This window comes from Perna viridis, chromosome 1 (genome assembly GCF_037379345.1).
Source record: "Perna viridis isolate PV_CMFRI_1.1 ecotype Kerala chromosome 1, ASM3737934v1, whole genome shotgun sequence".
In the NCBI taxonomy this organism is placed as follows: domain Eukaryota; kingdom Metazoa; phylum Mollusca; class Bivalvia; order Mytilida; family Mytilidae; genus Perna; species Perna viridis.
Window position 1 is genome coordinate 71764248 of NC_142445.1, and position 288358 is coordinate 72052605.

Below are 288358 nucleotides of genomic sequence, written 5' to 3' on the forward strand. Positions count from 1 at the left end.
TGAACAAAGTCCCATAACTCAAAAATGAAAAATTTAAAATATAAAAAAATCGATGAGGTGCTAACCTCGAACAAAAGTAACAATTAACCAAAGTTTCACAAAAGTTGGAGGGAGCATTTTTCAGTTATTGTTCGAAGTGTGAACGACGAACGGATGGACAGACAGATTTTGGTATGCCACAACACATCCCTTCTTAAAGATGGGTCTGGGATTAAACATTACTACCGTTTTATCGGTCCCAGAGAGGAGTCTGGGATTAAATATGGGATTAAATATTACTACCGTTTTACAGTCCCATAGAGGGGTCTGGAGTTAAATATTACTACCGTTTTATCAGTCCATGAGAGGGGTCTGGGATAAAAATATTACTACCGTTTTATCAGTCCCAGAGAGGGGTCTGGGATTAAACATGGGATTAAATATTACTACCGTTTTATCAGTCCCAGAGCGGAGTCTGGAACAAAAATATTACTACCGTTTTATCAGTCCCAGAGAAGGATCTGGGTACTCCTATAACTTAAAGAGGTTGGAATTCATTTCCTCCACAGACCCAGAGAGGGGTCTGGGATTAAATATTACTACCGTTTTATCAGTCACAGAGAGGTGGATACTCCTACAACGTAAGAGGTTGGAATTCCGTTCCTCCATAGTCCCCGAGAGGGGTCTGGGATTACGCATAACTACTGTTTTATAAGTCCAAGAGAGGGGCGTATAAAATGTATCTTAACTTGTTTTATGGGACTTATTTAACACAGTATTAAATGTATCAAACATGTATACCATTTAAATTTGTTGTCTTACTGTACATTGTTGCCTGAATCTTTGTTTCAGTTATCTATGAAGACTGAGATTGACAAGTGAGAGGAATAAACATGTCCATTGTAGTGACTGTTGAAGGTCATTATTCATTGTTCGTGCACGTGATTGGGTTTCAGTCCATACAGAAGGTAGAAAGACTGTGTTGTCAAATCAAGTCATCAAACCGTTGTAACTTCAGTCTAAAGGTTAACTTGTATTAAAATAAGGAGGAATTATGAGGTGCAATTAAATTCCAATATATATAGCACAGTTTTTTTTCCATGAAGGACATAGCCCTAACTGTAAATATAAGTCTAGGTGATAGGAAAAAGGATTTTTATATGTGTTAATGTGTTGAGTACTGTTGTGCAGTCCTATGTTCAATTTTCAGCAACAAAATTAAGTTTGAACGATCAACAAGCTGAAAATATAAAATAAAATGGAAAACCAAGATACAGATTATTCTTAAGGGGACTAATGGCACCAAGGAAAAGTTAACACATTATGAAGAAATTTAGACAAACTGTTCAAGATGTTTATTTATATTAAGTTCAAACTTTTCACAAAACATCAATCTGTTAAAAAGAAGAATTATGCTATTTTTATGGTTTTGATAAGTTGAAGATGAAGTAGTACAGAAAACTATTTACATATACTGCATCTAGGTTCAGTGTGTTTTTGGTACTAAATAGGGGGTGGTCATTTGATCCAGAAGTGGTTAGTGAGACCTTTGTAAATTTCCATTAAATTTTCATTCATTGCTTCTATTCCTCTACTAACAGCCGGGACAACAACCTTTAAGTTCAAACTAAACCTTTAGTAAGAAGTCTTGTATGAATTCAATCACTTATACCATCAGTGGAAACCAAATTTAAGACATTATTTGTAGTTGTAATATCATGAATTAAAGGTATCACATGGGTGCTTGTAAAAGTCTGATGGGTCTTAAATAACTTTGATCCTTAATCCGTTCATGTACCAGTAATCTATACACCTGAATTACTATAGTACTTCCATAACAACAACCAAAACAGCCATTTATATTGTATTGTTTAGTTCATTATTGGAGTCTATATATATCATACAGTTTATATAAATTCAGACATATTTAAAAAAAAAAACCACTTTCTTCAGGAAACTTACAACAATAAACAAACAATGGAAATTCCAGACAATAACATTTCCATAAATAGAACTAACAAGAGAAAATCCGGTCAGTGATTAATGAGGAGCTGACAGATGGTAAATTATTCTGTCCATAACAATGTTATTCCTATAATTGTTATGATATGTAACATAGGATTTAGTTAGAATCCAGTGAGTAATAAAGGAGACTAATGAATAGTAATTCCAAGTCAAACAGAGTTGTCTCTCATTCAGTAGGAGACAGCTAATATAGTGATCCATCTTGGAGTATAACCAGTACTCGATAATAACACCTTTTATGACCTAATAAATAACTTTAAGAAATACAAAGTTACATTGCTTTCATCATAAACACAGAAATTTAAAACGTGTAGTTTTAATTTCACAAACACACATTAGAAGGAAGTAATTTCTATTGTAACAACATTTCACACAACCGTGTCGTCACTTATAAAGAACAACTAGTAACTAAAGAAAATTCCTTTGGCAAAAAGTTAAAAAAGTCAACAAAAAATAACATGTCTGTCTTCTCACTTTAATATAACCACAAAATCTTCCATATATTCCAGAAAGTTTACATTATAGATGGACACAGAAATTTCAATTTATGCAATTTTAATATATGTATCAGGTAAAAAAAAATAATCTGCTGTACAAGTAAAGGTAAACTTTTACCCTTATTACATGTACAGGTAAACTCTTACCCTAAATACATGTACAGATAACTCTTGCCTTTAATACATGTATAGGTAAACTCTTACCCTTAACACATGAACAGGCAAACTTTTACCCTTAATACATGTACAGGTAAACTTTTATCCTTAACACATGTACAGGCAAACTTTTACCCTTAATACATGTACAGGTAAACTTTTACCCTTAATACATATACAACTCAAATATGATAATTATAGGAAAGTAATAACCTACATACTGTTAATACAATGGAAAAAATCCCGAAATATTTCCTAGACAAGAAAATCTCAAACTGAAAGAACAACCATGTACAACAATGTAGATATATTACACTGATCACGCTGATTAATCATTTATTCTGTAAAAATGTTCGATTAATAACCAAATAAAATATCATTTAATTTTTCAATAATCAGATCAGTCACTAATCATACACCAAAATACATCTAAATATAACATAACAATCTAATAAATAGGAACACAAATAAAAGACTATCTAAAGAACACAGTAAACTTATGAAATCATCAATACATGACATTCAAAGGTACCCAGGAGTAATATAGATATATTATCAATATCTATGTTCTCCAATTTTTTGACTATACAAATATTATGTTAAAAAAGGCTGGCAAAATGTGAACATATTGATAATTGAAATGACTTCATTATAAAATAAGTAAAATATAAATATAGTAAGTCAGAGAATGATATACTGTGACAGTACTTTTATTTGTGGGTACCAATTTTCATCGCATATGGAAAAAATGTCAGTTCCTAGATTCTTAAATTCACGGATTTGATTACTCCATTGTAAAAATAAATGGGTAATTTCTTTTTACCATGAAAATTGGTACCCCACGAACAATAATACTTACAGAGTAATCAAGAAACCCTAGTAAGAGAACCTATTGCACACTTCAATTATAATAAGTATGTGTATTTATTTGCGTATCTATTGCACACTTCAATTATAAACCATATTGTTCTGTAGTATGTTTATTCATTTGAGAGTATATTCTGTATAATAAGTATGTTTATTTATTTGTATATAAATTCATTGTTCATGATGCTGTTTACACTTTAATTTCTGCCTCTTTTTTTTATAAAAAATTGGCATTTACTGTCAGTAGCCCCAAGCATTATGACTTTTACTAAACTTCCAAAAATCTGACAAATGTACCCCTGAAAGCATTAGTTACCTCCCTTACTTAGACTTTTTTCAAAGGCTCTATAGTAAACCTTCAATTTCAGAATTTCTTTACCACACAAGCAAATATTTGAAATTGTAAGACTTTCAAAAGAAGTTTACATGAAATTCACTAAAATTTAGCATGGAATTTAAATGAGGTGAACAATCATGTAATATATATATATGGCACTTAATAGATTAGTAGCTTCATACAAATACTTCACAATCTTAGTATAATCTCCTATATGTAATTTCACCATACATATTATAGCTCCCAAATGGATGGGAGAATATTTGTCTAAAAAGGTATAATAACCACATCTCACTACAAACCAAACACTAAGACAATTAACACCATGACAAACTTTCTTGAAAACTAAATAAAGTGCAGAGACTAATAAAATAATTATACCTTGGACTATACTCACATTTTGCTAGGTTTGTAAGAGAATCATTTAAATTTGATGTAAAGTCTTTCCTGACAGAATAATCAAGGGAAGCAAGATTTTAGCAGAAATTAAAAGAATGTAGTCCAGGGACAAAGTCATGTAACACAGTTTGTTGGTATACTTGATAAGAATTTAATGATTAAATTATAAGGAATGAATATATTTTTTTCTGTCTACTATATGGTGCATGCTAAAATAACCTGCATGTTATATGGTGTGCGCCACATGATTGAGGTTATTCCTTCATAGACTGAAAAAAATATTGTAATCATTCCGTAACTAATCTAAATACAAGCAAGCAACATAACTAACGTTTATAATTAAAATACAATAATCAAAACAGAGTACTGAGGTAAAACTGGTAAATTGGATACAATCTGGGAGTTTACATTTTAGTTATTGTAAAATCAAATATACATGTAGTACATTAAAGTTCTAAGCTACAAGATTATATAATGTAAATGGAATTAATGCATTACAGAGTTTAAAAATCAACTGTACAAGTCCTACAGATGTTTGGGAAGATATTTTGTCTGTGATATGTTTTCTCCACCTTTATTCAGAGGTATCTATCATGATTTAAAATCAAAATGATTTAACACATAAATAATGTCTACTAAAATCATAAGGCAAAGTGAGTTTAAAATAACTGAAAACAGCTCTATTACAGTAAGTTACCCAAACATAACATTACAGACATAAATGGAGATGAATATCAAAATTTGTAATTTTACAACTGCGGTTGTAATAAAAATAACAAAAAAACATGTCAAAACCATATAATGTAACTTAAAAAGTCAACTCAATGTAACACCAGTTTATACAGAAGTCAGAATCATTTTGATCTGACTAAATACCATTCATTTTGACATAATAAATAATTTAACATTATGCTTAAAGTACACAAAACAATTGTAGAGAGATGGGTTTATGATATGGACGTCCATTTTGACTGATGTATTTCTATGATGTACTACAACAATGGTTAAGGCGGTTGTTCCTGAGGTAGATACAATCTTAGCTGTCTTCTTTCTCTTCCTTCTCTTTGACAAATAATAATGGACACATCCCTAAAATACAGCCTATAGTCACACCCACTGCTTTACCCTGGAATTAAAAAAAAACTGATTTGGAAAGACAACAAGAGAACATATAAACATGTTGTTTACATAGCTTTATAGGAATTATAAAAATCTAATATTTCTCTCTTGAAAAAATTGACAGAAGTCCTCCCACAAAGACAGACATTGTGCTTTAACATTCTTGACATTCCTTTTTTTCAAGTTCTTGCTCAAAGTGTGGACAGGTTGACAGATAGATGGACCAACAGAATGCTGCATAATTCTCCATAAATAGACAGATAAATCTACACATGTTTGAAAACTAAAAGTAAGCTAGAAAAACTGCGATCAATGTTCACTAACTTGATACCCCCACTCCACCATTTGATGATATGCACTTTTTAACATTCCTATTGATTTGGATCAAAATCTACAATAGGAGGTGCACAATAGGAATATTTAATATGGAACTGAATAAAACTTTCACTGTATCTTTAAAAGATTCATTGAATGTTTAATTCAATTCCATTCAGTGGTGTAGGAGGAGTAACAAGTAAGAGATGGGTTCCCCTGTCCTCATGTTCACAAATGACAAAGTCCATGTTTTGATATAAGAAACCCCATATTGATTTGGATCAAAATCTTAACCAGGAGGTGCACAATGGGAGCATGTAATAATGATTATGTGAAAGTTTTGTTCAATTCCATTCAGTGGTGTAGAAGGAGTAACGAATAAGAGATGGGTCCCCACCATGGCCCCAAATTTATAAATGACAAAAGTCCATGTTTTGATATGTGGAACCCCCAAACTGATTTGAATTAAAATCTAAAATATGATGTGCACAAAGGGAACATGTAATAAAGATCCTAAAACAAAGTTTCATTCAATTCCTTTTGGTGGTGTAGGAGAAGTAATGGATAAAAGATGGATCCCCATGTATAAAGGAAAAAAGGATGGATGTATTATTCTTAGGAAGGACACCAACATCACTATATACCCCACTTGCAAAATGGGTATAACTATCTTAAAGAATGCCAATATTACTACAATCTTACTTTAAACTATACATTTTATCATTGATGAGCAATACTGTATATATTTGAGACAGTATCGCTTACTTTCACAATGTCAGCAATAGTAATGGTCATATGCAGTTCTACTGGTCCTTTCATTTAAAAAGTTCAATGGAGGTTATCCAGGCTACAATATTACAGGTCTTTTTTAAGTAAGAATTATGTCCCTTCAATAAATAGATAAAAGATTTTTTTAGTTTTGTGCCTATTTTTACAAAACAATAAAATTTTCTTCTCCAGTAAAATATGCTACTTCCCATTTAAATAAACAATGATATTTACATAATTAGAAGACCATCGAGTCTGTTTCATGTCCACTTGATCAGGTGTTAATGCTGGTGCACGGACTCCAAACTTACTGCACATTGCCTCAATATAATGGGCTGACCTACAAAACCAGAAACTCCATGATTGTGGATTTTTTTGCGACAATTTAGCTTGCATATTTTGAGTGGGAAACAGCTCCAATTTTTGGGTAATTTTTTTTCCCAATTCTGATTATATATATATACAAATATATATATGGTAGAAACAGGAACAGACTTTCGATAATTTCTTCCATAAAATTCGATAATCCTGAACAATTAGTACAATTAGTTGTCACAAAATCTGCCTATTTTTGGCTGTTTCATTTCACTTTTCCTCATAATTCTACTCCTCTAAAACAATTGGGAAGATTGTAATTAAATTTGGTCACATGCATCCTGCTTCTTTATATTTTGCGTCAATGCTGCTGATCAGGAGAAGTCACTTGTAATGATCTATGACGAACTGTGTCATTGCTATTTCACTGCTTATTAGAATTTTTTTTTTCAAATTCTGATGAATTTTATTGCATAATAAATAAGAAACAATTATTGATTTCTAAAGATTAGTTTTTGTGTAGAACACACACCCTACCTCAGTATTTTAATCATGACTTTCCCATTACTAATTAGTTCACATCCTAACTTAAACAATGAAACTCATGAATAACTTCTCTTTCCTTTGGTATTGATAAACCAGTCTCTGTTTAAACTTATCATATTCAAAGCTGTAAGAAACTAAAGGCTATAGAATGTCTGAATCACACACCTGGCTTGATAAGCAATATTTTATTTTTGCAAAGCAGCCATGTTTTTCCTATGATAAAACTTCCTAATACTAATACCTAAGTAACAATCATATCAATTTTTATTGAATTCTGTTCAGTAGTTTCTGAGGAGAACTTTTGTTAAAGTAATAACATTAAAAATAGCAAAAAGATGTCAATAAAGGGCAATAATTCCAACATGGCATTACTGATTAACACAAAAATTTGACTACAGATAGATCTTATCATGCTGTACATTTTTACCTCCCATGTCAGAATTTGGCTAAACCTGACAGTCTGGGAGGTATATGTGAAAAAACCTTTGTCTGACCCCCATGTTCTATTTGTACTAACAGCAGCCATGTTTGTTGACAGAACAAACATCCCTGTATCAGTTCTATGCAGAACCCTACATAATATTCATATTGCAATGATGCAATGATTCGACAATTTTTTTATATTCTTCAGGGCTTTGGGAATTGCTTGTGTAAAATTTGGCTTCCAGTTCCTAATTTGTGCAACCAATAAAACACCCATTCAATCATAGATAACTTACCCTACACCACAGACATCAGACAATAGGTTTCCTAAAGCAGCAGCTGGAAAAAAGAAAATTAGGTCAATGACATGTATAACTGCACAAAGGCAATAAAATATGACTTCATTTACGATAAAAAAACTGTTAGTATACATGTTGATAGGATTTAATCAATCTGAATATATCATAAGCCATTGATTTTGTTAATCTCCTTGACTCAACAAAGACAAATCCAGAGTATGATATATTACCATTGTTTATCTGTATTTCTCCTATCTTTCAATATTAATCAATAGAAACAAATCATACTTTAAGAATGCTTATAAGGTTTAATTATAATACCAATAATTTCAATCAAATAAATAAGTTTGGTTTCACAAAGCGAGAACTTTCACTACTGACTTCATGTAATAACAATCATGAAAACATAGGCAGCTAATATCACATTAAATGATACCTCAGTCACGTGGCAAGTAGTGGTACATTAAATGATACTGCAGTCATGTGGCAGCTAGTGGCACATCAAATGGTACCTCAACCACATGGCAAGTAGTGGCACATTAAATGGTACCTCAGTCATGTGGCCAAAAATGGCACATCAAATGATACCCAAGTCATGTGGCAGCTAGTGGCACATCAAATGGTACCCAAGTCATGTGGCAGCTAGTGGCACATCAAATGGTACCTCAGTCATGTGGCAGCTATTGTCACATCAAATGGTACCACAGTCATGTGGCAGCTAGTGTCACATCAAATGGTACCTCAGTCATATGGCTGCTAGTGGCACCTCAAATAATTAGTCATGTGGCAGCTAGTGTGACATCAAATGGTACCCCAGTCATGTGGCAGCTAGTGGCACATCAAATGGTACCCAAGTCATGTGGCAGCTAGTGGCACATCAAATGGTACCTCAGTCATGTGGCAGCTAGTGGCACCTCGAATGATACCTTAGTCATGTGGTAGCTAATGGCACATTAAATGATACCTCAGTCATGTGGCCGCTAATGGCATATCAAATGGTACCTCAGTCATGTGGCAGCTAGTGGCACCTCAATTGATACCTCAGTCATGTGGCAGCTAATGGCACATCAAATGATACCTCAGTCATGTGGCAGCTAATGGCACATTAAATGATACCTCAGTCATGAGGGAGCTAGTGTCACATCAAATGGTACCGCAGTCATGTGGCAGCTAGTGTCACATAAAATGGTACCTCAGTCTTGTGGCTGCTAGTGGCACATCAAATAATTAGTCATGTAGTCATCTTGGGTTGGGGGACAGACTGATGGACGGACGTATGGACTGATGGACACACAAGTTTTTTGAGGGAATTTCATATGACCTCCCCACTTTGTTTGGTTGAGTATAAAAATATAGATTCTAAAAAATACATTATTTCATAGTACTTTTTCTGAGCAGGCTCAATCCAATCAGTATACCATTAGGTAAATACAACACTTCCCTGTAAAAGTTCTAACACTTTTCAACCAAATTATTACAGGAAAGTGTTGCATTTATCTCATAAAAATACTGACTGCGCCTGCTGAGAATATAACCTGAAAGTGTTGATTGTGTTTTATCATAGTCTTAAGGTTGATTGTTTTTTTGTATTATATTTATAGCTATAATATTTTCAGCTTGTTGTGGTATGAAAACATCAGGCAGTAAGAATGTTGTCAAATGAATACATACCAGCCATAGTAGAGATACCTAACACAGCTCCAAATGTGTAGTCAATATATTCACCCTAAAAAATAAAACAAAAATCACTTACTGTGTCACAGTCCAGCATGTGTAACATTTAGGTCACTAAGTTGTTAAAAAAATTTAAATTGCACAGTATAAACATAAGAATAATAATGAAATGTTTTATATAACATGTCTGGTTTCACATAAACACTTCTGGTTTTACACAAACACTTCTGGTTTTACATAAGCACTTCTGGTTTTACACAAATACTTCTGGTTTTACATAAACACATCTGGTTTCCCATAAACACTTCTGGTTTTACATAAACACGTCTGGTTTTTACAAAAGTACTTCTGGTTTTACATAAACATGTCTGGTTTTACATAAACACATCTGGTTTCAAATAAACACGTCTGGTTTTACATAAACACTTCTGGTTTTACACGAACACTTCTGGTTTTACACAAACACTTCTGGTTTTACATAAACATGTCTGGTTTCACATAAACACTTCTGATTTTACACAAACACTTCTGGTTTTACATAAACATGTCTGGTTTCACATAAACACTTCTGGTTTTACATTAACACGTCTGGTTTTACAAAAGCACTTCTGGTTTTACAAAAACATTTCTGGTTTTACATAAACATGTCCAATTTTACATAAACACTTCTGGTTTCATATAAACACTTCTGGTTTTACATAAACACATCTGGTTTTACAAAAGCACTTCTGGTTTTACAAAAGCACTTCTGGTTGTACATAAACATGTCTGATTTTACATAAACACGTCTGGTTTTACAAAAGCACTTCTGGTTTTCATTGGATTTAGTTTTAAAACTTTATGAGAATAGTTAAAATTACCATTCAATTGAGCTAAATATTGACAACTACTTTGAATTTTAAGTAATTTATTTTTTTTTTAAAAAACAGACAATATCAGGCACTATGATGTAACTTTTTTTTGGGGGGGGGATATGGGATGAGGAACATCTTTTAATAAATAGCTGACTTCAGTGGTGGCTGAACTAGTTAACTATAGAGGTGTCTAAACATGTTGACTCATGAATTAACAGGTTGTCTATGACTTTTTTTGGAATTTTCCATGGACAAGATATTATAAAGACATCATTATACAATTGTTTTATTATTCTGGACGGAAAGGTTTAAACATTCATCTCTGTAAAGGTAAACAAGTAAACCTGGAATAAATTGCTAAATAGTTTCTATTGACAGTCCCAGACATTCACTATTCCACATTCCATTATCTCTAATAGTATTATAGCAACAATTACTTGATTTTAATCCAATATTACTGAACCAGAGATGTCTTGTTCATCCTCAATTATTAATTACAATGAACATTATTCTTGTTCTGTTAATACCAAGGAGTTTAACTTACGGCTGTTATCATCAGAAGGTTGTCAAGGAAACCAAATCCAATAAATGGCAAGGCATTGTGGACAAAAACTGAAAAATTGAAATTTCGATTTCATTTTTAAATGTAACAATATTATATGACATAGTGACTGAAAAAGGAGAAAGCCTATATTTTACAGCATGATACAAACACAGCATGTCAAACACTGATTATTTGGGGCAAGTGTGGACACAAAATTAGTTTTTGACAAACATTAGCATAGGGACTTACAGTTCATTATGGACACAAGTGATTTGGACACAATATAGCACAAAATTTGAAATTCAATTAAAATTTTTCAAAATTCAAAAAAAATTTAAGAGTCAATTTTTTGAAGCGTGACCCCCCATACCTTGAAAACCATAAGAGATATCTGAAATCTGATAAGAAATCAAAAAAAAAAATTTTAAAATCCAAAATCACCAACTATACAAAAAAATGTTAATATTTTTGGGCATGGCCCAATTTTGTATCTCTTTTACTCTAAAACGGTTATAGATAAACCTACCCTGAAAAAAAATTCAAAACAGTTTCAAAAGAAACAGATTGACATCTGAATCATCAAAATTGGATTAACAATAAGCTTTTCCGATGAATTCTAATGATAACACCCGATGAATTCTAATGATAACACCCGATGAATTCTAATGATAACACCCATTTTTCCCCTTTTAGCCCCTTATTTTTGAAAGTGGTGAGGCAAAAATCTCCAAAAACTACAAGGCCCTGTGCTATGTCCCTAAAAACAATATTTTTAAATTTCAAAAAGATCAGATATGCATTACTCAAGTTATTGTAAAAAAACAAAAGTTAAAGGGCGCCAACAAGGATGCAACAGGGAGATATCATGGTACAAATAAAATGTTTGTATACAAACACAGTCTTAATAAACGTGAAAACATACAACACCATATCAAAAGTGAGTCCCATTTTTAGTTTCCCACATACGAAAGGGAAATAAACCAATATTAGGGTTTTAAGTTTATACGGCCTGGTTCCAAAATACTAGTGTTTAGATAAAGAGAAAAATTATGAAGTCAAAATTTACTTATAAAAGCAAGTATATTTTCAAAGTCATATTCTTCTATTGAGTTCAACTTATAGGTATTTCAAAGTCATCATATGGAATCCTCAACCCAAATAAAGCTTTTGTTTTTTATCTTTTTGTTGATGAAATTTTCATCAAAATTGATGCAAGGATAGCTTTTTTTTTAAAAAATGTAATTTTATGTAAATTCTGCTGGGAATTTTTTAAAATGGGACTTACTTTTGGCCTGATGCTTTAGTTTATGTTTCTCTTTCCACAGAATGTTAATTAGAATTGGCTTCTTGAATCCTGAATCACTTGAGAGTAATATTAGCGGAATAACAAAACACTGTCACTAAAGCAGTCCTCAAAGGGGGTCATTCTTTAAGATAATTGCTTTATAAATCTTGCAATAAACATAAACTAACAGGAAATAGTGCTTCGAAATGAGAGGTACTACACACCTATAAAGGTCCGGCAGGAAATAGTGCTATCTAATGAGAGGTACTACACACCTATAAAGGTCTGATAGGAAAAAGTGCTTCCTTATGAGAGGTACTACACACCTATAAAGGTCTGGCAGGAAATAGTGCTTCCTAATGAGAGGTACAGCACACCTGTAAAGGTCTGGCAGGAAATAGTGCTCCCTAGTGAGGGATACAGCACACCTATAAAGGCCTTATTGGCAGGATATAGTGTTCCCTGGTAAAGGATACAGCACACCTATTTAGGCCTGTACTTGCAGGAAACTGCCCTATAGTGAGAGGTACAGCACACTTATAGAAACCTGTACTTGCAGGAAAGTGTTCTCACTAGTGAGGGATACAGCACACCTTAAAAGGCCTGTATTTGCAGGAAAGTGTACTAACTAGTGAGGGATACAGCACATCTATAGCAGCATGTACTGGCAGGAAATTGTGCTCCAAAGTGAGGAATACAGCACACCTATTTAGGCCTGTACTGGCAGGAAACAGCGCTCTGTGGTGAGGGATACAGTACACCTATAGAGGCATGCACTAGTGACAGAAAATAGTAGACCCTTGTGCGCAAAAGCGCACACTTAAAGAGGCCAGTACTGGTAGAAATGAGGTAAACAGCACATCTATAAATAGTGATAATTGGACTTTGTCACTATTTGTGTTATTGGAGAATGACAATGTTCTATTTAGTATCACAGAACTGCTGTATTAAGTTATCACAAAGGAAATTCATCCATTAAAATTCCACCAGACATCACAAAGCTAATGAGTTATGTGGTCTCAGTGGAAGCTCATCCATAAGGCTTCTAAACTTTATTACTTTAATTCTATTAAAAGCTGTATGATGGGGGTTATTCATAGATATGGATTATTAAACTTTATATTGGCTATTACTTCATACATTTGTTTAAAATATATAGTTTGAATATTGACAACTACTTAAAAATTCCATTGACTATAAATAAACTTCCTGGTATACATCTACTATAATACTTATTCAATGCTGTAATAGATAATTTAATTTTTTGAATGAATTTTGGTGCTTTTAGGACAGTGTGGACTGTCAGAGATAGCCTTCTAGGACAGTGTGGACAGTTAGCCATAGCCTTTTGGGAAAGTGTGGACAGTCAGAAATAGCCTTTTGGGACAGTGTGGACAGTCAGAGATAACCTTTTGGGACAGTGTGGACAGAGATAGCCATTTGGTACAGTGTGGACAGTCAGAGATAGCTTTTTGGGACAGTGTGGACAGTCAGAGATAGCCTTTATATTGCTGATTTCCTGCATTGTTTTGGCAACTCAATAAAGATCATGTATTGTTGTTTACCTCTCCTCAGCTGATCAGGTGTGGGTGGTTGATGTACCTTCCCATCTGAAATCATAAAATACATACAATGATGGACAAAGGTTTTCTGGTGAAAATCTACAAACAATAAAATAAAATAATATTGACAGAGTAAAAATGTTTCATGTATTTGAAAATTTCTATTTTCCTATGAAAAAAAGAACAGGGAATTGACTATACATTACTGTGAAAGTACTTTAATTCGTAGATACCAATTTTCATGGATAAGGGAAGTGGATTCTTTTCGTCATGGTTTTGAGGTTTTCAGTACACACATGAATGAAAATCTCCTTTTTGTTGGGAACCAAATTTTGTGGTTTGGCCTTCCCACAAAAACCACGAAAATTGGTACCCCATGAACAATAGTGCTTTCACAGTACATACCAGTACTTAGTTGTCTTTTTTCTTCTTTTTCTAGTATCATTTTTCTACAACATTGGTTGCCTTAAGAATCATTTCAAGCCTCTTTAGTGCAATTTGTAAGATACATAAAATACATGTACATAATAAACCCAGTATCCATCTGAATACGTCTGCAGTAACGAATCTGTAGCTGGTACTTAGAACAGCATGTCTAATTCTCACTGATAGCATTAGCTATTCATAAGCTGCTTAAAATGTGTAAATTTAAAAACAAATCTAATCTTCTCAAAGGAAGAAAGCAAATATCAAGAGAATAAGCAATGGCTTTCTGGCAGGAAGGGAAAGTGCAGTCATACATGTGTTTTCCTGATTAACAATGAATATAAAAAGGTTTTATGTCAGACTGGTATATTGGGAGTAGGAACAGTTTATTGTGTTATTACTACTGGTATTAGATTCTTCTCAATCCCATCTCATAAAATCAACAATAGCAAAAACCTTTGTTAATAAAGTAAATCAGTCAGTTGTGATACAAACTATTCCCTAGACAATTTATTGTCTACAACAAGGAAAGGACTTATCTAGAGATTCATAATTTGCTTTAAATCCAAAGGTTTATTTTTTAATCCTTAACATTATTTTTTGTTGCATTGAACAAATATTTTTTTTACAACTTCATGATCTCACCATGATTACACACTATGGTGCATTCTAGAATATTCTAAATAACATTAAATTAGGCAAAGAATCATAATAAACAGGATAAGAATCCAACATATGTGAAAAAATACTTCTTCTGGTTTGTAACAAGATATTGACTCGTGGGTATACAAGAAACTTTTTACATTTATTACAATTCATTTTGTTTCCAGAAATTTCCGTCATAGATGGAGTAAGGTATTATCTTGCATATTATTAAGAAGACAACAATCAATACTGTTACATTGTATTCTAATTACTGTAATCAGGCAACTATTAATGAATCCTTCATGGGAATAGAATGATCTACTCAGAATCAACTGGAGGCCCATAAGAGACTATTCCTCATGGGAGATAGAATGATTTACTCAGAATCAACTGGAGGACTATAGGAGACTATCCCTCATGGGAGGTAGAATGATTTACTCAGAATCATGTATACTTGACAAAATCATAGCAGAATTTATCATGAGTATAAATAGTCACAAAAGAAGGAAAGTTAATAGTTTATAAAAGATTTTAAGCTATTCTTTCCTTTTTTCTATGAAAAACTTAAGAAATGATGTGCATGCAGTGTTTTTTTTTTTTTTTACTTTTAAAAGAATTATACATATAAATAGGAAAATCTCATAGAATGTGTGTAACTTGTCTTTTGGATGTGATATTCATTTATATGTAATTTCTTCCACTTAAACACTAGCACATACTGAACTTAAATAAATCTGGTGTTTAGCCTATGGACTAAGTTAGACACAAATATCTGAATATTTGTTAGTTTCTACCATATAAAATTGTATTGGACTTGACCATTTAGCTGATCTTTAATAAAAGAAGGCCAATAATGAAACTGATAAAGCTGTGCTGTGTTCTTTAGAATCCATAAAATGTCTATGATTGCTCTTTTCACAGATCCTTTACAGTTGCTTCCTACCATTAAAACAAATGAATTTTTAATAAAATTCAAGCCAGTTATACTGAATTTATCCTTGTATAAATAATAGCTTTTTCGAAAATTACTTTAAAGTTTTACAAGAAATCACTTGTACAATTCAAACTGTACAGTTCATAATCTGTATGATGCCATCATATAAGTTATTGTTTGTATCCTGTAAACCGTGAAATTTTCAAGGCAGTTTTAATTTCACAATTTTCACTGTATTAAAGACCTGTAGCCTGAAAATAAAACTTTCTTTGAATGTTCTTTTCAAAGAACATTTTATTATAATTCAGGGAAAGATCGCAAATTTAAAACTGTGAGACAGATAACATGAAATGTAATCAAGGGAACCAAGGTTATAGCGGTAATCAAAAGAATGTAATCCAGGGACAAAGACCAGACATGGAAAACAGACATACACAACAAAGATCATAAAGTAACTAAAATCATACATACAAAGTAACAAAAGTAAATGAGCAACTCGGACTCCACTAAAAACTGGGAGCATGGACCAGGTGCACCAGTAGGGTAAGCGTCCTCTGCTTTTCTAGAAACATCTGCCGAGTTGCTCATAAAAAGTCAAGTCCAGGGTAGACAAACGAGGAAAGGTAAACTATGACCCATTGAATAAATCAGTTTTCAAGGTGCTGATGGATACACCATAACGATCCATGAGTTCATGATGAAAAAAAGACAGCAGGAAAATTTCCTGGTTAACAGCAATACTTTCATACAAGAGACAGCTTTTACAAAATAATAACATGTACAAAATATACACATCACATATATTTTCATATTATTTTGATTGATTAAGAAAAAAAAAAACGTAAAATATTATAGACATTCACTACATTTTATCTTACTCAATTCAGCCTATCACAAAAACTAAAATAAAAATGATGAAAGTTATCTTTAACACAATGTACAGCAAGAATGTTGAAAATTATCTTCAACACAATGTACTGCCAGAATGTTGAAAGTTATCTTCAACACAATGTACTGTCAGAATGTTGAAAGTCATCCTCTGACCAGTCATATCAAAATTTTAATACAAGAAAAATTACATTTTATCCAGAAGTGACAATATCTCTTTATCTGGATACATGTATCGTATACATGTACATAATTGTGTTGAATGTCAAATCATTTATAGGAAAGTGGTTTTTAAGGAAATTGACAAAATGATTTGGTGTAAGTGTTTGTAAGAATCTGGCAAAATAGGAAAATCAGAAACATGCATGTTAAAACCCCATGGATCTGACAATGTAATATCACTCAAAGATACTTTCTCTATTTGAAAAGACCATTATTTGATCTCTGCATCAATGGCTTTGCACAGAAATTTTTCAATAGAATCTTAGAAAAATGAGGTTTTTGTCAGAGTTATCTGCCCTTGAAACATTCTTTTTCAGTGCATTTCAATGAAATTGTAACTAAATTGTCCAGCATGATATGGGAAATCATGTCTGTTTTTCTTGATTCTGATGGTACAAATAATCGAATTACACTATCAAAATGATGGTTTTTTTTCCATACCATGTTTCACCTTCTGCCTGGTTCTTACAGGGACCGACACTTAAAACAAAACAATAATGATCTTTTGTATTTATGGTTGAAATTAATATCTCACACTAGTCCTACGATGTAATATTGAATTTCAGTAAGATTTTTAAATTTAAAAGTAAAATGTTGAAAAATTAAAGTTGGTACTAGTAGTTTCACCACTTTCCTAATTAATATACTGATACTAGATAGGTTATGTTCTCAAACTATATTATTACAAATTCTGTTTAATGGGAATACATGTACATGAATTTTTACTTTACTAAACCATTTCTCAGTCCACTGAAGAAGCATATCTAATTAACTCCTCATTCAACACTCCTCAATCTGCAAAATCAACATTTACCATGCATGCAAGCCATACACCTCAATGTCAATAAATTGTCCCAATTATGTAGAAATAGGGAATGCAGTTCCTAAAGTGTCTCTATCATCTGTTTAACTAAATAAAATTCCAGCAGACCCATGCATCAGCACTTACCATAAATATAAACAGTTTCATCTACTGTAAAATGTTAAGAATTAAGATGATGGCACCTTATTACATGTACTGTAAAATATTTTCATTTCCTTAGGTAACTATAAATAAAAAATATGAATGTAATTCTAATAAAGAAGGAGGAAAACATTTTTTTACCACTAAAAAGGCTCACAAAAATTACTTGTGATTCTGCTAACCCTACCAACCCTAGCTTTTGGTGCCTTTTGCCATTTTTTGACAAGCCAATTAGTCTAAATGTGACAAAAATACAAACCAGTCAAAAACAAGATCTGCTTCCTACCAACCCTAGCTTTTTAGAGCATGTTAACAAAAACACATGTATCTTTTTTCTTCACCTATGGAAATCCCCACTTTTCTGAAAGCTGTGTGTGGATTTGTTTAAACATTTTTGAAACATATCTGAATCAACAAATACTATCTGGATGATTTGATTCTGCATTTAATGGGTGGCCTTGGGCTGACATTTTCATCCCAGAAGAGTTGTTGTCTCTTTGACATATACACCATACCTTTTCACCTTATATTAATTTTCATCTTTCTTACACAAAAATCCTTAGCCAATCTGATGTCCTTTTTCATAACTAGAGGCTCAAGAGAGCCTGAATCGCTCAGCTGGTTAACCGTTTGCTTATTTGAAAAACTTAAGGAATGAAACAGGCTAAGTTAAAATCAACTAAATTGTCAAATACAGGAAATGCTTTTAATAGCATTTTCATAACCTGAACTAGAATTTTGCTAAAGGCAACAATTTTTGAATTATTTGCGATACCCTGTCTTCCGACCCCTAAGTTCCATTTTCAGTATAGGCAGCCATATCTATTCACAAAATAAAAATCACAACAGTCATTTTGAGTTCAATACACTAAAGAACTATTATGCTTTTTTTCATTCAATGATCTTCAATGGTTTTATAGAAGAAGATTTTCAAAGTTGTAAATGTGACAAAAAAAAAAACAACAACAAAAAACTGTTTCAGGGGCCGTAACTCCTACATCAGTCAATGAATGGTTTTGAAAATAAATTTTGGCATAGGTCTGTCCCATGATGCTGAACAATATTACCCAGCAGAAATTTTCTTAAGGCAACGGTTTTTCAGTTATTTGCAAAAAAACTGCCTTCTGACCCTTATGTTCTATTTTTAGTAAAGACGGCCATGTTTTTTCATAAATCAAAAATCCATACATTACTTTGTGTGGGATTCCCTAAAGAACATATATGCCAAATTTCATTGAATTCTGTTCAATGGATTTTGAGAAGAAGATTTTCAAAGTTGCACATGTGAAAAATGCCCAAAAAAATGTTTCAGGGGCCGCAACTCCTACATCAATTGACAAATCGTTTTGAAAATTTTGGCATAGGTCTGTCTTTTGATGCTGAACAATATTAACCATCAGAAATTTGCTAAAGACAACGGTTTTTGAGTTATTTGCAAAAAAACTGCCTTCTGACCCCTATGTTCTATTTTAGTAAAGACAGCCATGTTTTTTCATAAATCATAAATCCCAACATCATTTTGTATGGAATACCCTAAGGAAAATATATGCCAAATTTCAATGAATTCTGTGCAATGGATTTTGAGAAGATTTTCAAAGTTGCACATGCGAAAAATGCAAAAAAAAAAAAAAAAAAACTGTCCCAGGAGCCGTAACTCCTACATCAGTTGACAAATTGTTTTGAAAATTTCGGCATAGGTCCATCTCATGATGCTGAACAATAATATCCGGCCAAATATTTGCTAAAGGCAATGGTTTTTGAGTTATTTGCAAAAACTACCTTCTGACTTCTATGTTCCATTTTAAGTAACAGCAGCCATGTTTTTTCACATATCAAAAATCCCAACATTCATTTTGTGTGGGATACCCTAAAAAACATATATGATAACTTTCATTGAATTCTGTGCAATGGATTTTGAGAAGAAGATTTTCAAAGTTGCACACATGAAAAATGCCCCAAAAAATGTTTCAGGGGCTGTAACTCCTACATCAGTTGACAAATCTTTTTGAAAATTTTGGTATAAATATGTCTCATGATGTTGAACAATATTACCAAGACAGAAATTTGCTAAAGGCAATGCTTTTTGAGTTATTTGCAAAAAACTGCCATCTGACCCCTATGTTCTATTTTTAGTAATGGCAGCCATGTTTTTCATGGATCAATAATCCCAACATAAATTTTGTGCAGAACACCCTAAGGAACAAACATGCCAAGTTTAAAACCTGTCAGTCTAGTAGTTTCAGAGGAGCAGATTTTTGAAAATTTGTCCACGACGACGACAGACGCCAAGTGATGGCATAAGCTCACTTGGCCTCTGGTCAGGTGAACTAATAATAACAAAACAATGAAGTTCCCTGAAAACTATTACCAATAACAAAATAAAATGAGAATCTATTATATTATCGGTATTCTGTACTTTTTTCCTGTGATTTTCAGATATTTTTCTATCTCTCCTACATGAGATATTCAAAAATATCCTTCAAAACATTGAGAGTGATTGTGATGTCATCACTTCTTAAGAGTTTTGAATAAAAATGATGTCGCACAAACAGTAGGTAGTCAGTCGCTTTTCTACATTTTTTTGCTAAAAGCTTAAATGAACATTAAAATGATAAAAAAAAATGCAATAATTATATTACATGGAATAATACTGTAAATTCTTTTGAATTTGATACTGACAATATCATGTGGAGCTCACTGAGATATTCCATATATATGATATTGTCAATATCATGCTGGGCTCACTGAGATATTCCATCTATATATGATACTGTCAGTATCATGTGGAGCTCACTGAGATATTCCATATATATGATATTGTCAGTATCATGTGGAGCTCACTGAGATATTCCATATATATGATATTGTCAGTATCATGTGGAGCTCACTGAGATATTCCATATATATGATATTGTCAGTATCATGTGGAGCTCACTGAGATATTCCATATATATGATATTGTAAGAAACAAAATCGAAAGTAACTATTAATCTATACCTATTAAATCATTTGATCTATACATTGAATCATATTATCCCTAAGTACAAGTAATACACATAAATATAAATTACACAATCAATCATCATATACATGTACATGTATGAAAAAAAAACAATAAACCCTATCCTTGGAAATGTACAACAATAATTGATATTCTGAAATAATAAACCTTGGGTAATGTTATGTAATGGTTAAAGTCAAAGTATGCCTTTAGGTAATATAATATTGTATGAACTTCATCCTTAAAATGGCCATGTTTATGTCAGAATGTAGTTTCAGTTTTTTGTTCATGCAAAGTTTCTTTAAAAATTTACCCACTTTATAATAATAATTACACATCTTGATCAAATTCACTGAGATTAATCTGACTGAGAATCATTAAACAGAATTTGTTTTTAAAACATAAATAATTCAAGAAAACTTTTCAGGTATTTAAAAGTAATAATGAATGACTATTTAATTATTTGCTTTTCTCACAAAAATTGTATGAAAGTTTATTCTATACAAATTGCCTTAGCAATTAAACATGTAAAATTATATAGTACATTGAAAGTGGGTGGTATCAAAGATACTTTCAAAGTATATTTGTGAATTAGTTCTCTAGAAGTTTGAGACCATTTCAAACTTTTTTGTTACCAAGAGAGATGATTCATTAAATAAAACAATTTGTCAAACAATGTTATTTGGAGAAATAAAAAAGTTTCTACTAAAGTCTAAATTAAGACAATGATATTTTTTTCTATCAAAAGTCCTTGCCTTGTTTAAATACATCAGTATGATTTCTCAATCAAGGTCACAAAGATGTTTTGTGCCAAAATGATGAAAACAAAATAGTTCACTAAAATAATGCCAATTAAGATGTCCAGAATTCTAACTCGTTAGAACTACCTTATTTTGTTTAAATCATATTTACATACCAGAATGATGAAATTACTTATCATGGTTATGCTATTTCACCGTGTTACCGTTTTACTCACTTTCTGATTTTTTGAGTTGTTCAAATCGTTGTAGTTCTGTTAATAGTAAATCTCTCTCATTCTGATTTAAAGCATATACAAAGTCTTTGGCTATAGTTTGGTCATCAACAGTACCATGTAAATCTCTGTACACTGAACTATATTTATTATAAGGCTTTGTAATAGTCACATGCGTGTATTTGTGTGTCCCTCTCACAGAAATAGTTTTGATCACTTGAGTTTGTAAAGTTTTGCACATAAAACAAATTCCACGTTGTAGTTTCATTGTCACAGTCATGTTGGTCTTTACCTCTCAGCGTAATACAAGCATTACAGCGAACGACAAGAAAGATATTGATTATAAACTAATGCTCGTTGTCACCATATCCTACTTTCAGTTCAATGTGAAAGTAGAGTTAACTCCCCCGAAGTCAAAGTTCTGGATCATGTGATTGGACAAAATGGCAGACAACATGAAAACCAGTATTGTTTCTTTTTTAATCGTTTTGGCTATTTCTGGAATTCACAGTACAACACCAGTTGTTCTTTGGCATGGAATGGGTAAGATATTTCATTCTTTAATGACACTTGACACTCATTTCATATGCTGAATTTGTTGATACATGTACATCTTACACTAAGTAATTAATAAGTTGTTCCAATTAATTTTGCTAACCCTGGTTATTAATTATTTGTTTTTTGCTATATTCATGTTCTAAACTGATGTCTTTTCTAAACTTTATTAAATCTTAAGAATATAAATTGACAGTGCTTGCCTTTAGGTACTAGCAGGTTAGTGAAATGATGTGTACTTTTCTTGTTTCATGCTATTGTTTCCTATACAGTCCTCTATTATTTGGGCCATCAGTTGAAAGAATTGAAGGCATCATTGTGAAAAATCATCCAGTGGTAGCTGAAATGATGTGGATTGGTCCTTCAACCTCTTTTCTATAGTCAGTGCTTAAACCAACTGAGCAAAGAGTTAACTCCCTGGCTCATCTGATTAAGACTGGCTCAATACCTTACCAATTTCAATACACCATGGACAAAACTCTGCTATGTACCTGTGTATGGAAAAACTTATGGCTGGCAGAAATCATAATGTATTGGCACTGTTCAAAACTCTGTTAAGAATTTCAAGCAAACTTTCACAAAAGTAAACTTATATGGTCAAAATGCTGAGAGCTTAATTTAACTCAGAAGATATAGACCTGAAATGCATATCTAAAACATGGTTAATTATGAATAGAACAATGAAACATTTATTCACTTCTTTTGCAGCATTTAATGAAATTCTGAGGTTGATGCTGTTAAGTTATAATAAATCATATTTTATGCCACCAACCCCAATGCATGGCCATCAAAGTATTTCCATTAACAATAATTTGTCATTTTCCATTGGATTGCCAGTACTCTGAGAATTGTTTGCAAGAAAATGACACTTTCTATTTCTATTTGATCTCCTGATTTATGTATTCAGAATTATGTTACAATATACATTATTTCTTCCTTGAGTTACATTTAGCCTTTGGTCAAAACAGGTGTTATTGAAGTAAATTGGATGATGGCTTTGGTACCCAAAAAAGAACAAGAATTAAGTTTACTCTATTTTATGCCTGAAAGTCATCAGCAACAAATCTTGAATTCCAAAGTAAAGAAATAATTTGAATTGTTTACGTCAGTTACCAGTAATTCTAAATTAAGAAATTAGTACACCAATATGACAAAATGGAACTGTGTACAGGGGACTCAAAACATAGCATCTTTTATTTTTAGGTGACAGTTGTTGTAACCCACTTAGCATGGGCTCCATTAAAAAACTTATTGAAAAGAAGGTTGAGAGAGTGTATGTTAATTCACTAGAAATCGGCAGCAACATAGAGGAGGTAATCTAGAAAAAATCTTATGACAACAAAGAATGATAAAACATTAATTAATGCAATAATTTGGAGGTGAAGGAACATCAGATAGATATTTTACCATATTAACCTTCATCATTGGTCAGCTACTTTCTACTGTCTTGTTCATGAGAACCAGAATTAGAGAATATAATCCATAGGTAATAAATAGACCAGGAAAACTGACACACAAAACAAAGAATGTGAAATATGTTACCAAAACAAACAAAAATAACTGAGCATATTGGTCTCCACTGAAAACTTGGAGCATGAATTTGGTGCAATGGTAGGATATGAATTATCTGCTTTTCTAGAAACATCAGCCAAGTGGCTCATAAAATGTCATGTCCAGAGTAGACAAAAAAAGGAAAGGAAAAATATGAGCAGGTGAACATAAGTTGGTTCTCATGCTGCATATGGATACAAAATAATGATCCATGATTTTATTTTCATTATGACCGTAAAACATTTGTATTGATGACCAAAATTTTGAAGCAACAAACCCTACTTATCATATTTTTGAATCAATATCTTCATTTTAAGTATTTTTAATTGATATTCACTCTCAGTAGTACCTTTATATTTTACATGTACCACATTTATTAAATCTCACATAATCTTTGTGTGACTCATGCAAATGGATGCCAAATTTGGGAAATTTTCCTTTAATCTTTACAAATTTGGTTTATCAATATTGGATAACTTTTACTTGCATGTTATATATTAAACTTGATGTTTTTATACAAGTTGTCAAATAATATAATGGTATTGTTGTTTTTGTTGTCAGTGTTCTTAGACATTTGGTTTCTACTCAACAACTTAATAGTAATAGTTAATGGATCAGTTTTAGCTTTTAAAGTAAGGGTTTTTACCACAGAGAGGTTTGGATTTATTTTAGAGGTTGCAGCTCTAACACTTTTTGAATTAGGGACAAAAATGATCTTTAAAAAACTAATAAAGTATATAATATGAATAAATTTTAATTTCGGATTTTATCTTTTTAAAACCATTTTTTATTTGACTTTTAATAAGGATCTCAAATTTATATATATATAGCTCTAGTGTTTGGAAATGATGTTTTTATGATTTTCAGGATACACTCAATGGATTTTTCCTGAATGTTAACACCCAAATCAGTATGGTTTGTGATATGTTGGCTAAGGATTCCAAACTAAAGGGTGGCTATAATGCCATAGGATTCTCACAAGGAGGACAATTTTTGTAAGTTATCATAAAAAGTAGAGGGGTGTAAACAAAAATTCAAGACCAAAGTAAAGAAAATAGAGAAAGGATTCGAAACATGTATACAAGTCTGGACAGGTTTGCTGATCAAACACATTTTAGATTAACATAGAATACATTAATATTCATGGTGTTATTAATATTTTCATCAGTATGCTGACAAATACTGGTTACTTCTCATCATCAACAAAAACCATTGTGAATATTTTGTAAAATTTTGCATGAATGTAAAATATAAACACTTTCTACTAAAGATTTGACAAGAAGACTACCAGATGAAATCTTGTATTTTGAATGAACAACTTTCATGGATAAGTTATAAACTTAAAATAAATGTTTATATTAGTGTTGTTAAGTATATGACATAAAAAAAACTTACTATAATGACCCCCGCAACTGCTTATAATGATCACAGTTGGTATTGAAATTATTTTAATTTGGACAACTTTTCTGAAATTCTGTTTGTTTTTGTTAAATTACAAATATTCCATTGAGAACTTTGTGAGTAATACCAGCTTTTAGGATGCTAAACTCTTGAATCGTTCTAATTTCTAATCTCAATGTATTTTACTGTTACAGCTCTTGTCTGGTTTATTTCATTTGTATAGAATTAATATGAGGGAGGGAAAACCTGAAAAGCCCCTGAAGGAACATTAAAAGCCTTGAAATTTGTTGGGTCTGATTGAATCTTGGTCCAGCTTTTACATGATCATTTTGTGAGGTCATGATATTGCAAGAGAAAATTCCTTTATTGGAAGCCCCTTTTCCACCATCTTGCAGAATGTGTATAGGAGCTTAAACTGTCCATAGTATATCAGACCCTTCATGTTCTCTTTACTTTTTAACTTTTCCAACATTTAGCATGGGAGATAACATTTAATATGAGACAGTTGTAACCTGTAAGAGAATGAAGGCATAAGTCAGAGAAGTCTGATTTAAAGCTAATGCACTTCTGAAATTAAAAGAAAAAGAATGTTTTGTTCATTTGATCATTTTTTTTACCACAAAAATTGCAGTTGAATTATGTTATGATGTTGTGGTCCTTCTTGTCATCGTTGTTATTTTTTTTTTGTTTCTGTGCAATAACTTTAAATGTAGTGAACCCAATGTCATGAGTTTTTTATATATATATATATATATATATATATATATATATTGTTACTTGCTGCAAGGGGAAGATTGCATTTTAATATGGGGTTACTGGCTCCTACCATTCACCAAATAAAGGGCCAAAGGGGGTAAAATAGGTATTTATTTAAAACGATGTTGAAGGTTTATTTCTCATTCAATTTTGACAATTATTTCTTTTAATATGTGTCTTATAAAATTATCTTTTTAAGAATATTTAACATTTAAAATAGGATTTAGCATTTTTAGTCTTTTGGGGTGGAGGGGGGGGGGCAAAATGGCCCACACCCTACCATGTTTTTATTTCTGGTCCGATTTCAATTTTTTTTATTGGATTCCTTGCGAAATCCCTAATTGCATTTGTCGTCAGCATTGGAATATTTCTCACCATTTTTGAATAACAAAGGTCAATGGGGCAAAAAAACACTTTTTGAAAGTCTATTTTAAAAAAAATTCATCTGATTTGTTTTGTAAATTGTTCCTCTTTACTAGGGCTTAGATTTAGTCTATTATGAATCATTTTTGAGATATTGGGGTACCAAGTGATCTGTGAAAGCACTTAAATTGAATTTCGAAATTTTGTACAATATTATATCCAAACCAGTTGTTATGTCTATAATGAACTGTAAGTGTTTCAAGACCTAATATATCGTGTCCACACTTGCCCCAGTGAATAGAGTTCAACAGGCTGTGGTGGTATCATGCTTTGGAAACAATTCATACTTTACTATTGCTCACTAGTTAATTCACATGCTATATATTCTCACGAAAAGACAAAAAGTAAACCAAACAAAAAATAAGGCCTGATGAAGAGAAAAACTATTCTTTATTCTTTTTGTTCTGATAAATCTAAAGGATTGACCAATTTTTCAGTTAATTATTTTTATTATCATTTTATATTGTTTAGAAGCCAATAAAGACACCAGCTTGTTATCCCTATTGATTTCTTGGGAAATGCCTGAATTTAGACAATAATACAATAATATTGAACCTTCATCAGCTGAGCAAATAACCCTTGTCACATTAGAATATTTGTATAGGACTCTTAACAAAATTATACAATTCAGCAGTGGAAGTATTGTTTTACTTCAACAAATGATTGTTTCTATGAAATTGGTTTCAGAAGGATTTTTGTACCGTAACTGTCTTTTAGAATGAAAGAAATGACCTAATCCATTATTTTTCTTAAAATAGAAATCTACTTTCTTAACAATTGTATGGAACAAGTTGAGATAATGATTGTGGGCCAAAGTATATGGCATATCAGACTTGGAGTCACTTTGATATAAAAAGTGATCAAAGGAGAAGTATTGATTCTACTTACAGGCTGTTACCTTTCCTGATTAAAATGTCTATAAAAACTTTGATAAGCTCAACAAACATATAAAGAGGCTGAAGACATTCTCTGAAGTTCTCTGTAATTACTTTATAGCATAGAATGTTCTCTGTGGATATGGTGCATTCAGTAATTCGAAGTTCCTGGTATTTACTTACTGCTGTATTTGTCATTGATATGTATGGCAGCAAGAATCTCTGTTTATGTCTGCCTGTAGCATACTTGTCACCCTAAGTTGTCCAGTATAACTGATGAGTCACTAACTCATCCAGTTTCCAAGAGTCAATAATTCCTTACATTATTAAAAGAACCAGGTAAAAAATGAAACAAAGTCAGAAAATTGTCCAATGATGTAAAGATGAAAAGTGATAATACATGTATGTATTAATGAAGAAAACTGAAAAGATTGATATTTTTTTTAATGTTTTTTATTTCAATTGCGTTTTCTGATACAATTTCTATGGTTTTGTTACAATAAACTTAATATATAGTCATCACTGAACAGTAATAAATCAGTTGATTGATTGATTTTAGTTTGATGTCTTATGGCAGATATTTCATGAGAAGTTTTTTGTCAACAGAACAGACCCTGCTTTGTTCTATTCTGCCAAGCAGAGATGATTTTTATGGTCTAGCACACAACACCTCACAGGATGACTTGTCACCACAATCTATTCTGACATGCAGGGATGATTGTTATGATCTAGCACACAACACCCCACAGGATGACTTGTCACCTCAACAATCTATTCTGACATGCAGAGGTGATTTTTATGGTCTAGCACACAACACCCCAACAGGATGACTTGTCACCACAATCTATTCTGACATGCAGAGATGATTTTTATGGTCACACAAAAGCAACACCCCACAGGATGACTTGTCACCACAGCAATCTATTCTGACATGCAGAGGTGATTTGTATGGTCTAGCACACAAAAGCCCACAGGATGACTTGTCCCCACAATCTATTCTGACATGCAGAGATGATTTTTAAGGGCACACAAAACACCCCACTGGATGACTTATCATCACAATCTATTCTGACATGCAAAGATGATTTTTATGGTCACACAAAAGCAACACCCCACAGGATGACTTGTCACCACAACAATCTATTCTGACATGCAGAGGTGATTTTTATGGTCTAGCACACAACAGCCCACAGGATGACTTGTCACCACAATCTATTCTGACATGCAGAGATGATTTTTAAGGGCACACAAAACACCCCACTGGATGACTTATCATCACAATCTATTCTGACATGCAAAGATGATTTTTATAGTCACACAAAAGCAACACCCCACAGGATGACTTGTCACCCCAACAATCTATTCTGACATGCAGAGGTGATTTTTATGGTCTAGCACACAACAGCCCACAGGATGACTTGTCCCCACAATCTATTCTGACATGCAAAGATGGTTTTTATGGTCACACAAAAGCAACACTCCACGGGATGACTTGTCACCACAATCTATTGTGACTCCCTTGTTAACCAATCTTCACCCTATCTTTGTAAGCCATGTTTGGTGAAGAAGCTGTGACTATACCAATTTAAAGTATTGAACCTTCCTGATTGAGCTACTATAACACCAATGAGGTGGTTTGAATAAATATATGGTTAAATATTTCATTTTACAGATGAGAGTTTCATGAATGAATTCAATTAGATAAGACACCCTTATGACATAACAATTTATTTGGAATTATTTTATTCTTTCAGGAGAGCTGTTGCACAGAGATGTCCTAATCCTCCAATGTTAAACCTGATATCTGTTGGGGGACAACATCAAGGTAACATAACCAGTATTTAACGGAGAAGTCTGGTCGGGATGTAGCAATTTATTGTGTATTGTGACATTTCCAAAACATTTCTTAACCTTTAATCTTTGGCTATCAATTTATGTCAATATCATAGACACACAACAACATTTATCTGACTGAATGTGGTCTTAGTATTAATAACAACATTTATCTGACTGAATGTGGTCTTAGTATTAATATTCAACATTGAGATAAAATTAAATTGATGTTAATTAGATTACTACCAAAGAACTGATAAGATGAAGTAGACAATTTTTTATAGCTGTAGTTGGTTTTTGCACTAACACACCAGCTACAATGCTGTACACGAGGTCAAAGAATAGTTAACTATGTGGACAAAGGTAGTCAAAATCTCTTGAATTGGTGAATTCTATGAGATAATTGTTAGATAAAGACTATGTTAAGAAACATGATTTTCATTTTGTGATTGGCCAAGTCTGTTTTCAATCCTTGGACTGATAGGTGAACACTTCAACACCTTGCAGGGTGACAGGAAACACTAAACTTCATGATTTTTATGTTTGCACTCAATGCACAACATTGTTGTTCTGTGTGTTAGTTTCTTAAAACTTAATAAGGACAAATAAGTTCCACCATTGTCTTTAAATGTTATACCCCAACTCTAATTATTAGAATAGGGGATTTATTGCAATCACCTTGTCCATCTTTCAGCCCATCTGTCTGTTACACTTTTCATAACAGATTTCTCAGTTTCTACTGGAGGGATTGCTGGTATTTGGTATGTTGCTGTTGCATGATGACTTGCACTGTGTGTCCCCTTGTTTACTGATTGACTTGTAATTTTTAAGATGGTACATGATGGAAATTTTGTAACAGATTTCTTAGGTTGTACTAGAGGGAATGCTTAGATATTTAGTATATTGCTTTTGCATTATTATAACTTGTACTGTGTCTCCCTTTGCCAGCTTTGATTGTAATTGTTTAGTGGTGGTATTCTTAGCACGACGTAGCATGCAAAATCTTGTTTTATTTTTGCTATGATTTGATTTCTATTGATATGTTAAACACAGATACAAATAATCTGTTGATATGTACTGCATTTGTCAGACGTTGACTTTGTAGACAAATTTTGCCCCCCTGAAAAAAACAACAACAAACCATTTTCAGTATGTCACTATACTTGGAAATTATCCATGTTCATTTCCCTACCAAAATCATGGATCTACCCCTGGTAGGGGCACTTGTTTTATATCTGATAAGGAATTTCATTAAATGTCAACTCTCTTTTTCTTGATTTGTCTGTCTCGGTTCTATTTTGTTGATTTGTTTGTCTCTGACCTATTTTGTTGATTTATCTGTCTGTTCTATTTTGTTAATTTGTCCGTGTCTGTTCTATTTTCTTGATTTGTCCATCTTTGTTCTATTTTGTTGATTTGTCCATCTCTGTTCTATTTTGTTGATTTATCTGTCTCTGTTCTATTTTCTTGATTTGTCCATCTTTGTTCTATTTTGTTGATTTGTCTGTTTCAGTTCTATTTTGTTGATTTGTCCGTCTCTGTCCTATTTTGTTGATTTGTCTGTCTCTGTTCTATTTGTTGATTTGTCTGTCGCTTCTATTTTGTTGATTTGTCTGTCTCTGTTCTATTTTGTTGATTTGTCAGTGTCTGTTCTATTTTGTTGGTTTGTTTGTTTCAGTTCTATTTTGTTGATTTGTCTGTCTCTGTTCTATTTTGTTGATTTGTCAGTGTCTGTTCTATTTTGTTGGTTTGTTTGTTTCATTTCTATTTTGTTGATTTGTCTGTCTCTGTTCTATTTTGTTGATTTGTCTGTCTCTGTTCTATTTGTTGATTTGTCCGTCGCTTCTATTTTGTTGATTTGTCTGTCTCTGTTCTATTTTGTTGATTTGTCAGTGTCTGTTCTATTTTGTTGATTTGTCTGTTTCAGTTCAATTATGTTGATTTATCTATTTCAGTTCTATTTTGTTGATTTGTCCATCTCTGTTCTATTTTGTTGATTTGTCTGTTTCAGTTCTATTTTGTTGATTTATCTGTCTCTGTTCTATTTTGTTGATTTGTCTGTCTGTATTCTATTTAGTTGATTTGTCGTCTCTGTTCTATTTTGTTGATTTGTCTGTTTCAGTTCTATTTTGTTGATTTATCTGTGTCTGTTATATTTTGTTGATTTGTCTGTCTCTGTTCTATTTTGTTGGTTTGTCCATCTCTGTTCTATTTTGTTGATTTATCTGTCTCTCTTCTATTTTGTTGGTTTGTCTATTTCAGTTCTATTTTGTTGATTTGTCCGTCTCTGTTCTATTTTCTTGATTTGTCTATTTCAGTTCTATTTTGTTGATTTGTCCATCTCTGTTCTATTTTATTGATTTGTCTGTCTCTGTTCTATTTTGTTGATTTGTCCATCTCTGTTCTATTTTGTTGATTTGTCCGTCTCTGTTCTATTTTCTTGATTTGTCTATTTCAGTTCTATTTTGTTGATTTGTCCATCTCTGTTCTATTTTGTTGATTTGTCAGTCTCTGTTCTATTTTGTTGATTTATCCGTCTCTGTACTATTTTGATGATTTATCTGTCTCTGTTCTATTTTGTTGATTTGTCTGTCTCTGTTCTATTTTGTTGGATACCCATATCAGTTTGGTCATTAAAACATTCTGTATTCAGTCAGAAGTTGTCTCCATTGTAATAGCTCACCTGAAACTGTGGTGTATGTGAGCTATTACTTAGTAAGTGGTTATCAGGTAAATTGTACTTGATCAAATGATTTATTATAATTAATTTTTTTTAAATATTCCCATAGGAGATTTATCGTTTCATTAAAGTCATAATTTGGTTGTTCAGGCTCCATTTATCCTCTTATTGTAATCATATTTCTTTAGATAGAATAATGTGTCATTCTAAAACAAGTCAATTGTCCTGAATATCCAAGGTTTCATGACTTTCCCACAAATTTAGATCAATACATATAGAATAATGGTTACTTTCAATTTTGATACTGACAATATTATATGGAATATCCTGATGAGCACTCCAAATTTTTTATGGATAGAGATTTATGAGAGATTGAAAGATATCTGTCAACAAGATCAAAGGAAAAAAGTACAGATTACTGATAATTGAAGAATACTTTTACTACAGTATTGCATCTTTTTTTTGCCTTTGAAGTTTTTTTAAACACCTCCACAAATGAAGTAAGAGGGTATATTAGAATCACCCTCTCTCTTTGTCTCTCTGTCTGTGTAAATCTGTACATCCTTCTGTCTACATACTCCATCTACTCCATTCAAGGGATTTTAATGACATTTTATAGGAACATTGGGCAACACCAGTTGTTGTGCATGAAGGAATCAATATGATTAATGTATAATGCCTGCTAGAGGGGAGATAATCCTACATAAGTTCTAAACATTTAAGTCCATATATGGCAGTTGGGGAATTATCTATATGAGCTTGCTCACATTATTTGTAATCAAGACCAGGTAAGCTTTTCCAATGCAGGTCTTCTTGAAAACCCAAGTTATTAAGTATTAACAAACAGTTTGTGATTTAACTATTATAGCTGGTTTATTGTATGAACAGACTGTAGAGTGAATTGTATAGACCTTAAATAAATAGCAATTTGGTCCTGATGGTGAACCAATAGCTACTTTATAACTTAGCAATAAACCCTACAGACAGTCATAAATTGCATAGACCTTCTACAAATAGCAATTCAGCTCTATAACTTGATCCTGACAATCCTCTGTTAGTGATACTCTCTGAAGTATTATACTCCAGACTAATAATTCAGATTAGATAGTTCTTCACTGCATCAAAACATATAATTGCTTTAGGCATTGATATGCACAGTGCTTTAAAAAAGGAAAAGTTTTCTTTTTGTTTTTATAAACATTTATTGCCTTTTATAATTAAGCTTACTATTTTATTCCATTTCACTCTATAAAACAACTTTGTGGTTACAAATCTGTATTAATAAACTTTATTTTGTGTTTCACGATTGAATGTTGTATTTCTGTGAACAATTTCACATCATATCTAAATGGAAAAGTTGTGTCATTTTAAATATTTACCATCTCTTTATTGATTAGCATGCCATTGTGTTATCTCATACATGTCAACTAAAGTGCATGTCCATTTAATATATGATTAAATTATCTCATTATCAGTCAATTTTAAATGGAATTCATATTAGTATGTGATTATTCTCAACCCCAAAAGTGGATTTTGTTATTCTTCTGTCCGTCTGTTAAACATTTTTTATGGTTTATTGTTAATGTAAGATTACCTTCAATATCAGGCCCTGTTATGTGAAGGAAGCATCACTATGTCTTTTATCAGGATATAAACTTACTGTACCTTAAGAAATATTGACTCTGTTGAATCATATAACAATTAATGCTGGATAGTCTATAAATAACAAGGATAGTCTATAAATAACAAGGATAGTCTATAAATAACTTCTACAAGTAAAGTGATTGTTATCTAAGATAATGGGTTTAAACCAAATATAGAAGGTTTTATCAGTGTTAATTACTGGTAGAAACATAGTGATAGATGGAGTGTGCTTCTTCTTGTCAGTTTTGTTAGATTGGCTTAATCATTCATAATGAATATTTATTCAGTTTATCTTTTTGCTTGTCAGTTCTTATTTAATGACTTTCTCCCTAGAAATAAATCACAAGTTCAGTAAATAAATCTTCTTTGTGTTTTAACTCAGCAAGTGGATGGTATAATGGAATAGTCAATCCTTCAATCCTTAATTCTGTCCATTACAATATCATTGCATTTATCTGCAATTTCAATCGATGGATTGATTTCAAATTTAGTATGTAGCTTTATATAGAAGGGGCATTTAAGTACATCTCCATAAGACAGTTTAAGACTCCTGAGATTTAAGACTGACACTGGAAGTATATTTTATAAAGCACAGTAAAGACAACCCTCATTCTCAAATTTTCAAAATAAAAATAATATAAAAATACAAAACCAACAATGATGGTACTTCTCTTTTTTGCAGGAGTGTATGGATTTCCTCGTTGCCCAGGTAACAATGAGACGATATGTAACATGGTCAGAGAGCTGCTGAACTATGGAGCATATGTTGAGTAAGTTCTGTATGGATAAATAAAGTTATAATTATAAATTGATATTGCTAGAGTCTTTTTATTATTTAAAACTAGTTTTAAACAAATTAGTGATAATACAACAGGAAATCAAGTAAAGAAGACTTTGTATTCACCTTAAGATATGCTATGCAGCATACAAATAACAAATTAAATTAGTTATTTTTTTTCAATTTTAATGGGTTAAGTTTTTTCATCTTCAGCCATGTTATTGACATGACGTGTAAGATATGCAAGAATGTAGTCATAGATCAGTCAAAATGTCCTTAAAAAAGTCATGGAAAAAGTTTATGAACATCATGATTTTAATTTTACTTTCTGCTCTTTGTCGTCTTTCAAAACTCTTCTCCACTGATAATACTTGACCAATTGGAACCAAACTTGTTATGAATGTTCTTGGGGTATCCTGCATAGAACTGATGTGGGGATTTTCGATTCATTGAAAAATATGGCCGCTGTTACCAAAAATAGAACATAGGGGTCAGACAGAAGTTTTTCGCACATATCTCCAAAACTGTTAGGTTTAGCCAAATTCTGACTTGGGTAAAAGTATTCAGAATGATGAGATCTACAGTTGAACCTCGTGTAGTAGAAGTCAAAGGGACCATGCAAAAATGTTCAAGTTATCCGAGGTTCATGCCATCTAAGGCCTAGTATAACCTGGAAATAGTTTAATCGATGATTGTCTCCGCATTTACATCATTTGTTATGCTTGTACATGTACATGTAATTCACCTTACACAGTACTTCGTGATGTACTGTTTTATATCAGAAGATATTTTTTTGTATGTTGTGTATCTTGTTTGAAATACTGAATGGCACCGAGTGTTATAGTGGAATTTCCTTTTAATGTTTTCAACATTGAAAACGTCTTAAGTTCATAACATGCTGCTCCATATGACTCACAATCAGGAGTATCGTCAAACCATGTGCTCCACATTACTTCGATTAAATCAGATTCACTAGCAAAACGAATGTAGTTGTGGAAATACACTTAGTATTGTCTGTTTGATGTTTAATTAAATAGTCAGATACCATAGAAATTCATCTGTATTTCTTTTTATTTTTGGGTTTTGATCCTTCGGGATCAAAATACCTTATGTCACCGGTCCATCACTGGAACTTCCCTACTATTTTTTAACACTACACAAAAATACAGTCCAAATTAATTCCTATTATATCATTCAATACTTCTTTGATAACAAGTAAATAAGTTTCTTGCAATTTATCAGCTCAAATTAATATTCTATTATTTATGCAAAAAAAATTAAGATCTAGTCTTCATATCAACTCAAAATTTGAGGCACTGCTTTTTGGCTTTGAAAGATATTTAGTAATAAATTTACATTTAGGGAATTCATTTCTTGGATTAATGTGTCTGGAAGGATAAAAGGTGTTAAATATTTTCATTTTAACACACTTATAAGTCAAATTATTCATCTTATCATTAATATTTTACCATTTATAAACAGGAAGTGAAGAGCTGTGATTTCAACCAAGTAAAATTGGTGGGAAAATTCAAATTGATCGAAGTGTCTAGTTGTGTTAAGGAAATTATTTTCTTAAGCTGTTATTGGTTTTGTATTAGTATAGTTGGATAAATACTCTGTTAATATAGCTTTTGAATGTAAATGCACATTAACTTTTTGATAGATTTAATTGGGAAAAAAGGTGAAATGGAACAAAATTTGTAAATGTGTGTGAAGTTGGATTAGTAGTATAGATTTCAGTTTATAGAAAAAGGACAGTTCTTAGTAGTATTGAAAATGCAGTGTATGATCACAATTTTATTTAACATCATATATAATGTTTGAAATTTTGTTCATGCAACAATTTTCACAAGAATCAAAAACCGCCGGTGCTACCAGCTTTTTAATTATCAAAATATCCGATATTACTGTCAGTGTGAATTCTGATGTGCAATTAATAAAATTTGTTTCTTTACACTACACGCGGAATTTTGGTTTAATTAAATACAAAAATTAAGTGTCAACAAATAATTTCATAGGCCACGATAATCGTTGTAAAGACACGATTCAATCACGGTTTGTAATAAAGTAATTCGTTTTCTGACTAATTAGTTAACTTCGAAACATTAGGGTTAATTAACCTCGAAGTTCTATCAGGAGGACTAATTGATAACCTCAAGTTATCCGAGTTTCTTTTCATACGAGTTCGATTCATCCAAGGTAAAATTTTATTAGAGTAAGTGGAGTTTTACTGGGACTTTGTAATTAGTTCGAGTTATCTGAGGTTTTGACTCTCTCGAGTTCGACACATCGTGGTTCAACTGTATCTGTGTTTTAATTTTTGTGTTAATCTGTTTAGTATGTTGGAGTTATTGACATTTTATTGGTATATTTAATATTATTTCTTTCAAAAATCTTCTCCTTTGGCTCTACATGACCAACTGGAACCAAACTTGTTATGAATGTTTCTTTGGGTATCCTGCATAGAACTGGTATGGGGATTTTGGATTCATAGAAAAACATGGCAATTGTTACTAAAAATAGAAAATAGGGGTCAGATAGTAGTTTTTCACATATTTCTTAAAAACAGTTAGGTTTAGCCCAATTTTTGAGCGAGTAAAAGTGTTCAGCATGATGAGATCTATCTGTAATCAAATTTTTGTGTTAAACTGTTTAGCCATGTTGGAGTTATTGTCCTTTTTCAACATTGCTATTTTTAATGTTATTTCTTTCAAAAATCTTCTCCTCTGACACTACTTGACCAACTGGAATCAAACTTGGTATGAATATTTCTTAGGATATTCTGCATAGAACTGATGTGGGGATTTATGATTCACCAAAAAGCATGGCCACTGTTACTAAAAATAGAACATAGGGGTCAGACAGTAGTTTTTCCCATATATCTCCAAAACTGTTAGGTTTAGTCAAATTCTTTTCATGCTGAAATGATCCTTGTTATAAGGCCTATAAAAGTCTTTAGGGATCAAAGTTGTCAGACAACTCCTTGGAAAAGTTATTGCCCTTGTGAGGTGAAAAAATGTAATTTTTTTACAGTTTTCAGCAATATCTTGAAAACTATGATAGATAGAATGATACTTTCAATTGCTGAATTGATCCTGATGAAAGACCTATGGAAGTTTGCGGGGATCAAACTTGTTGACTCCTTGTTAGAGTTATTGTTTTTGAAAGGCAAAAAGTTATGTTTTAGCAGTTTTCAGCCAATGTCTTGAAAACTATAAGATAGAATGAATGGTCCTATCAAAGTGTTCCTTTGACAAAAAAATGAGGTGAGCAATTCAGGCTCCTGGGAGCCTCTTGTTTAAAAATCTTAATACTTTAGTAATAGTCTGTTCTGTTTTCTTTTTTTTACAGTCAAATACAAGACAGGTATGTATATAATCTCTGTATAACTATAACCAACTTGGATTTGGTGTAAAATCCTAAATTTGAGTCATTTTAAGCAGTAGGGTCATTGATAGAAGGACCAGACCCTATAAACAATCCCTTGATGCATCAATCTGATGTCTTTAGCAAGAGCCCAAACTCTTTAAAGCAATCTCTTGATGGGCCCTTTAAAGCACTCCCATGAGCCTTAATATGATATCTTTAGCAAGAGCCTAAACCCTATGTAGCACTCCTTTGGTGCATCAATATGATGTCTTTAGCTAGATCCCAAACCCTATAAAGCACTCTGTGCATTAATATGATGTCTTAAAGAGGAGCCCAAACACTATAAAGCAATTCTTTGATGCATCAATTTGATGTCTTTAGTAAGAGCTAAAACCCTATAAAGCAATTTCTTGGTGCTTCAATATGATGTCTTTAGCTAGACTCCAAACTCTATAAAGCAATCCCTTGATGCATCAATATGATGTTTTTAACAAAAGCCCAAACCCTATAAAGCACTCCCTTGGTGCATTAATATGATGTCTCTAACAAGAGCCCCAACCGATGTCTCTAACAATATCCCAAACCCCATAAAGCAATCCCTTGAATCATCAATATGATGTCTCTAACAGAAGCCTAAACCCCATAAAGCGATGCCTTGGTGCATCAATATGATGTCTTTAGCTAGAGCCTAAACCCCATAAAGTAATCTCTTGATGCATCAATATGTCTTAAGGAAGATCATTAATAATAATTTGATTAATTTATAGATAATACATTTCTGGCCACATGCCTATCATTATTTTTTTTATGCCCCCGCGACAAACTGTCAGGGGCATATTAATTTACCCCTGTCCATTTGTCCATCATGCCGTCCATCCGTCCGTCCGGATTACACATGATCATGGCTTGTCTGCTTATCTCCTTGTACAGATTTGAACCACATCAAAAATATTTTACAGGATATTTCTACACATGATGAAGGTGTGCAGGGCCAAAGGATTTTGATTTTCGTAAAATATTACGGAAATTGTTGATAGTTACACTTAGTCATTTTATTCAGAAATAAGGCTATATGGCTTGTCCGGTTATCTCCTTGTACAGTTTTTGAACCACATCAAAAATATTTTACAGGGTATTTCTACACATGATGAAGGTGTGCAGGGTCAAAGGATCTTGATTTTCACTGGGTGATAGTTAGACTTTATTTTTGTCAGAAATATATCCCAAGCAACAAAGTTAGGGATTTGTTATGGGGGGTATTAACATTTTTTATGTGTCCATTAGTATGTCCATCAGTCCCCGTTTTCTCATCGCAACTAGTCTGACACTACCAAACAGAATTTCATGACATTATGTGGCCAGGATACAATATGTCAATATGCATATATTTAGGAATTTCTGATCCCCAGATTGATCCCCAGACACAAGCCTTGGAAGGATTTCTGAATCTGCAAACCATGTCTTCATACAAAAATAAACATGTTCCTAATTTGGCAAATCTAGCAAGTGGGGGCATCATTAGTGACACATTTGATTTCTTAATAAAATAAAAAATCACTACTAACAAATGAGGCGGGGGCTCCTGTGATAAACAGAGCTTCTAGTTATGTGTCTATGCTTTATCACTGGTAATTTTAGTTGTAACTTCGACCATACTGTTCATCTGGATAAATGGGACCATTCAAATTTAGTTAAGTTAATAAAGGGTGTTATAGTAGCTGCTTGACTCCATCCATCCATCCATCCATCATGATAAGGGGTATCCCAACTTTGTGTAAGATATATACCTTTGATTTTTTAACATGTTGAACTTAGTCATTTTTTTGCCACTTAATTTTGGTAATTGTACCTATTTTGTGTAATACAACAGGAAAGACAATAATAGAAAATGAAGGCATTGGCAATTCTCTTTAAACCTAGTAAAGATTGAAAATGACCCTCCTCGTATTCATAAGATCAAACTGACCATGTGCTAGTGTTTCTTTCGATTCCTTGTATTTCTAAGATCATATTGATCATGGGCTAGTGTTGCTTTTGATTTCCCTGCAATGTTAAATCTGCTAACTACACTGATGCTTACAGATAAAAAAAAAACTGCATAGTTTCTCTAGATCTATCCCAGGTTATTAGGAGTTCAAACTGCATAAATTTACTCATCTGTACATCATTTAGTTTTTTCTTGCCAGACAGGACAACTTTTTTTTCAATTATTCATGTCACTCAGATTGATTGAACAAAATGAAATCTTCAATCCAAGGTGTCTCTGTTTCTCATAGCTGCCAGGTGCATTCTCCTGGTCCTGCTGGGATCCTTGAGTGATCCTTAGACTCCTCACCTTACTTTTCTGAGTGCACATTCCTTTTTATTGAGTTATGTCACATACTGCTGAAAGAATTTCCTACTTATATTTATTCAATAGATTTTTCTGGTATTTCTCAAAGTCCTGTCATTGATAAAAACAAGTACCTTACCTGTGAAAGTCTTGTCAGTAATAAAAACAAATACCTTACCTGTGCAAGATTTTTTACATTTCATATAGACTCTCTAAGGAGTTTTGACTATTTTGCAAACAATTAAAAAGCTGGTTTATAGAATCCTTTTTAAAGTTTCAGAACACTTATCTGACACTCTTTCACATTTCAACAACAAAAACAATTGGGAGTTTCCAAAATTTTGTTAAGGGTAATATTCCCATTACATTTTCATACCAGTTATCTCCCCCTTGGAAGAGACATTTTAAAATAAATGTTTGTAATTATCCCATATTCATGTCAAAAATTCTTTTTAGATAATTTACGACATTGTTTTTAAATTATTTCAAAAACTATCTACTGATTGATAATATGTACTTCTGTATTATTTGCAAGATGGCAGAAAAGAATACAATGTGTAATAAGTATTATTCATTTTAAACTGTAATATATAATATAATATCAAGCAAAATAAAACATCCGTTTAAGACCAAAAAGGATAGTCAAGGACGTTAATCATCCCCTTAGTCAGTCAAGTATCAGCATTCTCTTCTTTATTCAAGCATTCTTAGATTGTCAAGTCTAAAGAGACTCAGATACATTTCACTCTAAGTTATTCATTACACTGTTATTCTTGGACTATCTTGAAGCCCCAGAATCTATTGTCTGTTCTGTAATACATTTTTTAACTTAATTATGTCAAACTTCATAACATTCACCTGTCTTATTTAACAGAAAATTTAAATACTAGTTTATCATTTGAAATTATGTTTATTATTTTAGACTTGTACAAGCAGAATATTGGCATGATCCTCTGAATGAAGATGAATACAAGAAGAAGAGTGTCTTCCTGGCTGAAATCAACAATGAAAATGTAGGTAATTCTGCTTCAGTATTTGGTCATTGTAACATTATTATATACAATGTAACATACACCTTACCATATCCTTGTTGACCCTTTAGCTATTTGAGTTTGTCTCTGACATTTTCCTAATTGATTTTTGTCTACTTCTATTAGGACTCAGTATGAAATAGAAATTAAAGTTATTAAGACATATAGTTCTATGGTGTTATATGCTGCTATTTACTGTAGTGAACATTTATCACACTGTTCTTGTGATTTCAAAATAAACTGAGAGCTGACTGAAAGAAGATTGTACTATAAAATACAAATTCAATTCCTTTTCTTGTAGCTTTTGAGTAAGGCTGTTTTGAAGATTTATCACCTCCATTTTATGGTTTAGAATGTCTACAATGTGGTGACTGTCATTGATTTTATAGTTTAGGTTGCCGGGGACTGACATTGATTTTATAGTTTAGGTTGCCGGGGACTGACATTGATTTTATAGTTTAGGTTGCCGGGGACTGACATTGATTTTATGGTTTAGATTGCCGGGGGCTGACATTTGATTTCCATTATATGCCCTTATTTAATTGTTTCTTTTGTTTTGGTTTGATTTCCCATTTCCACTAAATTAATGAAACTACTAAAGTTAAGTATTATAACCTGATGACATTGTTTGAAATTTAGGTGAAGAATGCAACATACAAGACAAATCTGCTGAAGCTGAAGAATTTTGTTATGGTAAAATTCCTCGATGATGGTATGGTACAACCCAGAGATAGTGAGGTATGTATTACTCATTCTGAATATTCATTCTGAGTCTTAGTTATGGGATGGTACAACCCAGAGATAGTGAGGTATATATTACTCATTCTGAATATTCATTCTAAATCTTAGTTATGGGATGGTACAACCCAGAGATAGTGAGGTATATATTACTCATTCTGAATATTCATTCTAAATCTTAGTTATGGGATGATACAACCCAGAGATAGTGAGGTATATATTACTCATTCTGAATCTTAGTTATGGTATGGTACAGCCCAGAGATAGTGAGGTATATATTACTTATTCTGAATATATTCACTCTAAATCTTAATTATTGGATGGTACAGCCCAGACATAGTGAGATATATATTACGGATTCTGAATATTCATTCTAAATATTAGTTATGGTATGGTACAACCCAGAGATAGTGAGGATACTGTGAAAGTACTATTATTTGTTGGGGTACCAATTTTCGTGGATTTTGTGGGTAAGGTAAACCATGAATTTTGATTCCAAACAAAAATGATTATTTACTTTAAATTGTAAGACATGATCATCAAAACCAAGAATCCAAGAATCCACAAACTTGTGCTTTTCCCCTAAACCATGAAAATTGATACCCACGAATGTAAGTACTTTCACAGTGTATATACTGAATCCAAATATTAGATATGATATGGTACAGTACAGATATTGAGGTATTAATTGTGTATACTTTATCATGACTATGCCTCATCTGTTAGGTTGAGCCTAATGTATATAGATACCTTTATTGTGAAATTGTAAATGCAATTTTTTTCTTTTTATTAAATTTTCAGATTTTAAAACTGAGATCTATCTTCATATTAAACACACAGGTTTCTATAGTATATTACTGGTAGTGCTGGTAAATGAGCAACTCGGACTCCAGTAAAAGCTGGGAGCTTGGAGTTTATGAATAGAACTCATGCACTGGGCATGTAACATGCACATTTTTAAAACATCAGTCATTAAGTCGTAAATAATAATGTTATAATATAGAAGAAATATTACTGTAATAAACACCTTATTGCATGAAAATTTTGCAGTGGTCTGTTGTAAATTTTTAAAATATTATAGTAATGTGTTCCTCGGTTGGCTATAAATCTATCCTTTTGTCACTTATAACTTAAAGGACCAGGTTATTGTTAGAGCAAACTAATCGTTCTGGTTTTTATGCTGTGTACATGTTGAAATTAACTTTTCTGAAATAATAAAGTGCACACAACCTAAACATTGCCTGTTTATTTTCAGTGGTTTGGATTCTACAATGCAGGTCAGGCTAAAACTGTCTACAACCTGACACAGTCTAAACTGTACACTGAGGTAGGTTAATCTGTAAGGAGACTGGAAAATAATAATGAGTATTTGAGGCTTACATCTATAGAAATATGACAGAACAACTTAGTCTAAAAAATATTATTAATTTCATCCTATACTTAAGATAATAGTTTTAGATCTATCAAGATTGATTCAATTTGTCCCATACTTAAGACAGTAGTTTCTTTAGATCTTTAAGTTTGAAAGGAATTAGTCCCATATTTATGACAGTAATACATTTAAATATTTCCCAGTAGTGGATCCATTAGAGATATGTGATTTTGTTCTTTACTTCACATTTCCATTTCATGTCCATTTCTTGTCACGTTTCTTATTCTTATTTCCTTTCTTGCATCAATTGTCCAAATATTACCATAAACCTACTAAAGTTTGAAATTGAGAAAAATAAAGTTTCATACAATAAGGACAGTGTTAAATGTTATCATGTCAACTAATACATTTTTTGATTGTGTGTTATTTGTGATTTCTTTACTAGGATTGGCTTGGCCTTCAACAACTGGATAAATCAGGCCGCCTTCACTTCCTGTCCAGCCCTGGTGACCATCTCCAGTTTACTGAGCAGTGGTTTATTGACAATATTATCAATAAATTCCTCAAATAAATGTAACAAGACTTGACCTGAGCATAGCTGTGATGTTTTTGTATGGTCATGAGTGATTTCAATAGATTTAATCATGTCATTGATGTACATATGATGCTATAAATACATTGATCGGTATTATGATTAGTAATGCTGTGTACATATGCAATACACATTCAATTTGCATCATCCAATATGCTCCTGTGTTTACACTTTGTAATGAATGCACATTCTAATGCAAGTTAGAGTTCATTATATTCTCAAAATTCCCAGGATGACACTCCCTTGAAAATACGAGTTTTATTCAATATATTATATCCATATTTTTTTGTACAATGAATTAAAGTTGAATTAATGCTGCCTTTAAACACATAAATGCATGAAAATGTATGTAGCATTCAGATATCAACAAATAGGTGATTCATTTAGAAAATGTTTCATTTGAATTTGATTATATAAATGCATTAGGTGTTTTCTAAAACATTTTTGTTTCTGATATATATCAGGTTGTTGTGCAGACATAAGATCTTGAACAATTTGTTTCAAAATAGGTGCTTGTAATTATAACAAACGAAACAAATTTATGTAACTTATGAGAAAATAAAACAAGTTGAAAACATTTCAAAAACATTTCCAAACTTAATGTGAGTGGAAGCATTTTCTAAAATGCTTCAAGCTATTAAGTTGTATGCAAAAAATATTAGAAAATGCATTACATGTGAATGCAGCATAAACTGTTTTAAAGGTTTGATAAGGTATGAAGATGTTCATTACAAATATGTATTAACCTAGGCTCAAATGGGTATATATTTCATTTGGATTAAGGCCCAATCTAACTTATCTTAAAGTTCCTCCATTTGAGTCTATATATCATTGCTATTTCTCAATTATCTTGAAGTACCCAACTGATTTATCAGTCCCTTCCAGATGTTTTAGACATTTCATCATCTTCTGTAAACAGGATCACATTGGTACTGTGTATTGAGACATCATAACTTTTCTGGTGAATTAATCTTATTAGAACTAATCTGCATTTTGTGCTTGTTTATGCATTCCATGTGATTATAAAGAAAATAAACTATAAAGTTTGAGATTGTTTTATTTTTTACTTCGAATTGCATGCTGTTAGTATCATAAGTTTGGCTTGAGTTTGAGGTTCCAATCTAGTTGATTAACTCATTAATGAAGTGTGATTCTACAGGTAACTGATCTTAATATGTGATCTAAATACTTAACACTGCGGCTTATTCATTCCGGGGACTCAAACTTCCATTATATATCAAAATACCTTATTTATCACATACATTTTGTCAACATTTTCCTTATCTGTATTACCATGTAATAATCTGATAAAAAGTAGCTGTTATGATATGCTACACTGCCTTATGCTACCTACCATTAGACAGTGTTGTGTATCATAACAGCTGATTTTAATCAGATTATTACATGGTAATACAGATAAGGAAAATGTTGATGTAATTAACAATAAATTATAGTATGCCTCTTATAAAGACTTAGTAAAAACCCTGAACTTAAAATTACTTAACTGATGTTTTTTTTTCATTTTCTCACTGTTATTTCTGCATAAACCACCAAGGGTTAAGTTTTTCCATCTTGATTATAGAAATATGCTTACCAGCTACAGGACAGTAGGTGTGTCTATTTTTAGGAGTAATGCCATAAGTTAGTACACGATAACATTAATGTTTTATTAATATTTTCCATTATCCCCTTTGCCAGACTGAAGCTTCCTGTTTTGGGGAACATTATGTATGTAACTTGTTATGATCTAACTGGAACATAAGTAAGTATTTAAGTGTATATAAAGAGGGTGACTCAATTAGAACAGTCTAATTTCATCTGAGATGGAAAACTATGTATTTCAGTGGTTATCCATTGATTTTATTTTTTGGTGTAATTTCCAAAGAATACAATATAATGTATTATTACATAAGGCTCTATTTTACTGTTTTTCTATTGGCCAGAAGCAGTGCATGTGATTATTCCATTTTCTAACATACTGATTAGCAAAAAGATGCTTCTGTGCAATAAAATATCATATTGCACTCTTGCGCTAAATTTATGAATGAAAGTACATGGCACACGTCATCATTGTCAATGAAGTTGTAATAGCCAATCAAATTGCTTCTAATTAATGAATCAAGCCAATCACAAAATTGTATCGGAAGCTAATCATAACTCAATTGTTGTTTGCAAAATGACGGTGCCCAGACAGTAACTCTGACAGTACTGGAGCTAATACAAGAAGATTTGCAATATAACAAATTCAGAAATCACTGAAATTATTAAGAAAAAGGATGCTGAAAACACATAAAAACTGACTTTAACCAAATATTTACATGAAAAGGATATGTCAGTCAGTTTAGAATCTGTAATACCTCAGGAATAGAGAATTTAGGAATCAGTACAATTATACCCTACCTTAATATTATCAAAGATGTATATGTACATTTACATTAACATAAATTTTATTTTGATATCACTGAAATAAGACTTTTTACACAAAACAGTAAAATTGAGCCTTGTATAATATCTTAAGTTTGGCAGTCCCTTATTGATTTGACATTGACATATAACACTTGTAAATTCATTTAGTTTTTCATGGTTTATTTGAAAAAAAAACAGCCATAACTGGTGTAAAAACATTTCAAACATATAAAAAATAAAATACGATGTATATAAACAAAAGAAAATAAAACATTTTCCTACAACAAAAACAGACTAGTTATAATATCAATTAAAATATCATAAAAAGACGTGACAATCATTGTGATGTGACAACAAAACACTGTAAAGGTTTCAGTATAGTAACACAAGCACTAGAAAAATACATCAAAATTGTAACAACATCAACAAATATCATAAAACATTTGTCCATAATATCTCAAAAAATATTGTGAGTATTTTCTGGAAAAGTCATATTAGTACAAACTTTGCATGTGACTAGAAGGGACTTATTGGATTCAATCTGCAATATTACATGCAAACAATGAGTTCTTCAAAAGAATGATTTTTAGAAACTACCAAAGAGCAGAAATTTGTTATAAAATCTTTGGTTAAGCTTTGTGTGTCCCTTTTAGACATGTTGGATGATTAAGAAATGAATATTTATTAAATATGAGATCACACAACCGTTTGATTGGCATAACATGTATCAGTCATTGTGGACCATGTTGTTAACAAAATATCTAGTTTCTATACAATCTTATTTCAGCCATCTACATTTAAATAGAAAAAAGGGAAGGTAAAAACACATTTTATAAGATAATAACAAAATATAACAAACTATCCATCACAACTTCCTAAGATCACAAACATATCAACAGAATTTAGCACACTCACAGCTAATACTGTTAAAATATGTGCATTCAGTTCCAATATTCAAAGATCACAGTTCTTAAGTAGTTTCAATCTTTACACATCACAGGCTTTTGTTGAAAATTTATACTCATATGAAAATGTATTATGTACATTACTTTACTATCAATTAAGAAATTACTTGCTACGTGTCATTAATCCAAACATTTTTTTACTTTTGTAATTTCAGGAAAAGTACTGCATGACAAATTCAAAAATACAATTTTGATATTGGGATTATTACCCTGCAGATATGTTTTTGCAAATAATAAATAAATGCATCTCCTGAATTTGGAATTTAGAGTATGCAGTATTTCCTGACAATACACAGTACTATAAAGATAAATCGTTGATTGAAACATGTTGGTGCATTGGCATTAAAATAATATTATTTCAAAGTTACAGCTAACCCCAGGACAAGAAATAACAAATACATAGACACTTTACAGACATGACCATGAGTAAAAGCACATCTGAGATCCAGGTCACGTAAAGCTGGACATTTATCTTCGGCAGCCAATGTTCCACTGTACTGGTCTGTATGAGCACACGTCCCATTGATAATCCTGTGGGCTCCAGAATTTACTATACTGAAGATAAAACAAAACAAATGTCAGAAATACACAGCTAGTTACTACACTACTGAGGTTACAATTTCACTCATGAAAGTGTTAGTGCATAATACTTTTAAACAAACCATGATGAATAAATTTACTCCAGCAGTGCTAGAAGTTGTCTGGCAAGCTATTTTCTGACTTGGTGCCATCCTAACACAGTAGTGCTAGAAGTTGTCTGGCAAACTATTTTCTGACTTGTTGCCATACTCCAGCAGTGGTAGAAGTTGTCTGGCAAGCTATTTTCTGACTTGGTGCCATACTCCAGCAGTGCTAAAAGTTGTCTGGCAAGCTATTTTCTGAGTTGGTGCCATCCTAACACCGCAATGCCAGAAGTTGTCTGGCAAGCTATTTTCTGACTTGGTGCCATACTCCAGCAGTGGTAGAAGTTGTCTGGCAAGCTATTTTCTGACTTGGTGCCATACTCCAGCAGTGGTAGAAGTTGTCTGGCAAGCTATTTTCTGACTTGATGCCATACTAACCTCTAGCATCTAATATGTTGAAAGTCACCGCAAATGTGAATAAGATAAACATGCTTAAAAATATTTTAAGTTTTTTTTTACATAAAAGAAGTTTAAGCCAACGGAAATCAAGCAGTAAATACCCTAAGTTTTTGTTAAATAACTAGAACACATTTGTAATGAAGACAGTTATCAAAGTGACCAGCCATTTTGAATTAGGTCACTTATTTTACAGAATACAATACATTTTTGACAAAACATACTTGAAGTTGGTAATGGCAATTCTTTGGTTGATTTAGTGTTTTTGTTTTGCAAATTAAAATCTGTAATTTTATTGCACCCATTCAAAATGCTGAAAACTAAATGAGGAAGTTCATTTAAACTGCTTTTACAAAAGATTTGCCGGATTGCTGGTTTTTCTCAACAGGTAGGTAATTTGTTTTTCTTCAGTTTTGTTACCTTCTCCCATGTTAGGGTAAAGAAATTGCATAAAATGTTTTTAATGGTAAGTATTTTACTATAATTTGCCATAATTTCAAAGAACGTCTGAACAAGCGGTTTGCAATATGGGGCTCAGAAGTAAGAAATTGGGGTATGGAGGAACAGAATTCCAACTGCTTATATTGTAGGAGTAACTGTACATGTACTGAACATTGAAATTAACTGATACCAACAGTAAGCCTAGTGCATGTCTAGAGCTAAAAAAAAAATCATAAGAATATGAAAGAGTCATATTTATATATTTCTTAAAGTAGGATTATTCTTTGCAATTTAACAAATTAAAATAAAGTTGGGAGTTTTAAGGGCACTTGTTTAGTACCAGCCAATGTTTAAACCAGGTAGATTCAATTAAAAAAAGGAACCATCAAATAATTTTTAAACAGATCTACTTCAAATCCATAAAACCAGGAGGATGAATTGATTCAATATTATTTTAATACATTTTGTCCCAAGTACCTACAATGTAGTGTAGGATATTCAGATCTAAAAATAGAAAATCAGGTAATAGAAGATTGTAATGTATAGTTGTTAAAGAGAAGAGCAATGGTACAAATACTTTTTTCCACGTTCCATCACATCATACTGAGTTCTGATCAACAAAAGTTGGTAATTATAGTTGTAGTTCTGATTGATAGAGGTTGGTAATTTTGGTTGTAGTTCTGACTGATAGAGGTTGGTAATTTTAGTTGTAGTTCTGACTGATAGAGGTTGGTAATTTTGGTTGTAGTTCTTTAGGATGTGAATAATTTAGTGGTAGATTTCTTTTAAATAACATTAAATAAGAGTGTGTTCAAACATTTAAACATTAAGAACTTAATGGTATACCTTCTAGTGATGACACAATTAAAATTATAGAAGAATGACTCTTTATAGTTGTTCCAGTTTTCTATAACCAGGAGATATAAGTTGGTTCGTGGTAGGGCTGTTACATAGTAGAATCCAGACATACAGGGTCCAGATACATTTCCGGTCAACATTCCACGACCTGTAGAAAAAGATTTAAATATTTCATAATTCAAAAGTTGGTCCATGGTAGGACTATTCCATTATAGAACATAAGATGGTCCATGGTAGGATTCTTCCATTATAGAACATAGAGCAAACTTGTGTAAAATTTGTCCTTGTTTTCAGTAATGACATCAAAATTCTATTTTCTATCATGGGGACATAACCAGGGCCTGCTCTGGCTTCCAAAATTCTGTCGCCAGGAAAATCGCAAGCTGCCAATTTTCAGAAATTAGAAGGGTGTAAAAAAAAATTATTCTTTTTTTTTTTTTAAATATGACAGTATTAAGTCCACTGATGAATTATCTTTGTCAATTCATCAAAATAACCTCTCCATTCATGACATACATGTACTCAAGATTCACTTTTTAGCTCTCGACTGTCACTTTCATATACATAAAATAATGAAGTACTACTCCAGAAACAGGTATTTTATTTCTATCAAGGACTTTATATTACTATTCTGAAGCCTCATATAGTCCCTGATTTTAGAACATATTCACCAGTATGATTCAATTTTTTAAAATATTTTAAACAAACTTGAATTCTTTTTTTCAAGTGATAAAATTTCTAGCAAACTACATTTTGTACCATGGACCATTAATTGTGTCCCTGTTTAATTATCTTGATATCTGAATAGTATTCCCTTGATTAGATTTTGGGAATCCCCATTTTATTTGTTTACCGATTTTCCCACCAAAAATAGTCACATGGCAAAAGTGTAAACAAATGTCATCCATTTTCTTTTATTAATTCTTTCATTTCATATAGTTTGGACACTTCCTGATGGGATAATCATTGTTAATTGGATTTAATTTAGTTGCCGTTATTAGGTAAGTCTGTTCTGAATGTATGACACAGTTAAACAGGGCTGTGAAGCTTGTATGTAGCCATATGCACATGGCCATAATTGTGTTTACCTTTGCCCAGATGATGACAGTTTTAATTGGCTCAATAAAATATTTACATTTGATTGACACCTCCCATGCAGATATTGTCAGTCATGGTCATTTGGTCTAATCACCTTAAATTGCCTTCAGTTGCAAATTGGTCATGGTCAATTAACTCTGACCAGGTGTCAACACGATTGTTTAACTGGAGAGAATATCCGCTGCTGTCAATTTTAATATACAAAACCTAGGCGCCAAGAAAATCTCCAACTGGTTATTTTTGTCGCCAGATAAAATAAAAAATCACAAATTGTGACATTGGTGAAGGCCAGCGCAAACACTGATAACTTATGGCTAATTTTACACTGTAACCCTTTAGTTAAATCTGAATCAGGGTCTGTCAATACTACCACTTCATAAATTGTCAGTTGGTCTGTGGAAGGATTGTGTCATAACAGAACCCTGATATTCATAATTCATTTACATTCCTAGAACTGATAGAAAAGAAGATCGGTCTGAACAGGTTTACATGTTTATTCACTTTTTATAGAACTCAGGTGCGTAGCTAGGCCTGTTTTATTTGTACGCAATATTACGGCAAGGGGTCTTGGGGGGGGATCGCTCAAGGCCCCCAGTGAGTCCGGCAAGGCAAAGCCCTGAGGGTAACTCCTGAATTTTAACGATTTTGTAGCCAGTTTTTCAGAACCTATACTACGTTCATGGTATGCATATGTGATAAAACGTAAACATTTGTATACGGAAAAGTACAGAATTTCCGGAATTGATGGTTTTGATATTGGTTATTTCATCTTTAAAATGTGTGTTTTTATTTTTGTTACTTTTTCCAAAAGTACGCAACTGCGTATTTGCGTATAGGCAGCTACGCCCCTGGAACTCAAGACATTATTAACTTGAACCAATATTGATATTAAGTACGGTTCCATATAAAACCAAACAGATATGTAAGGGTGGGTAACTCATGATGGCTGCCTAACAATAAATAAATTTATAAATAAAATCTTACATCAATCAGATATCATATTAGTTAATCTTTTATAACATTTAATTTGTAAAAATCTATGAATTATCTCCCTTTGAAACAGTGTTCTCTAGCACTTTCTTTGAAAAAAAAATATCTTAAAAGGGCATAAACATATAATCTGAAGAGTATAGCATCTAATACAGTAAATTAAATCAAACTAAGAAAAAATTCACAAAAATTAATTTGTGTTTTTCAAGTCTTCCTTTACAATGATAACTTTTTGCAAAGAATGATCTGACATAAGTTATCTCCCTTCCTCATACTGCATACCAAGTAAAAAATATCTCAGAAGGAAAAGTGCAAAAGTCAGAAAACTTCAAATTTCTGAAAAGAATTTAAATGTTAAAAATAAATGCAAAAACATACAATAATAGGGAATCAACATCTGTCATGTGACACCAAAATTTGAGTTTTATAAGGGATGGTACTTAAGTCGTTAACAATGCTTTTTAAAAGTTTGAACTGAAAATGTGCATAAACCACAATTTTACTCCTTTCTGCACACCATTTCTGGTCCGAAATTAGTGGACACAGCCTTATGTTGCACTTACCTAAAGCATTATCATTGGCACTGAAGCTGACAACATCCTGAATACATCCAAACTCATTGTTAAACTTTGGTATGGGGCCTTTGGTCTTATAGTAGTCATCTAACTCTCCTGGATTCTTGGGTATTCCTTCCAAAGTAACCTGCAAGTTATACACATATCAAATTTCTAATACAGTTCACTACAATTACTAAGTAGTGTACTTTTAAAAAAGTTAAATTTATACATAAATGTGGAAATTTTGGTAATTTGCTCAATTGAGTATTTCATGTGGTTGTAAATTTCACAGTCACATATCTTGTACATCTCAAAGAAATTAAATAAAGAATTTTTTGGTCAGTAGTTTTTTTTTTGCAAATAAATTGTGATTGCCAATGAAGTGAAAATAACTGATGCATTTTAAGAGAAATGTCCATGCTAACAATATACATCCACTTGACATAAATGATGAATACACAGCATGGACATCTTTCTATGTAATAATGATGATGAATACACAGCAAGGACATCTTTCTATGTAATAATGATGATGAATACACAGCATGAACATCCTCCCATGTAATAATGATGATGTGATGAATACATAGCATGGACATTCTCATATGTAATAATGATGATGAATACACAGCAAGGACATCTTTCTATGTAATAATGATGATGAATAAATAGCAAGGACATCTTTCTACATAATAATGATGATGAATACACAGCAAGGACATCTTTCTATGTAATAATGATGATGAATACACAGCAAGGACATCTTTCTATGTAATAATGATGATGAATACACAGCATGGACATCTTTCTACATAATAATGATGATGAATACACAGCAAGGACATCTTTCTATGTAATAATGATGATGAATAAATAGCAAGGACATCTTTCTATGTAATAATGATGATGAATACACAGCAAGGACATCTTTCTATGTAATAATGATGATGTGATGAGTACATAGCATGGACATCCTCCTATGTTATATGTTATATATTGTTTTGTTTTTGTATTGAGTGTATATAAATACTTGTTTTGATACAATTATATACCTTTGGTTCTTCTGGTGTAATTCTACAAGTCCCTTGGAACTCTATGGTCTCCTTCCTTTTGAAGAATCTATGTTTATATATTAGATCCTTCATTACCTCCCCTTCCTTGATCCCCAGCTGTACTCCAGCATATTTACTTTTGTCAAGGTTACTGGCGGTTATAAAGTCTGGATCCATTACTAGGTTAGCTTTACTGTCAAACAAGTAACATCTGAAAACATTGAAGTGATAAAATATAATAAAGAAGGGGTGGAGATATAATTTCCAATCTTAGGTCAAATGTGTTATACTCCTGTTGTTTCAAATGTATTTATTCTCTGTAACACAGTGAATTCTGAACGGGAAGGAAAGTGAAATATAGTTGGTACAGTAGAAATTGTCTCCAGTAAATATCTAATAAAATCTACAGAATCAAACTATAGTAGACATTATACTTTGAAATACATGTACATGTTTATCAAATGGCTTCCAGTGTGATACAATAAATACTACCTCCTATCTTTGTCCTATTAAAATGCCTGCCTCCATCAACTGTACGTGCACAAGTACTGTTACATCAAAAATCTCATTTTAACAAATAATTCAAAATTACCTAACAACACATGTACATATACAATATTAGGGTATTATCTAAAAATACAGCCTGTATAAGATGGAACTTAGGTACAGGAAAAAGTTTGCCAAGCATTTTCCACATCCTGAGCCAAGTACACATACAGGCTGTATTTTTCAATAATACCCTAATGTTGTTTTTATCCTGCAATGAAAAAGAGACAAATTATTTCTAGATACATATATATGTAGCATTTGTTTGATTATACTTAAACTTTGATGTGACCTACTAAATTGATTATGTATTTTTAAACCAAATGCATGGAGAATCCCCAGCTTCATGCAAATATTAGATAATCATGAGCATTGCCTAAAATATACAGACAAAAATGTACATGTATATAAATACAGCAAACATGTATCCATCACATTGTATTTGTACAAGAGCAGAAGTAATCTTATCTACAGGATTTCTTTTGACCTACCTAGTGGTACAGCCAGATTCACCATCTGGGCACGAGTAATATTGTCCACAGGATTTCTTCAGATCACTGGCCTGCATGCTCTCCATAGTTTTATTATGGAAATCATCATACAGAATATCTAGTCCTGTCACACCCTCAACTCTAATGGTAGCACACCTTCTATGGTCTGGAATGGCTTTACTCAAGTAACATACTCCTACAATAGAGTATACAGTGTAAAAAGTAAAATACACTCTATGGTCTGGAATGGCTTTACTCAACAGAGTAAACAGTGTACAAAGTAAAGTACACTCTATGGACTGGAATGGCTGTACTCAAGTAACATACTCTTACAACAGAGTAAACAGTGTACAAGGTAAAGTACACTCTATGGACTGGAATGGATGTACTCAAGTAACATACTCCTACAACAGAGTAAACAGTGTACAAAGTAAAGTACACTCTATGGTCTGGAATGGCTTTACTCAACAGAGTAAACAGTGTAAAAAGTAAAGTACACTCTATGGACTGGAATGGCTGTACTCAAGTAACATACTCTTACAACAGAGTAAACAGTGTACAAGGTAAAGTACACTCTATGGACTGGAATGGATGTACTCAAGTAACATACTCCTACAACAGAGTAAACAGTGTGCAAAGTAAAGTACACTCTATGGTCTGGCATGGCTTTACTCATGTAACATACTCCTACAATAAAGTAAACAGTGTAAAAAGTAAAGTACACAAAGTTGTTACATCTGAACTTAGATGCACAATATTTACTTGACAGTATACAACTAAATACAGGGAAACAATTCAACCTGGTCGTTGGTTGAGAAAAACTGTGCTGGAGCTCTCTGGTCACTTATAAAGGGTTATTCAGCTATCTAGCCCTGGTAATGGGTCACAGTCTTTCAGAAGCAGACAATGCTGGTGGTTTTGTACTCCCTTGGGGACCCTTGGAACTATTGATTGGTTGAGTGCTCCCTCTCATGGTAACAGACATCGCAAATGCGTAAAAACGACAAATAGGGAAAATACCGGGAGAAGATGGCGGCGCCCAGTGATTTAACCAGTACATGATACAATAAAAGGAAATGGGCTGAATGGAACTTATTCTGGGGTAACAATAAATCCATTACACATGAAATTACGAGTGAGGAACAGGACTACAATGGGAGGGACGAACTAAAGAGGGGACCTGACTACGGGTGAGAAACAGTGAGGACGAACTTGTACTTATGAACTTTCCCAAAATATATAACAAACAATGGCATGCACAAATATACATATTGAGGTAATTGTGAGTGTCTACGGCATTCACATTAATGTTCCACTCAAGCTATAAAGAAAACAAGAAATGAAAGTGCTTGAGTAGAACCATAGGTTACCGAACCTTTAATTCAAGTCTAAAAGCCTTACCCTTAACATGTTACACTATATCTAGATCACATTTACACCCATAGACCCCAGAAGCTGCTGTCCTATCATGAAAACATTAAACGAAATCTCTAAAGAGGAGAAGAAATAACTTACTACTAGCACAGTCCAGATCTAAATCACATCTACATCCCTCTGGGAGGCCTTCTCCAGTGAAGAAGACATTATTGAAGTCACTACAGAGGAGGAGAAATAACTTACTACAGTGGATTCCGCTTAATTGCATAGCCTATTTGCCAGTAAAAATTATGCAAATAACTGGGCTATTCTTATAACCGAAATTACGATTTTACCGGAAGTGTGAGTTCAGGTAAGACGACGATACTGTGGATCAACCAGGGATATCACTGTTCAACATTTCTGATCTGGTATTTAATTGTTATAGACCTTCTCATTGTATTGTTCTTTTATCAATAAATAATAATATATATATTGTGTTTGTCTTGTTTATTGACCTTCTTTACGTTGTGTGTATTTATAAGTAAAACCACATGTTTCTCATCTATAAATAGTCAAGTAATTTCCTGACCTTTCTACGAAAGCAAATCCCATATTTCATATTTCAGCCAGGATTCAGTGTAATATTCATCAATGTTTGCAGTTTGTGGGCTTTTGAAATGGTCTGTGTGTTTTTATTCCTCTGTTCATTGTATACTGATAGTTGTGTATTATACGCGTCATTGACCTCGATATATTCCTATGAAGTGTGGATAGTATGGGGCACCTTAGGGTAGTTGAATTTCATTAGACATTGTACTGAATGAATGACTTTTAATTTTCGTTTAATATTTATGCCTAGTAACCCAAGCTCATTCAAAACTGTTCAGCTCATTAAAGAAAATTAAATTTACATTGATAATCATTTGTAGTCGGAAGAATTTAAATAGGGACAAAAAATACCCCAAGCCGAACCTCAAGCCGCATCATAAGGTGATGTTCGGCATGTCGTCAGAAGTCATTGTTCACCTAGGTGCTTGTTTATTTTAATGTAATTAGAAATCATTTATATTGTCTTTTATGTCCATGATTTTTTTAATCCATTATTAACACCTCCTGATTGATGATAATCTAGTTTTTACAACAATAAATATGATTGACATATTTATGACCCGAAAGCTTAAAATAGAATTTGGGAAAACCTGTCTTTACCTGGACGAGGCAAAATTCTCTATCCAATAAACCGAAATGCACCTCCAAGGCCTATGCAAATAAGCGATTTTTTCCCTAATAGAATAATAGGAAATGGTTTTGTGCAGGAGAAAATTATGCTAATAACCGAAATATGCAATAAAGCGATATGCGATTAAGTGGAGTCGACTGTACTAGCACAGTCCAGATCTAGATCACATCTACATCCTCCTGGGAGGCCTTCTCCAGTGAAGAAGACATTATTGAAGTCTCTACAGAGGAGGAGAAATAACTTACTACTAGCACAGTCCAGATCTAAATCACATCTACATCCCCCTGGGAGGCCTTCTCTAGTGAAGAAGACATTATTGAAATCTCTACAGAGGAGGAAAAATAACTTACTATTAGCATAGTCCAGGTCTAAATCACATCTACATCCCCCTGGGAGGCCTTCTCTAGTGAAGAAGACATTATTGAAATCTCTACAGAGGAGGAAAAATAACTTACTTTTAGCATAGTCCAGGTCTAAATCACATCTACATCCCCCTGGGAGGCCTTCTCTAGTGAAGAAGACATTATTGAAATCTCTACAGAGGAGGAAAAATAACTTACTTTTAGCATAGTCCAGGTCTAAATCACATCTACATCCCCCTGGGAGGCCTTCTCTAGTGAAGAAGACATTATTGAAATCTCTACAGAGGAGGAAAAATAACTTACTATTAGCATAGTCCAGATCTAAATCACATCTACATCCCCCTGGGAGGCCTTCTCCAGTGAAGAAGACATTATTAAAGTCTCTACAGAGGAGAAGAAATAACTTACTACTAGCACAGTCCAGATATAAATCACATCTACATCCCCCTGGGAGGCCTTCTCCAGTGAAGAAGACATTATTAAAGTCTCTACAGAGGAGAAGAAATAACTTACTACTAGCACAGTCCAGATATAAATCACATCTACATCCTCCTGGGAGGCCTTCTCCAGTGAAGAAGACATTATTGAAGTCTCTACAGAGGAGGAGAAATAACTTACTATTAGCACAGTCCAGGTCTAAATCACATCTACATCCCCCTGGGAGGCCTTTTCCAGTGAAAGAGACATTATTGAAATCTTTACAGAGGAGAAGAAATAACTTACTACTAGCACAGTCCAGATCTAAATCACATCTACATCCCCCTGGGAGGCCTTCTCCAGTGAAGAAGACATTATTAAAGTCTCTACAGAGGAGAAGAAATAACTTACTACTAGCACAGTCCAGATATAAATCACATCTACATCCCCCTGGGAGGCCTTCTCCAGTGAAGAAGACATTATTGAAGTCTCTACAGAGGAGGAGAAATAACTTACTATTAGCACAGTCCAGGTCTAAATCACATCTACATCCCCCTGGGAGGCCTTCTCTAGTGAAGAAGACATTATTGAAATCTCTACAGAGGAGGAAAAATAACTTACTATTAGCATAGTCCAGGTCTAAATCACATCTACATCCCCCTGGGAGGCCTTCTCCAGTGAAGAAGACATTATTAAAGTCTCTACAGAGGAGGAGAAATAACTTACTATTAGCGCAGTCCAGGTCTAAATCACATCTACATCCCCCTGGGAGGCCTTCTCCAGTGAAGAAGACATTATTAAAGTCTCTACAGAGGAGAAGAAATAACTTACTACTAGCACAGTCCAGATATAAATCACATCTACATCCTCCTGGGAGGCCTTCTCCAGTGAAGAAGACATTATTGAAATCTCTACAGAGGAGGAAAAATAACTTACTACTAGCACAGTCCAGATATAAATCACATCTACATCCTCCTGGGAGGCCTTCTCCAGTGAAGAAGACATTATTGAAGTCTCTACAGAGGAGGAGAAATAACTTACTATTAGCACAGTCCAGGTCTAAATCACATCTACATCCCCCTGGGAGGCCTTTTCCAGTGAAAGAGACATTATTGAAATCTTTACAGAGGAGAGGAAATAACTTACTACTAGCACAGTCCAGATCTAAATCACATCTACATCCCCCTGGGAGGCCTTCTCCAGTGAAGAAGACATTATTGAAATCTCTACAGAGGAGAAGAAATAACTTACTACTAGCACAGTCCAGATATAAATCACATCTACATCCTCCTGGGAGGCCTTCTCCAGTGAAGAAGACATTATTGAAGTCTCTACAGAGGAGGAGAAATAACTTACTATTAGCACAGTCCAGGTCTAAATCACATCTACATTCCCCTGGGAGGCCTTCTCTAGTGAAGAAGACATTATTGAAATCTCTACAGAGGAGGAAAAATAACTTACTATTAGCACAGTCCAGGTCTAAATCATATCTACATCTCCCTGGGAGGCCTTTTCCAGTGAAAGAGACATTATTGAAATCTTCACAGAGGAGAAGAAATAACTTACTACTAGCGCAGTCCAGGTCTAAATCACATCTACATCCCCCTGGGAGGCCTTCTCCAGTGAAGAAGACATTATTAAAGTCTCTACAGAGGAGAAGAAATAACTTACTACTAGCACAGTCCAGGTCTAAATCACATCTACATCCCCCTGGGAGGGCTTCTCCAGTGAGAGAAACATTATCACACTCTGCATCAGTGATATGTGGCATTCCTTCAAAAACCGCCTGAGATATAGTATTGATCTTGCCAACCCCTGCTGCATCCATGTATGGTGTAGATATAGAGGTTTTCCATGGGGCACTACTAGTTCTCTTATACCATGGTCGTCTGCAAAATACTCAAATGTTTATCAAAAAATAACTTTACAATATCTTTATCTTAATATTACCAATTATTATCAATGCTTAAAAAATTTAATATGACTTGTAGATAAGTTTTACAACAAAAATAGAAAGAGTAACAAATAGAGGAAAACAAGTTTTGTACATAGATTGTTTCTTACAGAATTTCTCTTTCATGCATATAATATTTATTAAATGATTTAAAAAAAAAATAAGCAAAATCATAAAAGTTCATATTACAAAAGTTGAAACAAATGAGAAATAGAATGGAATAAAGCATTTGATACTTAGTTCCTTACTTGGTAGGGTCATATGACCTTGTTGACCTATGACCTGGATACGTCCTAAAGACTCCACTTCTCAGACCAATGTTTGTCCATTTAACTTGATCCAGTGATTCAAATGCTCTTTTCTTCCAAATGTTTTCTATTGGTTGGGTGATCAGTACATCAGCTCTGAATATTCAATTATAAAATAATTTACAATTTGGCAGTACTGTTGGATATCTACTGCTCAGAATTTCAACAATTTATAAATTGTTTGAACATTAAAAATAAAAAGCTCTGTGAAGCATAGTATGATATGCCTGCAAAAGTCAGATCCTGAACTGTTTTATCAAGCATGGACAAAAACATCTCTGAATTCTGATTATAACTGATGCAGCATTGATTTCTGATACCGAATGAGTGTAGTGAAGAACTTGAATACATATATGAACCTATCATGGTCCACAAAAAATTCAAAACAACCAGATATTCAAGGCCAAATTAACCCCATTGAAATTCGTAAGTATATAAAAAATTCACAGGAGTTTTGTAAAATGCTTGACTTCCATTTATACCCAAGTTAAAGACATATACCACAAACGAAACCCGATCTTCCTTTTGTGATATGGAACCTTTTGGCAAAGTTTTATAGCTGATCTGATACGAAAGAAAGAATATCGTTTAGCTAGATCCTTTAATCTCAGTTTCCGCAATATAGATGACGTATTATCTTTAAACAATCCTAATTTCGGGATTTTGATACATTGCATTTACCCCAAAGAACTTGAGATAAAGGATACTACAGACACTGTGATGTCAGCCTCATATCTTGACCTACACTTAGAAATCGATTGTAAAGGCAAACTATTGACCACACTTTACGATAAACGTGATTTTCTTTTTAAGAACAACTTCACAGGTGTTTCTAGAAAAGCAGAGGATGCTTACATACAATTACAGAATGTTAGAAGAAATATAAAAAAGTTAGCAATCAATCACCTTTAAATTAGTCATAAAATTCAATACACATTTCATGAGATTTCAATAGGTATATTTATCTGACTACCTGACCCCCTTGTAATATTTCATGAGATTTCAATAGATATATGAATTTGACTACCTGACTCCCTTGTAACAATTCATGAGATTTCAATAGTACACTTATCTGATCATCAGACCCCCTTGTAACAATTCATGAGATTTCAATAGTATATTTATCTGACTACCTGACTCCCTTATGGAATTTCTGTCCTGATTCACATCCCCTGTCTGGTTCAAAGCTATTGATCCAACGATGAGCTACCAGTGTTTTATTGGTCAGATTATCATCGTATATATACTGAGTAGGATCACAATGACTCTTAGGAGGTAGGAATATGGTGGAGTAATTGTAGGTAATCCTCAGTCCAGGGTATCTCTGTTCATTCTCTCGGATGTCAAGTTTCTCTAACACACCAGGAAGTTCCTTGGTCAGACTTTTATACTCCTGCAGTAAGTTGTAATAACTGGTGGTATATTTAGACCTGTCCTTAGGCTCCTGGGACCTCCTCAATGACTGAAAAACAATGAACTCCATCATGTTAGTTTATGATTAAAACTTCCACTTGTTCCATAAATCAAGTACTATATAAACTTAACATTTCTGACTTTTTAGAAATTGCAACCTAAAAATAAAGAAGACGAATGACATAAATATTAATAAATTGAAAGTTTTAATGGAAAAAGAGATAGGAAGTTACTTTAAACATAAAATAATGGATCTCACCATATCAGTATCAGCCAAACTATAAGCAAAGGAGTATTCTGATCCATTTAGTGCTGCATAGTAATATGTCTGAAATCAAACAGAAACTGATTAAATATCTTCAAAATATACATATCTAAAAATACTTAAATACTATTACAACCTAATGTGAAACAGTAAAGAATGAGGCATTCCATATAAAATTCAAACACTGCCACTAGTAGAGGTTAATCAAGGTGTAGAAAACCGATCCAATATAAAACAATAATGATTGTTTGGTTTACATATGCTATATTTTTTTACCTAACCAGTACTCATATCTGTATTGATGAGAAAACCATTTCTCCCATTCATGGGCTTCATTCACACTGCACAAGCGAGTGCCACATGCTGGGAAATTAAAATGTTGTATGAAGACTCCCACGCTCACAACTCTCACCATGTTTATCATGTTTACAGTTGTTATTTATATTGTTGATCAATTAAATACTTGTTGATTTACGAATATTATTCATATTTTAAAAGATTAGTTGGTAGTGTATCAACTAATCATAATGGTAGTGATATCGATGAGGCAATGACTTGATGACTGGAAGGGAAGTTATTGATGACGCAGTTGATGTTGGGAGAATTTATTTTTTACAGTTTTATTCATGGGAGAAACACATTCTCCCTCATTTCTCTTGGGAATTTAAGGATTTCTCCACTCTTGATACTTAAATTTTAGATTTTTACCCAGTCGCTAAAGCCCATGGGTTAAAATCTAAAATTTACTATTGAAACTTGTTGGTGAGACCACAATCTGTATATCTTATCTTGAAAGTGCAAAAACTAATTGACAAATTAAAACTGTTTATGTGGTTTGTTTAACTGTCTCTGAGTTAAGAATAAAAGTGAATCGGTGGGTTTGACATGTAGAATCAACTCTCATCTGGTTTTAATAAAGACTGCTACTACAATATATTATGAAAGAAAATATAGTAATTTTAACAAAAATCGGCCATGTGGGAGATTCTAGCTGAAGAAGTAAAGTCTCATTTATTTTACAGTATCTATACAAGTTTTGAGATAAAATGATTAAGGGCTATGAGGGACAGAGTTATATGTACTATTGACAAATAACATTTATTTTGCTGATAATGCACAGCTATGTTGTCACTGATATCTCGACATGAATGTTGGAGATAATATAGAACAACACTGTGTCTGAATTAGAAATCACTTCCTAACTGCATACATAATTTCTAGAATATGTCAAAGAACGATTTTTAGCCATTTCTGTTTCAGAGCATCTACATATGTAGGAAGTTGCTAAACTCCAAATAAGTAGAAATAGGTTTTTGACTCCTGTGGTCTAACAACAGCAACAGCGGCCATGATTTACCCTTAATCTGCATAATTGACACAAGTTTTAAAAGAATTTTGAAAGAATGCTGGTGCCTAAATTGAGTGTAATATTCCAGTGATGATATATAACAGTATTACCCTTTTCCTATTATCATGTGCTTTCTCTGTCTCTACTTGACCTTCTTTACCATTTTTCATGTTGTTAATTACTTCATGGAATATACCACTGTCATCCATTTCTAGTTTCTGTATTGGTATAAATATTGGATCCTCCAACAACTGAAAAAAAAAGTAAAAACCCTGAACCTTGTAAGGAAGCAGGCTGTAATTACCCTCTTTATGTACATCTATCATTATATGATGCCAAACATACAGATACAGTTTAATTAAAATCCAAAGAATGGTTCAGTAGGAATTGGGCATACAAGAATTCTTCACAATACTGGCATCAATTTCACAAAAAGTCGTAATTGAAAAGTTGACTGTAAGTAATGATGTCACAACAGAAAATAGCATTTTTCCGTCATAACTTACAATCAATATTACACTTACGACTTTTTGTGAAATTGACACCAGACTTTTATGTGGTGATTCCTATATGCCCAAAATTTATTTTTGCAGATAGAAAATGATGTAATTTCCTCTTTTTGCATTACTTTTCAAACTTCAATGAAGTTTTGCTTCTACATAATGTATACATTACAGTTCCATCATCATTCATTTTAAAGTACCTACATTTGTACTTGGTTTTAATTTGGGATGATAGATTGTCTCCCCTTGATCATTGATAAGAAATGAGATAACATTTCCCCACTGGTGTTTCTTCAGGAAATTCTCAATCTCATCTAAAGTAGCATCTACCCCTACCACACCAATGGTCCTGAAATAAGTCATTGTATTATAAATACATGTATCATAAACTTTTAGGTCATATTTCACAAACTATCACACATAATAAGTATTAAAGATTGGAAATCACAATCTTTCAAGAATGACATATTGTTATATTCAAGATAAGTCAATCCATGTAACCACTTCTAATTTTTTTCAACATCTGACCTTGTTCCTCAATAGAAATAAACAATAGTTATAAGAGAGAAAAAAAAAGTTTGTTCACTTAACTAAGATGTTTCATTACAGCAGCACAACAAATTTGACATGTTTTATTTTATAAAAAAAAGTCTTCTATCCACCAATAACAGATTTCTTACTTGCTATTGACATTACTAAGTATGGGAACAGCATATGTCACCATCAATCCCAGTCCCCAGGCATCCAGATAGGGTGATGTCCACAATGGCTCAGTACTTTTAGCATTTGAGGATAGAAAATCAAAATAGTTGCCCATCTGCGAGATCAGGTTTTCACCAATGGTAAGCTTTGTCATACTGCCTCTGTGGGTACAAGCTAACTTCCCTGGAAATTCTTCAGCATCGTCTTTGATTAAATAACTAAAAATTCTGGCCTACAAAAAAAAACAGATATTGACTCGCAAATCAATCACAACAAAATAAATTTAAGAAAACGACCTTCCTAGTTTCCAATTGTTACTTATGTGGAAACTATACACTGTGATCTTTCTTTTTCCTTAAAGAAAACAATTAAATGACAAAAATGATTTTAAATATATTTGAAGAATTTAGAAACTAATCCTATGTCTGCTCTATGAATTGTTTCAAGTGATGTATAAAATGTACAACTAATACTCATGTTGAAACAGATGTGAGCTATAGACAAAATCTACTCTTACAAGAGTATACAATGTGTAGTACCTGTGGGTTAAGATATTTCTGTTTGTCATCAGCAAGATTCCAAACCAAAGTCCAGTTATATTTACACAATGGACCAGGTACAAAACCACTTCTGGTGTAGTAGCCTACGAAAGTAATCAATTAAAATTTATTTTTGGACTATAGTGCACTAAAAGATTAAGATTAGCAGGTTATTCATTCAGCACCAGGATTTTCACAGTAAGTTTATATTTTCATTACACTTTTGACTTATAACAAAACTATATACTATCATTAAGTAAGTCTGAAAGTTCATATGTAGCTGTTCATGAAAGTAATCATAAAGAATATAGATAAATAGAAGGATTTCCTTCGTGTATTGAATTAATTAATTTTTAAATGCCTATTAGCCTGTTACTGCCTACCTGGTCCACATCTGACATTCTCAGAATCTGTATCCTTCCCATCAGTAACAAATATAATGATAGATTGACATCCAGTCCGAGGGCTCTGTGTCAACAGATCGTATCCAATGTCAAATCCTTTCCTGCAAAAGTAATAAAATACACATATAATGATGGATTGACATCCATTCCGAAGATGCTGTATCAACAGACTATACCCGATATTGAATCCTTTCCTGCAAAAGTAATAAAATACACATATAATGAGAGATTGACAACCAGTCTGAGGGCTCTGTGTTGACAGATTGTATCCAATGTCAAATCCTTTTCTGCAAAAGTAATAAAATACACATATACTGAGAGATTGGCTTCCAGTCTGAGGGCTTTGTGTCAAAAGATCATATCCAATGTCCAATCATTTCCTGTCAAAGTAATGAAGTACACATATTATGTGAGACAAACGTCTGGTTTGAGAGTTTCTTTATACTGAATATACTATATATCCATCTTTTAATATTCGGATTCCATGAAATTTATTAGGAAATTATGATTGATAAAATACTGACTAAGTTAGATATGGAGAGCTGCACCATGATTTTGTCAGCATTATTGGCCTTTAAACTACAAAAATTGCACTTTATCACACCAACAATGTTCATAACTGTAACAAACAAGTGACTCTATCAGTAACCATATTAACATAACCTACTCCAGTTCACTGGTGCCCCCAGCCTTTAGTTTTTCTATCTTAGCACCCAGATCTTTACGATGAGCATTGGTAGCTGGAACCAATTTCTCTTCCTGACAACTCAATACCTTGGTTGAATAAGCATGCCATCTAACAAAATATATAATCAATAAAATAATGAATGAATACAACAACAAAGGCATTTAAATTGCAGAAACAAACTGTGTGAATAGAAAAAAAAGAACGGATATGGTGAAATGTAACAAATGCACCAGAGTATAACCTAAATACAAAGTAGTAAATACTTTCAGAGATCACCAAAAAGCAACATGAATTTATTATCAAGGTTCACTTCATTTAAATATGACAGAATGAAAGTTATTCTTTGGGGGGTGGGGGGGGGGGGTGGGGGGTTTGATTTACATGATCTTTTAACTTAAACATGTATATTAAAGACTGTTACTGTTTTTAACTGAGTAGTTTTTTATAGTGTAAACTGATAAAAGTAGATGATGACTGACTTGCCAACTTCATCCCAGTAAGAGTCCCTAGCACAGATCACATTGACGTAGTCTTGTTTTGTCAGGGTATTTATCACTGTTTTAGCAACACCTTTAGCAATACTGAACTTTTCTCCATCCATTGACAAACTACAAAACAAAGCTTGGTTATAATTATCAGAAGTAATCCATACTTGTATATCAAATACATATACTAGTTGTGATATCAGAGCCCTATGGAAAAAGTCCAAAATTGAATATTAACATTTCAATCAATAGTAAAATTTACAGTATGCACAAGTTGATCTAAAAACTTAGTTTCAATTTTGTCCATGTATGGTAATTTTGTCCATGTTTTATGCCATTTTTTGTTACAGTGACTTTCCTGCAACCATGACGCTCTTTTGTTACCATTCTGCTGAACAATACAAAGGATTGACAAAGCTATTGGGATATTTAAACTGAAGTAGTTTGGGATCTTGTGCAATGGTTATTTTTAAATTAAAGATTTGGATTAATTGTTTTTTTTTCATTTGAAGTACAGATCTAGTTTGGGATCTAGTGCAATGATATACATGTAACTGGAATTATATGGAGAATATTTCTTAGTTTCAATTTCATTGTAATTGTTGTTCTGGATTAAGTGCTTTAATTTACAGCTCTGATTTGAGTGTTTTATGTGAAAAATGATTTTAATGGAATTATACTTATGGCTGAAGTGTGTTAAATTTCATCAGAACTACATATACATTTTGTACATGTATATTTCAAATAATTTGAAAAAATGTGCAAGAAACTTATAAGAATCCGAACTCTTGTTAAAGTAGATATTTGAAGGAATATATTTCAATGCATATATTTAAAAACCAGTATTCAATGGATTCAGCTTTGGGATGGGATGATTCAAATAAACAGCAGCATAACATTGTAACTTCAAGTTATTGTTCATTCCATGAAAGTGTTACTATTTTACTTTAATTTGCCATTTCATATTTGCTATCCACTTGGGCACCTGTGGTTTTAAAGCTTTTTTTCTTCGAAAAATAAAAACATTATTGACAACCAATAGTTTTCCACATTAGTACTTTTCCTGTGTTAGCAAGTACAAAAATATACCAATTATGTAAAAAAAAAAAAACACATTAAATTCCCTCAAAACACATTGTGAGTAATATTCATAAGCTGAAAAAATTCCATATGATGTGAAACATAGCCAGTATTTGCTGCCTTACACCTGACCAGGTAAATTTTCATGGGTGAGTGGCTACCTATTCATCAACTCTTACAATTGCAACTGGTCAGTTTAAATGTCCCAATAGCTTTGGCAATTCTTTGTATTGTTCATCAGATTGGTAACAAAAGAGTGTCAGGGTTGTAGGAAAGTCACTGCAATTTTAAATTTCACAGAAGTTTGTATAAATACCTGCAGTCCAGTATAATGACAACATCTTTAGGACCACTAGTAGCAGCTATGTACCAGGGTCTTACTCTTGGATCATAATCATTGTAAAAACCAGCAAAATTTGTTGACCATTCTCTGCCGGGGTAAATCCTAACAATTCCTGAAGTGGACCCAAAATACTGCCATCTGCAGAAAAAAAAATCATTTAAAATAGATGTAAGAGTGGATAAATTATTGTAAGGATATATCAGTCTCTACTATAATCTATAATAGTAAAGATTTCTTTTTACTGTTTGTAACCATTTTTTAGTCAAAAGATTACTGTAACTAATACATGTTCAAACAAAACTGTATTTATCATATATTTACATAGTTAGTACTGAATACCAGGATTACACAGCCTGAATAGTTTTACCTTAGTGATGTATCTTGTGCCTGGTTGACTTTAAATGATTCCTCCAGACCAGCAGTGAAATAGACGGCTTCAACAGTATTAGTATCATCTCTAGGTACTTCATCAGCTATCTTAATTGTAGAGTGATTCCAACTTACTTCTTGTTTAAAATACCTAAAAAACAGATAATGTTCCTCAGTGTATTTTTGTATCTTCATGATTCAAGGTACATATGAAATTGACACAATATACATAGAAAAGACAAATCATTGACATTAATGATACATCATAGAAATTAGTGATAAATCATTGACATTAAAGACAAATCATTGACATTCATGATAAATCATTGAGATTAGTAATAAATCATTGACAGTAAAGATAAATCAATGACATTAATGATAAAACACAGAGTGATGACCTTAATTACCACTGGCTGTCTTAATCCAGTGAAAACTGAACCTTTATTTGACAATGATGACCTTAATTACCACTGGCTGTCTTAATCCAGTAAAAACTGAACCTTTATTTGACAATGATGACCTTAATTACCACTGGCTGTCTTAATCCAGTGAAAACTTAACCTTGATTTGACAATGATGACCTTAATTACAACTGGCTGTCTTAATCCAGTGAAAACTGACACTTTATTTGACAGTGATAGCCTTAATTACCACTGGCTGTCTTAATCCAGTGAAAACTGAACCTTTATTTGACAATGATGACCTTAATTACCACTGGCTGTCTTAATCCAGTGAAAACTTAACCTTTATTTGACAATGATGACCTTAATTACCACTGGCTGTCTTAATCCAGTGAAAACTGACACTTTATTTGACAGTGATAGCCTTAATTACCACTGGCTGTCTTAATCCAGTGAAAACTGACCCTTTATTTGACAGTGATGGCCTTATTTGTCTTCTTATAATCTTAATTCACAGCTATAATTTTTTCAAATCTTACTTGGGATAGAATACCTAAAAAAAGTTTTGTATAGTCATAGTAATACTGTTTTATACAATACTCAAAGAATAATTGTATATACACACGGAGTAAACTTGCGATCAGCAGGAAGTTTTTCTGGAATATCAGAATCATAGTAGTAAGTCTCATTCAAATCTGACAAGGACATAGAGCTTAGACTTTTATTCTGCATCTCAAAACTATCATACAAATCTCTCACAGTAGCTGCCAACCTCTGAAAAAACAACATTTAAACATGTTTTGTACATATTGCTTTTCATAAGATTTTTTTTTCAAATTGTAACACAATTTCAATTAAGTTTATATAGATACCATGTAAATGTATTTCAGTAATAGAACCCTAATACATATATTTTCCTAAACTTCCAAACCTTAATAAATTGAAATACCATTAGTCATAATTTCGACTACACTTCCATCACCTAATGCTTTACCCAGAACTAGCTACATGTAAGTTATTGTAGCACTTCACAGGGTATTTTGAGAAAAGGGCAAAGACTGAGGGATGACAGTTGGGTCAGGCAACAACTTTTGGTGAAACCATCAGGATGCCAGTTAACAGTTGAAGTTCAATATTAATGCATATTGTCACCTTAAAGAACTAACCTTTTGTTTTATGTTAATTTTTACCTGAGCTGCTCTTTTCTTCTTGTTAAAATAATCACTCAGTTTTTCTTTCACCTCCTTAACTATTTCTTGTCCATCCTTTTGTTCAAATGTGTATGTGGCTTGGTCTAAATAACTCTGCGAAAAATCCCTACAAATCCCATCACTGGCCAACTGAAAAATAAAAAGGTGTGTTTCAAACCAGTTTATAATGATCACTCTTAGGGGAAAAACTGAACTAATAAGCAATTACTCTTTAATCCAAGATAAATTTACATTGATAATCAATAACTTTTAGCTGCAAATTGGTTACAATACCGGTTTATGAAAAGTTTTTCACTTTGATTGCAATATTCAAGTCTATTTGCATTCTTTGTTTTACTTTTTAAAAAATAAGACTCAATTATATATGCATAACAATATAAACAATTTTACCTGAAGTATGTAATTTTCAATGAGTGCAGCCCAGTTCTGAACATCTCCTTCCAATGACCCCATGTCAATCTTTTCCTCGCCAGGGTAGCTGTTGACAATTGGTGGTTGGTAGATACATATCACAGCAACTATTACATGTACCAGAACCATACTCCAATAATGCATTATGCATGTACATTTGAATACAGAAAAATCTAAAAATAAGAAAATATGAATACATACATATCTCATGTACCTTCACATTGAAACTCAGTTCTAGAAAGTGGTCACCTAAATGGATGTCTGTGATAATCTATTTCATTTTAGCTTGTATGTGTCATTCACAGAAAAAGGACAAGTGTGAATTTTAATAATGTTATAGATCAATCTACTGTTACATTTGGCTCCCAAAGTGGGACAAATAAATGTATTTATGATATGGTCATCACCCTAATGACATGATTTTTTTTCATTTTTCAACAGTTAAAATAGCTCCAACAAAATGTATTTAGTTGAGTGATAAATTTAATCAGAAATAAATGAAACACCAAAAAAAAAAATATGCTCCCAAAGGGAGCGTTTATGGTTGTATTATCAACTACGTTCTGTATACTTATGGCAAGAAAAAGCATCAATATCCGGTTTGTACCTGCATTTTCAGGAGCTGAAAAACAGCATAATAGCAGCTTCATTTGTGTATACTTGTATATGTGCGATTGAGCGCCAAACCAGTCTCGGAAAATATTTGCTAGTTTCGATAATTAAATACATATCGAATCAAAGTTTTTCCAAGATAGGGTTGGCCTTATAGTCTGCAGTATGGCTACCGGATGTTTACAAAAATTATGTCATCAATATTACCCATAATTCTCCGGTCATAAAAATTGCGGAACGAAAACGAACCAAAAATAATCGATAAAAGAAAGAATTGAAACGAAACAATTCGATAAAATGAATCAAATCATAATAAAAACATAATTAAAGTATACTACATGAAACAGAATGCAGCGAAAAAAAATACAATAAAAGAAAGACGTTTCACAAATTTTAAGAACCATATTGTTAACCAGTGCCAGACAATTCAACCCAAAGACATTTCGGCCAATAGACATATCAGACCATGACAATTAGTATAATGCTTTAGGGCAAATATATGTCATTACAAAATTTACCATACTTGAAGGTATAACATATCAAATAAGATCTGACAAAAAAATTGTTTTTATTAACGTTTCTTCAGGAGCGTTAAAAGATTTCACCTTCATCATATTAATAAATAAATAAAAAATATGGTGGGCTAAAGGAACATATATAACACCATTTTTCTTAAAGGTCTAAGGATTTGATAGGGGTGTTGGAGCATATGTTTAAGACCTAATTGAGTACAGTTTAGAATCATTACATATAATTATTACATTACAAATGAAAAGTTATTAGTCAATTTAAGTTATTTTTTATTATTAAAGGGTTATTGTTTTCCATTTACTAGCTTGTAATCAAAATTTTTGTGAACATACACCATGTAACGTATAAATCCAATAGTAAGATGTGTGAAATACTTTCCACCAGAGAAGAATTAATCAATTTAGTCCAGAGATAATTTATAATAGTTTAATGTTTTCCATGGCTATTAAATTGTTTCCATACTCAACCTTAAGATGATTAAACACACAAGTATCTGAAAAGGTTTTCTTTGGAGACACTATAAAAAAAAGTGGGGCTTGGTTTTTGTGTGGGGTAAAAAGAGTTCACAGTGTTAGGTGTAAATGATTCAGATAGTTTTTGATGAGACATGTTATCCAGGATGCTTTTAGATATTAATTTGATTCCAGGATGTTTTACACAGTTTTTTCATCCAGGATATTATTTAATTGATAAATATTATCCATTTTATCTGAAGTATGAATACTATTCACTCTATGAGAACTATATTCAGGATATTATTTAATAATGTCATATGAAATAATATCCTGTGTACAATTAAGAATTGTTCATTCTATGTGAACTATTTTCAGGATGCTATTTATCATTAATAACGTAGTATGAAATAATACCCTGTGTACAATTAGAAATATCTCTAGCTTTTGTGGTGAAAATAGGCTTACCTGTTAGTATGTTTACCATTTTATGTTTATGTCATTTATTGTAATGGGGAAGGAAACGGTATTTCGAAGTACCTTCCTAATATTTCAAGAGTTATTTGCCTCCAATTACAGGGCACGTTAAAGGTAATAGTCACCGTTTAACCGGATGTTGGTCATCTAGCCAGGTAGTATAAAAGGTTAAATCAGTAGTGATTCAGTGTCAGTGTGTTGATCAAGCCTCGCATGTTCAATTGTGTCGGATTGTTTTATATTGTGCTGTGTAAGTAATTCCTTTGGGTTTAATAGTGAATTCTATGAGATAAAAGAGAATTATATTTAATTCTATGTAAAACTATCCATTGAATTAATATTGTGTTGTGTATATAGTAGTGTCAAAGTGAATGTGTTCATTTGTTTATATTTGTGCTGTTAGCATTTTGTTCAGTCATTCATGTTGTATTTTGTATGTAGTTTTCCCAGAACAGGGCATTATTTCTAATTATTCTATAATTACGTGCATAGGAATTTGTGTGATATAAGGGTTTGTTATTCCATTTAATTGATAGTGCCAGTGGATACTATAACTGATATTTGAAAGTGCCATTGGATAGAGCCATTGGAAACTTCCAGTATACATAGGAATATGATTGATGCATTTGCTAGAACTAGTTTATAGTTAATCACCTTTTCATGTGTAAAGTAAAACAAGGCCCAAGTTGTATAGTTAAAGAAGATATATTTTATTCCTCATCGTGACTTGCAGATAGCATTTGTCATATCTTTTTATGAACAATAAATTCTACTAGGAATCCTACTTTAACTTGGTACGGATCCATTGACCACTCAGGATTATACGTTACACTTTTTCATTATAAATATCATTATTCAAGTAGTGGAAACAATTTAGTAATTATGGCAAACTTTTCATTGTGAAATAATTTCCACAGGATAAGATTTCATCCATATAGTATTATGCCTTACATATACAATGTACATGCGTAAATGATACAGCCTGCAAACCATGTGTTTGTCTCTGAATAAATTTACAAAACCTTACAGTTTCTTGATTACTTAGTTAAGAATTTAGATGCCTACCTAGAAAGTGTGATGACCGTAGTCATAAATAAAATTGTCTGTAAAGAATAAGTTTTGGTATATGACACTAAATTTTATGCACACCAATTTATAGCGAGCGCCACAAAGCAGTGTGAGCTCTACCGTTATTACACATACTAAATTTCCCTTAAGGTTCCCCAATATACTAACGAAAAACAAGTCATGTCACGGAAGTAACAAAAAGTGACTGTCCTTAAGGAGAAAATTCATCATTTCCTTCAATCAAACACATAAAAAAATATAGGTTAATATTACATTTCTGTAAAAATAAATTAATCTTTTCTGATTGTTTTCAAGTCTTTTTTTAATGAATGTGTTTTACTTATTTAAAGAAGTGAATGTTTTTGTTATTAAAAACTTCGGGAAACACGTGGTTGTACGTACATGTACCTCCACTGTTCCACTGTTGCTGTTGCCAAGAACCCAACCTGCCTCGGAAAAAAATATAGCTTTTCTAAGATAGGAAAGGCTATCATTTTCTTGTTGGGAATATGCAGCTGTCATCTGAATTTTGTTTACGTCACATGATGTGTGTAAAATATTCCCACCATCCGTGCAGAACTGTAATATTTCCAGTATCTGTACAGATTGACCTGACAGACCAAAACCTGAAATGGATGTTGCTAGAGACGCCCTTAAGGAATAAAAAATGTAAAGTATTGTGAAGTGCTGTAAAGTTATTGACAATTTTGAGAGTGAGGGAAAATGAGGTATGCTCATGGGGTTGGAAATTTGGGAAAAAATATTGTTCAAGTCATTCATTTATTAAAAAGACTCCCCCATTAATTAACAAAACAGATTTTCAAATAGATATAATGATTTTGCTTGCTGCTTAAATATAAATTAAAGTATTGCACTTGCGAAGCAAAAGTTTTCATCCGGGTCAAGACCCCCCCTTCTTTGTAATGTCCTTTATCATTTTTACAAGTCTTGCACAGATGATACACTACTGTCAACCAAAATTTTAAATTCTCCACTCTTCACAGTGGAGTCACTCATGTCCTCCACTGTGACTCCACCAAAGTAAAAACCGGGATAAAATTGCTCCATTTCAATTTCAATAGTTTTCAATATTTATTTCTGTCAATGACTTAGATGTTATTAAACTGCTAGAACCATTAAATATACTTTGGTATAAAGGCAGGAGAAGTTAATTACAGACAATTTCTGAAATGGTGACTCCACTGTGGAGAGTGAAGACACTGTGACTCCACTCAAAATATTTCCACTGTAGAGAGTGGAGAAATTATAATTTTGGTTGACAGTAGTGTACATATATAGTAAAGCTCATGGTGCTCGCTGGTTTAGGCAATGCTTATCCCTTATTTGACGGGACGGATGGACTGGGGATGGTATGACTTGTGAATGTAAGGTAGTACAATACAGTTAGGTCATTTCTGAATATTTGGTCTCATTTTGTTGAAATAAAGCTGTTTTGAGGCAGTCTGTACAGAAATTTCTAGTGTTTTGTCATAAAAAAGTGCATAATTTTGAAATCCTTGGTGTGTGGAGGTTCAAGTCATTTACAAGTAATTTAGTGATTATTGTTATAAAATCCATTAGCCATGGTAACATACTGAAAAAAATATTACTGAGTTTTAGTACAAATCAGGGGTGCCTTTCCAAAACTAACAGCCAATTACTATGTTTTATAAAGTATCAGGCACTTAGACACTACCACTGGATGAAAGCATGCACGGAGTAGTTGGAAAAAGGGTAAAAATAATAAGACCCTTTTCAATTCATTCTCTCACAATTTTAGTTCCAAAAGTTCATACGAAATAAGGTATTTTGAAAATCAGCCATTTGATGCTGAGGAGAGAACCTAATACAGCATGGGACTGAAATGTTCCGGATACCATTCTTCCTTTAAATTACACCTATTTACCATTACATATAATATATTACATTTGTCTATGTATAAATGCTTAACTACATTTAAACAATATATCCACCAAATTTCAACTTTTAATTTTAAGTTTTACAAAATTTGACCGGGCTAACTTGGTGTGCGAAACAGTACGCCTTAATGTAACTGTATAGTGCACCCTAAAAGTATGCGGACGGATCGAGTCTCGACCTGCTACCATAGGCAAAGCCTAAAAAAACAAAACGTCAGATAAAAAATGCCTCAGTAAAACGTCATGATAACCTGGAATCTGAACAATATTATACCAAATGGGTCTACATCTTAATTTAGAGCGTCTCTTTTACCATTTATGCACTTTTTTCATTAGTTTCTTGACAACCTGCAGCAGCTGAAGCTGAGCAGGCATCGATCTGTTCACCGGAAGTCGCTCAATGTTGTGCTTCCGGTCAGCTGTCGTCGAGCACATGGTAATGTTGACAGATAAATAATTCCCTCAGTCGTCTTGCAGACCAGAAATCTTTGACGTATAACTGGTGTATCACAAAATTTATAGATTTGTGACAATATATTTTTGACTCAAGTGCAAAAAATGCAGATGCTGTCTTTGAAACGGTTTTTCTTATGCCTATAGACTATGGTGAACCTTTGTCGTACTGAACTTCAATTGTGTTTATAATAGGATCACAAAGATTCCTTGGTCTTAGTAAATCTTGTTCTCGATTTGAATTTCTGCAGACATTCATAACCAAGGGCTGATTTGTATTTAGGTCATTTCTTCTATAGGTACATCAATAACTCTAGATAGTTTGTGGCGGCACCCACACAAATTAGTGGACGAGGAGGAGCCTTTGGAGGCTAATTGTCCACACATCCGGTTTGGGTCAGTAGTATACAGATTCATGACCGAAATACCTCATTTATGGAAGTAATATGGAAATTGTGAGAAATTTCTTTCTTTATTGTGAAAGTGTGCAAATGTATCCAAAATGATACAAATACAATAAAATTTGATAGTAAATTTAGTTGTAATGAAAGTGTGAAAACTAACCAGGAACATTCCTCATTTCAGTAAGAAGGCTGGACAGAGTTTCAGTGTCAGATTTTAGCCATGGCAATGTTGTGCTAGTCTTTCATTGTTACAACTTTGCCAATAGAACTGGCTAGTTCACATTGTACCATTTTCATGATAGCCTTTGATTTAAGCATATTTCTCACATTCTTGTAATTGTCGCTGTCTATGTACTTCAAACTTTTTTATTTTGTATTAATGTGTATTACATGTACCAAACATAATATTGAGTAGGCGTTGCTTATAATAGGGAGCATTGGAGTTTCACCATACTTGAAATTTCATTTTACCCTCGCGAGCATCTTCAACAATATCTGTTTTGTAAAGTTTTTTCATAACAAAATCTGCAGTTCTCTTTGGAATGCAGGAATATTTTACACATAATCTATGATGTAAACCAATGCACATCAAAGATCTCATATTTGATACAAATGACCATATGTTACAAGAAGAATTTTCAGATGTGTTAGGTTCTTGAACAGGCAGCAGAACTGAACAGTGAAAGGCAAAAGGTGGCAAAATAGAGGTTTAAGTTGCCTAGAATTTTTAAAAAATGGTTAAAAGTTGTGTAATTTCAAGAGAAGTGAAGTTACTGTGCATTTTGACCAAAGAGTTATAACTCTATCACTTAAGGAAAAAACCCCAAAATGGCGACAATTTTTGTAGAAAAAGAAGACTTAAAATGGAAAAAGCTCATTTATTTCCATCAGTTCCAAGGAATAAGGAAAACTAGTACATCAGTTGTTTGTTAAACAATTCAAAGGTCTTTCCCTTGAAAACTATCTCTTTGTAATATACACGTAAGGACATTTGATTTGATACATAACATGCTACCTTCTACAAAATGTTTTTTTTTTTGCACTTGGTAACCTAGTCAAATGCAATTTTCGATGTTTCCATCATTAATTTTGTAACAGAAACTTGACACCCTTTTTAGATGTACAAGAACCCTGCTTTCTGTGAACTTCAGCATTTTGCACTTATTAACCACAACTGGGTTCTTTTTCCCTATAACAAAATTGATATTTGTGATGTACACGTTATGACCTTTTATTTGATATGTGACAATCTAACTATATAAAATACTTTAGTTTTACACTCATTAACCTCATCCAACTCATTTTTAGGGACAAAACATCGATATTTCGTATGTACACTTTAAGACCTTTCATTTGATATGAAACAACCTTTCCCTCAAGAACTTTAAATTTTTGCACTTAATGACCCTACTCTTTGAACATGTATGACTTATCATGGCTGAAACTCTGATTTTTGAAATGTGCTGTTTAGACCTTCAAAACGATATATCACACGACCCCCTTCGATGAAGTTGAAAAAATGATGCAATATCAAATCTGTAAAAAGGTATTAATGAAATATATAAATCCATTGGAAAATATGAAAAATTATGTTGTTGTAGTATCATTGGTCCTTGGTATTTTGTCAAAAACAGTTGTACTTGAGCAGATCTTTCATTCTGTGTACTGATCATTTGTGTGTTTATTGTAGATTTTAAAATATATATCCCCCACACTGAAAAACTAAAATTTCAGTAGATCTAAAACAAGACAGCTCAAATCTGAAAACTATGATAATATACAGAACATATGCAACAAAATAACAAAACAATTTGGGCAATTGCAGAGCTCATTTTGAGCACAATGAGTATTGAAATATGATGCAATAACCAACTCAAGAACCAGAAGTCATAGAGACATGAAACTACCACCATACATCTTTGGATTACTTGACCGTGAAAAAACATACAAGGTCAAAGTCACAATCTGGATTCTGCAATACATTTAAATTGTCATAACTTTTGAACAGACAGTCTGACAGATGTAAATTTGGTCTCAAAATGTAGAGCTTATCGAGAGGGTCATTTCATAAGCTTTATGTATGCACTTATCTCTTATGGTTTTCTTAATTATCAAGGCCTGAAGTTAGCAGTGAGAAGGCTTTCTAACACTCTATGACCTTTGACCTTGGATTCAAATGAAAGGTCACATGGACCAAAGATCATTGATGAAGGTCCCATTTCTCTACAACTTATATAAATATAAATTTGAAAAACTTGAGTATGGTATTTCAAGGGATAACTCCTGTATGGATTGATAATAAAATACATGTTTGTGTTTATTCATTAGGTGTCTTCTTATAGAACATGATGACATCTACATGTTCATCAAGTATGATTATGATATCCTGAAAAATGAGTTCAGGGGACCATGTTGATAAATAAGACACTAATAAGCGGGAGATAGCTTCTACAGTGGAAGATGAAATTCTTCACTGGGTCATCCTGTAAAAGTCCTAAATGAGCTCTATCGATGGTCCAAATTTAGAAATGATATCTTGAAAGATGATGAAACAGGGCCATGTCAAAGTAAATTTTGGAAGAAAAAAAAACTAGCATTTTATCCTTTGACATTGGATGCAAATAAAAGGTCATTGATGAAGGTCCCATTTCTCTTGAACTTACAGTTCTACAAATATTAAAACTTTTTAAAACTTGAGTATGATATTTCAAGGAATATTACTCCCGTATGTTTTGATAACAAAATACAAATTTATGTTTATTAATTAGGGCATCTGCTTATGTACATGAAACTGTTTACAGATTGATTCTATCTGTTATGGTTTTCAAGGTATGAGGGATTGAAAGAAATTGTTTTACATGACATAACTCTTAAAGATGGTAATGAAATCCTTAGCAGGGTCATTTCTAATTTAGCATGATGACATCTACATGTTCACCAAATGTGATCATGATATCCTGATAAATGAGTTTGGGGGACCATATTGAAAAAAAAAACGCGAATGAAAGGGAGAAAAACAATAAGGTCTTTCACATATAGGGAAAGACTTTAATTAATATATATGTAACAACTGTATATGTCACACTACTTTGTGGTGCTTGCTATAATCATATTAAAGTGTAGAATTGATAAGTATCTTACTTTTTATCATCAGAATTATGCATAAAAGGCTTTCATATATTTGACTGTAGTCCTTTCTTTATGGGCAAATACATCTTTTACATTAGATTGGGATTTAGGGCCAGAGAGTTAGGTAGCCCTTCTTCTAAATTCACAGCATCTTGTGACAAGACTTACATACATGTACAAGTAGATGTACAATAAATTGTTGATAAATTACATGTGTAAAAAAATAAGGTTAAGGGTCAGTCTCATGTCATTTCGATAAATTGAGTTAAACTTTCATTGAAATGCACAGAGAATAAACATTTTAAGGGCAGATAGCTCTGTCAAAAACCTTTTTTTTCTAACGTTCTATTGAAAAACTTCAGAGCAAATCTAGTGATGCTGAGATCAAATAATGGTCTTAGTAAAGCATCCTTTAGTGAAATTAATTTGTCTGATCGGTGGGTTTTTTGACATGCATGTTTCTATTTTTTTTCCATTTTGCCAAAATTTTACAAAAACTTACATATAAGTCATAAAATGAAATGACTGACTGGACGTTACATTTTGAAGGAACATTTATATAAATGAAAATATCTCGGGAGATAATGTTTACTGTTAACCTACATGGAACGCTGTTCCCATACCATATTGCTCTTGTATTGAAAGTTTTTGTATCACATTTCAGATTTATAGAGATGTCGACATCTGAAGTTGTTGAAGGACAGTTTGAAGATGCAGATGATGGGTTGGTATTCTCTAATTTTGTTTTTTTAATTATTTTGATAAACTGACAATGAAGGATGTTTAGTGTTAATGAAATAACTATTTATACTTCAAATGTGTGAGAATTACTGATGCTTGTATATGACTCATAATGTAAAATTGAAGATTAATGTAAATTTTTGCATGTGTTATGAAAACAGTGTTTTTGTAAGAGTTCCAAATGGCTAGAGTTTTGAAAAGGACCCTTAGTGAATAGATATTACAACTTGAAATAGGCAAGAAGGTTTAAGCTATTTATTAATGTACATAATAATTTTCTAAAACACAGCTATAGAACAGCTGTCTGAGAAGAAAGAACTTAAGTTTGTCATTACTTTGCTATGTCTATTAATACTTCAGTTAAATGTTTGCTCATTGATATTTAAGCGGGGGGTATACTGCACCTAAGGGAAATAACTCTGTAAAAATTAGCAAAACGTTTTATTTGTGATATTCTGATATCAAAATCAAAACATCTTAGTGATCAAAGGTTTTGTTGATGACGCTACCATATATTAATTGAAATTTTTCCTATGAAACATGGTGTAATTTCTTAAAATTTATATATTTTGCTTCTGAGTAATACACTAAATAAAATTTCAAGAAATTTAAACAAGCCAAATATTTAGAGAAGGTGTTAGGTACCCCCTTAAAAGATAATGATACATCTAAATGTTTGTGTCCCCTAGATTGTACATTAGTTCACATAACTTAATCATTAGTGAAATATTTTAGAACTTTAGCTACTGATAGAGTACAGCCTACAGATTCCCATGAAGGTATGACATTCAGTGTGGACGGATAATTAATTAAAATGAAACATTATTTAAGGAAGGAAAGTAAGGCTAATCTTGATGTGCATAAAAAATATTTTTATATAACTTTACAATTGTTTAGTCCTTCAGTACAGAGATTGTATCATGTATCTATAATGTGTGTTTTAATTCACCTGTCAAAACAAGAGACAGAAGGGTAGACAACAACTGGCATGTATTAAATAAATTCACCAAAAACGAACGAGAAATATGTATGTGTGTAACATTTTACCCAGATTTATGTCAAAACTTCTATGAATCAGCTTTGGTAAGTTGAAGTGAATGATTTTATTGTTGATAATAGATGATATAGAGGAAGATGACTGGGATGAGGAAGACAATGATGATGATTTTTATGATTGGCATGGCGAAACTGGGGACTTTACCAAGAAATATAATGCCATTACATCTAATACACAACAGGTATATTATGATAAAGGTAAAAAGTTTGGCCTGTAATGAGTATGAATTTAATGATGAAGAATAACAACAAAAATACCTAACTGATAAGCTGTAGGCAATAGTCAACAGGAATAATCAAAACTGAAAGTCTGTATTACAAATGGCAATAATATATCAAGGGAGAAAAACAGAAAGTTGGAAACCATTGTGATGTCACTTAGTTAAAGAAGTCATGCCAACACCCTTGTACTTGTAGTACTTACATAAAAAAAAAGTTCAAAAGTATTTTAATTTACTAATCATGGACCCACAGGGACAATGACAAAACAATATTTATGATTAAATGTACAGATACATGTATAAAGACAATTTGTGATACACAATAAGAGGTTTTTTTTTACAGCCATGTACAATTATTATCATTTGATTTGGAATAAACCATTGTGATTGAGTCAAATTTATACATGTGATTAAAACTGGCCTTAATGGTCTGTAATGTTATGTTTTATCAGGATGAGTCATCCAGAATTTGTATGTACAATAGAAAGTCACACCCTTCGATCAGTTCATAACAAAATACTCTGTCTCATGTGGTAAATTGACCAATGGGTTATATAACTTTTTGTAAAAATAAAAGACAGTGTTGAATGTTTCTTTTCATAAAGACCAATTGAAAATGCTGTTTAAGTCCACTCCAAAAAGTGCTAACAACTTCAAATAAACATAGACACATTGAAAGAGTAATCAAGGGAACCAAGATTGTAGTGGAAATCAAAAGAATGTAATCCAGGGACAAGGACCAGTCATGGAAAAGAGATACACACAACAATGAACATAAAATGAACAAAATAATATGTACAAAGTAACAAAAGTTAATGAGTGCTTGGACTCCACTAAAAACTGGGAGCATGAACCAGGTGTGCCATTAGAGTAAGCAACCTCTGCTTTTCTAGGAACACCCATCAAGTTGCTGGTAAAAAGTCAAGTTCAGGGTAGACTAAAGAGGAAAGGAAAATTATGACATATTTAACAGATCAGTTTTCATTGATCAGATGGATACACCGTAACAATCCATGAGTTCATGATGATGACCATAAAACTTCTGAAGTGATGATTTCAATCTTGTAGCAACATAACCCTGTTCCAGAAACCTAATTGTAAGAAGTCTAGCGCAATACAAAAAGTCTGCATAGTTACAGCAAGCTCTGGTATAACATATGAGTAGTGATATGAAAACTTCATACTCATGTGCTGTTGCTAAAGGGCAGGGTAGAAATTAATCTAAAATTTCAACTAGCCAGCAGGACCAGTAGACCTAAAAGTTTACTGGTCCTGCAGAAATGTGATGTGAGAAATGGTCATTTATTACCACTACTACATATCTTTTTAAAAAATAATTACTCATTCAGGGTTGAATAAACTGAAAATATCAAGTTTATCTGTGTCCGCATCACTATCATCTTCTCTTTTAACATAAGGAGCCGGACTAGGTTTGTTTGCTCATTGCCCTGAAACATTCCAGAGTTCAACAGTACCCTAGCTGCATGTAGTGGGGTTGAAATGCTTAATGTCTTGGGTGTGACACATAATAAATAATAGATAATATTACACACGTGGATGTGGTTTTGATCTTCAGTCACTTTTTACTGTGACAAGTTTCATTTCTGAAAAATTTCTTTCTGTGTTTTCAGGGCAATATTCCAGCCATTCGCGACTTTTTTGCCATGAAGTATGGAATTTATGTTTCTGTTTGTCCATATCATAGATGCCTCTCCTCATTGTTTAATTTTTGTTTCTTATCCGGTTGTTTACCCTTTCCTGATATCCACATTTTTTTCCCATTAGTTGTCAGACAATATCTTGGGATATTTAACAGTTATACATGTACAATGTACTATGAAGTAATGACAGGTAAGGCTACCAAAAAAGTAAGATTGCAATGCAGTCAGCGAAGAAATTTCAACAAGCCAGTGGACTAGTTGGTAGAAAAAAATCTAATAATCCAGCTGGAATTTTACTAGCCGGACCAGCATTAATTTTGGCCCCTGCTATAGATGAAAGGTAAGTTGACAATACAAAGTCATTGTGTTTGTCCCATAGTTTGCTCAGTAGTTTTCCTTTACCATCCATCTCTAAGTGTAGGTCAAAATATGAGACTGACTTCACAGTGTCTGTAGTATCATTTATCTCAAGTTCTTTGGGGTAGATGCGATGTATTATATCCCTGAAACTAGGATTGTTTAACGATAAAATGTCATCTATATAGCATAAACTGAGGATCTAGCGAAACAATGTTGAAGTTTCCCATTGCATTGATTGGTTGGTCATTTTTGGACAACACTAGTATGTGTGCAGGTAAATAATTCCACAAATAGTAGGAATTTTTACATTTTTAAGACAAACTTTTGTATCTTAAATAGTAACTCTTTAATGGCTACAAAAATAATGTAAGAAAGGTAATATATTCACTGTTAGTCAAAAAACATTTGAATATTATTTTATATTTTTAGCCAAATGCAGGAGGGAACAAACAAACCCATGTTCCAAAAAATTTCCAGCCAGTAGAGAAAACGATGAAGAAATTTGTAGACAAGATAAATGTGGGTAGGTATGTCTAAGTTATACTTCTATTTTAAGTACATCTCCATCCAAGAATCGGCAAAATGCATATAAGGTGTTGCACAAGAGCGGAAAAAATGCACAGATTTTATTGCATTTCCCAAGTATTTATACCTGATAACCTCCAGAAATAACCATCAAAGTGTTTGTAAAATTTTACTTTTTAAGATACTGACAGGTCAAATTTAATTGAAATGCACAATGGAAAAAATGGCGGGAATATTTATTTTCCTGCACTTCTTGATTTTGGAGGACAAAGTCCTCATAATGGAAATCAATACAAATTTTATCTTTGACTGTAGGAGCATTAAGAGCCTGATTTCAGTCTGACAGGAAATTAACCTGTAATACTAACGGCTGTTTCACAATATTTTACACAGGACTGTAACAAATTTGATGAAAAATAAACCTGATTGAATCTTAATGACAAGGCATTTTTCAGAAAGAAGCATGGCTCTAGAATAAAACCTGAAAAGATTTTTGTGTAACCTTTTCTTGGTTTCCTGTATTCGATAAAAGTTTCCAGGCATCCACAGGCTCTTTTTCATTGTATACAAGAACTGTTATGTTAAAAAATTTGAAATATTACACCATTAACCATGGCTTTATGGTCTCCATAAGTTTGAACTATGATAATGTGTAGTTGTACAAGTAAAAGTTTCATGATAATCTTTGATTTTTTGGGAAAAATGAAATTTTTACCCTATTTTTCTCCCCTCAGAAATTCAGCATACTATTATAAATGGATACTTAGATCTTGTTATGGATAACAAAATGATAATTCCAACTAATTTTGATACTATAGGTATAATATTAAAAGAAACAACAATTAATTTTAACACTTTATTCAAAATTTTGAAAATTATAGGGGTGTACAAAGCAGCCTGAAAGCGTTGCGGACACTACAGTTTTGAATTTAATCTAAAATTTATCATATGGCTTTATATTGAAAACTAAGCAATACAAAGTAGTACTAATGTCTTAGTGTACCTTACAATGTTACCACTGATACCAGGAGAAAGTGCCTCTTGTAATAAAGAATCATAAAAAATTTTGAGCTATGAATAACATAATGTTTCATTTTCAACTAGATAATCTTATTCCACTGGATATTTAGAAAACAAAGCTTGGTAAATGTTTGCATTTGATGAAAAAGCAATCAGTATAAAGGTTATAGCCATTTTGATACAGAGATAGTCAATATTGTGAAATAGAAATCAAAGTTAATACATTCCTGAAACGTTGCGGACACTACATATATTTTTAGACTTTTGAAGATATATCTTATCATGAAATAAAAGTTATAAGCATACAATAATTTCTTATTTAGGAACATTGTAAAAGCTATTAAAGAACAGTAAATAAAGAAAATGTATTAAAGAAACTGTTTCAACAATAAACATATGTACAGAACTCCATGGCTAATAAGTCTGAAGTGTCTTTATGTTCATCTATTAGGTTATTGAAATATTCCTTAATTTCAGAAGGTCCACAATTTTCACAATTTCTGTTCAGGCAGTTAGCTTTTGGAAACTGCTGGTTTTCATAGCTGCAAACTGTTATATCTGAAGCAGATCGTTTAGTAAGACTCTATATTTCTGTATCTTTTCCAATGATGAACTTATTAGCTGCCTCAACTTTCAGAGCTACATGGCAGCAAATTTGACAGAGACAGCATCGTCTATTTGTTTCTGACACCTTCTTTATATTCCATGGTTTTAACTTGTAGAATGTAGTTAACCCAACTTTGCTGTCTGGATACTTCTTCTTGTACATCAGATGTGCATCTTTTATAGTCATCGTCATAACCATTTTACCCATGTTGGTCTTCTTTGATACATTTTTCTTGTCTGGCAGCTCCCTAGATACTTCTCCAGAGGTATAGAAGTCAGTGATTTCTTTCTTAACTTTCCAGCTTATCTTGTCCTTTCTTGTTTTTCTCTCTTTATTGATTCACCGAGCCAAACCTGACACCTTTCTAGGCTTGAAAAAACCAACCTTCTTTTCAGTTTTTCTTTTAGATTTACTTCCTTTTAGTGACTCATTCAAAATGTTCTTTAGAGTTCTCCTGGCTTTGATGTGTCCTTTGTTCCTAGTAACCTTTGTAGATGAATACAGTGGCGACATTGATTTCACAAAATTCTTTCCAATTTCTGCATTTTCTATATTTTCAGGTGTCATCATCTTATCTTTCCAAAATTTAGAACAACTGGGTGAATCAGCTAGTTTTTGTATGATGATGGCCCTCTTTTTTGGTGTTTTTGGCAATTTCTCTTTTACTTTCCTGATGGCTCTGTTCTCTGCCATCTTGTTCTTAAATTTAGCGTTTGGGCTTTCTGTTTCACTGTTTTCTCTACCATCAGCTGACCCAGTTTCAGAATTGTTACCAGTTTTTAACTGTATTCGCATTCGCCATTTTTGTGTTCTTATTACAGCTTTCTCTTTCTTAAGTTTTTCAGCTTTCTTTTTTTCATTGTATCTCTTGTTTAATTTTAGCATTCTTTTGCTTTCCAGAATTCTCTCTGTTATTTGCTAATGTATTTGCCTTCTTCTTTTCTCTGTACTTTTTCATTTCGAGTCTTTTCTTTTCCCTTATCTTCAATAGTGTGTTATTGTCTGCTGTCTTCCTAAGTTCTGACCTGGCCTTTTGTTTTCGAACCCTATCCCTCTTCTTTGCTTCCTCATGTCTTTTGGCATTCTTTTTCAGATTTTCTCTGTGTTTTCTTGATCTCTCAGTGTTGGTCTTGGCCATAGTTACTCCTGAAACAAGATACTACGTTTATATTCTTGTAAGAGACAGAACATGTAGTGTCCGCAACACTCTGAAATATTGTTGAAGTTACTTTATATTGTTGTTTGGTTCCTTGATAGTTATGGTCTGGGGCTACGATTTTCTGTTTTCTTTTGACCTGAAACCGGAATAGCAGTCCAGCAACAATGACCTTCTAATAACACTGACGTACATCGTATGCTATGCCCGTTATGCTACAATTTTTACCTTATTAAAATCAAGTTAAATACTGAACATTGAAAGATATTCAAACATTCTTTTGTTGAAATGAAGAGAAAAAGAGCTTCAAAGCTTAAGCAAATAAGAGTGTTGCGGACACTACAGGGTTGCGGACTCTACAGTTAGCAATTATGTGATGCTGTAAAGTCTAATCAATTGAGAAAGTCATCATTGATTGGTTAATGTCTTTAGTGTGGAGGAACCTGTTTACACACAAAATACTTTTTCAATAGCTCCAGGAGTTCAGCAGATATAACTGTGTTGCGGACACTACAAAAATAGTGTCCCTAAACCAAACCTGAAATAAAATGAAGAAATTGTTATCATGCTATTTCATATATATAGTAAAGTTATTTTTCACAGCTTTTATATACATTTCTCCACAAATTAAAGAGTTAATTGATGAAAATCTGTATAAAGCTTTATTTCTAAGTACTGATTAGCTAGCATATGTTCCTTTTTTATGAAAAACATAACGAAGGTATCCCTTCTTTCATTTACTCATAACTTTCTAAATTTTTATCCGATCTTCATAAAATAAAATGCAAAATAAAGCTGGTGCATTCTGCTTTTTTGGAAGTAATTCATCATTTTACACTTAAGAATTATCTACTGTCTGAAATAATCAAAACTTACCTTATTTTCTAGAATGTTACAGCATAACAACAAAATATGCACTATTTTAGGACACAAAATCTTGATTTTTTAATATAATGTTCAACTGGGAGTATCATGTATCACTGTAAAGGTTAAAATATCAATTTGCATGATTTTAAATCTATTTTCAATGATAAACAAACATATTTTCCTGTCATTTAATGAGCATAACCAAGGTTATGTAGGGCTGTGTAAAATATTGTGAAACAGCCGTAAGGGTATACTGTATTAGGATCCTTATCAGTCAAGCATTTTTAACAAAAAATAAATGTTAATAGCTCACATCCTAAAGTTTTGTTAAATTATGGAAAAAATAAACCTTAGTTCGTGTTAAACTGTAAAAGGCATAATAATTTTTTTTTAAAATATCAGTATTTTCAATTTCTTCCTCTTACAGTTTAAACCTGTCTCATACTAAAAGCAGTCAAAAGTGCTTCAGGATAAATTTAAATAGCTTTTGTTTGCATTCTAGATGTATTGAATATATCTGAGGCAGAGAAAAAAAAAAATTGAGAATAATGATGTGCCACACATTGCCTGATTCTTACACAGAATGGTACTTTAATGTACATTGATTATATTTGAGGCTTGAATCCAGGATTTCTGGTTGTTTGCATAAACAAAGTTTATCATTGAGAGGAGCTTTTTAGTTATAGTGTAAACAATAATACTTAAGTGGGGGGTTTATTACTCTGTCAGTGAAAATGATTTTTTTTAACGTTATGCTGTTTGTTGTTGTAAAATTGTCAGTGATAATGGAAATGAATTAGTTTAACTTCATTCAAAATAAAAGCATTTTGATATTGAAACCCAAAAAAATACAACTACTTTCATATCTAGCCAGACAAGTCAAAACTTGATGCCAGCACATGATTGTAATTAAAACTTTAAAAATGACAATAAAAAGAAAAAAAAACAGAATATCAATGAGTCCATTCTCTAATATTCTTTGTCAAAATTTCTTATATTATAAGGACATTAATTATTAACTGGAATGTGAAACATTTGGAATGTTATACATATTTTTGTTGTGTTATGGATTTTTAGGCGGCTGATATGGATATCAGCTTTTTAAGCTATTATGGATGCATGAGGTTCAGCCTATGTATACAATGTACCCACTGAGGATGTAATGTTTTTGACATTTTCATCCTCTTTTGTCATTGTGACTACTTTCAAACCAATGAACAAAATTTCTTGAAACAGACCTGGTAGTAAGGACACCATATGTAGTTGTGAATGTTGTCAGCAGGAAATTTTTATCCCTCAAACTTTGAACATTGTTTCCTGAAGCACACATCTGAAGCATCTTTGCAGTGACATTTTTCCAATCATACAGTCAAAGGTTGCAAAGTTGTTTTTTCTTCACATCATCAGTATATAGAAAGAGTAATCAAGGAAACCAAAATTCTAGCGGAAATCAAAAGAATTTAATCCAGTTACAAAGACCAGACATGGAAAACTGACAAACACAACAAAGAACATGAAGTAACTAAAATCATACATACAAAGTAACAAAAGTAAATGACCAACTCGGACTCCACTAAAAACTGGGAGCATGGACCAGATGCACCAGTAGGGTAAGCGTCCTCTACTATTCTAGAAACACCCACAGAGTTGCTAAAAAAAGTCAATTTCAGGGTAGAAGAAAGAGGAAAGGAAAACTATGACACATTGAAAAAATGAGTTTGCATGGTGCAAATAGACACGCTGTAAAGATCCACGAGTTCAAGATGATGACCATAAAACTGGAGTGATGACTTCAATCTTGTAGCAACATAACCCTGTCTCAGAAGCCTAATTGTAAGAAGTCTTGCATGATACAAAAAGTCTGTGTAATTATGGCAAGCTCTGGCATAACGTATGAGTTGTGATATCAAAACTCCATTTGCAAGTGCTGAGTGGATGTTGCTACATATGAAAGGAAAGTTGACAATTCTGAATGAAAAGTCGTCATGTTTGTTGTAATGTTTGGTCAATAGTTTTCCTTTAACAATTCCTTTAGAAATCTCCAACCTGAAACTTAAAACACTTCAATATGGGGGTAATGTTAGTGGGCTCACTTTCATGTTCTTTCATTTGTAATTACATTGTATAATAGTAAATGTGATACATTGTACCATATAATAATAATCCTGCACTACATGTACTTGAATTTTTTTTTGATAGAGAAATATTCTGGTCCCCAGCTGTCCAATACAGCCATGTCAGCATTTGTCGAGAAGGGAAGAAAAATTGATAGTGACAGGTATGTCTTATTTCATAGTTAATGATTAAATGTTCATTTTAAATTTATTTTTCAAGTGAATGAAAATGTTTGGCAGACTTGAATATTAGTTGTTAGATCTTGATTTAAATTTATAACAACATTCAAAACCTTAAAAGGAAGATTGGTATTGATTTTGAGTTTTATGGTTACAATCTATTTAATTGAGGGACCAAAATGGGACATAAATAGACATTTTCTAGAATTTGTTTGTATACATAATTGAAGTATAAGTATATGAACTTTTATGAAATGCTCCATAATTTGCTGTACCGCAAAGGTCAGACTTTGAACTATTTAACGATTATTAGCTGAACCATTACCGGTATCAAAAAAGGTCCATAAACAAAGATTTGTATAGTTTTCAAAGAAATAGTTTTTATTTATTTTAATAAATTGATTATTTCTTATGTCCTACTGCAAATTTTAAAGTTCTTTGACTACTTTCATTCCAGTCAAAACTTGTCATATGAGAAAAAAGAGTTTAATCAAGTTTGAATGTTTGTCCACACTTGTCCAAACTGTTCATGGTTCCACCTTTGCAATCATATCAAACTGACCCAATGAAGCATTTTATTTCTTGCCTTAAAATTGATTCGATTATAGCCAAGTATTCCTTTTTTATTGTATCCTTGTTATCCATGTAATTATGCATGTATGCATAATCTGTCCATTCTCTTTCCAAGAACACAAAAATTTGTATGTAATGAGCATCCAAAAAAATTAAAAAGAATTAATTACTTTGATTTGATCATGTATAACAGGTATAGAGGTAAAGACAAGGCTGACAGAGCAACAGCTGAACAAGTCATGGACAAACGGACTCGTCTGATACTGTTTAAGATCCTCAGTAAAGGAATCATCACTGAAATAAATGGATGTATAAGTACTGGAAAAGAGGCTAATGTTTACCATGCTACTGGAAAGAGTGAGGAAGATATGGCTGTAAAGGTAGGTCAGCAAATTATGTCATAGGTCAAAAGATTGAAGAGGCTAACGTTTACCATGCTACTGGAAAGGATAAGGAAGATATGGCTGTAAAGGTAGGTCAGCAAAATATGTCATAGGTCAAAAGATTGAAGAGACTAATATTTATCATGCTACTGGAAAGGATGAGGAAGATATGGCAGCAAAATATGTCATAGGTCAAAAGATTGAAGAGGCTAATGTTTACCATGCTACTGGAAAGGGTGAGGAAGATATGGCTGTAAAGATAGGTCAGCAAAATATGTCATAGGTCAAAAGATTGAAGAGGCTAAAGTTTGCCATGCTACTGGAAAGGATGAGGAAGATATGGCAGCAAAATATGTCATAGGTCAAAAGATTAAAGAGGCTAATGTTTACCATGCTACTGGAAAGGATGAGGAAGATATGGCAGCAAAATATGTCATAGGTCAAAAGATTGAAGAGACTGATGTTTACCATGCTACTGAAAAGGATGAGGAAGATATGGCAGCAAAATATGTCATAGGTCAAAAGATTGAAGAGGCTAATGTTTACCATGCTACTGGAAAGGATGAGGAAGATATGGCTGTAAAGGTAGGTCAGCAAAATATGTCATAGGTCAAAAGATAGAAGAGGCTAAAGTTTACCATGCTACTGGAAAGGATGAACAAGATGTGTTTATAAAAGTAGATAAAGAAAGTATATCAAAGGTCAAAAGATTGAAGAGGCTAGTGTTGATCATGCTACAGGTATGAAGGCACAAGATATTGCTTAAAAAGTAGGTCAGAAATAAGTGTCAAAAATCCAAAGATAAATAGGCTTATATTTACCATGATATTGTAATGGTAAATTATGATGTGGCTGTAAAAGGTCCAATAGATAATTCAGAGTACACTGGGAAAATGTGAATGAACTATTACATGCTTATAGAAAGAAATGAAAGTCAGTGATTGATAGTAAGGCTGTAATAGTACGTGGGCTGAGATACCCCCCCCCCCCCCCACCCCAATCATCAACCAAAATTTGATTTTCAGGTACCCTTATACCTCTCATTTACAAATCTTTTTGTCGCCAAAAAATAAACTGAAGCATTTTTGTATTTTTTGACTACTTTTTATACCTCATTGAGGCAAAAAATCATTTTTTAAGTTTTTTGATTCCACACTCTTCTTTCTACAAAACAAAGAAAACTGACATATGTATGTATCATCATGTAGCCCTATGTCTCAGGTTTACAATGGTACCAAAAAAGTTGTGGTAACACTTGGGGTTTTGTGATAAAATGAAAAAAATGTACCCCTACCCTGCTGAAAAATCATTTAAATTGGCATATTTTTCAATGTCAAAACCCCTAGAGTATTTATGCTTCAGTAGAAAATGGCTTATTTGGTATTTTCTGTTAAATACTATCACAATTTACACTTCTGGGGTCCTATTGATGATTTTTGGCGATTTTCGTAGTCAGAATTTATCAAAAAGTTTTATACTAATTGTCACCCAAAAAGGAAAATCTAAGCGCCTTAATTGATCAGATATGTTAGGAACATCATTATCTTAATTTTAAATGCATAAAATATGAGTTCTACAATGTCAAAATGCTGTGAATGAGAATTCTATTTGATACTGAGACCAGTTTTCTAGGGGTAGGGGTATATTTTTAATATTTTTAGAAAATTCCTTCCTGAAAAGTAGTTTTTCGTGGTTCATTTATGTAGGAAATTAAATTATCTATCGGATGATACCAAATTTTAGACGTTTGAGTTGAGTAATAACCTGTGGAGTCAAATTTATGTGACTTTTGACCGAAAAATCGAAAATCCCATTTTTTGCATTTTTTGATAAATTCTCACTACAAAAATTGCCAAAAATCATCAAAAGGACCCCAGAAGTATGACTTGTGATAGTACTAAATAGAAAATACCATATTAGCTATTTTCTACTGAAGCATTAATACTCTAGGGGTTTTGACATTGAAAAAAATGTCCATTTAAGCAATTTTTCAGCGGGTAGGGGTACATTTTACCGCATAACCCTAAGTGTTACCATAACTTTCTTGGTACCATTGTAAAGCTGAGACATTGGGCTAGACGATAATACCTAAATTTGTTTAGTTTGTTCTTGCATGCTATCCCAGAAAGCTTAGAGGCTCCAACAATTGAGTCAAAAAAATCTTGGCTTTTTGACCCAGTTGAGTACAAATATAGGCTTACACTGAAAAAGAATTTGAGAATATTCTTTGGTGACAAATAGATTCGTCGGTGATGGGAGGTATAAAGGTACCTGAAAATCACCATGAAGTTGTTGAGTGGGGTGGTGCACGGTGGACTCTCCCAGCCCATGGACTTTAATATAGGGAGGAATGATGAAAAAAAAATTTTTTTGCTAACTGGATGTTTAGTTTGTTTTTAAATTATATTTTTGTTTCATTGGTTTTCAGGTCTATAAAACCTCTATACTGGTGTTTAAAGACAGAGATAAATATGTATCAGGAGAATTTAGGTCAGTATTAGTATCTTCATAACTTAACAAATTTTGAAGACATCACAGTAGTAATCATAACATCATGCAGAAGAAAATGCTTCACCTAATTTCTCCTAGGTCAGTATTTAAATTTTCAGCAACTCAAAAATATATAATTTCTGCATGATGTTATGATTACTACTGTGATGTCATTGACAGAGTAACGTTGTATGATAGACTAACATCTTATTGACAGAGTAACGTTGTATGACAGACTGACGTCTCATTGACAGAGTAACGTTGTATGACAGACTAGCATCTCACCCTCTGTTACTTGTCATACTTGTCGTTATACTGTATATGATGGTCAATTTGTTTTGATATTATGTTTTCCATCAATTTGAGATAGAAATAGAATTAAAGTACACAGATTAAGAAATAGATTTAAAGTATTAAATACAGTTGCTTCTAATATATGTATTTTAATGGTATTGTGATAATATAGAAAAGTTTACTATCATGGCAATAGATCTACAAGATATCAGAATTACTATGTAATAAAGAAATGTGTATTAATGATTGGATCTCCATTGTAGGTTTCGTCATGGTTACTGTAAACACAACCCCAGGAAGATGGTACAGACCTGGGCTGAAAAAGAAATGAGGAATCTTATTAGGTAGGTATTGAATTGATGATGACTAACTAATGTTATGGTAAGATGGTTGAAGTACCAAGCTCAACAAATGAAAGTACATGTATTAAGGGGAAATTATGAAATACCAAAACCATTCTACTTTTTTCTTTTTCAAAGAAAACTTACATAGAGGGGTGCACTGAACTTACTTCCCTGTAGGGTAGCTTTTGTCCTTCAGACCAATATAAAAAAAATTCCAATGACAATGGCCTTTACCCAAAATATGGAAAGAGTGTTTGTTTTTAGAGATTCTAAATTTTCCATTTTTGGCTCTGCACAATTTTATGTTTTTTACAACAGGGTTCTAAGGGTTCCAAAATTATGCTGTGTGAATTGACAAGGACATCACAATAAGAACGAGGCACATTATTTCAGGGACAAAGACCAGACAAACAGACAAAACACTGTGTTTTAATGTTGAGTCCGTGGATGCATAACCTTATTAGGGGACTGTTATATTATGAATTATTTTGTATTGTTATGTTTTTTGTTTTTTTTTTTCAGAATCCATCAAGCTGGAATATTATGTCCAGAACCTATTTTATTAAGAAGTCATGTCCTGGTAATGAGGTTTATAGGTACTGATGGATGGTTAGTATTATCAGATGAACTTGATTATATTTTCTTGTATTGTTCAAAATGCTCAGTTTTAGAATATAATCATTTTATTTCTTATCAAAGTAGAATGTGCTATTCTTAATGTTTCAAACATGGTCATTTAAGAAATAATTTGTTGAGGAGGTAGAATTGTACTCATTTTAACATGGGTACAGTATTTATATTCTCATTTATATTTGAACTCATTTTAACATGGGTATGGCATTTATATTCTCATTTAACACCTCGCTGTTGCTTGGTGTTGAATGAGAATATAAGTGCCAAACCCATATTATTGCCATTGACCTGTGTGACATTATCAATGTTTCAATGTTACTGTTCCTTGGCCATTTAATTTATCACAATAATGCTCTAAAAGCAACTATGGTATGATAAAGTAAGACTTAATTTTTTTCGTGTTTAGTTTAAATCATAGAAAGAGAAAGAAATATACTTGAGGTTCTGGTTTGTTGTTATTTACTGTTGTTGATTTCTGTTTAAGGCCAGCTCCATTGTTGAAGGATTGTGATATATCTGAGTCCAAAGCCAGAGAGTTATATCTTGAATGTTTACATATGCTAAGAACTCTTTACCATCAATGTAAACTTATACATGCTGATCTTAGTGAATTTAATATGCTGTAAGTTTATAATATTGCAACATAAATTAATGTTAGATTTTTGTTGAATTGAAGGAAAATGGATTTTTGATATGTGCTTGGTATCATACATCTGGGATGCTTTTTTCCCCCGCTTTTTTGTGGAATAGTGCCATTTCAAGTCTGATTTTTACTGTTACGATTCTTATTTTATTGTATATTTACTTCCGATTTTTCCAATTTCTGCTTTATTTGTTGACCTTGTAAAATCATCCCTGATACGTAATACATGATACATTTTTTTTACAGTTTGTTAAGCCATCAATCAAATTGCATTGTAAATCACCAAATGATAAGGGAAAATAGGTAACATGATATGTAAATGTGGACCTTTATTACCATGTTAAAAGGTTACTCTTTATGTAATCTTATGTGCAGAAGAAAAAAAATGGCAAAGTTGAAGCTTCAATCTAGGTGCTTGTTATAATTACAGTTACCACAATGGTAATATATATGTGATAGATGTATCACAGTCGGTTGAGCATGACCATCCCCATGCACTAGAGTTCCTCAGGAAAGATTGTACCAATATTACAGGTAAATTTTATTTGATTTTTTCTAAGTATAGATTAAATAGACTGTTATACACTCTAAGAGATAATTTTGACATGGCTAATTTAATACTTCGATTATAATATTTTATTGTTATCCAACAGAACCATGGGATGGGATTTGTAACTTTTGTTGCAGTAGAAAAAAAAGTTATGTAAAATCTTCATTAAAGCTGATTTGACACAAGACATAAAAGATAAGAGTGTAGAATTTTGCTGAAGAAAACAATTTTACCTGTTTTATACCCCTGCTAACAAACTTCCTGGGGAATATGGCCATTGCCCTGTCTGTCCACATGTATTGTGAGTGCAACTCCTCCAAACTGGCTTTATAGGTTTGATAAAATCTTATTTGTAAGTTAGACACCATATGAAGAAGGTCATGAAGGAGGATTATAATCTCCAATGCCTGCAAAGGAGACATGTAACTCCTAAACCACTGCAAGGAAACATTATTTAACTTAAGTTGACCATGAATTTAATCCATATCAAGTGGCCAAGTTAATGTATTTATTTGTAAGCTTGCTCACCGTATTTCTCGTTCATCTTGATTTTGATGTGTGTAAAACATCCTTAAATTCTTCTTACAATCCCACTTTCTCCTCCAAACTGGTGAGCTATGATCAATAAAACATGAATTTTATGGTTTTATGTTATGTTTTTATATCTGTTAGTTTTACAGCATAACAAAAATTCAATCTTAACACTAATTGAGTCAAGTTGACATTTTAATGGTTAAAATTCTACAATGGCCTGTTTTTAATTCAAAATTTTATTTAAGATTTCTTTAGAAAGAAGGGCGTATCAACATTGACAGTGAAGGAATTGTTTGACTTTGTGACTGATGTTACTATAAATGATGACAATATAGAGGACTACCTTGAAAGAGCAATGACCTTGACATCACAGAGGTCACCTGAGGACATCTCAGAACAGGAAAAAATTGATGAACAAGTATTTATTGTTTAAATGAAATAATAGTAATCTTCAATGAAAATTAATTGATAAATGTCATTGAAATGCTACGTAAAAGACTTCTTAGCTCATAAGTAATGATTGTCCATATTAACAGACACATTGTCTTCTGTCGTAGATTTATATTATGTCAGTTGGGTCTTGTTTAAACACAAGTAATAAGCAGCCAGCTAAATTTTATATTATTGGCAAGTATTATTATACTGCAATCACCTTGTCTGTCCTTCTGTTACACTTTTTGCGTAACAGATTTCACAGCTTTTACTGGAGGGAATGCTTAGATATTTGATATAATGCTTTCTCATGATGACTTGTACTGTGTCTCCCCTTTCCGGGTTTATTCTTCATCTCTTCCTGTCTACCGATTGATACTGTAGTTTTTTAGGTGCTGCATAGTGGAAATTTCCGTAACAGATTTCTCAGTTTCTACTGAAGAAAATACTTAGATATTTGGTATATTGCTTCTGCATGATGAATTGTACTTTGTCTCCCTTTCTCAGCTTTGACTAAAATGGTTGAGTGGGGGCCTTCTTGGCATGATGTAGAGTGCAACATTTTATTCTTTTTAATATAAACATAAAACTTTATATTTCGTTTTGTTTTAGGTGTTTAAAAATTCCTACATTCCCCGTACTTTGGATGAAGTGATTGATTTTGAAAGAGATATTATTAAGGCACAAGAAGGCAACACCAATCAGGTAAAAGCATGCCTTCAATTATACATGTACATTCATGACGAATACTGGATTTTTTTCAACCATTTTTTTAATTCTTGTCTTTCCAGAGTGGAGGAAGGTAATAATAGGACAAAAACATTAAACTTTTGAACCCAGATGAAATTTCTTTATTTTTTACAAGTGTCTGTACATATTTATTTTCTAAAACAAGGTTATTAGCCTCTTATATTTAGGTTTGTTTGTCATAAACAGCCAAAAATGTTAAGCAATTTTATGTTACATGAGCAAAGAGTCCAAAAAAAGCAAGTACTTTTTTTTAAAAAACACAAATTGTTAAGACAAGACACATGAACTTGTCATACACAGTAAAGACTAGCATGTATGAACTTGTCATACACAGTAAAGACTAGCACGCATGAACTTGAGATGACTTACTTTATGTTCCAGTTGTTGTACCAGACTGTAACAGGATTAAAAACTGATCTGTCAGGTGCTAATCAGGTATGTTCTTAGTTGTCAGATGCTAATCAGGTGTGTTCTTAGTTATCAGGTGCTAATTAGGTATGTTCTTAGTTATCAGGTGCTAATTAGGCATATTTTGAACAGATACATCAGTGTAACATTGGTATTTTTGAACACTATTAATGAAGATACATGTATTGAAATTCTGAATAATTGTAACACAATTAAGTTACATATAAATCTACTATTTGGTTTTAACTGGGGGAATTCCAATCATATACACTTTTGAATTTTGTATCTGTTTTATTGCTTTCAAAAAATATATATTACAAGCTAGCAGTTAAAGTATTGACTAATCTTCATCAATGTATCTTGATTTTTCAAGTTAACTTTCAAGATTTGTTATATCACTTCAGACTCCAAATCTTCTTGAAAATGTGGAAACTAATGATGACAATAAAGAGAATGTTGAAGACGAGAGTCAATCCGAGTATGATAGTGGTGAGTCTGAGTCAGAAGAGTACGATAGAGAGTCTGACACAGTTAACAAGTCATCTAGACCAAGAGATGAGTCACCTAATAGTAAAAAGGTAACAATGTCACCAGTTGTTTACATTTACAGATAGTTCATTTCAAGTCAAAGTTAATTATGAAACGACAAAGTGCTTAAAAAGAAAACTACTATGAAAGTATTTCAATTCCTGAATACCAATTTTTGTGGATTTTGACGAAACACAAGTTCGTGGATTCTTGAACTTGTGGTTTTGAGGTTTTCAGTATACATATCTATGGATATCTCCTGTGTGTTGGAAACTAAATTGTGTGATTTGGCCTACCCACAAAAACCATTAAAACTGGTACATCAGGAACAATAGTACTTTTAAAGAATTACTTTTAATTTAGTACATAGTTGAAATGATAATAGTTATATTTTAGGAAACAAGTTTTCATAATAAGAAATAAAAGACAGTTATTCTATTAACTATCTGAAGGTTTTATGAGTAAAACTATTCATTAATTAAGCTGCCCAATTAAATCACAAACACAGGTAGTATAGGTAAATGCGACAATTTATTAAAGTATTCAGAATATGTGAATATTTCATATATAATTTATACATTTTGTTTTAATTTTCTCACAGGAAAGAAAGAAACTTATCAAAGAGGAGCAGAGAGAGAAGAGAAAAAATAAAATACCTAAGCATGTGAAGAAACGAAAAGAAAAAGGTGGCAAGCAGAATGCCAAAAAAGGAAAGACTTGAGAATTATTATTAAAGTGTTGTGGATCAATGAATTATTATCTGACACTGCATGTGTTACTCCAAGCTTGTGCTTTCCTGAGAGATCAACTTGTTTCACAGAAGGATATTTGCTGTTGTCTCAAATCTGACTTAGATTAAAATAATGATCTTTTTTTTTCATCTTTGTTTGAAATAAATATATTGTATGAACAGAAGCTTACTCTGTGATCTATTGATTATCCTATTTCTTCAGTTAAACTTTTGAATTTTGTGGCCTAGATACAAAATGTATTTCAATGATTTGAAATTGTAGTCAACTGTTTGCAGAGTGAGTTTCTGTTTCTCTGAGATATAGTGTCTATACAGCAATGTTTTTATACCCTGCCACACAAAGTTGCGAGGTATTATGTGATACCCTCTGAGAAGTCGAAGGTCTGTCTGTCTGTCCATCCCTCAACAGTTTCAAATTGATAACTTGAGAATGATTTTTTTAAACTGTGCAGTGGTTTAGTACCATAATATACATGTTTAGTTCTATTTTCGGCAAAATCCACAAGGTAGTTTTCAAGTGCAGCTATTTTGAACATTTTGCCATCCCCCTTTATTCACCATAAAGTTTTTTACTCATTGCAGTCTTCCTTGATGATTTTCTATCTTTATTTGTGTCTTTAGTACATTAATTGAATTTGCATAAGTGGGAATATTTTTTTCTAGAACAGAAATAAAAGAAATATATGTAGGAAATATATATTAATGTAAGAAGCATTATATATCTGGTTAGATACTACCCAACAGAACATGACTTTTTTATATGTGTATATGTATGACAAATTGAATGTTACTGTTATTAAGAAGAAATGATACTATATTTAAGTTAATTCAGTGTGGTGTATAAATTTAATATAATTAAACTTCAAATTCAGGTTTAAAAACAGCTCCAATGACACTGAAGCCTTTTGATGTTTTTTTAGTATAACTTACACTTTGTTTATGTATCAGATGTTATTAATTTACCATTGTTTTACTTCATGAAATAAATTATACAGATAAAGTGTTTAATTTGTTACTATGTCATAAAGCTAAAGTGTCCAACTTCTTACTTTGATAGGCATTTTTTGGGAGCAGTGTATAATGACAGGAGTATAAAATTATGTGAAATTTAAAGTCTCACAATTATAACATTTTATTTGTTTTAACATTAAATAAGGTAGCAGTATTGTATGATAAAAAGATTATTTGTTATAAAATTCATTACACCTTCCACAAACAAGGTCAAGGGATTTTGATGAAATTTTATAGGAATGACTTGGGCAAAGGGAGCCATTACAACTTGAAGGTTCTTGTATGTACAACTCTTCTAAAACCACTATAGGGATCTTTCTTAAGAGGATGTACTATGGTATTTTGTTATCTGAGTGTCTGTTATTCACACTTTGCACAATAATTTTAAAAAAGGTGATTTTTTTTATTGATGTCAGCATTGTACAGGGAGTGGTACAGGAGCATTTTAATGTATTGATTTCAGTATAAATAAAGTAAGTACATTTGTAATGTTTTTCCTTTTTGAAATTGGGTAACAAGAGCAAACTTATGGTCTTGTGTATGTGGAAAATATGACACAAGTTTAACCATGTGAAGAAAACTGACTTGAACTTTGAAAATTCAAAAATATACAATTAGTTACAGAAAGCTTAGCCTTTCAACGGGGAGCACATATTGTAATGTATAGGCCAAAATTTCAAAATTATCAATTTCTTTTTTTTTTTTTTCAGAGTAACAATTTTATTTGAATTGTAATATCTAGAAAAATAAATAGTCAGTTATGGTACCAGTATCATATTGCATATCCCTGAGCAGGTGTACGTCAAAACATGGATGCAATAAAAATATAGTGCATTTTCTTTTTGCCTCTCTACAAACTAATATTTTGTCAAAAGATATGAACAATGCTTATAAAATAGAGCAAACATCACACTGTAAGATGAAGAACTTTTTTCAAAGAAAATCTAACATAATATCATAAAAATGTTCCACTGAAAAGGTTGGTTTGGTGAGTGGAAAGTGAAAGTAGGGAAAATGGCTAATTATAGTTCGAGACTACTTTTCTGTCCGATCTTCGTGGACTCACCCTGTTTTCTTTGCGGGAAATTATTTTTTCATATGTCCTTAGAAATGCTACATAAGTGAAAGTTTTATTGAATCAATTTACATATTTTTTTTAAAATCCTAAAAATATACACTTCACTATAGAAGTCTATGGGAAAATTAATACGATACTGAGACCTTACATCGACTTCATTTTCCCTCAAGTTCCTCTGACACACCCCCCATTTATATTAATCTCCCTTTGGTCGTTTCCTGTTTACAGGGTGAAGGTCATATGTTGTAACGTGGTTGATATCCTATTTTCTGACATAGCATTTTGGGAAAGAAGCGATATGGAAAACTTCAAACCATTTCCTCATTTTGGCACCGATGCAACTCACGCTGGACAAGATCCAGATCAATGGAAATCAAGAGCTGTCGTTCCTCTTATTTCTATGTCAACAACTTTCAAGCAGTCTGCACCTGGAGAGCATTCCGTAAGCCACAAGTAACAATCTTTATGATAGGTGACAGTATTATGCACCGATATTGTTCACGTGAAATCATATATTTTAAACAGATAGAGAAATTTGACACATTAGTATGATGTGTGTCATGCATAAATGTAAACTGTCCATTATAAAGTAAGATACTTACAGTATATGAAGCACCTGTGACACCTGGCTTAATCCTAATTTCTTCTTACCATGCATCCATCCTCCTTATATTGGGTTTTGATATCTTGTGTTTGAGTTGAGAAGATGATTTATGTGGTACCACAATATCATTCTTAATTAAACACTTCTCACAACTTTTTAGCTGAAATGGTATAAGTCACACCTACCTATTTTATTCTAGATTCATTTACATGTATGCTGATATTTTATTTCTTATTGACGTTTCCATCATGATAACCACTGTTTTGCTTATAATTGTAACACTTTGCATGTGAAGTTGGGTGGAGCATATTGTACCTTACTGCAAAGCATAGAAAGCAATTAGAACTCCTCGGCCATTTCAGCTACACTAAAAAATAACCTCGGATGCAGTAAGGAGAATTTCTTCTGAAAAATTTGCCGGAATTGTAGTCATACGCAAATCAAAGTAGTTCTATCCACCAGGTGGCGTTAAAAATTTTGGTTGGATAGCACTAGAAATAAAGAACAACAACTCTTCGAAGAATTTTGGCGCTGAACGAGGAGCTTAGAAAAAATGTAATGATAACAAAATTCAACCAGTTTAACTATAATTTTAGAATTGGATGGGTCGAATTCCGGACAAATCCATCCGCCTAGTGTCTCTTAGGTTTTTCTTTCGTGTAACTAGAAAGGCTGAGGTGTTTCGATTGGCATATAAAGGACACAGGAATGCAGTGCCTGAAATGGCCGTTTGCCTGGATGTTGCTGGCCCTAAAAAAAATTTTCTGGCAACCGCTCCGTAGTCCTAGAAAAATGTTTAGAAATCAGTTATTTCTTGTTTTTATTTTTTGCGACTTCCGTTGACAAGGGCAGTTAGTGGTTAATTTGCCCCAGCATGATTCGGACCACAAAATGCATGTACTAAGAATACAATTCGTCCTACATTGTAAGGGCTGTCCAAGTTGTCCAACAAAGCTTGGATATGTAATGGCCTTCATGATTGGTTAACAGAAATACATTTGACCAAAAACAAATCCAATATTTATTAAACATGGCTACCAAGAGCCTGAAAGCAGAGCCAGAATTAAATGAAATAAACTATGAATAAAATATGCAATTTAATTGCATCATTTTAGGCTCATCATGTGCTGATTTGAATGATTATTTTTTAGTTTGTTTTCTCAAATTTCAACCTCTACAAATTACTTTTTATTGGGCCAGTGTCCCTGAATTTTCACTGGTCCAAACGAAATTCTGGGCCAAACTTTTTTTCAGGCATTTCATAAGGCTTATACTAACAAGGTTGCTACCGTAAATAGCTCAGACAAAGCCTGCAAGGGACAAATTATATTCCTCAAATCAGACTATGTTGTATTATCTACTTCATTGTAGCAAATAGTTAGTTTGTATGTGTTGAAGTTAAGTCCTCACTGGGGGATCAGAAATGGAATGTAATGATCAATAGATTGTTAATTATCCAGACCTTGAATATGACAGCCAGAAATAATACAAATTAAGTATAGTAATTATAGTACTTATACCAATTAAAACAATCACTTACATTTAACAGTATTAATGTTGACAAAGATTATGGAGAAGACAATAACAACCATTAAAACATGGCAACCTTCATTGTAGTATAGTATTGTGCAATACAAAGAAAAAAATATGAATGTAATAATCAATGTATACATCCATACAGAGGGACACACCTACCTACAGTTGCCCTTTTGACAAACATAGCACATGAGTTGATCAGACAACTTCAAGTTCATAGACAAGTCATGTTAGAATTAAACTCAAAATTCATGACTTAAACATTCAGGAAAAATACCTTAAGTTTTAAGTAGTATAAACTTTTCTCTGATCAAGATTTACTGTTACACTTAGGAATTTTTCTTTTCATTTCATTTCAAATATTTTATTGTTTTAAATCAAACGGATTGGACAACAGGCTTTGCATATACATATCCTGTACAATTACAAGATGGAAAATACAAGCAAAAAACATGATAATTAATAAAGAAACCCAGAATGCTGAGAAGTTCATTAGCAAGTCATTCACATTGATACTTTTATCTATTGTATTTAATATAATACTTTACAAATGCAGATTTGAGGAATTCATGAATATATCCATGTACTAAGTTATCTATTTATGTGAATAGTTTGTGAATGGACTTTCAGTTTCATAATATGCAGATAATATTTAAAGTTAATTCATAAATGAATTATTCATTAAGATTCCACCAAACAAAGAGGATTTCATTTGTAGACTAGAGGACAGTAGCATTCACTAGAACTACTAATGTAATGCAGAAGACCTTCAAAAATAAATTTACATTCATAATACATAGTAAAGTGTGAAGTAAAAGGTTCATGACCCTCTTTATAAAGATCCTGTCTTATTCATCACTCCATATATACATGTACTACAAACATTATTCAAAATAGTAAGATTGTCATAAACCTTTTTTAGTAGTTTTCCGAAGTTTCGGTAGATCTTTTGTATACATTGTTTATCTTACAGGGATATGAGTACTCAAGAAGTGGTAATCCAACAAGAAAATGCCTGGAAGAGTGTATTGCTAAACTTGAGAATGCTAAACATGGTAATTTGTAAAGAGATATGCATGTAAAGTCTAATAGTGGTTAGAAATCTATATATAGTTTTGAAGTAATGCATTAGACTTTTCACTTAGTAGGTGAAAATGTCAATGCTTTTAAAAAGATATTAGATTTCAGGGAAAAGAATACAGTCATGGTAAATCAGGTCAAGAAACAACTTAGGCAGACACATGTACCTTATAAAAGGTAGTACATGTACTGGTAATGAGTAACAACTTGGCCAGACACTTACATATACCTTATAAAAGTAGCACATGTACTGGCAATGAGTAACAACTTGGCCAGACACTTACATGTACCTTATAAAAAGTAGTACATGTACTGGCAATGAGTAACAAGTTGGCTTCCTTCATTATAGTAACAAAACATGTATGTGGTAAATATGTAATATCTTCCACTACAAATGATATTATAGTACATGTATTCCAGAGATTCTCTTGTTTGAAGCAGAATGAGAAGAAGTTGTTGTATCATATTTTTGATTAATGTCATAACTGACTGTTAGTAACAAACTGTCCATGTCTTAGAGTATTATTAAATGCTTGCCTTATTTTAGCCATGGTTTTTTCTTCTGGATTATCCTGCACCTCAGCGATCACCCACATGTTACAACAAGGGGACCATATTGTCAGCATGAATGATGTATATGGAGGTTAGTATTACATATGTGCATGTGTGACACAAATATGATTTACTATGAAAAGTCAAATCTAAATTGTCCAAAAGATCATAAGTTAGACATGCTTTCATTTCGAGCAAGTATGTGTTTTATATTATGGTAATTTCTATATGGTTTCATTTGATGCCTACCATTTACCTGCAGAACATTTTATATTCTTTAATACATTGATTTAGAATTTGACTACATATGTCATTCATATCAAGCATAACATAGAAGTTAGATCCAATCAGAACTACAGTCGACTCCACTTAAACGCATATCGCTTTATTGCATATTTCGGTTATTAGCATAATTTTCAATATGTCAATCATATTTATTGTTGTAAAAACTAGATTATCATCAATCAGGAGGTGTTAATAATGGATTAAAAAAATCATGGACATAAAAGACAATGTAAATGATTTCTAATTATATTAAAATAAACAAGCACCTAGGTGAACAATGACTTCTGACGACATGCCGAACATCACCTTATGGTGCGGCTTGAGGTTCGGCTTGGGGTATATTTTGTCCCTATTTAAATTCTTCCGACTACAAATGATTATCAATGTAAATTTAATTTTCTTTAATGAGCTGAACAGTTTTGAGTGAGCTTGGGTTACTAGGCATAAATATTATACGAAAATTAAAAGTCATTCATTCAGTACAATGTCTAATGAAATTTCAACTACCCTAAGGTGCGCCATACTATCCACACTTCATAGGAATATATCGAGGTCAATGACGCGTATAATACACAACTATCAGTGTACAATGAACAGAGGAATAAAAACACACAGACCATTTCAAAAGCCCACAAACTGCAAACATTGATGAATATTACACTGAATCCTGGCTGAAATATGAAATATGAGATTTGCTTTCGTAGAAAGGTCAGGAAATTACTTGACTATTTATAGATGAGAAACACGTGGTTTTACTTATAAAGTAAAGGTAAAAAAATTCAACCAGTTTAACTATAATTTATAAATTACGGGAAGATTCTTGCGCCTAGTGTCTCTTCAGTTTTTCTTTTGTGTAATGAGAAAGGCTGAGGAGTTCCAATTGAAGTTGTTATTTAATTTGATTCTTCTACTATTGACTATGTAGGAACAAATCGTTACTTCAAGCAGTGTGCATCTAGAATGGGAATAGACACTTCATTTGTAGATTGTACTGATGCTAACAAGGTCAGCAAAGCCATCAAACCAAACACAAAGGTAAATATCTCTGCTGAAATTACAAAATAATCATCTAGTTAAGATATACAAAATTACTAACAGTAATCAATATAAATTTAGCCTTTGACCTTAGAATCACTAAGAGTCTCTGAAATGAACCTGTAATACTGAATAGTAAGATTCTTAACTAGTTTTGTATCTTTAACAAAAACAAAATGTTTATCTGTTTAAAGCTTATACTTTAAAGTTTTGTAAAATTATGAAAAGAAAATAAATCCTAGTTGTTCTAAAATTGTAAAAGGCATAATTATTTTTTTTTAAATTATATGTATACAACTTAGCCTCTTCAGGTTGCACCTGCATCATGTTACAGTACAATAGAAAGTAGAATAAATTATATCACAAGCCTTGGTAGATCTGTCCTCATTTACCTTGTACATAAAATTAGTCTGCTTACTTTTTCCTTTGGTGCACATGTTGACATTTTAGCCTTTAACTCTTTGCAGGTAATGTTAATTTTTTACTTTTAAAGTTATATTCTAATATAGAATTAGATGATGTTTGTCTGATTTCAGATGGTTTGGGTTGAAACTCCTACCAATCCAACAATGCAGCTTGTTGATATAGATGCTGTTGTCAAAGTTGTACGAAGTAAAAAACAAGATATTTTTGTTGTAGTAGACAATACATTTATGTCATCTTGTATGCAGGTTGGTATCTTTGTTATGATCTGTTTATCATCTAGTGGAAATATTTGTCCATTACTTACTTCATTGTAAAAAAAACATTTGAAAAGTCCATTCCTTACTTGATGATAAAACATTTTGAAATGTCCATTACTTACTTGATAATAAAATAAACAGAGGACTGATTAAATTGACGTAGTGGTTGTTGTTATTTTTATGTTCATTGTTAGTTACATTTTGTCTGTAGATTAGATAGATTTTTCTCTTTATGAATAGTTTCACTTCATTTATTATGGGGCCTTCCACAGCTTGCTTAATGGTGTGGGTTTGACCCATCATTGAAGAACACAGGGTAATATGTTTAGTAAAAACTCATGTTTTTTTTTACATGTAAATGTATATAATGCAGGTTCATATAAAAAAAAATCAATGGCAGACCCCTAATGATTGGCAATGAAATATATATGTGTCCCTTTATAGAATGCAGTGGTATCTTTGACTATTAGTTTCACTAGAATGTAATTTTCTTGTTTGTATTTTAGAGACCTTTGAACCATGGAGCAGACATAGTAATGCATTCCTTAACTAAGTATATGAATGGTAAGATATGAAAAAAGGTGTGTCCAATTACTTTAAATTACAATTACTATACCAATTGTTCAATTAAATCAAATTAATGATTACAGCATTTCCAAGTAATTGACCAAACTAATTATTACATTATTATGGTAATCATGATTACAACTGATTACAATTAATGTTGTTTTAGTATAAATTTCAAATACATCAGTTTTGATAAAGAGTATTTTTTGTTTGTATTAAATTCATATTGTGGTGTATCAGAAATAACCATTTTGACATATGGTTTAATAAGTTCAAAGACACAATTTGAGATTTATTTCTTTTGTAATCAAAAAGTAGTCATGATTACAGGGTATTTTAAACAGTAATTGATTTAATTAAATTACATGTACATGTACATGTTATCAAACTTTGGATGATTGGGATTACAATATTTTTTTTAAAGTAAAATATGATCAATTACAGATGATTAATGTTTACAATTGCAATTACCCTATCTCTGCTTTGAATATTCTGACTTCAAATGATAATGTAACATCTGCAGGCAGTCTTAACTCATTAATTAAAACTGGTTTTTTTTTGTAAATATCAATACATGTATTTGTCATGTTTCATTTCAATGAAATTTTGTATTAATTTGAACTGTTTAACCACATGTTACACATTCTTATCAATTTATTCTATGTATTACTGAATACTCAGCTTATAAACAAAGCAAGAGACTTATTCACCTCTATACAACACAAATCATTATCTCATAAACATTAGTTGTATAGGAATACTCATTGTTGAACACTATAATTTGTTTTATTGGTAGTTTCACAAACTTATGCTTACACATCAAACATAATGAATTTAATTTGATGGGGAAAATAAGAGAGTCAATGATTTTAGTATATTGGTTTTGTACAGACTTTTATGTATTATTGCAGGTCACTCTGACTCTGTGATGGGAGCTTGTGCTTTAAATGATGATCAAAAAGCTGACAGACTTCGATTTCTACAAAATGGTAATTTATTGATAAAGTATTCTTCTGATGATTTCATTATACATACATGTATAACATTCAGTCTATTTTACACTTTGTCTTAAAACCATTAAATTTAATTTACTATTTTTTTAATACCCATAGTCAAAGGTGGGTTTGTATACTGGAATAACTTTGTCTGTCCGTCTTTTTGTACTTTTATGTCTTTTCCTCTAGTCAATTTTTTGCTGCAGTTATCTTGACTTGATGCATTGATTTTGGTATTTGGTTTTACGTAGATATGAAATACATCATAAGTTATCTTGGCTGCTCTCTAATACCAGATTTTTGTACATGGGGGGTATACCTAGCAAAATGTGTGCCACTATTTTAAAAAAAATTGTTTTCAATTTAAAAATTTTAACTTGAGGTTTCTATCAATTAAAAAGATGTAATTGAAGTATGATATAATATTTGTTTTTTCTGTCAGTTATTCTTTTGATTGCTGTAATTGTTTAAGACCATTGTTTAAACTGTCATAATTGTCATGGTATCATACTGTTAAAAGTAAACTATAGAGGTTAAACAATCTGATCAAAACTACATTTATTAGCTCACCTTGCCATTGGCTATGTTAGCTATTGCCATCACTTGCTTTCCGTCGTCGTCATCATTAATAACTTCTTCAAACATCTTCTCCTCTGAAACTACTGAATGGATTTTGATGAAACTTAATATGATTGTTCCTTAGAGAATCCTGCACAAAATGAATGTTTGGATTTTTGGTTGGTTAAGAAACATAGCCGCCATTACTAAAAATAGAACTGAGGGGTCAGACAGCAGATTTTTGCTTATATATAAGCCGTTATTTTTAACTAAAATCTGTCATAGGTTAAAAGTATTCAGCATAATGAGATCTACCTTTGGTCAAATTTTGCTGAAAATCTGTTGACCCATGTTGGCGTTACTGCCCTTTTTGGATGTTTTTTGCTGTTTTTTTTATGTTATTAATTTAAAAGATCTTCTCATAAACTACTGTATAGATTTCAATGAAAGTTGGTTTTTTTTTTTTTTTTTAGGGTATCCTGCACAAATTACTGTTTGGATTTTTGATTGGTTAAAGAACATAGCCGTTGTTACTAAAAATAGAACATAGGGGTCAGACAGCAGATTTTTGCATATATCTCCAAAATTGTTAGGTTTAACCAAATTCTAATGGTATAAAAATATTCAGCATGATGAGATCTATCTGTGGTAAAATTTTGGTGAAAATTTGTTGACCCATGTTGGAGTTATTGCCCTTTATTAGTTTTTTTTTTTTTTGGGGGGGGGGGGGGGGTGGTTGTTTTTTGGTGTTTTTGATGTAAAAATGTAATAGATCGAATGAAACTTTCATTTGATGAAATAATCTTTATGATAAGTCCTACCAATGTCTTCATGGAGTCCAAATTTTCGGACAACTCCTTGTTAGAATTATTGCCCTTGAAAGGCAAAATTTTAACAGGGTGAGAGATTCAGGCTCCTGGGAGCCTCTTGTTTTAACTTCACACCTGAAAGTCCTTGTACAGCATAAAGATATCAGATGTATGTGAACAGTCCTGTAACTAAACATTTCTGTTGTTTATCTTGATTTGCAGCTTTCGGGCCTATTCCATCTCCATTTGACTGTTTTCTGGTAAACAGAGGACTAAAGACCCTTCACATCAGAATGAGGGAACACATGAAGAATGGTCTAGCTGTAGCAAACTTTCTAGAAAAACATCCATTTGTAGATAAAGTTATTCATCCAGGTAAATTTATTATGCATAGAATCACTGTCAAAGTTAGACTAGGGAGATTTTATGATCCAATCTGAACTTTAACAATCAGTAATTATTTGCAAAAATTAGCACCTGCAAATATGCAAATTAAGCATTAAGCATATGGTAACTTTAAACATGACACAGAATTAGATACTCACAAAAAATGAAAAGTAGAATGCCTCGATAAAGACTTAATTTTATTTATGTATATTTCAAAGTATAATGACTGAATGAAGACCAATTTATTGATATTTTATCAGGGCTTAAATCACATCCCCAACATGAGCTAGCTAAAAGACAGATGAGAGGTTTTAGTGGTATGGTGACATTCTACATTAAAGGTGGACTAGAAAACTCCAGGGCTTTTCTACAGAATCTCAAGGTATAGTACTGTCTAGGATATATTGGTGAATGTGGATGCTCTGAAATTATTGTCTTCTCCCTAACCATAGTAGTTAAACAAGGATAAGACTTCAGAAATGTTTTGCTTAGTTAATATTTTATGTTATGTAGAGATAATCTGACAGACCAGTTGAGTACTTGACTATGACAACTTTAATTCTACATAACATCATAGGGATAATTACAACCAGTTGGGTACAGGCCAATGGGATAATTATAACCAATTGGTTACCAGAGGGTGGGATAATTATAACCAATTGGGTACCAGAGGGTGGGATAATTATAACCAATTGGGTACCAGACAGTGGGATGATTATAACCAGTTGGGTACAGGCCAGTTGAATAATTGTAACCAATTGGTTACCAGACATTGGGATAATTATAACCAGTTGGGTACCGGATAGTAGGATAACTATAACCAGTTTGGTATGGACCAGTGGGATAATTATAACCAGTTGGGTACAGGCCAGTGAGATAATTATAACCAGTTGGGTTAGAGACTGTGGGAAAATTAAAGCCAGTTGGGTACCAGACAGTGGATTATTTAAAACATTTGCACACAGGCAAGTGGGATAACTATAACCAGTTGAGTACGGGAAAGTAGGCTAATTATAACCAGTTGGATACCAGACAGTGAGATAATTATAATCAGTCGGGCACTGGACATTGGGATAATTAAAAACAGCTGGGTACTGGACAATGGGATAATTATAACCAGTTGGGTACAGGCTAGTGGGATGATTATAACCTGTTGGGTGCTGGACAGTAGGATAATTGTAAGCAGCTGGGTACCAGACAGTGGGATAATTATAACCAGTTGGGTACAGGACAGTAGGATAATTAAAACCAGCTGGGTACCAGAGAGTGGGATAATTATAACCAGTTGGGCACCAGACTGTGGGATAATTATAACTAGTTTGGTACTGGACAGTGGGATTAATTATAACCAGTTGGGCATTAGACAGTGGGATAATTATAACCAGTTGAGTACCAGACAGTTGGATAATTATAACCAGTTTGGTACGGGAGAGTGGGATTAATTATAACCAGTTGGGTAAAAGACAGTAGGATTAATTATGACCAGTTAGGTACTGGATAATGGGATTAATTATAACCAGTTGGGTACGGGATAGTGGGGTAATCATTACCAGTTGGGTACCAGACAGTGGGATAATTATAACCAGTTGGGTACTACTGGACAGTGGGATTAATTATAACGAGTTGGGCACCAGACAGTGGGATTAATTATAATCAGTTGGGTGTTGGACAGTGGGATTAATTATAACCGGTTGGGTACCAGACAGTGGGATAATTATAACCAGTTGGGTACCAGACAGTTGGATAACATTAACCAGTTGGGTACCAGAAAGTGGGATAATTATGACCAGTAGAGTACTGGACAGTGGGATAATTATAACCAGTTGGGTTAGGGACAGTGGAGTAATTATAATAATACTACTTAATTATTTCTGTAATGTTTGAATTTTGTAATTTGTTGTTTGTAAATCATGATGCATATTTAATAAAATCGAAAAAAGTTTGATCAAGTCTAATGTGAGTCCTGTAGGTAGTTATCTCTACACATGTTAGTCCTGTAGTTAGTTATCTAATGTTAGTCCTGTAGGTAGTTATCTAATGTTAGTCCTGAAGGTAGTTATCTCTACACATGTTAGTCCTGTAGGTAGTTATCTAATGTTAGTCCTGAAGGTAGTTATCTAATGTTAGTCCTGTAGGTAGTTATCTAATGTGAGTCCTGTAGATAGTTATCTCTACACATGTTAGTCCTGTAGGTAGTTATCTAATGTTAGTCCTGTAGGTAGTTATCTCTACACATGTTAGTCCTGTAGGTAGTTATCTAATGTGAGTCCTGTAGATAGTTATCTCTACACATGTTAGTCCTGTAGGTAGTTATCTAATGTTAGTCCTGTAGGTAGTTATCTCTACACATGTTAGTCCTGTAGGTAGTTATCTAATGTGAGTCCTGTAGGTAGTTATCTCTACACATGTTAGTCCTGTAGGTATATCTAATGTTAGTCCTGTAGGTAGTTATCTAATGTGAGTCCTGTAGGTAGTTATCTCTACACATGTTAGTCCTGTAGGTAGTTATCTCTACACATGTTAGTCCAGAAGGTAGTTATCTAATGTTAGTCCTGAAGGTAGTAATCTAATTTTAGTCCTGTAGGTAGTCATCTCTATGCTACACATGACAACAAGCAACAGATTGTTGTTATATTAAACTTCTATGTACAGTCGACCTTCACTCGCTCAAACTTGGATGGCTCAAACTCTTGAATTTCTTGAAAACAATTCAAAGTACCAAACTTTTCTCTTATATAATCAGTAGAAATCCAAGGTGAAGTCAGTCTATTTGGTATTAAATCTTAGGGAATACCCCTCACTAACTCGAACTCATCAGCCATTTTGCCATAAAAGTTGCGAAAAAATGAAACCCTATCATTAATCAGTGTCATTTTAGTTATTAGGTATTTTTAATCTAACATAGTACTCTAACACATTTCAATAGTCCCATGGTGTTCAAGGTTTTCCAACACATTTCAATAGTTCCATGGAATTCAAGGTTTAGTACTCTAACACATTTCAATAGTCCCATGGAGTTCAAGGTTTAGTACTCTAACACATTTCGATAGTTCCATGATGTTCAAGGTTTAGTACTCTAATACATTTCAATAGTCCCATGGAGTTTGACTGAAGTATTTATTGTTAATAATTGTTTCTTAGTGTTTGATGAATGGTTTCAGGTGTTCACATTAGCTGAGAGTTTAGGAGGATTTGAAAGTTTGGCTGAACTTCCGTAAGTCTTACTTTAAAATATATCTTATAGACTGTAAATTGCATCCTGAAGATTTTGAAAAATTGGACTGCGGATTAGGAAGATTTGTCAATAATTTTTAAGATACCCAATTTTTAAAAGAGATTTCTTTGTTATCAAATTAGAAGTATGTTTCCTTTCAATTTGTTGAAATTTGTTCCTGTATAATTAATACAAACTATATTATGCAATAAACATTTTGCCAGATCTTTATTGATTGAAATATGGTCATAATTTCAAAGAAGGACTTGTTAAATATCAACCCAATACAGTTTTTATTGTGATTCTAGGTCCATTATGACTCATGCATCAGTCCCTGAGTCTGAGAGAGCTGAGCTAGGAATTTCTGATCAGCTTATACGACTGTCTGTAGGAATAGAAGACGAAGAAGATCTCATTGCTGATTTAGATCAGGCTCTCAAGGCAGCTGCTAAGGTTAGTAATTGTTAGTTTCTGATGCAAGGTGGTACTTCTTAACTACATGTAAGTTTTGTCTATTAACTGGGAGGACACCTTCCACATGTTATGTCTTCAAAACCTCTATTATCAACATCCTGTGGTGATTTTTTAACATACTGGTTCCTTTGTTTTTTGTGGAGGATTATGTGTGGGGGATTATGGAGCCCAATTGATTTTCCATGACACTGGTCAATTTCAATGAGTCAAAACTTGACACAGTGAGGAGAAGAAACAAAGCTTTATAAACCATTGTAAGGTTTTACTGGACCTCTAAATTAGAAAGTCAACCAAGGATACCAGTATTTATTTCACAGGAATAGAAATCTTAGCTATTGTACATTAAGAAATTGCAAGAATTGGTTATTTAAACTACACTGTATTTTACTGAGAAGTTAGGATTGATAGACTTTTAAACAGATTTAAAAACAGCCATTCTGGTATCCTGAATAGCATGTGTTCTACATTGAAATAAACTAGTACTTCTTTTTTTCAGGTTTAATATAGAATTCCTGAAGAACAGATCTGATGTTTTACACTAGGATTTTTATTATTTAGCTCAAACAACAATGGGGATATCAGTAAATGGTTTACTGCTTTATATATCTACGAATTTAACAAACTTTTTTTTTCATTTTTGGATTTTGTTTAATGACAAAAATAGGAATTAATGTGTTTGTTATTTATTTATTGTTTACTATGTAGACATTATATATTTTTAGTATATCAAAGTTTATGCTGTATGAAATTTTAAACAATTACGTTTTCTTGAAAGATGATTCATTTGAATGTATTTTAGAATTATATTACATGGTATTTAGAGAATGGTTAAGTTTTTCATTTTGAATGTGTAGGCTCTGAGTGGACTAATTAGAAATGTTGTTTGCACATTTTCTACTTCCTGGTAGTCTTATGTTTGTTTTATACTAAAAAAAGAACTTAACTAACAAAACAGTAAGAGAATTTGGTACACAAAAGAGATACGAATTGAATTGTTATTAAAAGTCATAAGTCAAGTTCTACTTTAAGATTGTATCATTCTTTTTTTTTTCATTGTAAGGATAACTCTACATTTTTGTATAACTGAAATCCGTATTTTTATAACTTGTATTTCATAGTTGTGCAATTTCTCGTCCATAAGAAACTTCATGTCATTCTGCCATTAGATACAACATCAAGTCCTTTCTGAGCAAACTTCGCATTTTCTTATGAGATTCATGTTTTTTCTCCTTTTGGGAAATCTCATATTTTTATTATTTCTAATTTTGGAGTATTTTCAGTACATTTCATAATGGTTTCTTATTTGAAAAATTCTTTGATTTTTTTAAGCACCTGTTAGAGGCTTTCTGTTATTGAATCTGTCCCTATTTTGAGATTTCAGATTATAATGAATGTCCCTGTTTTGATGATATTGTAACGATATATCTGTAATTTTTTTCTCAATAAACTTTTCTGATTTTTATGTCAACTGGTTTTTGTTTTATATTTGTCATGTACATAATTCATAAGATAGTATAAAAAGGATAATAGTTACTTTCAATTTTGATACTGGCACTATCATGTGGAATATCGAGCATAAATTGATATGTTCCACATGATAGTGTCAGTATCAACATCAGAAGTTATCTGGAATCTTACAATCACAATTTTGATCATTTTAATGTACTTTTAGTGAAAACATCTAGTAGTGTGACTACAAACCGTTAGTATGTGATGTCGTTTTCAATCAAAACTCTAGAGGAGGTTGCAATTACTCCCAATGATTCAACTGATATCTTTGAATATCTAGTTATGTGTGAGAGATAGAAAAATATCTATCAACAAGGTCAAAGTGAAGTAGTACAGATTATCAATAAAACCTTATACTAGTACACTGATTTATGATGTGATTGTCGGTTAATATTAACAATAAATGTTGAACTCAGAACTATAGATGTTGTATCAACATGCACATTACAGGGGTTTGTGCCTTTTTTGTAAAAATTTGATGATGTATGCTCTTCTTGGGTATCTTGCAAGAGACCAATAAATCATCGAACAACAACTTATGGAATCTAAATCATACAGTTTGGGGTAGGTTACAACTTATGAAATAAGCTCTAAATCATATAGTTTAGGGTTCATTACAGCAGCTTCTGGGAATAGCTCTAAATCATACATTTTTGGGTCCGTTACAACAACTTCTGGAAGAATCTCTAAATTATACAGTTTTTAGTCTATTACAACAGCCTATGAAAATAACTCTTAATCATACAGTTTTGGGTATTTTACAATAACTTCAAACTCTAGCTGTAAATGATTTGTTAATATGATAAAACATACACACGTTGAGACGTTTAGGTTTCCCATTTTAGCGTTCGTGCATCGTTTATCGTGCGTTTACACATCGTTTTGTGTTCGTTTAAACGCACGATGAAAGCACGATAGAAGCAGTCGTTTAAATCCACGCTAGGAGAATTCGTTTAAACGCACGACACGAGCATTCGTTTAAATGCACGATAGAAGCGTTCGTTTATTTTTGTACTTTGATTATTTCCTTGATTCAACTTATTTTTATATTGTTTGCTACTATTAATTTATAAATTTTCATTAATTCAATTTTTGTATTTTCTTTTTCATAATGATTTGTTAATATTATTATTTTTCATCTTTCGTCTATCGTGCTTTTTAACGCACGCTGTGAGCGTTCCTCTATCGTGCGTTTAAGGTATCGTGCGTGCGGGAAACCTAAACGTCTCAAGGAGTGTACATATCCTTTTATATATCTGAAAAGCTAATTTCATCGACAAGACGTTATGCAGTTGATACATCATTTGGAGTTTCTGGAACCAGTCTTAAATCTATCATAGATCATGATCTTGCTGAACTAGACGACTGGTCTAAAAAGTGGTTGATGACGTTTGGAATTAAGTCTTGATGTCGACCCCATTGTCCTTGTGTCCCATCCCTTTTTTATTTCATCATCATTTCATGTTCATTGTATCATCAATTTCATGTTCATCGTCTGAATATAGCTGAAATATTGCTGCTCGGACGTTAAACCCCAACAAACAAAAACCATATAAAAAAGTTCTAGATTATTTGCCAGATTTCCCGGTAACCACGCAAGATCATTAATTTCTGCCTTAAAAGACTGTATAAACGAAAAAAATTAGTGGTATTGAATTTCTACTTTGAATCCACATCTGCAAGCTGGATTACCATCAATATTTACTCTATGAAGGTCATAATTAAGAAATGATGCTCCGGCTCTCATTTGTGTTGGAACAATATTAAGTCGTCTGGGTCCAAAACCATAGTGTTTGGGGAAATTGGTTTTTACTTTACGTTTTAGTTCGCTTTTAAATTTTGATAACGGATCCAAATCTCTTGTTAATTGATCTAGTTTATTCCAATGTCTTATCGTAGAGGGAATAAATAAATGATTCTGCTGTTATAGAAAGTCTAGAGAAGGATAATATTATATCTGAACCATTTCTTATGGGATAGTTAGTAGTACTTTGAATTGTTTGAGGAAGTAAATTACACAGAAATTGAAGTGCAATATGGTTGCTACATGTGAGTGTATGCATCACTTGGAGTTTTCTTCTCTCGCGTCTAGATTTTAATGTTTTCCATCCAGTGTCGCTGTAGATTAGATCTATCTTGGTAAAAATAGGTAATCCAGTTACAATTCTAGCAACTTCAAGTTTTCTAACTTATTCGAATAAACTACACCACAGTTGTCCCACAAGTCACATGCATATTCTAAAATTGGCGGTACGTAAACTAGATAAAAGTTTTTTTCTGAAGTATTCCTACAAATTTTATGGTAGAGTCTGAAATGTGTAATCCGTACCCATACCAACTTTCCCCGATACCCAAATAATGTTTTGCTAAAATATCCATTCTTACGGTATGTTAAGGAGTAATCAAGGGAAACAAGGTTATAGCGGTAATCAAAAGAATGTAATCCAGGGACAAAGACCAGACATGGAAAACAGACATACACAACAAAGAACATAAAGTAACTAAAATCATACATACAAAGTAACAAAAGTAAATGAGCAACTCGGACTCCACTATAAACTGGGAGCATGGACCAGGTGCATCGGTAGGGTAAGCGTCCTCTGCTTTTCTAGACACACCCGCCGAGTTGCTCATAAAAAGTCAAGTCCGGGGTAGACAAACGAGGAAAGGAAAACTATGACCCGTTGACTAAATCAGTTTTCATGGTGCAGATGTATATACCATAACGATCCACGAGTTCATGATGACGACCATAAAACTTCTGTAGTGATGACTTCAATCTTGTAGCTTCATAACCCTGTTCCAGAAGCCTATTTTTTAGAGTTCTAGCGCGATACAAAAAGTCTGCGTAGTTTCGGCGAGCTCTGGCATAACGTATGAGGTGTAATATGAACACTCCATACGCAGGTGCTGAAGGGATGTTGCCACAGATGAAAGGAAAGTTGACAATTCTGAATGAAAAATCATCACGTTTGTCGTTAAGTTTGGTCAATAGTTTTCCTTTACCATTGATTTCTATGTGTAGGTCAAGATATGAGACTGACTTCACAGTGTCTGTAGTATCCTTTATCTCAAGTTCTTTGGGGGGTAGATGCGATGTATCAAATCCCCGAAATTAGGATTGTTTAAAGATAATACGTCATCTATATAGCGGAAACTGAGATCAAAGGATCTAGCCAAACGATATCATTTCTTTCTGATCAGATCAGCTATAAAGTCAGCATCATAAGAGTGGAGGAAAAGGTCAGCAAGTAAAGGAGCACAATTTTGTTCCCATTGAAATGCCGACCGTTTGTTGAAAAACACGTCCACCACACTGGACAAATATGTTGTTGATTAAAAATTCCAGCATTTTGGAAACATCTTCCTCTGTATATTTGGAAGATGATTTGGAATTATTTCTTACTAAGTATGAGAGAGTAGTCAAGGGAACCAAGGTTATAGCGGTAATCAAAAGAATGTAATCCAGGGACAAAGACCAGACATTGAAAACAGACATACACAACAAAGAACATAAAGTAACTAAAATCATACATACAAAGTAACAAAAGTAAATGAGCAACTCGGACTCCACTATAAACTGGGAGCATGGACCAGGTGCATCGGTAGGGTAAGCGTCTTCTGCTTTTCTAGAAACACCCGCCGAATTCCTCATAAAAAGTCAAGTCCGGGGTTGACAAACGAGGAAAGGAAAACTATGACCCGTTGAATAAATCAGTTTTCATGGTGCTGATGGATACACCATAACGATCCACGAGTTCATGATAACGACCATAAAACTTCTGTAATGATGACTTCAATCTTGTAGCAACATAACCATGTTCCAAAAGCCTATTTGTTAGAGTTCTAGCGCGATACAAAAAGTCTGCGTAGTTTCGGCAAGCTCTGGCATAACGTATGAGTTGTGATATGAACACTCCATACGCAGGAGCCGAAGGGATGTTGCCACAGATGAAAGGAAAGTTGACAATTCTCAATGAAAAGTCATCACGTTTGTCGTAAAGTTTTGTCAATAGTTTTCCTTTACCATGAGGAATCGGCAAGCTCTGGCATAACGTGTGAGTTGTGATATGAACACTCCATACGCAGGTGCTGAAGGAATGTTGCCACAGATGAAAGGAAAGTTGACAATGCTGAATGAAAAATCATCATGTTTGTCGTAAAGTTTCAACGCAACCAAAAATGTGTACTTTTTCGTCTTGTAGATGTTTATTCAACTCGTGAATTTTACTCGAGATACCACAAACGTTTAGGAAATCGAAGGTTAACGTGTTCGGTTGTTTTTTCTTTGTTTTCCCACCTCTTTTATGCTTTCGACGTAAAACAGGATTAAAAACCTTTGCTACTTCACCCGAGCCACCGCTATACTCGGCACTCACTTCCTTGCCACATTTCTAATGAGACTCACAGAATCTCGCCTTATATGGCCGAACCTATGACATGTATTTTATTCTATGGCCTTACCATGCCAACATACACTGGTTACTTTCATAAAAAAAGCCAGCCTGATACAGCCTGCTCGTTACTACTTAAGTTATCTGAGCGACACGTCCTCCCTTGGATATCACCAAGACTATGACTGTCCTCTGCACCTTTAAGGGAAGACCTGTCACCTCTCTGATGTTGATGCATGGTAGTTCCTCTGTCTGCTTACCTTGTTATAGGAGGACATTTTCTTCCCGTTAGCACGTGACCCTTCTACATTTTTTGACCAGGATCTCGATTTAATATCCAGATTTGCAGCCAATATAGAGACACCATTTGCAGACACCACCGGGTAAAATATACAAATCAGTGTTTACAGTACCATTTTACAATCTAAAAGATGGATCATTGTCAATAAACAAACAGTTCTCATCATTTGTAATCTTGGCCAAACATTCATTACCTTTAGCAATGTTACCAAACTTGTCATCAAGATGGGGTAGTATACCTGATATTACAACACTGCCAGTAATAGATGACGCAACTTTGACGAGTGCCGAGTAGTCCTCCTTAAAGACGTTGATGTCGAATGTGTCACTACAACAGTCATTACTACCCGCTTGCAACATAACAGCCTTTCGCTTCGTGGATTTAGGATGTTCTAAGAGTTTCTCGGGAAGGTTAATTATTTTTGTCCTAAGAAATGACTTTTCTGTCTAAAATCTCTAAATAACTGAGCTACCAGCAAGTAGAACGCCGCCGAAAGCTTCTTGTTCCTTGTAAGGTTTCTATTATCCTGTACATGAATATCATGTTCTGGTAATGATTGAGTGCTGGATTCGGATAAACGGATTTCTCTTATTTCGGTGTTAGGTATATAAGGCACTATGTTTGTTTTTTTATTTGAATCCTTTTCTTTGATCAGTTGTCGTAAGCGGATATTTTCTGCCTTTAAGTCCTGAATTTCTGTATGGCGCTAGAACTCTAAGAAATAGGCTTCTGGAACAGGGTTATGTTGCTACAAGATTGATGTCATCACTACAGAAGTTTTATGGTTCCCTTGATTACTCTATTGTACACTGTATATATGTTTCTGTTATGAAAAAAAATACAATTAATGCATCATATAAGAGCTGCTGTCTTTTGAGAATAAAGTGTTAAGTGAAAAAAAAATAAAGTTGGGAAGAAATAACAATGAAAAAGGAGACAACAGACAGATCATATGAAAAGATCGAAATAGGATGAAAAGCGATCAATGCACAACGTATAAAATAAAAACAAAACAGTCAGTTATGGTCAGAATATGGTGATTGCTCTCTTAAAAATAAGGGGGGTTACACAAATCGTGGCTATTCTATGTAAGCGGTAAATAATGGCGTATTTTGTCAAATAAGCTGTATAATTACACGGACATACTACAATAGCTATACATTTCTTAGTAACGAGGGAAAGTGAATAGACAAAGCCATAAGATGTTGAAAAAACGTTTGTAGATTTGGACAAATAATAAGCAAATGGTAATTTTGCATTTACCCATTGTAATTTATTGGAAACCCCTATTATACATTTACCCATTATAATTTGTTGGAAACCCCTATTATACATTTACCCATTATAATTTGTAGGAAACCCCTATTATACATTTACCCATTATAATTTGTTGGAAACCCCTATTATACATTTACCCATTATAATTTGTAGGAAACCCCTATTATACATTTACCCATTATAATTTGTTGGAAACCCCTATTATACATTTACCCATTATAATTTGTAGGAAACCCCTATTATACATTTACCCATTATAATTTATTGGAAACCCCTATTATACATTTACCCATTGTAATTTATTGGAAACCCCTATTATACATTTACCCATTGTAATTTATTGGAAACCCCTATTATACATTTACCCATTGTAATTTATTGGAAACCCCTATTATACATTTACCCATTGTAATTTATTGGAAACCCCTATTATACATTTACCCATTGTAATTTATTGGAAACCCCTATTATACATTTACCCATTGTAATTTGTTGGAAACCCCCCCCCCTATTATACATTTACCCATTGTAATTTATTGGAAACCCCTATTATACATTTACCCATTGTAATTTATTGGAAACCCCTATTATACATTTACCCATTGTAATTTATTGGAAACCCCTATTATACATTTACCCATTGTAATTTATTGGAAACCCCTATTATACATTTACCCATTGTAATTTGTTGGAAACCCCTATTATACATTTACCCATTGTAATTTGTTGGAAACCCCCCCCCCTATTATACATTTACCCATTGTAATTTATTGGAAACCCCTATTATACATTTACCCATTGTAATTTATTGGAAACCCCTATTATACATTTACCCATTGTAATTTATTGGAAACCCCTATTATACATTTACCCATTATAATTTATTGGAAACCCCTATTATACATTTACCCATTGTAATTTATTGGAAACCCCTATTATACATTTACCCATTGTAATTTATTGGAAACCCCTATTATACATTTACCCATTGTAATTTATTGGAAACCCCTATTATACATTTACCCATTGTAATTTATTGGAAACCCCTATTATACATTTACCCATTGTAATTTATTGGAAACCCCTATTATACATTTACCCATTGTAATTTATTGGAAACCCCTATTATACATTTACCCATTGTAATTTATTGGAAACCCCTATTATACATTTACCCATTGTAATTTATTGGAAACCCCTATTATACATTTACCCATTGTAATTTATTGGAAACCCCTATTATACATTTACCCATTGTAATTTATTGGAAACCCCTATTATACATTTACCCATTGTAATTTATTGGAAACCCCTATTATACATTTACCCATTGTAATTTATTGGAAACCCCTATTATACATTTACCCATTGTAATTTATTGGAAACCCCTATTATACATTTACCCATTGTAATTTATTGGAAACCCCTATTATACATTTACCCATTGTAATTTATTGGAAACCCCTATTATACATTTACCCATTGTAATTTATTGGAAACCCCTATTATACATTTACCCATTGTAATTTATTGGAAACCCCTATTATACATTTACCCATTGTAATTTATTGGAAACCCCTATTATACATTTACCCATTGTAATTTATTGGAAACCCCTATTATACATTTACCCATTGTAATTTATTGGAAACCCCTATTATACATTTACCCATTGTAATTTATTGGAAACCCCTATTATACATTTACCCATTGTAATTTATTGGAAACCCCTATTATACATTTACCCATTGTAATTTATTGGAAACCCCTATTATACATTTACCCATTGTAATTTGTAGGAAACCCCTATTATACATTTACCCATTATAATTTATTGGAAACCCCTATTATACATTTACCCATTGTAATTTATTGGAAACCCCTATTATACATTTACCCATTGTAATTTATTGGAAACCCCTATTATACATTTACCCATTGTAATTTGTAGGAAACCCCTATTATACATTTACCCATTATAATTTATTGGAAACCCCTATTATACATTTACCCATTGTAATTTATTGGAAACCCCTATTATACATTTACCCATTGTAATTTGTAGGAAACCCCTATTATACATTTACCCATTATAATTTATTGGAAACCCCTATTATACATTTACCCATTGTAATTTGTAGGAAACCCCTATTATACATTTACCCATTGTAATTTGTAGGAAACCCCTATTATACATTTACCCATTATAATTTATTGGAAACCCCTATTATACATTTACCCATTGTAATTTATTGGAAACCCCTATTATACATTTACCCATTGTAATTTGTAGGAAACCCCTATTATACATTTACCCATTGTAATTTATTGGAAACCCCTATTATACATTTACCCATTGTAATTTGTTGGAAACCCCTATTATACATTTACCCATTGTAATTTATTGGAAACCCCTATTATACATTTACCCATTGTAATTTATTGGAAACCCCTATTATACATTTACCCATTGTAATTTGTAGGAAACCCCTATTATACATTTACCCATTGTAATTTATTGGAAACCCCTATTATACATTTACCCATTGTAATTTGTTGGAAACCCCTATTATACATTTACCCATTGTAATTTATTGGAAACCCCTATTATACATTTACCCATTGTAATTTGTTGGAAACCCCTATTATACATTTACCCATTGTAATTTATTGGAAACCCCTATTATACATTTACCCATTGTAATTTATTGGAAACCCCTATTATACATTTACCCATTGTAATTTGTAGGAAACCCCTATTATACATTTACCCATTGTAATTTATTGGAAACCCCTATTATACATTTACCCATTATAATTTATTGGAAACCCCTATTATACATTTACCCATTGTAATTTATTGGAAACCCCTATTATACATTTACCCATTGTAATTTATTGGAAACCCCTATTATACATTTACCCATTGTAATTTGTTGGAAACCCCTATTATACATTTACCCATTGTAATTTATTGGAAACCCCTATTATACATTTACCCATTGTAATTTGTTGGAAACCCCTATTATACATTTACCCATTGTAATTTATTGGAAACCCCTATTATACATTTACCCATTGTAATTTATTGGAAACCCCTATTATACATTTACCCATTGTAATTTGTAGGAAACCCCTATTATACATTTACCCATTGTAATTTATTGGAAACCCCTATTATACATTTACCCATTGTAATTTGTTGGAAACCCCTATTATACATTTACCCATTGTAATTTGTAGGAAACCCCTATTATACATTTACCCATTATAATTTATTGGAAACCCCCCCCCTGTTATATATTTCTGGATTTACTAGTAGACGACATAATTACCTTACAACAACAAAACACACGGAATAAAGAATCCCTGGAGAGGTCGTCGTTAGGATAGTCAAGACCGTAAAAATCCTAATCATCATACTATTTCTTTAATGTATGTAATATTAATTGAATCTACGGCTTACGTTATATTGATATTGCACTTAGCTTTTATTGAGATTGTATTAATTAGCCAGAAACCATTGAAGTTAGCATTAGTCCACGAGCTAGGTAGGTCTACCGTGCAACCCACTCATCAGCATGGTGATTTTCAGGTACCTTTATACCTACGTCAATTTATCGCCAAAGAATATTTTCGTATTCTTTTTCAGTATAAGCCTATACTTGTACCCAACTGGATCAAAAAGCCAAGATTTTTGTGACATAATTGTTCGAGTGTCTTAGTCTTCCTGGGACAGCATGGGTAAAGAAACTTAACGGATATAGGTATTATCATGTAGCCCAATGTCTCAGCTTTACAATGGTACCACGAAAGTTGCGGTAACACTTAGGGTTTTGGAGTAAAATGAAAAAGAAAATGTATATAAATTCTGACTACAAAAATCGCCACGAGCCATCAAAAGGACCGTGGAATATTAAATGTGATATACTAAACAGAAAACATTTTTTTTACTGAAGCATAAATACTGTAGAGGTTTGGACATTGAAAAACATGTCCATTTAAGCAATTTTTTACTTTACTCCAAAACCCTAATTGTTACCGGAACTTTCTTGATGCCATATTGTAAAGCTGAGACAATGAAATGGACCATATGTTGATACAAATAAATGCCAATTTACTTGGTTTTGTAGAAAGAAGAAGTTCGAATAATAAAAAAAAAAAACGTAAAAAAATGGATTTTTGCCTGAACGAGATATAAAAAGTACCAAAAAAATACCAAAATGTTTCAGTTGATTTTTTGGCGACAAAATGATTCGTAAAGGGGAGATGAGGGTAACTGAAATCACGCTTTGGTTGATGAGTGGGGGGATACACGGGTGCTTATCTCAGCCCACGTATTATATCTTTCATAAATCCCACTCGACCAGACTTTGACTAATCATATTTATAATCTGGCTGCATATTTCTAGGGGCAGTTAGTTTCTGTGCGCAGGTGTATATGTTGATGCATACTGTTCAGTTACATTCTTCATTCTGGAAAAATAATAGCTCTTTTAGCGTATAGTTTTACCACATAGCCGACTAATAAAGTCAACTGCATTCATTATCCCTTTAAGATACACATATTTTAAATTCTGGACGGTTTCGATTGCTTAGGAGCTTCTTAAAGACCTACGTAAGACGTCTGGGACGGTTGTTTCGATTGCTTTGGAGCTTTTATAGACCATAAGTAAGACGTTCGGGCGGTTGTTTCGATTGCTTAGGAGCTATTCATAGACCGTAAGTAAGACGTCCGGGACGGTTGTTTTGATTGCTTAGGAGCTATTCATAGACGTCTGGGACGGTTGTTTCGATTGCTTTGGAGCTTTTATAGACCATACGTAAGACGTTCGGGCGGTTGTTTCAATTGATTAGGAGCTATTCATAGACCGTAAGTAAGACGTTCGGGCGGTTGTGTCGATTGCTTAGGAGCTTTTTATATATAGATTTTTGTTGTATAAATAGTTGTGAAGTCACGACCAGACGATGGTGATTTTACTGCCCACTGATTTTACTTTACAATGGTGTTAATATTCACACGCATATGCATCTAGAAAAATAAAGTGAAATGCCTTGCATCTTTACGTCACTAGTATACATTTAAATGAACTACATATTGATTTGTCAATAACGAAATTCATAATTCAAGTCGAGTTGAAACGTTGCCAACTGATACGACTCTCTACTTGTTAAACGATGGGACTTTAACTTTGAAACATTGGAATTTATAACCTTACTTAGTTCTTACTTTTATAAGATGGAGAAGAAAAAATAGGCAGAAAATTATTAGGAAGAAGAAGAAAAAGCACCATGGGGTGCTGTATAGGTAAGAGTATTACTCTCACATCGACCCTCTGCATGTACTTTAAATGAAACGTCGTGTAGTTTAAATAAATATATATCTGTTTAAGCATTCACATATTCGTGACATGTTATCAGTGATCTGAATGAGAATTCGAGAGGATATACTGAAACAATTCATAGTTGACTAAGTAATCAATTTTGACTTTTTTTGACGGTGTAGATATGATCAGGTACATGTATATAGTCTAGTGTAACATTACCATTATTCTATTGTATCTTTCACAGCAATTTACCATGGTAATATATTTCGAATACAGTCCAATGTAAATATTTAATGCGAGTGTAGTTTTTTCTATATCCGTCTGTGTACTTACTTTTTTGTCTGTTTGTGTGTCTCTTGAATGCTGTAATAATGGTTAGCTAGATCAGTATCTTAAGTCTAAGAATCATGAGACTAAAAACGTTTTAATATTCTGTCTTTACCTCCATCAAGATATATATTATATACGATTTGTCAGGTATGTTTATCTATTTCAGCATATATTATGAGATATGAGGTATGAAAGAAAAAGTTATGATTAGTAATACAGACTTATCTAGAACTCAAAGAGAAAAAAAAAACGATACGTTCTCGTTTTACAAATCTATCTGGATATCATGCTAATTTGAATCCACAGTGGCCTGGATCATATGGCCTCAGTTAGAAGACAATTTTTGATCCGTTCATTCGAGATGATCACAATAGATGCAATGTATCCCCCCCCCCCGAATTAATTTTAACGGACCTTTTTCTTACATAATCATTAAGATATAATCCATCACAGAGACACTCGTGTTTGTATATCAATTTGAAATGCATACAATTCGCAACAGGCTCCTAAGTTTAAACAAAAGATGGTTTAGCGGGGTTATTACGCAATAAAACACATCTTAGGGGCTTACTCACACTAACAAATACGCAGCCCATTTGAACACGAAAAATGCACCGTATTCACATGATAATACATACAATGTTTCATGAGGTAATTTTTGACCTTACATTAAAGGTGGTGGGTTAAGGCTTTTTACAACTCAGTGTATAACTAATTAAACTCCACCGCAGATTTCCACAATAGTTAAATAGAACGAATATGGTAAAACGCAACAAATGCACCAGTGTTTAACCTAAATATAAACTAGTAAATACTTTCAGAAATCACCAAAAGGTCTTCAACAAGAGTATAAGCTCTGAAAGAGTAACAAATTCGCGGTAACTGAATAATATGACACACAAATAACGACCCATATTTTTAATACACATTTCCTTATAGTGGACAGGCGTATCCCTGCAGTCAACTGTAGATGTTGGTCTTTTTCCGACGCATTCGGTATAGTTTCGCTTTTTACCCTTTGACCTTAAACGCGCTCTTCCATGGAAACGCAAGTCACCTGATCGCAATTCTGTTTCCCGATTGGCCAAATCTGATAACCTAGTGGCGTTCGAAGAAACTGCATCGAAATTGCGTGCCATGTTTTGTTTCCTGAATGAAATGTAGAAAATTTTAAGTAAAAAAAGAACAAAATTTTACCGCGTCGGCTATCTTTATTTGTATTGGTAGTACTTGTTTTACTTTGTGTTGTTCATATTACCTTTTAATATGATGTTGTTCTGTTACCGTGGATTTTATTACTGTTGTCGGGCCTTTCAGAGCTTACCTAAAGATATAAGTAGTATCTGTACTAAATTACAAAATGATGTAGTGTTGTTGAATCATGGTGTGCAAAAAAAAAAAAAAACAGTCTGAGGATAAACAATAAAAAGCTAATTGTTTAAGGTTATGTCCTGGACAGAAACGTACCAACTTGTCTTCAAATATAGAAATTAAAATCAATAATGTTATTGAAAATGTCCATTCCCTAAATTGCTTGGTGTAGATATTGATGAAAACATAGACTGGAATGAGCAAGTAAACAAAGTTTGTAAGAAAAAAATCACTTTTAAAGTGTATATTTACCAACTCATGTGAGACTGTTATATTTACAACTGTTATGTTTTACCTTATATAGATTTATTGTAGTACAGTTTGATGATGTATTTCAAAACAAGACTCTGACAGAATTATGAAGTTGCAAAAACTTGGAGTTACTGGAATTATATCATATTGTGGTCATTCTTATATGTTTTCGTCACTTAAATGTTAAAATGCCAAAAGCTACTTTAATATATAAAATTGTTAATGGATTAGTGTCCGACTAATTACTGTTGCAAGATCAATGTCGACCTTTCAGTCTAAGATTTCCATCAACCAAGGGCATATTTATACCTAGACCTAATACATTTTTTATAAAGATCTTTCTCAGCTGTTAAAATTTGGAATGAACTACTGTTATAATTATTTAGATGTATTTAAGAAGTATTGTTATAACACTTTTTTTTTACAATGGCCCAAAATGTAAATTAGTAATGGATTTAGAAAACTGTCTAGTATCGTAAATGTATAAACCTATATTGTTTGTAGATCTATATTTTATTGTATAAATTATGTTGTATAGTTTTTTATTTGTGTTTAACATGCCCCAGTGAAAATTGTAGTCTTTCTAATTGGGTCACCCTCTTTCAATAAAAAAAAAATATTACTTACTTACTAACTAGAGGGCTGTTTACGACCGTTGAAGAAAAAAATTTGATCTCTAAAAGTATTTATGGGGATTTTATAGGTTATATTCGCGGGTACATTTTTTTCGTTTAACCGCATCCGTTCTTTTTTCAGTGATAGCAATGTAGAAAATTTGAATCACTGTACTGAAAGCAACTTTTCAAAAGTTAAAATATTTCCATATAATAAAAGATAAATAATAATTTTTAGCTTAATTAAGAGTCGCCTGGGTTAAGAAACAACATATGTGAACACAGGTTCCGTTGAACCTTTGACCGACATACAGACATAATAAATTACAAAACACATAGCACATACAAACTAAAAACAAGTCTGAGTGAGCACTACCAACAGCAAGAAACCTATTAAAAGATGGTTTGTTTGTTTGTTTGTTTGTTGGGGTTTAACGTCCGAGCAGCAATATTTCAGCTATATTCAGACGATGAACATGAAATGGATGATAAAATGAACATGAAATGAAAACAAAAGGATGGGACACAAGGATAATAGGGTCGACAAATTTTGATTGCCACTGGAAAAAGGGGGGATAGGTAAGGTCGGGCAATTTAGCCTTCTGTGGCGGAGCGCAAAGGTTCCTACTCCTATCGAATACCACAGCAGGGTTCTTTAACGTGCGAGGAACGTGGCATCTTTCCCAACACGGTGCACCACTATGGTTTGCGATCAGGTTTTCCGTATTATAGCCTGACAATCCCAGCATGTAACACGCCAGGGGTACCCCATTCCACCACCTGGGGCACATATCCCAGTTGCTCTGTGGGCAGAGCGCCTAGCCCCCGGCTAGGTTTCTGAGCACTTTTTAGTCGTCTTTTACGACAAGCTTAGCGCTGCTGCAGGCCTATTCTTTTAACACCCGGACCTGTACGGGGCTATTGAAAGACGGAGTTACAAGCTATTAAAAGATGGAGTTACAAGCTAAGCAGAAAATACAGAAATTTGTGTACAGTTTGTACTCAAGATTGCCAGAGTGAGAAAGGGTGTGTCTGGCGATCTTGAAAAATCAATGTACACAAGCCCCCTTTGGGGCATCTAATAAGAGCATACAATATTCCAGCTAAGCAAAAATAAAAACAGTTTATGTACTAAGCAAAGAACATAAAAAAAATGAGCCGAAAAATCTGCACAAACTTTTCAATTACACAAGAATTGAAAAAAGGTTAATCTTGTTTTAATATTTCTTTTCTGGTATATTTCGGCTATTTATTGAGACTTGCTCAATTTCAGAAGAAAATTCCGGAATTGCTGCTGAAATTCCGTAATAGTTTTTCAGCTTAGTCACCTATGAAGAAAATGGCGTCGTTGGATTCCGAAATATTTTGAACGTAGAATAATTACCTGCTTTATCTCCTTTTTTGTAATAAAGGTAAACTAAGATGATATATGATTGAAAAGGCTAAAATCTCTTTTTTACTTTGTTCCTATTTAAAGGTTGTATGTATCAAATTAGGGGATGTTAACGGAACAAAAATCTTTGAAGTATTTTGAAAACATTTCATGCTCGTGTTGACATTTTCTCAGATCATTTACCTGTACATAACGGCAAGTACAGAGAATTTTTGAACAAATCAAACTGTTTAGATCTAATGTTTACTTTTAACAGGTAAAGCGCAATAATATGAGGAAGGCATTTGTCTCAAGTGTGAATGAAGAATTTAGTAGGTTCCCTTTTAAATACGTGTATGTAACGGGAGTGCATGATTTGACCCACAAAATTATACTCAGCCATGGAGGATCAAACTCTAGACCGCTCGATGACAAGCCAGTGGCAAACCAATTTAGCTTAAGAATTAATCCTTTAGCCAAATCCATTAACTGGCTGTTTAAATATCACTACCAACTAAAATGCAGGTACATTTATGTAGGCCATCCTGCCACAAATAAAATGGATTTCATGTCATTTGCTAAATTTGATTTAGGATGATTTCGTCTCAGGGAGCTGGCAAAGATATTCTAGATATTTGTAATTTCATCCTTCACACAGTTTCTGGTTTGGCAAAGAATGTCTTGTTTTAAACCCTGGCTGGAAGAAGTACATGTATCGTAAGTTCAGATCAAATAAAATGTGGGTCTTTGAAATGTTACGTCTAGCAGGTGTTTTGACTAAATTTCAAAGCTTCAGTAGATAAAAAAAAAGCAGTTTGCTTTGAAGCAAGTTTCTCAAGTTGTAGTTCAGTATATCCGTCCCTAACACTTTTTTGGTCTCATTTCTTCAGCAAATAAAAATCACAGCTGCAGTGTGATGCATGTCCAGACATTTAAAGTTCCCTTACAAAAATATTGCCTCATCCCTTGGTGGGCTCAAACCACCAACCTTTTGGTTAACAGCTGAATGCACTAATCGATTGTGCCACAGAGACCAGCATACTAAATGCTTGAATTTTAAGGATGTCATACTTTTCCCCTGTCAAAGATAACAACTCTTATTCTTAACTTTCCTGGTCTAGCATGTTATATTTCACATTTGCCATTTACATCGAATCTGATGGAAACTGGTTTACGGTTTTATACTAGACAAAGGAAGGAAAGCAGATTTTGGGGCTGCCAGAACAGTACCGGTAATAACTATGTGGAAATATTTCCTGAACATATTAATATCTGAAATGCTTTTATGATATGCCATATGTATCATGTAAAAATTCTTTCAGTTTGTAGTAATCAAATCAAGTTTTGCCCACTTGGCTCCCATTGCAATGTCACCTGATCTTATGCCTGTTGACCCTAGTTGACATCATAACAATTGAAGAAATTTTCCAGAATGGATGTGAATGTAAAGGTCGTCTCTGTTTGGTAGTACCAAGTAGCAAAGGTTACATACCGAATTTTGGTGTGCATAATGTGCATATTTTTACATAGAAATAATTTCCAGATCATAGGGGTGCGTATTATGCTTCAGTATAAAATATTTGGCCAAAAAATAAAAGATTTTTATAAGAGAAAAGAGATTGCATATTGTAAACAAACAAACTGGAAGTGAAATGTTACTTAAAGAAAGTTTATATAATCATTAAATACATCTTTAAGTATTGAATCTTTAATGATATTCATATTGTCTTCAAATCATGTTTAAAAGTCTTAATAACATGTTTCAGACATAGGTTGTACAATATTTCTTTCTTTTAAAACATGGTTAGAGATTAAAATGAAACAACTAAAAACCAAAAGTCCTTTTTTTTTGTCATGCCCTCCACAGTGTTCTAGGATTCCTATTTCCCGCTACCCGGGACAAGTGAAATTTGGGTCTGGGAAAGTTAGGTACTTAGTTACACTTTCCCATGGCAAGTTGAAAATTTCATATGCTGTAAGGATGTTTTGTTAGGAAAGCAGTCATCGACTGTGGGAAAGTTGATTTTACATGGATTTTTCCCAAGGAAACCTCAATTTCTGAAAAAATCCTAGAACTTTGGCCTCTTTATTGAATGCTTTTGCAGCTGATAATGATTATTTTGAAACTTATGTTGATTGTTTCAAACAATTATATTTCATTAAAATATGTTTTAAAATGAAAAATTACTAAATTTTAGTAACAAGTTGTAACAGTAATAAATATTGATACTCTTCATGAACTTATATCAAGATACTGGATATTTTGAACAAGAAATCATTATGGATGAAGTGGGATCAGAAAAAAAAACAACAAAATGAAAATTGTAACAGAATGTCACAACCTGAAAATTTTCTATTCCATTGCTGCTAAAAAAACAATAAGACAGTGCATTGCAAGAAAGTTTGCTTTGCTCAATCATGTATCAATTCTGCCGTAATAAATTTGGTAAGAGGCAGAGGTATAGATTAGAAATTCAGTTTCATGAATATATGATACAGTCAATAATCATTCAGTCAGCAGGCTGATTTCATTTTGTCCAAAATATTTAGTTACCTACATGTACATATGTACATGTAACTTAAAGAAAAAGTAACATTTATCTCAATAAAAAAAAAATATATATGAAAATGCTTGCTTATATTGTGTGCATGTAAGTGACATATAACACATGTAATTTTAAAAAGCATTATTAAATAATGCGTGTACGCATTCACTTCTCCCTAGTGTCTGTCAGAAGGAGAAGTCACTTCTTCCAGTTTTTCTCAAGTAGCTTGAGCCCTGAACAACCAAAACTGGAAATGTCTGATTTTCCGACTTTCGATTTTGTTCTATAAGCCATTTCATACATCCTGTGTCAATTTTATCATGCTTGGAATTTATGGAATCCAATTTATGTAGCTACCGACCTGTAGATGATCTTTAAGTGTGAATAGAAGTTTCTTTCCTTCACATTTTCATTGTATGTAGGAACTGCTGGATCAAGGTAAATGAATTGACTGATCAAATATTGATCTATTTTGATCTTTTGTCTCACAAAATTCTACTGCAGTCTAAGTCTAAAAAACATTTTTTCACATGTTTGACCTTCAAAATTGCACTGGGCACAATACATAAATGTGTATTATACACACCAAAATATGGTACAACTAAGCAGGGTTTGTTTGATTGGCTCAGCATGTCCAACCAGTACAAAACAGGGTCTGTTTGATTGGTCAATTATTCTCATTCTGAAATGCATGCAATATCTCCCATAGGAAGTTGAACCATGATCAATCAATCAATCCATATGCTATGTTGTGATTCAGAAGTCCTTCTCTATAGAATTTGCAAATTTCATACTTAAAATCTGATTCACGCATTAAAAGCAGTGTTTGAAATAAGTGGTAGGTAGACCCATAGACATTGTCTATAACAAGATGTGAAGGTCTATACTGAATTCCAGTAATTTTATATACATTTATTTTAACATAAAATTTCATGAAAATTTGCTGTTGGTCTATATTGAAATAAATTTAATTTTGAATACTGTTAAAAGTTATTATATAAAACATTTTGGTAAATGTAAGTAGTATAGATGAGTTTTGTTGGACATGTACTCATACATACATGTGCACCAAAAATTTACCATAATCTAATAGCCTTACCAAACAGTAATCTCTACAAACAACACAAAGGTACATGTGCATTGTACAGTATTGCATGCATGTTCATTGACATTAAAAAAGGTATTTTCTAAGTTACAACTAAATTTACTATATAATCATTGACAAGTATAGAGACATAATTATCATGATATCTTGTGTTCATAAAAACTAAAAAGAGACAATAGATATTTTGATCACACAAGTCAAACTTTGATATTGGGTATAAGAGTTTTGGCTACACATTTTAAACTATTTGAAAACAGAAACAGAACTAGAAAAATTACGATATTTTTAAAAGTTATTAACTTCAATTGAATTTAAACCTAAAGTTAAGGTATGGTTATCATAATAAAATTATTCAATAAAATGTTAATTTGTATACATTTTATATTTTGGTAAGGGGAAAGTTTGTACATTTTATATTTTGGTATGGGGACCGTGTGTACATTTTATATTTTGGTATGGAGAAAGTGTGTACATTTTATATTTTGGTATAGGGAAAGTGTGTTCATTTTATATTTTGGTATGGGGACAATGTGTACATTTTATATTTTGTAGTATCATTACATTTAAAGTCAAACCATGACCTGATTTGGCTAATAGATGCTCGAATATATTACCTACAATTATAAACAGTACCTCCACAGCATGAAAACTAAAATATGTAAATATAAATATGCATTTGGACATTTCTTATCATTTTAACTGATAAAATAATCCATCATCAATAGAAATGGTGAGTAAAACTGAATGTCAGAACTTTTTCATTAGATAACATTTTCAGATAAGATGGGTCGGTTTTCACAGTCTCATAAGGAGCTGGGTATTATGGAGGAGGATGAAGTTGGCCCATGCTCAGGTTGTAAAGAATGTGTACGCCTCATTGTTATGTTTTTACAGATTGTAGTTTTGGTAGGTTTAAATATATTTAATTATGTTTTCTCTAAGACTGTGGTTGGTGGGAAATTGAATATCATTGTCCTTCTTTTAGCATATACAATGTATGCAGGAATAAAGTATATAATTCACTTGGCACACTTGTGCTCTTGTTGTGCCTTTTCTTAGTGAAAATCACCAATTGTTTGCAGTCTTTCGAACTCAGATGCATCACTAATAAAGTACATTGAAATCGGTTCAAATTAAATCCTGATTTAACCAAAAACTTGTCAAAAGACACTTTTTAAAGTACCTTTATACATGTACTGTATGAATTTGAATGTATTCAGATTTTATCATGGAAATTTTAGGGAGCAACATATAAGTTCTAGTTTCAATTAAACAATCTTTCTTATAGATGAAAAAAGCATAAAAAAGGATTTTGAATTCTTTTGCATATTGATATATGTATAGGTACATGTACCTGTTTTGTTTTAATGAATGCAATATGTCTTATTGGTTTATTTATAATCAATATTCTTAATTCTCTCTCTTTTAGATGGGAGCCATATCTTGTTTAGTTATTGGAATTTATACTCATGAAGTAGAGTATGGTAGCAGGCAGATGTCCAATCTTATAGGAGTCTCTATGTACCGAGCTGATTCTGTCATGATGATTGGTGGAGGCTCAGCCATTATAGCAATAACTTTGTTAGGATTTATAGGAGTTTATAAACAACATAGATGTATGGTTGGAATGGTAGGCCTATTATCACGGTTCAATCTGTTTATATATTGTACTGATTTGTTTAAGTTCTTCATTGCACCACTACACAGGGACTTAGTATTGCTAGACATCTGACTGTCACACCATGTAATTAGTCTCATCATACCTACTTTACTCTATGCATTTTGGTGTAAACAAAGTTTTACCATGAGTCTCGTGGACAATGATCAGCTAACATTGTAAGAGTTATCACCCTTCAAAATTGAGATTTCTTCAAAATTTGTTTAGTATGCACTCTCAAGCCTACATTACTCAACAGATTTAGATAAAATATACACCAAATGATCAAAATCTTTTGGACTAAACATCATTGATGATTGGCTGATATGGTTAGAGTTGTCCCCTTGGTATTAAAAAATTCTTAAAATTTTGTAAGTGCTCTCATGCCGATATTTCTCAACTGATTGAGAAAAAAATTAAACCAAATGTTGCTACCATACTTTTAGAAATGTAGAAGATAACATGCAGGTATTGTTTTGATGGTATTTATGCTATTTTTACAATATACAGACCTAGTGGACAGGAACATATAATTCTGTTCTTTTCATATTTTTTAGACCACAAAAAATTTTTTTTGGTAGTATAATGGCACCCTGTTATGGTCTTTGGCGTCTGTTAATTTTTTTTGTTATTTACGGTTACTGTTGTTAAACTTAATTGATCTTTGTGAAATTTCAAAACATTGTTCCTAAGGGCATGTTGGAGGGCCCTATAGTTTTTTGAGGTTTTTTGTGCCACTTCTTTTAAAATTAAATGGCTAAAAATGAAAAAATGTATTTTTGTTTCGATTTGAATTCTTTGTGAAAATTTTGCCTGCACTTTTCAATGAAATTTACATTTTTTGTTAGTTATAAAGGATCAAAGGGCCCACACCTGAAAAAAATCCGTTTTTTTATTTTTGGTCCGATTTTGAATTAAAAAAAAATTGGATCCTTATGAAAATTCTTGCCTAAATTTTCTGTCTGATTTCATCTCTTTTGTTTTTAAGTTACAAGGATTGAAGGCAAAGGTCTTTGATTAGCACTTGTAAATCAGAATTTTTTTTACCTTTAATTGAATTTCAAATTTTTTTCGCTTTACTGCATCCAAACCAGTTGTGACCAAAATGAGCTTTAAGTTCCTATGCTTAGGTATGTCAAAAATATATTGTCATTATTTGCCCCAAGTGAACAGAGTTCATCATGCTGCAGTAGCATCATGTGTTCCATGAAGCTCTATATTTGCTTAGTGAGGTAATATAAAAGCAAGATCTCACTATGCTAAATAAACAGATGAATTTATTTATTGATATGAGTTTTGACAAGTGGTTGTGAAAGACTTTTCTATTGGCATGGAAAGACAATGAATTTCTTTCAGTCAAATTACACATAGGTGTGTTTTTGTCCCTACTAGAAAATATTTTGTAAACAGTAATAAAAAGTTAAAAAAAAAAAAAGATAACCACATTTTCTACTTCTGTCTGTAAAATATTGCTATTTAATAGTAATTAAACCATGACTCTCCATTTTTAGCTCACCTGGCCAAAGGCCAGGTGAGCTATTGCCATCACTTGGCGTCCGTCGTCGTCAGTAACAATTATACAAACTCTTCTCCTCTGAAACAACTTGACCAATTGAAATCAAACTTGGTATGAATAAAACTTGTGGTATCCTGTATAGAACTGATGTGGGGATTTTTGATTCATCAAAAAACATAGCCACCGTAATTAAAATTAGAACATACGGGTCACATAGTAGTTTTTCACATATATCTCCAAAACTATTAGGTTTAACTAAATTCTGACGTAGGGTAAAAGTGTTCAGCATGATAATATCTATCTCTGGTCAAATTTTGGTTTTAATCCGTTCAGCCATGTTGGAGTTACTACCCTTTTTCAACAATTTTGCTATTTTTAATGTTATTTCTTTCAAATATCTTCTCCTCTGACACTATTGGACCAATTGAAACCAAACTTAGTATAAATGTTCCTTGGGGTATCCTGTATAGAATTGTTATGGAGATTTTTGATTCGTGGAAAAACATGGTCGCCATTACTAAAAATAGAACATAGGGGTCGCACAGCAGATTTTTGCATATTTCTCCCAAACTTTGAGGTTTAGCTAAATCTGACATAGGGTAGAAGTGTTTAGCATGATGAGATCAATCTGCAGTCAAATTTTGGTTTTTAACTGTTGAGGCATGTTGGAGATATTGCCCTTTTTCAAAGATTTTTAATTTTTTTTCAAAAATCTTCTCCTCTGACATTATTTGATCAATTGGAACAAAACTTGGTCGGTTTGTTCCTTGGTGTATCATGCATAGAACTGATGTGGGGATTTTTGATCTGTCAAAAAACATGGCAGCACTTAATAAAAGTAGAACATACAGTGTAGGGGTCAGACAGTAGTTTTTCACATATATCTCCAAAACCAAATTCTTTCAATAGCTAAAATGATCCTTATTATTAGGACTACAAAAGTCTTCAGGGATAAAAGTTGTCAGATGAGGTCTCACTAACCACTTCTAAAGTTTCTATTACTTTACATGTTAAACAAGTAATTTTCAATGTTTCACTGTGAATTCCCAGGACAAATGACTCCTGAAAGTTGCATACCATTGCGAAGCTTGGAAAAGAAGGCTGTTAAAATCATTATTCTAATGGTACAATGACTGTAGAAATTCTTCAGAAAATTTACTTGAATAAAAAATACTGAAAATTAACATTTTTACCTTTTCTGCTAACTGACAGCATGGAGGTAAATCACTCACCCATGTAAACAATATTCATACACTTTTGTAGTAAATTACAAAAATGATTTTAAAGTACACATTCTCAGCTTTATTTTAACTACTTTTGATCGGAATACACACAAATAATGCACTTACATGCATTTTTCTAGGTTCAGTGTGTTTTTGGTACTACTTAGGGGGAGGATGGCCATTTGAGTCAAAAGTGGTTAGTGAGACCTTAAAAACATTTTATGAGTTTTTATGTTTTTATTTTTTTTTAACATTTTATGAAAGCTTGTGGTATTGTGAGTCTAATAAGACTAAAACTATCAAAAATCAGACATGGGATAACAAAGAAATGGTCATTTTTATATCATGCCCCTCACTTATATTTTTTCTAAATTACTAAAAAAAAATACAGTTTTAACTAATTTTCTCACCAAATTGATATCTATGGTAATTCAAGAAGTAATAGTAAATGAGTAATCAAGGAAACCAAGGTTATGGCGGTAATCAAAAGAATGTAATCCAGCGACAAAGACCCGATATGGAAAACAGAGATGTAGAGTAACTAAAATCAAACATACAAAGTAACAAAAGCAAATGTGCAACTCGAACTCCACTAAAAACTGGGACCATGGCCAGGTGCACTGGTAGGGTAAGCGTCCTCTGCTTTTCTAGAAACACCTGCCGAGTTGCTCATAAAAAGTCAAGTCTGGGGTAGACAAACGAGGAAAGGAAAACTATGACTAAATATCATTTATTATTATGAAAAAAGGACAGATTTCAACAATTAATATCATGCCTATATCATCACTGTGTGATTCTTAGTCAGGGCTGTATGACCATTTGAGTACTTTGAGTATCCCAAGCAGTGGCGTTAGGTATTCTAGGGATGACGTCAGGTTATGAGTCAGTTTTACTAATAAAAATCTTGTTGCTATGTTGCTTTTTACAATATCATGCACAATGCACCTCTTTAACTATTGCCAGATTACCAATATCACTATACTGATATTATGTGAAAATGGAAATAATGATCAATTTTCATCAAATTATGCATTTCTCTGAAATATGCCATAATTTAGCTTATGGTCTCACTAACCACTTCTATAGTTTCCATTACTTTACATGTTAAATGAGTAATTTTCAATGTTTCACTGTGAATTCCCAGGACAAATGACACCAGAAAGTTGCATACCATTGCAAAGCATGAAGAATAAGGTTTTCAAAATCATTCTTCTAATGGTACGATGACTAGAAATTCTTGAATAAAAAATACTGAAAATCCACATTTATACCTTTTCTGCTAAATGACAGCATGGAGGCAAATTACTGACACATGTAAACAATATTCATACACTTTTGTAGTAAATTATAAATATGATTATAAAGTACACATTATCAGCTTTATTTTAACTTCTTTTGATCAGAATACACACAAATAATGCACTTACAATGCCTATTTCTAGGTTCAGTGTGTTTTTGGTACCACATAGGGGGGATGGCCATTTGAGTCGAAAGTGGTTAGTGAGACCTGACTCCTTCTAAGAGTTATTGCCTTTGAAAAGGGAAAAATGACTTTTTTTTAACATTTTTCAGTCAATATCTTGAAAACATTGATAGATTAAAAGAAACTTTCAATTGTTGAAATGATCCTTATGATAAGCCCTACCAAAGACTTCTTGAGTCAAAATTGTTGGGACAGGCAAAATTCAACCAGGTAGGCGATTCAGGCTCCTGTATCGTTCGTGCTTTTATGAAATATTAGGAAAATAATGATTTAGGAGATATAAGGCATATTTTATCAGCCAACAAACCTACAAATGTACATTTGTAAAATTACACCAAGAGAACATTTTTTTTTCATTTTTCAGTATTTATGTATATTTGTTTTCCTGGCATTGATGGTATTTGCTGCAGGCATACTTGGATATATCTTTATTGCCCAGGTTAGTATTTCCTGCAAGCATACTTTGATACATCTTTATTACCCAGGTTAGTATTTCCTGCGAGCATACTTTGATACATCTTTATTGCCCATGTTGGTACTTGCTGCAGGCATACTTAGATACATCTTTATTGCCCATGTTGGTACTTGCTGCAGGCATACTTAGATACATCCTTATTGCCCAGGTTGGTACTTGCTGCAGGCATACTTAGATACATCTTTATTGCCCAGGTTGGTACTTGCTGCAGGCATACTTAGATACATCTTTATTGCCCAGGTTGGTACTTGCTGCAGGCATACTTAGATACATCTTTATTGCCCAGGTTGGTACTGGTATTTCCTGTGGACATAATTGGATGCATCTTTGTTGCTCAGATTGGTATTTGCTGCAGGCGTACTTAGATACATGTACATCTTTATTGCCCATGTTGGTACTTGCTGCAGGCATACTTAGATACATCTTTATTGCACATGTTGGTACTTGCTGCAGGCATACTTAGATACATCTTTATTGCCCAGGTTGGTACTGGTATTTCCTGCTGGCACACTTGAATAGATTTTGATTGTCAGGTTATTATTTATTGGTCAAAAACTGCGATACAGAACAATTGCTCAGGTTAGTTCAACCAGTAAACAATCAGTATGAAAGATCCATTGTTGTGTGAAGTAAGGTGCACACATTGTATATACATTATACCTCCTAAGATCAAATAGATATCACAATTGTAGTACATTCCTGGCATTCCAGTTGATTTTTTGATTGATCTTCATTGTGATGAATGTTTATTGTATTCCATCTTTAGATGGTTCCATTCAAATGTTTGTTTCAAGTTGGTACAACTCAATTCAGGTAACAACACATTGGTAGTACTGATTTTTTACGCGTTGCGTGGTAAAGAAATAATTTTTGGTTTACCAAAAATTATAAGATAGTAGATATTTAGGACCAAACACTGCTGTAGAAATGTAGTGGTTGATTTCATTTTCATGTAAGGCAAGGAAGATTACTCTTCACAGACCTTGTGAAAAGTTACTAACAATAACTATGTGTAATAAATTTGTAAGAAAACTTTTCTTTCCAAAATGTCTTTACCTAAATTTGTATTTGTAATGAAATTATTGAAACATATGACTTAATACATGTACATTTACTTGTGTACATAGTTTTATTTTGATCCCATTCTTCATTTTTGCAGCTTGAAGACAATGTGAAGAAATCAATGGAAGAGAGTTTGAAGAAGTACTATGGTGTGAAATCTGATAAAAATGTTAAACATTATAAATATGAGGATATTACAGAAACATGGGACACCATACAACAGAGTGTAAGTTCTAACAAGGGGTTGGCATGTTGTTTAAATCAATTTTATAACATAAGTAGTTTATTGTTACTTTCAGTATTTGATATTTAGTGAGAATAGATTTATTTTGATAATTGAAGAAAATGCTAACAAAACATAAACATCAAACAAGTATGCCATGGTGTGAACTAATTTGGACAACATTGTATAATTTGGACAACATTGTATGATTTGGACAACATTGTATGATTTGGACAACATTGTATAATTTGGACAACATATGTATGATTTGGACAACATTGTATGATTTGGACAACATTGTATGATTTGGACAACATATGTATGTTACAGTTTGATTGTTGTGGAGCTTATGGTAATGAAAATGCTACCCATTCCTGGGCTCTGTATCAGACAGAATCATTCTGGTATAAAGATGGATACTCCAGTAAGTTACTGTTAATATTAAGTTAATATCTCGTCCTCACAGAATCATTCTGGTATAAAGATGGATACTCCAGTAAGTCACCAAGTTACTGCTAATGTAAAATGAATGTCTTGTTCTCATGTAAATAAAATGTCATTCAGTGCAAATCTGTGACTATTTTTGCCTTTAAACTGGTCTATACATAGTGTGAGTTCATGTGATAAAATGATTGTGTCCTGGTCTATATTATACATAGTGTGAATTAATGTGATATAATGATAGTGTCCTGGTCTATATTATACATAGTGTGAGTTCATGTGATAAAATGATTGTGTCCTGGTCTATATTATACATAGTGTGAGTTCATGTGATAAAATGATTGTGTCCTGGTCTATATTATACATAGTTTGAATTAATGTGATATAATGATAGTGTCCTGGTCTATATTATACATAGTGTGAGTTCATGTGATATAATGATAGTGTCCTGGTCTATATTATACATAGTGTGAGTTCATGTGATATAATGATTGTGTCCTGGTCTATATTATACATAGTGTGAGTTCATGTGATATAATGATTGTGTCCTGGTCTATATTATACATAGTGAGAGTTCATGTCATATAATGATTGTGTCCTGGTCTATATTATACATAGTGTGAGTTCATGTGATATAATGATTGTGTCCTGGTCTATATTATACATAGTGTGAATTTATGTGGTATAATGATAGTGTACTTTATGAATGCAAAATGAAAAATATAGATAAAATGTCCAGTATGATTAAAGGATAAATTGCATTACAATTGAGTGAAAGTACAGAGGTTTTTTTAAAGGAATTAACAAGACTTAACCGACAAACTGAATTATGATAGAACATTGTCTTTATTCAGTTTATATTTGTATTGGATTAGTTTAATATCAACAGTATTGAGATATAACACTTTTTCTGACTTTGCAGATGGTACATTAGTACCAGAGAGCTGTTGTCAACATGACCAGAAGCCTGATTCTTATGAATTACAGCTATGTACAGGAAAACTTCGTCCTGAAAAAAACTGGCCACCTGTCATGCTTCCTCCCATCCTGGAAAATCCCTCCAATTATACCTTATATAAAGTGGTAAGTATATACAGTCAAAACTGTGTTAATAGCTCTAGTGAATGGACAGTCATAAATCATGTGAAACCTCTCCATAAAACAAGCAGGAAACAGAGGGTACAAAAAAAAAATGATAAAGAAAGGGCTAATTTTGGTGTCTAGTTACTATGCATAAACATAATGGTATATAAATTAATTATGTTGGAAGATTCAGAGGTATAAAATTTTAATTTGATTGTGGCAAACTGAGTTTATTGGCATATTTCTGTCATGTCAGCTGAGTCATTTAACAGTTATTTGCCTTGATAAATACATATGTCTCAATTCAATTAAACTGTTGAATTAATCTAAAACTTGCACAATAATTTAAAAGAAGTGTCTGTGCATGGTAGGCACATATAAGATTGTCCTATCTTTTAATTAATATTTCAAAAGATTTTCTTTATTATTAGATATTATTCAATGTAAATAAAATTTAATATATTATTTTATGGATTTTAAATTTATTGTCCCCCGCAGCAACAAGGTGCGGGGACATAGAAATGCTGGTGTCCGTTCATCCGTCCGTGCATCCAAAGCTTGTGGACTCAACTCCTCAGAAATGGCTGAATGGAATTTGACCAAATGGTGATCGTATGTCACCATATGTAGTTTACCATACTTAACCGCTATTTTGATTCGACAATTTTTATTGGAGTTATGGGACTTTGTTCCTTTTTCACATTATTCGCAATAGGAACACCTTGTGGACACAGCTCCTCAGATACCACTGAACAGAATTTGACAAAATTTTGTAGGATTGTTTGTCACCATATGTAGTTCACCATACTTAACTGCTATATTGATTTGACAATTTTTATGGGAGTTATGGGACTTCGTTCATTTTTCACATTATTTGCAATAGGAACACCTTGTGGCCGCAACTCCTCAGAAACCACTGAACGGAATTTGACCAAATTTTGTAGGATTGTTTGTCACCATATATAGTTGATCATACTTAACTTCTATTTTGATTCAACAATTTTTATGGGAGTTGTATGAAGAATTCTTAACCTAACTTAATTTGATTCATTAAGATACCTTGAATCGCCACATGGACTTATGAAAGCACATAAGTTTTGAATCTGTTATTTATACAAGTGTCAAACATTTGTAATTCAACTCTTTCTACGGCGGCGGGGGACATATGGCTACACGTAGCATTCTTGTGTTGTATTTGAATTTACAATTTTTCTGTGATATATATATGTTTTTAACAAATTGATCAAATTCTTACCAAAGGTATAATTTAATGAGCAGTGACATTTTTATCAACGAATGGAAAAATAATAATATGTTCATGTATGGATTCAGCCGTTTAAACATTTTTGTTGACATAACTTCTAGATGTGAGAGCAAATTGCCCACTGAACATTGACCCTCAACTTGTCCTGGGACAAAAAAGAATGTTTTATAAAATGAACCAAGGCTAATTCCACACAGCCTTAGTTATGGTGATTAAGTCATTAAGTTTTCTTGATCAGACTGTCTTTCTGAGATTACAGAAGACAATAAAACAACAAAAAGTTGAAAAAACTTAATCCATTCCTATATGAACAAAGTGTCTGATTTAATTATTACTTTCTGGTACAACATTAATTTAGGGGGGTGGTTACACATCCACAAAAAAAATGGCAATTACACTGCTGTCATCATCAGACAATAACTTGTGTATAAGATCACAATGAAATCCTACTATTAATTCTATCATGTGTCAAAAATACTATTTCAATTAAAATTCAGGGCTGTATCAAGTGTTGTTAACTTGTATTTGGACTGAACGGATTGTTCAAATTAGCTAACAACAAAACACTGTTATAGCTGAATTTTTTATGAAGTATGATTTGTAATGGTGATTCAGTTAATTTGCACAAGAAAATGTTAACAACATATCACAGCTAGCAGTTATTTGTTTCCATAAATAACGTCCAGTGTTCGTGTTTTGTGTTTCACTCCTGTTTTACATCTATTATATTCATTTTTCGTTGCCTGAAGTCAACATTGCAAAAAATTGTCCGGAAATCAACTATAAGCTAAGAAGCGCCACGTGCCCAACAAACCGGTGCACAACACTAGAATAAATGGTGTAGCCATACTTGTTGTGTGTCCCAACTGTTCAGGGTTTTATCCTGCATCAAGCTGTACACTGTGAGGCATTTTATTTTGATATGGTAGATGTATCTATGGTTGTTAGGATGAACTCTATACATTTTCAGATTTTTTATTGAAAGACATTGTGAAACTATAAATACATTATCATGGTTGTTGTAATAAATGTATATCTGATTACATTTTCAGTTTTAATCAAGCTACTTGACTATGCAAGTACATTTTGTGGGGTATTAAGACAAGTTTATTTGTTTTTCTAGGGTTGTTATGACAAGTTACATGACTATCTGATTATGAATGGAATAATGATAGGAACAGCTGCTATTGTTGTTGGAGTATTTATGGTAGGTCAAAGTGAAAAAAAAACAGTGTCTTGATGATTGATAAAAAATCTAGATAATCATTATAACTGTAACAGTGGTGAATCTTACCTAACCATAGGGATATATTTTTATCAAACATAACTTTGGTTTTAGAACATAAATCAGGATCTTCTTGTTATGAAATTTGAGGTTGTATTATAGTAGTAATTGGGTCATCTGTGTCATCATTGTGATCTGTAGAAACTTTATGTGATAATTTGAATATTGGATCATGAACAGAAAGTATATAACCTAACAATTATACAACAAAGTTGTTTTAAATTATGTGATGAAACAAGAAACTAAAAGACCACAGAAATAGTCTCTCTTACATATATATTTACCTACGGTGTAATCAAATCAATCTATTTTTATTTACCTACGATATAATCAAATCAATCTATTTTTATTTACCTACGATATAATCAAATCAATCTATTATATTATCTTGTTGTTTCTGTGTAATGTTTTCTATTTAGTACAATAAATGACACTTTTCCTGTGTGGTTTTTTTATATTACTTACTTAGAATTTCAATTGAATAAAAATCATCTGGTTAATTCAAAATATGGAAATATATTTTTCTTTTTGTTTCAGATTGTGTTGTTGACATTAGGAATAATATTGTATAGACAAATGAAGTAAAGCTATGATGTCACAAACTTCTCAACAACTTTCTTATCTTCCTTCATTTTTATATTAGGTTGGTTCAGTTCAGAATCTTACATTAATATTATTTGTCAGTAAAATGATTTGTTGAGTATTTTATGATAGAATCAGCAAACTTATCTGTTAGCTTTCTGCTGATTTTTTTATCCTATTCTATTATGTTTTAATTTAAATTCATGATTAATGAAGATTGTGAATGAGTTAACATACCTGAAAACATCTTTCTACTTGCTATCATGAATTGTTATAGATTTCTACTTGCTATCATGAATTGTTATAGATTTCTAATATGACGTCTTCATATCGTCAAACAGTATATGTCGGTACAACCCACCTTTTGCACCTGTTCACTGTCTCTTTTCTTATGCTGTCGTAAACAATCATTTTAAAACGTTTACGTGATGATTTAATGGCTGAGAGGTAATTTTATTGAAATCAATTAGTGGTATATAAATACATACATTTAACACATATGATGATATAAATATACAAATATATAACAGAAATGCGCATCATCAGCATTTTCCCGGCGGCTGTTCTCATTGCCTCCTTTGGAATTTAGTGGTGATGTCAACACACATTATTATTGTGACAAGACCAATAAAGCTGTAAATAAAGAACAAAAAAATGTTTTTAATTCCCAACTTCGAGAATTATTCAATAGATGGTTTACTTTGATATGTAATTTATTTCTAAATTAATCTAACTTCCATGCGGTGGATGTTAAACAAACAGCCATTATTTTGGCTATGCTGAGGGAATTTTTGTCACAAATATTACTGTTTTTTTTTTCATATTAGAAAAGAAATAATTCCTTCTTAGGATAGAGTTGTACACATTTTAACATTGGTTTGACATTTATATTCTCATTTAACACTTTGCTGGCGCTCGGTGTTAAATAATCGAATATAAATGCCGTACCCATGTTAAAATGAGTACAAATCTACCCCTCCATGAATTATTTCTTAAGTATACCACATAAGCTTCAGGTGTTAACGGAGTTAACGTACCTGAAAACATCTTTCTACTTGCTATCATGAATTGTTGTATATGCTTACCACATAAGCTTCAGGTGTGTAGACTTACCAACTTAGTAATCTAAAGTTTATCCGTTGATTTTACTGCTGTGTATTTTTGAGCCAGTCAGTTCTGTCTAGTTTTCATTTTTTAAGCTAAACAATTATACTATAAAATTTTCATCATAGATTATTCAAATTCTATTATCCAAATTGTCTTTCCATCTTAAATTGCATGCAAACTTTTCAAAATGCAAAATGAAAGTTCACATAATGCATCCATCCAACTGGGATTAATAATGACAATGTTATTTCTCTACTAAGAACTGATATTCCTTACATGTAAATATGTCATTATTTCTTTTTGTGTTATGTGATACTATAATGACTTTCCAGTGGAAGACTGTGATAGGACTTTTATAAAACAGGGTTGTTCTTTTGTTTTCTTCATAAATAACATTTCAATTATTACTTGTTTCTTTATAGTGACACATGTACTTACATATTTTAAATTGAAGAAGAAAAACTGAAATTATGTATGTATTTAAATTTGATAATCTGTTATTTATAGATAGATTTAAATTTGGAAGCTGGTACTTTCAAAGGCTCAAGAGTTATGTATATAGAAATTGTGTATTATTTTATTGTTATTAATGCTGGACTTATTAGTTGTGTTTTATAAGTGTTGTTTTATTGAATATGTCAATATTATTTACAGTTGTGTGTAGAGTTGCCAATTTTGATACATGTATTGCAATTCTTGATTTTACTGGGAAAATATTTTTCCAATTTTCAACATTATTGTGCTGTAATTTTCATAAAGTTACCCTTGATTGAAAGTAATATTTATAGACCCAAAGTTCTGAATTGGCATCAGACATATCTTGTCCAGCAAACTGTCAACAAGTAGGTTATAAAACACATAAAGGGAGACAACTCTTAGAATGCAGTGCTGTTTTTCCCAAAACTAATCATTTCCTCTTGTCCTAGTGGTGGCCGGTTTTGAGAGGTTTTGCTGTATATATGTGATTTACATATCAGTGTATAGGTGATTGACATAGCCACATACATGTGATATACATATCTGTGTATAAGTGATTGACATAGATACATACATGTGATATACATATCAGTGTATAGGTGATCGACATAGCTACATACATGTGATATACATATCAGTGTATAGGTGATCGACATAGCTACATACATGTGATATACATATCAGTGTATAGGTGATCGACATAGCTACATACATGTGATATACATATCAGTGTATAGGTGATTGACAGCTACATACATGTGATTTCTGTTAGTGCATATTTATATATCCTTTATAAAGTGAAGGAGAATTATCTAATGCTGCCTGTCTTTTTTAAAAGCCATTAAATATTGATATGAAATAGCATGAATTCAGACTAGTAAATTATTGTAGGGATATATGAACAGACATATTTTGTGATGTATTTTGAAGAATTAACATTTGATTGATACCTGACATACTTTAGAGAATCTTTATAATAACATGATAAAAAAATTTATAATGTCAAATCATTTAGAAGGTTTGTATACATTACAGTATAATTAATGATAAGCCTTTTCTGAGTATACCTATAAAATGGCTCATGTTAGCACTGATCACTAGGACCCTCTGAAACAAGACTTTTAATATTTTATTCATGTAGGTCCTGGACCCACTATGTTTAACATTTACTCTTGTTGGTGAACCTTTTATTACAAAAAGTCCAGGACCTTTCACACTTGGAAGTTAATTTGATCCCCTTTATATTAACTCTACCCAATTCCTTTTGTAATTCCTTTTTTTTTGTTAATTTAGTTATAATTACTTTGTATTCTATTGTTAGAGCGATTCATTTTTCATTCATTTGGCCTTGTAAAAAATCAGTCCTGTAAATTATATATAGCACATTAATTTATCACTCACCTGCCTTTCATAATAACAAAATAAATTTTTAAAAGCTTCTTTAGGGCTCCTATGGGTTTTTATATAAGAACTTGGATGTTGCTTTCTCATTTAAAAAGTCCTAAATCTGCCCCTCTGCTTTATATAATGCAAACAAAAGAAATGGTAAAGAATTCTATTATTTGTAAAGTTTTGGATGTGTTATTTAAAAAAAAGATTTTAAAAAGTCTTATCCTGATAATACTCTTTAAATTGGAACATTTTACAATGTGTAGGTTTATGAATTGAACTTGAAAAAGTATATTGAGTGAGAAAATTGAATATGTTTTGGTTGTGAGGAGGAATGATGAAGGCCAGTTGGTACTGTTGTTCTTAAATATGTAACAGTTGTGTTCTTTTACATTTTTTGACAAGGACACAATTTTAACCAGAAGTTTCCTTGCAGATAAACAAAAATGATCAGGACTTTATTAATAACATTTTGGAAATCTGTTTTAATGGGCGTTTTTCTTCTCACTCTCCTCATACAAAACTTTGTGTGGATTGTATATTTATTGTATTTATTTACTGTCTGTATGACATTAATGAGACCTTGACCTTTGACCTGATGGTCAAATTTGTTTTTATCTGATAATTTCTGCTAAGTGTACATGCTATACATTGAGGTAGAAGAATTTATGTTTGAGTTCACATAAACAGTTTTTTTAGTTTCATATTGTACTATCTTAATGCATAGTTCTTTGTAAATATATTTTTGTAATGTTACTGGTGGGAAATCACTGGTAGATGAGAACATTTTAGAGCAGTTTACTACTAGATAATAGAGCAAATCTCTCTTGATGAATATAATACCCTGTTAATTTAAGACTTCAAAGCTTATCATTAAAACATCAATAAATCATGGGATACAATTCTGTTGTGCTGCTTAAATGTATGTTTATAAGCTGCTGTTCTTACTATTAACAAATTTAATGGGATGTTATACAACATCAGCCTCTCTTGTGTAAATTAGTCTCTGTAAACTTAAATATTGTATGAAATGTATATTCAATATTTTATCCCAATGGATCTTGCAATTATACCATTTTAATTTTGTTGTATTGTTATAGTTTCAGTCTTTCTGTTTATTTCAATTTTTGAATTGACTCTTAAGTCATGATATTATGATAAATAAAAGTTCAGATTTTACTTTATAATGTTTATGTAATCCATTTGATAAAAATAGATTTTTGAAAAATAGAAAACTGTTTTAATAGCATAAATAAATCTTTCTTTTAAGAACTTTTACAGATCAAACGTTATTGAAATCTCTCTTTAATTCCAGTCAAAACTTAAAGTATTGAAAAGCAGAACATATAAAAAATAAATTTTCAGGATTTTCAAAATTAAAATGCTCAAAGTACATGTAGTAGAATACTCCTGATTAACATTTCATTTCCTTTTAGAATATGTATGGGAAGAGTTTTGATTTTCATCAATATCTTTTTAGGTTTAATTACCAAGATGCATTCCAGATGTTTATTTATATCAATATAATAGTAAGAGGCTGTCCATGTAAAAACTAGGCAGAATATATATGAGTTGCACATGGTAAAATTTATACCACTGAATTTTTTGCTCCAATGTAATGTATATATCATATGTATGTCAAATAATGTAAAGTTTGTTATAAATCGACAATGGATGGGCCAAAAAATGATTTCAAAGATTACTAACAAAGCAATCAAATTTCTACTCAAAGAGTTAACTTCCTTTCAATAAATTTCCATGCTTTCTATGTGATTTATTTCTCTTTGATCTATGAAATAAATAAAAAAACCATTGTTCAACTTAGGATGCATTTGTGATATGAAATTGATGAAAATTGTTAAAGAAAAAAATTTGTCATGTGCCACCCACTGCCTGGCTTTTGCATGGACTTCCTCTTAATGTTTTTGTTTAGATCAATCAATACTGTTATGCTGTTGTTGTTTTTACCTTTGTTTCAAACTTGTAAGAATTGTTATGTATATAAAACCTAATTTATGTCAGAATTATATGTGGAATCCTGTTTCCACCTTGATCAATAAATATCAGTTGATAAGGTATGAATGTTATATCTCAGCTATTTTTACATCAGTTGGATCAGATAAGATGTATTTTCACTACTGTTGACTTAAATTGGACGAGATGAGATTGATTGATTGATTGATTTTCTTTATTTCCTCCAAAAGATGAAGATTTACAAAACAAGAAAAAAAAATCACAAATATAATACAAAATCATTTGACAAAATAGAAAACCACACACACATAATTATATTCACAAACTGATGCAATACCTTTTATACCATGTAAATAATACTGTATTAAAAACAGTAGATAATATAAAATTTTAGGTATACAGCACATATTGAGTATGATACATTTACATGAAATTGAATGTTAAATACTAGTATTGAATCTTAACTCAAAAATAACTTTCCTGAAGTTCGTGTACAATTTATAAATGTGACCTGCGACGCATAGCATTAGCTGGTACCATATGTCGGAGTCTAGTTCATTAGCAAATTTGGTAATGCCACCAAGGAATGTTATAAGAATGTCATCATCATCTTGGTTAAATAAATGAACTGAATCTTGTACTAGAAGTAAGTCTACAATGCCGTAAAACATTTAATTTCTATCATTCATAAGCGATGAATGAAGTATGGAATGTTTGACTATGTCGTCAGTAAATCGGTCACAAAGAGAGCATTGTCCACTTATAATAGCTAGCGACCCTAGATAAATCAATACCATAAGTTCATTGCGTTTGCAATGGTGTTTGGAACAGTCTAATCAATCTGTGTTCTGTTAAAGAATGGTGGATTTTGAAATATCGCCAAAGGTCAGATCGTTGTTGTACCAATAATTTCCATTTGTTTTCTTCATAAATAGTTATTGTTTGACTTACGACTTTTGACCAGTCTCTTGTCCGGAATGAGTTTCTTCAGTGTAGTGCTCAAGGAATGATGACATATATTTCAATAAAGTTCGAAGGAGATCGTAAGTCGAAGATGATTTGTCAGTTTTGCCAGAAATTACATTAGGGCATGACAGTCTGTAACAGTTCCAGCATATGTGACTTTGTCTGTCCTGTTAATACTTTGATCAAAATTCCCAACGATGTTAGAACTGTCAAATTTGCGATGCAAATGTTTGGTCGTTCCCCCGCGGGACTCGAACTCGTACCGCTGGACTTTGTGCAGGCGGTGTTGCCATAGATGTCACAGCGCCATAGACCGCTTGCATCGCAAATTTGACAGTTCTAACATCGTTAAGAATTTTTCAGATCTTTCTGTACGTTTATATATCTTTCCTGTATCAATTTGATCCGATGGAGCAGTGTAGCGAATAGAGTCGTCACATTCTGAGATGTTTGTGTAATATTGATTTGTTGTGACATGCATCATTAATTTGATCATCTATCCTACATAATAACACTTAAATGAACTGTCCCATACTACCATACATCGTGTACTAAGTTACAGCCCTAGATTAATCCTACGAGGAGGAATGACTTGGCCAGCCAAAGCTATATTTTATAAAGCCTAGCAGGCCAAGTGGTCTAGGGCGCTGTACTTTGTGCAGGCGGTGTTGCCATAGGTGTCACAACGGTACCTGTTCGAGTCCCGCGGAGGGAACGACCAAAAATTTGCATGGCGAGGAAATGTCCATGGATCTTCACAGCAAACCAACTGATAGTCACCAATACTTATCTCCCAATAGTTGTCATCCAAAACATTGTACTACAAGCATAACATACAGCCAGGCACTTCGAATTCGGCGTATTTGCTCATCTGACGATACCACCAACAAACGTCTAGATGAACTCCGTGGTCATTTGTTATCGCATGGCTATAAATTAACAGATATAGATCAGGGATTTGAACGTGCTAACAATATCAGCCGTAAAGATCTCCTCGAGTACAAACCGAAGTAAAAGAACAAAAGGGTTCCTTTTGTGCTTACATACCATCCAGCCTTTGGGAAACTCTCGCAGTTACTGCATTCAAATTGGGAAGACATTCAAAAACATCCCAAGCTCTCCAAGCTCTTTCCTGGGGCCCCGGTCCTGGCATTCCGTAGACCTAGGAGCCTAAGAGATGCCCTAGTAAGAGCCCAAACAAAATACAACGGGCCAGTGTCGACCATGTGGAGATAAAAGATGTAAGACCTGTACCCAGGTGCTGCATACCAAAAGCTACTGCACTGGAAAGGAATTTGCCATTTTTTGCGACGTGACTTGCAAAACCGAAAATACCATATACCTTCTCCAGTGCCGATGTGGTATGCAGTTCGTTGGCGAAACAGAACAACCTTTCAACAGGCGTATGAATGGTCATCGCAGTGACTACAAATGCAAACCAGACCTCCCTCAAAGTCGCCATCTTAGATCCGCCGGACACACCCAGGAGGATCTCCACAACATTGTTGTTACGATCTTAAAACATAATAAAAACTGGTCAAAATGTAAAAGAGTATCTCGGGAAAGCTTTCGGATGAAGAAATTACAAACAACTTCTCCAGATGGATTTTGTCAAATTTGCGATGCAAATTTATGGTCGTTCCCTCCGCAGGACTCGAACACGTACTGCTGTGACATCTATGGCAACACCGCCTGAAAACCTATTTCAATTTATATGTGTGTTAATTTCAGATGGAAATTAACGTTTTGACCTAGACCTAAACGACATAACGGACAGACATTTCGAACCTGGTATTTCTTTTCTATCAGTTTGAGATTTCGTATTTTCTCGGTTGGATTCGGTCTTTTCCGTTCTATGCTTGGTTGAACCGCACACTTTATTCTGGCGGGTAAATAGTATTGTTCGTGAGGCACTCACCATTCAGTTTCCGACTTGACAACACCTATAAGAATTTGACAGAGGTCTTGGTTGGAAATAATATATCTTGGAAACTTTTCTAATCAGTAACTGTATTCAGCATGATGACTTAGTAAGGTTTGTTATATTTGCATGCTCAATTTATTGCCTAATTTTGTTAAAAATCCTTTAAATTAATATTTTTATCCGGTATGAAAGTTTCATGAATGTCGGTTTACGCGTGAGAATGAATGTCTAAATATTATAACCGTTTAAATAAAATAAAATATGATTTAGGTATAACTGAATAGTAACGTTTATTTTTCAATAATATAAATGACCATTTCTTAGCCAAACTTTTCATTAAAACAACAAAGCAATAACGGTTGACCGCGTACATATACTAGGCGAGACATTTGCATGAGAGAATCTTGTAATTTTGTTTTAAGGGTAAATAGACTAATAAATACGGGATTTAAATATCTTGAATTTATATTTCAAAGTGTATTTTTGTTACTACATGTTGATTCTCCTCAAATATGTATTAGCAGAGGTTTCTAATAATTATTTTTGTTATACAGGATGAACACTTGTGCTTGTGAAAGATATAGATGCATTTAATGATCTCTAGATGTACTTAAATATCCGTGCCACTTGCACGATATGTGAGGTAGATATTTTTGTATATATCTTATTGTATTTTTTATGATTTGTACGATTTTCAAAGTCACGAAAATTATAGATATTTGGTCATTTGCTGATCGCAAATGAACCGTACAATACACAATACACATATAGTTATCTTTATTTTTTTAAATAATTTCCAGATATGTTTGTTAATTTACGGTTGCCTGAATATAACCTAATAGTGTTGCTCAGGCGGAAAGCACCAACAATCAATGTTAATTTACGGAACATACCCGTTATATGTTTTAATAATATTTCTTGGCACATCGGATTAATATGAACATATTGATTGATTGACTTATTTATGCATAACCAGGTGATTTTGAGATGAAAGGAATTTGTTATTTGCCGTAATTTTTACTTAATATTCGAACGTCATGTGAAGTGATTTTTGTATTTTTTTTTTCATTGTATTTGCTTTATATGTTTGTTACAATATTTAAAGCGTAAAATGTAAATTTGTAATTTGTGCTATAATATTTATATTTTTATTACAGGGCATTTTTCCTGTTTCATACCGATTGTTTTTTTCAAAATAAAGTATTGAACCTAAAATGACTTAATATCGTAGCCCCAAGATTTTAAGCGCTTCCACAATACCATCTGTTCTTACGTCTACACTTTACAAAAACAAGAAGAAATGGTCATTGATGAGATTTGTTCATGAATAAGTTGTCGTATTTGGCTTGGCTCCCCATCACAAGATAGATAAAAAAAATCGTGCTATATCCAACATCGAGGAAATGAAGTACCGAATCATTCGAATACAACAGTTTTTCATTCCGATATGATATGTAACTCATATATTCATTGTCCAGAAATATGTCTGTTTCTCTCTCACTCATCCATGACATACGAGAATAAATGTTTATTGCCTCCGAAACCATGAATGTTATATAAATGATTATAACTAATCCAAGGGAACGCCTGTTTCTCCTTCTACACATGTCAACTTACAACATAAATATACAGTAGAGACAATAATAACAATCATAGTAATGTAGTATATGTAGGCTTCACAACTAGATATAGTAGGCATTGAAATATCACAAAAATATTGTTGTAGTCTTTGTATTTTACAATTTCTTCTTTAAATACAAAGCAAAACACTGTTAAAGAAACGATTGCAATAATTATTGACCAAATTATCCGAAATTTTGTTTTTAAATAGATTTTGCTTTTCACAGAAAGTAAATATTGCAGTCGACCTCTGAATACACAGCGTCATTGTGTGAAGAACGGATATGTGAAATGCAGCTTTCATTGTGGATAGCAGTGCATATACTACACATTCAGTAAAATCTGGTTTCCTTGTTCTCTGAACCAGGATTCCTTCGAATTCATGATAAGAAATATAGGGTAAATTGTCTGTTATTGAAAAAGAAAGTGCAGTGCAACCGTCTGAAAAAGCTAAAACTGACAGCAAGATCGAAACTGAAACCCTGTTTTTATTTTTCATAAACGCTGCTATAGCTATAGAATTTGTCAAAATTATTTAAAATGTCAACACCAACTCAATAGCCATAAACAATTGCAGGATATTTGGTTATTGTAATCAGTGGTTTTTGTTGATGGTCAATATAGGACAACAATCTTAAACAATTATCGTTTTTAATACACTAATTACGTTCCATGGATAAGTAAACCATATCTATTCATATATTCTATAAAATGTTTTAAACATTTTAAAGTGCAAAATTTTACAACATCAAGCAAAGGCTGACCTTCAAATGTAACAATATCAGTTGGAATTGAAAAATTCTTGTTGGGGAAACCGTAAACTGCAATAGAATATTCATCAATAAACTGGAAATCCAATTCACAAAACTCCATGTCAGATAAATTATAGACATCACTGATATACACTGTTTTGTTAGAGCTCTAACTCATTAGCTAATATTATTCCACAATAATAAAAATCATAAAAGTGAATATCTGGAAAAAATGTGGTACGGTTCCGTTTTTAATGTAAAATGTTTTACGTGATACATTGTCTTAAGATATGTCTTCGAACTGAAACATTTCTACACAAGATGGATATCGACATCCCCAAAACGAACATCATATGTAGCTACAAACGACATTGCTGTAAGAAGAGTCAACCAGTTCTTCATTATAACAAGGAAAACTCACATTGGAAAGATATTTAGCATAACTTATGTGGCAATAATTGATTTAGTGGTTTTTGTAGCATTTATGACAATTAAACAGAATTTTAATATCCCTAATTTGTACCTAGTTTCATGACATTACAAGCATGAATAATCTATAAATATAATCGTGAGATCACATACCAACAAACATTGAGAGTAGACACACTCAATCATATATAATGTTATAGATGTGTAGCCAAACAAGTTTAATCATTTGATAAAAATGAAATTCGTTAATACATTTCTTGTATTATGACGTCTTTAGATATAAATAATGAGTATATGTTGACGTGTTGTCTTTAATCAATATTAGTATCGGAAATTTTATAAATAACATCTACCACAAAGAACTTCAGTTAAAGGACATACAGACATCATTAAATAAGCCTCAAATCTCGACCTTCACCAAGACATCGATGGTAAGAGAAAACCCATGACTAAACTATACAGTATTGTCAACTAGACAAAATTAGAGAACGCTCACCAGGTCCATCTTTCCAGTTTTTAGTGGAGTCCGAGTTGCTCATGTACTTTTGTTATTTTGCACGTATAATTTCGGTTCTTTGATGTTCTTTGTTTTGCATGTCTGTTTTCAATGCCTTGGTTCCCTTGTGTACTTTTTGTTGTATGTGTCTGTTGTCCCTGTCTATTCTACAACGATTTAAACATCTATACTACTAAAGGAAGAGACCAATTGCTTTCAGATGAAACTCCTCTGAAACCATACAAGGTCGAATATATCTGTGATAATAGGTATTAATGTAGTGATGTGTACTTCATGCCAGAGCTTGCCGAAACTACGCAGACTTTTTGAATCGTGCTAGAACTCTAATAAATAGGCTTTTGGAACAGGGTTATGTTGCTACAAGATTGAAGTCATCACTACAGAAGTTTTATGGTCGTCATCATGAACTCGTGGATCCTTATTGTGTATCCATCAGCACCATGAAAACTGATTTATTCAACGGGTCATAGTTTTCCTTTCCTCGTTTGTCTACCCCTGACTTGACTTTTTATGAGCAACTCGGCGGGTGTTTCTAGAAAAGCAGAGAACGCTTACCCTAGTGGAGTCCGAGTTCCTCATTTGCTTTTGTTACTTTGTATGTATGATTTTAGTTACTTTATGGTCTTTGTTGTGTATGTCTGTATTCATGTCTGGTCTTTTTCCCTGGATTACATTCTTTTGATTACCGCTATAACCTTGGTTCCCTCCTTGATCGCCCTTTGTATGTATTAATTTAGTCACTTTATATAGGTCGGTTTTCCATGTCTGGTCTTTGTCTCTGGATTACATTTTTTTGATTACCGCTATAACCTTGGTTCCCTTGATTACTCTTGGAGTATATCGAGGCAATTATATTGTTGTACCTGTGTATAATGCAAGTTTGGGACCAGCTGCAACCTACCCAGTAGTTCATTTTCATCTCGGCGGGGTTACCACGGCATTTTCGAAACGTATTTTTTATTTTGAGTTTTAGTTTTCGCTAAATATTTAAATAAAATGTCCGACATTCGAGCTATACTAATATTCATACGCGCGTACTTCTAACATAAATATTAAAATTTTCGATTAAACTCATATAATCTATTATTTGGAACTCTTGTGCTATTCTAGACATATGCATTTTATTTACAGTTTTTAACACATTTTATTACATGCAGATATTTGATTATTCCTTTATACCTATATTTTCAAATAATTCAAACATTTTATAATTTATTGATGTGTCGATACTGAGTTAAAGATACTTTGAAAACATTGGACTTGCATTATTATAAAAAAAAAACATTCGGTTCCTACATTATCAATTATTTCCTGGAAGGAAATATTATATTCTGATTAATAACAGCAGGGTATTAAACCTAGTACCCGAAGGTTGTTACTGAGACAATCGGACCACGTGTTCTGTGTTAACATTTCTTCCAGCAAATGGGTGTGACACCGGCAGGTCTCTAAAATTGAAGTCCTGTTCAGTAACGGACGCTGAAGATGAGACACTTTGAGTGTGCTTATTAACTACTTGGTGATTGGTACAGCTTGGTGTACAATAAATTGTTGACTTCATAATGTGTTTTTTTTTCCGACGCAGTCAGTATAGTTCCGCTTTTACCCTTTGACCTTAAAGACGCTCCTCCATGGAAACGCAAGTCACCTGATCGCATATCTGCCTCCCGATTGGCCAAATACTGGCAATTTAGTGGCGTTCGAAAATGCGTGCCGAGTGTTATTTCCTGAATGAAATGCAGAAAATTATAGGTTAAAAGCGAAAAAAATTATTGCGTCGGCTATCTTTTTTTAAAAGTTTTTTAGTCGAAAATACAGATGTGTAGAACAAGAATAATGGATGTTTTAAAGAGGGAATAACCAACAAAATATGTAAGGACTACACAAATTTCAGCTGACATGAACAACACAATTTCAAAATTCAGTAAAGATCAAATGCTCAATTTAAACACAAAAACAAACCGAAATTTGAAACGAAGAAGGACCAAGACATACATAGGTCGGTAATTTCTGACATGAGACAGGCGCAAAAATGCGGCGGCTTAAAGTACTTTGGAGTGATCAAAACCCTCTCTTTTATAAACTGGCCACCGTTGAAAAAATACTCAATTAAACATACCGAAAAAATCTGTTCAAAAAGGTCTGAGTCCCTTGTTAAAACAGAAATAAAGAAACTGATTTAACGTTACACAAAAATACAAATAAGGGACTACTACCAGATAACTGACACGCCAGCTCCAAACCAGTTTAAACCTACAAAAAGGTATGTCCTCATCGTATGCAAAATCAATCCCAATTCTTTCCATACGGGATTGAGATCCACGGTACACTACTATACAATAAGGGCACTAAGGGCACAACCCATATCATGCCAAAGACTGCTTTTAAATATAGTATGTTAGTTTTTTGTAAATGAGGGAATCAATGGTGATATTTAAAATACTACCTTCAACGATTTGACAATATCACAATCATATCATTGTTTAGTCAACTTATTTGGTGAGCATTTAGCATTCCGTGCTTTGTGAAGAATATTGCTATAAAATATAGGATGGGGATACCAGCACGTACTAATCGTTTATAAGTATGTCTTTATTTTATAATGAGTTTCTTGTAACGACTGAACAAACTATAAAGATTTCTTTCGTGAAAATCCGAAACATTGTTACAAATACGAGCAAACCAAACCAATTGTGATATGTAAACATTATTTGATATTGACACGTGGGCGTCTCCATCTAAAAAGTAAAATCATCCCTTTTACCGCAAATTTTAGTATTAAGTTCACCATCATTGATATGAATAGTTATAGTATTAAGTTCACCATTATTGATATGAATAATTTTAGTATTAAGTTCAACATTATTGATATGAATACTAATATCAAGAAACGAAATTCTTTAATATTTGTTTTATTCGAAGAAAGTTGTTCAAGATATATATATCTTTAGTTGAATAGGAAAATAGACACAACAAGGAACATAAAATAACATGACGACCATAGAAATTTGTGTTTGTAATGCCTTTGGTTATGTAGCAACATGACCCTGTTCTAGAAGCCTACATGTAGAAGTCTAGCACGGTACCAAAAATCTGCGTAGTTTGATTACCGCGATGACCTTGGTTCCCTTGATTACTCTTTGAACATGCTATATTATACCCTTCTTTAACGAAGCCGAATGTAAAATAATGTTCCCTCATCCAAGCATCTCGTAAAGGTGTGAATGATGAGGGGCATTATCATAATGAACCTGAGGCTCAAGAAGGGTATAATATACCCTCCTCATGTGTTGGTCATAGTTATTGTGACTGTCTGGTATCTTGCAATGTTATTGCTACCAATATCAGTACACCTTATATTTAAATGTCTATTAAATTCCTTCTTCTTGACACATTAATTCCCACCCTGTATTTGCACTGTTGAAACAAACTTTTTTTAAAAAGTGAAGATAACACGTGGAGCAGGGCTTTTAATACGGGCCTAAAGTCACTGTCGTGGTATATGATTTTGACCTCTTTAAAGGAGATTGATATGGCTTGTCTTGCGACAAATTCTAAATAATATGCTATATTATACCCTTCTTGATCCTCAGGCTCATTATGATAATGCTCATCATCCTTTATATCTGTACTAAATGTTTGGATTGAGGGAACATCATTAATTGTATACCGAAACCAGGCAGGAGTCATCGAAGGCAAACTATCGATGAAAAAACACACATTACAAAAGAAATTTAAAAAAAAAATGATTACACAAAACTAATATTAGCTTTTATCTCCGGCTGAGTATCAATACTGAAATTTGATTGGTTAGCTACACGTCGCTCAAAAGCACATATCCCCGGGTGTTGCTAGAATTTCCCCGGGGGAACGTCACGCGCACTGCTGACAGCGTCCAAGATGGCGAAGCGATTTGCTTCACACACAGCGAGTGTTATACCTAGTTATGATTAGTCCGTTGTTCCAACAGACCCTGGTTTTCTAACTAGGTATTATTGAAACAATTTTGATCGCATGCAATTAATGATGAATTTATTGCCAGTCATGAAAAATAAATGATTTCAGCCAACCCCAATGTTCTGATATTGACTGCAATTAGTTAATGATAGAATTTTTTAAACAATAAATAAAGTATAGTTTTAACCACCCTCGTGTTATAGAACCATCTGCAATTAGTTAATGATAAATTTAACGCCACACATGAATGATAAATGTTTTCAGTCAACCCAGGTATATTTAACAAAGGGTTATCGCTAATCATTGATCTAATAAACTCTAAGGCACAGAGTGTGAAAAAAGTCAAAAGAGCCCGTCTTACAAATGGCAATATCAAGGCAAAACAGTAAAGTTGGAAACAGCTGCTATGGTCCTTACTTGGTACAAGTATTTCTAGGTTTCATAGCGCACTAAACCTCTTGCTTCCATTACGGTTAAAGGTTTTAGGTATATTACAAAAAGGCAGACAACATCAGTTTAGTTTAGTTTAGTTTAGTTTAAATACATTTATTTTCTACAATATCAGCAACGGGATTGGACATAAGTTATACAACCTTATCGAGGTCCTCTCCCGGTATAAATAATTATTATAATGGTATACATAATGACGACAATTACATATATATAAACTACAACAAAAATCAGATAATTCCTTGACCGTAATAGACATACAATATTTACAAGGTGACTGGAGAGAGAGAAGTGTTGTTTGTTTTTTTTTATCATGAAAACCGGTTCGTATTTTGATATATGAATGAATACATCAGAAAATATAAAAAATTTGATTTACAGTTAAAGTTTCATCGCTAGCTAATATCAATTCAATCGAAATGTCATATTGATTTATCTGGGCAAACAATGTTCGTCTATGAATTGTGTGATTTTGGCATTCCAAAAAGAAATGAATATAACATCTTCAACAGGATGGTCACAGCTACAGGACGGATCGTTAATTATATTGACTCGATGGAATGGAGATCAGCATTTAATAAACTACTTATATTTCTAAATCTCGTATGAATTATATTTATCTGTCTCATCCCATAATTATAATAAATGGGAGGTTTTGAAATAGGTTGTTTGATTCGCTCTTTGAAAACGCATAAACGTCTGGAAAGTCTTACGTCAGAATTAAGTAAGTTCCAATCTCTTATTGTGTTAAAAAAGAATGGTTTACTAGTGCTAGCCAAACGGTGCTGTTGTACAACATATTCATCATTGTTCCGCTAGTTATATTGCATTACTTCACTTACTAATGGGGGTAATAGATCAATAAAATATTCTTTGGCAGTATCATTATGAATAGAATAGAAAATGTTGAGGCGTCGATGTTTTCGCTTATAAACTAACCGTTCCCAACCGGTTTCAAAGTAAAGAGATTCCCTGCTGGCAAACAGGAGCAAACCTGTTACTATCCTGCCAGCTTCTAGTTGTAATTTTTTCTAAAATATCAGATTCTAGCTCTGTACAACAATCCCAAACCTCACACGCATACTCCATTGCAGGTCGAATAAACGTCAAATATATGCGAGAGGTTGTTATTTTCATGTGATGCATATTGTCATCGCGAAAGAGGTTCATGAATTATCTTAAATGTGCATTCTTGTAAACGCAATGCCCACCTTATAAATCTTGAATTTATGTGTTTAAATGTTATTAACCATGTTAAAGCATTGCGATCAGTATTTACTGTGCATTTTTGATTGATCAAATGATAGTGGAAGAAGTTTGCATGATCATTTACGAAATTTCTCTAGTAATTTGCTAATACGAAGAAACTTTTTAAATGTTGAATATATTGCAGGGTTAACGTTCTGACCGCTTCAGTTTTCCACTTGTCAACTTAAATACCATCTTTGGAAAATATGTGACCTAGATATATTACATCTGATCTTACAAAGATGCATTTGTTTGGTTTAAGGGTGATATTACCCTCTCGTAATTTTTGAAAAATTAGGTCGAGGTGATGAAGGTGTTCAGAAAATTTTCCTGAAAATATAATAATGTCATATATACTAACGAGACAATACTTCCCTGAAAGAACTTGTAAAATTTTGTTCCCTATCATTTGAAAGGAGAAACTCGCATTTGATGAACCTATTCGTCAATGTTTGTTAATAGCTGGACTTGTTCGACATGAATGGTTTGTGTCTGTTTATTCAATTGTTTTTTCCAACTCGCTGCTCAAATTTGTGCCAAATAAGATAAATTCCTTAAAACAACAGAAATGTTTTTGCACAAATTTGAGCAGCGAGTTTTTGATTAATGAAACAAAATTACAATACCGGTATGTGAAAGACTAAATCCATCGAAACTGGCTCACAGTTAACTCTTTAAAATCAATATTCCAACTAAATCTTTATCAAACAATTTTAATCAACTTCTAAATATAGTTACATACATTTGTAGCTTGAAAAATGTTTCCTTGGACAAAAACTGTATACTATAGTACTTGTTTTGCTGCTGTATAAAATATATCCAAAGGCAGTGCCAGTATCGCTTGGTTTCAGAACCAACTTAACATGTATGTACATTCAGCATTTCAAAACACTTTTCTTTAGAATCTCTATTTCATTATTCTAAGAAAAACATCATCTGACATCACTATGGCTATAAAACATTTTTTTTTAAAATTGCATGTGCAATGTATTTTATCTTGCATGCACATACGTGTACAATATCATAATAAAATGAGCTCAGACCACCGTCATCAAAACAAAAAAATATCTCAGGCGCTGAATCCCAAAAGAGATTTGGCCGTGGACCAATATTATTACAATGTAGTTGTTTAGTCTTTGCATATTGGGTTTTTCATTCTATTCTGAGTTTGGTGTCATTATAATGACTTATTTCATTTCAAAAGGTTTAAATAAAAATAAATCCCTACCTACCGTCCATACAAAATTTAAGAATGGTTATCGGAAACAAAACTTTATTTTTTTTCGGCCTGGAGATTTATCAATTGACTGGCATGCACCAGTAAGTTGACTTACCTATTTGTCTTACATACACTTGAAACTGTTGATTTTAACCCGAAAAGTATTTTGTTGGATCAACGATTCTGCAAATGCTGTAGGCTGTACAATATAAGCGTGCAGATCACAAATTGGATCACTAGGTCACGAATCGACATCAAATCTTTATGAATTGAATGAGTAAACGTGGTTACATGACTACTATAATTTCCCCGAATACACCATGACTCACATTCACGGGTATGACAGTGCTCGGGGACTGTGTATATGATTCGATGCTTTACACCGTCCGTGAGAGACCCCAAATGATAGCCAAGGACGTTAAGAAACCCATCAGTCCGGCATGAATTACACCACATATGAGTGCAAACCGGGTCTAACAGTATTGAGTATATATGTTAGCACGAAAACAAACATTATACCAAGTTTAGGAATAGTCAGCTGATGGTCAGCGTCTCTCATGTCGTGCAAATGATTGGCTAAAACTGTGTTACGAAATATTTTTGGGGGATTTTAGTGGTTTATATCCACAAAGACAATCGAATTATCAACTCAATTATCTGCTAGAAGCAACGATGTCCTAGCTTTATAATACACGAAATGAAGGGTGTAACGGATATACGGAAAGTGCTATCATTTTCAACTTTATTGTTATAGTATTATTTAATTATTGAGTAGTGATGAACTTAATCTGTTCAGAGTTTCAAAATTTTATGTTTGAAATAAGTTCTTATTATACCAATTAACAATTCTTGGCACCTGTCATATCATATTTTTTTATAAAGCATAAGGCACACAATCTTGAAATGGCAGAAGTTAGAGCTGATTGGTCTTGATATTATATATTTGTTATCTTGCCTCTACAACTTTTCAATAGACTATATTTATATACTGTGAAAGTACTTTAATTCGTGAATAAAGGAATAAGAAAAACGTTTTATTTTAATATGAGAGTGTCCATTATTAAAATATTAACGACAATGGACACCCAAAGAAAACTCCTGAAAACCGGTGCATTTTCCCAGAAAACGTACAACTTGTGATGTAGTAACATCTAAAATGTAACTACAATGGAATACATACATAGGATTTCAAACTTGTCATGCTAAAGAGTGCAGTTTAATTCTCTTGTCTGTTGTCTGTTTTGAGATAAAGACGTCGGCGTATCTGTACTGTCCTTAATTATAGTTCTATTTGATAGATGCAAGACCGTATTCAACTAACCGAATGATTTTTTTTTTCAAAGGAGAAACGCTAGAGCTAAGCCAAAAACAGTGCGAACTTGAAAACTCGAGAAAAATTTAATGAAGTCATTGAGTAAAATAGACCGCCAAGTAAATCTGTATACTCGATGTATGTAACGAAGTGAGCTTCACTCCGAAGGGGTCTTTTAAGACCTAGGTAGAACCAAAATTGATCTGTCAATTGGCACTAAAATCAACCATTAAAAATGACTTTTAATAATGAAAGAGAAGAACAAAACAAACATATAAACACATGGCACACTACTCATACTCTCTTACAGTCACGGTACGACATAAATGCAACACAATCTAAACAATTAAAGTCTAAAATAAAGTTCCTTTTCATTAAATCACAGTTCCCTTGATCATATATTCCCCCCTGGATTAGGATTAGTGTATTCAAAATTGAATCCAAAACGTAAAGTTTAAAGTAAGTTAATTCATCTCCTCTTGTGCATTACATTAAGGTCAACATAAAACCTTTCCACATCAGATTATAACTTTTCAATTTTACACTCTTTATTATATTATACAAGTGCATGCCAAAGTTTGATTTCCATATATCCCAATTTCAACACGACTGTTCTAAACAATACTGCACAACATTCATACAAGTTGGGCAAAACCAAAGACTGACTCTATAGTACTACTAAAATCTTAAAATGAGATTCTAAAAAATATCTATATCCTCTGTGAAAGTAAGAAATACTCTATAGCGTAGAGCAATTGAAATGGAGATGCCAAAGTGGGTTACCGAGTTGATGGAGCCTGATGGGGATTTACGTACAACTGAATATGAGGAACGTGCTGCGTCGCGTTATATGAAAACGTTATCAAGGGAACCAAGATTTTAGCGGTAATCAAAAGAATGCAATCCGGGACCAAGACTAGATATTGAAAACAGACAAGCACAACAAAGAACATAAAATAACCAAAATAATACATACAAAGTAACAAAAGTAAATGAGCAAGTCGGACTCCACTAAAAACTTGGAGCTTGGAACAGGTACACCGGTGGAGTAATCGTCCTCTGCTTTTCTAGAAAACAACCGCTGAGTTGCTTATGAAAAGTCAAGTCCGGGGTAGACCAAAGATGAAAGGAAAGCTATGACACGTTGACAAATCAGTTTTCATTGTACAGATGGATGCACCATACTCCTATCACTGATTCGACAAATTATGGGTTACCAAATAAAGGTAATTGAGCAAATGAACATCATTTTGATAAGTTGAAGTCATTGATATCAGTGTTAAAGACACCAAATTTTGAAAGTATACTCATTATAAGGACAGACGCCAGCAAAATTTGACTAGGATGTGTTCTGGAGCACGATTTTTAAGATGATAGGCATCCAATCCTGTATATGAATAAGGATCTTTCCAATTGTGAATGCAAGTATTTAGTTATTGAGAAGGAGTGCTATGCAATTGTGTGAGCTGTGAAATCATTGTGGATTTATTCAGATAAGGAGTTTGTTACAGAGTCAGATTACTGTGTCTACAGAGGATGAGAATGGGTAATTCTGTTACGATGGAATTTGTCCCTTTATGAGTTGGAAGTTAGAGTTGAGAATGTTCCTGGTAAATTAAATGCAGTGGCTGATACATTGTTTAGATTAGAAGAGTAGTATCCCCTGAATACTCAAGATTCCTACATATCAGGATAAGATATGCTATGCATATGTGAACTGTACCTATAAGTTTCCCAAAAAAGTGGCAGGTAATGTATAAAAGGTCGACATTAAATATACTCTATACACTCATAATACCTAATTATATAGTGAATGAATAAATTACAATTGATGATATTGCCGATAGCACAGCAAGCATAATGGAACTCGGGTTTTATTAACACATTACAAATAACATACATGTTGTTAACCAAAACATGTACAATTTTAATCTTCATTAAATTTATAACCTAACCGAAAAAGGTAAGTCATAAAATAATGACAATATAAAACACAATCACTTATAATAATCTGAATACTCGATCATGGACGATTTCGTCGGCCATGAATAACCCATAAAACCCCATTTCATTAGGGAAGAGGAAACCCGTTTCCGAACCCAATGAGAAAACCGCCTCAAGAGATATACCGGACAGTATATGTTGCAAAAAATGAGAACTAGAAATAAAACATAGGAACTTAAGTTGTTTAGCGGCGTTGGGCTAGAAAGTGACGCCTGAAAACCTTCCCGCAAAACTTGTTACGGTCGTGTGACCAAAATTACTCTGACCGTTCCGTAAAAACAATATTTTCTCAATATTCTAGAGAAATACATATCATTGTAATGTTTAGATTAAAATTTAATCAATATTTAATAAAATTGTCAATATTTAAAAACAACATCGATTTGAAAAAAATACTTGACATGCATAATTTGGTATTATCTCGAAATTAAAGACGACAACTAACACATCTAATTATATATATTAAAGCATTTTAGATGATTGAACTATGAGTGTGTGTTGAAATATGTATGCTATGTTACCTTTGTAAAATATGATTTACAATTCTTACCATCTTATGTTTCGTCTAAAGTTTTCGTTTTTCCTTACGATGGAAAAATAATTTCAATGACAAAAATTGTTCAATTAAAAGTTGTCTGATTTGGTTTCCCATTACAAAGTAGATGAAGAAGTTTGTGCTGTAGCCAAACAGTAAACTGATATCGAGATAATAAAATACAAAAGCATCATCATTTAACCACATGTAATTCCGATATAAAATGTAACTCGTATTGAAATCATCATTAGATTTATATTCTTTCACTTTTTGAAGCATCAAACACACGCTCAAATAAATGTTGATACCTTCAGAACGCATAAAAACAGTGCATATTGTAATAATTAATCATACAGAACGCCTGTTTCTCCTCTGACTTGCTACAGAAACTTGTCATGTCATACATGTCAACTTACAACATAGATATACAGTAGAGAGGATAATGACAATTATAGCAAAACAGTAAATGTAGACTTCACATGTACAAATGGAAGAGACTGAAGTAGCAATTTTATACACACAAACATCATTTTACTCTTCATATCTTGTAATTTCGTCCTTAAAAATAAATGAAAACAGTGCCAAATAAACAATATTGATAGTTAATTCCCTCATTGTCCAGAATTTTGTTGTTAAGAAGATTTTGCTTTTCATTGCAGTCGATCTCTGAATACAAAGCGACATTGTGAGAAGAACAGATATCATGTGAAATGCAGCTTTTGTGGTCGATAAAATGGCATATGATATACATTCGACAAAATTCGTTGAACCTGAACTTGCTTCAGTTCATGATAAGAGATATATGGTAAAATGTCTCCAATTGTAATACAAAAAGCAGTACGACCGTCTGAAAATGCTAAAAATGACAGCAAAGTCGAATCCGTAGTTCTATTTTTATTTTTCAGAAACGCTGTCATGGCTATAGAATTCATCGTAATAACCAAAACTGTCATGAACAATTGAGCATAAACTATATCAGGATATTTCATTGAGAAAATAAGAGGATACACTTCTCCGAAATTCTCATGTAAGGCAAACAATGTGAAGCAGTAATTATTACTCTTTCTTATCAAAGTATTTATATATCGTACGCTTGGATAGTAAAATCACTTCAATAGTAAACCATAATTATTTAAATACTCAATGAACTGTTTAAAACAATTCAACGTACGAAATTTCACAAGGTAGTCGAAAACAAAGCTTTCATATATTACTAGATCAGATGGAATTGAAAATTTCCTTGCAGAAAACTCATTCATAGGAATCTTGAATTCATCAATAAATTCGAAATCTATTTCACAGAATGCCAATTCAAGAAAGTTGTAAACTTCTTTTATCGACGTAGAATAGTTACGTAATTTAATTTCATCAGCTATAATCATTGCACAATCATTAAAACTAACGTGAATATCTATTCCAGAAAAATATGGTAATATTTCGGACTCGTGGTAAAATACTATCTTCGAAACATTATAAATATCGTCTAACTTAAAACTTTCAACGCAAAACAGATTGGAACATAAATCAACCTCTCCAGGAGTCGAAAACCCTTGGCGATTCGTAAATGAAAACAGCAATTGAGAACAGGAGTCATCCTCTAACTTGTAGAAACCTTTGAGTTGGCCTAATTCGTAGATAAGGATAACAAGACTTTGTATATTTCCGTTGAAGAAGAAGGTTTTGATGAATACGTCCAAATTGTATTCAATTTTATCGTCAGTTATTGAACATATACGGACATCCTTTGTCGTAACCAAAATAATCGATGTAATCAAAATCAATAACAGGTATTCCATTATAACGAAGAATGGACATAAACTCTTTTCTTCACTAATATTACCAAGACATCTTGTGAACAGAACTATGTTGTTATTAATAAAATTTCAATTGGTTGAGCACGCTAATTGCAATGAAACTGAGTTCTCCCGTTTTTTTTCATAATTATTATTATTTTTACAAACATTTATATAGCGCATTATATAATACAATTACTCTAAGCGTTTTACATAAATTAAAATCACAATTAAGAATGCAAAAATGTACAAAATAAAATATTACAACTTAAAAATTGATAAAGATAATATTATGAATGCATAAAAAAATTAATATTATATATTTACACAGACCAATTAAAATGAATCTTAAGCAAGAATCAAGATCAAGAAGCCATTAATAGAAATGATATGGAAACTGTTATACAAAATTAAAAATTAAAAATATAATGATTCAGATAAAAATGAATAAAATGTATGTTATCTAAAAATCAAGTTCAAAAAGATGAGTCTAGAGATCTCTTTTTAAAAACGTCCAGGGAATTCACATTTCGTAGTTTGGAGGGCAAGCTGTTCCATAAAGTGGCCGCAGATTTATCAAAACGACCCTTTCCGTATGATTTAGTTCTTACTTTCATGATAACGACCATAAAATTTCTGTAGTGATGCAGTTGCCAGGAACTGTTCCTGCCAGGGTGGTAATTCTATTAAGGCATTTCACTAGAATATTGGAGTTTCCTGTTTCCCATGTGCTGGCTTACAGCAAAATATAATTATTTGTACCTGTTTAGCCTTTATAATTCTTCTTTGATAATTTATACCTGGAAATTAACGAAGTGCTACATTGCCTACTAACTATTCCAATATTCATGACGAGCTATACCATAATTTTGGACAATGTGACCTGAGTTGACCTATTACAATTTTTGGCAGGCAGTTGAACGGACTGTCTGGTCTAGCAGGGGAATCACATGATGTCAACTGGCCACTGACTTGTCAATTTAAGAATATTTATCGCATAAAACTATTCCTAAATGCAAAATATATCTTTATCTCGCTTACGTCAGTCTACATGTATTCTGATTTAGATAATAAGAAAAAATAATTAAGAGAACCAAGATTCTAGCAGAAATAAAAAAAATGTAATCCAGGGACAAAGACCAGACATGGAAAACAGAACAGACACGCAAAACAAATAACATAAAAAACCAAACCAATACATACGAAGTAACAAAAGTAAATGAGCAACTTGGACTCCACTATAAACTTGGAGCAGTGGTAGGGTAAGCGTCTTTTGCTTTTCTAGAAACTTCCACCGAGTTGCTGATAAAAAGTCAAGTCCAGGGTAAACGAAAGAGGAAAGGAAAACTATGACATGTTGAAGAGTAATCAAGGGAACCAAGGTTATAGCGGTAATCAAAAGAATGTAATCCAGGGACAAAGACCAGACATGGAAAACAGATATACACAACAAAGACCATAAAGTAACTAAAATCATACATACAAGGTAACAAAGGTAAATGAGCAACTCGGACTCCACTAAAAACTGGGAGCATGGACCAAGTGCACCGGTAGAGTAAGCGTCCTCTGCTTTTCTAGAAACACCCGCCGAGTTGCTCATAAAAAGTCAAATCCGGGTGAGACAAACGAGGAAAGGTAAGCTATGACCCGTTGAATAAATCAGTTTTCATGGTGCTGATGGATACACCATAACGATCCACGAGTTCATGATGACGACCATAAAACTTCTGTAGTGATGACTTCAATCTTGTAGCAACATAACCCTGTTCCAGAAACCTATTTGTTAGAGTTCTAGCGCGATACAAAAAGTCAGCGTAGTTTCGGCAAGCTCTGGCATAACGTATGAGTTGTGATGTGAACACTCTATACGCAGGAGCCGAAGGGACGTTGCCACAGATGAAAAAAAAGTTGACAATTCTGAATGAAAAGTCATCACGTTTGTCGTAAAGTTTGGTCAATAGTTTTCCTTTACTATCGATTTCTAAGTGTAGGTCAAGATATGAGGCTGACTTCACAGTGTCTGTAGTATCCTTTATCTCAAGTTCTTTTGGGTAGATGCGATGTATCAAATCCCCGAAATTAGGATTGTTTAAAGATAATACGTCATCTATATAGCGGATACTGAGATTGAAGGATCTAGCCAAACGATATTTCTTCCTTCTGATCAGATCAGCTATAAAGTCAGCCTCATAAGAGTGAAGGAATAGGTCCGCAAGTAAAGGAGCACAATTTGTTCCCATTGGAATGCCGACCGTTTGTTGAAAAACACGTCCACCACACTGGACAAATATATTGTCGATTAAAAATTCCAGCATTTTGTAAACATCTTCCTCTGTATATTTGGAAGATGATTTGGAATTATTTCTTACAAAGTATGAGGAATCTCTACCAAGAACTATATATTTGTATCTAGATGTACCATCTTTTTTTGGAAAAACAACGATGTATAATGTTTTTTAGTCGGGATTTTAACTGAGTATGGGGAATAGAAGTATACAGGACCAGTATCGTATTGCATATCCCTGAGCGGGTGTACGTCAAAATATGGATGCTATAAAACTATAGTGTTTTTTTTCTTTTAGCCTCTCTACAAACTAATGTTTTGTCAAAAGATATGAACAATGACTTATAAAATAGAACAAACATCACACTGTAAGATGAAGAACTTTTTTAAAACAAAATTTAACATATCATAAAAATGTTCCACTGAAAAGGTTGGTTTGGTGAGTGCAAAACGAAAGTGAAAGTAGGGACAATGGCTATTTATAGTTCAAGACTACTTTTCTGTCCGATCTTCGTGGACTCGCCCTATTTTCTTTTCGGGAAATTATTTTTTCACATGTCCTTAGAAATGCTACATAAGTGAAAGTTTTATTGAATCAATTTACATATTTTTAAAAAAAATCCTAAAAATATGCACTTCACTATAGAAGTCTATGGGAATATTAATACGATACTGAGATCTACAGTGTTGAAAAATCATAGATTTTAATGCTATTATATTCAGATAATAGTCTTGAACTGATTGTCTCCAAAAGATCTTTCGAATTTTTCAGGATCCACATTGAATTATTATCACTACGGGAGTAACAAGTGTTGTGGTAAGACTGGCGATCCTCTATGCCAGCTGTGAATATAGAAGTTGAAGGTTTTGAAAGAAATTTGCTAGCACATTTTGCCTACAGCTATGTAACTTTGTTTGAATGAATTTAGGAATCCAGTACGTTGACGGTAAATCACAATCATCGTCTTTGGTAGAGAGACCAAAGGAGGATAACATACATTTACGGTTATCCACTGTCTCTTCTTTGAGAGTGTAGTGGCAGTATAGGTCTTATCACTGCTATAGTTTTTTACGTCTACCTCTGGTAATAAACATTTGATGTAATAGGTTATGTATAGTAGACAATGTTTTTGCTACATCGGGGTCTTTGAAAACTGATGTAGCCTTGGCACTCATTGACCTACTTAAAACTTTCAATCGTTTCAAAATTAAAGACCTCACGCCCTTTATCCACTCTGACAGTGAATCAATGTCTTCTTGTTCTCGTTTTATCCATTTTCTTGCGTAGTCCTCCACGGCATCCATAAGAACTTTAGCGTTGTAACTCAATTAATTGAGCGTGGTTCTTGGTACTTAGGACCTTTGAAAGGATCTTACGTAGAGATTTGTTTTCGATAATGCTTGAATCTCCTGTAATGGCATGACCGGAAGGGCCATATTTGAATGGATAGTTTTTACAAGAACAGTCGGGTGGTTTATATAGCCTTGAAGTCCTCAATCTCGAGGTTCTGCAATAGCCTTTTATAATTGAAAATTTTGGTGAAGTATAGGAATATGAAATAGGTATTGATTTGTCCTTGAAATGTGGGGAATTGGGTTGGTAACGTTTTTGTAATAGAAGATGTTAGCCAAATTAATTGCATCTATAATATTGTTGGCAAGCGGTAGTGGAAGAAATGATCGTTTTCCTTCATCTTCACCTTTAACACAAACTGGTTTAAAGAGTCTATGGAAACCAATATCCAAAATGATGGCAACAAGTCTGTATAATGATGAGGTAGGTTCAGAAACAGGAATGTCAAGACTTGTTTTGTAAAGGGAGTGTAGTAGAGTGAGAGGTATAGAATAGAGTTTAGTTCGAATGTGATGAAGTCCAAGAAGTTTCTGTATAGAAGGAAGTAGCTTAATTATGGAGACATCATGCATCTTAGGTGGCGTATAGTGGCGATGGCCATGACTCCTTTTCCGTCTTGGATTTTTGTCAAATAAATTAATTACATTTATGTTATTGTTATATTGGTATGAAAGGTTTTCTATACTTTTGATGTTGCCGTTGCACCCGTAAGGTATTGTAGTACCTAGTCTACGTATCCAGTATTCCTCTCTTTCCCTACGACAGATTTTACTTAAGACGGGACTGTTGGATGGTATTTTTTCCAAGAAAACGAACTTTCATAGAGAGGATTGAATGATCTTAATTAAAATGTAGATAAACTGTCGGGAATTTCGTGGCATTAATTCCCGAACGATGACCGCACATTCGTTTGTTTAATCGTTGTTGTTTTTCACTGACATACACTAGACCGCGTAAGTTGCATTCTAATCTATATATCAGATTAGTCGATTTGCAGCATAAGTCATCATGACTTCTTATGTGAAAAGTTTTGTTTGTAAGGGTAGTAAAGCAAGAGTCGGTCATTAACATGTTGCAATTTTAATGCCACATTTTGATATAGTACAATGTGGTTCGTCATCGTTATAGTCAAATATATCATTTAAAGTAATGGAACATGATTTGATTACTTTGAAATAGTCTGCAGACTGAACGTGTGATTGGTTAAATTTGTTAGAATTGTCGGGGCACTATCCATATCAGATGTGAGTGTGCTAGGATTCCCATCTGGGAACACCACAATCTTACAAGACAGTGTGTCCGTTCTGTTGTCAGGTTCGGACCTTATAATACTGGGCGAGGTCCGAGCCTGTTTTCATGCATTCCTTTTTATTAAAACCATTAATTATATTACTGGGTTGATGATACCCTCGGGGACAAAATCAACCAGCACAGGTATCGACCCAGTCTTATGAATGAGTAATCAAGGGAACCAAGATTCTAGTGGAAATAAAAAAAATGTAATCCATGGAAATAGACAAACACGACAAAGAACATGAAGTAACTATAATAATACCAGACACACTAGGCGAGTTGCTCATAAAAAGTCAAGTCCGAGGTAGAGGAAAGAGGAAAGAGGAAACGAAAATTATTACATGTTGAACTAAGCAGTTTTCATGGCGCAGATGGATACACCGTAGCGATCCACGAGTTCATGATGACGACCATAAAACTTCAGTAGTGATTACTTAAATCTTTTAGCAACATAACCCTGTTCCAGAAGCCTAATTGTAAAAAGTCTAGCGCGATAAAAAAAAAAGTAACCATTGTCTAAGCATAACTTTAATTAGGTCATCCAAAGTTGGCACCTGTAAAAACTCTACTGAATTGTCATGAATATGAAAGCAATTTTTGTATTCTTCCTTATATGTAGAAATACGATCTGGGTACTGACTACGCCAAGAATCAGACAAAATATCAACCTGAGCCTGATCTAAAATCAGACCACTTCTTGATTTGTTAAAATCTCCTTTAAAAATCTTTGACATTAAATCAACTTTATTTGATTTCTCAGAAGTGTATCAGAGCCATTTATCTGCTTCTCGGAATTTGTAACTACATGTTTAGTAAACCGATTAGATTTACAATTATCTTAATAAGTACATTTTCCACATTCTCTGCATTGTCACCAGTGTCACTTTCAGTGTCACTGCCCCAAAGAACTTGAGATTAAGGATGCTACAGACACTGTGAAGTCGGCCTCATATCTTGACCTACACTTAGAAATTGATGGTAAATGAAAACTATTGACCAAACTTTACGACAAACATGATGACTTTTCATTCAAAATTGTCAATTTCCTTTCATCTGTTTCAACAACCCTTCAGCACCTGCGTATGGAGTGTTCATATCACAACTCATACGTTATGCCAGAGCTTGCCGAAACTACGCAGACTTTTTGTATCGCGCTAGAACTCTAATAAATAGGCTTCTGGAACAGGGTTATGTTGCTACAAGATTGAAGTCATCACTACAGAAGTTTTATGGTCGTCATCATGAACTCGTGGATCGTTATGGTGTATCCATCAGCACCATGAAAACTGATTTATTCGACGGGTTATAGTTTACCTTTCCTCGTTTGTCTACCCCGGAGTTGACTTTTTAAGAGCAACTCGGTGGGTGTTTCTAGAAAAGCAGAGGACGCTTACCCTACCGGTGCACCTGGTCCATGCTCCCAGTTTTTAGTGGAGTCTGAGTTGCTTATTTGCTTTTGTTACTTTCTATATATGATTTTAACTATTCTATGTTCTTTGTTGTGTGTGTCTGGAATCCTCCGTACAAGGAAATTCGGACTCTGAGCGTATCACGTAATATTTTAACATTCACCTCTGTTTGCGATGGGAACATACAAAAAGGAGGAATATATTATATACAAAGTATGTATATATTTATTGGTGGGTAAATTTCACCAAATATATATAACATGACCGTTTGGAATTTTGATTTGTTAAAAAACATGGCTGTCTTACTAAAAATAGTACATAGGGGTCAGGTACTAGTGTTTCGCGTATGTATTTAAAACTGTTATGTGTGGCCAAATTCTGACAGGATTAAAAGTGCTCAGCATGATGAGATATATTTGTGGTCAAATTTTTGTGAAAATATGTAGACCCATTTTGAAGTAATTGTCCATTTTGGACGTTTTTTTCTGCTATTTTTATGGGAAAATTTGTTGACCCATGTTGGAGTTATTGCCTTTTTTATGTGTGCTAATCATTTTGTTATTACTTTCAAAAAATTTCCGGACAGAGTTCTATGGAATTAGGTATGATTGTTCGTTCGGATATCCTGTACAAATGAATGTTTGAATATTTTATCCATGAAAAAAAATAGTATGTAGCTTACTTATCAAATCTTGTCTATTTAGTAGTTACTACTCCACATTACTGAAGAGAAACCCAGAACCTATCAAAGAATGGCTATAATTTTAAAACTCAATTTGGAATCCAGTCCACTGAAAATGTAATGACCGATTATTGGTTATGCTGATAGTTTTGAAAGTATATTCATTCTTTAGTAAGTTCCGAGCTAGCTTTCAGTAACTGCGAGATTCTTTAAGTGGTCTATATGGTGTATGTTAAGGTATTCCATGGACATAATTTGATGTGTTTATGGTGTGTATGTTGAAGTATTCCACGGACAGAAATTGATGTATATATGGTGTGTTTATTGAGTTATTCTATAGACAGACTTTGATGCATTTATGGTGTATTTGTTGAGGTATTCCATGGACATAATCGGATGTATGGTGTGTTTCAGTTTATGTTTTACCTAACATCAAAGAGGTGGTTATGGCATTATAATACTAGCTTAACCCCACCGCAGACATGCCCCGGATGTTGAATATTAATGCATCTTTGGGTTGTTATTTATCTTTTTAGTTTATTTTTCTGTAATGACATTTCAGAGGTTACTGAAAGGTGTGTTTATACTTGTTGAAGACCTAGTGATCTCAGAAAGTATTTAACATGTTATATTTAAGTTATACGCTGGTGCATTTGTTGCATTACACCATATTCGTTCTTTTTTCTTCCATGTACAGATTATGGTTATTATCTAGTATCAGGAGCGGATCTAGACGCTAGTCCGAGGTGCTCATTTGCTTTTGTTACTTTGCATGTATGATTTTAGTTACTTTATGTTCTTTGTTGTGTATGTCTGTTTTCCATGTCTGGTCTTTGTCCCTGGTTTACATTCTTTTGATCACCGCTATAACCTTGGTTCCCTTGATTAATCTTTGAAAAAGGAGGGGTGCTAGTCAGGCTTCCTCAAAAATAGGGGGGTTCTAGGACATTATAAACCATTTTTGTCAATCTTATATGTGAAAATGACAAATTTTCAGATGAAAAGGAGGTTTGCCAACAAGTATTGTTTATCCTCTTGTTTTTGATGTATTGAATTTGTATGTCTTGTATGTTTGCAATGTGTTTTTGTTATTCATGTCGGTGAAAAGCTCTACAGAGCATGTGTTTGTAACTTTTTACACAATTTTGTATTACATAATAACTTTTTATTGGCAACATTTTTTCACTATTTTTGTGCTATTTGTCAGACTAATTGTACTGATTTGTCCATCCAAATTGGTGATTTTTTGTTTGAACAAAGTTTAGATTTTGTTATGTAACTTTTTTTACCAATTCTATGATTTTTTGCCTTATTATTATTTTTTTTATATTTTTGTTCAACCGATCTCCAATATGTGAGTTTTTTCCCTTTGGAGACTTTCTGTCCACTAAACAATTGCATGTTGTTTTTTTTTCATTTTATTGCGGGGGTGGGGTTGTTAGATGTTTTCTGACATGTTTTTTTCCTTTGGACTCCTGGCTTTTAAGGCACTTTTTTCGCAGACCATAGATAAATGGTCCGTAAAAAAATGGCCTTAAAAGATACAAGTCCACAGCTACCTTTGAACTTAGTCTCATTACTTCCAAATATATGAATTCCTTTACAAACACAGCAGTTTTTTTATTGAACAGAATTCATTGCTAATTAAACAAGGAAAAACTTAATAAGAAGCATTATCATCACAAAAAACTTTAATCATTATGAACTTTAACATTAAACAGTAACATTACCTATATTACAGTATCACAGCTATGCCTAGATGAGCAATATCTTCTATCACAACCTGTCATATAAAGAACCCATCATAATTCGCAATTTATAAAAAGAAATAACAAAGGAAAATTTATGCTTTTAATATTATTTAAGTAAGAAAAAAAAATATACTTATTTCACTTTTAAGGTTAATAAAAAGGCCTGTTGTTCATAGCCTCATCAAATCATATTTTGACATAAATTGACTGTATTAGACTGTATTTAAGTTAACTAAATGAAATTCAAAGCAAACTTTTATATTTGCCATAGGTCTTCACAAAAAAATACCTAGATTCTCATCCAATATCTTTCAAAATTAGGGGTGGGAAGGCAAATTTTATTCATTATTTGTTATCGATTTTAGCGAAAAATGCTGTTAATTTGAAAGAAATTTACCTAAATTGGAAAAAAAAATCAAAATGGAAAGGAATAAGGAGGGTGAAAAATTTGGTCTGTAGGGGATGAGAATCTAGGATATTTTTCATTTTGGCTTTATCATGGAATTGAATGGTGGTATGGGCTTTGTTTTTCATAATTCTATTACGCATGATTTATATTCATGTATAAATGTGTGAAAGTCAATTGAAAACTGAAGCAACGAAAATCACTACCGGTATATATTAGATACTCTGTAATTAAGTTTTATACAAAAAATGAAGAACATCCACCCAACTTTTTCATACACATCCTTTTTTTATCAAGTTTTTTTTAAATGTTGGTTGTTCTTTCCTGTAATGCTAGAATACTTAAAAAAATATTTGGATCATTGGAACTTTAATAATTAGCAAATAGACAGACAATTTCCAGGGTTTAATCTTATCATAGGTTCTTCTTTACATAAATCAGTAGTTTAATTGATTAGAGTAATTGGGTTATATTGTATGGCAGATTGTAGTGAGTTAATATTGTCATGAATTAAAACATAAACATAAAAAAAAAAAACAACAACCATTATGAATACAAAACAACATATCACAGTTACATGATCACAAGCACTTATATATGTAAGAGGCCCCGTGAATGAACATCATCTTTAAAAAACAATAGCAGACCTGTTTATGCTTAAGACAATTAAAGCAGTTTAAAAAAATGGGTAGTACAATTTTAAACTTTGTATCATTTTAATATGGGTATTATGGAGAGTAAATTATAATTTGCAGTCAAATTCCTTTGAAAATAAGGGTAAACAAGTCTGCAATAGTCAAATATTTTAAATGTTATATCAATATAAGACATGTCAGCTACAATTATCATTTTAAATACAGTATTATAATTTTTTGTTCCAAAATAAACAGAAAAGAAACATACAATTAACAAATAAAAATCATACAGTGCTAATGTGTGAATTGAATATAAAGTGCCAGGCTGCATTTTTTGCTGAGAAATGGGCTAAAGATGAGCTATACAAGGTATACTATGTCTGTTATTTCTTTCCAGCTATTACACATCAATGTACACTATCAAAAAGTGCAATTTCTTTAAGTTTTATATTAAAATTTATTTTCCATACAAAGTCAAAAAACATTTCATTTCACCTTTCTCTGGAAAATGTTTAATTATACTGAGGATCATATGGCAGTATATGGGCTGGTGTGTTCCTAAAGAAATTATATAGCCCAAGCCTATAGCCATAAATTTTAAACCTTACTGGTCCATATACTGCTATTTCACAAACAGTACAATTATCCATATGCTATATCATTATTTTCAAATAAAGATGATATAAGTAACAGCACACCTCCCAGAAAACATGTATTGTTTATACCAAACGTAATGGCTGCCACAAGCTCAAAAACAGAACAAGGCAGTCAATAAAATTAAGGATCCACTTTGAGCCAGTCAAATATAGTTTCAAAGAAGTCTTTTTTGAAGTTGTGGTTTTTTAAGAATGAGAGTCTGTAAATTAAAAGCCAGGGAACGTTACATGTAAAACTGATAATAAAACATGTAAATCAGTTGTTCTAAACTGCTCTTCTACAAATAAACATCACATTCAAAATCAGTAGTAGAAATACTGTGAGCAAGCTCACTAAAATACCCCCACTTCAAATGAAGTTAAATACATAACCCAAAAGTTCAATTATCCCCTTTGGAATCCACCAACAGTATTTATATTCCTTCATGTACATCTACATATGATGCCAAGCTCATTAAAGCTAACAAGGAATTGCACATACGAGGTTTTAACATGTACAACACTTAAGTTGGATCATCTCCCCTTGGTTTTCTCTGACAGAAACAATATTCCTTCATGCACATCTACATATGAAAAACTCAACATTCCTATAAAATTTTATCAAAATCCCTATTGTGATTTAGGAGGATTTGTGCTTACAAGGTTTAACATGCACAACCCTTATGTTAGAGTATCTTCCTTTGAAGTCCTCTGACAGTAATTATATTCCATCATGCACATTTACATATGTTGCCCAACCTTCCTATAAAAGTTCATCTAAATTCCTTCCACAGCTACAAGGAATTGCACTTAAAAGATATGTGGTAAAACTGCTGGACAGACAGACATGGTGATTCCAATACATCCAAAAACTTTCTTTGTGGGGGTTTAATAATAAAAAGATGACACCAATAAATTTACAGATCTTTTATTTGCATGTCTTTCTTATATCAAACTAGAATAACTGAGAGCACAGCTCACAAAAATGATATCCCACCCACTCCACTCCACTGTCTACACCAATGTTCCGGAAATTTTGACAGCCCATGTCAGTATTTGATCAAACTTCAGCAGACGTTTGTGGCCATCTTTTACATGCTCAGATCGAGAATAAACTTTAAAATAAAAATCTTTTAAGAAACATTGCAGTTATTTAAAGACAAATACTGGAATTTGTGTTTAATATTTCATCACATACTATGTCTGTTACATATTATCTGAAAAAAGGAACAATTTTGGTTTCGACCACACTTGGATGTTTTAACATGTAAACAAAACATCATATCTCTCAGACTTTTTCATCACATTGGCAAACAGTTGAGAACTTCCAAGTGATGAAATATGTTGATAAATAAAAGAAAATCGTGAATACATATCTTGTATAGTGATTTAAATGTGTTGTTGATATCTGTGTTAAAAGGATTCCAATGATAAATTAATAATTAGAAACTACTACAACTGATTCATAGTTTAAGTAACACATGCTTTCTTTGCCACTAAAAGATTGGTGGGAAAATGATGGATTTGTAAATCATTTTTCTTAATTTCATGTATAAAGTCATAAATGTATGTAAATCACTTCAATTCATTCATATACCCAATCGTGTTGCACATCTACCGTTAGTTTAATTATGCAATCAACTAATCAGCTGCAGGTGAATCCATTCACAGGTGGCTGCACATCGGCCAACATTGACAAACACCTGTCAATTAATTTCCATTGAACAATTAGGAGACAGGTAGACGGGTTGTTTAGACATTAATAAAACCACGCAGACTGTAATTCATAAGGGTCGACAATTTTTTATGTACAATATTGGGAAATGGTCGTTGGTGATTTGCAAAATTTGTTGATCAATGACCAGCACTTTTTACCATTACCTGATCCTTGGTCTACACACATATACCTCGAAGAGTTAATTTCTATATCATCTTTCAGTCTCAATATAACATATATACCTGGTATGTATAAATTCTATGGTTCAAAATGGAACCTTGAGTTCATTCAAATAAAAAAACAAATACATGTCAAATTTATAATTTCACGATTCAACAGATAACAACGGTTAGCATTATTGTCTGAAGCAATGGCAATTTTTTGTTACATAAAGGGAAACCCATTATTTCACTCAGATTAAAATAGCAGGAAATAAAAGTAAATCACCCAAGAGGCATTAAACTGCTTAGATTCATCGAAGTCCACCAACATGTTCATTCAGAGGGAGTTTGGTTAAAACAGAGTGAGGTCATCCTAATCACCAGGATATCATGTAAAGTAGTAGGTATACCAGTACACAATGGAATCAAACTGTCTTCAGCTTTGGGTGCAGACTAGACAATTTTTGCTTCTTAGATAATCCAGTCCGATAAGGCTTCTTACATGTCTTCAATGGATGAGGAATAAAAGATGTATCTGAAAAATAGCATTTGTTTAAAATTCATCATATAAAGGAAGAAATTGAATTTTAGTAAATAAATGAAATAATCTTGAATAAGGTGTGTCCATTTCAAAGGATACATCTCATATGTAACATTTTAGTCTCAATCAAGTTTTTTTTACTTTTTTAGGTTTCATTGTAGTGCCCTTCAAGTTTATAAATGTTTTTTATCAGACATTTCTGTATCTTTTTTCAATTTTTTGCTCAGTCTTATACAATATTATATATTTTACTTAGAAAACCCTTTAAGCACTTTCATTAATGAAGTAATTGCACTTACTGCTGTTTTTTACAGAAAAGCCATAAAATAATTAAAGATTTTTCATACAATTATAAAACACATGAAAATAGAAGAAAATAAGTTTTCATGATGGACAAAAATGTGTTATTGAAAAAGACAAACCTGAAATGTCTTCATTATCAACATTTGGTACAACAGAATCCAGCTCTATTGAGGGTGCATATGTCCACTTAAAAACTGTCTGCCCTGTAATACCTAAATCATGATAGTAGACAAGATTTAAAACCAGATTCTCTGAGTATCAAGCAATGTAGCAATACATAGTCCTTCACTGTTTGCAAAAGGGACATAAAGACCAAAAACTGAGACAATAAAGAGAGTCTATGAGCACGGCATAATATGACTAAGGCATACATGTATGTTGAACTTGGATTGCTTGGGGCAAATTTGGAAATAATAGTATTTTTTTACACAGATTTGGGTAAAATATTTCAAAAAATTTGAAATTCAGATAAAGTTCTGCCTTGAGGGTGCTCATCAAAGACCCTTGCCTTTGATCCCTGTAACTCAAAAATCATTATAGATGTCTGAAATTTGATTGAAACAAAAGGCTCACAGAAACCTGAATCGCTCACCTGGTCCAATATTTGCCTTTCAAGGGAAATAAGTCTAACAAGGAGTGGTCCAACAATTTTGTGACTCAAAAATGACTTTGGTATGACTTACCAAAATGATCATTTCATCAATTGAAAGTTATTTTCTATCTATTATAGTTTCCAAGATATTGGCTTAAAACTACTTAAAACATCATTTTTCGCCTTTCAGGGCAATAATTCTAACAATATGTCTTCCAACAACTTTGATCTCCTGCAGACTTTTGTAAACCTTATCATAAGGATCATTTTAGCAAATGAAAGCAAGGCATTTCTATCTAACATAGTTTTCAAGCTGAAAACTGCTAAAAACATTATTTTTCACCTTTCAAGGGCAATAACTCTAACAATGTGTCTTCAAACAACTCTGATCTCATGCAGACTTTTATAGGCCTTATCATAAGGATCATTTCAGCAATTGAAAGTTTGCTTCTATCTGTCAGTTTTCAAGATATTGGCAGAAAACTTTAAAAAAAAAAAAAACTTGTCATTACTCACCTTTCAAGGGCAATAACTCTAACAAGGAGTTGCCACACAACTTCGATCTAATGCAGATTTATGTGGGCAATTGTAAGAATTTGGCTGAACTTAACAGTTTGAAGATATACGAGGAAAAACCATTGACTGACCCCTTTGTTTTATTTTTATTAACAGCAGACATGTTTTTTGATGTATCAAAAATTCCAACATCAGTTTTATGCAGAATACACAAGGGAAAATTCATAGCAAGTTAGGTTAAAATTGGTCAAGTAGTGTCAGAAATGAAGAGTTTTGAAAAATTTTAAACAATTACAACAGATCACGGCAACACCAAGTGATGACAACAGTTCACGTGGCTTTCGACCAGATGAGCTGAAAACTTGAAAAACTGTGCTCACTAACTTGATACCCCCCCACTACCACATTTGATAACATTCACTTTTCAACCTCCATATTGATTAGGATCAATACCTAAAATAGAAGGTTGCACAATGGCAATATGTAATAAAGATTCTGTCAAAGATTCATTTAATTCCATTCAGGAGGAGTAACACAGATAAGAGATGGGTCCCCCCATGTCCCCATTTGCAAAGATGACAAAGTCTGTGTAATGGAAGGAAGGAAGTGCAGACGTAAGGATGGCAACCTCTATCCCTAAATAGCCCCTACTTGTGTCTATGATCAAAGACTGAAGTCTTCCAAGTCGCTAATTGTCAAATATTCTCTGTCACTGATTTTGACTTACTTCAAACATCCAAAATGGCATGAATGCAATAAGCTCTCAATTGGGTGACTTCCACTAAAATCTTGGTTCCCTTGATATGATTGCAGTCTTTCATAACCGTAATGACCCAAATGTTTTTAATTACTCGGAATCAGATTAAACAACTGGCAATGGTTATATATAGGTATTCGGGTCCTGATATTATACATGACCTGTATATAGTCAATTGTAAGGAGCCCCTGTGTTTGAATCCGAAACTGGGTAATAATACATAAATTCAATGCTGACTGATCATTTCATCTTATAAACAAAAAAAACCACACAGATAGACATGTGTATGATATTCTTTAAAAGAGGTACAAATGTACATTGTAGCACTCTTTGGGTCACTTATGATATTGACCAGGGAACCAGATTAGGAACCAGATTAAGCAATTGGCAATGAATATTCATAGATATCAGGGTCGTGTTAATGTAAATGCCTATAAAATCTTGTAACAAGCCACTGCACCTGAATTGGAAACCTGCTATTGTTCAATGCAAACCAATCATTTCATGTAAACTTCTCGTTCTCATAAAAGCAAGAAACACTCATAGAACACAGGTGTATGATATTTAAGAGGTACATTTTTATCTCGTATGAAGCCAGAACTATGAGGCTATGTTGGTAAACACAGCACAGATCTGCAGCATTAAGTGGAGTATAAATAAACAATTACTCAAATCATATGGGAATATTAAGTACTGAAATTACGAGTGCAAGAAGTCACTAACAATATTAGCGACTTAAAAAAGGGCATAAGTGGAACATTAAGTGATAACCAGCCATGTAATGGTGAAAAATGGGGATGGCAAAATGTTCAAAATGACCAAACTCTAACACTACATTTAGGATTTTGCTATAAACTGAAATAATCCTGTATTTTTTTGGTACTAAATAACTGTACACAGCTTAAAAAAATTCATTGTTTCGATCTAAGTTATCATCTGGAAACTGTTAAGGGACGGACAGATGGACTGACTGACTCAGTGACTGACAATTGGAATATGTTTCTTATCAAAAACTGACTTGTTCACATCTGTAATATTCAAGTCAACTATTTAAGAAATTACATTAAAATTATAACAGTACTAGTAATATATTTTGCTCATAGGGAATTATTGTATTAAATACTGATTTATCTTAAAACTGTATGTCCACAAGGGGAGATAATTTAACCTTATAAAGACAAAAGTAGACAATTTACATTATTAGAGCATAAAAAACAAAATTGGTTTTCATCATTATTTTAGAGTAAAAGTGACTGCAAACATATTAGTGCAAATTTAACTTACAACTTTTAACTTATGACTGACAGATAATCTGTTTAACCTTGTATGCAGTTTTCGAAACTCAGGAACTAGCCCACCTGCCAATGCTGGTAAAAATAGCGGCGAGCTTGAAGAAATTTTGCTTACAAGCCAATGTATTCTATATTAAATTCTTTTCAGATTGAGGGTAAGGGCTTGTTGTCTGAAATTTGGACGGCAAAGATTGTGTATATATTCTACAGAAGATCTATATAAAATCCTTAATAAAGTTCAGTCCTCTATCAGTGATCAAGCCAAAAATAATATGTGTGTTTGATTATCCCCTACATGGAAGGTAGGTAGGAGTTAAATTTTATTTTCATTTAACCAACAGGCACCAAAAACCAAACACAATCTCTAAAATAAAATTGCGCAATTGTCATGCTAGGTATAACCCACTCATATGTAGAAAGTTAGTATCAGACAATGCCCAAAATTACTTACTACTGTCCCTTTGTCCCATATTCTAAATAAAGCCATACACCAAATTTGAAAGTAATCCATTCATTGGGAGCTGAGATAATTTGTGACAAAAAATTTTCTCTATCATTCCAAACAGTTCCATGAAACAGGAAGCTGATATGGAACAGCACCCAAAATCACTTACAAGGTATGCCCATTTCATATACTGCAACAAACAAAATTTGAAATCAATCCATTTATTTGGAGTCAAGACAAAATTAAAAAGTATGGGTGGATGGAGGAACCAACAAGTTGATTCCAATTGTTGAGTGGGGGGTAAAAAAACAATGCTTTCTGTATTTAGGCCAAAAACCACTAATTCCACTTCCCATAGGCTTCTATGCTAATTTCACAATATTCAATGGCTTCTCTGGACTTTACCTTAACTTTAACCTGCAGAGGACTATATATCAGCATGATTCTACATATGTCAGCTCACAATCCTCAGAATGGCATGTGGGGTTAGCAGACTTGCAGTGCAGTACTGGTAAGTGAAGTGAAGTGTCTATAAATAGCATGGGAAATCCCAGTGTTTTCACAAGATAGGGGTATATTTAGAAATCATTATGGAGATTAGGCTTCACATCACAAGAAGCAAAATGCACCTATAAAATGTACAGAAATGTTTTTCCTTTCAGAAACTGTTTAAATTTTTTAAATGAGATGAGAACTTTTTTCACAGCACTATGAGGAACAGGAGTAATTTCTGCGTAGGACTACTTTTGCGTACGTTCCAAATGCTCATTGGTTGAATTGGTGGTCTGTAACCTTTATCATTTTTATGATTAATACATATTTAAAACAAGGCCAAGAAACCTGGGGGATAAAATGTAATTTTATTTATTTTACTTGAAAAAAAGTCAATTGAAGTTGTTAAGCAGAGGTCTTTTGGTGAGTAGGTAGGTATAAAGCAAACAAATATACTTTTCATTTAAGCCAGACTAACGATTTAACTACATACTTATTATTTTTAGTCTCAGAAAACACCAAGCTATTTCAAAATGTCTGGTGTAAATACCTCTAAAGCCCTGATCAACATTTTCAAATATACATCTTCATTTTATATATGAATTTATAATGAAATTTCAGTTTACCATACCAAAATCATACTTTTTCCTTTAAAATAAGTTTATATTTATCAAGCATTCTTAATTATAACTATACCTTGCTGATGAGAGTACATTCCATGATAATTCTCTTCTTCATCTGAAATCTGAGGTAAAGTCATTTCAGGCACAGATTGGTCTTCTTCAGCTTTTGGTATTGTTTCATGAGAATTATCGACTTTTTCCTCTGACTTCAAGTTATTGTAAGTATCCCTTACAAGTAACTGAATAGAACCATCATCCTTTGTAAAACATGGAACCTTATATGGTGTTTTTCCCTGGACTGAATATTCCTCTTTCAACCTTTTCCTTCCATTACTAATACTTCTTTCCAGTTCATTGCAAAACAAATTATCATTCTTAGCTTCATTTAGCATATTTTTGTTATTTTTAGAAGTGTAAGAATTTTCTCTAACTTGTAATTCCAAATCATTCTGATTGATAATTAGATGCATACCAAACTGCTTTTTGTTTAATTGTTCTGAATGGGATCTCTCACTAATTGAAGACAAATTGTTTTGTTCAAGATTACGTTCTGGTTTATCTCTATCTATTTTCAGACTTTCATTAGTCTGTAGCTTATCAAATGAAACATTTGCAGCCATATTCTTGTTTTCTGGAGAAGTGATATTTGGCAAAATATCTTGTGTCCTTTCCAAGTGATCAATCATAGTACTGTTTAAACAATATGATCTTTCCTCTTCAATAACTTTATGATTTGTCAAGTTTTCTTTAGTTCCTGAAGTAACTTCATTTGTAGCCTGATTAGTTTTTTCTCTGGAATTTGAAGTGTTTCTCTCTGAGTTTATAGTACTTTTGTTTAAAGAATCAATGCACAGTTTTGTTACATTGCTTTGGTCTGATAATGTATTCCTCTTTTGACTTTCATATATGCATTGATCTAGAACTGAGTCACCAATGCACTTTGTTAATTTTTTTCTAACAACAACTCCGTAAACCTTGATCTGTGAATTTGATGTTTCTTGTGTTTCCAATGCATCACAATCACTGCCTTCTTTTACTTTCGTACTTGTTAGTGTTTTGTCATTAAGATTAAATTCTTTTGTACTTTGGAAAAAATGGCCATTATCAACTTTTTCAGATGCATTTTGAGAATTGTTTTTAATGTCCATGGACTCTTTACTTTCTGAATTACCCCAATAAACATCTGACTTTGGGCACATTGAGTCATCTTTATAAAGAATGGTTTCTCCAACTTCATTTTGCTTTGGGTCAGTGAATGACAAATATGATGACTTTTCTGTCAGAGCACTATCACTATTTGAAAGATTGTCAGAAAATTCACTGTTGCAAAGGAAATTTGATTTTATTAGTGTTACCTTTTTGTCAGTAGAATCATAACTATGAGAAATTTCAATTTTGTCCAACTCAGATGTTTCTTGCAGAAGTTTTGGGGAAGTCTCAGCTATTTCATTGTGATGGCTTACTGACTTTACTGAAGACTCATTTTCAGATCCATCTTCATCCTCAGTATCAAATATTTCAAATGATTCTTGTTCTTCATTAGATCTCTGCAATGTAGAATTTTCACCAGGATCAGAAAGGTCATTGCAGTTTCTTTCTTCTGCCTCCAAAATGATGTTTCCAAAGGTTTGTAGTAAGGGCTGAAATAATATCTTTTGCATTCTCACAGCATTTTGTTCTCTAATAATTTCTACCTGCTTTGCATAACTGACAGGTGTTTTCATGATATTTGAATTTAATGAGGGTTCATCATTAGAGTGTGAAACCAAACCACTTACATCTGAACTTGCTGATGCTACAAAATATTTTTCTGAAACAGCCCAATATTTAACATTATTGCTAGTAGATTGCTGACTTCCATTGTGTAAATATGTTGGATTAATAGTACCTGAACTTCCAAACTGCTGGCTGTCACATCCAATCTCTGAACAATTTGCCAAAACATCCAGTTGACCATTTGTTATTTCTGGCTTTTGACTTTTAGATTTTTCATCATCTGAAATAGCTATTTGGTCATTTGGCAGCAAGGAATGATTATAAGAAAAAAGGTTTTTTACAGCAAAGTTTTCTTGTGCTCTAAGTTCTTTTTTATCTGTAAGTTGTGATATCATTGTATCAGATTCATAAATATCATATCTCGAGACATTATCAGTATGTGTATCAATCATTAGTCTACTTGTTCTTCCCTTGTTTTCTGGATTAAAAATGCTATTCATTTCTTTGGAAGCTACTGGAGGTAACTTGTCTTTGGTAACATTTTTTGGTATGAGTTCTTCACTCAAATCAACTATTATGATTGAGTGATTTAATTTACATTTGTTTTCATCCACAGATTCACAACATCTGATTATAAGATGGTCTAGTATGTCCTTGACATCTGTAATAATATCAACCAGTTCTGAAGACAACTCATGAATTTCTTCCTGCGATTGACTGTTCATATTTTGAATATCAACAGGTTTTGAGATCAAAGTTAATTTTACATTTCCAAGTGATGATTGGAAAATACATTTTTCTATATCTGGTTCCTCAAGTTTCTCTTCTGCCTTGATGTCCTGGCTTAAACATAAAGACTCCCGAGTTGTGGAACAACATTCTGATGCTATTGATTCTGTCTGACTGGAGCTCTGACTGATTTTATATTCATGGTACACTGATAGTGGGGTACCAAAATGAACATGAGGTTCCTCAATCTCTTTAGTATGTATACTATTGACATTAATGCACATATCCTGTTTTTTCTCTGTCTCATCTAATGGCAACCCTAACTCAATAACACCATTTTGGTCAATATAACTTTGCTGGCTGTCTACAATTTTTATGCTACTTTCAGTCTCTGTATTATTTTCACATTTGTTTACAGCCCGGACTGTAGCATTAATATCTAGATTTGATACTAATAGTTCATCTGTATCATTTTCTCCAATATTTATGTCTGAATGGATTGTGCAAGTGGTGGACTCTGATGAAGTGAAATTAAGGCATTCCATTGCATCAATTGATGTACTCATAGTCAAATTTAATTGTTTCCAAGAGCTCATGTCTTCATAATTTCTGAGAAATGAGAAAAAAAGTTCTTCAATTATTGGCCATTAGCATGGTACCAGAAAAATAATGAGATGAAATAAAACTTAAACAAAAAACAGCTGACTACCCCAACTGTGGAAGATATAAGACTAAGAAAAGCTATAAACCAAGCTACTTTTCAAGATGACCTATGTTTAACCTCTCCTTGAATTGACGTGACATCAATAACAATGAAACTTTTATCTAAACCAAACCCTGAATAATCCAATAACCTTCTTAAACATGACTATAATGGACCAGAAATCCCCACATACAGATTGTGAAACATGTTCTTAGCTTCTACATAACATTCATTCAAAGTTTTGTTTCAATCCATCCAGTAGTTTTAGAGAAGACTTTCAATGACAAAGTTAGAAATGTAAAATTCGGGAAAAAAAATCTATTTCAGGACCCACAACTCTTTCATTCATCAATGGATCTTTCTGAAAATTTTGGCATAAGTCCATCCCATCACGCTGAACAATTTTACCCCCACCAGATTATAGTTAAACCCAACTGTTTTTGAGTAATTTGCATAATTCTAAAATTTTACCCCTATAATCTATTTTTAGTAAAGGCAGTGATTTTCCTACTGTTTTTGGGAAGGGGTCCGGGGCCCATGCAATTGGGAATAAAAGTGTGTAATATCGCTAATTTGGTAAATATATAAATGAGAAACACTACAGTTCCCTCAGTATTGAAGAGTGCAGATCTCCTTGGATGACAATTTGGATACAACAGAGGCTGAAGAAAAGTTTGTACATGTACATCTCTCATCAAAAATTCATCTTAATAATGCATATTGTTTTCCTTTTTCATTAGTTTCAAACATTAATAAAACATTTGCCATTTGAATCATTTAATAGTATATCAAAATTTAAGTTTTCTTTCATGTTGATTCTTTTAAGCCAAATGAATCTAATTTCTGACATTAAGCACTATCAGCTGAGCTCAGTTTTTTTTTAATAGAACTTGGAATTATGAGACATTGCTGCACCAGCAAATGAATTGCCCAGTCAGAAATATTCTATTGAAATATAGTATCGGTCATTTTTCAGCTTGTCTGTGTTACTTTTTTTAGTTCCCTTCAAGCACAACAATGACATAGAATCAAATGGATTGCAATGCAATCATAATTGCATTGATAGTATAAGGAAAACTAACAAAACACCCAAAAGACGATCCACATGTAAATAAACAATTGGGATTTTTAGAGCTTTTTCTCATTGGGAATGGGGCCAAAAGTCAGACCTAAAATAAGGGTTGGAAAATCACTGAAAGGAGGCCATTTATTTTTGCCAGATCAAAAAATACCCACAAAAGGATTGTTAAAAATACCCTAAGGAACATTCCTGCAAATTTTGGTTACAATCTATTATGTAGTTTCAGAGGAGAAGATGTCTGAAAAAGTTTATGGACAACAGACATATTGTGACGACAACAGCTCACAAGGCCTTTTGGCTAGGAGAGCTAAAAAGAGAGTTGATTTTTTTAGCATTTAATCAGCACGAAGTAATGACATATGTATTTTCTATTAACTATTACAGTGTTTCAATTGATGTTACAATAATATATTTAAATCTTTTACCATTTCAATGATGATTTTTTAACACAAAAAAAGGGCCCCTATCTATGCAAGGTAAGTGCATTATTTGTGTGTGTGTTTTTTTTTTTTCTTTTATCAAAAGTAGTCAAAATAAAGCTGAGAATGTGTACTTTAAAATCATATTTGTACTTGACAACAAAAGTGTATGAATATTGTTTACATGTGTGGGTAATTTGCCTCCATGCTGTCAGTTAGCAGAAAAGGTATAAATGTGGACTTTCAGTACTATTTATTCAAGTGAATTTTGTGAAGAATCGTACCATTAGCATAATGATTTTAAAAGCCTTATTTCCCAAGCTTTGCAATGGTATGCAATTTTAAGATGTCATTTGTCCTTGCAATTCACAGTGAAACTCTGAAAATTACTTTTTTAACATGTCAAGTACTGGAAACATTAGAAGTGGTTAGTGAGACCTAAGGGGAGGTAATCTGCAGGAAAATGTTTTATTGAAATGTATAAGGATATTTTTTCCAATATTGCAAGAAAAATAGTTTGCTGACCCTGAAATTTTCGTTTTGAAATATGAAAGAATGTAGTCCAGATAATCATGACGATTGCTGAGGCATTTTTTTTTTTTAAATCTGATGTTTATGCCGAAGGAAAGCAACCAAGCAAAATAAAAATTAGCTTCCCAAGACGGCATATTATCAAACTAATATCATGATCATAGTTTTTTTGCGTTTAAGACAGGAATTGGGGAAACTTGGAGTAATTAGTACAACGAAAGGATTACTTATTTATTGATTGTTTCTCAATGATTATTATATTACATTAACATTGTATTTATGTCAAATAAAGCCATCTATACCATAATTTGTGCAATAATTCTACCAAAAAGGGAGATTTGGGGGTGAAATTTGTTAAAGAGGGAGGTTGACCCAAAAAGAGTGAGTCTCCCTCCTAAAGAGGAAGGGTTAACAGGTATGTGACTAGAACCCCAATTTTCAAAACTTTATAGCATTATTATTTTATATCTAACTTTGGTTCTGAAAAATATTTCATGTAGTTAAAATAATTCATATTTTAATTTGAACGTGAATTTATAACTCTTCTTTTCATCTGATAAAATGAATTTTTATTGTAATGATAATCATATGTTCTATTATTTTATACTTATTTGGTCTAATGAATGATAATTTTTTTCTTTTAAATATCATGGATGAACTGAATTTTATCTGCAGTTTAGGGAAACAAAAGAATTTTTCAATTATCTTTAAAAAATGAAAAAAAGGTTTTGATGATTTAATTTAAATTCCCCATGCCACTCAATGGATTTTTTCCCAATCAAAACTAAATCTCTGGTAAGTGATGACATCACGAAGAACTGTCCTATAACTTTTCGTATCCCCACGGTTCTTAAGATCAATATACCTATCAAAGGTATTTTTTCTAAACGGTCTTTCGTGCAGAGGCTATCGTCTGCTGACATGTCACGTGATGAATGTTGCACTTGGTTTTGTTTACGACACGTATTGTCGTAAACGATAAGAATTATGGAAAAAATAAAATATAAGTCTACAAAGAAAAAAGAGACAAAAAGCAAAGTATTTCTCCACAGAATATTCCATTTACTCAGAGAACGGTCGTGTGAAGGGAGACAACTTCACGAAGTTGCCTTATTTGGATGTGGCCTTGACTGACCCGGAAATAAAGCGAAACGCGGAAGAACCAGGAACTGGTATCTTAAATTATACCAATACACATCGACAGACCGGCATTTCAAACACAGTAAATGATTCTGCAGGTACTTTATCATTTGTGAATACAATTTGTTTGTCAAAAATTATAGCGCTCTGGTTTAAACATCATCTAATTTGTGCATCAGCTGTGCCTGTAGTGTAATTTCTGCTGTAGTTTCTTTTTCATTTTCATGTTAGTACTACCTTGTTGTCAAATTCCTACCTATTTCTCTTGTCGCAATTTAAATTCTTTCTTGTAAGCAAAATAATGCACCTGACAGGTTTATTTCTTGTTAAAATAAATAGCTGAGCATGTGCGGATTATTATATTCCAGATAAATATACTAAGTACAAACCCCTTTTTTCCAATTGCTTAATGAGTAAGCGACTCCTAACTCTTGTTAATTTCATATGGACATGTGAAATAATCCTACACAATACTTAGGTTATGGACAAAACAACAACTTCCTATGTTTACAGTCATGAAACTGACTTACAACAAATGGGTAGGGTCTGAAATGTGTAACCCATACCAGTACCCGTACCAAGTAAACAACTTTTGAATCCGGTTTGTTTCGCACTAATTCCGGTTTGCACCTGATTGGTTTCCCCCTACTACCGGTTCGCCCTGGGTGGTTTCGCCCTGATTTTTGAATATCAAAATAAAATAGTGAATTTAAGGATTTAGCGATCTCAGATGCTTTATTAATAAAAAAAAATGCATGTCAGTATCCATATCAAAAATATTCTTGATTTTTTTCATTGAATTTATTCACTATATTTATTCTATTAGTAATACAATTCATTATTATTATTATTTAATATTTCTTATTTGTGTCTTAATTAATTTGTAATTTTATAATTGTAATTCATGTAATCTCTATTTTGAGGAATTAAAGAATGAATGAATGAATGAGCATGTAAGCCTATGCAATTTGTTTGTTAATAAACTAATTCAAATGTAAAACTGCACAACCAAATAATACAAGACTAGAAATGTAAGCATGTCCTGCTCTGGGGGGTGTCTTGTTTTTTTTATTGTTTTTTGGTTGTTTTTTTGTTCTTTTGCTGTTTTTTTTTCTTATTTTTTCTTTTTTTTTATGTTGTCTTGTTTTTTGTTGTCGTTCTTTGTTGAACTCTTTATATGTTTTTACTTTTTAACTCATCAATTTATAAACTGTTGCTGAAGTATTTCCTAATTTTCTTTGAATGTGTAGCAGCATTATATACTTGCTGTCTTCAGTTGGACGGGTACTTTGTAATTAATTGCATACAAATGACAAAACAAAAGCTTTGATTGATTTATTTATTAAGTATATTTATCAATATGTATTATACAACATAAATCAGGTAAATACATCAGATAAGCATGATAAAACAGATTATAATCAAAATAAAGTTTTAATGAATAAAAACATAAGAAAAAAAATAAAAACAATAAAAATTGCCCTGTCACGTTAGCCAACATAAAATTCATAAAAAATGAAAACAAATACATGCTGTTTACCAGCTGACACCACGTGGAGGTGTGACTAGGACCTTGGGAATAGAACCCTTTGTCAATTTTTTTTTTAATACAGCTATTTACATATATATATACATAGTCAACCACATGGCGTAAACCCAACCAAGCCGCTGAATATTAATAAGATATGCAATTAAGAAAAAAAACCTAAAAATTGGCTTAAAAGACAAGAACTGCAATAAAAAACAAATGAGGTAACAAATCCACATTCTTTTGTATACTCTTGAACCAACTGATTTTTTACATAAATACATGTATATATGACTAACAGAATTTGTTGCATCGGAATTAGATTATAGTTGTATACATGTATCCAAGTCTTTTCTTTGCATATCAAAGTCTCTGACTATGGTTACATGTTTATATCACAATAGTTATCAAAACATACAAACCTGGTCACCATGTTGGCTGACTGTGGCATGGCACCTGATCTTCTTTGTATGTACACTGCAGGTCCACAATGTCGAGTTCTTGTTGGCATTCTGAAAACAAACGAAATACATATATCTAACATCTTAATAAAAATGGAAAAGATATTAAATATTATTAAAATCAAATAAAAAATAAAATACATCTCTATTTTCCCTATTCTCTAATGATTCTCTAACAGCACTGTTTTTATAACAGTACTTAAGTATAATGCAAATTTTCATTGTAGTGCCGGTTTACAACATTTTTGTTAATTTTTATGTTTATTTAGCAATTTATATACACGTGTGAATTGTGACTTGTGCCTAGGTACACCTGACATCCATTTACATATCAATTAATTATTTTATTACCTACGTAATCTCAGGCACGTGCTTAGATTATACTGTTGTAAAGAGATAACAACTGACGCTTATTTACATATCAATTGAAGAATTAATTAATAATTTAAATTTGTGTAATCTCAGGCACGTTTACACGTCACATGTAAAAATTCTTTTCTGTATTAATTCAGTTCAATATTAGATTAAAATACCTTAACATCATAAGAATAACCATTACTGGATACAAGAAGTCTGTCACTGCATTTGCTGCCCTTCTCTAGAACTTTGTACATCACTGGCTCCTCTGGTTGTATGTCATTGGGAGATCAGGTTCTGCATTAAAGGATCTGCTAGAAAATTAAAGCAATGTAAAATCTAAAATGAATAAAGATTTCACAAGATAAAAGAAATACAAGGACAAGTTTAAAATTATAACTAAAACATTGAACATCATGAAATATTTACAAATTTTTATATAAACTCACGTGTTCTGTGGTTCTTCTATGTCATCTGCTACTCTGTGGGTAACATGGAAGCTGGCATCTATAGGGTTGTCGACCTGCATACTGCCTGGATGAAATGCCTAAAAAAAAAAGAGAGAGACAATAAATATAAGACTGTTAGTGTAACTTTGTTATAAGAATTTTACATAAATACTTGAAATAAGTGAATAAGTAAAAAAATAAATGAAAAACTATGATTATATTTTTTTTTATACTTTTATATAAGAAATAAAAAAGAAATATTTAAAGTAAATGTAATTACTTTTATAAATGCAACTTTTCTATAATAATTTTAAAATAAATACTTTAATTGAATAAGTAAAAAGAAAATGATAAAATTTGAATATAACTTTTATACTTTAATATAAGAAATAAAGAAATACTTTAAATAAATGTAATTACTTTTAACAATGTACATTTTCTATATCAATTATTAAATAAATAATTCAATTTAATAAGTGAAAAAAATAAATGAAAAAATATGAATGAAATTTTTGTACTTCTATATATATTAGAAATTCAAATAAAAACTTTAAATAAATGTAACTTTTCTATAAGAATTTTAAACTAAATGATTAAAAGAAAATTGTTGAAAGACTATGAAAGAACTTTGATGTAAGAATTTTAGATATTTAGATATTCTAAATTAGATAAAGCATTCCCTATCTGTATCACATGTACAGTGCTGCCATCTGTTACATGCATCACAAGTGATGGCATATTGACGAGGTCGGACTGTCTGGTTACAAGAAATACACAAGTTGTCTGCCATAAGAACATGTCAAGATGCAAATTCAAGATTGAATATGCCAGTTCGAACTTATGTCTTTTATACATTTTTGGCAATTGTTTGAAGATCAAAAGGTTGCAAGCTGAGTTAAAGCTGAAAATAACATCTATTGTCAATTACTGTTTGAAGAATATTTCTGTAATAACAGGGTTATCCTAATTAATTAGGATTAATTACTTCTTTTCTGCAAACATGTTTCTTTAACGATTTCTTTTATTTTTCTTTAGAGTACTAATTAGTTTATCATATAGAACAATACCTTTTATTTATTAAAACATCAATCATTTACCTGTTTATTGATAAGGGCGAAACTACTCACCAATCAGGGCGAACATGTAACTAGGGCGAAATTACCCGATACCCCAACTTTTCCCCGTACCCAAATATTGTTTTGCTAAAATATTCATTCTTACGGTATGTTAAGAACTGAAAATTGTATGAGATGTGGAAAAGTCTGTTTCAGTTTATTTCTAATCAAGAAAATGATGTATATTTTTCTGATATTTCTCATTTCATCGGGTTTCAGAAGTCAGAAGGTCTAAAATGTGTAACTGGAAATTACCGTACCTAACTATTTATAGACTATTTCTCACTTTCCTGTCCGAATTTTACGTTTTTCTAAAATTATTAAAAGGTTATAAAACTTCAACTTATGACTTTAGATAAAGTTTTGAAAGATTTGATATTGTTTTAAAAAAGAAGTGATTGAGTTTGAATTCTGTACCGTACCTAGCGTCAATTCCCGTACCAGCAAAGAATGGATACAATCTTATCCAGAATGAAAAACAAAATCTCATAAATAGAGTATGATTTTACTTTATTGTCAATGAAAATTTTGATAATATTATGACTTTTTAATGTCAAATATGCCATAAATTAGTACAGATAACAAAAAAATACCGGACTTTGATTTTGGGTTCAGGAATTTTGGGTTACACATTTTAGACCTTTTGAAAACAGAAAATTAAATGAAATCTATTTTTTGACAAACATTTTAAAAATTATTAATTCTAGCCTAACCATCATGCCATTTTGTATATGTGTACCAACTTTCAGCTGGAAATATCAAGCAATAATGAAGAAATTGACAAAGTAGTATTTGGGTACAGGGAAAAGTTGGTATGGTTACGAGTATGGGTTACACATTTTAGACCATACCCAAAAGCGGATGGTTAAGACTTAACAGGTAAAAAATTAGTTTGACCCCACCACTGACATTCACCTTTCCAAAGGAGATGTTGGCCAATGGTCATTAATACGTCATAAAAAACTTTTAAGTTTATTTTGAAGACATGTCATTGTTCTGTTACCGTGGATTTATTACTTTTGTTGTCTTTCAGAGCTTGCTTAATGGTGTGTTGTAGTTTATGATCTTGCATTTATTACATGTATTTAGTACTGAGGTTAAAATGGGATGAATTTGTTAAATTTCACCATTTCCATTCCTTTTTCTGTAAGAAATGTAATGAGAATGTTTATGTTGAATCTGCTTGTAAATAAGAACAAGAATTTTTTTTTGTTCAGTTCAGAGGACAGGTGTTCAAAGACCATTGGAGTACATGTACTTATGGGAGCAACTTTGTGTCACTCTTGGCAGATCTACATGTATTTCTGTATTTGCATGCTGTTATGCTTTTGCTAGAACTACTACATGTATGCTACAGCTACAGCAAAAAAAGAAAGGACTGCTCCAACAAACTCTATGGACCAGTGCTTATGAAACAATATTGACTGCCTTGATTTCAAATTAAGAATGTTTTTTATGTCAGTTCCAATGGTACATTACATGTACTGTAATGAAAGGAAAAATTATTTTTCTTGGACATACACATGTACACACTATACTGGGTGACAATATAAAGATTGCAGTCATAGATTAAACTTTTGTAGTGAATACAAAGATTTATTTAATCTTGAATTACATACAGTAACCTTGTTTAAATTGTTTAGTTGTATTAAATTATGTACCAAGAGGTACAAAAAACTCAAGATTATAACACTATTTGTACAATGTAAATTTTATACTAATGTAGTCATATCAAAATAATGTAGAATGTATTTTAGATATAAAACCGGGAATCAATTGGAATGGGGAATCTGTTGAAGATTCTAATGAGAGATGAGACCTCCAAGGATAGCCGAGATGTATTTGTTGATTTTGAAAGTAGGTACATCAACATGTGTATTTTCATTTTGATTGGGAATTAGTTCTAAATTGTAGTAGCATACATTTGGACATGTACATGTATTGTAATACCAGCTACACTTTGTTTATCTTATACTTATATCTTAAACAGTTAGCCATACTAAGTCAAAGTGGGAGATGTTGATTGAAAACAAGTTCTTTTAATGGTTCTCTGTATAAAATATGTAGTATTCGATGAAGGTTGTTTTTGACAACAGGACAACCCTGCTACATGTAATTTAAATTTACTGTTTGAACATTAGCTTGTCATTTCCTTTATGAATTAGTGAACACTTGGTTTAGTTGGTCAGTGACCTGACTGTACCCAACCTAGATTTACAGTAGTGACTGTGAACACTTGGTTTAGTTGATCAATGACATTTACCAGCCACAACCCAGCATCATCAGTTCTTGCAAATTGCTATCCCTAACTGCATAATGCATTGTGGCGAAATGAAAAGGCTTAGTTAAGTTACATTATCAACTTGAAAGCATCCACAAATAAATTATATACTTTAGATGCACAGCCCACAGAAGCTGAGTTAGAAGTTTTTGGTAAAGTCAGAGTTGTACTTGAAAAAAGTCAAGATATCCTGAAAGATATTCAGCAATACACAGGAGCTACAGAAGCCATAAGACAGGTTGGTCATTTACAGGTTTTCAATAAATAATATCTGATATGTAGGGTAAGCTGCTTGAAAAAAATATGGTTTATTGCATGTACTTGTTAGTGTAAAGAATAGAATCTCAGGTTTTTGGTATTTACATTAAAAAAATTGTTATGTAGTTTCATTTTCATATCTTTTATACTTTTGAAACAAATTGTTTCCTTTATAGCTAACCATATGACCTACATACAACAAATTGTTCCCTTTATAGGACTGCAGCTAACCCATATGAGCTACATGCAACAAATTGTTTCCTTTATAGGACTGCAGCTAACCCATATGATCTACATACAACAAATTGTTCCCTTTATAGGACTGCAGCTAACCCATATGATCTACATACAACAAATTGTTCCCTCTATAGGACTGCAGCTAATCCATATGAGCTACATACAACAAATTGTTTCCTTTATAGGACTGCAGCTAACCCATATGATCTACATACAACAAATTGTTCCCTTTATAGGACTGCAGCTAACCCATATGATCTACATACAACAAATTGTTCCCTTTATAGGACTGCAGCTAACCCATATGATCTACATACAACAAATTGTTTCCTTTATAGGACTGCAGCTAACCATATGACCTACATACAACAAATTGTTCCCTTTATAGGACTGCAGCTAACCCATATGAGCTACATACAACAGATTGTTTCCTTTATAGGACTGCAGCTAATCCATATGAGCTACATACAACAAATTGTTCCCTTTATAGGACTGCAGCTAACCCATATGATCTACATACAACAAATTGTTCCCTTTATAGGACTGCAGCTAACCCATATGAGCTGCATTTAATAGTTTGGTTCATAGAACTTGTAGTTTTTTATGCAGTAACTGATACAAACATCATCAGTACTCTGACAAACCTCTTTTCAGGCAATATCAAATCCAAGATCAGATGATCTACAAGAGAAAGCATGGCACGCAGTTTGTCCATTAGTTGGAAAGTTGAAAACATATTATGAGTTTTCTATTGAATTAGGTAAGTTTTCCCTTGTAGTAATAATGTTCTTTTGTTTTATTATGTAGTTATGAACTTTTTATTTGAACTGCCTTTCTGTTTTATATTTGGAGAGTTAGTCAGATATTTCTTAATTTAAATTGTGCTGCCTAACCAATTGGTAATAAAATGCCTGTTTCAATGCAGCTGTACAAACCTGTAATTTGCTACTTGTAAACACCTCAGGAATGTTATCTAAATAAAATAATCTGACTCTTTAAACAAGGTAGTATTATGAAATGACTTAACTGATTAACTGAAAATATAAATGATTCATGTATATACTGGGAAAAATTCACGAATTTAATGAATGTTTATGATGAAAGATACATGTATTAAGACTAGGGAGATAACATATTGAGCAAATGTAAATTATGTGATGTAAGGTCTTACCACTTCTAATGTTTTCATTACTTATGTTAAAAAAGTAATTTCCAGACATGATTTTGTCCATGTTAAAGCAGAGTTCTGCTTTTTCAAATTATGAATTTTACTGTTATGAATCATTTTTAATGTATATTTACTTTTGCCAACATCCACTTTGTTGACCTAGTATAATCATGTCTGAATTTCCCAGGTTTCACTGTGATTTCTAAAGACAGATGATGTCTTATAAGTGCATACCATTGCAAAGCTAAGAAAATAAGGCATTCTTCATCATGATACTTTTGGTACAATAATTGAAGAAATTTTTAACAAAATATGCTTGAATGAATAATACAGAATTTTTACTTTTTCTGCTTACTAAGGCAAAATACTTACACCCCGTGCAGGTCCGGGTGTTAAAAGAATAGGCCTGCTGCAGCGCTAAGCTTGTCGTAAAAGGCGACTAAATAGTGCTCAGAAACCTACCCAGGGGTTAGGCGCTCTGCCCGCAGAGCAACTGGGATGTGTGCTCCAGGTGGTGGAATGGGGTACCCCTGGCATGTTACATGCTGGGGTTGTCAGGCTATAATACAGAAAACCTGACCACAAACCATAGTGGTGCACCGTGTTGGGAAAGATGTCATGTTCCTCACACGTTAAAGAACCCTACTGTGGTATACGATAGGAGTAGGAACCTTTGCGCTCTGCCACAGGAGGCTAAATTGCCCGACCTTGCCAATCCCCCCTTTTTCTAGTGGCTGTCAAAATTAGTCAACCCTATTTTCCTTGCGTCCCGTCCTTTTTTTTTAATTCATCATCATTTCATGTCCATTTTGTTATCCATTTTATGTTCATCGTCTGAATATAGCTGATATATTGCTGCTCGGACGTTAAACCCCAACAAACAAACAAACAAACAAGCAAAATACTTACAAATGTTAACATTATTCATACATTTTTGAGGTAAATTACAAATATGATTTTAAAATACACATTCTCAGCTTTATTTTTACCACTTTTGATCAAGATAATGCACTTACAATGCATATATCTAGGTTCAATGTCCATTATTGTGTTTTTGGAACATCATATGTAGCTGTACTGTAGGAGCGCAAAAATATACGATGCCACATTATATCACAGATTTTTGCCTGGGAGTACAATACACAATACAAAATAGGACGCTTTGGATACGAACAACGTTGAAATTTTTAAGGGAGATAATTCATTTTACAAGTCAAATTACATGATATAACTAATGTATTCATAGAAGGGAGATATGTCATTAAACAATTCAAAATATCATGATGTACTTAAGGTTCCTGTAAAATAATATTATTAGGATCTATTGAGCAATAATTCCAATGATTGTTATGTCTTTGTGTAAATAGTTTACTAGAAATAAAAACGAAATTCTATTACTGTATTGGAGTGATCACAATTCTATTTTTTTTTTATATAGAAATCAATTTTCTTAGGAGGTGTGCTCATTTGACCATAAGTACATTTACACTATATTCAAAGTCTGCTTATTAAAATGATGTGTTTATTATACCTTTTCAATAGAATTAATTTCTTTATTAGGAATGGCTCTAAAGCTCTAAATACTGATGGGGAAGGTAATGAAGGAATTTTTAATACAGAAGAAATTTGTAATGGGGAATGTGTCGAAGAAACATCAACCCTACCAAACAGGGAAAAACAAACGATGTTTACTCCAGTTATAATCTACTGGATATGCTGCATTAAAACTTGTTTTATATATGATGAAATGATATAAAATCAATAGTGTAGTTATTATAAAACTATTCTTCTACATTAAAATCACTACATTTAAAGTCATAAGCTTCAATGTTCACTATATTTTCAGAGGGAATAGTTCAAGAATTATTACAAGTGTTGTGTTCTAATGAATTTACGCCACGAGAACATTTAGAGCAGCAGCAGGCATTATTTAGACAGTTTGCCGATATCCTTGATTTTGTTTTACGATTCGATGATTTAAAAGTAGGTATAAAAAAAAAGTCTTTATCTGTCATGTCTTTGTTATATTTTCGTCAGAACCAACTACACAATGTCATGATTTTATTACAACCAAATAAACTTGACACATGACTGTCAGAAGGGTGCTCCGCTGTCATTTATTACATCTGATGGTTCAAGTCTTTTAGAAGCAAAAATAAGATTACTCTCTTCCCCACAAACTTTAAAACAACTTGTGGAAGACATAACTGTCTTTAAACACCAATATTTTAATCAATTAGTATGTTGTGCAATCTGTTAAATAGATAGGAAGAAACTTTATTAATAAAGATGTTATCACCGTCCCTATTTAATAGGAAATTATATAACAGATTCTTAGCTAAAGGAGATCTTCCTTTTATGTATTTACAACATGGAATTGATGAAAGTTTTGTTGTTATGTTTATAGATGACAAACCCATCAATACAAAATGATTTTAGTTATTACCGAAGAACATTAAGTAGGATGAAGTTAGCTAATGAGGTAAGTCTGACATTTATAATAATAATACAAAAAAATGTACCAACTTTTATGGAATGAACGTTTAGCGGAATTAATGAATTGTGAAGATAAATTTACTATAATAGCCAAATTTATTAAGATAGTGATGTGTTTATTCAAATGATATTACCTTCCTGTTGTGTTCATTCATTATGTTCAACATTGTTCATAATTGTATAAATGTTTATTTCGTACTACTATGCTCCATGTGGAGCCTCTTAGTGAAATAAAAAAGTTTCAAAGAAATGTAGGCTTTAATCAAACTAATCTTTAGTAAACCTTACATAACAATGTCTAGACCAAACTCTTGAGGATTTAAAGCCACAATATGATTGAAAACACCTTCTAATTACCAGATAATGCAGGGCACTTTACATTTTACAGTTTTTATATGCCTGTCTAAGACGGGACGTATTATGGTATACCGTTGTCTGTCCATCCGTACGTCGTCCACACTTCGAACAATGACTCAAGAACACTTTCACCACTTTTATGAAACTTTGGTGAATTGTTCATATTTATTGATGTAAGCTCCCTTTCAATTTCTATAAATTTCAAATTTTTTGTTTCTGTGCTATGAATTTTTATACTTAAAAAAAGGAGGAATATCAAGTTTTTGCACAATTACTCAAAAACACTTTCACTAACTTTTATGAAACTTTGGTAAATTGTTCATATTCATTGAAGTAAGCTCCCTTCCTATTTGTATAAATGTCAAATTTTATGTTTCTGTGTTTTGAAATTTACTCTTTAAAAAAGTTTGAAACAGCCAAGGAAATTTTGCTTAATAAAAAATCGTTGAAAACGGACCATTTGTTATGATGATCCACTAGTAAATATAAAAGGTACTACAGGTATTTGACAGGGCTTACAATATTTCTAGTTGATCATATAAATTCATTAAAGCATAAGGACAAGTTAAAAGGGCAATGGGCGTATCATGCACCTAAAGTTCAGCTCTTTATTTTTTTAATTCTTTGCAAACTTAAAATAATGAAAATATAAGAATAAAAATCTGTAAAGTTTTAAAAGAAACATCAATGGCAACTTGTACTGCTCTTCTTGACATTTTTACCTTGGCTTAATATTGCAGGAATAAAAAGTGATTCCCATGTTTGTCTGTCTGTCACATTTTTGTTTTGTTTTTGAAGATAGCTAACAAACATTAAACCTCATCTTTTTTAAATTTGACATGTTGTGAACTACAAAATTCAGGTTGAATTTTCGTGTATACCATTAATTTGTTATGGCCATTTTTCACAAACTTGAAGTGCTGGTATATCAATGGTTATACAGATTATAACTTTCTGTTGACTTTTATACTTGATGTACCGGTAATTGGACGTTTTTAATTCTACGGACAATGTAAGTGACAATTTAAATTGTTATTTATACAATTATTATGTATTTTTTACACAGCATATATCAGTAAGTAACAGTTGCGGTTGCATGAATATAATTGTAGATACAATAACTTTAAACATTCAAAATATGCTGCATAGAAGAAATGGAAAAGCAAGTGGTCTAAAAATATGCAAAGATGGATTGTTGAAGCAATTGTGTATTTTTTAAAAGCTTTTCCCATAATGCATAACTGTGTTTCAATGGATTCCAGTCATCTTTTTTCTCAGTCCAAATGTTATGTACTAATTAAATTAATGAAATCTATAGCCTTAATTTGGTCAGGGTCAGGGTTAGGATAAGGAACATTTTATATTCTTCATGCACATGCCATTTATACCTACAATATAATCACATTTCTATTAGTACACAGTAAACCTGGTCACATTCTTGACAGTACATTTTCACTTGAATTAACTAACATTTAAATTGAAAATTGGCTGTCATTAAAGACAAATAAGAGATAGGTCACAGTTTATGGCACAACACTTTCATTGTAGTGACAGAAGTATAACTTTTTGCCAATAGATATATATAAATTCATTATACAATGTATATATAAATATTTGTACATGTTGATATTGATGTGTGTAAATATTATTTAAGCATGTGAATCATTAAGTGTCTATGTAGACTGGGATCCAAGTGAATCCTTTAGTGTCTATGTAGACTGGGATCCAAGTGAAGCATTTAGTGCCTATGTAAACTGGGATCCATGTGAATCATCAACTGTCCATGTAGACTGGGATCCATGTGAATCATTAAGTGTCTATGTAGACTGGGATCATGTGAATCATTAAGTGTCCATGTAGATAGGGATCTATGTGAATCATTAAGTGTCTATGTAGACTGGGATCCAAGTGAATCCTTTAGTGTCTATGTAGACTGGGATCCAAGTGAAGCATTTAGTGCCTATGTAGACTGGGATCCAAGTGAATCATTAAGTGTCAGTGTAGACTGGGATCCATGTGAATCATTAATTGTCAATGTGGTCTGGGATCCATGTGAATCATTAAGTGTCCTTGTAGACTGGGATCATGTGAATCATTAAGTACCTATGTAAACAGGGATCCATGTGAATCATTAAGTGTCCATGTAGACTGGGATCCAAGTGAATCATTAAGTGTCAATGTAGACTGGGATCTATGTGAGTCATTAAGTGTCCTTGTAGACTGGTATCATGTGAATCATTAAGTACCTATGTGAATCATTAAGTGTCCTTGTAGACTGGGATCCATGTGAATCATTAAGTGTCCATGTAGGCTGGAATCCATGTGAATCATTAAGTGTCCATGTAGATTGGGATCCATGTGAATCATTAAGTATCTATGTAGACTGGGATCCATGTGAATCAAGTGTCCATCTAGACTGGTATCCATGTGAATCATTAAGTGTCTATGTAGACTGGGATCTATGTGAATAATTAAGTATCTATGTAGACTGGGATCCATGTGAATCAATAAGTGTCTATGTGAATCAATAAGTGTCCTTGTAGACTGGGATCATGTGAATCATTAAGTATCTATGTAGACTGGGATCCATGTGAATCATTAAGTGTCCATGTAGACTGGGATCCAAGTGAATCATTAAGTGTCAATGTAGACTGGGATCCATGTGAATCATTAATTGTCAATGTGGTCTGGGATCCATGTGAATCATTAAGTGTCTATGTAGACTGGGATCTATGTGAATCATTAAGTATCTATGTAGACTGGGATCCATGTGAATCAATAAGTGTCTATGTGAATCAATAAGTGTCCTTGTAGACTGGGATCATGTGAATCATTAAGTATCTATGTAGACTGGGATCCATGTGAATCATTAAGTGTCCATGTAGACTGGGATCCAAGTGAATCATTAAGTGTCAATGTAGACTGGGATCCATGTGAATCATTAATTGTCAATGTGGTCTGGGATCCATGTGAATCATTAAGTGTCCTTGTAGACTGGGATCCATGTGAATCATTAAGTGTCCATGTAGGCTGGAATCCATGTGAATCATTAAGTGTCCATGTAGATTGGGATCCATGTGAATCATTAAGTATCTATGTAAACTGGGATTCATGTGAATCATCAAGTGTCCTTGTAGACTAGGATCCATGTGAATCATTAAGTGTCTATGTAGGCTGGAATCCATGTGAATCATTAAGTGTCCATGTAGACTGGGATCCATGTGAATCATTAAGGATCTATGTAGACTGGGATCCATGTGAATCAATAACTGTCTATGTAGACTGGGATCCATGTGAATCAATAAGTGTCCATGTAGACTGGGATCCATGTCCATGTAGACTGGGATCCATGTGAATCATTAAGTGTCCATGTAGACTGGGATCCATGTGAATCATTAATTGTCAATGAAGACTGGGATCCATGTGAATCATTAAGTGCCCATGTAGACTGTGATCCATGTGAATCATTAAGTGTCTATGTAGACTGGGATCCATGAATCAGGTTAAGCTTTTCACCTATTTTGAAGCCAAATTACAATGTTAACTTTTCATGGCTGCATCCTCATGCTTGATAATCAATTTTACCTTTCATTTTCCTAAGAATTAGAGGCGGGGAAGTAGTAATGTGATTAACTTGTCAATCCTCTTTATTTTATGTAGTTAAAATATTAAAGGTAATGCATGTTTTGTGTATAACAGTTCTTCAGGAATTGCAGTATTGCTGTAGTTTTAACTAAGTTGGTTTTGTGCCATATAATTCTAGTAATGAATTAAAAATACTAAGAATAGAATTAACCTAGAGTGTTTTTTAAGTCATGTACATGTATACTTAACACTTGAAACTAGAATTCTTGTGAACAGCATATGTCATTTATGAATTAAAGACATGTAGATGATGAAGGTCAAAAATATGTGAATGGTATTTAAATATCAAAGTTATTGGTTGAAGGGTTGTAGGATAAAATATTATGAAGTTTTTTGTTGTTTTTTTTTTTTTCAGGAACAGCTGGTACAAAATATTGTGTCAAATGAAATGGCCAATAGAATAGCTCTATTTTATGCCAATTCTACGCCAATGTTGAAAGTTCTTAGTGAAGCTACTACAAAGTTTGTATCAACACACAAAGACTTACCTGTTGAAAATACAACAGATTGTTTAAGTACAATGGCAGATATATGTAAAGTTATGATTGAGTCTCCGTAAGTTTTATGGCAGATATATGTAAAAAGTAATCCAGGGACAAAGACTAGATGGGGAAAACAGACTCACATAACAAAGAATATAAAAATAACCAAAATAATACATACAAAAGCAAATGAGCAATTCAGACTCCACTAAAAACTGGGAGCATGGACCAGGTGCACTGGTAGGTTAAGTTTTATTGCAGATGCATATTAAGTTATGACTGAGTGTTTTGTCTCTGCTGTTTACAACAATACCAGTAGTTCTTTATTTTCATATAGTCCATAAGTTAATAGAATTCTTCTTAGGCAAAATTTATTTTATTTTTGCTTGTTTTTCACTTCTTTTTCTCAGACAAATTATATAATTATGTAGTTTCACTGAAAATAGATTTTATTATAAGGTTACAAGTAGAAAGAAGTTAAGGGCATTGTTAAAATGTCTTTGTTAGTGCTGCTTACTGACTTTTATTGATAAATGATGGGTGGAAGTCTTAATTGTGGGCATTGTAACTTTACACTCTAAACTGTACAATTTACTATCAAATTCACATTAACACTGACAAAACATGCTATCTTGAAAATGGTATAAGTTATGTTTACATGCACCATTTCATCTGTATAGGTTGGCAACACTTAAATATGCCTACTGGTGTATGTCTGTAAAAGATTTTCTATTACCAAAACAAAAACTAATAAGTTTTTGAACTGTCCATTTACCATTGTGTTGTGAGGTACAGTGATTGTTTACATTGGCTGTTGACGTAATAAAGGTTTAGTCATGTGTGAAACAGGGTAACTGAAGTCTTCAATACAACAAATGATTTCTCAGTTAACATTTTACTTGCTATGTAAAATGATTTCTGTTTACATTTCAGAGATTTCACTTCCAGATTTCAATCTGTTGAAACCAAGTTGTTTTGTTTACGAGTAATGGTTGGAGTTATTATACTTTATGATCATGTACATCCTGTTGGTGCATTTGCTAAAGGGGCAGCTATTGATGTAAGCTATATAAATTAAACCCCTGTTTCATAGGTGGTAAATAGTGATATTGGTGTGTGTCTGTCTAGGGTTCCCTTAGATCATTTTAAAAGGTTAGGCCGCCCTGCTGTCTTTCCCTCCAACCTTCTTCCTTTGTATAGACACACACATTATAATTCATGGATGGCCTTATATAATAGAATAATATTATAGAATTAGAATACTCAAAGAAAATGAATTAGCATACCGAAATGTCCCCTCCTGCCAACACCTTAAGTAATATTTTCCCCTACCTCTTGGGAGATATTGTCCATCCACAGTGTAAGGTTATAGGTTTCTGTGTAACTAGTTACCACAGCCAATGATATTTGGACAGAAGCTTTATTTTAGTATGTGCCATCATGGGATTGGCTTTCAGACTGGAGCAACATTAACTTCCTGATATTTTGACCATATGGTTTGTTGATGGGGAACGAGTGGTATCCTTAAGGGAGCTTTGCTTAGTTTTTGTTGTTTTGTTATTATAGCTATTAGTATAATTGCAGTTTTATCTGCAATAGTAACAAGTCTGAATTTGCAGTAAATTTTATGCCAAACTTTATTTTGAATGGACTCTTTTTACTAAATTTGACTGCCTCTGTAGTCTCATGGTAGTGTGTACACCATGAGAGTAGAAGGTCCTAGATTTGGCCAAGTTATACCATGGACTTTGAAATTTGTAGTCACTGCTTTTTGGTATATAGGAGATGGAGTGGCAACTTGACATTTTTTGAAGTCAGAATAATGTGTCTGAGTGACATGATATATAGACTGGCTCTTCTGTTAGCTAGCACAATTAAGATTCAGTTTAGTCTCAGCCAAGCCAAGTATGTTTGATTGGTTAAACAGGCATAGACATATTATAACTAAATCGTTTTATTTCAGAATTTTACTTTTTTCAAATTACTGTCAAAAATATATAGAACACACAACCATTGGCATTTGTAAGCAGTTCCCTTGAGGATAATAAATAACTTAAGGTTAAAGAAAACAGATGTTCCTCATTACACATGTTGATCTGTCTGGCTCCATCGAGGTGTATAACATGCTTCAACTGTCTACTCCTTCTTACACAATGGAGACAAAATAATCAAATACATACTAAGATAATATATTTTAATAGATAAAAGGTTCAATAAAAGTTTTAAAGGAACAAGAGGCGAGGAGAGTGGAAGGATTATTAAATGCTTTAAGGTAATAGAATTATGATATTTCCTAACTAAAATTATCCTTTCCCTGTCAAAGTTAAAAACGAGATACATGTTGCAATTCTACATTGTTTCCATTCATCATCGTATTTGCCCTTCTTAGTTATTAGTGTCCAACAAATTTTTACCTAATATGGTAAATATTTAATATTGAAAGATATTATCCATATGATCTGTTGATTCTTCTATTTATTCCTGGTATACAATTATTAGAAAATTTGGAAAATATTATTGTTGAGAAAAGGATTTATTTCACAGAATCATTGTATGTTTAGCCTATATCATATGGATCCTCCATTTTAGTCCTTTTTAGATATACTACTCTATCATGTGATCCTTCTATTGTAGGTATACTACTTTACATTTAAATGATGAATCAACACCCAAACAGATCAAGTCTATGTTAGCAGCCAATTAGAATGTAGTACTATGTGTCATGTGATGTACAACGATAGGAAACCATGTGATTTGACTGTGAAGTTGTTTGTTATACTTTTTTTAGGATTATATGCATAATTGTTAAAGATTTTCATATTTTGTATGAGCTATTTTATACTTTTTTTTCAAAGATGGCTTTATTATTCTCACAAGGATTTAGAAATATTAAGTTAATTATTAATTTTTTGTACAATTCAATGCCAATTTTGTTCTTAGTTTATTGTTACTATGACGGTTAAGAAACCGGTGTGAACCTACAGTTGAAATACTGCCTAGTTATAAACCTGTGTTAGTTTGTGCTATGTGATCACTTGATTTGGTGCTTTTCTATCCACTAGTGCTGACTTGTCTTAATTGTCCTAAGAACTTCATTACAAATTCTTTTTTTTTTTCAAATTTGATCATGGAAAGACATTTTTGTGAATATTTTTTCCTTTTTTTAGCTCACCTGTCTCTAGGCCATGTGAGCTATTGCCATCTGATGGCGTCTGTCATCGTCGTCGTTAACAGTTTTTCAAAAATCTTCTCCTCTGAAACTACTCAATTAATTGGAACCAAACTTGGTATGAATGTTTCTTGGTGTATCCTGCACAGAACTGAGGTGGGGATTTTTGATCCGTCGAAAAACATGGCCGCCCTTACTAAAAATAGAACATAGGGGATAGGCAGTAGTTTTTTGCATATATCTCCAAAATGGCAAGGTTTAGCCAAATTCGGCAATGGTCAAAGTATTTAGCATGATGAGATCTATCTGCAGTCAAATTTTCATTTTAATCTAATAAGCCATGTTGGAGTTATTGCCCTTTTTCATTATTTTTCTATTTTTAGCTCACCTGGCCAAAGGCTAAAAATAGAACATAGGAGTCAGATGGCAGTTTTTTGCAATAACTAAAAACCGTTGCCTTTAGCAAATTTCTGGCCGGGTAATATTGTTCAGCATCAGGAGATGGACTTATGCCGAAACTTTCAAAACGATTCATCAAACGATGTAGGAGTTATGGCCCCTGAAACAGTTTTTTTGCATATTTCGCATGTGCAGGTTTGAAAATCATCTTCTCAAAATCCATTGAGAGAATTCAATGAAAGTTGGCATATTTGTTCCTTAGGATATCTCACACAAAATGACTTGGAATTTTTGATCCATGAAAAAACATAGTCTTTGTTACTAAAAAATAGAACAAGGGCATCACAAGGCAATTAACTGACGAACCGTTACCTTTAACAAAATTCTAGCTGGGTAATTATAGTGTTTAACTTAATGGACTTGCGCTGAAATGTTCCAAAGAATTCATCAACTGAAGTAGGAGTTTTAGCCTCTGAATTTTTTTAACCAAATATGTACACCTTTGAAAATCTTCTTCTCTTATACCATTTGATCATTCAATGAAAATAAGCATATTTGTTCAATAGGGTATGTGTTCGAATTGACTTATGTGATTTTTAATCCATGTAAAGATACAGCTGACATTACTAAAATGAAACATGGGGGTCAGAAGATCTTTCTTTGGCAAATAATTCAAAACTTGTTGCCTTATAAGCATATTGATATTGCATGTAACTCAAAAACTGTTACCTTTTGCAAAAGCTTTGCAGGGGTAACATTTTTTGCTATTTTTAATGTTATTTCTTTCAAAAATCTTATCCTCTGACACTACTTGACCAATTTGAACCAAACTTGGTATGAATGTTCCTTGGGATATCATGCATAGAACTGATGTGGGGATTTTTGATCCATCGAAAAGCATTGCAGCTGTTACTAAAAATAGTACATAGGGGTCAGACAATAGTGTTTCGCATATATATCCAAAACAGTAAGGTTTAGCCAATTGTGAAAGGGGTAAAAGTGTTCAGCATGATGAGATCTATCTGCAGTCAAATTTTCATTTTAATCTATTAAGCCATGTTGGAGTTATTGCCCTTTTTCAAAGTTTTTTGCTATTTTTAATGTTATTTCTTTCAAAAATCTTCTGCTCTGATACTATTTTACCAATTGAAACAAAACTTGGTATAAGTGTTCCTTGAGATATCCTGCATAGAATTGAAGTGGGTTTTTGATCCATCGAAAAACATGGCAACTGTTACTAAAAATAAAACATAGGGGTCAGACAGTAGTTTTCCACATACATCTCCGAAACTGTTAGGTTTAGCCAAATTCTTTCAATAGCTGAAATGATCCTTATTTTTAGGACTACAAAAGCCTTCAGGCATAAAATTTGTCAGACACCTTCTTATAAGAGTTATTGCTCTTGACAGGGGAAAATGACGGGGCTTTTTTCACAGTTTTCAGCCAATGTCTTGAAAACTATGATAGATTTAGACTTTCATTTACTGAAATTATCCTTATGATAAGTCCTATCAAAGTTCTCTTGAGTCAAAATTGTTGGACAACTTGTTAAATTTATTGCCCTTGAAAGGCAAAATTCAACCAGGTGAGTGATTCAGGCCCCTGGGAGCCTCTTGTTTCTGTGTTGTTTCCATTTATGACTTTTCACCAGGATAAAGTTAAAGAAGTCAGCATTAAATGAAGTATTCTTTTTATGTAATTAACAGTTTTTATTTCAAAAAAGCACTTTAGTTTTTTTTATTTACTTTTATAACAGTGAATATAATTTTTGTTTGATTTTTTTTTAAAGTGGTAGGAAGGAAGTATTAGATAGATCATAATTGAATGGGGAAAAAGCTGTTAAACATTGTAGGTCTTTCTTTGTGTAGTTCAAATTGAAATGGTGTATTGGATAAAAAATAAGTTTTAATTAGTGCCATACTATCTGACAGTCACTAACCCAATACTTTTAATGGTGATAGGGTAACAACTGTTTATCTCTGCTTAATTTACTTCTCATTTTCATTTTCTGATATTAGTGTGTCGGTTTATGACAGTATTTCATCTTTTGTCTATGGCTTAGTCAGTTGATTCTTTGGTTGTTACGTCTTAAATCTCTTTAAAGTTATTAATTGCTGAAGTAGAAATGAAAATAAATTTGTTATTTCAAATGTATGAATATTGTAAAGTTATTTTTTATCTTTAATTCTAAGTATAAAAAGTGTTTCCATTTCTGTTACAGATTAGGCTTAAGAACCAAGGAATTTATCTGGTGTAGCCTAATATTTTCAGGGTTTTTATTATTGCTCATTATTTGATTGTGTTGTTTAATTGAAGCTTTCTAAATCATTTTGCTGAGTATCTGATGCTGTTGGTGTGTGTGTGTGTGTGTATGTTTGCTTTAGCATTAACCATTACCATGACGTGTTGTATATAACTGTATCTCATTAACACGATACATGGGCATATTCTAATTAATAAATTACTGTACCAGAAATGTGAGAATCTCTCCTGACTGTTACTTACTTTGGAAATATGTTTTAATTAAAAGAAGTTCCTATTATTTACAGAAACAATCCATAAAGTTTACACTCAGCAGTACCTTTTTCTGTGTAACCATAGAAACATAAATTTATTGAATTTCTTTCTTATTGAATTGTTATCATTCAGAGAAATACTGATGAGCAGAGTCCCTGGCTCTCTACTGTGCTAAAGAGTTGTATAGATTAGTTCACTCACCAGTCCCTTGGCTCACTTCAGAGACTGAAACAATAATGATTTAAAAAACCAATGTGTTTGACCTTTTTCTATTGAATCTATACAAAGATGTCTTTGTATTAGTTACCTGTTTTTTTCTGCCTTCTTGATTTCAGTTAATGTAGGTTCATTCAATCTTATACATTGTATCTGGTGTTTTATGGGAACAACTGTTAGATTTTCTTTGGTAGAAGATTACATCACATATATCTGTGTAGTACTGGTATACTTTGTATTCATTATTTATATTTTTTTTGTTATGTAGAATCAAAATATATTTTCGAACATATTTGGTTTGAGATTTTTTTTTATAGAAATTATATGGTCCTAGGATTTCAAGTTTTCATTATCATGTAAGAATATAACTTATATGTTATTTCAGTGAACACTCATTATATATCATATCTTAAATTTTACACATATTTTTTTGGTATTTAAATGATGAACCAAACATGATTTTATGGTTTTAATTGAGGATTGCAGATCTTGCTACACATTTACAAAAAAAAAAAAAAAACAATATGTTTAAGGATTTGCTAATGCTGGCATAATATGAACCATCAGATTTGGTGAAAAGAGATTTAAAACAGTTTTGGGGTAGTCATTATGAAACCAATAGTGGTATGTTAGGACTTTACTCATTTATTTTTAAGGGAATTTAAACAGCCTTCATCTTTTAGTGGACATTTTTTCTTTACATCTTCTTACTTCATGCTTGTTTCTACTACTTTTAACTTTTTGAGAAAATAAGTTTTCATTACTTTTGAAAATTTTTTTTTATTAAATGATAGGAATTGTTCAACCAGAGAAGTACTCAATAGCCTATAAGTCTGTGTGTATATATAACTACATTCCAGTTTTATTTGTGTATGGAACCTTAAAACCATTCCAGTAATTTAATATATTCTGTTGTTTCCAATTAGAATAAAACTTAGATATATATCTGTCTTCTCTAATGTTTCTTTGTAATACTTCAAATACTTGAAACTACAGTATCACAAACAATTTTCTATGATGGTGAATAAATATAAAGTCACATTTTTATATTTGTCAATTTTATTTTGAATTTACACACATTATTATATAGACCAGAAACATTAACTTTTAATGTATGTTTTGTAGGTAAACTAATGCTAGACTTTTTCTATAAAGTATATTGGTATTTTTATACAGAGAATCTTTCAGTGTCTGTGTTCCAGTATTAGTTTGAGTCAGTCCATAGTTTATGTTTGTCTACTGATTATCAATGATTCTTCCATACATATTATCATAAGTCGATGAAAAGCCCTTTATTATTCAGCAATAAACATTCATTTTAAAGAATGTAGTTTTAAAATTGTGAAACATAATGAGAAACAAAGTCATGATATATAGAATTTCATTGGTTAAGACTCCACATTTGTTTACTTATTTTGCTCCTCCACTATTAGTTAGAAATCACCTATGACAATATAATTGATAGTGAGTAGTACCGGTAGTAGCTTAAATAATTAATAAACCATCAGTTTCCCTTTATCATTTGCTGATAACTGGCATAAAATAGCATGCAATTTTTTGCAATGTGGTAGCGATTTCAAATGTTGTATAAATCGTGCTACTAAAACATCCTGTTTGTAATATGGCCTTATGTACAAAGATGATCACAGAAATTCACACAACCAAGATAAGACTGATTTGTATATCTTTCATATCTGAAGGATGGGGATTCAGTAAGAAAACGAAAACTAAATAATTCATTGAATTGTGTTCTGTTCCTAAGACATATTTTTCTAATACTCTCAAGCAGATAAATGAACTTTGTTTTGTTGGTTACCTCTGCTTTACAGTTGTCTTGGTCTTCATTTTATATCATTATTTCATGAATTGATGATGGATGTCAATTTTTCAGCATTGCTTCATTTGAGTAGATGAACATAAACTTGGGTGATCGACCCTTGTGTTTCCCATCATTATAGATGGGTATTGTTGTGCTTGGTATAGCTCATTTACTGTACTTTATTCCATTAAAAATTCATAGGACTGATTTGTGTGTTGATTGAGCCTTTTCATTGTTGGTACATTATTTATGCATATATTGTTAATTACTTCTGGCTCTATATAAATCAGAAAATGTTTATAGCAATATTAAAAGTAGCCACAGGATTCAACTTGCTATTTAAATAGATGTTGGAATTGTGTTTGCTATGTTTAGCAAAGGGAAAATGAGTACAGTTTTGAACAATTTTTTTTTTCTTTTCTTTTTTTTTTTGTAAAAAAAAGAATAAAATGTATTTGAATTTCCGATCGACAGCATATCCACAAAATGTTTCATCAGTTCCCTTACGCACTCGCCACACCTTGTAAGCGCTCTCATTCCCACATTTTCTTCAGATTTAGATAAAACTCTTGCGAAATTCTTTCAAACAAAAGAAATAATCAAAGATGTCAGGCTTATACTGGTAAATTTATTGCCTTTTGAAATTGAAATTTCTTCTGAACTTGTTTAGTAATGGCTCCCACGCTTAAATTTATAAATTAATTTTGATCAAATTAACACTTGGAAATCGCCATAGATGCAAAAATACTTATCATTTTTTATATGCTGTACACCTATTTCAAGAAGTAGCCTCTAACCAACAGCATTAGAATCATATATGTAGGAAGATCTAAAACCTAAATTAATTGTAAACAAGGGGTACTTAAAATCACAAATATCAAAATAGGAAGCTAAATCCGGCACATAAAGGGTTCAATCGAAGGAATGGAGCCTCAGTATTTTAGGAATTTTGAAATTTGTAATAGTGCAATTACGCTAATAATATAGGATATAATTCGGTTTGAAAAGTTTCACTAACGGGTTTGTGAATATCCTGAGGACCTTTGGTCCACCAGCAGTGGCATGGACCCAGTGGTTATTGAAATACAAAAGTGATTTCAAAAATACCGATCATACTTATATTGCAAATTTCGATATGCTGTAACGTGTTTTAAGGAATAAACTATCAGCTGTAGCATTTTAATTCAATGCATAGGAAGATCTAAATAAAAAATCAATATAGAGGAAGTACTCAATACCAAAAAAAAAAAAAAAATAATGTAATAGAGAGCCAAATCCTGCACGCAAGTTTAATCAGGCGTTTCATGTTCTTAATTTGCCAAAAAGTTTGTTTCGTTCTATTGAAAGATTTTTGATGGAAAAATAGATGTTGGATACTTCCAGGTAAAAAATATGAAAGATCTAGTTGAGGAAATGTTCTACAAACGAAAACGAGGTTTTAACCGGTATTACGTCAAAATTTAACAAAATGCTCGTGGAATACATGCATTATTTCATTTCCGATGTTTAAATTCATAAAGCCACATTAGAAAAATAAAAGCAAATTTGGCCTTGTAATGTCCGTTTTAAAAACTGAATAAAGCATTCCTATATATGTTCATAATTACTATTGTGAAACTGCGTTCGTCGGATACCAATTTTCGTGGATTTCGTAGGTAAGGTAAGCCACGAAATTTGATTCCCAACGAAGAGGATGAATTACTTTACTTTAACTGTATGGCAAGATAATCAAAACTTGTGCTTTTCCCTTCAACCACGAAAATTGATACACACGATTGCAAGTACTTTCACAGTATTTGTTATGTTTTATGCACATTTGTACTAATTCAAACTAAAAAAAAAATTACGAATTTTAAGCCAATTTTAGTTTGAGCGGGATTGAAGAAATTTAAGAAAAGAACCAGTCTTAGACCCAACGTGCGTCAAATTTTACGGAAATTAAAGGAAAATACACGGAAATCATCTATATTAAAATTGAAAATCAGCTATCTTGAATATTTTCCAGTTCATATAAATATTCGACATAGTGGCGTCACTAAATACCATCAGCTGTTTTCTTGTGCATATAACCGTTCTGACCTTGTTCTGAATACCCAAACTTACACAAAAAACCGCTCAAATCGTGTTTTATTTCATCGTCTAGCGAATAATATTTATGTGCAGTTTTACTATTAAAAGTTTGTAAAAATATTGCCATAAATATTATGAAAATAATAGTTTAAACCATTTTGAAGTGTTTAAACTTTATTTGAGGTATTAGACTGACTTTCAAGATTCGTAATGATTCGATCGACAGTCAGTCATGACTTTTCTGTATGTATACAACGCTTCCTCATAAAATACACACAGGTTGTTGGTATTCCAATGGGTACGAATTGTGTTTCTCTCATGGCCGTTTATTATATATACTTTTATTTGCCTCCTATTGGAGAGTTTAATTGGTCTGGTTTTTTTCGTATTAATATGTCATATTTTAATGAATGTAAAAGAGCATCTGCATCAGTAGTATCGATAACACAAATTTCTAAGAAAAACATTTAGTAAGTGTTTTCACCGATACAAAACTTTGATAAAAGCATATAAAAACACTTGCAGGTTTTAAATCAAAAAGGCATTGCTTATAAAGTTTTGTACGACAAGATATATTACTAAGCCCATTCTTTCAAACAAAATCCGATTGATTTATCAACAGCGTTTTATATATCTATCATTGTCTGCTGCTTGAACCTTTTTGTTTTCGCAAATGAGATATCTGACCCCTTATTGCATCTCTACATAAACTAGATAATTTTTGGTTTTACACTATCGTGTCGTTATTTTACTTCTTAATCTGATTATTTGGACTGTTATATGATTTATTACCCTAATCGTTGGGTCTTTTCAGAACGTATACAATTATTAAAGATTTTATGATGAAGGAATTTACTGTTTTTGATTTAAAATTTACAACGTGGTCTTACCGAATTACATTCTTTTGATTACCGATATAACCTTGGTTCCCTTGATTACTCTTTCACCATATCAAAACTCTTTTTTTTCCATAAGTCAGATGTGGATTTTGAAAAATGTCTAAGATTTTTTTTCTTTTCTAAATATACAGCTTAAACAAAAACATCAATCTGACTAACCCCAATAAAAGAAAGACTGGAAAAGGTATGCATACCTGTAAGAAGGAGACAAATCCTTCCTTGAATGTAATTTCAAAACCATCAACCAATAGACAGATGATGCAACATTAAACTTTTTGATAGATAAGATATTTGTTTAGTCAAATTGATTGGTGTTTATAAAAAAAACAAGAGTAGACATCCTGATTAGTACAAGTGTGCCCCCCTACTTTCCCATATTTTTTTCTGAAATCCTGTGAGACCGGCCTTATCCAAAGCTAACTCAACTAGTATTAATTGTGTTGGACACCAACGCAGATGTTATCCAAACGTCCCCATTGTCACAGGAGCTCCCAAAGTCAGTTTCTATAGCTCCATGATTTTTTTCGATTTAAAAAAATATGTATTATCGACTGACGACCATCTTGAATTGGAGCCTTTTAAAAAAATAATTAAACCTTCCGGAACATTTGTGGTGTCTTATTTTTAAACCAAATATCAAGTATCTACGAATTTTTACGATTTATTACCATCTTTATCGTCATTAAACGGTCTCATTTTTAAAAGGCAGCCATGTCTAAAATTTCAATATGTGCATGCACAACTCCAAGCGAATGGTGACCTATTTTTGTGCCAAGTTTAATTCCATTCTGTTCAACCGTTTCGGAGGAGTTGCCTGGACAAACCGTTGGCCAAAAACAAGAATTGTAAGTGTTAAAACAAAACTACGTTTGGGGAACATAACTAGACCAAAGTAATTTAGCCCGGTCCTTTGATATCAGCAACCGCTAAAAACGATGCTCTATCAATTGAATGTTGAATGTCTTCTTTTTTTCCCCGCGACGCGTCGCGAGGTGATATGGAAATGCCGGGCGTCCGTCCGGCCGTCCAAGTTTTCCGCACTTTTTTGTTATGTTTTTACCAATTGATTTTAATTTTGTATGTAGTCTTACTATGAGAAGTTACAGGTTAAGTTCGATTTTGGTTACGGTTGAATGATTTTTTTTTAATGGAAGTTATGGCCTTGGACTTAGAAAAATTCAGTGAATTTTAAGTTTTCCGCATTTTTTTTCGCGGGGGACGATGGAAAGCTTTTCTTTTATTATCTTAGTATCTTTATTTCGACTTATGATAGCTGTGTCAGTGAAGTGCACTATCGCGAAATAATCCTATGAAAAATCCTAGGTTTTGATGACTGTCTTGATCTTATCTACAAAAAATATGGTGAAATTAAGGACACTGCAGAAATACTGAAGTCAAATTTGTTTTCATTTCGAAATTGAGGAAATCGAATGATTTTCAACAAAAACTAAATTATAAAAGCGACCAATTCGATTTCCCCATTGTCAGCTATTCTTCCTTCAAGTACCAATCTATATAAAATTCATATATTTCCAATGTTAAATGTGATTCAAGTTGCAGAAAACCATTTTCTGTAGTCATTACTGTATTTAGGAGAACACCATTTATCATCGAGAAAAGGAACGATGACTCTTACAAAGTGCTGAGGTCTCACTAACCACTTCCGGGTCAAATGGCCATCTCCCCTTTATGTAGTACCAAAAACACACTGAAGTTATATCTACGCATTGTAAGTGCATTATTTGTGTGTATTCTGATCAAAAGTAGTCAAAATAAAGCTGAGAATGTGTACTTTAAAATCATATTTGTAATTTACTACAAAAGTGTATGAATATTGTTTACATGTGTGAGTAATTTGCCTCCATGCTGTCAGTTAGCAGGAAAGGTAGAAATGTGGATTTTCAGTTTTATTTATTCAAGTAAATTTTCTGAAAAATTTCTACAATCATCGTACCATTAGCATAATGATTTTAAAAGCCTTATTTCCCAAGCTTTGCAATGGTATGCAATTTTAAGATGTAATTTGCCCTTGCAATTCACAGTGAAACTTTGGAAATTACTTTTTAACATGTAAAGTAATGGAAACGTTAGAAGTGGTTAGTGAGACCTGAAAAGTGCAACAACTGAAGATCTGTAATTGTTTCTGAATTAGAAATAGAAGTGAATTTTGTTGGTTTGATTGACATGCTTCTCAGTTCCTGTCTGATAATAATTTTATTTTTGATTTGACACCAGCAAGATACATTGAAATACCTCGCAAAGGGCGGCGCGATGATATTTCACAAACAAATACATTTCGAACATCTATTCACGCATAACTATTAAAATTATTTTAACAAGACATTAATTAAAAGGAAACGTTTGTAAAGGTTCTGAGTTCAAGTAGGCAATAACTATTAAGTTTCATTATCATTATGATTGTCGTTTTATTTTATCAATTTACTGTTTGAAACACTGAAACCTTTCGAAACAATGTATCTCATTATGTGTCGAGAATGGTAGGCGTTACAAAGTCAGGTGACCATTACTTGGATCGTTAAGAACTGATGCATGATTTTATGGACAAATATGTTGCCAAGCAAGGAAATACGTGACTTGAATGAAAAACATAAGGCAAGTATTCATTATCATAAACATTGGTATTTTTTTTCGGTCACAAGGGGTTTAAGTATTTAATCACCATCTTACAAAATAATGATATAAAGTTATTTCTAAATTGTTCTACAAGGATTCCACTGTTTGAACAATTAATTTTTATAATTAATCCAGAGTTTCTAATCATTTTTTTCTTCTTGGTATTTATATCTTAGCCAATTGAAAAAAAATGGTTTGACAGTTTGACGTCCGAGTTATATTAATGCAGTAATCAAGGGAACCAAGATTCTAGCGGAAAGAAAAAGAAGGCAATCCGGGGATAAAGACTAGACAGGGAAAACAGACACACATAACAAAGTACAGAAAATAACCAAAATAAGAAATGAAAGTAAAGTAGCAACTATGAGTCCATTTAAAACTAGGGCACGGACATGGTGCACCGATAGGGTCAGCGTCCTCTGTTTTCCCTTTTTATGATAATATTTAATCTCTAAATTTGACTAGCCAGTTAAAGTTTACTATGCAAAAATTGAACTATGTGATACTTACTTTCCTTTTGACTTCTGCTTGGATTTTATCGTTTATTCTGTTATTACCCTTCCTTTTACGACCGCATCTAGCCCTGACATACTCGTCTATTTTCTTCTTTTGTTTTGTTTTGTTTTTTTTTTTTTTGTCAATTCGAGTTGATTGATTTGATTTTTTTGTTATTGGATTCGACATGGAGTGTTATTGAGTAAGTTATACGTGTATAGAACTGGTGTTATCTATTGTCATTTTCAACTTGTATTAATTCAATTTTGAGTTATTTCAGTTAATGTGAAAAAAGGTTAAAGAAAGGTTATGATGCTGACCATTTGTGGTAAAATTTACATTAAATATTTCGGATAAGCGATATCCTTCTTCAGCATAAAAGTAACAAATTCAATATCAAAACATTGATTCTGAAGCTGAATCAGGCTGTGGGTGATTGTACCTTTATCAAAGGCACACATAAGCAAATGATTTATGAATCTGAATGAGAACGAGAAATGAATTAAATGTTGAAAACAATTAAAAAAAAGTCGAATTATAGTAGTGCGGCGTATTGATATATAGCATATAGTGTTGTACCAGCTTTAGACCAGGACCTGACAATGAATTATTTTTTCTCGTTAGTTCTATCTGCAGAAATTGTTTGTAATTTTCTCATCCAAAAGATGTTTACCAAATATACAGAGGAAGATGTTTACAAAATGCTGGAATTTTTAATCGACAACATATTTGTACAGTATGGTGGACGTGTTTTTCAACAAACGGTCGGCATTCCAATGGGAACAAATTGTGCTCCTTTACTTGCTGACCTATTCCTTCACTCTTATGAGGCTGACTTTATAGCTGATCTGATCAGAAAGAAAGAATATCGTTTGGATAGATCTCAGTCTTTAATCTCAGTTTCCGCTATATAGATGACGTATTATCTTTAAACAATCCTAATTTCGGGGATTTGATACATCGCATCTACCCCAAAAGAACTTAAGATAAAGGGTACTACAGACTGTGAAGTCAGCCTCATATCTTGATCTACACTTAGAAATCGATGGTAAAGGAAAACTATTAACCAAACTTTACGACAAACGTGATGACTTTTCATTCAGAATTGTAAATATTACAACTCATACGTTATGCCAGAGCTTGCCGAAACTACGCAGACTTTTTGTATCGCGCTAGAACTCTAACAAATAGGCTTCTGGAACAGGGTTATGTTGCTACAAGATTGAAGTCATCACTACGGAAGTTTTATGGTCATCATCATGAACTCGTGAATCGTTATGGTGTATCCATCTGCAACATGGAAACTGATTTATTCAACGGGTCATAGTTTCCCTTTCCTCGTTTGTCTACCCCGGACTTGACTTTTTATGAGCAACTCGGCGGGTGTTTCTAGAAAAGCAGAGGACGCTTACCCTACCAGTGCACCTGGTCCAGTTTTTAGTGGAGTCCGAGGTTGCTCATTTGCTTTTGTTACTTTGTATGTATGATTTTAGTGACTTTATGTCTTTGTTGTGTATGTCTATTTTCCATATCTGGTCTTTGTCCCTGGATTGCGTTCTTTTGATTACCGCTATAACCTTGGTTCCCTTGATTACTCTTTCCCGAGACACTCTTGTACTTTTTGACCAGTCATTATTGTGATTATCATCGTAACAACTAGATTGTGGAGATCTTTCTGGGAGTGGCGACTTAGAGGGAGGTGTTGTTTACAGCGATGACCATTCATGTGCCTGTTGAAAGGTTGTTCTGTTTCGCCGACGTACTGTATACCACATCGGCACCGGAGAAGGTATATGGTGTTTTCGATTTACGAAGTCACGTTGCAAAAAATGGCGTATTCCTTTCTAATGCAGTAGCTTTTAAACGTTTGGGTGTGCAGTATCTGGGTACAGGTCTTACATCTTTTATCTCCACATGGTTGACACTGGTCTGTTGTATTATGTTTGGGCTGAGATGATCTCATCCCAAATAAAATATAAAAGGCCAGTAAAAACGTTTGGGTGTGCAATATCTGGGTACGAGTCTTACATCTTTTATCTCATGGTTAGCACTGGCCCGTTGTATTTTGTTAGGGCTGAGATCAACAAAATACAATTTTTACATTTATTTGGAGATGAACATATTTATTTTTTTTGGTCGTTCTCTCCGCGGGACTCGAACTCGTACCGCTCTGACATCTATGACAACACCCCTGCACGAAGTGAAGCGCCCTAGACCTCTCGACTAGCTAGGCTATATATAAAAATATACCTTTCGCTGCCGGGTCATTCCTCTTCGTGGGATTAGTCTAGAACTGTAATTTAATATACGATGTATGGTAGTAAGGGACATCTCATCTGTCTCTTTATATATATATGTGTGTATTTCTATTGTAGGGATGTTATGTTTACCTCGGACTTGCTTTACTTACACTACACTCTACTGTTTATGCTAATGATGTATATTTTGGCGATGTTCGTATATGTACGATATATAATGGAACTGTTACTTATACCAAGGATATCATTATCGAGACGACAGTTTTCCATGGAAACCCCCATACACACATTGCACGAGCTTATAATTACGACTACAATGATTATATGTATAAGTTAGTGGTAGACGATGAAAACTGTACAGATTTGGTTACTAACCTTTCTTATTATGCTGAATTTGAAGACAATGTAGAATTGTGTGATTATCCTTCCTGTATAAGCAATGCTAGGTACGAGGACGTTTTCTCCCAGGAAATTTCATATAAGATTTATTACGTAGATACAACCATTATTCCTTACTTTTCTGGAATTGATATCCATTTCCGTATTGTCTCTGAAGACTATATGTATTGTCCAAAGGCTTTATCTAAAGAGATAAGACGAAGAAATCATGTAATGAAAAACACTGAAGTTTATAATTTTTTGTATGAAGAGTTCTGTGAAGCTGAGTTTGGGTTTATAGACGAACACTCCATCGTGGTATTTGGGTTTCCGATAAGTTTGTCACCATCGTCAAACATTCTTCATCTCGGAGGTACAAGTAATGTCAATAGTATCATGTTCCACTCATTAGGGTGTTATAAATATTTTGTTGACTACTTAAAACGATTTGGATTTCTTGCCTATGGTTTCTATTATATAAGTATCCGTGATATCAATACTGTGAGTATAAATAATTCCTGTTTTAAATTGTTTGAGTACCAACCATTTGTTGGTTCGAAACCGCTGATGATTACGGCAAAACTTCCAGCTATGATATATACACAAGTTGTGATTACAATTATAATTGTAATAATGAACACCATAGCTGTGAGTGCATTCATGAAAAGAGAGAACAGGACGTCGGTTTCAATCCTATTTTCATTTCTTGGCTTTACTGACGGATCCACTGCCATTTGTACTGTACTAGTTGATATTTTACCATATATATATTTTCATGACATAAATGAGGGACCTGTAGAACGAATATGGAATCCAGAATTCAGTGAGTGCATAACATTCACTATAATGTTAACGGTGAAATCTGCACTGCACATGTCGTCTGTTCTGCTGACTATGTTGTTGTGTATTTTAAGAGCAACTGCTATTTTATTTCCCTTTAAGAGCAGATTCTTTTTAACCAAAAAGGTTTGGACAGCTTCTGCCGTATCGATTTGCTTTGGGTCAATGACATTGTTCTCCTTCATTTTTAAAGATGAATTAAAAAGATTAAAAAATGAAGACGGTTATTGTTTCTTTGACAATAGTATAGCGTCCTCTGCTGTGTCCAACTCAGATGTTTACATTTATTCTCTGGCATTTGTAATTATCATAGTATCAACTGTGTACATGTGCTGTAAAATGCTGTGTTTCCAGGGCATCGGAAAACAAGCGAAACATATACAATCGGATAAAAAACAACGGAAGATGAGACGGTCTGTTGCATTAGTTATTGTCATTTGTATAGTTTTTATAGCATCTGAAGGTATCAATGTTTATCTTATAATATCCTGGCTCATAACTAGAGGAATCCATGTGGAGGTTATTGGGACGGAAATAGAATTCCAAAGTTACATTTCCTATCGGTATGATGATGATATATATTCCAATACAACCTTATTCCATTACCTTGACCTGAGTATCTTGTTGGGATTTTCATTTAATTTTATCGCCTACTTGACAATGGGAAGCCACATTCGTAAACTTGTTTATAACCAGATGAAATGTCTTTGCTGTTTTCGGTGAATTATTGGCCATGAGAATAGTTCTCTTGTAGTATATATCTTTGATTTGCACGGTGCCGGACTTATTAAATGTCTAGTCCCTATTTGTATTACTTACTTGTTGTCTTCTTGATAAATCATCTTTCTGGTTTGTTGTTACAAATGTGAAAATGTTTTGTAAATAATACTTGCTTAATAAAGTATTGACATTGAATTTCTAGTTCTGATCGCATACTGACACGTTACACCCGTTTTTTTTTCAGTATCTTGGCAAATTACATTTGCATATAATTGGGACCTTAATTTTGCAATAATTTTATTTATAAATCATATTAATATCCTGTGGTATTCTAAATATTTGAATAGCTGGTATGTTACATTATATATATAGGAAGCTTGACAATAGGAAGGCACAGTGTTTGTCACAGAGTTTTGTTGAAAACTTTCCATTGCTATCAATAAAGGAAATAAATTCATTATTTCAGTGTCTGGAGTGTCCGTAGTTACGGGATGAGTCGCCCGACCTAGGTGTCCGTAGTTACGGGATGAGTCGCCGACCTAGGGCTATTTCACATTGATACTTCACTTGGCTGACCCAGCGAAGAAATGGTCGTTAAAACATACATTTATGTTGCGGAATTACAGAAATATGTCTGAAACGATCCACAAGTAGAGTTAAGCGCATATCAGGACGCCTTCTGTTTATTGAAACATTATCCTCCACGTTATACATATATAAAGTTAAACCTGATAATGATTTAACTATCTATATATTAGTTGTTTGATTTACAGTTATTTAAATAAAAAAGAAGATTCCTCTCGTCCTATAGCAAAACTCATTGAAGATGCGTTTCCGTCCCTTGAAAGCAACGTTTTTTTTTCTCTTCAGTCTTCGTTTTAGCTTCTGATCTTGAATGAACAAAAAATATTGTTTATGTTTCTGCATAGATAAAGAAATTAAAAAAAACCGAATCCTCTGAAAATTCTTTAGTTTTTTTATAAAATTTTCGACTGATTATTGACTCCAGTAATTTGGAGGCCAAAATGTATGTAAGACGCTTAGAAAGGGATATGGAAATGGGTTTAAATAACCAGCAATTCAAATATGTCTTGTTCAAAAATGGAAAGTTTCGTGTGAGATAAGATTTATTTGTATTTATCATTTCTTCCACTACCGATGTCAACAAAGGTATAGATGCAATTAATTTGGCTAACACCCTCCATCACAAAAACGTTACCAACAAAATTCCCCCATATTTCAAAGACAAATCCATACCAATTATTTCATATTCCTATACTTCACCCATCGCATCCAAAATTTTCAATTATAAAAGGCTATTGCAGAACCTCGAGTTTGAGGACTTCAGGGCTAAACCACCTGACTGTTCTTGCAAAAGCTCTCCATTCAAATATGGTCCTTCTGGTCACGTCTTACGGGAGATTTATTCATTATCGAAAACGAATCTCTGCGTAATATCCTTTCTAAAGGTCCCAAGTACCGTGAACCACGCTCCATAAATTGGAATTACAACTTTAAAGTTCTTATGGATGCCGTCGAGGACTATGCAAGAAAATGTATAAAACGAGAACAAGAAGACATTGATTCTCTGTCAGAGTGGTTAAAGGCCGTGAGGTCTTTAATTTTGAAACGAATGAAAGTTTTAAGTAGGTCAATGAGTGCCAAGGCTACATCAGTTTTCAAAGACCCCGATGTAGCAAAAACATGATCTACTATACATGACAAGTATGTTGTTGTACCAGCAGACAAAGCCCAAAACAACATTGTTTTTGTCTGCAAAATGTTTTATATCCAATGTTTATTATCAGAGGTATACGTAGAAAATAAAAGCAGTGATAAGACCTATACTGCTACCACTCTCTCCAAAGAAGAGATTGTGGAAAACCATGAATCCTCTTTTGGTCTCTCTACTAAGGACGATGATTGTGATTTACCGTCTATGTACTGGATTCCTAAACTTCACAAGAATCCATACAAACAACGTTTCATAGCTGGATCTGCAAAATGTACCACCAAACCTCTTTCAAAACTTTTAACTTCTATACTCACAACCGTCAAAGAGGGTCTGCAGTCCTACCACAATACTTGTTACTCCTGTAGTGGTATTATAGTGGAGACAATAAGTTCAAGACTATTATCTGAATATAATAGCATTAAAACCTATGATTTTTCAATACTGTATACTTCTATTCCCCATACTCAGTTAAAATCCCGACTTAAAAACATTATACATCGTTGTTTTTCCAAAAAAGATGGTACACCTAGATACAAATATATAGTTCTTGGTAGAGATTCCTCATACTTTGTAAGAAATAATTCCAAATCATCTTCCAAATGTACAAAGGAAGATGTTTACAAAATGCTGGAATTTTTAATCGACAACATATTTGTCCAGTGTGGTGGACGTGTTTTTCAACAAACGGTCGGCATTCCAATGGGAACAAATTGTGCTCCTTGATCTATTCCTTCACTCTTATGAGGCTGACTTTTTAGCTGATCTGATCAGAAAGAAAGAATATCGTTTGGCTAGATCTCAGTATTTAATCTCAGTTTCCGCTATATAGATGACGTATTATCTTTAAAAAAATCCTAATTTCGGGGGTTTGATACATCGCATCTACTAAAAGAACTTGAGATAAAGGATACTACAGACACTGTAAAGTCAGCCTCATATCTTGATCTACACTTAGAAATCGATGGTAAAGGAAAACTATTGACCAAACTTTACGACAAAGGTGATGACTTTTCATTCAGAATTGTCAACTTTCCTTTCATCTGTGGCAACATCCCTTCGGCTCCTGCGTATGGAGTGTTAATATTACAATTTATACGTTATGCCAGAGCTTGCCGAAACTACGCAGACTTCTTGTATCGCGCTAGAACTCTAACGAATAGGCTTCTGGAACAGGGTTATGTTGCTACAAGATTGAAGTCATCACTACAGAAGTTTTATGGTCGTCATCATGAACTCGTGGATCGTTATGGTGTATCCATCAACACTATGAAAACTGATTTATTCAACGGGTCATAGTTTTCCTTTCCTCGTTTGTCTACCCCGGACTTGACTTTTAATGAGCAACTCGGCGGGTGTTTCTAGAAAAGCAGAGGACGCTTACCCTACCGGTGCACATGGTCCAGTTTTTAGTGGAGTCCGAGTTGCTCATTTGCTTTTGTTACTGTGTATGTATGATTTTAGTTACTTTATGTTCTTTGTTGTGTATGTCTGTTTTCCATGTCTGGTCTTTGTCCCTGGAATACATTCTTTTGATTACCGGTATAACCTTGGTTCCCTTGATTACTCTTTGTAAAGTTTTTTTTTATGATTTCGACAGTCGAAAGCGTTTAATAAGCAGATCTAGTTGCTGGAGTTATTTCAACTTTAAATTTGTAAATTCAGTATTTAGTTCTTTTGTTTCGGCTCACGGTTAATTGGTCTCGTGACGTTGGCATTTGGGAGTCCAGTATTTTCAAATTATTGAAGATATTCAGATTATTCGTTATATCATGACTCAAAAAAACATCGGAATGAAGAATTATGTCTGTAATTATCAGGAGATTCTGTATTAATTAATGATAAGGTCATGCAGTACACATAAGTGTTCGAGGATTTTAGCGAAATAATCGAAAAAAAAGGCAGACATTGGGTGTAGATTATATAAATCGCATCCATCGACCTCATTTATTCAAAAGTGTTCGAAATTATGGCCCCGTGCAGGTCCGGGTGTCAAAAGAATAGGCCTGCAGCAGCGCTAAGCTTGTCGTAAAAGGCGACTAAATACTGCTCAGAAACCTAGCCGGGGGCTAGGCGCTCTGCCCACAGAGCAACTGGGATGTGTGTCCCAGGTGGTAGAATGGGGTACCCCTGGCATGTTACATGCTGGGGTTGTCAGGCTATAATACGGAAAACCTGACCGCAAACCATAGTGGTGCACCGTGTTGGGAAAGATGCCACGTTCATCGCACGTTAAAGAACCCTGCTATGGTATTCGATAGGAGTAGGAACCTTTGCGCTCCGCCACAGGAGGCTAAATTGCCCGACCTTACCCATCCCTCCCTTTTTCTAGTGGCAATCAAAATTTGTCGACCCTACTGTCCTTGTGTCCCATCCCGTTTTTCATTTCATCATCATTTCATGTTCATTTTATCATCCGTTTCATGTTCATCGTCTGAATATAGCTGAAATATTGCTGCTCGGACGTTAAACCCCAACAATCAATCAATCAATCGAAATTATGTCTTCATTATCAAGTATTAAGAAATACAGAAATACAATTCATGTATAAATATTGAAAACGTGCTGTACACGTGTTACAAAGAGTAACCTCTGGAATACATGCTGACATTATAGGAAATAAATTGAAAATTCAAAAAAATAATAGGCCTGGACATGATTTCGGCGAATCTTCTCCTATTTAACAGAAAATCGACTTAAGGATTTTATTGTATCTAACCACTTTGTGTTCTTCTATTAGACACGTTAGTATGAATGCAGTTTAATTGTGGTTGCCCTTGATTTTAAGAAGCTATACGCAATATAATGGAATCATTGCAATCTATGGAATATGAATATGAAATGAATTTAGATAGGACACATAAGAGCTTACAGTTTAAAACCATGTTCGGTATACCATTACTTAGTTCAGAATGGCCGGTAAACCGTAACTTGGTTTATTATGGTCAGTATGCCGTAACTTAGTTCAGCATGGTTGGTTTATCGTTACTTAGTTCAGTTTTGTCAGTATATCATTACTTAGTTCATTATGGTTGGTATACCATTACTTAGTTCAGCTCCTGCGTATGGAGTGTTCATATCACAACTCATACGTTATGCCAGAGCTTGCCGAAACTACGCAGACTTTTTGTATCGCGCTAGAACTCTAACAGATAGGCTTCTGGAACAGGGTTATGTTGCTACAAGATTGAAGTCATCACTACAGAAGTTTTATGGTCGTCATCATGAACTCGTGGATCGTTATGGTGTACTCAACTGCACCATGAAAACTGATTTATTCAACGGGTCATAGTTTTCCTTTCCTCGGTTGTCTACCCCGGACTTGACATTTTATGAGCAACTCGGAGGGTGTTTCTAGAAAAGCAGAGGACGCTTACCCTACCGGTGCACCTGGTCCATGCTCCCAGTTTTAGTGGAGTCCGAATAGCTCATTTACTTTTGTTACTTTGTATGTATGATTTTAGTTACTTTATGTTCTTTGTTGTGTATGTCTGTTTTCCATATCTGGTCTTTGTCCCTGGATTGCGTTCTTTTGATTACCGGTATAACCTTGGTTCCTTTGATTACTCTTAGTTTATTATGGTTGGTATACCATTACTTAGTTCAGAATGACCGGTATACCGTAACTTAGTTCAGCATGTTTGGTTTATCGTTACTTAGTTCAACATGGTTGGTATACCGTCACTTAGTTCAGCTTTGTCAGTTTACAATCAGTTACTTTTTCATGGTCGGTATGCCATTACTTTCTTCAGCATGGTTGGTATACCATTACTTATTTCAGCATGGTCGGTGTACAATTATTTAATTTCAGCTTGGTCAGAATATCATTACTTAGTTTAGCAAGGTCAGAATATCATTAGTTAGTTTAGCATGGTCAGAATATCATTACTTAGTTCATTATGGTCGGTAAACAATTACTTTATTTAGCATTTTCGGTATACCATTACTTAGTTCAGCATGGTTCGTATACCGTTACTTTGTTCAGCATGGTTTGTATACAACAACCTAGTTCAACAAGATTGGTATACCATTACTTCGTTTAGCATGGGTGTTATACCATTACTTAGTTAAGAATGATCGGTTGACCATTACTTACCTTTGCATTACTTAGTTTAGCGTGGTTGGTATACTATTACTTAGTTAAGCATGGCTGGTACACCATTACTTAGTTCAGCTTGGTTAGTATATCAATACTTAGTTCATTATGGTTGGTATACAATAACCTAGTTCAACAAGGTCGGTGTACCGTTACTTTGTTCAGCATGGCTTGTATACACTAACCTAGTTCAACAAGGTCGGTGTACAATTACTTCGTTTAGCATAATCGGTTTACCATTACTTACCTTTACATGGTCGGTATACCATTAATTACTTCAGTATGGTCGGTATACTATTACTTAATTCAGTATAGTCGGTATACTATTTAGATCCTTATGGTCGGTATACCATTATTTAGTTCAGCATGACTGAAACATCTTTACTTAGATCAGCTTGGTTAGTATATCAATACTTAGTTCATTATGGTTCGTATACCGTTACTTTGTTCAACATGGTTAATATACAATAACCTAATTCATTACTTAATTCAGCATAGTCGGTCTACCCTATTTAGATCCTCATGGTTGGTATACCATTAATTAGTTCATCTAGGTCAATATATCATTACTTGGTTCATTATGGATGGTAAATTATTATTTAGCTCAGCATGGTCGGTATATAATGACATAGTTCAGAATGGTTGGTATACCATTCCTTAGTTCGGCAGGGTTGGTATACCATTACTTAGTTTAGTATGGTCAGTGTATCATTTCTTAGTTCGGTATTGTCGTTATATCGTTACTTGGTTCAGAATGGTTGGTATACCATGACTTAGTTCAGCATGGTCCATGCTCCCAGGTTTTAGTGGAGTCCGAGTTGCTCATTTGCTGTTGTTACGTTGTATGTATGATTTTAGTTATTTCATATTTTTTGTTGTGTATGTCTGTTTTCCATGTCTGGTCTTTGTCCCTGGATTACATTCTTTTGATTACCGCTATAACCTTGGTTCCCTTGATTACTCAATAATATTCTTAGATATTTTTATGATATTTTGGCCGTAAATAATGCTAATTTCGAAAACTATATTCAAGATATCTACACAAAAGAACTTAAGTTGACCAAGTCTCACATAAATAGTACTTGTACACCTTTTCTTGATTTAGATATAACACTAACAAATGCCAGCCTTCATACAAAACTTTATGACAAACGAGACGATTTTGATTTTCCTATCAATAACTTTCCATTCCTAGAAGGTGATGTTCTCGAAGCACCTTCCAACAGTTTATATATTTTAAGCTGACACATTCGTTTACTCTTATGAGGCTGACTTTAAAACTGATCTAACCTAAAGGAGGAAACATCGTTTAGCCATTCTTTGATCTCAATTTCCGCTGTATTCAAGAAACCGTGGATCGTTACAGTGTATCTGCGCCATGAGAAACAATTTGTTCAACGTGTCTTAGTTTGTTTTCTTTTTTCTCGGAAGGTGTTTCTAGAAAAGAAGAGGAGACTTATCCTACATGCACCCAGTTTTTAGTGGAGTCCGAGTTGTTCACTTACTTTTTTTACTGTACTGTATTATTTAAGTTACTATATCTTCTTTGTTGTTTTCTCTGTTTTCCATATCTTGTCCTCACCGGATTACATTCTTTTGATTTCCGCTAGAACCTTGGTTCCCTTGATTACTAGCGTCTATCCCGGACTTGACCTTTTATGAGCAGCTCGGTAGGTGTTTTAGAAAAGCAAGGGAGACTTGCCCTACCGGTTCACCTGATCTATGCACTCAGTTTTTAGTGGAGTCCGAATTGCTCATTTACTTTTGTTGCTCCGCTTAATTTATGTTCTTTTTTGTGTTTGTGTGTGTGTGTGCGTGTGTCTGGAAACCTTTCAAGCCAATATAACAATAGCATAAATGTGATGAATTTATTTGACAAAAATCAAAGACGAGAAAGGAGTCATGGCCATTGCCACTATGCGTCACCTAAGTTACATGATGTCTCCATAGATGGTCTCCTTCTTTTGATACAAACACCTCTTGGACTTCATCACATTAGAACCAAACTTTATTCTATACCTCTCACTTTACTATACTCCCTTTACAAAACAAATCTTGACACTCCTATTTCTGACCCCACCTCATCATTATACAGAATTGTTGCCATCATTTTGGATATTGGTTTCCACAGACTCTTTAAACAAGTTTGTGTGAAAAGTCAAGACGAAGAAAAAACGATCATTTCTTCCACTATCGGTTATCAACAAAGGTATAGATGCAATTAATTTGACTAACATCCTCCATTACAAAAACGTTACAAACAAAATTCCCCTATATTTCAAAGATAAATCCATACCAATTATTTCATATTCCTATACTTCACCCATAAAAGGCTATTGCAAAACCTCGAGTTTGAGGACTTCAGGGCTAAACCACCTGACTGTTCTTGCAAAAGCTCTCCATTCAAATATGGTCCTTCTGGTCACGTCGTTACAGGAGATTTAACCATCATCGAAAACGAATCTCTGCGTAATATCCTTTCTAAAGGTCCCAAGTACCGTGAACCCCGCTCCATAAATTGGAATTATAACTTTAAAGTTCTTATGGATGCCGTCGAGGAGTATGCAAGAAAATGGATAAAACGAGAACAAGACATTGATTCTCTGTCAGAGTGGTTATAGGCTGTGAGGTCTTTAATTTTGAAACGAATGAAAGTTTTAAGTAGGTCAATGAGTGTCAAGGCTACATCAGTTTTCAAAGACCCCGATGTAGCAAAAACATTGTCTACTATACATGACATGTTGTCGTACCAGCAGACAAAGCCCAAAACAACATTGTTTTTGTCTGCTAAATGTTTTATATCCAATCTTTATTATCAGAGGTAGACGTAGAAAATAACAGCAGTGATAAAACCTATACTGCTATAACACTGTCCAAAGAAGAGATTGTGGAAAACCATAAATCTGTGCTATCCTCTTTTGGTCTCTCTACCAAGGACGATGATTGTGATTTACCGTCTATGTACTGGATTCCATACAAATAACGTTTCATAGCTGGATCTGCAAAATGTACTACCAAACCTCTTTCAAAACTTTAAACTTCTATACTCACAACTGTCAAGGAGGGTCTGCAGTCCTACCACAATACTTGTTACTCCCTTAGTGGTATTAATTCAATGTGGATCCTGAAAGATCTTTTGGAGACAATCAGTTCAAAACTATTATCTGAATATAATAGCATTAAACCTTATGATTTTTCAACACTGTATACTTCCATTTCCCATACTCAGTTAAAATCCCGATTAAATAACATTATACATCGTTGTTTTTCCAAGATGGTACACCTAGATACAAATATATAGTTCTTGGTAGAGATTCCTCATACTTTGTAAGAAATAATTCCAAATCATCTTCCAAATATACAGAGGAAAATGTTTGCAAAATGCTGGAATTTTTAATCGACAACATATTTGTCCAGTGTGGTGGACGTGTTTTTCAACAAACGGTCGGCATTCCAATAGGAACAAATTGTCCTCCTTTACTTGCTGATCTATTCCTTCACTCTTGAGGCTGACTTTGTAGCTGATCTGATCAGAAAGAAAGAATATCGTTTAGCTAGATCATTTAATCTCAGTTTCCGCTATATAGATGACGTATTATCTTTAAACAATCCTAATTTCAGGAATTAGATACATCGCATCTACCCAAACGAACTTGAGATAAAGGATACTACAGATACTGTGAAGTCAGCCTCATATCTTGATCTACACTTAGAAATCGATGGTAAAGGAAAACTATTGACCAAACTTTACGACAAATGTGACGATTTTTCATTCAAAATTGTCAACTTTCCTTTCATCTGTTGCAACATCCCTTCAGCACCTGCGTATGGAGTGTTCATATCACAACTCATACGTTATGCCAGAGCTTTCCGTAACTACGCAGACTTTTTGTATCGTGCAAGAACTCTAACGAATAGGCTTCCGGAACAGGGTTATGTTGCTACAAGATTGGAATCATCACTGCAGAAGTTTTATTGTCGTCATCAAGAACTCGTGGATCGTTATGGTGGATCCATCTGCACCATGAAAACTGATTTATTCAATGTGTCATAGTTTTCCTTTCCTCTATCGTTTACCCCGGACTTGACATTTAATTGGCGGGTGTTTCTAGAAAAGCAGAGGACGCTTACCCTACCGGTGCACCTGGTCCATGCTCCCAGTTTTTAGTGGAGTCCGAGTTGCTCATTTGCTTTTGTTACTTTGTATGTATGATTTTAGTCACTTTATGTTCTTTGTTGTTTATGTCTGTTTTTCATATCTGGTCTTTGTCCCTGGATTACATTCTTTTGATTACCGCTGTAACCTTGGTTCTCTTGATTACTTTCATGTCTGGTCGTTGTCCCTGGATTACATTCTTTTGATTTCCGCTATAATCTTGATTCCCTTGATTACAAATGGTCCGTTTTGCTCGTATTTGTAAAACATTTGTCAGAACAAAGTCCCCTCAGAAATACCTTTACACCAGGGTAGCCTATTTTACAAACCTGTTTTTCTTTCACCTCTACCAAAGTTTGATACAAAAATATAATAGCACTTGCAGTTCTAAATTAAAAATGGTGTCGCTCACCCAGTTTTTTATGAAAATTATTTTATAAAGTACCTTCTTTTAAACAAAATCCTGTCCTTTATAGATTTCTTCGTAAAGGATACTATTTTCAAATCATTGTCTATTCTTTGAACCTTGTTTTCACAAGTACAGAAATTCGACCTCTAATTGCAACCCTATGTAAAAATTAAGTCATTTTTCAGTATTGCACTACATCTAATATTGCCTGTTAGTATTTACAGTTACTACTCCAAAACCAGTACACTGGAATTGTAGTGACCGATTATTTCTAATGCTGATAATTTTGCTGGCATTGTCATTCTTTAATATGTTCTGAGCTGGCTTTAAATGACTACGGGCATTCTTTAATTGGATATCTTATTTTTTATATATGTTATATGTTGAGGTATTCCATAAAGAGTTTGATATATAACTGTGTGAATTTTATAGTGTGTTTATTTTTTGTTTCAGTTTATTTCTGACCTTACATAAAGGGGGTGATGGTTAATTTTTTTTAAACTAGTTTAACCCCACTGCAGACAGGCACCTATCCACAGTCTTAAGATGTTGGTCATTACTGTGTTTTTGTGTCGTTATTTCATTTTTTAAGTTAATTTGAAGAAATTTCATCGTTCTGTTTCCATTGATTTTATTCCCTTTTTAGGGGGCCTTCTAGAGCCTACTTAAAGATGTGTTTACTCTTATTCAAAACTATTTTGGTGATCTATATAAGTTTATACTGCTTGTATAAAGATTGTAGAATGGTGTATTTTGTGGCGTTTCACCATATCTATTCACATTTCTATTGTATAGCATTGTTCTGTTCAGACGACTCAGGCAGGTTTCCTTTATGTGTGTGTGTGTGTGGGGGGGGGGGGGGGTTGTTCTAAATTTAATTATTTAAGCAAGTGAAAAAATAAAACATAGATAAACGGTTCTTATAATTGTTCGCTTTGATTCATTAACATTTTCATCAACTAATTTGTTAACAGTTTTTTTCTGAGCTTTTTACATACATTTCCAATAGAAGCACACATACGTGTAACAATGTGAAAATATTCTTGGCTTCCAGGTTCATCATGCATTTATATTGATATTTGTTACGCTTTAATCATAATTAACTTTAAGTGTAGAAACTGAAAAAAAATTAAAGGGCAGGCATGTCAACAAAATTTAAGAACACATTGAAACCAAATGTTCAAAATGTTTGCATAGGTGGAACCCTCTCTATATTTCATTTTCGGTTATCTCTACCTGTTAAACGGTAATTATGATACCATTGATGATCATTGTAACCGTCAGTAAGAATTTATAAAATCTTATGGTACAACATGCTGTATATCATGCATTTGGTTTTTTTGTATGTCATATCCTTAATTATTTGGAATTACAATGTATCCGAGAAGTCCTCTAAGCATCTGTTTTAAAATCAAATTTTCTCGCTAAAGTGCTACCGAGTTTAACTACAGGGCCTACGGATAACATTTTAAGGCAATTACGATAATAGTATTACTTCAAAAGATTCTTGTTAATTATTGATTGGTAGAATATCGCCCCGCCTGGAACAAAATGGATGGTTAAATTACAATTAAAAGCAATTCAGAGAGTTTCAAATGGACATTTCTGAATTATTAAAGAAAGGAACAACAGTCATGTAAAGTTCAAGCTAAGCGAATAGTAAACAAGCAACATTACTGTTACAGTAATCCATCCAGATTTATACCATTGATACTTAAGAAATGATAAAAGATCGCGAAATTTCTCAACATTAAACGAGTATTTGTGTACCATTTTCCGAATGTAATGAAGAAAAAACATGTTTTAAGCATAATGTGAACTTTGATACCTTGTTAGGGAGTAACTTTTTGTCTACCTACCATAGTCGTTAATGTAGGACTTATGTTACTTCTGAAGTTAGACCAAGTTTGTGTTCATGAAAACCTTTTTTCTGCTTTTTTTCTGAAAAAAATAATGGGATTTTTTTTAAATCATGTTTTGTTTTTTTTTGTTTTGGTTTTGTTTTTCTGGTTTTGTAACAGTTTTTATTTTCTGTTTAGATGCATGCTGTTTAAATCATTAAGTGTTTTTTTTTTATAATACCACGTTTCAGTTATCGCGCTTTGAATGTGGGAAAATATCATTTTTAAGTCGCCAATATTGTTAGCGACGTCTTCCACTCGTAATATCAGTACTTAATATTCGCATATGATTCGCATAAATTTGTGGTTATACGCCACGTAATACTGCATATCCACACCGTGTTTACCACCATAGCGTCATAGTTCTAGCTTCATCCGATATAAAAAAAAAAAGTACTGTTAAGTATCATACGCGTGTGTTCTACGAGTGTTTCTTGCTTGTACGAAGATGTAAAGTTTACATGAAATGATCGGTTTCCAATTCAGGCACTGGGGCTCGTTACAAAACTATACATAAGCACGCCCTGATATTTGTGAATATTCATTGCCAGTTGCTTAATCTGGTTCATAAACTGGTTTTTATATCTATATATAGCCATTGCCAATTGTTTAATCTTGCTCCGGGTGATTAAAACATTGGGGTTATCACGGTTACGAAAGAGTACGCAATAATATCAAGGGAATCAAGATTTTAGCGGAAGTCACCCGATTTTAGAGTATATCGCATTCGTACCATTTCGTATGTTGAAAGTAAGACAAATCCGTGACAGTGAATATTTGACGATTAGCGACTTTGAACATTTCAGTCTTTGATTTAATTACTTTTGTGTACCAAATTGATACATTTGATTATATCATACTTTCAAATAATTTCTTGTTAAATTGTTTAGAATTTGTGAGAGAAAAGCAAAGGTACAGAACTAGTAGACTAATACACAAACGAAAGATCAATCCTAAAGCAAAGTCTGTATATCAGATATTTGATGTAATGAATGTAGTCTTGACTTAACAGGCTTTGTTATTGTGATCTTCGGAAATTAGTGATAGCGCTAACATATATGATATTGGCTGGGATGACAAGCTGTTTGTTAAGCTAGAACGTATTGATATAGACAGCTTCCAGACATAAATTGGGACTGATGCTGGGATATCGGGAAAGAATAATTTGCCCATAAATTTAAGATTTACGATCGTCATCATAACATGAAAAAAAAATAAAGATTCCTTATCAAATAAAACTTTCCACGTCGGTTTAATGCAAGATGAAGGAACTACTCACTTTCCTGTAGCCTCTCAGTTCACCCCTGTTTTGTGAGTGGGTTAATTTCGTGCTACTTTGTTTGTAATTTACTTTTGTTTTTGTTTTTTTGTTTTTTTGTTTTTGTTACCAGTTAGACTTAATATACATGTCATCAAACGTGTTTTTCTCATTGATACAACCCTTTCATTGTCATTTCGATGTTTGCTTTTCTATATTCCGCCCAATATGTTTTTCGTCTTCAACGGAATTGGCTCTCGAACGATCTGCACAGCTGGTATATTGCATTCAGCAGAAACTGCTAACCCTTCCTGAGAAACTGAGTTAATACCCGGTATTTAAAAGTACTTGTGCTATTTGTTACTTTTTATTCTATTGTGCTTTTTTTATTTGTTTTTTTGTATTTATTTTTTTCACTTTAACGTCCGTACTCACAGTTGTCAAGGAGGGCATTTAGTCGTACTACGACATTTGTTACTCTCGTAGGGGGTATCAATTCAATGCGGATATTGGAAAATTCGAAAAATCCTCAATTCAATACCAGATTATCCATTCGCATTATATCATCAAAGTATAAAAGCATTAAGATCTATGATTTTTCAACCCCTCGACTTCTACTTTTACTTTTATAACTGGGTTATGTAGCTACAAGATTTAAGTAATCACTACAGACGTTTTATGGTCGTCATCATGGATCGTTGCGGTGTATCCATTTGCACCGAATTATTCAACGTGTCACAGTTTATCCTTCTACAGTCGTCTAACTCGGACATGACTTTTTATGAGCCACTCATAAAACACTTATTTTATGTCCTTTGTTACGTGTGTCTGTTTTCCCCGTCTGGTCTTTACGCCCGGTAATTGGTGGGGTTGATTTTGTTTTATAATAGTTTTAACATGGGATTTCCGTGTAAGTAAAAAACTGTGTTGCATTTTCATGTGGTTTTATGTATAGTTAACCGAAATTTAACAATTTGCATTTTAAAACATTTAAGTCAATAAAATGATCGTTTTGAACAGTGCCACAATAAGTTCATACAGTTGTTATTTGATGTTTTTCTAATGTTTTGAGTAAGATTTAGATAACTTTGTTCTACTTTAACTTTTACTTTTGTAGTTCAATTAAAACTGCTTGTTAGACAAATAAGTCACATATTCGACAACTGTTTAAGGTGTTTATAAGTTCATCACATGTTAGGAAAGTTTTTTTATTGACGACATATGCTACTTAGATATCCTAACAAGGGTTTAAAACATAGACTTTTATATTTAGTAATTAGCTTGTTTATCAAGTGTCTTCTAGGAATTGTGAAGACTGACATTCTTAAAACTTCTTATCTTTTGAGTGATCTAGAGTTGAAGTGTTTCATCCCTAAAACAGGTTTTAAAATGTATAATAGCCACTATAAATTTACATAGGGTACTAGTATACTAACTGTTAAATGTAAAAAGAACTTTTTCGAAGATGTGTCACGGTCAAACTTTAAGTTTTATTATACATATTTATATATATATATTGTTTTTGATTTTGGTTCTGTTCTTTGTTTTACCAGATACATTATAATAATTTCATAACGAAACCCATACTTGTTCGATAGAACTTTCCCCATAATTTAGTTTACAAATATAAAGGTTTTAGATATATAAAGAAAAAACGAAAATAACAAAATGTAAGGTAACAATGTGTCTCAATGTAAATGGCAACAACATGGTTGTAATTTGTTTAATTGACAACAATCTATAGTGTATTATGTTTACCATGTTAAACAGTTAGAGTTTTGCACAAAGAAGGAACCTATATTGGATTTTACATGACATATTCTTTACGTACAGATGTTTGAATAGGCAGTGTTAGTACGTAATGAACTTAAAAGAACATGAATGGACATTAAATAAAGAAAACTATTACTAACATCTGATCAATTGGTTCCCTTCATTCGACCTAATGTTATTTTTGAGGTATTTAAATCACTCCCGCTATATAACTACAGAGAGGATAGTTAAGAACAATAAATGACAGGGCATCTCAGAAGAAGATAGTTAGTAATAAAAGGTTTTTTATACATTGTCCATAACAGTCTTTTTTTCTTTCATCTTTTACCTCTATGGTCTTTTTTTCATAAAAAGTGTGGTCGAAATAAGTATACATAGGAAGCTGATATAACGAGAATGGAAATAGTGAATATGTCAAAGAGACAACAACCCCATCGGAATGAAAAATAAAATGTCGGCTCAAGATCACCCATGATAGTTTATTTAAAAGTTTAGTTCTGGTCTTTTTATATTTTCTGTTGCTGAACATCTTAATGGCAATAACAAAAAAAGAATGAATCAATTTGATCGATCTATTTAATTGTCAGGAATGGATTTTAATGCTTTGAAAAAACTTAATACGTTTCTGAAAAAAAAATTCTCATCTAATAAAGCTTCTGTGCTTCATAATGGAAATTCACTTCACGTTACCAATATAGCGGATTTTGTAATATTTTTCCTGCAGAAACTGCAATCGGTAATGTTTCTAAAATTTAAAGAAGTAATTCAAACGTATAAAACTAATAAAGTTAAAGCAGTAATTTTAATTGACGGTTTAGTTACAGTTTGATGTTGCATGATTGTGAATGTAGTAACCAATGTATTGCAAAATCAATTTCCATTTACTCCACGAAGAATGGGATTTTGCTACAAAAATAAAATACTTAAATGACATGATATCCGATATGCCTTAGCATGTGGAAAGAATTTCCCTATAGACATTAAGAGGACCATTGAACTTTATTAAACAATGTTTAAAAATATCTATAATGATTTAGATTTATTAATAGTTGGTAAATAAAGAGCAAGGATCTAAAAAACTATATTTAAAAAAAACTGATGTATGAACGTTCTTTTTCTATTGTCTGCTGCAAAAAATGAGACTCTACTTGGCTGTTCCTTGACCAAAAGCAAATGACACTAACCCCATCAAAGCATCTGCTCCGAGGTTGAGTCCATCATGACGGTTCCCTTCTTCCTTGTGTGTAATAGAAACCAAAGGTAAAAGATGGGTTATGGAAGTACATGGAATATCTTACCTATTACGCCAGTTCTGTCGTGTAAAATATTTTTAAAAGATGTCACAAAAGTTTTCAAAATTTGACATTCGACCTTCACATGGCAACATTTCTTAAATACAACACTTGTGAACATATCAAAGGTTCTTATCTCCGGGAGTATCATTTCAATTGTATTAATTACATTTGATTACTTCAATTAAAAATTAAGATACGCCTTCGTCAGCTTCATAGTTATGTCTGAATCTGTATTGTACATAGATGACACTTGAAATAGAAACCCCGTGACAATTGCTTTCCAGTTTTAATTCTCCTTTCTTAGTGACACTATATCAATATCTTAAACCTATGGTATCCACAAACTCAGTTGTCAAACTTGTCTGACCCTGAAACATATCAGATCTTATTTATCATATATATCAAAATTTGCACTATTACAAATTTAAAATACATAAAACACTTATGCTTCATTCCTTGTATTGCACATGGTAGAACCTCTTGGAATAGATTTGTTGCAACTGCTGATGAGAGGTTGCTCTTTGGAATATTGTAATACAGAATATCGAAATTTGCACTTTATGTATGCTTGTTATTTTTTTGCATTTGATAACCACTGGGTTGAAGCCTCTGCTGGTGGACCAAAGGTCCCCGAGGGTATTCACCAACCCAGGAGTCAGACTCATCTGACCCCGAATTAAAACATATTTATAAAAATTTGCAGTATTACAAATTTCAAACACATAAAACATTTAGGCTTCATTTAAATGAGTCATCTCGTTTGTGGTATAGTTTTTTTCCTAAGTTTTTTTCATCTACGTGAAGGTCAAGATATGAGGCTTACTTCACTGTATCTGTTGTATCCTTTATCTCAAGTTCTTTGGGGTAGATGCGATGGATAAAATGACAAAAAAAAAAGAATTAGGGCTATGAAACGATAATAGGATACGTTATATATATATTGGAAACTGTGGTCAAATGATCTAGCTAAACAATGTTACTTCCTTTGGACAAAAATCAGCTATAAAGTCAGTCTCATAAGAGTGAAGGAATAGATCAGGAAGTAGAGGAACATAATTTGTTCCCATTGGAATGTCGACTATTTGTTGAAAAACTCGTCCGCCACACTAGATTAATATGTTCTTAATAAAAAAAATCCATCATTTTAAAAACATTTACTATGATATATCTGGAAGATGATTTGGAATTTGTTACAAAGTATGAGGAATCTCTTCCAAGTACTGCGTTTCTGTAACTAGGCGTACCGTCTTTTCTTGTCTTACAACGATGTATAATGTTTTGAGTCGGGATTTTAACTGAGTATGGAAAAGCTGTATAAAGGGTTGAAAAATCGTAGGTTTTAATACTATTGTGTTCTGAAAATAATCTTTATTCAAGGGTTTCCAGAAATCTTTCGAATTTGCAAGATCCACCTTGAATTAATACCACTACGGGAGTAACAAGTGTCGAGGTAAAACTGGAGACCTTCTTTGATATCTGTGAATATAAAAGTTAAAAGCCTCGAAAGAGGTGTGGGGTACATTTATCAGATTCAGTTATGTAGCCTTGTTTGTTGGTAAGGAGTATAAGGATCCAATACATAGACGGTAGAGAGACCAAAAGCACGGATTAATAGTTTTCCGCTATTTCTTCTTTGGAGAGTGTGATAGCTGATAATGTCTGTTATTCCTCCGATAATAAACATTGGTTGTAATGCGTTTTTTTGTTTTTAAAAGAAAACACTATTGTTTTGGGCTTTGTCTGCTGATACGACAACATATTTGTTTTATAAATGTTTTGCCTACATCGGGGTCTTTGAAAACAGATGTAGCAATGCCTTCTTGTTCTCTTTTTATCCATTTTCTTGCATGAATCTCCACAACACCCGTGATAATTTTAAAGTTATAAATCTAATTTATGGAGCGTGGTTCACGATACTTGGGACATTTCGGAAGGACCTAACGACAGAGATATTCATTTTCGATGATAGTTATATCTTCCTTATTGACCTGTCCGCTGTGAAATAATCAGTATTGATTTGTCTTTGATATGCGGCGGAATTTTGTTCGTGACGCTTTTGTGATGGAGCATGTTAGCCAAATTAATTGCAGCTATACCTCTGTTGACAAACAGTAGTGGAAAAAAATATAGTTTTTCTTCATTTTGACCTTTAATATTTATAATTAGTCATCACATGTCATGCTTAAAGTCGACCAAAAGCGCATAGTTTTTTTTATATTTATTGAAACTGCTATTACTTTTTCCTGGTCACAAATGATATTGACCTTTCAATTGAAAAATTTACGTCATGGGTAATGGGAATTTTTTTTATTATTTTTTTTTCATGAATTTTTTGGTAAATGCTTCATGGGTTCGTTTGATATTGAAAATGTGTAAGCCAATTTTGTATTTCTAATGTGGCAAATTATCTCGTCTTTTATGGAGATATTGAATACATTTTATGGACAGCTTGACTTTTCTATGTACTGGAAAGTCTCTTCTTTGTACACGTATAGGTTTTCACATGCGTCACCAACAGTGATATCAGTTCTTGTTGCCGTTTCACTCCGTCATACCGTCCGTTCTTCTGTCACATTGAAGGTCACTTACATTGTGTTTTCTGTAACTCAAAAATTATTTAAGCAATCTTTTTCAAACTTTGTGCAGTGATTACATACATAATGAAGATGTGCACCTCTCATTATGGAGACATTAAATTATTTTTTCCTTCATTTTAGTACGTCGAATATTTTTTTGTCACTTTATAATGTGGACAGTGCCCTCTTTGTATAATATCTAACTCAAGAAGCATTTTAAAAAGCAACATTTAAACTTTGCACAGGCATTATCCACACAATAAAGATGTGCACTTGCTATTATTGAGAATTTATTTTATTTTACATTTAAGCTTGTTGAAGTTAGCCTTTTCTGTCACTTTATGTTGTGAATAGTTCTAACTTCGTGTAATCTGTAACTCTAAAACCAGTAATATCTAAACTTTGCACAGTTATTACACACTTATTGAAGATTTTCATCTAATATTCAATGGAAGTTTTACAATTTTCACCAACATTTTCAGCATGTTGAACTCTTTTTAAGCAGAATATGGTATCGTTACTACAGTACTTTTGGGTATTTTTAACACACACCACTCTTCCAAATGAAAGAACATGACCACTTTAATTTAACTGTTATTAACAACTCAAGTTGTGATGTGCATTGCCTTTAATGGGCATCATGAATAATGTAAGTATAATGTTTTATATTCATAGGGTCCAATCTGAATGTTAAATTGTTCTTGATAAACTATTAAAAATAATATATACAAACACGTTACTGTAAAATTCTTGAATATTTTTTACAAAAATGTATATTAATAGCTACATCACTACTCATTTACAGTACACTCTTTTTCTCTAAGATCGTTTTTACAATTAATTTTTTTTTCTAGCAAAATTTTGAACTTGTTCATAACAAATAAAGGTAGTAATCTAATTGATATATCGGGAAGGGAGGTAAAGAAAGTAATTTAACTTGCAATGTCTCGAAAAATGCTGTAGTGTCAATATTAGGACAATTTAGATACATCAGAACCAAAAACAAAGCCTGAATATTAAAACAGAAAAAAATTATATCTACATAAATAAGGTAGCGAACAGAATAAATGAAAAAAAAGTTAGTACCAGTGCTACCACAAGAAAAAAAATACATATTAGATGTTTCGGAAAGATAAGCATGTATTGAAAGTGAGTTAAATCCAACAAGGATCTACTTAATAAATGTACCTTTCTGGCAAACTGTGTCCAGAGTGAGCCACAATATGGTCCCAAAAAAAGCACTGGAGCAAATACATAAGCGATTAACACATGTGAAGCATTGATAAACTTGTATTGATTAAACTAGCCACTACTTTCTGAGTTTTATTGGCAAGCTTAACCCATGCCCCAATAGGGACCATGCAAGGTCCTGTAAATAACATTATTTGATGTTCTTTGTTGTGTATGCCGGTTTTCCATGTCTGGTCTTTGTCCCTGGATTACATTCTTCTGATTACCGCTATAACCTTGGTTCCATTGACTACTCTTTGATATCATTTACACGGCCGTTTGTAAAGAAAAATAACATTCTCTAAATATTATGAATTATACGACTTTTTGGTGCCAAAAAACATGTGCAATTATCGTCATGTATATAAACAAAAGATACTTACATAATAATGACAAAGATTATGTAAAAAATATCATCTTCTACAATATATAGTATTGTACTAGGGTCTACATAATAAATAAATCCGTCTCCATGATAATTTAGCCCATTAAGGTCCCATGATTGTACTATGTTAATCCAGTTAAGGAGCCGTGATTGTAATGGGATCTGCATAATTATACAGCCAACTAAGGAACCTATATCGAACTACGGCCTGCACGTTAAAGTACACAAATAAGAGGCCACGATCGTACAAGATGCTGCATGTTGAATAAACACACTAAGACGCAATAATTGAAGTAGGGTCTGCATGGTTAATCAGCCATATAAGGGATATTATCGTGGTAGGTGGTATATGTGGAATAAACCAATTAAAGGACTGTGATCGAACCAGCGATTTTATGTTAAATAAGCCCATTAAGTGCTTGATCTCACAACAATCTGCATGTTAAATAATAGGGGTCATGATCGAGATAGAGACTGCATGATAAATAAGCCCACTAAGGAGCCACTATCAAACTAGAGGCTGCATGATCAAATATAGGCTGATGTAGTCTATTTGTACTAGAATCTGCATGCTAATCAGCGCGCTCAAGGGCCATGTTTGTTAACAGTTTTGAGTTTAAATTTAATTTTTCGCATATAGAGAAGTTTCAAAATGATATAGACCTTTTTATTAATTGTTGTTGACGCAGAAAAATAATTATTGGTACGTTGTTTAGCTATCACCTGCCAAGTCCTGTTTTTCGGGAAGGTTCAATTTAGGTAATTATATATAAGTTTATTTTCTAAAGACTGATTAGAGACATCCTCTGCAATAAAATCCTTTATCGTAAACAACACTGCATATGAATCAGGTTTAAGGGTTATTTTTCGGATGATATTCTGTTTTAAAGGTATTGGGAAAAAGTGATTAAAAATTGTCATATACAAACTAGACATAAGTTAAAATAAAGTTACAAGCGTCCATTAATCTTTTTATCATAAAATTGACGAATAAATTCACCACACACTAAAAAAAACAACAGCAAAACACAAAGTAAAAACAACATCAAAATAATATATGAGGTTTATTTCTAGATTATTTTATAAAAAAAAAGAAAAACACTAATATCTTGACTTCTTGATAAATACAATAATGGTTATTTTAATTAGTTTTGGGTCAGTCTACAAGAAATGTTTCCGTAGTTATAAGATCATCTTGCCACATTCATACAGACAAATCCATCAATGTTTAATGACATATCAATATGTATTCTATCAAAATGAATGGGACAATGCTAAGAAGAAATTATAATAATCCTAAAGATGCTGGATTGTTGTTGTATTTTGTCTTTTTGTTTTTGTTTTTGTTTTTGTTTCTGTTTTTATTTTTGTTGTTGTTGTTTTTGTTTTTTTAATTAATGTTATTGTTTTATCAATTAAGCTCTTTTATTTATTGAAAAATATCCGATTTTTTTCTATTTCACAATAAAGCATAAATACTACAAATAAAATTAATATAATTTATAGTGATTATTTATGCTTTTACTGTAAAGGCAACTAATGTCTTTTGTTGTGTTCTCATTTACTGTACGATTTGTATTGATAATGCTTTTTTTCTTTATAACAATTTAATTCTTGGGAACTGATCTTTCAGAATAACTACTTGGCCAAAAGGAAAACCACTTTTTATCTGTGGTTACCAAATTTCAAGGGTCATAAAACACTTCATCCTCATGTTAAAACGTAACCTCTTGACAGTTTTCCTTCATTACTTAAGTTATTTGATAATTATATCGTCCGGAAAATAATGAACGTTAAGCATGAGACAATGCTTGTTCACCTTGTTATAAAAAAAAACATGTTTATGTCTTTACTATCTCTATACTAACTTATACTGTTATCCATCTATTTATTTCCGTATATCGCATATGATTTTAGTTACTTTGTGTTTTTTGCTGTGTGTGTCTGTTTTCTAGGTCTGGTCTTTGTCCCTGGATTGCATTCTTTTGATTACCGCTATAACCTTGGTTCCCTTGATTACTCTTTACCATTATCTCATATCATAAACAAAGAAGAATTGGAAAGTTCTTACTAAAAATATAAGTACAATGTGGGTATTGTAAATTAATGAACTAATGTCTTACAATCTCGGTATATTTATCGTTTTCATAAGATATTTTTTAGTACTTCTTGAATAAAATTTATTTTTGGATCTCAATATTGGTTGTAATGTGGTACTGTTGATGAGGGGTACTGTGTTGATTGGCATTCTGGGACAGTTGATGGGGGGTACTGTGTTGATTGGTATTCCGGGACTGTTGATGAGGGGTACTGTGTTGATATTTGATTGGTATTCTGGGACTGTCGATGAGGGATACTGTGTTGATTGGTATTCTGGTACTGTATTTAATAGTTGATCTTGTTATTAGATTTGTTATAGAAATGGAATATTTACATATGACTGATATTAAGACCCAATAGCTTTGTGTATTACAGATGTAATTCATGCCATATAAGCTTTCGATAGACTTAGATTACAATATCTTTAAAGCAATGTGTTTTTTTTTAAATTATACTGTAGAAAAAATTAAAAGAATAGTCCGGGTGTAACAATAGAAAAAAATATAAATTAACCGTTAAAACAAACGACATATAGTACTATGTTTACACGTTAAACACATTACGGAAGACGTTTACAATCATTTACATTGAAAGAAAAAAAGAAAACAATCATATTGTGAAGCGTAGGATAATAAGTAGCAAACAAATATACATGTCATTTATATCTACATATGCACCATTCGTTGGAGGTTAATATAGAAACGCAGCGCAGTAGAAATAAGTATGTACTATCCACTTTATCTTTATTATGTGATATATTCTTTGGTCTATATATTTCTGTTTTTTAAGGAAACCCCTTTTAGTAATAAAACGTTTACACAAAACAGTATTAGGGAATATTGTATAACATGTTTTGGTGCATTTTAATGTCTCTTTTGAAGGCTGACTATTGATAAAACAGATTACTTTAAAGTGTTTGCGTAGGCTCATATCACCGACTTTTTGTTCTGTTTGCTACGTAAATGACTTTATCAAATGTCTATAGTTAGATAATTTTAATGCAAACAATATATTGTATATTTTAAATAAATAAGCATGAAACTTTTCAGCTTCAGTATATTACTGTTTAATTGTACGTTTTGATCTACTTTTTTAAGTGATTTTGTGACATGAAACTTTTTTTAAATTTATTTTAGATATATCAAAATATCGCTTTCTTGAAAGCGATGTGGTGAAAAATCTTTGCTAATTAGATATTAAGTAAGTATGCTATCTTGTAAATCTTTTAAAGAAAGGTTGAGTTACCCCGCTTTTCCCTTATAACAAACACTACTGCTATTTATAAATGCTACGCCTTTTCCATTAAAACAAATTCTGATTTTTATTCTTTTGAAGTAATCCTACCTGTAGTAAAAATGCTAAAATATCTCCTTACATGTAAGTATTTGTTTTACTGTATATCCCAAATTACTATTATATCAATTTAAAGCATTGATATTGGCGGTCGTGTAAATTAACATATTGTTGGTACCGTCTTTTCCTTTTAAAAAATGTCGCAAAACCAAAGCATTTTCTATCGTTACCTTATATCGTTTGTGTTAGAAATAAAGACGACAAAATAAGAAATGGAAAACAATTCCATGCATTCCGTTTATGCTCTTAGTCTGACACGTTGTTTTATGTAAATTCCTTTCACTTGAACTTCTTGAATATCACTCTATAACTCTCTAAAGATGGCTGAAATATCTCTAAAACTCTCTAAAAAAATTGCTAAAATGTAACAGCTTTTTTACAGCTTTTTTCATTATTGTGTATTTGACGCTAAAACTTTATTATATTTTATAATTTAAAAAAGTTCTTCTTTCTAATACTTTTCTTTGAATTAGTTATGTTATAACAAGGTTTATTGAACATCTAACTACAATATGTATAGAAATGCTCATTCTTTATGAACCGAACATTTTGACAACTGGTGGTTACGAACCAGTATTTCCTCCACCGTTCATTACGAAATTACAGCCATGCATTAAGAATTTAAAAACGGGGCATCAATACGGGGCCATTATGGACTCAATCAAAATTGCCTACATTCTTACAAAAAATGACAATTTTTATTAAGTGTGATCTAATAATTTAATTAATTAGATTTAAAGTTGTTAAAGGATGGTACTGGAACTGAATATATTAAATTACTTGGTATCTTTAATCTTGTACTATGAATTTAAGATTTTTTTGTCTTGATTCTTGGAAAAGACAACAAAACCTTCGTCCTTAATTTTCATATTACATTGTATTTGATTCATCGAGATATGAACTTATTTTATATTATGGTGAAATCATAGGTATTAATAATGGACTGAAAAAAAGCCCTTGGTCTTGGTATTAATAATGACATCGGATGGTTGTAATGACCCTTGGCGTTGCCTCGGGCCATTACAGCTATCCGAGACAATTATCAATACCTCGGGCATGTTACAAGACCAATATGGAAAAGGCCATACATTAATCTTAAAATATTATACATTGTTGTTTCTCCAAAAGAGATGGTACACCTAGATACAAATATACAGTTCTTGGTAAATTCTTCATACTTTAAAATGCTCGAATTGTTTTATCAACAACATATTTGTCCAGTGTGGTGGACGAGTTTTTTTAAGAAGCGGTCGACATTCCATTGGGAACAAATTGTGCTCCTCTACTTGCTGACCTATTCCTTCACTCTTATGAGGCTAACTTTATAGCTGATCTGATCGAAAAGAAAGAATATCATTTAGCTAGATCCTTTAATCACAACTCATAAGTTATGCCAGAGCTTGCCGTAACTACGCAGACTTTTTGTATCGCGCTAGGCTTCTTACAATTAGGCTTGTGTTGTACAAGATTAAAGTCATCACTACAGAAGTTTTATGGTCGTGATCATGAACTCGTTGATCGTTACGGTGTATCCATCTGCACCATGAAAACTGATTAATACGGCAGGTGTTTCTAGAAAAGCAAAGGACGCTTACCCTACCGGTGCACCTGGTCCATGGTCCCACTTTTAGTGGAATGGGAGTTACTCATCAACTTTTGTGACTTTGTATGTATGATTTTAGTTACTTTCTGTTCTTTGCTGTGAATGTCTGTTTTCCGTGTCTGGTATTTGTCCCAGGACTACATTATTTTGATTTCTGCTTGAACTACTCTTACATTAAATTCTGACACCTTTCCTGTTTTTTTTTTTGTTTTTTGTTTTTTTTTTTTTTAGTTTTTTTTTTTTTTTTTTGATTTTTTTTTTTTTTTTTTTTTATACCTAACCCGTTTGTGAATATTTAGATAGTAGGAATCATTTTCTATAGATCACAGTAACAGTACTATTGGTGTGACTAAAACCATTCAAAATTTAGAAGATTCTTTAAAAGGTAAAAAAGCAAGACGTGAATCTTTCTTATATGTTTTAAATTTCTGTATTTAATTCGTTGTTTCTGTATTTGTTGTTGTTGTTGTTTGTCAGTTTTCTTATTTGTTTGTTTTGTTTTGTTTTGGTTTTTTGTTTTGGTTTTTTTTAATTATTTTTTTTATACATTATTCTTGTTTTGAACTAGTTATGTCATAAATTGTTTACTATAATACGCCTTTCAAACGCACTATATGATAATTTCTATAGTTGATAACTAAATCATGTTGCAGTAGTATAAAATATGATCCGATAAGATAAACGATTAATTTGGAAAGACCGATGACGTCAAATGAGTTAATAATTGATTTCCTTTGTGTGTTATCAGTTTGTCTCAGGACCAAGGAAAGTGAGTATAAATGACACCAACTTGACTCTTTAAAATTGATTCAAGTGGATATATACTCAATATAAGTGTGTCGAGCATAGAAACAACAGCACGACAAATAACCTACCTACCGTCTTTATGTATAATTTACGAGGAAATATTTTGGGTACATAAGATATTGATTATTACACCATATTTAAGAGAAACTAAAACGTTATAATATAGTTTTATTTTTATACGTTTTACAATGTACTTAAAGTTGTAAATATCTATAAAAATGTGGCAGCACAATTACGAGAAATCAAAACCATGAGCATGGCAAATAACGTGATAACTAACAACGCCCACATGCCAAAGTAGACAATATTACACAAAAAACTGAAGACAAAAACGAACATACGAAAACAAAAGCAATTGCAGTATGAATTCCACAAAAAACAGATGCTCTGAAAAGGTGAAAATGCCCTGCTTTGACAGTGTTACCCGGCATATTCATAAGGGATGAAGAGAAATCTAACAGAAGATGTTTTGTCTCCATTGTGAAATAGGAAATGTATATAAGAAAACAATACCAGTACTGTAACTGGTAGCTGTTATATAAGAAAACAATACCAGTTTTGTAACTGTTACCTGTGTTTAAAGCCGTCTGACATCCTTACCCAATTCTACTTTTGTTCTGATTTATCCTCATATGTTCACATAACAAACAGAATGTTGAGAACCATAAACAAAAGTAACAAGCAAGATCAATCTGAAGGCCAAATGTCTTTCAGAAGGTTTTCTCCGGTCATTTACCGCATCAATTACTATGGTTTTAGCCCTCCCGAAACGAAAATCTGTTTCAGTATATTTCAGAAACAAAGAGATGTTTTTTGAGATTTGTTAATTGTGTTAGGGGTAGAAAAACAACAACAAAAAAGAAATAAACAGCAATCAAATCCATACAAAAAGCTTAAAAACGACCAACGCTTCAAAACGCTGAAACAAACACGAATAAACTTTTGATTTTATTCATGCATTAGTTGTATTGTTTTAATTATTTTACGGTCTCTTGTGAAATTAACATTGAATGGTAGGTGAGTTACCTTCGTCAAATGAAAAAAATATATAATTTTTATAAAAGCGTTTTATTTATTTATTTTATTTTTTTTTGGCGTGTTTTTTTAGTTTGTGTCTGTTGTGTCTAAGCTACCTGTATTTTTTACCAGAGTATCTTAAGGAACTGCATTTGTTTTCGGACATCTGGGTGTCTGTGTCGTAAAAAACTTGTTTACGTAGTAAGCAATACATATTTTTCCGAGTAATGAAATGTATAATATAACACTTGACCTACAGGAAAACCACGGGCTATCTGATGTTCTATAAACAAATGTCATAACTGAACGTGATGCGCAATATTTTTTCTGAAATCTCTCTCTATACTTAATGTTTTATACTTGATGAAAAATACAAGTATCGCAATTTTAGCCTTTTATGTGTTTTTCTTTTTATGATTTCTTTCTTTTCCTTTAAAATCTTAACAAAGTCGAGAAATTCTTTATACAAATAGGTTACCTTACAATCAAACGGAAACTATGAATGAATGTAATGTTTAAGTGGTTAGTAACATCTGCTTACAGATCAATGAATGGATGCTGGTTATTGAAAAGACACCCTATGAGAATGTGCCTTCATGTGAAATAATTGGGAATATAGAGCTTTATGCAGACAAACATGGTGATAGATTTCTTTTTAATACAACTTGTAACAAAACATTCATTCAATCCGACCGATTTCGTCTCTATATATAAACCCTCAGCTTCTTCTTTAAGATAACAACATGATGAATGACTCAGCAGCATAAGAATATTTAAAAAAAATCCTATTATGCGAAGACAAAAAAATCGGAGAAATGTTCATAAAGTTATGTTAAACAAACAAATATTAAGGCAAAAAAAAATCATAAAACACAGAAGTCAATAAAACAAGACATTTATTTCTTTATTGTACTTTTTGTAAAGACACCAAATATGAAGATAAGTATACCTTCTCAGAGAAATTTTGCATATGAAACGTCATACAAATGTTACACGTGACATTTTTAAATGCATAAAATATTTTTCTCAATGCATTTGGTTTTTGATGATTTAAGATCGAGGTCGATAAGTATTTGTAAGTATAAACCTTAAAGTTAATAATCAACTTTTCAACCACTGGACACATTATCAATATTTCTAGAACGTGCAATTGTTATTCAAACCGGTAACTGGAAGCGACATTAAATATAGTACATCACTAGAAACACGGACGTGTAATTGATATAGAGGATGATTACCAGAGGCGACAAGATATGCTGTAACGCTAAGTTAACTAAAGAAAATAGTAAACCACAAATATGTAACTGTGCATATAATTGTAAGGATGTTTTTCAAGATAATAATTATGATAAATTCTGACGAATGAGAACATATATCCTGGCAATCTTGCTAAAGTTGTTTTTCAAACAGATGTAGCCGTGGTTATCATTTTGTTCCCTCTCTCTCTTGTTCTCTTTCTTCCTCTTACTTCTTTTTTATTTAATCTTAAGATGATGCGCGACACAAATAGAGATGGTGGTTAAATTATGGGGAAAAAATGTCCAAATAGAAAGACTGAAATCATGATTTGTTTTGTTTGTTTCTGATTTTAAGTTTTATTGTATAAACTTTGTGTGAGGCGATGAACAGTTGTATAATACTATAAAGGTAATTATTATTCGACATTACGTTGGTCATCAGGTTACAATGGCTGGTCATCTTCATAGAATATATCTATGGTCTCACTAACCACTTCCGGGTCAAATGGCCACCCCCCTTCTTTTATGTAGTTCCAAAATCACACTGAACCTAGACATATGCATTGTAAGTGCATTATTTGTGTGTATTATGATTAAAAGTAGTCAAAATAAAGCTGAGAATGTGTACTTTAAAATCATATATGTAATTAATTACAAAAGTGTATGAATATTGTTTACATGTGTGGGTAATTTGCCTTCATGCTGTCAGTTAGTAGAACAGGTAAAAATGTGGATTTTCAGTATTATTTATTCAAGTAAATTTTGTGAAGAATTTCTGCAATCGTCGTACCATTAGCATATTGATTTTGGAAGCCTTATTTTCAAAGCTTTGCAACGGTATGCAACTTTAAGATGTCATTTGTCCTTGCAATTCACAGTGAAACTTTGAAAATTACTTTTTTAACATGTAAAGTAATGGAAACGTTAGAAGTGGTTAGTGAGACCTATATAGAAATGATGAAATATAGCATGAAATCAAAGGTATAAATAATTAATTGTTGAAGCAGGTTTAAGCTGGGTATAATTTGAATAAAAAAATGAGAGTTACACAGAGATTACGTACACATAATTTAGTCCTGTCTTGTCGATATGCACAGAGATTGTTTAAACACAAGTTATTCCTGTCTTGTCGATATACACAGAGATTACTCACACAAAATTTAGTGCTGTCTTGTCGATATGCGCAGAGATTAATTACACACAAGTCAGTCCTGTCTTGTCTATATGCGCAGAGATTGCATACACATATGTCAGTCCTGCCTTGTCTACAGAGACTGCTCAGACATGAGTTATATATATAAGGGTCTGAAAAATTCCCAATGATGTTAGAACTGTATTGCTTTTTTTTTTGTTCTACAGAACAAAACGTAGATGAGCTAGGTGATGTTGCGATAAATTTTACAGCGATGCGATTTCGAGTCCCGCGGAGAGAACGATAAAAAAATTACCTCCCAATTTTGACAGTTCTAACATCGTTGGGAATTTTTCGGATCCTTCTATATATATTTATTAATCGAATTTGTCGATATTATTTATGAATTTGACATGTGAATGATAAACAGTGTTGGCACCATGATTTTAGACTAGAACCATTTTATCCAATGCAGCAACAATCCGGTTAAAATTAATTTAGCTATTACTTTTATCTGTCTCCACAGTCTTTCTGTTGTTAGGCGGATAGGAAAAGTTTTAGGTCTAAAAACGACATTTGAACATCTGCGGCAGAATCAAGGAAATAATCTTAACGTATAAATAGTCAGTGTTTATGATTGGCTGATTTTTTGATTTTTAATCCTTTGAACAAGGAAATATTGTTTATGATTGGCTGATTTTTTAAGGAAATATTGTTTCTATACATATGTCGTTTATTTGCTATGGACAGATTGTTGTAAATCACTATAAAAAAAAATAAAAAAATCGACTAAAAATGTTTAAAGACGTAAACGAACACACAACAAGCCTAGTATATGAACCAGGCACGCAGTTATAATAAACGTCACTATATCCTTCTTTCATAAAGAGTAAGTTTCGTTTCACTGTAAATCACATTTTGTTTTACTTTAATTCCATTTCTTTAATTATTTCTATTGGTTTTCGGGGCTTACATGGATCATTTGTTTTGCTGGTGTCTAGTTGAAAAAAAATCCAAATAATTCGGACGTTTCATTACGAGTAGGTTTGATTCTTAACTGGAAATTATTTCTGAACGTGTTCATTTTGTTTCTTTGTATGTGCTATGTTCTTTGTTGCTTTGTTTATTTGTTATCTGTGGATTATATTCTTTACTATTACAGTAAGAATCCTGCATATCTTGATTTCTATCAATGTCGTTTTGTGGCTCTCCAAAAAAAAAATCCATGATTACACAAAGGGGAAGATGAAAGTTGTCTATAATAGTGTCTTTGTTGTCATCGTTTTTAAATAGTCAAAAAAAAAGATGTTTAGAAAATGACAATATTTTTGTACTATTCAAGCTGGCTTTAGATATGTCGTTTTACACTATTTGCCAAATAAAAACAGTTTAGTTTTGAAATGAAGGCCTTTGTATGTTAATAATCTCAGACCCTTTTGTTCTTTCAATGATTTTTTTTCCCTTTTAGTATTTATTTAACGTATATTGTACTTTGCAATTTAATCTTTTTTCCAGGATTATTAATTATATAATGTACTTGGCTCAACTATATATATTATATAAAACTGTCAGTTTCAAACAAATATTTAACCATTTAACTAGTACACATCAAAGTGATATATGTTATGTAAAATAAAAGATGGATATGCACATTTCTCAAACTGTCTGGTAAAACAATAAAAGACAATCTTTTTGGTTGTTGAGACAGAAAGGTGAAAGGTCACTAGAGCAGTGAAAGTTTAGTTATTTAGATCACTTACTGAATAAAAATCCTACAAACGTTTAATTGAATTGGACAATCAAACTTGGACTCAGTCGACCTGCAAGTATTGTCCTTTCATAAGACAGAAAGAGATAGAGAGGTAAAAGGTACATTCTACTTATTTCAAATAAACATTTCATTTGGGTAGTGAATTACATTACGTCTGAACATCCTTGTCGAATAATAATAGTTACATCATACAATTATTCATAACTGCGCTTTCATTCGATAGATCAACAATAAATTCACAACATGCAACAAATATTTGTTTAAGAATTGTTATCTTTTTAAGATACTCTATATTTTATAACATCTAATAAACAAAATAATAAAACAAAATGAAATAGAAAAAAGTTATCTTTATTATTCTTTGGAAACATAATTAGAAAAAGATTCAAAAGTCCAATTTAGCAACATATTTCCATTTATACACCTTTTAGGTGATAATAGAAAACAATTGTGCATTCAAGTCCAATTTGAATGTTTATAATTAGCTTTACAGGAATGACCGACTTTGTAACGTAATTCACTTATGACAGTGTAATATATAATCCAAGGCTTTCTCATACATTAATTGGAGCATATAACAAAATTGGAAGGTTAAACACGAAAAACAATTAATTGCAATACTTTGGCAAGTAATATTCGAAAAAAAAAATATACATATAAATTAGTTAAGTTTGTCATTTTTATATACGCCACATGAAGAAATATCGGTCTTCTGTGGCATGTAATCAAACGATAAAATACAATTGGTTCGATCAATTGTTTAACATACTATAACAAATATTTCTGGTATACTTTCAAAACATAAGATTTTGATCAACGAGTAATCTTCTGCCAGAAATTATTATAATGTCTAAATTTTAAAATGTAACGTAATTCACAGAAACAACTTTTCGCTGATATGGTAAAGTCACTTGAAAAAGTAATCAGAGAACCAAGTTTCTAGCGGAAATTAAAAGAATGTAATCCAGCGACAAAGACTAGACACAAAAAACAGACAAACACAACATAGAACATACAGTAACTAAGATAATACATACAAAGTAACAAAAGTAAATGAGCAACTCGGGATCCACTAAAAACTGGGAGCATGGACCAGGTGCACCGGTAGGGTAAGCATCCTCTGCTTTTCCAGAAACATCCGCCGGGCTGCTCATAAAAAGTCGAATCCGGGGTAGACGAAAGAGGAAGGGAAAACTATGGCACGTTGAACGCACCATTTTTATGATGCAGATAGATACACCATAACGATCCACGAGTTCATGATGACGACCATAAAACTTTTGTAGTGATACTTCAATCTTGTAGCAACATAACCCTGTTTCAGAAGCCTAATTGGAAGAAGTCTAGCGCGATACAAAATATGTACGTAGTTACGACAAGCTCTCCATGCGCAGACTGAAGGGATGTTGCCACAGATGAAGGAAAGTTGACAATTCTGAATGAAAAGTCATCACGTTTGTCGTAAAGTCTGGTCAGTAGTTTTCATTTACCATCGATCTCTACGCGTAGGTCAAGATATGAGACTGACATAACAGTGTCCGTAGTATCCTTTATCTCAACTTCTTTGGGGAAGATGCGATGTATCAAAATCACCGAAACTAGGATTGTTTAAAGACAATACGTCATCTATGTAGTTGTGAAATTGAAATTGATCGTTGGTATATCCTTAAAAGTGCATTGTCAAATATTTTACTGTAGTATTACCTCAGGAAAGTCTAAAAATTGTTCCCGTGTCACAACTTCCCTTCTAAAGATATCCGTATCATAGGCGATGTCACTGATAATGATTTATAGTAAATTTGTTCCAAGAACAGTGTTTTTTATCCGTTTAAAAGAAATTACCGTAATGTAATTCCATGTAACATAATTCATAGATTTGTACTTGACCAAGAATGTGAAAAAATATATAGCACCTTGTTTTTAAAAGTCATTTATGACTGGCATTGATGTGTATATAAATAAGAATATGGAAAGTTTGCTACCACCATTAACAGATGCAAGAGACAGCGTAACGTAATTCACAATTAAATGCACATTTGGAATAAAAGATAAAAATCATGTATTTTTTTTTCAATAAAAGCATTATCCTTACGTGTGAATCATTCATTTTTATCTTGTTTATAATTTTATGGTATTTTTCCTCATATAGACTTACCTATGTGTCAGTTACATTTGCATGACAGCTTCAGGAAAATTGTAACGTAATTCACTGTGTTTCATGGGACATCCGTATTTTGTGGACGAAAGAGGAACGGAAAACTATGACACGTTGAACAAATCAGTTTTCTTGGCGCAGATGGTTACACCATAACGATCCACGAGTTCATGATGACGACCATAAAATGGAACATAACCCTGTTCCAGAAGCCTATTTGTTAGAATTCTAGCGCGATACAAAAAGTCTGCATAGTCTCGGCAAGCTCTGGCATAACGCATGAGTTGTGATATGAACACTCCATACGCAGGTGCTGAAGGGATGTTGCCACAGATGAAAGGAAAGTTGACAATTTTGAATGAAAAGTCATCACGTTTGTCGTAAAGTTTGGTCAATAGTTTTCCTTTACCATCCTTTTCCAAGTGTAGGTCTACAAGAAGTGGTTTCGGCGCGCTTTAACTGAATTTGAATTTACAATGCATTATTGCCTGTCCTTTGTAGAATCATGATCACTTGATATACAATACGTTATTGCCTGTCCTTTGTAGAATTGTGATCACTTGATATACTACATATTATTGCATATCTTTTGTTTAAGTATGATCACTAGATATACTTCATGTTATTGCATATCTTTTTGTTTAAGTATGATCACTAGATATACTACTTGTTATTCGATGTCTTTTGCAGAAGTATGACCGGTATATAGACTACATGTTATTGCATGTCTTTTATAGAAGTATGATCGGTAGATATACTTCATGTTATTGCATGTTTTATATAGAAGTATTATCACTTGATAAACTACATGCTATTACATGTATTAAATGGAAGCATGATCACTAGATATACTTCATGTTATTGCATATGCTGTGTAGGAGTATGATTACTTGATATACTACATGTAATTGCATGTATTACATAGACGTATGACCGCTAGATATACTTTATGTTATTGCATGTTTTATGTTGGTGTACTATCAATATATATACTACATACTATTGCACGTCTTTTGTAGTAATATGACGGCTTGATATACTACATGTTATGGTTTGTCTTTTGTTGAAGTGTATTTGTCGTTCTTGGTGATAACTGACGTCCGTTAGTTGTCGTTATTCGAGACCTAAAATGCTTTTCTATTATTAACTCAAACAATTATTTAGTAGTGATGGAACTTTCTCTTACGACATTCCTACTGTTTTGCGACAAAAGGAGTTATGCATTAGATCATCAAAATTATTCATGATTTATTGAAAGAGTTAAATGATTTGTCATATGAATACAATGTTTTATAGTGAAAAGCTGTTTTATTCATCTGTAAAGGAATTTCTCTTTATATTATCACGTTGACATATAAAAGGGGGTGTATATATAATGCTTGAAAACAAAACGGATTCTAAACTCAATACTATTGTTCAAAAACCCAAGAAGAAATCGGAGCTATAGACGGGACGTTTGTTAGCATATCTCATTTATAATTCTCACAACTGTTTGTCTGTCATTATTTTTATATATATATTTTACTTATTTATTTTTTTTTCTGTTTGTTTGTCTGATAGTTTGCTTTACTAAGAAAAATCGTACACACCAATTTTGTATTTCTTACAAAACCATTTTAATGTTTTCGTTGTTGGGTATTTGAATGTTAATGAGAAATAACTGGTTATATGATAAAACAGAAAGAAAGAACATTAAACTGAATATAATACTAAACTTAATTCAATGCTATTTGATTTTTCATCGCAGTAATGCATGTGCAATGATTAAAATAATTTTATTATGTCAAATTTGATTTCTTTTTAACACCTTAATCTGAATTCAGTAGTTACATAATAAAATGATAAATTGTGAATCACTTAGTCAGATAATATTGTATAAATTTGCAAACTGGACAAAACTAAAAGGAATGGTAAAGTCATAATCACAATTAACACTAATCTGTATATCATGTTATCCATCTGTCACAGAAGACCTCTCATTTCCTCAACAATTAGCATTAGCAGATTAAGGAAATATTGTTTTGATACGTATATCGTTTATTCGTTACGTTGAACTTTGGTAGATTGTTGTAAAAAAAAACACTTTAAAAAAGGCAAGTAAATCATCACACTGTCAAGCTGCGTCTGCTGTGTGTCATTTATCAACACACTAAATAGAACTTTCAACGTTCCTTTCAGAATACTATTCTCTCCTTTTACTAGACATTTAAACTCCATCCAGTTCACCATAGTTGATGGTTGTTACGAACCACTAAACATGAATATAGTTGTCTGTGTGTGAACAGCAAACAAGATTATGTTTATGTCTGCTACTTTTATTGAGTATTACATGTTAAATAATGCATTTACAGTTTTTTTCTCTTTGTGTTACAACGCTTCTATTTCCAGTTTTAATGAAATGGGAAGAAGCCTGTTTTATCAACTAATCCATAACTCTGTAGAAACATTTCGTATTTAATACTCAGAGCATGTGTATTGTTTCTATATATTGTGTTGTGTTCAATTATTTTTTTGTTATTTACTCTAGTCTACATTATTTATCCTAGTCTACATTAGTCTACATTATTTACTCTAGTCTACATTAAAACGTATTCTACTTGGTTTATTTAGTACTGCTCTGCTCATCTACTGCGCAAGAACTTTGTCAAAGTTTGGATGTTCTTCGGCTATTTCCTGTTTAGAGCGTTTGTTGTTCAAAAGAAGAATGTGCTAAATGTAATCTTTTGATATTCTTGACTTTACCAGTATTTTATGTTTGATATAATAATAAAGTATTTCAAATGATAGCACTTTCTATATGTGCTTTTAAAATGATGCAGTCTGTTTTCTGGTCGATACTTTTCTAAGAGGCGCTGAATGACTCACTGTCTCTTAAAACTGAAGTTCATAGTCATAGACAATAACTTATAAACAAAGAAATTTAACCGAATGTATGTAAAGGTTACACAAATTTTAGGGCGGGTGGAAAAGTTAATACAGGCTATTATTTAAAATCCTCTTTACACTTAAACCAACAAATAGCAATGTGAAGTGTTGATATTCTCTTATCCTTCTCTGTATTTCATTATTTTATTGACATATTCATTGTATGTTACTCATTCGAAGTTCATATAAAATACATAAAGCAACTGTTTATTGGGGGACGCAGAATTAACAGAAGGACAATCACAAAAATATTAGAATCCAAAAACATGGCCGAAACGTAAAAGGAAATTGAGAAGATTCACATTCACAATACAGACACAACAAACAATAATATAAAACTGAAGAAAAGAAAAAAGAAACAGACAGCATACACAAAAATTAAAACAGTTTCAATATTCAAAATACCAAAAAAAAGAATAAAATACATTCCGTATCGACGGCTTTTTGCTTAGTGCCGCTAAGACTTACATTATCCTCGTAAACAATCAAAGTATTGCATATTATTCTACATTGAATTGATAAAAAAAATCTAGGCTTGTTCAGTGATAATATTGTACTGGAGTATTTTAATAAAAAATGACCGGACAAAACTTCATTTTTTTTTTATTGGAATTTCATTTCTCTTACACAAATTGATTATTTATATGCCCAGATTTATCTCTTTTTAAAGAATTTTATACTGATCCATTTTACCATAAACTATTTTGAAAAAAAAAACTTAGTATTGTTCATTTGAGTAAACACAAGGTCATTGAAATATAACTAATTGTATTCGATAACATTCGGTTAAATTTCTGTGTTTATTGATATCTTATTTCTCACACTCAACATATATATAATTACAGCTTTTCATTCACATCCCAAACTTTTGATTATAATTTTATATTTCACGTCCGACAACTTTTATTATTTCTAATGTCTCTCATTTTAGGTTCAAATTATTTCTCATCGCGTTACTGACATAACTTATCGATCAAAAATTGGTCAATAAGCAATGTTAATCGAACATGTAACGGTAAAACTCTCACAATTTGGATGATTTTGATGAATGAAAATTAATTTATTTTTATTAATATGTGATCGGTTACTACATTTCAGTCTGTTTATTGCTTTCGAATGTCCATATCTGAAGAAATATACTTCACTTTAAACGATATAGTTGACTACAACGATGACGAACAACATTGTACCATATCAAAATGTGGTATTAAAAATTGCAAAACATGCAACATTTTTATAACCGACCCTTACTTCTCCAGTTCCCTTACAAACAAAACCTTCCATACAAGTAGTCACGATGACTTAAAAGAATAATTAATTAAAATAATGTGCGGTCATCGTTCGGGAATTAACACCACCAAATTCCCGATAATTTATCAACACTTTAATCAACAAGATTATTCAATCCTCTCCATGAAAGTTCGTATTTTAGAAAAAATTTACCATCCTACGAACACTTCCGTTCTAAGTAAAAACTATCGTAAGGAAAGAGAGGAGTACTGGATACGCAGACTAGGTACTGCAATACCTTACGGATGCAATGACAACATCAAAAGTATAGGAAACCTTTCAAGCCAATATAACAATAACATAAATGTGATGAATTTATTTGACAAAAATCCAAGACGAGAAAGGAGTCATGACCATCGCCACTATACGTCACCTAAGTTACAAGATGTCTCCATAGATGGTCTCCTTCCTTACATACAAAAACCTCTTGGACTTCATCACATTAGAACCAAACTTTATTCTATACCTCTCACTCTACTACTCTCCCTTTACAAAACAAGTCTTGACACTCCTGTTTCTGACCCCAAGTCATCATTATACAGGCTTGTTGCCATCATTTTGGATATTGGTTTCCACAGACTCTTTAAACCAGTTTGTGTAAAAAGTCAAGATGAAGAAAAACGATCATTTCTTCCACTACCGTTTGTCAACAAAGGTATAGATGCAATTAATTTGGCTAACATCCTCGATCACAAAAACGTTACCAACAAAATTCCCCCATATTTCAAAGACAAATCCATACCAATTATTTCATATTCCTATACTTCACCCATCGCATCCAAAATTTTCAATTATAAAAGGCTATTGCAGAACCTCGAGATTGAGGACTTCAAGGCTAAACCACCTGACTGTCCTTGCAAAACCTCTCCATTCAAATATGATCCTTCTGGTCACGCCGTTACGGGAGATTTAACCATTATCGAAAACGAATCTCTGCATAATATCCTTTCTAAAGGTCCCAAGTACCGTGAACCACGCTCCATAAATTGGAATTAAAACTTTAAAGGTCTTATGGATGCCGTAGAGGACTATGCAAGAAAATGGATAAAACGAGAACAAGAAGACATTGATTCTCTGTAAGAGTGGTTAAAGGCTATGAGGTCTTTAATTTTGAAACGAATGAAAGTTTTAAGTAGGTCAATGAGTGCCAATGCTACATCAGTTTTCAGAGACCCCGATGCAAAACGTTTTATATCCAATGTTTATTATCAGAGGTAGACGTAGAAAATAATAGCAGTGATAGAACCTACACTGCTACCATTCTCTCAAAAGAAGAGATCGTGGAAAACCATACATCTGTGCTATCCTCTTTTGGTGTCTCTACCAAGGACGATGATTGTGATTTACCGTCTATGTACTGGATTCCTAAACTTCACAAGAATCCATACAAACAACGTTTCATAGCTGGATCTGCAAAATGTACCACCAAACCTCTTTCAAAACTTTTAACATCTATACTCACAACTGTCAAAGAGGATCTGCAGTCCTACCACAACACTTGTTACTCCCTTAGTGGTATTAATTCAATGTGGATCCTGAAAAATTCGAAAGATCTTTTGAAGATAATCAGTTGCAGACTATTATCTGAATATGGTAGCATTAAAACCTATGACTTTTCAACACTGTATACTTCTATTCCCCATACTTAGTCAAAATCCCGACGTAAAAACATTATACGTCGTTGTTTTTCCCAAAAAGATGGTACACCTAGATACAAATATATAGTTCTTGGTAGAGATTCCTCATACTTTGTAAGAAATAATTCCAAATCATCTTCCAAATATACAGAGGAAGATGTTTACAAAATGCTGGAATTTTTAATCGACAATATATTTGTCCAGTGTGGTGGACGTGTTTTTCAACAAACGGTCGGCATTCCAATGGGAACAAATTGTGCTCCTTTATTTGCTGACCTATTCCTTCACTCTTATGAGGCTGACTTTATAGCTGATCTGATCAGAAAGAAAAATATCGTTTGGCTAGATCCTTCAATCTCAGTTTCGGCTATATAGATGACGTATTATCTTTAAACAATCCTAATTTCGGGGATTTGATACATCGCATCTACCCAAAAGAACTTATGATAAAGGATACTACAGGCACTGTGAAGTCAGCCTCATATCTTGACCTACACTTAAAAATCGATGGTAAAGGAAAACTATTGACCAAACTTTACGACAAACGTGATGACTTTTCATTCAGAATTGTCAACTTTCCTTTCATCTGTGGCAACATTCCTTCGGCTCCTGCTTATGGAGTGTTCATATCACAATTCATACGTTATGCCAGAGCTTGCCGAAACTACGCAGACGTTTTGTATTGCGCTAGAACTCTAACAAATAGGCTTCTGGAACAGGGTTATGTTGCTACAAGATTGAAGTCATCACTACAGAAGTTTTATGGTCGTCATCATGAATTCGTGGATCGTTATGGTGTATCCATCAGCATCATGAAAACTGATGTATTCAACGGGTCATAGTTTTCCTTTCCTCGTTTGTCTACCCCGGACTTGACTTTTTATGAGCAACGTGGCGGGTGTTTCTAGAAAAGCAGAGGACGCTTACACTACCGGTGCACCTGGTCCATGCTCCCAGTTTTTAGTGGAGTCCGAGTTGCTCATTTACTTTTGTTACTTTGTATGTATGATTTTAGTTACTTTATGTTCTTTCTTGTGTATGTCTGTTTCCATGTCTGGTGTTTGTACCTGGATTGCATTCTTTTGATTACCGCCATAACCTTGGTTCCCTTGATTACTCTTATCGATTGAAATGCAATTTAATCTACAAAATTAATTTCGTTCGAAGACTTTCCAATAAGATTCCGAACATAAACTCCTTATCATCGATTAAACTCTTACATGACTTTGATCGTTTACAAAGCTTATTAATTGATAATCAATCAATTTGTGACCGATAAGTAAGCAATGATCTGTCTTATCGTTGAGTTATGTCGGAAGTTAGCTTAAAGAGTTGAGTTTAAACTGGAGTATTTTAACTGTTTTATATATATATATATATATATATATATATATATATATATATATTAAAGGTTTGCTTAAACACTGTTTTGGTTTGCCAATTATAATGTTAATTTTACTAAATGATAACTTGGTTATCAATGGATTTTTGCAATATATTACCATCTGTACCAGCTGTAAATGCATAATGATATTTGTATAATAATGATTCTCTGTTTAAATAGTAGAGTTGAAGTTGTTTTAAACTGATTCTGAATGTAAAGTAAAGAACATGAAAGGTCACAGTCATACTTCATTGTACGTATACGGCCTTCTAGTAACAATAATCAATCAAATGGTGACTGAATTCTTGACACACCATTTAACATTTAGACCATTATCCAATGCATTTGTTTGTTTTGAAAAATTAATGCTAAATTATGTGTTTTGTTTTGTTTTGTTTTATTTTTATTTTTATTTTGTTGTTGTTGTTGTTGTTTTTTTTTGTTTTTTTTTTGTTGTTGTTTTGTTTTGTTTTGTTTTTTTGTTTTGTTTTGTTTTTTGTTTTGTTTTTTGTTTGTTTTTTTTTGTTTATCAGTTTAACAAATGTATATAAAGAATACTAATTAAAACAGGTATTAACCACTTAATCGAAAATTGTATATTTTGTGACAAGATTACAAGAATGTAGCCTGACCACCAGCCGTCATTTAGGCTCGATAATCCACAAATATCTTATTATGCATACTTTTATGAGGATAATTATCTACTGGATAAATGATGAATGACCAGATGTGTTAAGCAGATAGTCCTTTTAACTCGTAAATGATTTATTCAACGGGTCATAGTTTTCCTTTCCTCGTTTGTCTATCCCGGACATGACTTTTTACGAGCAACTCGGCGGGTGTTTCAAGAACAACAGAGGACGCCTACTCTACCGGTGCACCTGGTCCATGCTCCCTGTTTTTAGTGGAGTCCGAGTAGCTCATTTGCTTTTGTTACTTTGTATGTATGATTTTAGTTACTTTATGTTCTTTCTTGTGTATGTCTGTTTTCCATGTCGGGTCTTTGTCCCTGGATTACATTCTTTTGATTACCGCTATAACCTTGGTTCCCTTGATTACTCTTATGTGAATGTTAAGGTCAAATATATTATTGTCTTTAGTAAATATTTCATTTTCTTTATTTGAAATGATGACAATTTTAACTGCACACAAGATAAGATATAACTAAGCCTAAAAGATCTATAAATTGTCTTCAGCATATAGAGATCAAAAGATTCATTGTACACTGTCAGAATGTTATGCAAATTATTTAAGATCTATTTAAGTATGTTAGTTTTTCACTGAAAAATAAATATACGCTTGTATTGTATAGATTGTTTAAATTATTGATAAAATTATTTAAACAATCATTGAAGAATTGGGATAATGACCATATAAATCAAACTTAAATGTATTAATGACCATTGACTTCAATGATGACTAGTTCATGCTTGCATTGATGAATACATAATTAACTTAAATATTAGTTTTTGCGTAATTATGCAAATATAGATATCACAGAACAGTAAGGTTACCACCCAATAAATAAGAGCAATGGCCTGGCTATATCTTAAATGTACCTTACCTCCAAAATCTTCCCATATTTAAGGAATGGTGTGTTCTGACTTTAGCTCCAGGCTTTATTCCTGATGTTAGAACATGGTAAACAACAAACTTGTTTTTATGAACATAAAGGAGGATATAATCCCTTGATATGATGTCTGGTTGTGTATATTCATTTATTTGACAATCAATACAGTGTCACGACAATATTTTGATACATATTCAATAAGATGTATTCGACTAAACACATTTAAAAAAAAAACAACAGACTAATACATATTCAAAAAAACAGATTATTACAAATTATTACAGATTTCAGGTATACCGAAATTATGTAGAATTGGTATTTTTGTATTTTCTATTATTCAGATAATCAACGTTAAAAAGAACACAATCCAGGGACAACGACCAGTCAAACAATATAGCCAACAATGAACTTGCAATAGTTTATAAATGTAAACCAGTCAGAATTTAAATGCAAGATTCAATATCAATCCATGTTTTATACTTTGCCCGCCTTACATTTCCGGTTGCATCTGGTGTTATATTTTAAGGTCTCAGTATCGTATTAATTTTCCCATAGAATTCTATAGTGAAGTGCATATTTTCAGGATTTTTTAAAAAATATGTAAATTGATTCAATAAAACTTTCACTCATGTAGCATTTCTAAGGACACGTGACAAAATAATTTCCCACAAAGAAAATAGGGTGAGTCCACGAAGATCGGACAGAAAAGTAGCCTTGAACTATAAATAGCCATTTTCCCTACTTTCACTTTCGTTTTGCACTTACCAAACCAATCTTTTCAGTGGAAAATTTTTATGTTATTATGTTCGATTTTCTTTTAAAAAAGTTCTTCATCTTACAGTGTGAAGTTTGCTCTATTTTATAAGTCATTGTTCATATCTTTTGACAAAACATTAGTTTGTAGAGAGGCAAAAAGAAAATGCACTATATTTTTATAGCATCCATGTTTTGACGTACACCCACTCAGGGATATGCAATACGATACTGGTTCCTTAATAGTGAACCTTTCTCACTGTAGGCAATCAACTCTTTACAGAATCAATTTAAAAAGAGACCGGTTTGAATGTAGATTGGTATACATCATCAGAATAAGGTCAAACTGCATCTCAAGCTACACAATAAATATTGTTGATGGTGGGTGATATTGGATAATATCGGTTTCTCTTCGATAGAAGGGTATTAAGTCTACCAGACCTTATCACTGCATGAATATTAGATATGGCTACATTTCTGTGGCCACGGGGCGCCGAATGGGACTTGATATTTTGTAATCAAGATCAATTTTGTGTACACATAACAAAATCATTTTTGTCGTACAAAACTTTGTTACACAGACTTTATTTATGACCACTTCATTTTGTAATGACGAAATTCATTTTTTGAGACAAAATTCAATTTTGTGTCACAAAACTGAATTTTATGACACAAAATAGACTTTTGTCTATAAAATTGAAATTTGTCTCACAGAATTGAATTTTGTGACACAGAATTGACTTCGGTGACACAAAATTGAAAATTTGTAGTATATTATAAATTTTGTTAATCTGAACTCCATTCGGCGCCCCGTAGTGGCATGTAATTTTTCTTATATTATAACTGATTTTGTTATTATCTAACTCGTTGGTCCTGTTTCATAAAACATCTCAAGTCGAGATTTCATGAAACCCAGGCCCGGGATTTTTGTTTGAGTTCATATTGCTAGTGGTTTAGTACTTGGTTCAACAGGTCGCGGATAAATTAGTCCTGTTAGGGGCAAGGTCTAACTAAATTTGTTGATGAAAAATATATTCAAAAAGCATTCTTGTACATATAATTTACAATTGTATGTTATTACATACCTTTATTTACAGTTTTGACTATTTCTCTAACGATAAAAACCCAGAATGAACAGAAATAACATTATGATTTAATATTTATGTGAACGTTGTAGTACGTGCATCGGTTGAAATGGTCAAATAATTGGAAGATATAATAACCTACACTTAGAAATCGATGGTAAAGGAAAACTGTTGACCAAACTTGACGACAAACGTGATGACTTTTCATTCAGCACCTGCGTATGGAGTGTTCATATCACAACTCATACGTTATGCCAGAGCTTGTCGAAACTACGCAGACTTTTTGTATCGCGCTAGAACTCTAACAAATAGGCTTCTGGAACAGGATTTTGTTGCTGCATGATTGAAGTCATCAGTACAGAAGTTTAATGGTCGTCCCATGTAAACTGATTTATTCCACTGGTCATAGTTTCCTTTCCTCGTTTGTCTACCCGGAGCAACTCGGCGGGTGTTTCTAGAAAAGCAGAGGATGCTTACCCTATCGGTGCACCTGGTCCATGCTCCCATTTTTTGGTGGAGTCCGAGTTGCTCATTTCCTTTTGTTATTTTGTATGTATGATTTTAGTTACTTTGTTCTTTGTTGTGTATGTCTGTTTTCCATGTCTGGTCTTTGTCCCTGGATTACATTCTCTTGATTACCGCTATAACCTTAGTTCCCTTGATTACTCTTTCGACTGGTCACAGAGTTAGGAGATAGTACGGTATAACTGAAAGGCCAAATACATTTTAAAGTGCAGTACAAAATATTAGGTGAAATCTTTTTGTAATAGTTAACATAAATTATAATGTGTGGATGTTTGATAATTTGTTGTACCAAATATATGTTGATCATCCGCAGAGTGGTTGAAAGCATTGCTATTATTGTTTCCTCTTTTCTACCTGTGAATTAAAATTAAATGCATGGGGAAAACCTAAAACTATTTGTTGTCTTTCTTATTCTGAAAACGTAAAAGTAAAATAAACTTATCCTGAATTTAATGTATAAAATAAATCTACACTTGAAACATTTTTTTCTGTTGTTGCTGATTATATGTGTAGTTGGGGTATGTAACGGGACTTTGTGCATTGCCGTTTTGTTTGTTTAGATTAGATAAATCATAATTATATCTTCTATTTCTGATTTCTTTTTAATTGTTTTAATGTTGTTTTTCTCTTTGTTTTCTTTTGTATCTATTCGACATACTTACTGTTTGAGGCGGGAAGTGCAACCAATGAAAGTTTAGGTATATGTATATCTGCTATCGTTGTAAAAAAAAGATTGACGTCGATCGAATAATACTTAGGTCAGTTAGGTAATCCATGATAACCACTGGTATCCTTTAGGACTTAGGTCAGTTAGGTAATCCATGATAACCACTGGTATCCTTTAGGATTTAGGTCTGTTAGGTAATCCCTGATAACCACTGGTATCCTTTAGGACTTGGGTCAGTTATGTAATTCATAATAACCACTGGTTTCCTGTTGCTAAAGTGCTTCATAATGTACATCCAGTTTTTATTTTATGTGTCCTTCATTTCAATAGGCATTTAAATAATTTTCTTTCAGGGATATTTGTTCATATATTTCACACTAGTCTATAGGTGCATTTTAAACATAATATATCACCAGCTTATTAACAGTCCAATATTTTTAAGCATGGCATTTTTAACGTAATGTAAAATGAACTAAATTTGACAGTAATTTATATATTACAATAAAATAATGTAAATAATAATCATTGTGGAAGTTATGTCTCAAACGTTGAACAGTAAAACAATCGATAAATCAAACGTACTGTCTTGCTCTTTATTTTAATGCCAGGTTACATAAGTGTATAAAATATCGGCTAATGTTATATCGAGGCATGTGAGGTCAACTTTCAGTCAATGCCATTAATATTGCAAAATGTAAGAACAAATATACTTGATTTGGGATCGAAACTCCATTAAACAGTGTAAGCATGAAAGTTCAGGGTTAATTAAGTTCATTCACTTTTAATTGCCGTCAATAGAACAAAAATAAGATTTCTGGCATTTCAATGTATTGTAATTCAATATATGTAGTCAGGACACTGCAATCAGAATCAATTTACTACAACAGGGTTATAAACAACGTATTGTTAAAATACACAAGGAATTTCCGACTGATTCCAAGGCCATGTCAGATTAATCGATAATATATCATTGTGTTCAAGGAAGTTTGTTGTTTTAGTACCAGTTAAAGTAGTTTCTTTTCAAAGACATATTGTTTTGGACTTGATTAAATCAATGCTCTGTGTATATTATTCAATCATTGTGTTGTAAAATCGGTTTTTTTTTCTAGAGAATTTGGTTTAAGTTTATTTCCGTAAGGTTTTTGTGAGTTCCGAAAGAGTAATCAAGGAAATCAACATTCTAGCAGAAATCAAAAGAATGTAATCCAGAAGCAAAGACCAGACATAAAATACAGAAAAACACAACAAAGACCACAAAATAAACAAAATAATACATACAAAGTAACAAAAATAAATGAATATGAGCAACTCGAACTCCACTAAAAACTGGAAGCGTGGACCAGGTCACCGGTAGGGTAAGCGTCCTCTGATTTTCTAGATACACCCGCCGAGTTGCTCATAAAAAGGCAAGTCCAGGGTAGACGAAAGAGGAAAGGAAAACTATGAAACGTTGAACAAATCAGTTTTTTATGGCGCAGATCGATACACGCTAACAATCCACGAGTTCATGATGACAACCATAAAACTTCTGTAGTAATGACTTCAATCTTGTAGCAGAAGCTTAATTGTAAGAAATCTAGCGCGATACAAAAAGTATGCGCAGTTACGACAAGTTCTAGCATGAGTTGTGATATAAAAACTCGATGGAATATTGCCACAGATGAAAGGAAAGTTGACAATACTGAATGAAAAGTCATCATGTTTGTCGTAAAGTTTGGTCGATAGTTTTCCTTTATCATCGATCTCTAGGTTTAGCTCATGATATCAGGCAGATATTCACAGTGTCTGTCGTATCCTTAATCAGTTTTTTTTTCGGGGTATATGCGATGTATCAAATCCGGAAACTAGGATTGTTTAATATATAGCGGAAACTGAGATTAAAGGATCTAGCTAAACGACTATAAAGTCAGACTCATAAGAGAGAAGGAATAGGTTAGCAAGTAGATGAGCACAATTTGTTCGTATTGGAATGCGACCGTTTATTGAAAAAACGCGTCCACCACATTAGACAAATACGTTGTAGATAAAAAAATTCCAGCATTTTGAAAACATCTTCTTCGGTATATTTGGAAAATGATTTTGAATTATTTTTACAAAGTATGAGGAATCTCTACCTAGAACTACATATTTGCATCTAGGTTTACCTAGTTACAACGATGTATCATGTTTATGAGTCGGGATTTTAACTGAATATGGGGAATAGAAGTATAAAGAGTTGAAAATCCATAAATTTTAATGGCATTGTATTCTGATAATGGTATTGAATTGATGGTTTCTATAAGATCTTTCGAATTTTTCAGGATCCACATTGAAGTAATACCACTACGGGAGAAACAAATGTCGCGGCAGGACTGGAGTCCCTTGTAGCTGTCCGTCTTATTTTGGACATATGACATTTAGACTACTGACTAGAACTAATAGGCAGATATTGAACTACGGTACTATGTTATACCCAAACTACATGTTAAAGTTCTCTTTTGCATATAACAACTGATCTCAGATTAATCAAATTTCGTTATATATCATTGTAAAACGTGCATTCTGTATCCCACCACCATTCAATTAACATCAGTCAAGAATGAACGCCTTTAATGTGTCGTTTAAACTGTTAAAAACTTATTTTGTCTTTTGTTGAATATTATCCAGGACTCATTAACATGCGGCATATTTTCAGGTTGACTTCCCTACAAAACTTTATTTGTCTCTTATTTGTAATTGATCGAAAGTGTCATTTCAACTTAATGGGTCGTTGTAAGATTTTGATAGAATTCGCTAGGCTAGAGTGGAATGTTCAAATGCTTTGGGAAAACTATTAAAAAGAAACTTTTAAGATTTCGAACAATCTTAGAAGATTTCTCCCGAAAACAAACAACGAACTACAGGAACAAAAATCTTCACCACATATACCTTGTTATCAGTGCTATATTTCATCCTGTTGCCTTCGTGCATTTATTGACCCTTTGAAGAGGATGTGGTCTAGAGTCGTTATCTTTTATGGTTACTAAATGAATTTGGGGATAGGTTTTTTAATAAAATCTGCGTGTGACTCCATATATTGACCGACATTTTCCTTGTTGGTAAAAAAATTTCAAAACTATATTTTATTTCATTTGATGACAAACTGATACATTGACATATAAGTTTATAATGTGATGTCGTAAGGTGTGATTGATTCATTTTTCAATTGATTTTCTGTAAAAAAAAAAACAAAAAAAAAACATGAAATCCTTTATGAAAATTTTAATCATTACGTAATAAAAGGATTTATTGGCATTACTGCTCTCAAACAGTTTTATCATATTACATGCATCCAGCTGTTTTCACAGCCTTAACTTCATTTCGCTCTATTCTGTAAATAGTTATATTTGCATTATACTTTTAATCTTTCAATGCAGTAGTAACGAGTCACAGCTGTTGACTATTGTAGAAATATGGTTTTGTTTTATCATTTTTGTTTTTGGACTGTAATAAACTTTTATTTGTCAATCAACTGAGCACTCTAACGTCATTCCGATTACTTTGCTTGCTTTTTTCTCCTTAATTAATGTCTTCATCATTTTTTGTTTCACTTTGAAAACTGTGTTTGAAGCATCAAATCATCTGATGTTGTTGCAGTTCCTTGTACGGAATGGTCAATAAGTGGATAACTTATGGTAAACATATAACTTGTTCGATACTAAGTATATCCTTTGATACAATCAAATTAACATGATAACATACATTTGACTTTTTAAGTCACAGCCATCCGATTTATTAATTGTTTATTTCTTTTTTATTTTACAGGAATTGTAAGGATATGTCTGGGTAACAGTAATATGTTTTTTTAGATCTACTTGTAGTACCTGACCAAATCTAAAGCAAGTTTTAAATGTTTTATATTTTAAACTAATATCTCGTATGTTTTCTGGTATTTTGATTATTTGATTGTAAGACATGGCTAGACATAAATATTGATTTGTGTTTAATACTTGCGGTTTTATTCAATGAAAGTCTGTGATCTTTGACCTATTGTTGGTGTTGCAACATGACATTTGTAAACTTTATGTCAATAATAATGTTCAATATGATATTTGTTGTCAATCAGATATCATAGAATATTATAAGATCAAATGATATGATTGACTGGTAGTAACATTGATGGTTTTATTCACATTGATCAAACAATATTTTAAATAGCATATATCAGTGGTAAATTCCTACAAGTTTGTTGACTATTATAATTGGTAAAAAAAAAACTTAATTGAAGTGTGACATGCTACTGGTAATTCATTTTGTTTAAAACTTTACTTTAATTTGATGAATCATGTTCAAAATAATGACCATACAAGATTAATTTTAAGTTTGCGACTTCTTATTTTTTTTTAACATACACGCCATACTCCTTAACGTAAATATTTGTATGAAATGCATTTTATCGTTATAGGGTGAAATAACGACAATCAATCAATCAAGCATTGAAATAGGCATCAGGTGAATATCTTAGCGTCTTATTATAAAGATTTTAAGATTTTATTCTATACCTCACGCACAGAGTGAAACCTTAGAATTGTGATTGTTGCAGAGTAAAATAGTAAGGCTAAAGGAAAAACCCAGTGAACAGAGACGGTACGCCATAACATAAACATGTAATGTAAGATATTGTCCCGGATAATAGGTCATCTAGTTAATGACGTAATTCCGTTGGAGCATTTATCATCAACACGTCCTTTTCTTTGGTATGCACCTGGTCCATGGTCCCAGTTTTTAGTGGAGTCTGGGTTGTCCATTTGCTTTTGTTTCTTTATATGTGTATTTTTTTATTATTATTTCATGTACTTTGTTGTGTGTGTCGACTTTCTCGGAATATAGCTTCCTTTGATTATTTTTTGTTATTTTTGTTGTTGTTTTTTTTTTTTAATTTTATTTGTGCGGTTTTTTTTTCTTTTTCTTTTTCTTTTTCTTTTTTTTTTTTTTTTGTACTGTTTTGTTTTTGTTTGTTTTTCGTTCTGTATTTTTCTAATGTTGTCTTCTTCCTTTTGCTGAATTTTATTTTTATTCATTTAAGATGATATATGAGACATTTTCTACACATAGAAAAAGAACGGATGTGGTTAAACGCAACAAGGTCATTAACAAGTGCAAACACACTTTAAACACACCAAAAGTAATAATCCATGGTAACAGAACGGTAAAGTAATAAATCCATTGTAACAGAACGAAGACAGTAATAAATCCATGGTAACAGAACGATGACACTTCTTCAAAACTAAAAACTAAACTAAAATGTGAAATGATGACAACTTTTTTTCTCTCTATTTTTGTCAAATGCAGCCAATGTTCCAATTCTAAAACACATTCATATACAAATTGTCCTAGTGCCCTACATGTGACCCTTTTTCGAATTGTAAAATGTATGATGTTTGTTGTTAAAATTTCCATTTGCTAGCAACTTCTCGAAGGAAACAACATCTCCAACAAAGGGATTATCGATTTCTTTACTAATAATAGCAAGATGGCTGCATCTAATTTTAAAATTGATGAATGCTACAAAGAGGCCTTTCATTCATTCTACTCTAGAAAACAAGCTTTTAATTTATCACTGCTGGAGTTCAAATCTATGGTATACCTTTTTAATACCAAATTTGTTTTCAATAGTTTACCCCGTCTCTAGTCTGCTGTAGTGCTTTTATCTGTAGAGTTCTGTATTAAACTGACCAATATATATTTAAATTGACAGACCAAGTTTCCTGTGAGAAATTTTCAATTCCTGGTTCTCTCGGTACGGATCAATTGTTCATTAAAATCAACTGACCGCTCATGTTTACATACAGTAATGAAGCGCTGTAGAAGCCAAATATATGTATACGTCACTTTATGAACTTCAACAGCGATTCAATTTACCTTCATATTCATCTCTAATGAACCAGTCAAAAATATGTCAATACAGATACATGACACTGGATGGTGAGCAATGTCAACACAGATACATGACATTTGATGATGAGCAATGTCAACACAGATATATTGCACTGGATGGTGAGCAATGTCAACACAGATACATGACATTGAATGATGAGCACGGTAAATCTTTTTTCATTTTGAATTTAATAGATATATAATTTCATCTCGTTGTTATATCTATTTAGTATTAATCCTACTAGAGTTTAGTGAGCACGGATTAGTAATAGATGTTCAACTTTGTAGTAAATGACGAAGAAAAAAACTTCGTTCCAGTTAAAATACTCATCAGTGAGTAAAGCGGTTTTATCTTTTTATAAAGTTTTCATGGACATATACTGTTGACAACCAATTATAACTTCATTTTTTTACAATAAATATTTCGAGTATTTCAAAATTCATTAAGAATTAGCATGCATTAAAAGTTAGGTTTAATTTCATTGTTTTCAGAAATGATTTCAGATTAAAGTTCTATAACAAACAGGAGGAAGTTATAACTACTGGACTTGGAACAAACGCATGTGTTTTGCATTTCGAATAGTTAATTTTCTATTTATTTCATTGAAATCCTGTTTCAAACACGTATGCAGTATTTAAATATTTACCATTCATCGAAAGTTTTTTTTCCAGTAATTTAAATTAGAAAATACAATTATGTCATAGCGTTGTCTTTTTAGAGATTTTTGTTACTTTTTGGTTTATCTACTATTGTTCTGTATTTATCCTAAACATATAATTAAAATATTGATCTAAACGAGGTTTCCTCAGGCTTCCTTCAATACATGTAGTTTAATTATTTATTTATTCACATAATTTTATTTATCATTTTTTATTATATTTACTAATTTTATTTTTATTTATTTTTTGTTGGAAAATTAGGAAACTTAAAATACCACTATGCATATCATGAATTATAATTATCATCAACTAACATTTTATTGTACACTAAATGCTAATGGAGACGAATCAGTTTCTAAGACCAATCGGTTTTATGCTGACAGTCTATATACTTTCATGGTTGACCTTGTGATGTTTTGTGTTAGTTACTGTGAAGACCTCTGTGATTGGTGTCGACATGCAAGGCTTTTTGTTACAAAAGGTTCACCTCATTCATATAAACGCATAATTAATATTTTGTCGACTTATTTTGAGACTTCTTTGTTTGGTTAAATTCTTCCCTGGCCTTTGATGTTTACTATATAAGTTGTCTTAATGTGTAATACAATAAGGGTTTAAAGATACGAAAATTGAATGATATCGGTATTTATAAACGTTTGTCTTTAACAAAACACTAAGAGTATCCCGCATAAACTAATTAACCTCAGCGTTAAATGGACTGAAACAAAAGGAAGAATCCTATACCTGTTGTTGGCATGCAACAGTTACAATAAAGGTAAAGTCTTAATCATCGGACAAGAATCAAAATACCTCTTCAGACTAGAAAATAGTCATTGTTAAAAACACTACAAATGTTATCGGTGGGTTTGCTGGGTGAATGGATGTTCTTTCTTTACGGTATTACATTATTTTTAGAGCAGTGTGGTCCGTCGGGTATAAAGTACTTGTAGTATATAATGATATCGGAATATGATAGAAAGTAAATTATAAATCTATTCAATGTTTGGTGTTTTTGTTGTTACTTGTCAGATATAATTTGTTGTACATTAAACAAAATATCGACCGAAACTATAATAGATTATGACCAGAATATAATATCACCAAGACCAATGATTTTTCATCGCGTTCCCAATACTCAGAAAAAGACGGTGCACCTTAATAAAAATACCTATAACTTGATGGAGTCTCCTCATGCTTTGTTAACGAATTATTCCAAATCACCTTCCAATTTTACGGAAGATGTTGCCAAAATCGACAACATATTTGTCCAATGTGTTGGACGTGTTTTTTTTTCAACAGACAGCCAGAATTACAGTGGAAACAATTTGAGCATTCCTTCACTCTCCCGAAGCTGGATTTGCAGCTGATATGATCGAAAAGAAAGAACATCGTTTAACGAGATCCTTTGATCTCAGTTGACGTATTGTCTTTAAACAATGCTAGTTTCGGAAATTTTATACATCGCAATATGGCAACACCCCTTCAGCACCTGTGTAGGAAGTTTTCATATCACAACTCATACGTTAAGTCAGAACTTGCCGTAAATACGCAGACTTTTTGTATCGCGCTAGTCTTCTTACAATACGACTTCTTAAACAGGGTTATGCTGCAACAAGATTGAAGTCATCACTATAGAAGTTTTATGGTCGTCATCATAATCTATGTTGTGTGTGTCTGTTTTCTCTGTCTAATATAGTCTTTAACTTTGGAATATATATATGTTCTTTGCGATTTTCACTCGAATCTTGTTCCCTTGATTACTCTTTGTTCACTTATCAATTTGAAAGCTGAAATAATTATATTGAATATCTTCCGTATCTAGTTCTTCAATTTTCCTCAGTGCATTTTCAGAATCAAAATTGTATGCACTCATCATGATATTTTCAACTTAAATGGTCCTTAAAATATGATTAAAAATTTCTTTCCTGAATTAGACAAAAAGAAAACAATCGATATATTTAGTGATCCAAACAGAATTCTTTTTCACTACAATCAAAGGTAACTACAGTATACTCTAAAGTAAGGGAATAAAACCTGAAAATAATGTACAGAAAACAGCAGAAAATACACAGAAAACGTTGAGGTTCAACTAAGAACCGACAGATAGGTGGATGGACAGGATGCACTGGTATGGTATATAGGTCTGCTTTTGCAGGAAAACCCGCTGTGAAACACTTAAACGAAATGTCAATTGTCCTCAATGTAAAGACAAATAGTGTCGATACACATAATTCGATACAATATTTATGTTCCTTCTTTCCTCAATGTTTTTTGTTTTTATGTGACAGAACCCATTATCCTATACAGCTTTAATTTTTTTTTTTTTTTTTTTTTTTTTTTTTTTTGTTGCCTTTGTTCTTATTGTGCAATAGCAGTCTCAAACTTTATTATGACAAATGGCGCCATGAAATTTTATACTTTTGTCCGTACGCCTGATTAGATACATTATTGTAAGATTTATTCTAGTGTATAGTCCGCACTTTGTATTATTATCTAGTTAATATTAATGTTATGATTAAGTTAACTGATGCATTGGAACACTTGTCTTGTTCATTGAACATCGCACTAATTAATGGTGTATATTGTCTATAGACTTGTCCTACCTAAACCATCATCAGCCAGAGATCAGTGATACAATAGGATGGGATAACAACATGTTTACAAGTTATTGGTGACGGAATAGTAGAGATAATTTACAATAAATGTAACCTTCGAACGTAACAGGTTAGATGGTAATGGATTCTTTAGTTGAACATGTCGGAACTTTAGGTTACAGACCACCAATTCAACCAATGAGCATTTGGAACGTACGCAAAAATAGTCCTACGCAGAAATTACCCCTGTTCCTCATAGTGCTGTGAAAAAAGTTCTCATCTCATTTAAAAAAATTAAACAGTTTCTGAAAGGAAAAACATTTCTGTACATTTTATAGGTGCATTTTGCTTCTTGTGATGTGAAGCCTAATCTCCATAATGATTTCTAAATATACCCCTATCTTGTGAAAACACTGGGATTTCCCATGCTATTTATAGACACTTCACTTCCGGTGACCAGTACTGCACTGCAAGTCTGTTAACCCCACATGCCATTCTGAGGATTGTGAGCTGACATATGTAGAATCATGCTGATATATAGTCCTCTGCAGGTTAAAGTTAAGATAAAGTCCAGAGAAGCCATTGAATATTGTGAAATTAGCATAGAAGCCTATGGAAAGTGGAATTAGTGGTTTTTAGCCTTTAGTCAATGAACTACACAGAATATACTGTAATTAGTAATGCTGTAAATATTGTGTGTGTACAATACTAAATATATGAGAAAACAATAACAAGAAGAAAAAAAACGCGGTAAAAATAATTAGTCTCTAAAACGTTGTTTTGACGATTTTATTGAATTGTACGCACTTTTACATGAAATGACTAAGATCCATCAACTTAATTGTCTATGTTGTTTTTTTTATATAAGATCAATGAAAGAAAACAAAAAGTGTCGTGTACATAACATTCTACAGGGAAAAATAGTTATCTGTGATTTTTAATACTGCTTTTCCCAATCTGCACCCAAACGCAGCTAAAATTTTGTTACTTAGAAATAATTCTCAAAAGACGCGAAACATAGGTACGTACCTATTCTGAGTCCGCGACAAATCCCACTTACTGAAAAAAAATCTATATACAAAATGAAACATGCAGATGATGGAATAGTTACTATGTTGAATTTGTTGACGGACCACAGTCCAGTTTAGTGAAGAAGTGTTCCAGCATTAAGTGTGCTACTCTATGGTTATTTTTACACTCTTATTAGACATAGTTACCAAAAACTTGCCCCTACGAAATGTTGGCCCAGTCCCTTTAATTACAGCCTCTGCTAAATAGATGATATTCTATAATAATCTTAGATATGAGGACTATTTTCATCTGACCTATCCATAAGAGCTTGAATTTACTACACTGTCTACCTCTTGTTTTGCCTATATAGAAAGCAATGAATTTAACTACGCTTTGTGACAAACGCGACCGTTTCGTTTTCCACATTGTCCTTTTTGATTATTACATTGCATTCTGTTTACATACATATCAAGTACCATTCTGTGTAAGAATCAGGCAATGGGTGGCACATCATTTTTCTCAATTTGGTCTTTTTTGCCTTCAACATATTTAAATACATCTAGAATACAACTGAAGAGCTATTTAAATATATCCGAAAGCATTGCATGGTGTCGTAGATATTTTTTGACTGCTTATATAAGGAAAATCAGAAACTTTTTCCCGCCATTTCTCCATAGTGCATTTAAACTGAATTTGACCTATCAAGATCTTGAAAAGGCAAACTCCACAAATACTTTGACAATAATTTCTTGAGATTATGAGGTATAAATACCTGGATAATGCAGTAAAATCTCCGTATAGTTTTAGTTCATGTGCCACACCTGATACACATTTTGCCTGATTCTTAGACGGAAAAGTACTTAAAACGTCATAAAATTGAGCCTTGTCTGCAGGTTCTCTTATCCGTTACTCCTCCTACACCTCTGAAGGGAATACAATGAAACTTTCACAGAATCTTTGTAGTATTGAATATATAATTTAGGTTTAGATTTTAAGTTTTTAGGTCATATCAGCAAACATGGACTTTGCCATTCCCTGGCATGGGGAAGATAAAAATGTATCTGTTCAAGTTACATTAAGTCTTCACTTCTTTAGATTTTTTATCTTCTCTGTTTTTATAGAGAACTCTGTATCATCTGACACCAAGTTATAAATCTGCAATGGCTAAATTCTTCTTTATTGTTACATATATAACACTAATGAAATTGTTTACGTGGCTTGTTACATATATTACTGATTTTAGGACGTTACACAGTTTTCTCTGCTTCTTGTTTGCTATATTGTAGATAACGAATGGAAAACTGTCAAACAAATGAGTTGGATTTATGATAAATGTTGATATCATCATAGTTGTACGATTTATTGATCTCTGTTTTTTTTTCTTTTTTTTTCTATTTTATAAATACATAAGGAAATGTTATAAATCAGTTGCAACACCTTGATACAAAAAAATGATAGAGTAAGATAAGCTCCTTATAAAATTGACGTGACTTCTGTTAAGGCAGGGGTCGGGCATATCTAAGCAGGCATTAGATATGGGCTATCTATTGTTAACAAAGTCAATATTGGAAATATCACTTTACAATGAGGAGGTTTGTAATTGCTTGCAAATTACACTCACTTGCAATATGATTGGTACCGCTTACGGAGCAGGACATGCTTACCCTTCCGAAGCACCTGATGTCGCTCCCGAATTTTTGTGGGAGTTCAAATTGCTTGTGCTTTAGTTTGTGTGTGTGTGTGTGTGTGTGTGTGTGTGTGTGTGTGTGTGTGTGTGTGTGTGTGTGACGTCTTGTTTTCCTTATCTTCAGTTTGTATATGTAACTGTTTTATTCGTTTCGCTACACTATGTATAATCATCATCTTTGTTTCCAGTTTTTAGTTTAAAGCCATATTTTTTTTCCATTTTGAAGCATTTGAATTATCTCACTACTGACGGTATTTTTGTCGATATTTACATAATCATGGAGCATTGCCCCTACTATCAATATGAGTATATAAATAAAAAAAAACTTTTTTGTGTTGATTATATTATTGAATTTACTTGAGAAGGTCAAAGTGTTAATGAAAATGGAGGATACAAAAGAGTGAAAACCCATGCATACATCAAGAATTAATAAACTGACAAAGACAAACAGTAAGAAAGACAAAAGGATAATGCACAGAGAAAAAAGTATTTCTCGTGAAGCTGGTCAGATGCCAGTTAAAAATAAAAGTTTGTGATTTTGAAATTTATTAAAATGTGTTTTTGTTTTGTTTTACATTACATGAAGTACTATTTGCGTGATAAAAAATTTACACATAAACACAAAAATACAAGAATTACCGGTATGATGTTTTATGTATGAAGTCTCCTTCTGTGTTTCCAATGATGTGCATTAGAACAGAGACGTCTCGGGTGAAATTGGAAATAAAGAGGCAGGACAGGCGACGAAGGCAAAAAGCCGGATCTCTTATTGTCTATTTATTTTCTTGTTTATTTTTCAGTAGTTCAGAAAATATTTCAATAGGCAGACATATACTTAAAAAATAAAAAGGCATGATAGAAAATGTTATCAAAGCCCAAACCCTAAGATTTGTCAAGAACGCCCCATACCTTCATTTTTCAGCCATACAGCAGGTCCGGAAAAAACGTACTAGTCGTGTCTCCTGGCTGAACATTTAATTTAGGTTAAAGACGGTGACATTTTGTCATGTAACTAATACAGATATATAAGGTAAAGTGTCATAAGGTTAGTGACCTGGCTAAAGTATCGTATAATCCCGAATTCTGGTCAGTTTGATGCCAACAAATACATACACTAGTAGACTAGCTGGTATAGAAGTACATTACAACGTTACACAGCTTGTGTTAAACCTGGGAAAACCTTGGGACTTATAATATACGTGTAACACCGGCTCCTAATTATACTTCTGAAAAAACCATAGTATCTCTTATTTATAGGATTTCTTATTTATTCCATTTCTAAACAAGAATGAAGAAGTCGGGGTAAATACGGGACTTTTCACAAACGTCTTTCAATTTTACTTTTAACATTTGAAATTTGAAATAACCTAGTTACGGGACAAAGTTTACCGGTATAGTCTGTTTGGGTCATTGATAAAACTTTATCGAGTTCTGTGGGTTTTCAATAAATGAACAAATATGAAAAACTTTGTTAAATCTATTTACATCTTAAATGTGACCAATATCAAAGTAATGAATGTCTAGGTCAATTTGTATAGTGATAAGATTTACAAAATTGGTGGTCATGTTAGGTCAAGTGAGGTCAGATTGAATTTTCAAAAATATCATAATGTCGTATTTCATTTGATAGAGTTTTATGCATACCACATATATGATCAGTCTTGTAGTCTTGGAAAATCTAAGGGAAAATAAAATCATATAAAAACTTAGGCCAGAACATCTTGTTATGACTGAGGCTGGTATTAATCTCGCCATCACGAACTCGTGGATCGTTATGGTGTATCCATCTGCACCATTAAGACTGATTTGTTCATCGTGTCATAGTTTTCCTTTCTTCTTTCGTCTATTCCTGACTTGACTTTTCATGAACAACTCGGCGTGTTTTTCTAGAAAAGCAGAGGACGCCTACCCTACCGGTGCACCTGGTCCATGCTCCCAGTTTTTAGTGGAGTCCGAGTTGATTATTTGCTTTTGTTACTTTGTATGTATGATTTTAGTTACTTAATGTTCTTTGTTGTCTGTTTTCCATGGTTGGTCTTTGTCCCTGGATTACTTTCTTTTGATTTCCACTAGAATCTTGGTTCATTTGATTACTCTGTAATTACGGAGAACTATACTGCAGTATAAAACAGGACTGAGGACTAATAATATCTAGGACCATGTACGGTACCTACACTATACAGACACAGAACTTATACGTCGATCATACTATTAGTGCCATAAATTTACTGAATCCAAACTTTATCGTACAAATCTGTATACGTCTGAAGTGTCATTGTCTATCATTATGTTATCTTTCTTTAACCATCAGTAGTATGTAAATTATAAAGCACCATTTGATTAAAAACAGTATTTACTATTTAGTTTGAAGAAAGGATTAAACACAGTACTTACTATTTAGTCTGGAGCATATATAGTGCTTTCGTCAACTGTTGTTCACAGTGGTTTCTTAAACAGTTGTATACAATGGTTCCGTCAACGGTTGTATACAGTCATTTCATCAACAATAGTGTACAATAGTTACGTCAACAGTAATATACAGTGGTTTCTTCAACAGTTGCGTAAATTGGTTTCCCCAACAGTTGTTCAGTGGTTTCGTCAACGATGGAACACAGTGGTTTCGTCAACAATATTATACAGCGTTTTCGTCAACAGTTGTATGCAGTGGTTTCGTCAACGATTGTATACATTGGTTACGTCAACGGTGTATACAGCGGTTTTGTCAACAATATTATACAATTCTTTTCGCCAACCGTTGTTTACAGTGGTTTCGTCAATGGTGGTATACAGTGGTTTCGTCAACAGTAGAATACAGTGTTTTCGCCAACAGTTGTATAAATTGCTTTTGCCATCAGTAGTATACAGTGGTTTCGTCAACGGTTGTACACAGTGGTTTCGCGA

General features: G+C 32.6%; 9 protein-coding genes and 4 long non-coding RNA genes across 22 annotated transcripts; 7 read left to right on the forward strand and 6 right to left on the reverse strand.

Annotated features, from left to right (window-relative positions):
• Positions 1-2304: 2304 nt before the first annotated feature.
• On the reverse strand, positions 2305-22420 carry LOC148630254 (transmembrane protein 65-like). Of its 2 annotated transcripts, XM_088564351.1 has the most exons (8): positions 22021-22420; positions 18029-18052; positions 13968-14012; positions 11118-11185; positions 9717-9771; positions 8043-8085; positions 6697-6802; positions 2305-5386 (listed from the first exon to the last, which is right to left on the reverse strand). In XM_088564351.1, the coding sequence occupies exons 1-8, from the start codon at positions 22295-22297 to the stop codon at positions 5297-5299; spliced, it is 708 nt and encodes a 235-aa protein (XP_088420477.1). In that variant the 5' UTR covers positions 22298-22420; the 3' UTR covers positions 2305-5296. The 2 variants fall into 2 exon arrangements, with proteins under 2 accessions (XP_088420477.1, XP_088420483.1); XM_088564357.1 differs by lacking the exon at positions 18029-18052.
• Positions 22421-22442: 22 nt separating this feature from the next.
• LOC148630255 (palmitoyl-protein thioesterase 1-like) lies at positions 22443-44996 on the forward strand. Its single transcript, XM_088564343.1, has 10 exons — positions 22443-22560; positions 23776-23885; positions 24991-25118; positions 29333-29403; positions 34418-34505; positions 37865-37879; positions 41137-41227; positions 41885-41983; positions 43239-43310; positions 43801-44996. The coding sequence occupies exons 1-10, from the start codon at positions 22461-22463 to the stop codon at positions 43924-43926; spliced, it is 900 nt and encodes a 299-aa protein (XP_088420469.1). The 5' UTR covers positions 22443-22460; the 3' UTR covers positions 43927-44996.
• Positions 44997-46516: 1520 nt separating this feature from the next.
• On the reverse strand, positions 46517-75690 carry LOC148630256 (voltage-dependent calcium channel subunit alpha-2/delta-3-like). The gene is made up of 22 exons (XM_088564303.1): positions 75605-75690; positions 70212-70405; positions 69801-69950; positions 69236-69384; positions 68208-68360; positions 67814-67978; positions 66412-66540; positions 65912-66040; positions 65224-65345; positions 64841-64944; positions 64280-64533; positions 63804-63948; positions 63207-63347; positions 61743-61811; positions 61204-61532; positions 60011-60166; positions 59480-59697; positions 54431-54626; positions 53394-53604; positions 52348-52486; positions 49685-49844; positions 46517-47873 (listed from the first exon to the last, which is right to left on the reverse strand). Exons 2-22 carry the CDS (start codon positions 70374-70376, stop codon positions 47672-47674), a joined length of 3486 nt encoding a protein of 1161 aa, XP_088420429.1. The 5' UTR covers positions 70377-70405; positions 75605-75690; the 3' UTR covers positions 46517-47671.
• LOC148630257 (serine/threonine-protein kinase RIO1-like) lies at positions 75674-100101 on the forward strand. 3 transcript variants are annotated; one of them, XM_088564316.1, is made up of 18 exons: positions 75674-75727; positions 76044-76140; positions 79942-80001; positions 80754-80797; positions 81138-81256; positions 83746-83839; positions 89691-89769; positions 90552-90738; positions 93170-93231; positions 93789-93869; positions 94392-94478; positions 94987-95124; positions 95576-95679; positions 96475-96647; positions 97274-97366; positions 97793-97846; positions 98224-98397; positions 98949-100101. In XM_088564316.1, the coding sequence occupies exons 3-18, from the start codon at positions 79952-79954 to the stop codon at positions 99066-99068; spliced, it is 1659 nt and encodes a 552-aa protein (XP_088420442.1). In that variant the 5' UTR covers positions 75674-75727; positions 76044-76140; positions 79942-79951; the 3' UTR covers positions 99069-100101. The 3 variants fall into 3 exon arrangements, with proteins under 3 accessions (XP_088420442.1, XP_088420437.1, XP_088420448.1); XM_088564311.1 differs by lacking the exon at positions 76044-76140 and having other exon boundaries at positions 75687-75727; XM_088564322.1 differs by lacking the exons at positions 75674-75727; positions 76044-76140; positions 79942-80001; ... (3 more) ...; positions 89691-89769; positions 90552-90738 and adding an exon at positions 90832-91326.
• LOC148630258 (uncharacterized) lies at positions 84690-87731 on the reverse strand. The gene is made up of 2 exons (XM_088564365.1): positions 87501-87731; positions 84690-87162 (listed from the first exon to the last, which is right to left on the reverse strand). Exon 2 carries the CDS (start codon positions 86351-86353, stop codon positions 85808-85810), a length of 546 nt encoding a protein of 181 aa, XP_088420491.1. The 5' UTR covers positions 86354-87162; positions 87501-87731; the 3' UTR covers positions 84690-85807.
• On the reverse strand, positions 96223-98265 carry LOC148630259 (uncharacterized). Its single transcript, XR_015919227.1, has 3 exons — positions 97781-98265; positions 96882-97097; positions 96223-96310 (listed from the first exon to the last, which is right to left on the reverse strand). It is a non-coding gene; the product is annotated as an uncharacterized LOC148630259 (long non-coding RNA).
• Positions 100102-101396: 1295 nt separating the features above from the next.
• LOC148630260 (cystathionine gamma-lyase-like) lies at positions 101397-115434 on the forward strand. 2 transcript variants are annotated; one of them, XM_088564333.1, is made up of 12 exons: positions 101397-101629; positions 103163-104382; positions 104955-105050; positions 106170-106279; positions 106816-106950; positions 107469-107526; positions 108441-108518; positions 110114-110266; positions 110539-110660; positions 113440-113492; positions 113801-113945; positions 114463-115434. In XM_088564333.1, exons 3-12 carry the CDS (start codon positions 104957-104959, stop codon positions 114466-114468), a joined length of 954 nt encoding a protein of 317 aa, XP_088420459.1. In that variant the 5' UTR covers positions 101397-101629; positions 103163-104382; positions 104955-104956; the 3' UTR covers positions 114469-115434. The 2 variants fall into 2 exon arrangements, with proteins under 2 accessions (XP_088420459.1, XP_088420453.1); XM_088564327.1 differs by having other exon boundaries at positions 104301-104382.
• Positions 115435-126200: 10766 nt separating this feature from the next.
• Positions 126201-151708, forward strand: LOC148630261 (CD151 antigen-like). Of its 4 annotated transcripts, XM_088564386.1 has the most exons (10): positions 126201-126321; positions 126688-126756; positions 135144-135271; positions 135795-135995; positions 140609-140683; positions 141879-142007; positions 142335-142428; positions 143368-143528; positions 145916-145999; positions 146615-151708. In XM_088564386.1, exons 2-10 carry the CDS (start codon positions 126741-126743, stop codon positions 146660-146662), a joined length of 936 nt encoding a protein of 311 aa, XP_088420512.1. In that variant the 5' UTR covers positions 126201-126321; positions 126688-126740; the 3' UTR covers positions 146663-151708. The 4 variants fall into 4 exon arrangements, with proteins under 4 accessions (XP_088420512.1, XP_088420536.1, XP_088420522.1 ...); XM_088564410.1 differs by lacking the exon at positions 126201-126321 and having other exon boundaries at positions 126577-126756; positions 135131-135271; XM_088564396.1 differs by lacking the exons at positions 126201-126321; positions 126688-126756 and adding an exon at positions 130641-130754.
• A 2668-nt stretch (positions 151709-154376) lies between these two features.
• Positions 154377-155789, forward strand: LOC148630262 (uncharacterized). The gene is made up of 3 exons (XR_015919375.1): positions 154377-154607; positions 155051-155139; positions 155654-155789. It is a non-coding gene; the product is annotated as an uncharacterized LOC148630262 (long non-coding RNA).
• Positions 155790-179027: 23238 nt separating this feature from the next.
• Positions 179028-194357, reverse strand: LOC148630263 (uncharacterized). Its single transcript, XM_088564426.1, has 4 exons — positions 194265-194357; positions 188294-191274; positions 183623-183715; positions 179028-183194 (listed from the first exon to the last, which is right to left on the reverse strand). The coding sequence occupies exons 2-4, from the start codon at positions 191259-191261 to the stop codon at positions 183085-183087; spliced, it is 3171 nt and encodes a 1056-aa protein (XP_088420552.1). The 5' UTR covers positions 191262-191274; positions 194265-194357; the 3' UTR covers positions 179028-183084.
• Positions 194358-194480: 123 nt separating this feature from the next.
• Positions 194481-217700, forward strand: LOC148630264 (CYFIP-related Rac1 interactor B-like). Of its 2 annotated transcripts, XM_088564452.1 has the most exons (11): positions 194490-194637; positions 199199-199328; positions 200207-200306; positions 200847-200968; positions 201880-201985; positions 204240-204376; positions 204801-204875; positions 209247-209446; positions 210307-210433; positions 211575-211645; positions 212008-217700. In XM_088564452.1, the coding sequence occupies exons 3-11, from the start codon at positions 200231-200233 to the stop codon at positions 212075-212077; spliced, it is 984 nt and encodes a 327-aa protein (XP_088420578.1). In that variant the 5' UTR covers positions 194490-194637; positions 199199-199328; positions 200207-200230; the 3' UTR covers positions 212078-217700. The 2 variants fall into 2 exon arrangements, with proteins under 2 accessions (XP_088420566.1, XP_088420578.1); XM_088564440.1 differs by lacking the exon at positions 199199-199328 and having other exon boundaries at positions 194481-194637.
• Positions 217701-256498: 38798 nt separating this feature from the next.
• LOC148630265 (uncharacterized) lies at positions 256499-283094 on the forward strand. 2 transcript variants are annotated; one of them, XR_015919231.1, is made up of 6 exons: positions 256499-256553; positions 275911-276048; positions 277394-277467; positions 278034-278080; positions 279327-279670; positions 282758-283094. It is a non-coding gene; the product is annotated as an uncharacterized LOC148630265 (long non-coding RNA). The 2 variants fall into 2 exon arrangements; XR_015919235.1 differs by lacking the exon at positions 275911-276048 and having other exon boundaries at positions 256519-256553.
• On the reverse strand, positions 270710-274051 carry LOC148630266 (uncharacterized). Its single transcript, XR_015919230.1, has 2 exons — positions 273606-274051; positions 270710-273297 (listed from the first exon to the last, which is right to left on the reverse strand). It is a non-coding gene; the product is annotated as an uncharacterized LOC148630266 (long non-coding RNA).
• Positions 283095-288358: the final 5264 nt, after the last annotated feature.

What these genes read in the sequence shown, in the direction of transcription:
- LOC148630258 (XM_088564365.1), bottom strand. Translation starts at nt 86,353, where the DNA reads ATGCTAAAATTAAACAAGAGATACAATGAAAAAAAGAAAGCTGAAAAA.
- LOC148630255 (XM_088564343.1), top strand. Translation starts at nt 22,461, where the DNA reads ATGGCAGACAACATGAAAACCAGTATTGTTTCTTTTTTAATCGTTTTG. An exon ending in TGTTCTTTGGCATGGAATGG is followed by an intron (nt 22,561 to 23,775) that starts GTAAGATATTTC and finishes TTTTATTTTTAG; the next exon opens with GTGACAGTTGTTGTAACCCA. An exon ending in TACAACCCAGAGATAGTGAG is followed by an intron (nt 41,984 to 43,238) that starts GTATGTATTACT and finishes GTTTATTTTCAG; the next exon opens with TGGTTTGGATTCTACAATGC.
- LOC148630257 (XM_088564316.1), top strand. Translation starts at nt 79,952, where the DNA reads ATGTCGACATCTGAAGTTGTTGAAGGACAGTTTGAAGATGCAGATGAT. An exon ending in TTTGAAGATGCAGATGATGG is followed by an intron (nt 80,002 to 80,753) that starts GTTGGTATTCTC and finishes GAAATATTTTAG; the next exon opens with AACTTTAGCTACTGATAGAG. An exon ending in AGGAAAAAATTGATGAACAA is followed by an intron (nt 96,648 to 97,273) that starts GTATTTATTGTT and finishes GTTTTGTTTTAG; the next exon opens with GTGTTTAAAAATTCCTACAT.
- LOC148630264 (XM_088564440.1), top strand. Translation starts at nt 200,231, where the DNA reads ATGGGGAATCTGTTGAAGATTCTAATGAGAGATGAGACCTCCAAGGAT. An exon ending in CTACAGAAGCCATAAGACAG is followed by an intron (nt 200,969 to 201,879) that starts GTTGGTCATTTA and finishes ACCTCTTTTCAG; the next exon opens with GCAATATCAAATCCAAGATC. An exon ending in AAAGTTATGATTGAGTCTCC is followed by an intron (nt 209,447 to 210,306) that starts GTAAGTTTTATG and finishes TTTACATTTCAG; the next exon opens with AGATTTCACTTCCAGATTTC.
- LOC148630256 (XM_088564303.1), bottom strand. Translation starts at nt 70,376, where the DNA reads ATGCATTATTGGAGTATGGTTCTGGTACATGTAATAGTTGCTGTGATA. An exon ending in AAATTCCATAAGGGAGTCAG is followed by an intron (nt 60,167 to 61,203) that starts GTAGTCAGATAA and finishes TTGAATATTCAG; the next exon opens with AGCTGATGTACTGATCACCC. An exon ending in AGGTCATATGACCCTACCAA is followed by an intron (nt 59,698 to 60,010) that starts GTAAGGAACTAA and finishes AGTATTTTGCAG; the next exon opens with ACGACCATGGTATAAGAGAA.
- LOC148630260 (XM_088564327.1), top strand. Translation starts at nt 101,486, where the DNA reads ATGGAAAACTTCAAACCATTTCCTCATTTTGGCACCGATGCAACTCAC. An exon ending in CTGCACCTGGAGAGCATTCC is followed by an intron (nt 101,630 to 104,300) that starts GTAAGCCACAAG and finishes TTTATCTTACAG; the next exon opens with GGATATGAGTACTCAAGAAG. An exon ending in ACTTCGATTTCTACAAAATG is followed by an intron (nt 108,519 to 110,113) that starts GTAATTTATTGA and finishes CTTGATTTGCAG; the next exon opens with CTTTCGGGCCTATTCCATCT.
- LOC148630261 (XM_088564386.1), top strand. An exon ending in TTTTACAGATTGTAGTTTTG is followed by an intron (nt 135,272 to 135,794) that starts GTAGGTTTAAAT and finishes TCTCTCTTTTAG; the next exon opens with ATGGGAGCCATATCTTGTTT. An exon ending in GGGACACCATACAACAGAGT is followed by an intron (nt 142,008 to 142,334) that starts GTAAGTTCTAAC and finishes TGTATGTTACAG; the next exon opens with TTTGATTGTTGTGGAGCTTA.
- LOC148630263 (XM_088564426.1), bottom strand. Translation starts at nt 191,261, where the DNA reads ATGAGCTCTTGGAAACAATTAAATTTGACTATGAGTACATCAATTGAT. An exon ending in AATGTACTCTCATCAGCAAG is followed by an intron (nt 183,716 to 188,293) that starts GTATAGTTATAA and finishes ATCATGATTTAG; the next exon opens with GTATTACAGGGCAGACAGTT. An exon ending in TGATAATGAAGACATTTCAG is followed by an intron (nt 183,195 to 183,622) that starts GTTTGTCTTTTT and finishes GCTATTTTTCAG; the next exon opens with ATACATCTTTTATTCCTCAT.
- LOC148630254 (XM_088564351.1), bottom strand. Translation starts at nt 22,297, where the DNA reads ATGACTGTGACAATGAAACTACAACGTGGAATTTGTTTTATGTGCAAA. An exon ending in AGGTATCTCTACTATGGCTG is followed by an intron (nt 8,086 to 9,716) that starts GTATGTATTCAT and finishes TCTTTTTTCCAG; the next exon opens with CTGCTGCTTTAGGAAACCTA. An exon ending in TCTGATGTCTGTGGTGTAGG is followed by an intron (nt 6,803 to 8,042) that starts GTAAGTTATCTA and finishes CTGGTTTTGTAG; the next exon opens with GTCAGCCCATTATATTGAGG.